Below are 288,358 nucleotides of genomic sequence, written 5' to 3'. Positions count from 1 at the left end.
GCAACAGGTTTCCACGCTGGATGTGTACTTCGTTGCCTCCTCTGGTGATTCCTTGTGTTCCTGGTTCCTGTTCCTTCCATGTTCCTGATCCTGGTTTCGATTTCTCCTGGTTCCTGTGTTTCATCCTACTGAACTATATTTACAGACTGATCTTCTCCTGGACCCGACTTCTGCTTTGCCTGACCATGCCATTGATCTTCTCCTGGACCCGAACTCTGCTTTGTTTGACCACGCTACGGATCATCTCCTAGTCCTGACTTCTGCTTTGTCTGACCACACTACAGATCATCTCCTAGTCCTGATCATGCTACTGATCATCTCCTGGATCTGATCTTTGCCTTGCCTTGCCACTGCTTCTTGTTTGCCGCCTGCCCTGACTTCAGCCTGTTCTACAACGCCTCTACAGTCTTAGTCCTGGACTTGGCCTTTCAGACTTCGGCCTACTTTTACTCGGGCACCCCCTGTCTGACTCTTGTTCCTATTGGCTCCCGGGTCTCCGGGACTCTGCCTCGTCCAGTACAGACTCTCTATCTCCACTGTTGTTGGTACCTGGATGACTTCCTGATCATCTCCCAGAAGACCTTGGATGGAGGTCCACCTAACTCCAGCCAGCCCCGGCACCCAAGGGCTCAACCCATGGGAAACGAGGGCTGGTATTGGCAAAGCTCCAGCCAGCCTCCGTCAGTCAGCCAGCTCCGCCTGCTGATGGTGGGGACCCGTAGGGCCTCCCCTATGGGTAACGTGAACCCCACCTCGGCCCAAGGGTCCACCTCCTGCTCAAAAGGATGACCCTATCGGCTGAACTAGAGGAGTTCTGATTTGGAGGGGTTTAGTTTGAGTTCACGGTGACTAAGCCATTGGGCTGCTGGTGTAAGACAATCTTTGAGTTTTGCAATAGATTCAGTTTGTTAAGATTCCATTTTGATGCACAGTTGGATGTCATTAGCAAACAGGTGGCATTCAGTGTTGAAAGCTTGGATGAGGTCACAAATAGGAAGGATATAAATACTGAAAAGAATCAGGGAGAGGGCCGAGTCCTGAAGCACACCACAGGTGAGATCTCTGGGTCTGGACATTTTATTGGCCCATGCGACAGATTGGGTTCTGTTGGACAGGGATGATTCAAACCATTTAAAGACCATGCCTTTGATGCCAGTGTCCCTTAAGCATTGGATCAGGAGTTGGTGATTGAAGGCAAACAAAAGATATAGGAGGACAAGGAGGGTATCTATATCTTGGTCTACTATTGGTGATGGACAAGATGACAGATTCCATGGGTACTTGAAGTGATGGAAGATAAAGATCACAAGAAGTATCAGTAGGGGAGATGGGTTTTGAGCCCTGATTTCCCTGGTTCTCAGCTCCATTGCTCATTAATTTCTTAATTAAATCAGAATGACCCTCTCTCTTCTCCCATGTAAGGTAAACTTATAGACAAAAAAGGACATAGATTCTCAGATCTGCAAGTAGGAATCCTTTTGTGATGGTTTAGACAAAATGTTTTGGATAGCAGGATAAGAGTACAAAATTGGAAATTTCTTCCTTCATAAGTATTGTTAAACGACAGTATATGATCCTAATGAGTCTATTCAACTCCTATAAGACTAAAAGCTATGGGGTAGATATTTAAAGGCAAGCTGGCTAAGTAACTTAGCCAAATATAGCTTATCCAGCTAAGTTACAAGGATATTCAGTGGCCCCTAGATAGCTGGCTAAGTCCTATTTCTCCGGCTATCCACCATTTGAATAGCGGGCTCTATATCTATCTATTTCAGCGAATGCAGTCTAATGGGATATTTAATTCATAATACTTACCATGACCTGTTCCCATTTCTCTGAAGTAGAATCAATCCCTATCTTGCTTTGAATAACTGTTTGACCTAATGGCCCTGGATATATCGGCCAGTTCAACTCTTGGAGCCCCCACCTCATTTCCACTCCAGAAGGAGGTTTCGTTAACTGAGACCATACATCAGGCAATAAAGAAAAAGCCTCAACTGAAAAAAAGGCAAATTGAAGAACGTCCAAAAGGTCTAACCTCCCTTAAAGATCAGTCCATGCAGAAGAGGCTTTATTCCCAAATAGTTGTGAAAACGTCTTCAGAGAAAATTCATTTTCTTTCATTTATTTGATTTATATCCGCTCTTCTTAACCCTGTGCGAAGTACAATAAGATAATAACAAAATGCATAATAAAATTCAAACTGATTCCTACTAACAGTAAGTAAAATCATCACAACTATACAGCCCAAATATTACATAAATAGCAGCAGACCTACTAAAGAAGAGAGCCAAGTTTTCAGATGCCTTCTGAAAAGAATAATGCTACCAGTAGATGAAAAACAGACAGGGTGCTGTTCTGGAAAATGCCCTTTAACCAGTTCCCACCAATTTCATATCTCTTAATGAAGGGATCTTTAACAAATAATCAGTAGCAGAAGGAAGAGATCTAGATAAGGCAGTAGCAGGGCTTCCTTTGTAAACAGAAAGGAAGTGGAACTGTGGACCTTTTGACCTGTGCAAAGGGACAGGATCAGGGCCAAGTGTGATCTGTCTCCCTCTTATACCCAAATCAAAGCCATGTGACTGCCCTTGTCTCCAGGTAAGCAGCTCCAGCACTCTGTTATTCTTGCTTCTGTATCGCTCCATGGTGAGACCGCACCTTGAATACTGTGTACAATTCTGGTCGCCGCATCTCAAAAAAGATATAATTGCGATGGAGAAGGTACAGAGAAGGGCTACCAAAATGACAAGGGGAATGGAACAACTCCCCTGTGAGGAAAGACTAAAGAGGTTAGGACTTTTCAGCTTGGAGAAGAGACGACTGAGGGGGGATATGATAGAGGTGTTTAAAATCATGAGAGGTCTAGAATGGGTAGATGTGACTCGGTTATTTACTCTTTCGGATAGTAGAAAGACTAGGGGGCACTCCATGAAGTTAGCATGGGGCACATTTAAAACTAATCGGAGAAAGTTCTTTTTTACTCAACGCACAATTAAACTCTGGAATTTGTTGCCAGAGGATGTGGTTAGTGCAGTTAGTATAGCTGTGTTTAAAAAAGGATTAGATAAGTTCTTGGAGGAGAAGTCCATTACCTGCTATTAAGTTCACTTAGAGAATAGCCACTGCCATTAGCAATGGTAACATGGAATAGACTTAGTTTTTGGGTACTTGCCAGGTTCTTATGGCCTGGATTGGCCACTGTTGGAAACAGGATGCTGGGCTTGATGGACCCTTAGTCTGACCCAGTATGGCATTTTCTTATGTTCTTTAGTCTTTCCTCATAGGGGAGCTGTTCCATTCCCCTTATCATTTTGGTATCTCAGGAGCTGATTTCAGAAGGTCATCTACCAATTGAATAAGCTTTTTAGGCTGATCCTGAAGAGCAGATGATGCTTTAAAATCTACCCTGGGTAACCAAGGGATGTTTCCTAAGTGCTAATGACTCTTGTTTCATCTTATGTACTGTAGGGGACCATAAGCATAAAATGCCTGGACATGTTAGAATTGGACTGATCAAGGAGATTTGATTAGAGCCTCATTTCTTGCTGATTCTCCCAGGGATTTTTCAGCCACATTGTTCACCCCTCACAAGTCTCTCAGCTCTGTGTTCTAACCCTAGCCCTATACTGTAGTGCTGACCCTGGAAACGCACCTTTGCGACATGTTGTTCGATGAGGTGTTTCAGTAACTGTTGAGCCATGAGTGATGAATCTCGTGGAGTAGCAAAGTGATTTCATTATAAAGAAAGCAGTGTGGTTGCTGAATTACTTCATAGAAAGAAAGGTCTCACATTCACAAGCTGTAGGTGACATCTTTTGATTGGACTAATTTGATATATTTCTGGCTCAGTGTGCAGTGGTAGTCAAAAAAGCAAACCATGTTAGGAATTATTAGGAAGGGAATGGTGAATAAAATGGGGCAGGTCATAATACCTCTATCTCTCCATGGTGAGACCATGTGTACAATTCTGGTCGCCGCATCTCAAAAAGAGATATAGTTGCACTGGAGAAGGTACAAAGACGGGCAACCAAAATGATAAAGGGCATGAAAAGCATGAAGGGACAGAGACAGGATGGAGGCGGTCCAGAGAAGGGCAACCAAAAAGGTGGACGGTCTTCATCGAATGACTTATGAGGAGAGATTGAAGAATCTAAATATGTACACCCTGGAGGAAAGGAGGAGCAGGGGTGATATGATACAGACTTTCAGATACTTGAAAGGTTTTAATGATCCAAAGACAATGACAAACCTTTACCTTTGCAAAAAAATCAGCAGAACCAGGGGTCACGATTTAAAACTCCAGGGAGGAAGACTCAGAACCAATGTCAGGAAGTATTTCTTCACGGAGAGGGTGGTGGATGCCTGGAACGCCCTTCCAGAGGAAGTGGTGAAGACCAAAACTGTGAAGGATTTCAAAGGGGCGTGGGATAAACACTATGGATCCATAAAGTCTAGAGGATGTGAATGAAGAGAAGAGGCACGGGGGTGGCTTGCTTGCGGGAATGACGGCTACTACCTGGAGATTAATATCCTTATTCAATAAACATACACACGGTTAATGCGACTCCAACATTGCTCTATGCTTCAACGGCAAGAGGAAATGTGGAAAAAAGGATTTGCATCCACAAAAAAGCAGGGGAGTAGCTTGCTTCTTACGGTGGTTACTACCCCAAACCAAATAAGCCTGATTCTTCACTTTCAATGCATATCCAGCATAGCTCTCTGCTTCAACGGCAGGGAGAATGAAGAAAAGATGATTTATATTCAGACAATAACCAAGAAGGAATGAATTACATAGTCTGGGTAAACAAATAAGCATGGGTGTAGCTTGCTTGTTACGGTGGTTACTACCCCGAATCAATTAAGCCTGATACTTCACTTGGAATACATATCCAGTGCAGCTTACTGCTTCAACGGCAGGGGGAAATGAAGTAAAGAGGATTTATATTCAGACAACTAACAAGGACTGAATTGCACAGGCAGGGAAACAAGCATGGGGTAGCTTGCTTATTACGGCGGTTACTACCCCAAACCAATTAGCTAGATACTTCACTTAGATGCAGCTCTAGCACTGCTGTCTGCATCGATGGTGGGAGTGGAAGGGAATTGGAACCAAAAAGTTACTTATATGGGCCAAGAGTAACAGATAAGTATGAAAACAAATAGGTGTGAAAGTTTGCTGGGCAGACTGGATGGGCCGTTTGGTCTTCTGCCGTCACTTCTATGTTTCTATGTAAATGGCTCCCCTATGAGGAAAGGCTAAATTGATTAGGACTGCTCAGCTTGGAGAAGAGATGGCTGAGGGGGGATCTGATAGAGGTCTTTAAAACCATGAGAGGTCTAGAATGGGTAGATGTGAATCGGTTATATACTCCTTCAGATAATAGAAAGACCAGGGGGCAGTTAGCAAGTAGCACATTTAAAACTTTTTCACTCAATGCACAATTAACCACATCCTTTGATAATGAATTCCAGATTTTAAGGCAGTCAGAATAGCTGGGTTTAAAAAAGATTTGGATAAGTTCCTGGGGGAGAAGTCCATAAACTATTAACCATGTTGACTTAGAGAATGCTTACTGCTTATTACCAGTGACAACAGCATGGGATTTGTTTAATGTTTGGGTGCTTGCCAGGTTCTTGTGACCTGGATTAGCTATTGTTGGAAACAGGATGGAGGACTTGATGGATCCTCGGTCTGACCAGTAAAACTTCTTATGTTCTTATGTTCTATCTTTTGAGAACTCTGCTCCCTTCATCAGGTCCGTGCAGAATGAGCTATGGATGATGTTGCCTGAATATACATTTGGGCAGTATCATTCTTCGTTCAATCTGCATGGACCTGATGAAGGGAGCAGAGCTCCAGAAAACTAGTCACACATGTAAGCGTAATTGTCACTTACAACTTGTTCAGTGACCTTTATTTCTATCATTATTATTTACCGGTAGTTATTTATAAGCATTTAATATTCTGCCTTTTTCCTAAAGGTAGGCCCAAGGCAGGTTGCATAAAGTAATAAGGCAAAGAGTACATAAGTAATGGAAACATCCAGATATGAGGGAGATTGCAAGTAAATAAGTGGGGTAAGTTAGGTAGGAGTAAGGAAGTGGGTGCATTGGGTATAAATTGCTTATATATATTTAAGAAGAAAGTCCCACACCGGTTAAATAAATGTACACTGGAATTGGGTGAACTTTGTGGGATTCGTGGTCAGGGAGACTTCCAGTGGGCAGGTACTAAGGATGAGTCTCTGCTGTGGTGACTATGGGAAGGCCTGGATAAACAGCCAAGCTTTGACTTTTTTTTTTTTTTTTTCTGGATGGTCAGGTAACAAGTTTGCAGACGAAGCCCTAGAGTTACCTTGCTCCATATTTTAGGGGCAGAGCAGCTGAATGCACAACGTCTCATGCACGTTAATCTAGATCAGCAATTCTCAACCGGTGTGTTGCCAAGCACCAGCAGGTGTGTTGCATGCTACCTGCAACCGGCAGGGCAAAGATCACTGCTGCCAGAGGCCGGCGAGGGCCACAGATAGGAGCACTGGATTGCTCCGGTGACTAGGCCGGCAGGGCCCGAAGATTGGAGTGCTGCCGCCGCCAGAGACCAGGCCAGCAGGGGCTGAAGATTGAGTTGTTCAGCTGGGGGCCAGTGTGTGTGTGTATGTTGTGTGTATCTGAAACAAGGAGCGTGCTTGTTTGTGTGTGTAAGGTGTGTATGTGAGGGGGGAGGGTGTTTCTGTGTGTATGTGTGTGTGTGTGTGTGTGGTGTATATGTGAGGGGGGAGGGTGCTTCAGTCTGTGTATGTGTGAGAGAGAGAAAGCCTGTGTGTGAGAGAGAGAAGATGTGTGTGTGATTGAAAGCCTGTGTGTGGGTGAGAGAAACTGATCAGAGAGGTGACTGGTGTGGGTGAGAGACAGAAACTGGTCCTGAGGGTGTGACTGGTGTGCGTGTGTGTGTGAGAGAGAGAGAGACAGAGACTGGTTGTGGTCCCTAAGGAAGAAGACCATGAGGACAGCTGGTATGGCCTGCCAGGGAAAGGAGTAGGAGAACTGCTGGAGAGGGTAAGTAAAGGTAGCTTTTTAAGTTCATTTTTCTTGATTGTCATTTTAATTATTGGGTATTATGTGATGTGTCTGCTGTTTTGAAATATTTTACTGTTCGGAGAATTTTTAATATTTTTTAAGAGTTTTAATTGTTTTTAATTGTTAGATGTTCTGTCCATCAGCTCTTTTGAAACATTTAATCATATAGTTTTACAACTATAAAACTGTGGGGATCTATAGCAGCTTGGCTTTTTCTGTTTCCCTAATTGGAGATGTATTAGTGTTTAGTACCTGAGTTAATATTTGAAGTGTTGCCTTTTTATAGGTAGAGTTGTTCCATTTGAGTGCATGCCATAATGCAGGTGTAAGTTTGTGCGGATTAGTTTGTGAACATTATTGCAGATCCTGCTACTATGTTAGATGCTATATTTCTGTTTCCATTTCTCCAGTTTTGTACTGCATGCAGAGTGGCTTTTTTTGGGTTTCCATTCCAGTTTCTGCCTTCATATTTATAATTTGTGGTCTTTCTGTACTTGGTGAAGGTCGATTTTGTATGTATGACCGAGGTGAGATATTTAACTAGCATATAGGTTAGTAAAATACCTCACCTAATTTGTTGTGTTTTCTCAATAGGACATGCAACAGTGGTGAACTGCTGTCTTTTTATAAGTAGGGCTATTGCACCTGGTAGTAGAGGGAGTTTGTGCTGCTGTTATTAAGATAACACCAGAATATCTTTTTTGTATGGTGAGTTGTACAGAGCATGTTCTAGTTCTGCTCTATATCCATTACTGAGGGTCGGGGGTGGGGTTCCTGTGGATGCAAAGTGTACATTTACATTTAGCCTTGTGACAGTCATGTGTTCAGAGTGAGAACTATCTATCAGGTGTGTCCCGACAGAAAAAAGTTTGAAAACCACTGCTCTAGATGATGCCAGTGGAGGGAAGGATAGCAAGGCCTGCTGGGAAAACTGAAGTTCCCTCATGGGGTTGTAACTGAGCACAGATTAGGAAAGATATTCAGGGGCCAGTTGATTTACAGATTTGAAGTCAAAGCAAAGTGTTGTACATTTTATCCTGCTCTCAATTGGGAGCCATTGTGTAACCTACAAGCTATCTATTAGATTATCCATCAGATTATATATCATATTAGCATTCCAACACTGTAGTCGATCAATCCAAATATGTGCATAAATAATATGTACATAAATAATGTAACTTTGCTCCATGTACCGTGACTTTAATCTAATCCAGTACGCACCTAGATCTTTAGCCAGGTTAGTCTTAGCTCCACAAAAGAATCTTATTATTATTATTATTTATTCATTGTATTTTATTTATTCGCTGTATTTTATTCCCTAGTTCCTTTTGATCCAAGTTTATCTCCCTTGTTCAATGTAATCGCATTCTTACATGCTTGTCAATGTTATAATGTAAACCGAAGTGATTTGTAACTTTGCTACATGAATTTTGGTATATAAAAATGTTAAATAAATAAATAAATAAATAAGTGACGCAAAATTGGCGAAGCATAGTCAGTGGATGTGGCCCCTACCAAAAGTCTAGGGGCTGTGCTTTTGTAAAAGGTGGAGTAGTTTGAGGTTGTATTGTGCGTTGCCAGGAACAGAGAGTTACATGGTCAGTGTGACTGGTGATCAGTGAGTGTATGAAAGTAGCTGGGTTGCCTTTCTTGAAGTAGCTACGCAGTTGATGAATCTGGCATAGATGCATAAAGAAGCTCTTTAACACCACTGAGATGTGGGTTTCCAAGGCAAGATGTTGGTTGAGTTGTACCCTCAGACTATGTGCAGAGTCTTTAAGTTGCAAGGGGGTTCTTGTCAAGGAGGGTAAAGTTAATAGAGAATGCCCTTGTTGGCTTAACCAGAGGAGTTCAGATGTGGAGGGGTTTAGCTTGAGATTGAGTTAAACCGTAGGGCCGCGACTGAGAGATGCTCACTGATAATAGCAACTGAATGGAATAAGTATGCATATAATTTTTCCCCCCTCACATGACTTTGTGATGTAAAAGAGTATATCTTGCATTAATTAAGAAGCTTATTAAGAACCCAGTTTGGGAAGGCAGAAGCATCATGACCTGAGAGCGCAGAAGGCTAAGGTGTACAGGAAAGCATGCCCGTCCTTGAAAGAAGCATCTGTAGGACTTTGTATATCAGAGAGTGGACAATTAGTATTTCCACTGACTTATAAGGCCATAGTTCTAGCAAACAGTTTGACATTAAAGCACTCAAAGTGGGGGTTTTTTTTCAGCTTATTACATCACAAAATATTTTGAGATGGAATTGTATTTCTCAGTTTTAGCTACAGCTGTTGCTGGGCTTTGCATAATTTGAAAAGTACAGTTTTGGCGTGTCAGGCTTCTGAGAGGCAGAGCAGTGCACTGCCACATGCTGGGACCTGAGTCAGATCTTTCATGCCTTGAGTTGCCTGGGGTTGGGGATGCTGCGGAGGCAGTACTCAGCAGCCTCAAGGTGAGGAGAGAGTCATAGTCATACCTCGTACAGCAGCAACACCTAGTGGATGGATTTAGGGCCTATTACTGCAGGGTTTCGGTAGGAGCTCTGGTGCACAGGCCCCGCCTGGCTGAGGATTGTCACTGCGGTGGCTGAGCTAGGTGAATTCATTTAGGAGGTGGCATTTAAAATAGAGGAAGAATCCAAGGGTGGTTGCAAATGAATGTTCAGGGCATTGTAGCCCAAGAGATCAGCTCTGACCGAGCTGAAAGTCGAAAGGAGCAGGAGGAAACTGCTGGGCCAGACAAAAAAAATATTTGGTTTGGTTGTATGCTCCCAATTAACGGTTGTATCATAATTGTGATAATTTGGATTTTAAACCCACCTTTCCAAATAATGCTGAAAGCAGCTTACATCATTATTAGTAATTCAGGTACAGTAAGACCCTTTTCAAAGAGCTTGCACTCTTTAAGTGGATACCTATGGCGACAGGAGATAACGTGACTTGCCCAAGGTACCACATTGCTAAGAGCAATCATTTGCTGGGAACATATGCTACAGACTGAGATTGTAGGGTTTATGCCTGAGATCTGCTTACTCAACATATTTGTACTGATTCTAAGAGCTAGTTAACAAAGTTGACTTTCTAGCTGATCAGGGCCAGTGCAAGAATATTTGACTCCCAGGGCGATTCTTCGGTTATGAGCTCCCCTCCCCGAACTTATCTGTTGGCAGACGCTCTAGCACAGCACTCCCTCCTACCAGTGATAGTGGCTTAAGCACAGTGCTCCGTTAGCGGGATTGCCACTGGCACAGCATTTCCTGGACCTCATGCTGGTGGGATTTTGCCACCGCTAAACGTTTGGCACTCTAGGCAACTGCCTAGTTGTACTAATGGAAGCACTGGCCCTGTAGCTGTTTCTAGCTCCTCTCACACACAGAATTAATTTATGGAAAGCAGCATTTCCAATCAGAGCTATATTTTACTTCCGAGCAGAGCTGTCGGGCCCAAGTGCAGCACAAGCCAAGTGTCTAGGTCTATCTGTGTCTCAGCTTAGCTGGAGGTCCTCGCAGAAATAACCTCAGTCGAACTGTGTTCTCAGACATCAGGGTCAGGATTTTTTTTTCTTATTCCTGTTTTCAGAGCATGTGCTCCAGTTCTGATCTGGAGAGAGAGGAAGTGTCAGAAAGGGGAAAGATGCAATAGGCAGTGATGGGTAATATCCTCCCTCTGGGCCTGTGACCCCTGCCCAGCTAAGGCAGCCCCACATCAAAAATACCAAGTTCATTGATGCTGTGAGGTAATACTTACTTGTTGGCAGCCTGTGGGAAACCCCTCTCTTCCTGTGACTAGAGAAGTTAAGTGAGGGACTGCGTGATACTGAGCGGGGAGAATTGAGAGCAGCCTGCAGAGGTGAAGGAGGAGTGACACAGGGGAAGGGACGGCGGGAGAGTGTGAGCGAGCAGCACGCAGCGCACACACGGAAGGCAATGGGAGAGAAAGGGGGACAAAAAAGGCAAGGGCAGAGGAAGAATGAAGTAAAGAAACAGGAATTTTTAAGGAGAACAAAAGAGAATGAGAGTGTAATGGAGAGAAAACTGATAAAGAATAGCAGGAAAAAAAAAAAAGTAGGGGCACAGAGAACTGTACAAGGCTGGAAAGTATTTAGTTTAATTTTGGTTATGATTGCACTTTGTGATAAAACACTTTGGTTCGGCTTCACTTGTGCTGTACATAAAAGGCCTGCTTGGCAGTTTCCCGGTAAATGCTGCTTCTTGTCCCGCAGTTTTTCTGGTGACTTTTGAAATGGATCCATTTATCCCCTAGCAGTGCCTTAGAGGGCACATTCTTGCTTGCTTGTGAGTTCTTCCTTTTAAAATTTTGTGCTGCATTTTTAAATCTGACTTGAAGAGTTCTGTTCTCATGTGTTTTTGTTTGTTTTTAATTCACATCTATTCTGCTATAGCTTTTGTCAGTATTGCACAGCCTATAATAGATACAACCACACAGAATATGAATGCAGATAAAGACCCTAAGGACCATCCAGTCTTTCCCAATTTCACTCCTTGTGCCTTGCCGCAGATCTCAGATGATCTCCGGCTTACCCCTCGCTTCTGAGCAACTAAGGATCCTGCTTATCTCGAGCCTTCTCAAGTTGGTATGGTCTTTGCCTGAAGCGAATCCGTGTATCCACCACCTCTCCGTGAGGAAATATTTTCCAGTGCTACTCCTGAGTCTTCTAACCTCTCTTTTGGTGGCATGACTAGGGAGGGGACACCGAGGGGCAGTGTGGAAGGGGATGCAGAGCTCCAGCTTCCGTTTTGCACCTGTTGCCTTACCCCTTACCTGGTCATTCTTAAAGCAGGAGAAACTATCTGGGTGGGCCCTGGGCCTGGTGGCAGCAGTTACCAAGCGCAGGGCCTGAACCACCGTGCGCTCGCAGGCCCTTCCTGCCTTTGCGGTCGGGAAGTACGTGCGTGAGGGGGATGTGAGTGCTCGGGCCGTGCGTGAGGGGGATGTGAGTGCTCGGGCCGTGCGTGAGGAGGATGTGAGTGCTCGGGCTGTGTGTGAGGGGGATGTGAGTGCTCGGGCCGTGCGTGAGGGGGATGTGAGTGCTCGGGCTGTGTGTGAGGGGGATGTGAGTGCTCGGGCCGTGCGTGAGGGGGATGTGAGTGCTCGGGCCGTGCGCTTGCTGCTTGCTATCGCCGCCGGACCCAGGACTGGCTCCCACCAGCTTCTCCTACTTCAAGAGGTACAAGGTGCAGGGAGCATGAAGCCCATAAGGTAAGGGTAGCAGTTAAAGATGGAGAAAAGAGTGCGAAAGTCTGGGTTGGAGAGACAGGGGCAAGGAATAAAGGGATGGGAGTGAGCAGAGTCTCAGTTATAAGAATCTTGAGAAGCCTGTTCTGTTCTAGAACTTCCTTTCCACTGACAAAGTGCTTGATTTATGCCCCTGAGATAGCTGAGTGTCTCTCCTCGCCTCCAGAGTGTGTGCATTTAGATTCTGAAGTCTGCTTTAGTTGCTTTTTGGCAAGCCTGAAATAGTTCTTTTCCCCTGCTTCCTCTGTTGTGCCTCCGTACTTTCCTTGCCAGGTGTGCAGAGCTCTCGCCGGCTGTAGATGTGGATGTGAGAGTTTCCCTTTTTAGCTGTGCGTGGGAGGCGGCAGGTGCTTTCTTCTCCCATTGCTTCTGCAGGGAGGCTGCTTTTGGACCCCCACCCCCTCCATATAACAGGAACCCAGCCCACCCAAAGGGCCTCCGACATTATGCTGAGAAGATGCTCACTCCACGCTTGTTATCAGAAATAATGACAGCGTGAAATGGCCAATGGCAGAGACCATTTTAACTAGTACTGCAGTCCTTTGTCTTGTGCTGCAGCATTGAATGTCTGCAGGGCCCAGGTGCATCTGATGCCATTAAGGTCTCTGCTTCTGTGCTTGGCTGGTGCGTGGGTTGTACTGCTGCGGCAGTTGCCAGTGCCACCCAATCGTTACAGCAATTTGATCCTAAAAACCTCTGCTCTTCTTTGTGCATAATTTGATGTGCTTCCAGTTTCCTTATTAAAAATAATAGAGGTCCATATTCAAATGGTTTGACGCTTGGCTGGACAAACTGAGGGATTTTAAAAAATTCTGCTGTGCCGACCACCGCTGATTTATCTAGGTAAGGTTGCAGCCAGATAAAACTTGCCTGGATAAATAAACTTGCCTGGAGACGTTCTGAGGGCATTCCAGATCGGGGCTAACTTATTCGGATAATGCCGATATTCAGCATTGCCTGAGTAGGTCTTGCCGCAGATGAGTCCTGAAGCTATCTTGATAACTTAGTTTTAACGGAGTTAATTTAGTGGCGCAGCTGAGCCGCTGAATATCCAGTTATCTGGATATGTTTACCTGCATAATGTATCTGAACAGTCCGTGCTTAGAAACATAGACATATAGATTTGATAGATAAAAGCCACCCTCTGCAAACCACCTCTGTAACCACATTTGTACAATAATTGTTTGTTAATTACGTCATAATTATGAATGTCAATTTGTAAACCGTTGTGATCTGTTTATGGAATGATGGTATATAAAATGCTCAAACAAATAAATAAACATAGAAATGACGGCAGAAAAGGACTGATGGTCCATCCAGCCTGCCCAGCAAGCTTCTCATGGTAGTATCTGCCGCGCCGTGCAGGTTACCCCCATGTATCAGTCAGTTTTGCTTGACGTGCTTTGTTTATGGACTTGGCTGTAGAAGCAGTCCTGTGTTTTTTTTTTCTTAATGTCTGAGCATTAGTACCCCAGACTAAAAAAGTCATGGCTTGAGTTGCTTATCCCTGAATCCTAATTTCTCTTTCCTTTCAGCCCCCTCCTTTGAAGCAGACAACAATGTTGCAGTTGCATGAAAAGCAACAAGCTTATTGGTTAAGGGCAGTAATCCCATGTTTCTTTTAAGGGTAGTAACCTCTGCACTGTGCTGGTTACCCCCATGTTCATCAGTTCCAAGGACCGTAAAAGTTGGGGCCCTCGATGGTTGCTGTCTAAATCCAATGCCCCTTTTCACCTGCCGTTGAAGCAATGTTGGAGTTGCATCAAAAGTATCAAAGTTTATATGGTTAAGGGTAGTAACAGCCATACCAGCAAGTTACCCCCATGCACACTTTCTTCGTTTCCTTTAGGACTTGGCATTAGAAGCAGTCCTGTGTTTTTCCCTTATGTCCGTGTAACAATATCCCAGATCATGGAATCGGGGCCTTCGGTTGTCGTCTGAATCAAATTTCTCTTATTCCCCTGCCATTTAAGCAGGGAACAATGTTGTAGTTGCATTAAAAGTATCAAAGCATATTGGTTAAGAGTAGTTATCTCTATGCCTTCTGCTAAGTGTAGTAACCGCCATACCAGCAAGTTATTCCACTGCATGCTTATCTCATTTCCATCCTCTAGCCTTTAGAGATCCACAGTGTTTATTGCATGCCCCTTTGATTTCTTTGACTGTTTCTTCTTCACCACTTCCTCTGGAAGGGCATTCCAGGCATCCACCACCCTCTCCGTGAAGAAATAATTCTTGACGTTGGTTTTGAGTTCTCCCCCCCCCCCCCGGAGTTTCATTTCGTGACCCTTAGTTGTGTTTTCTTTCCAATGGAAAAGGTTCGAAGTCCATATATTGTTGACACCTTTTAGGTATCTGCAGGTCTGTATCCTATCTCCCCTGCAACTCCTCTTCCAGGGTATACATATTCAGATCCTTCAGCCTCTCCTAATAGGTCTTCCAATATATATGCCACACTATTTTTGTCGCCCTTCTCTGGATCATCGCCTCCATCCTGTGTCTATCCTTTTTGAGATACAGGCTCCAGAACTAAACTCAATACTCCAGGTGAGGCCTCACCAAAGACCTGACAAAGGCATTATCACCTCCTTTTTCTTACTGGTTATACCTCGCTCTATGCAGCCCAGCATTCTTCTGACTTTGCTTTGCCATCTTCAGATCCCCAGACACTATCACTCTTGGTTTGTAATCCAGGAAAGGACATCGCCACCTATCCCATGACTTTTTACTTTTCCTAGAAGCCTCTCATGAAGAACTTTGTCAAACGCCTTCTGAAAATCCAAGTACACTACATCATGTTGCAGATCTTAGTATCATCCGCAAATAGACATACTTTACCTTCTATCCCTTCTGCAATGTCGCTCACAATACTGACCTCAAGTGTTACTAATTATGTATTTGCAAGCTGGTATGTGCTACAACTCTGTGCAAACATAGGTCGTTTATGGTGCACACAGTACAGAATATTCAGCTGAGTTATTAGGATAATGATTCTCAAATGTGGCCACCAATGCAGTGTTTTTTTTTTTTTTTTTGTGGCCACTGCTGTTGACTGACAATATATTTGGCTCCCTTGTTGGCCAGAAGGAGGATGTGCAGTGCAGCAAAGGGCTAACTTACGAGCTAGCAGGCCCCTCCACACACACTCACACACACACACACACACACACACATTCATTCACACATTTTGAGGCAATTCAGTTTATAATTACACCCTACCCTGACTACAAAAAAAAATCCCCAATCCCATTTTGTGCCAAACAAATAGAAAATCTCCTTCCTCATTTTGCAGTGCGCTTTAGATCTTCTGCTCATGGAATGGGGACAGTTTTGGGGTTTCACTTTTCTATTCCTACTGAGGGGAAGCAAAGCGAGCAATTTTTTTTGTTAACATCCTACATGGTTGAAGTGGCAGCAAAACTGTGATGCAGGCAGAAGTGACGCGGCCACTTCGGGAGCTGTATCTCCCCACCACTCCCAGTTGGCCCTCTCGGGGCCCCCGGGAATGTAGGTGCCTGATGCAGTCACATTGATTGCTATAGCCTTGAACCGGCCCTGTCTGCAGGAGGAAGGGCTCTGCAGCAAAGAGCTGGCTCCTTTGCTGCTGGCTGCCAGTGAAGAGAGAGGTAAGGGCAAGGGGAGCTGGGGGAGGAGAGGAATTTAGAGAAGGGCAAAGGGGTGGGAAGAGGAGTGAATGAAGGTTACTGGGAAGGAGAGAAGGACAGGGATGGAATGAGAAGGAGGGGAGTCAGGGGAGGTTGGTGGGGAGGGGGTGAGGAAGTGAGGGGAGAAGAGATAGGAGGGGAAAGGAGAAGGAGACAGGAAAAGAATGGGTGTTAGGGGAGGGGAGTGTATTTTAGGAATAATTGTCAATGTAGCTATCAGCAAGATAATTTAGAGCACCTTCTCTATTGTCTGTAGGTGCACAGGATGCTGAAATGGGCTGCTAGTGTATTATAGGAACTTGTTCTTTTACATGGCTTTTTGTGTTGTCTTGCTTCATTTTTTTGTATTGGTTTGTACTTGGGAGAAACTGCTTCCCCACTCTCTTCAAAATACTTCTCGGTGTTGGTCGTGCAGTGATCCTCTGAGCCCACAGTGTACAGAACCTGCCCACTCAGGCTTATTACTTTACCAGGCTATGATTAACCTCCGCCGCAAGACCAGTCCTGTAATTTTCTCTCTATGTGACAGCCTGTGGTTTCCCTCTCTTTGCTGTGTGACGTGACGTGTAATCTGTCCCTTGCTCGCAGAAATTGATTGGGCTAGTTAAAGTGCAAGAGACCCAATCTCCCATTTATACTTCATTGGAGCTGCTCTCAGGGGAAGGCTCTTTACAGAAAGCTTCAATTTCACCATCCTGTGTGCCCTGTAATCTGTTTTCTGCCGGCCTGCATAGGCTGATTGAGAAATAACACTTTGATGGGCTGTAGAGCAGTAAGCGCACGGGAGAATTACGTGTTCAGGCTAGCCATACTCGCCCGGGAGTGCAGCCAGAGTGCCCTCTGTACTTAAATTCTTGTTGTGGACTCTTTGACTGTCGGCAGAGGATGATTTTGCATCTTTAGTTCATGTTCTAGAACTGATAGCCGTGTGTGCAGTGGTTTTTTTTTGTTTCACAATGCAGTCAACATATCACTTCCTAAGGGGCTGTCACAAGATTTGCTCTGCGGGATCCTGACTGTTTAAAACAATGAAATCTGATTCCAGTTTTTTCCTTATTATTTTCCGTGCCATTGCCTGCTAGTTCTATAGCTATTGAGAAGGTCTTATGGAGGTGACAGAAATCAAACAGCCTTGTAATGCATAGTATATGTTCCAGTTTGGAAGAATACTGGGACACTCAGTCTCCTTGCATCACTAGTTTGCACAAGGTTTTTTAAGTGGGGGACGTTCCCTTATCTGCTCAGGGCTGACCTTTGGAGGATGCAGGGCCCAGGGCAAATCAACTGCAGCAAGGCTCTGGGGAAGTTCAAATGCCTGATATGATTCTCAAGAAATTTAACTCTGTAAGAGAGAATGTTCTGGTCCTTAACCACTGAGGAATTGAAGGTCTGTATATTTTCAATAGCCGAGCTCTTGGATTTAATTTCACCAAGCTGGGAATCATAGTTAATCCCCATAGTATCAACCTTATTAGATAGATCAATCTTCGTATTAACAGTCCTTCAGAGAGCTACCAAAGCCTGCTGCCAAATCCCAAATTGCATCTAGCGTGACAACCGTCGGCTTAGCTGGTAAATGGAGACTCACCGGAGGGCTCATGATATACAGGACCTGAAACACCAACTGGTGTCGGAACCAGCGTCTCTGTCAACTCTTGCCAGTCCTCAACCGGAGAAGAGGAAACCAAGCAGGTGGCAAAACTGACGGATCCCCCCGCCACCCCGTCTTCAAGCAACGAAGATGGCAATGGCTGCTCAGACGCCGATCTTCCATACACTTTCCCCCTTTGCTGGCACCGACCGTACGTCTTCCTGCGGTGCTGTGAGTTGCAGTGGGGGAGCGAGTCTCTCGGCTGGGAGGAGTCGAAGATCCAGGGGACTTAAGGTAACCTCTCCTAGCGATTTGAGCGTTCCTTCACTCGTAATCACAATGGAGCCAACAGCACCCGCTTGCACTGCTGAACCGGGCATGAACGACAGCAAGGCTCTGGAACGCTGGCTGACAGGAAATTATAGAGTTGGAGATGGGGTTCCAAAGTGTGGGACCCAGGGCATTTGCCCCTGTTCACACCTCCCTCCTAAGGCAGTCCTGTATCCACTTAGAGGTCAATATTCAGAGGTATTTAGTCAGATAACTAACAAGTTATCTGGCTAAATGCTGACTTTGGAATATGTTGGGCACTTATCCAGCTAAATTAGACAGATAACTCATTATCCATCTAAAATGTAGCTGGATAACATGGGGCATTCTGGTGGGGTTCTGGAGTGGAGTTAAGCCAGCTGGATAACCTATCTGGCTAACCCTGGTTGTGCCATATTTATCTGGCTATCTTTAAGAGAGCTGGCTATATTCCTCCAAAATTAGCAGGAGATGTTTATCTGGCTACCTTTGCAATCCACCCAGTGACTATTTCCCTCTTAAAGGTGAATTTTAAGAGTTGCTTATGTAAAAATGAGCACATATGTTCACAGATAGCGCATATTTCCACAAGTGCTATTTTATTAACCTTAAACATGCATGTGCAAGAAATGGTGTGTGAATAAATTTGCTCGTACAAAAGAGGCAGGCCAGGGGGGATTCCAGGGCGCGGCTGACATTTATGAATATAAGGTGTTATTTTCAAACCTGTGAATATGACATTCGTAGGGCTGCTACCTGCGCGTATTTACACCTGATAATTATCAGATGTAAATCAGAATAGAATTCTTTATAGTCAAATACTGACTGGGTGAGGGGTCTGGGTGAAATGAGTGGAGTGAAGGCTGAAGAACCGGAGGGGCCTTGATGACCTAGAAATAGACTGGGCAAAATGGTAATTTCCTTCACGCACGCATATTATAAAACTTGATAAAGTACACGTATGTAAAAGCTGACAAGTGCTAAGGAGAATACATGAGTTATGTTTCCTTTTGTAAATATTAAAATTAGGAGCACAGATACATGTGTGTAGCAGATGTTTGCAACTTATCCGGACAAATTTTGACAAAGCCGCCACTTAGCTGGATAAGTCTTACAAAGTGCTGCTTAGCCAGATAAGTAAGATAGCTGGATAAGTCTTTAAATGTTAGTAATCTATCTATCTTACTTATCCATCTAAATAGTGCTTTTCTTTTACTTCTCCGGCTCTCTTACTTATGGCTCGATACAGTATCGCTCGGTTGAAGATTTCCCGTCTGTAACGTGCTCAGAGCGCACAATTCGGACGCGCAAGGTGATCCAGCGATACAGTCTCCAGTTTCGCGCGTCCTTAGCGCTTCTTAAAACAGACGCATAACTCTTTCCGCACGCGGCATGTATATGATGTGTAAATGAACGAATTAGCTGTATAATGAAGGAATTAGCTATTCCCCTCCAATACTGTAACGGGCGCTGATATTATCTCCTTAGTAACCCGCTGTTTTGCCGCGGCCTTAACGTGTTAGTTTACCGCCTCCCCCTAGTAGGTGTTAGGACTGTGAGTCTAGTAACAAATCCATCGACACCACTTAAGATACTCAAACACAATAAAACACAATAAAAAAAAAAAAAAAAAAGCGATACAGAGATGAGCGAGAAAATGTAATGCTGTGGGACACATAAAACCTGTCAGAAAAAAAAAAAAATTTTAAATACCTGTCACTTTCATGCGGTCATCCAGGCAGCGGCGGGAGCCGGAGGGCCGCGTGGGTCCAGGCGGCCGGCGGGCGGCGGCGGGAGCCGGGTGTTCGATCGAGGCCGCGGGCGGGTAGGCGCATGTTTGATTGGGCGGGCGGCGGCAGCGGCGGCGGGATCCGGGGGCGGGTGGGCGCGTGTTCAAATGAGGCCGCGGGCGGGTGGGCGCCTGTTCGATTGGGCAGGCGGCGGCAGCAGCGGCGGGATCCGGGGGGCGGGTGGGCGCATGTTCAAACGAGGCCGGGTCGCACAGGTGCGCATTAATTCAGGCGGAGGGAGCCGGCGGCGAAAGTGGCCTCCGGCAACCCCCACCGGCAGTGAATTAATGCGCGCCTGTGCGACCCGGCCTCGTTTGAACACGCGCCCACCCGCCCCCCGGATCCCGCCGCTGCTGCCGCCGCCCGCCCAATTGAACAGGCGCCCACCCGCCCGCGGCCTTGTTTGAACATGCGCCCACCCGCCCCCCGGATCCCGCCGCCGCTGCCGCCGCCCGCCCGATCAAACACGCGCCTACCTGCCCGCGGCCTCGATCGAACACCCGGCTCCCGCCGCCGCCCGCCAGCCGCCTGGACCCACGCCGCTGCCTGGATGACCGCATGAAAGTGACAGGTATTTAAAATTTTTTTTTTTTATAACACTCAGGTTTTTACATATTTTTGGTTTTTTGTTTTTTTTTTACACTTCCTGGTGCCTGTCATTTCAAATGTCATTTGAAATGACATTTGAAATGACAGGTACCAGCGCACCCAGGTTACTGTATAGGCGCTGTGTTAAGCGCCTATACAGTAAAATGGGTTGCGCGGCCATAACCCTTCCCTAACGCTTCACAGCCGCGGCATGCATTTGCATGCAATTAGAAGAGAGTATCAGGCGCTAGGTCAAGAGAACTGTGCGTGCGGGGAGGAAGGGTGCACTTGGCAATGCCGCACTCTTTCTGCCGCGGTCTTACAGTATCGAGCCGTAAGTTGGATAAATTGTCACAACTGGTGCTTAGCCTGATAAATTGCTATAGCACTACTTAGCCAGACTTTTGTCTCCGCTTGGCCGCATAAATCAAAACGTATCCGGCGATGTTTAAAATACATGCTGCATGTTTTTTTGATAACAGGATCATCATGTTGGGTAGATTTATGCGTATTTAATATAATGTGCATGTACTTGTGTAGACGATATAAAATACATGTGCATGCACGCGCACATCCATATAGCTGCGTATATGTACATGCTCATGCATGTTTTAAAGTTATCCCCAGGGCCTGGGATAGTAACTTTCAGATGGGTGCACAGTCGCACATTGATTCACACGCATTGGTGTGCATCCAGGGATGCAATAATTTTGTAAAATATGTGCATATATGTGCGTATGAGCTGCGCAAGTCAGAATTCTGTAACTGGCGCATGTCTGTGCCATGATCAGTTTTCACCAGTTCGCCCAGTGTACAGCTAGGTCCTCCAAACCCCGTTTTAAATAGCCTTCACTCCCCCCAGTTACCCCAGACACTTTAAATCCCTCAGGAATAGTTTTTTAAACTCGCACCTCTTCCATACTGGAAATAAAGTTGCATAGCACTAGACCTGGGCGTGTGCCCAGGCACAGAAGTTTTTGGGCGCGCATCTCTTGACCCCTGTCCTGAACTGCCCATGCCTTGCCCAGAGTGCACCCCTTTTTGAGCTGAAGTGAGATGTAGGTGGCTTTTAAAGTTAGGCAGACACGCACATGTCCTACATGAGTGCACCACCCAGATTTTGGCACGTGCCCGGCTTTTAATATTCACGTTTAGGTGTGATAGGTGGGCATCTGCTGACATTCCCGCCGAGTTCCGTGAGATGACTTGGGGCAGTCTGTAGATGGATTTGTGCCAGAGATGGGCAAACGACTGGCAAGAGCCTTGTGGTTTTCCCCAGCTTCAGGCCCAGCCTTAGATGGCTCCCAGGGAAAGTAAAGCTCCGTTACAGTGACATCACTCAGTTTCACAAAAGGGGTCCCTTGCATTCCTGGGGCCCAAAGCAATTGACCTGCCTGCTTCTCTACCTCAACCTCATCCCTAAATGCTGCTCTGGCTAGGGTCAGAGTCCGAAACCTGAGAGATGCAGAATATTGGGATGATTTATTATTTATTTATTATTCATACTTTAAACCGCCTTTTAACAAAAAACTTGAAAATGATATATAACATTCAACAAAAAATACAAAGCATTTTGGCGGTCAGCCATTGCACCATTCAGGTATTGTAGGTATTTCTTTCTTCCCAGTGGATTTACAATCTAAGGGGGTCATTTACCAAAGTGCTATAAGGCGTTTTTGCATGTGAAAAGCACCTTTAACGTATGTGAAAACCCCTTTATCGCATGCGAAAACACCATAATGCATGGTGCGATGCAAATTAGGAAAAGGGGAGGAGTTTGGGGTGGGATTTCTGGCTTTAACTACACCTTTTTCATTTGTGTTAAGCTGTGCAATATGGCTTTATCACACTTTGCAATGTTTTTGCAAATAGCATTTTCAGTATCTTAAGCTGCTAGGGGAGAGAGAACCTAGCCTCACTCCGAAGGTCATCAAATCTTCACAAGAGTGCACTGTTCTGTTCGTACGTCGCAATCTGAATGTCAAAGTGGCCCCTAATCACTACACTAATACCTAAACCTCACCTCGAGTGAGGTATAAATACCTACCTAGTGTGAGGGCCTTATAGCTAGGCTCTCTCTCTCTCTCTCTCTCCCTCCAGTGGTTGTAGGTAGGAAATACAACAATTCTGGTACTTATCGCAAAGTGCGAAAAAGTTATTGCAGTTTGCGCTAATACCTATGCGAAGCGCTAAGATAGCGCACTTCGCGATAAACTGCCTATTACCATAAAACATGCCCCTTTTCCTATTGCATGCAATATTTAGTGCATTTTGATAAATCCAGGCCTAAGCTTGTACCTGAGGCACTGCAGGGTGAAGTAACTTGCCCAAGGTTACAGGAAGCCTCCGTGGGATTTGAACCCTGGCTTCACTGGTTCATAGCCCACTGCTCTAACCACTAGGCTACTTCTTTACTTGTATAGCTGTTACTAATTTGATTGATTAATAAATAAATAAATAAAATAAATCTTAGCAGAAGCCATTATACCCAGTGTTACTTCAGTCTCCTGGTGGCCTGGGATTATATAGTCTAACCATACCCTGGAGATAATACTGGTCTGTTTATGTTACGAAATCTCCCAGAGAGGTCTAATGGAATTTTCAGGGCAGGTGGGCAAGCTGCAGGTTCTGCATTTACAGCTATTGAATACTAGGTCTATAAACCAGAAAGAAGTGCTTGTTGTTATACAATCCAATGGCAGATGACAATCTCAGCATCTTTTGTCTTGCAGAAGGCTGGTTGAAAGACAATGATGGGGTTGCCTTAGGTATCTTATGTTCTTCAGGATACCAAGCATCGGCAAAATCTAGGACCTGATCCAGTGGAAGGGGTGTTGCCATTGTTGCTAGATTTTCCTTTGGCCTTTCTGGAAGGTGGTGGCCATGGAATGTCTCTTGGTGTGGTTAGATACACTTAAGGATTAGGTGATTTTTATTAGTTTATCGGGACCTGCATTTGTTGGCATCCCTCTTGGAAGATCTATCAGGATTGATTGTGGATACACTGGTTGGGTAACCACAGGTTTTAAGGGATTTAAACTTTCAGATGTTGTCCCAACCTTCTGGGGCTATAGCTAACTTTGTAGTAAGGCTACAAAACTTGGCTTTTAGTCTCATGGTTCAGGTACCTGTTCATGGCACAGAGAATATTTTAGATCTAATCTTTTTTTGTTTCCCCAGATTTCTCTATCCTGGGGTATGAGGTCTGGAATCTGGAGAATATCACAGCTACACACTTGGCTTGGCCAGATCGCTTTAGTCTTTCTTTTGCTGTAACATTAATAGTAATAGAATTGAAGGTCACATTACTCTCATGGTTTTTAATAAGAGGAAAACCCTCATACCAGGGCCAGTGCACACTTCCGCCTACCGGCGTCTTTTACTCTTATGTACCACTGCCAATTTGGCTGCCCAATATCAAATGCAATCATAGGGTAACCTCTATTTTGTTTAAAACCATGATATACTGCCACACACTTATTAGCAGTTCAGTTCATTTTTCATGTTTTTTTTGGTTTTTTTTAATTTATATATATTTTTTCTTTTTTTCAGAATATCTTGTTAACTCATTTACTTTTCAATGACGCTACAAGTCCGAATATTTTCTTTCTTTTTTTCAAATATCTTGTTAACTCATTTACTTTTCAATGATGCTACAAGTCCAAGAATCTCATTTGCTCTCTCTTTTTAAGAAACACTTTTATCTAGCACTTATCTTGTTCTTTAAAGCCAATGCTCTGCTTAATCACTGGAGCCGAAGTTTCAATGCTCTGCCAAGGTAGTCCTGAGGCAATGCTCTGTCAAATTGCTGGAGCCAAAATTTTAGTGCTCTGCAAAAAAAGCCCGACACCGCTGGTGTTTCGAAGTCTCTTCTTCGTCAGGGGCTAAACACTAAAAGAAAATTGAAAAGAAGAATTGGAGCAAACCATTATATAAACATTATTTCTTGAAATATTAATCCTTTCATTTGGGATCATAGACTTACGGCGTTTCCACAATGAAATGAGCGCGGCAAGTGATGATCCGCCATTTTAAAGCTAGCTTTTAAAGTCACATTTGAATTCTACAACGACCAATCAGAAAGCTCGTTCTTCAGTAGCCATACAAGAGAGTTCTCTTAATAGTCCTTTAAACCTACATAGACCTTCTGTGTTTGCACAGTGAAATTAGCACGGCTCTTGGTGAACCGCCAATTTAACGCTGGTTGTTTTTAAAAGGACATATGTGAATTCTATAAAAACCAATCAAAGAACTCATTCTTTAATGGCAATACAGGAAAGATATCTTAATAGTCCTTTAAATTAATATTTAATGGTGTTTCAAATGTCAATTATTAATTTTAAAGAATATTTAGAAATATTCAAAAAAAGAAACAAATGCAGATATAAATTTTCCCAGATGATTTAAATTAGTGACGACCAATCGATGGTGTCATTCATTCCTTTTGGTGATTCTGAACCCAATTTAAAAATCCACTTTTGTTCCTTATAATTAAGCGCTGTCCGTGTACTAGACCAATCAGAATAAGATTAAGAGAACATAGAAGTAGATTAAACACAGGGAATGTAGATGCTCCCATGGTTAAACATTGCATTGCTCAAGGCCATTCTTTTGTAGATTTACAATGGACAATTTTGGATATGATACCGGTGAACATCAGAAGAGGCGATACACGGACCGCGCTTAATTATAAGGAACAAAAGTGGATTTTTAAATTGGGTTCAGAATCACCAAAAGGAATGAATGACACCATCGATTGGTCGTCACTAATTTAAATCATCTGAGAAAATTTATATCTGCATTTGTTTCTTTTTTTGAATATTTCTAAATATTCTTTAAAATTAATAATTGACATTTGAAACACCATTAAATATTAATTTAAAGGACTATTAAGATATCTTTCCTGTATTGCCATTAAAGAATGAGTTCTTTGATTGGTTTTTATAGAATTCACATATGTCCTTTTAAAAACAACCAGCGTTAAATTGGCGGTTCACCAAGAGCCGTGCTAATTTCACTGTGCAAACACAGAAGGTCTATGTAGGTTTAAAGGACTATTAAGAGAACTCTCTTGTATGGCTACTGAAGAACGAGCTTTCTGATTGGTCGTTGTAGAATTCAAATGTGACTTTAAAAGCTAGCTTTAAAATGGCGGATCATCACTTGCCGCGCTCATTTCATTGTGGAAACGCCGTAAGTCTATGATCCCAAATGAAAGGATTAATATTTCAAGAAATAATGTTTATATAATGGTTTGCTCCAATTCTTCTTTTCAGTTTTCTTTTAGTGTTTAGCCCCTGACGAAGAAGAGACTTCGAAACACCAGCGGTGTCGGGCTTTTTTTGCAGAGCACTAAAATTTTGGCTCCAGCAATTTGACAGAGCATTGCCTCAGGACTACCTTGGCAGAGCATTGAAACTTCGGCTCCAGTGATTAAGCAGAGCATTGGCTTTAAAGAACAAGATAAGTGCTAGATAAAAGTGTTTCTTAAAAAGAGAGAGCAAATGAGATTCTTGGACTTGTAGCGTCATTGAAAAGTAAATGAGTTAACAAGATATTTGAAAAAAAGAAAGAAAATATTCGGACTTGTAGCGTCATTGAAAAGTAAATGAGTTAACAAGATATTCTGAAAAAAAGAAAAAATATATATAAATTAAAAAAAACCAAAAAAAACATGAAAAATGAACTGAACTGCTAATAAGTGTGTGGCAGTATATCATGGTTTTAAACAAAATAGAGGTTACCCTATGATTGCATTTGATATTGGGCAGCCAAATTGGCAGTGGTACATAAGAGTAAAAGACGCCGGTAGGCGGAAGTGTGCACTGGCCCTGGTATGAGGGTTTTCCTCTTATTAAAAACCATGAGAGTAATGTGACCTTCAATTCTATTGATATTATTTTGTCACATTGGTGCCATTTTTTTCCGATTTTGAGTAACATTAATAGTGTCAATGCTGTTGCAAGGGTGCAACCTATTGTTTGGGACTGCAACAAACTTGATAGAGATAAATTTGCAGATAGCCTGGAAGACCTCAAAGTCTTAGAGAAGCAGGTAGTGATGGAGAATGCTGAAGCATATACTCTTTTTGAAAAGCATGACAGAGGGCCATTCTGCCAAGGCAAAGTCATCAAACACCTTGGTATACCCAGGAATTGCAGATTATGGAAAGGGTGCTGCGCCGAGCAGAGAGGGTATGGTGCAAGTCAAGTCTCCAGGACTGAAATTATCCTAAGTAAAAAGCCCTTCATTGTTCTTGATTCTACATCCTCTTCTGATCTAGGCTCCAACGTTTCGCGTGTCTTTTCTGTTCTTTATTTTGACTTGCCCCTTGATCCAGACATCTTTTTCTTGCCTAATTGCTGACCACTTTCATCTGAACAACACCTGGGTTTTGTCATTTTCTTGTTTTTTCTTGTTTTGGTATCCTTACTCATGATTTTATTTAGGTCTTGATTATCAACACTCTCTCTTTTCTCTGAGTTTTTCTGCCATCCTGAGCATATCCAGAATGCTATTGCTCGACACCTCGTCTGGTTCAGTAAGAGGTAGCACAACGGCCAAGTCCTCAGAGCTCCACTCATGGATCCCTGTCTCTCTTTCAGAGCCCAGTTCTCTCCTCCTCGTTTTCAGTATTAACCGTATATTTGTTTTTGCCTCACTCTTTGACCTTATTTTAATGTATTATCCTCCCTGTTCCTTTCATTCTTTTAACTTCATTTTTCTCCGTTACGACAAATAGAAAATGCAGCAGCACGCATTATCTCCGGATGCCGAGTTACCGAGAGAATGACACTAGTTCTCAGAGACCTAAACTTGTTTCATTTAAGACAAGTAAGGTTTAAAGTCCTTTAGCTCTTTTTCAAAGAATTGATTCCCCTAAATATTTAAGGTTCTCACTGGCAGCATATGAAGCTACTAGAATGTTTGGATTGTCCAGGAAAGTCCGACTTTGTGTCCCCTCTGTCATAGAGCTTAGATTAATGGAGACCCATCAGCCTCTTGAGATTCATCTGAACCTGACTACCTACGTTTTCAGAAAAGGGTTCATCTATTTTTTGGGATTTTTTTTTTTTAAACAAAAGTCTTTTAGATACCCTGTTAAAAACATGTTATCTGTTGTCATAACTGTTCATAGTTGTTTTTCATCTGTTTAAATGTCCTGGGATGTTTAATTGTATTTGTACAATGTCTATTTTTATATTGCTTGTAATTTGATAAGAGCAAGTATTAAGAATCTACTGACTAAATAAAACATTTGTGAAGACTAAGCCATCTGTGTAGCGTGAGCTTTTCGTATTTTTATTTTTAATTTTATTTTTACCATACTGGGTCAGACCAAGGGTCCATCAAGCCCAGCATCCTGTTTCCAACAATAGCTAATTAAGGCCATAAGAACCTGGTAAGTACCCAAATACTAAGTCTATTCCATGTTACTGTTGCTAGAAATAGCAGAGGCTATTTTCTAAGTCAACTTAATTAATAGCAAGTAATGGACTTCTCCTTCAAGAACTTATCCAATCCTTTTTTAAACCCAGCTACACTAACTGCACTAACCACATCCTCTGGCAACAAATTCCAGAGTTTAATTGTGCGTTGAGTGCAAAAGAATTTTCTCCGATTAATTTTAAATGTGCCACATGCTAATTTCATGGAGTGCCCCCTAATCTTTCTATTATCTGAAAGAGTAAATAACCGATTCACATTTACTTGTTCTAGACCGCTCATGATTTTAAACACCTCTATCATATCCCCCCTCAGCAGTCTCTTCTCCAAGCTGAAAAGTCCTAACCTCTTTAGTCTTTCCTCATAGGGGAGCTGCTCCATTCCCTTTATCATTTTGGTTGCCCTTCTCTGTACCTTCTCCATCGCAACTATATCTTTTTTGAGATGCGGCAACCAGAATTGTACACATTATTCAAGGTGCGGTCTCACCATGGAGCGTTACAGAGGCATTATGACATTTTCTGTTTTATTCACCATTCCCAACATTCTGTTTGCTTTTTTGACTGCCGCAGCACACTGAACCGATGATTTCAATGTGTTATCCACTATGATCTCTTGGGTGGTAGCACCTAATATGGAACCTAACATTGTGTAACTATAGCATGGGTTATTTTTCCCTATATGCATCACCTTGCACTTATCCACATTAAATTTCATCTGCCATTTCGATGCCCAATTTTCCAGTCTCACAAGGTTTTCCTGCAATTTATCACAATCTGTTTGTGATTTAACTACTCTGAATAATTTCGTATCATCTGCAAATTTGATTACCTCACTTGTCGTATTTCTTTCCAGATCATTTATAAATATATTGAAAAGTACAGGTCCCAATACAGATCCCTGAGGCACTCCACTGCCCACTCCCTTCCACTGTTGCACCTTCTCAGTCTGCTGCCTCAGCACTCACCACTTCTTCCTTGTCTGAGGGCTGGTTTTACCCTGATCTGTTAGTGTAGTCTTGCATTACATTTCGGTGTCTTTTATATTGTGAACTGCATGCGCTTGTACAGCATTGTAAGATGCATTTGGATGAAAATTGCAATAAATAAAATTACTTTTTATTTAGGGTCCAAAGCTAGACGTCATTCGCTGCTGTGGTATTTGTATTTTCCTGTCTGAAAGAGAAGCCACCTGGCTTCAGTGCTCAGCATGGGCAGCATATGCTTTCACCTTTGGGAGGTAGATATTGTGGTTGGGTAACAGCGTGAACACTTGCAGCAAACGTGGTTCTGATAGAAGTTCTTTATCAGAACATTAACTCATGCATGCTACTCAAATTATCATGACGTTATGTAACAGGTTCCAGTAATGTGAAGACCGAGCTGTTGGTCTCTGTTTCTTTGCATATGATAGATAAGGCTCTGAAAAGCCACATAGCTGATAGCTTGGATAAACAGATGTACGTTAAATAGAAGTATTTTATTTTTATTTATTCAGCATCTTGTATTGTATCCCTTTGCTTTTCTTTTTATTTAAATAAAACATCAGATTTTCCCAAAACTGCAGCAGCAGTAAAAATCACAAGGATTTTCTGTCACGTTTACCCTCTTCCCACCTGCCAGTGGAACAAGAGCAGACTCCAGCTCTGGCAGTAAGACTGAAAAGAGGTGGCAAGTTGCCCAGCGCTCCCGGGACAGCCGTGTCCTTCAGCGGCAGGGCTTTATCCGCTGTTCCACGGTAACGTTTAATCTGTGGTTTCTACGACCTTCTCCTGACCTGAAATCGGTCCTGCATCTGGCAGGAACGGATCTATTTTAGTGTAATGTGTTTCTTTCCACCCATTTCTCATGGCTTTAGAATCTAGAGCCTGTGAGGCAAGTTGGGGGTTGTCCCACAAGTTTCCATTGGACCTTTTCTGACAGCATGCTCCTTTTTAAATGCGTTGCTCTAGTAGCCAGTAGTTTGTGGAATTTTAAAACATAGGAATCTGTGTCACAGACTAGTTATTGACTGGAGTGCTTCTTAAACAGCATCTCTTTTCCAGTGTTGCATCTATTGGTCTGCCTTAATCATGAATAGGGTTCTTAGTGTAAGAAACCATAGGATTCCTTACTGGAAAGAATGACTCAAAATCATGGGGAGGTGCAGAGAGACTGGTGAGTAGAGATTGGAGTTTAGGCTCCCTCATGTGGGCGAAGTTGATGGTGTGTGCTTCTGTCTTTATAATCCTCTGTGTGATGACATGCGGGCAATCTTTGGCTTAATGAGAGTGCTGGAGGACAGAATAGTCTGGACTCTGGCCCTTTCTCCACAGAATCAGCTTTATTTACAGCATAACAGAAAACAGGTAAAAAGATCTGCTTACCTCAGCAGTGCTAAAACAAAAGATACAGCAATAGACAGTCTAGTCGTAGGAGCTGCTTTCTCCTCATCCCCAGGGCCTCTGTTCCTTCCTGGGCTTGTTCTCTAAATCCTCTGATCAGGACGACCAGGATTCTCTTCTGGGCTATGTCTTAAGGTGGCCAGGCTAAATGTCTGGCCTGATCTTTTAAGGGGGGTCTTGATATACCCTCCTTTACACCCTGCCACAGCATGGATTCTTAGTTCAATTTTCTTGAGTTACCCTGCTGTGGGAGAGCCCTGTCTGTGCAATCCCCACTTTCAATTATTTTTCCTGGTGTGGCACCCCCTTGGGTCCGCCACTAGATGGCTCTGGGTCCTTACTTAGAACCCTTACAACCTTCCATCCCTCTTTGTCCCTTCCAAACTGGAGGGCTTGGATTGGATGCCTCATCCTGTTTAGAGCAGCCATTTTAGTATCCTGTGTGGTCAGTTTTAGAAAGCCTCTTAAGCATGAGGATGTCTCTTTCAACTTTCTGGTGTGGCCTTCCAGCCTCATCATGCACCTTAAGTTTGAAGAGATCCTGCATCGTGCACTCCCTACCAGAGGATCCTTCTATTAGTTGCGAAAAGAGAGATTTTGAGCCGGAATCCTTTTCGGGCTCTCAGTTCAGAGGACTGAATACCTGTGAGCTCAACTCCACTCCCTAGGTGGGCAAGACCAGTGACGGCTCCTTCTGAGAGAGATTTTGATGGCTGAAGATGTATCCATTTTTCCTTGAAGAAAGTATTTTGGACAATTGCTTTGTGGGGAAGTTTTTTGTGACTCACCTCCTCTCCACGGAAATCCAGAGCTGAGGTAGCCTGGTCCCCTTTTTTCCTGCAAGAGAAGTTCCCAGCAACAAAACTAAGGAAAATGATGAAGACCGGGAGACCCCAATCGGATCTCTGCTTATGGGTCTAGGGCAGGCTGGGTGTCCAAGAATGAGAAGGATCCAGGTAGGACTGGGTTTTTTTTCTGTGTTTCAGGGGGACCCCCTCCAATAGGATTCCCATCTAGCCACTGGGAGAGCTTATCACCATGGGAATCTTCACCCAAACATCTGAAGTAAAGGACACCTACCTACATAAAAAGAAACTCACATTTGTACCATCAGTCACCTGTAACTTCAGTATTATGGACAAATTGGACTTTCATTTAATTGCTGCAAAATCAGTAAACTTTATTTTAACACCTAGAGCCCGGTTCCTCCTGGTTTGTCCCAGCATCTCACCCCCTTGGGATGCAGCTACTTACAACACATGGGGAATAACACACCCCGGTTTGGGTTATAAGCAAGAGCTTCCCCCCATAGAAAGAATCCATCCTGGGATAGAGAGTTAAGCATGGGAGTAGGTGTTAGCTGGAGCAGCCCCGAAGAAAACAAAACGTTTGTGTGCCCTTGGGACCTAAATCCCCTAAGCATGCAAGGGTTACCCTGGTAAAGACTATGAGGTTCTCACTTACAGAGACCTGAAACTGGAGGCAGAGTTCCTTAACCCTGTTTTGGTTCAGCGTTTTTGGAGAAGGAAGTTTTTCCACCCTTCCTTTCTCTCTTTTGGTTTCCACTTTTTGAGTAAGTTTTTTATCTGAGTTTATTGACTGAGGGCCCTCATGGTTATTCAGAGGAAGAGTTGTCTTTCACCTAGAAAGGACTTGAGGAGAAGTTGTCATCGCAGAGGAATGGATTCCCATCCATTACCAGAGAGGAATTCTGAAGGTATCGTTCAAGAACTGACCCAGGTGTGCTACACTTGGGAGGAGAGTGCCAACTGGGTACTGCCAGGGGAAGAACTAGGAGAATAGTGAAGACTGCATGAGAGGTGTGAGAATTGGGACATATTCTGTTGAGAACTTGGGACTAAATTCTAACCAGTCAGAAAAGGGAAGAATCCACTAGAAAATTTTGGAAAGTGGGCGAAGGTTTATACTTTCTTCAATCTGATTAATTGGAAAGGTGAAGGAAATAAATGGTTAAACTGGCTTTCATAAATTCTAAAGGCTTTTGCTGGAAGAGTAAGGTCACAAATTTATTGAATTTTCAATCTGTAAATCAGTTGGCGTTAGCATCAGGAAATGTAAAGAACCACCATTATTGCATTTTCCAGCTCATCAGTAAAATTAAGTTGGAGACTACTCAGCTTCCAGCATGATTATTGTTTCTAAGGACTTTGGAGATTATCACTGCTGTTTACCAAGGGACAGAGTGGACTGTGTGATAGTAACCAACGCCAAAGAGCCTTGAAGTGAAGTTTCCTCCCTCCACATGGAGTCCTGGACACTTGGAGTTGAATTTACACCTTCATAGAAGTTTGCAAGTAGGGTCGGATCTTCATTGTGAGACTTTGGGCCCATTATCTGGGTTTTCTCACCCAAAGATTACATCAGTTTTCTGGGGATTTATTGTTTAGTTTTTTTTTTTTTTTAATGGAGAAATAAGGATGGACTTGAAGGTTCAGTTTTTATAAGAACTTAAGAGGTGCCACATTGAGACGGGCATGTGGTCTGTCAAGTCCAGTGCCGTACCTCTGACAGTGGCCAGTCTGAGTCGCTTGGATGTTACCTGGCAGATCCAGATGGGAACGTCCTTTCCATAAGGCTGACTCCCAGAAGTAAGTGGTGGCAGCTCCCAAGTCTGTCTGGCTAATAATTGTTTATTGACGTATCCTCCAGAAACTTGTCCAAACCTCTTTTAAAATCAGCTCTCCCACTAACCTCGACCTCATTCTCTGGCGACACATTTCTTAGCTTCATTGGCCGTTGGCTGAAAAAATATTTTTCAAATCGGATTTAAATCTGCTGCGTGTTAGTACTAGGAGTGGAGGACAGTCCATGAAACTGTCTGATAAATAACTGTCCTCTATTAATTTGTTCCACCCCACACATGATTTTATAGATCTCTATCTTATCCCCTCTCACCCGTCTCTTCTCCAAGCTGAGGAGCCCTAACCTCTTTAGCCTTTCTTCATAAGGGAGCCGCTCCACCCCTCTTTACTATTTTGGGTACCCTTCTCTGTACTTTCTGGTTGTGCTCCATCTTTTTTGAGATGTGAATTGCACACAGCATGGATTGATACAGTGCCCTTATTGTATCCCCAGGGACCTTCATTTTCAGTTTTTTATTTTCTTTCCTGGGAGTTAATCAGTGTGCGTTACCACATGAACAAAAATGGGAGAAATCAGTGGAATAAAATTTACCTGTTTTGCTGCGTAAATATTTTTATTACTGAAAAATTCCTGGGAAACAAAAAAATGAAAACTGAAAACGCAGATCCCTGTACATTCCCAGATTTGTTTTCTGCGCCTTGCTGAATGATTCCTAACACATACAGATGGTAAAGCCAAAAATCTAAGATCTTTAATCATTTGGCTGGTGTTCTTACACACCATCAGCACAACTTATCAGCTAAAGCAAGCACGGTGTTTAAGTAATGCCCAGGGCAGAGGTTCAGAGCAGCAGCTCAAATCCAGCTCAGACCAGTATGGACTTCGAAAAGTTGTCCCTTGTGTCTGTGGGTCTCAGTCCAGTTCCAGGTGCTGTAGCGGAAGTGGCCCCTGTCAGATTCCTATAAATCTGTGAATTCTGCTGCACATTTTGGCACTCATTTCTTGTGCCAAGGACATTGTGAGGGGAGAACGTGGATTAAGCTGCATAAATCAGCAATGACAAGAACCACCCACTGCTTCACTAGCTGGCAAGGGACTGCTGCACTCCAGCAGGAACACAAGAGGCCAGCTTGCATGTTTACTGCTTCCTATCTTTACCGGCAGACAAATCTCGTCATACACTTATTAACTGCAGTTTCCTTTTAAAATGTGAAACTGTAATGGGGCGGACTGTAGCTCTGGAATTGCGCTGCCATGGATGGGAGTTTGAGGTCGGGGTGAGGGGCTGAGTTAACAGGAATATGGCTTCAAAAATCCACTCGCCTGGGAAGACCTGGGGAGCAGGAGAAATTGTTGTCTTTGGTCCTTATCGGAAGCCCGAAGAGCAGGAGGGGACAATGTCTTCTGCCCCATTTGGCACCTGGGAGGCAGCAGCAGGGCTGGAGAGGAGAGAGGGTGGAGGAGGAGAAGGGTGAGAGGGCCTATGGGGAATTGGGAAGGAGAGTGGGGGGGGGGGGGGAAAGAAAGGAGGAGCATGAGGGCTGAGTGGGTTGGAAAAGGAGAGAGGACTGCACTGGGTGGGGAGTGGAGGAAGGGAATGAAAGGGCTGCAGCAGGATAGAGATAGGGGGAGTGCATTTGCTAGGGAAGAAATGCATATACCATGTACTTCTGCCTCCTCTTCCCCCCCCCAAAAAAGGCAAACCACTTATTGAGGATTGGGAGTACATGGCAAGAGCATTTCATCCCTGGTGAGTAAGTTCTGAAGGAATATTTGAATCCCTATAGGAGGAAGAATGTATGAGATGTTTATCTTTGCAGTGGTTCCAAGTCTGTTTAGGACTGCAACTCATGGCAAAGAAAATATCCCCTCCCCCACCCCGAATCAATACTATGTTCATTTAATTTAGATGTCTTGTGGGTCAGAAGAAGATTTTGCTTCGTTAACTAAGGCTGGCGCTTCCTATTGAACAAAACAGTTGACTGCCTAGGTTGGCAAGCTGCAGGGTGTAACAAAATCACCCCCTTGAGTCTGCACCACTGTTGCTCTTGTCTGCTGGCTTCTGTCACCATCCCGGGCTTCCTCTGCAGTGAACTGGCTTGGGCCCTGCTACCATTTGTAGATTGTGGTGGTGGAGACGGTGACGGTGGCAGTGGCATCAGTAGCATTCCTCAGTCCTTGGATAGGGAGACCTGTGAGCAGCTTAGCATTGACACTTGCTTTTAATCAACATTTTCCAGAAAACTACAATTTAAGTAATTTATTAGAAACTTGACTATTGAAAAAGCTGCTCATCATCAAGAGCTTTCTCCACCATACTTTGACTTGAAGTCATTGTAAGATGGGCCGATAGATAAACTCAGCTTTATGACTTTCGGACCTCATTCTCTGTACGTTGCTCTGGCTGGCATCTCATCCTGTAATCATCCCTTTTACACATTGGTATTGTGGCAGTCATAAAGTCTAAGGTTGCAGCTTGCAACCGAAAAGGGGATCTTGTGTGGTCATCTACCCAAGAGGGTGAAGAATTTAAAGAGGAAGGCGAGAGAGAAACTGTGCTGCTTAGAAAGTTGATATCTTACAGTTACGCTCCATGGCTGGCAGCTGGGATATATCCTTTATCAGTATGGACAGAAATAACCAGGCAGACCAGAGGGGCCAGTCGGTCGTTCTCTGCCATTATCTGCTGTGTTACTATATTTCTCTGAGGACAGGCAGGATGGTAGTTCTCACACATGGGTGACATCATCAGATGGAGCCCCGATGCGGAAAACTTATATCAAAAGTATCTAGAACTTTGACTAGGCACACTGAGCATGCCTTATACCATGCATCCATGCTGTATCCTCTACTTTCTCTCTTTCCACAGAGCTGTAAGCTTCGCGGTGTGAGTGGCTGTTTTTTGGCCTTGTGGAAAACTTTGTTTTTTCTTGTGTTTTTAGTGAGCTTTTCCTCGTTGTTCCATCACCTGTCCCTCTCTGTGCCGTCCCATAGTGCCTCCTAGTCAGGGTTTTCTGCGATTTGGGTAAGTTTCTTTTCATGATTGATTCCCTGTGGTGGCAGTGAATCGATGCCTGATGGCCATTGATGTCCTGCTGCCATAATCTTTGGTTCATGCCCCTTTTGTTTCATCCAACATGGCCACATCCAGTTTTCGATGATGCCCCTGGTGCCCGAGGACCATGTCCTTCCTGGATCCACATGAGATATGTGTCCTCTGCCTGGGGGCATCGCATTACATCTGGGGTTGCTGCTCATGCACCCAGATTACCCCAAAGGGATGTCTGCTTTGACTCGACAAGATGGAGTAACTCTTCGGGTCAAAGAAGTCCAAGGCATCGGCGGCATTGGCATAAAAGGACCAAGGAGTCGCATTGATGGACACCAAGCCATCAACATTAGCGAGAATGCTGGTTCCATCAATGCCATCGGCGGACATTGGCACCGGAGACCAACCATTGTCTATCTCCTCCAGGCCAAGGACGTCTGGTTCCTCGTCATCAGCCTCAGCACTGGGAAAAGACCAGGCTGAGCATAGAGGGAATCTGAAGAAACATCGACATTGGTCCCTGTCAATGTATGATGCTGGGTATGGGAATGCACCGACTTTTGCCACAATGCCCCTGAAGTAATCCCTGCGGCGAGGAGTGCCAATCCTCCATCGATGCTGGGGGTCCGTGACGGTCTCTACCAGTCCTGATGCCAGTCACTGATCAGCTTCGAGGGTCCGAAGAGAATCTGTCCACCCCTTCTTCCTCCCAGTTGGTGTTGGGATCATCAATATTTGAGGAGGAGCTGGAGCACCGAGTCCAGCTAGCAGTGGATCGGGCACTGCAGGGCTTCAGTCCTGTGGCACCGACGGCACTGGATTTGGTGCTGCCCATCCTCTTACTGTTTCTGGAGAAGCTCAGTGTGCTCATTGGTGTGTTACTGACCCAGTTGGTGTCGGTTCCTGGGACAGCATTAGTGCCATTGAGAGTGGCGGAGATGCTGAGGCCTGCCGCCCCACATCCTGTTCTACCGGTGCCTGTACTTCTAGACGAAGGCCAAGCAACTAGGGGCCCATCCCCTGTGCCTTACAGTGAGGGTGAGAAACCCTATGACCCCTGGGGAGATGATGTTTCAGAATCCTCCTCCAAGGGCTCTGAGGATCTCCTTTCAGACCCTTTTGCTCCAGAGGAGTGAAGGAAGTCTCTGTCTGAGTACTTAACCTTTGCAGTTTTTGTGAAGGTGATGGCGGAAGCATCCTTTTTCAGTTGTTAATGGAGGAGGATGCCAGGCACAAAATGCTTGAGAGCCTCCTAAGGAGATTGTAGTGGTCCCAGTACATGAGATTCTTAAGGAGTTGCTGCTGAGGATATGGGAACACCCCCTCTCAGTCCTCCCATTAATAAGAAGGCAGACAGGGTCTACCTCGTCCAGAAGGCTGCCAAATTCGATAAGCGTCAGCTTCTGCACCTGTCAGTGGTGGTTGAATCCGCCCTCAAAAGGGCCAAGCACTTTCGGATTCATTCCTCAGTGCCCCCAGGGAAGGACCTTGGGAGGAAAATGTTTCAAGGTGCCATGCTCATTGCCTGCATTGCTGCCTAACAGCTCTATATAAGCTAGTACTCATGGAACATCTGGAAGCTGGTGTAGGAAGCAGCTGAGCTGCTGCCTCAACAGCAGCAGGATACTCATGTCTCTGGTGCATAAGGACCTGGAGTGCAGAAAACATGAGGTCCATGCAACTTATGATGTTTTCGCTACTGCATTGAGAGTCTCTGCAGCAGGAATCGGCACCCACAGAATGGCACAGCTGCATTCCTCAGATCTCCAACCAGAAGTACAGGAACTACTCGCTGACATACTGTGTACTGGAGAGAATTTCTTTGGAAATAGGGTGAGGAACACTGTGGCCCAACTTTGGGACTACCATGAAACCCTCCAACAATTCTCCACCAGTCCTCCAGACCAGTCTTCCTCTTCTAGGAGGCCGGCGAGAATAGGGCCAAGGATGTCTTTCTTTTGCCAAAGGAAGTACTATTCTCCGACCCCTCACTCCTGTCAACACTGTCAAGGTTCCCATGGCCATTCTAGGCAGCAGAGAGCTCCCAAGCCTCAGCCGGTTCCTCAGTAAACTCCGAGGATGGGGTTTTGACTGGGTGATAGGGAGCATATGCCAATTTACCATTACCGGGATGATGCACCCTCCAGTCGAGGGAAGGCTATGGTTCTTTGCGAATCTGTGGCCCAGTATAATCTCAAACCAGTGAGTTCTGTCCATCGTCCATCAGGGGTACCAATTGAATCTATTGGGTGTCCCACCAAACTGCCCTCCAGGCCTGTTTTGGGGGCTGGTAACGCATCAGGAGATACTACTAGTGGAGCTCTCCTCCTCTTAACGGCCAGAGTGATTGAGCCCGTACCACCAGGGCAAAGAGAGTGAGGAGTCTACTCTAGGTATTTTCTGATTCCAAAGAGAATAGGACTCCGTCTCATCCTAGACCTAAGGGCCTTGAACAAGTTTCTAAGAAAAGAAAATTTCAAGATGGTTTCTCAGGGTACCATGATCCCCCTTTTGCAAAAAGGGAATGGGATATGCTCCCTCGACCTAAATGACGTATACATTCATATCGAGATCTTCCACAGTCACAGGAAGTATCTTCGATATGTGGTGGGAAACAGCAATTCCAGTACCGGGTGTTATTGTTCAGGCTCGTGTCAGCCCCACGGGTCTTCACAGAATGTCTAGTTGTGGTGGCAGTGCACCTCCTTAGGCTGGGAGCACATTTTCCTGTATCTGGACAATTGGCTGGTCAAGAGCATGTCTCAGGCAGGGGCCACCAGGTCCATGTGCTTGACCATCTGGGTGTTGGAATCACTACGGTTTGTTCTCAAATACCTATCTCAGCCCATCACTTCGATTGGACTTTGTAGGAGCCCATCTAGACATGGCTCAGGCCAAGGCCTTCCTGCCTCGCCAGAGGGCCGTCACCTTGACAACTATCGAGGCAGAGATCCAATAGAGCCAGCAGGTGTCTGCCTGGCACATGTTGAGGCTGTTGGGCCATATGGCTGCAACCATCCATGTCACTCCTTGGGCATGTTTATACATGCACCGATCCCAATGGACCCTGAGATCGCAGTGGTGCTAGGCCACTCAGAACCTCCAGGGTTGCATCCAAGTCACCCCGTCTCTCTTGCGGAGTTGGGTTTCTCCTATTTTATTTTTTAATCATAATTCTATGTTACAAAATTGGAAAGGGACCCTATGTGAACGCATGGTATAGGGCAAGCTGTGCATGCTCAGTGTACGTAGTCAAAGTTCTAGAAACTTTGACATAAGTTTTCCGCATTGGGGCTCCATCTGATTTCACCCATGTGTGAGGACTAACATCCTGCTGTCCTCGGACAACACCTGTTACAGATAAGCAACTCTGCTATGTTACATTGTGACAAAGATAATGTCAAACACCCTCCAACTTTGTGCTCCTCCCCAAATAAAAAGAAAAGATCTAAGTGCAGAGCAGAAAGTCAGGATCACCAGTGCCACTGAACAGGCTGATGGGAGTCATCCTGACATTATAACTCAGGTCTCCCTCAGAACACAGGATCTGTCGACTCATAACGTATACGCCGTAAGAGTGTACAAATATGTAAATGGGCATTTTTAGCTTCCTTTCTGAAGCAAAAGAAGGTGTATGAGATCACTGTGCATGCAACCCCAAATAAACTCTTGTTTGGTGTCCTAACCACATTGGGATCTATCAGGGGCAAGGGAGGAAGTTAAGAATCCTGACAGGGTTGGTGTTTGTTCCTGATCCATACGTATGTGTGAACCGTGGATGTGGGCATGTGCGCCAGGCTCAGATCATGGACTCCTTTGGTTCTGGTGGAACTTCTTGTAGCCTGATTTATTTTTCTGATTTATTGTAAACTGCTCAGTTCTGTCAGGTTCTGCAGAATTACCTAAGAGCGTTCCGCAAAATGCCTCTGACCACTGTGTACCCTGATGTTATCTTTGTTCGGCATCAGCAACTGCTTATTCCAGCATTTCTCCTGTTAAGCAGCGTGCTGATGTTAAGGGGCTTTGCCTGTATGTATTTTAGGGAATATGACCCAGATTGTGGGGGAGCTAAGGGAAGAAGGTTTGCAGGGAGTGACTTCCATACATTCTTTTCCTGCAGACTCTCCTTTGCTTTAAAAACATTTTGGTTGATTTTTAACAGTTTTTAAAAATGACTTATCAGCATATCTATTAGGCAAGTGGAAGCAGAATTGGGTAAATATTTGAGTTTGTTCTTGGTATCTTTCTGCGGGGTGGCGCAGAAGAGTAAACCCTCCGGCTCTGTAACTCTTTAGCAGGCCAAGACTTAAGAACATAAGAACATAAGAAAATGCCATACTGGGTCAGACCAAGGGTCCATCAAGCCCAGCATCCTGTTTCCAACAGTGGCCAATCCAGGCCATAAGAACCTGGCAAGTACCCAAAAACTAAGTCTATTCCATGTAACCATTGCTAATGGCAGTGGCTATTCTCTAAGTGAACCTAATAGCAGGTAATGGACTTCTCCTCCAAGAACTTATCCAATCCTTTTTTAAACACAGCTATACTACCTGCACGAACCACATTCTCTGGCAACAAATTCCAGAGTTTAATTGTGCGTTGAGTAAAAAAGAACTTTCTCCGATTAGTTTTAAATGTGCCCCATGCTAACTTCATGGAGTGTCCCCTAGTCCTTCTACTATCTGAAAGAGTAAATAACCGATTCACATCTACCCGTTCTAGACCTCTCATGATTTTAAACACCTCTATCATATCCCCCCTCAGTCGTCTCTTCTCCAAGCTGAAAAGTCCTAATCTCTTTAGTCTTTCCTCATAGGGGAGTTGTTCCATTCCCCTTATCATTTTGGTAGCCCTTCTCTGTACCTTCTCCATCGCAATTATATCTTTTTTGAGATGCGGCGACCAGAATTGTACACAGTATTCAAGGTGCGGTCTCACCATGGAGCGATACAGAGGCATTATGACATTTTCCGTTTTATTCATCATTCCTTTTCTAATAATTCCCAACATTCTGTTTGCTTTTTTGACTGCCGCAGCACACTGAACCGACGATTTCAATGTGTTATCCACTATGACACCTAGATCTCTTTCTTGGGTTGTAGCACCTAATATGGAACCCAACATCGTGTAATTATAGCATGGGTTATTTTTCCCTATATGCATCACCTTGCACTTTTCCACATTAAATTTCATCTGCCATTTGGATGCCCAATTTTCCAGTCTCACAAGGTCTTCCTGCAATTTATCACAATCTGCTTGTGATTTAACTACTCTGCACAATTTTGTGTCATCTGCAAATTTGATTATCTCACTCGTCGTATTTCTTTCCAGATCATTTATAAATATATTGAACAGTAAGGGTCCCAATACAGATCCCTGAGGCACTCCACTGTCCACTCCCTTCCACTGAGAAAATTGCCCATTTAATCCTACTCTCTGTTTCCTGTCTTTTAGCCAGTTTGCAATCCACGAAAGGACATCGCCACCTATCCCATGACTTTTTACTTTTCCTAGAAGCCTCTCATGAGGAACTTTGTCAAACGCCTTCTGAAAATCCAAGTATACTATATCTACCGGTTCACCTTTATCCACATGTTTATTAACTCCTTCAAAAAAGTGAAGCAGATTTGTGAGGCAAGACTTGCCCTGGGTAAAGCCATGCTGACTTTGTTCCATTAAACCATGTCTTTCTATATGTTCTGTGATTTTGATGTTTAGAACACTTTCCACTATTTTTCCTGGCACTGAAGTCAGGCTAACCGGTCTGTAGTTTCCCGGATCGCCCCTGGAGCCCTTTTTAAATATTGGGGTTACATTTGCTATCCTCCAGTCTTCAGGTACAATGGATGAATTTAATGATAAGTTACAAATTTTTACTAATAGGTCTGAAATTTCATTTTTTAGTTCCTTCAGAACTCTGGGGTGTATACCATCCGGTCCAGGTGATTTACTACTCTTCAGTTTGTCAATCAGGCCTACCACATCTTCTAGGTTCACCGTGATTTGATTCAGTCCATCTGAATCATTACCCATGAAAACCTTCTCCATTACGGGTACCTCCCCAACATCCTCTTCAGTAAACACCGAAGCAAAGAAATCATTTAATCTTTCCGCGATGGCCTTATCTTCTCTAAGTGCCCCTTTAACCCCTCGATCATCTAAAGGTCCAACTGACTCCCTCACAGGCTTTCTGCTTCGGATATATTTAAAAAAGTTTTTACTGTGAGTTTTTGCCTCTACAGCCAACTTCTTTTCAAATTCTCTCTTAGCCTGTCTTATCAATGTCTTACATTTAACTTGCCAATGTTTATGCTTTATCCTATTTTCTTCTGTTGGATCCTTCTTCCAATTTTTGAATGAAGATCTTTTGGCTAAAATAGCTTCTTTCACCTCCCCTTTTAACCATGCCGGTAATCGTTTTGCCTTCTTTCCACCTTTCTTAATGTGTGGAATACATCTGGACTGTGCTTCTAGAATGGTATTTTTTAACAATGACCACGCCTCTTGGACATTTTTTACTTTTGTAGCTGCTCCTTTCAGTTTTTTTCTAACAATTTTTCTCATTTTATCAAAGTTTCCCTTTTGAAAGTTTAGCACGAGAGCTTTGGATTTGCACACTGTTCCTTTTCCAGTCATTAAATCAAATCTGATCATATTATGATCACTATTGCCAAGCGGCCCCACCACCGTTACCTCTCTCACCAAGTCCTGTGCTCCACTGAGAATTAGATCTAAAATTGCTCCCTCTCTCGTCGGTTCCTGAACCATTTGCTCCATAAAGCTATCATTTATTCCATCCAGGAACGTTATCTCTCTAGCGTGACCCGATGATACATTTACCCAGTCTATATTGGGGTAATTGAAGTCTCCCATTATTACTGCACTACCAATTTGGTTGGCTTCCCTAATTTCTCTTAGCATTTCACTGTCCATCTCACCATCTTGACCAGGTGGACGGTAGTATACCCCTATCACTGTAGTCTTCCCTGATACACAAGGGATTTCTACCCATAAAGATTCAATTTTGTATTTAGTCTCATGCAGGATGTTTATCCTGTTGGACTCTATGCCATCCCGGACATAAAGCGCCACACCTCCTCCCGACTGCTCCTCTCTGTCATTGCGATATAATTTGTACCCCGGTATAGCACTGTCCCATTGGTTATCCTCTTTCCACCATGTCTCTGAGATGCCAATTAAGTCTATGTCATCATTTACTGCTATACATTCTAATTCTCCCATCTTACTTCTTAGACTTCTGGCATTAGCATACAAACATTTCAAAGTTTGTTTTTTGATTGTATTTTTATTCTGCTTTTTAATTGATAGGGATAAGTTAGAATTTTTTAGCTCAGGTGAGTTTTTAGTTACAGGCATTTGGACTACTTTTCTAATTATTGGAACCTCACTGTCGGGATGCCCTAATTCTAGTGCATCATTAGTATCCTTTAAAGATACATCTCTCCGAACCATGCGCTGCTGAGCGACTGTCGGCTTTCCCCTTTGTTCTAGTTTAAAAGCTGCTCTATCTCCTTTTTAAGGGTTAGCGCCAGCAGTCTGGTTCCATCCTGGTTAAGGTGGAGCCCATCCCTTCGGAAGAGACTCCCCCTTCCCCAAAAGGTTCCCCAGTTCCTAACAAAACTGAATCCCTCTTCCTTGCACCATCGTCTCATCCACGCATTGAGACTCCGGAGCTCTGCCTGCCTCTGGTGACCTGCGCGTGGAACAGGGAGCATTTCAGAGAAAGCTACCCTGGAGGTTCTGGATTTAATCTTTCTACCTAAGAGCCTAAATTTGGCTTCCAGAACCTCTCTCCCACATTTTCCTATGTCGTTGGTGCCCACGTGTACCACGACAGCCGGCTCCTCCCCAGCACTGTCTAAAATCCTATCTAGGTGACGCGTGAGGTCCGCCACCTTCGCACCAGGTAGGCATGTTACCAGGCGATCCTCACGCCCACCAGCCACCCAGCTATCTACATTCCTAATAATCGAATCACCAACTATGACGGCCGACCTAACCCTTCCCTCCTGGGCAGTAGGCCTTGGGGAGATATCCTCAGTGCGAAAGGACAATGCATCACCTAGAGAGCAGGTCCTTGCTACAGGATCCTTTCCTGCTACATCTGGTTGGTGCTCTCCCATTATGAGACCTTCTTCCTCCAAGGCAGCACCAGGGCTGCCAGTCTGAAGTTGGGACTGGACTACTATGTCCCTGAAGGTCTCATCTATATACCTCTCTGTCTCCCTCAGCTCCTCCAGGTCTGCCACTCTAGCCTCCAGAGATCGGACTCGTTCTCTGAGAGCCAGGAGCTCTTTGCATCGCGTGCACATGTACAACTTCTCACCGGTGGGTAAAAAATCATACATGTGACACTCGATGCAAAAGACTGGGAAGCCCCCCTCTTGCTGCTGGACTGCTGCCTTCATCTCAATTTTGATCAGTTCCTAGTTAAGTTTTAGGTTGCTATGGGATTAGGAATGTGTCTAAGTTCTTTTAAATGTATTAGTGAATTCACTATATGTCTGGTAGTGGCCTACTGGGGTCTGATCGAATTCTCAATAAAGTTTTTGTTGATGGGGTTTTTTTTTTTTTTTTTTTGGGTTTTTTTTTTTGTGCAAGTGGCACCTGCCTATAAATTAAGGGATGAGCTTGGGGTGGGTGGGCGAGGGGTGGGAGGGTTGGGAATTACAAACAGTCTAACTTTAGTTAGTCAGCCTGAGTGACTCACAGCTCCCTTGATTAACAAATGTTGTTCCCTATTCAAACCTAATCACACTACCTCAACACCTTTCCAAGGTGAGTAACTGAGCTGAAATATTCAACTTTTTTACTTTGGTATATACTGCTCCTAGCTTATTTCTAGCTTCTGGCTACTTTTTTGTTGGGTTTTTTTTTTTTTTTTTGGTGGTTTTTTTTGTTTTTCAATACAATGCACTCAGTTATTTATTAAATAAAACACTTAGCTCTTTAAAAGTCTGGAGGACACTTTAATAGTCAGGCAGACTTTTTAAAAAATAAACACACTACCTACTGCTACCTTATTGACTGACTATTTAAAAATGCAAACAGAATTCCCCAGTCCCCAGAATCAATGTAGGAGACTGGGAGCCAGGACTGGAGAAATGGGCTACTGACTTTCAAACATAAAAAAACACAGCTCGGCCAGCTCTCTTCCCTCCACTCTCCATCACGAAAAACATGGGCCTCCCCTTCCCCCCCCCCCCCCCCCCCCACCACCACATACTGGACCTTATCACCTTTGCAACTGCTCCTCAAGCAATGGATTTTCTCCTCTTTGCAGCCACCTCCTCCCCTTCACCCCTCCACAGACCTGTTCTCCTTGAAGTAGTGATTGGTCTGAGGCACAAATACACCAGCAGAGTTATGATGTGAAAGAGCACGGGCTAAGGAGTAAGCTAGCGTGTTCCTGTGATCCAGGGCTGTTCCCCCCCCGCCCGCATGGAAGCCATGAGGGGGCGGGGGCTACCATGAGGCCTGGGAGGACAGCGTCTGCTGGGTCCACCCCCGGTCTTCACATCGTGACCCTGCCACTGCTGTGTCTAGGCCTTGGACCCAACCGCTACTTCAGTAAGAGCAGATCCATTAGGGGAGAGGTTGTGAAGGGGAGAGAAGGTCAACGGATGGGATCCAGTCCAGCTTTATTTTACAAACCACTAATCCAAAAAGTGCCCAGAGCTGTGTAAAGAGGAGGGAAGGAGGTGGGGAGAGGGAATCAGCAGCAGTGGGGGGAAAAAGGGGTTTAATGTGTGTGTGTGTGTGATCGGAAGGGGTGTGGGAGGACAGAATCAGTGCGGTGAGGTCGGAGGGGGGCAGGGCTATGGGATTGTATATGAGAGTGAGCAAGGGAATCGTAGGGGATATGGTGTATAGGGGGGCTTGTGTGTGTGTGTGTGTGTGTGTGTGTGTGTGTGTGAGATGGGATTGGCATTGGGAGGAAGGATGCGAGAGGGTGGATCTACCCTCCCCCCTCCTGATCCTGGATCTCCCCTTCTGATCCAGGACACCTCCTCTTTCTCCTCCCCCTCATCAAACCTTCTTCTCATTCCCTTTCCCTGTATCCTCTATCCTTTTCTCCCTTCCAATCAATAAGATCCTTCCCCCCACCGAAAAAAAAATTAAAAAAAGAACAAAATAAAATATCCGGACACACAAGTCAGAAATCAACTTTATTCTTATAAGGTAAAATACAAATTTACATAATTTAATATGCAAATTTATGCAAATGTACCGCACAGTTTACTGCAGACCTTTGTAGCTCTTGCCCCAGAATCTGTGCTTGAGCTGCCGCAGGAAACTTGGAGCTGTGCCTAGAGCTGCGAAACAGGCACCTGGCGCTGTGGGATCTGCCTCTAAAGTCCTGGGGGAACCTTTCCTGCTAAATACATTCTTGTTAGTGGCTGTCAGGAGGCGAAAACCATTTTGTTTTGTTCTGGCTGTCATTCAGCACTGCAGAGACCTATCTGTTGAAGGATGGAGTAAAGGGAATGCTAAACCTAATTTTTTAATTAATTTCCAAAGGCTTGAAAAACTATATACATGCAGCAGTGAACCCACGACAAGTCGAGAACACTAGCAAAGTTGTTCACATTAAGGCACCGTGGCCTCTGTCTTGTATACCAGGTGAAGTTCTTAAGTAAATGATCACAATTAGTTTTATAATACAGAGTAAACTTTTATCAGATGCTGGCTTTTATGTTCCAAATTCATTCTCTAAACCTTACGCCTAAGGCAGTTTGCAATCAGGCATCGGCCTCTTCAGTCATTGCTTCTGTAGACTGGATAGCCATCACCAGTCTTCCAGTTGTGTTGGATGTGTGTAAATGTCACAGGATTTGAAAAATCTATCCTAAACTTTATGCAACATGTTTGCTCTGGCAATACATTTATTTATCGCTGAGGTGATCTTAGGTATTTGATCATATTTTTTTTAATAAAGGTATTTCAAGCTCCTTAAAGCTACACTATTGCAGGCTAACAAAAGCCAATACATTGCAATCCTCTTGCAATCCTTCTCCTCCCGGTAACACACATTTGGATTCCCAGAGAACTCATCCTGCTGTTACACTTTCTAAAATGTGCCAAAATGTGCAAATTTGTGGGCATGTCCAAATCACATGTATGTCCTAGGCTGTCCACATCTCATCCAGCATAGAGGAGAAGAGTCAGAATTAGTCCTATTAACCTTCACTGGTTTCCAGTGCATTCTCTGTGTTAGTTTGTATGCCATCAGACTACTAACCCAATCTGTGTAGCAAAGCACTGCCAGAATGTTAGATCCCCTCCCCATCTGATTTTCTTTTATAATGTAATGCTGTATTGCTACTTTGAAGGATAAACACAGTGAGGTCAATATCCAAAGCCATTTAGATGGATAACTTGAAACTTGATGGATAACTTGAAAGTTATCCATCTAAATGGCTTTGAATATTGACCTCCGAAAAAAAAAATTAAAAAAGAACAAAATAAAATATCTGGACACACAAGTCAGAAATCAACTTTATTCTTATCAAGTTGAAAGTTATCCATCTAACTCCAGATTATCCAAGTTAGCCATCAAACTCTAAGTTACCCATTTAAATGTTTAGTTTTGAATATTGACCTCAGCAGCTTTTGTGAACTGGAGTCCTGCAGCCGATTCTACTCAGTGACTGCTGGTTGCTGGTTCTTGAGTTAACAGGCAAGTCTGATGCAGCCAGAGTATGGAGAGTAGACTTTTTTTTTTTTTTTCACAGAACCAGAAATAAATTAGCATGTGTAGATAGGGGCTTGCCCAGGTGGTGATAAGTGAGATGAGAAAGCAAGGTTAGGACTATGGATGGCTTCAGGATATCATGGATGGCTAAGAATAGCATTGCATTGCATAAACTAAAACTATTCCACTATTATTGCTTACAGTAAAAGCCCCGATTATTCAGTATTCAACTAACCGGCATCTTGCCAGGCAGCTCTTTGGAAGGGAGGGGAAGGGTTGAATCAGGGAGCAGAGTAGCTTTTCTCTGCTTTGCTCTGTCCACTCTAGCATCACCCCCTCCTCCCCTCCTCCTTGTTCCCTGCCTGAGATAGGAGGGGAGGGGAAAAGACCGGAAGCAGACAGCGGTGGGGGGGGGGGGGGGGAATGAAGCCTATTCCCCGCGGGGTTTCTGCTGTGCTTCTGTATCACTGCATTCCAGGGTTTATAGTCCTGTGTTGCATGAGAAGTAGCAGGACTACAGTGTCATGCCTACCCTTTGGAAGGAAGTTAAAATTTTAAAACAAACAAACCTATATCAAGACTAATTCAGTGTCCCAGGTAATGACTGGGTAATTGGAAGGGTCACTTGCAAGACCTGTTTGTAGGCTAACGGAGGAATAATTATTGCAGTTTCAATGCAGTCTGGACTCTGGTGAGGTGGAATAGCTGCAAGGCAGAACTATTTGAAGGTCTTCCAGGGTGGGTGTGGGGGTCTTCATGCAGCTTCTACTTTAACCTAGAAATTGAGATGAGTGAAGTGTTTCCTATTTCGCCTTTCGTGTCAGTCACTTCAAAGCGGATTACGTTCAGGTACCTCAGGTATTTATCAGTTCCCAGAGGGCTCACAGTCTAGAAGAGGCATTTACTAAGCTGCATTAGGTATTTACAATGCAGTAAATAGCCTAATACAGTGATAATGCACAGTAATTCAAATACCGCATATTATCTTATCCCCCATTACCCTGAGTTTGGTAATGAACTGATTTGTATGCATTTTCTTGCAAATCAGCTCACTACTATGCAATTTGATATAAGTCAAATAATGCAGCCTAAAAACTTGCAAGCTGCAATACTTGATTAAAAATTAACTACAACTCTTTTTGGCTAATTTTCCCCAGGAGCATCGGGACGCTAATGTGCATCCCGAGGCTCCCAGGACCATCAATTAAAGGAGCCGCTCGGTCTACACTAGCCCCACAAGTGTGGCAAAAGCCTTCGAGGGTCTGTTGAGACCCCATTCCACCCCTGCTGCTTCTTGAGATAAACCGAAGTCCAAAAAGTAAAATATTAACATAGAAAAGGTGAGGCGCAGGGTCTGCTCCAACCCTCTCTGCTTTTTTTAAAAAGTCCTTCCCCTCGAACCTTAGTTCCCTTATCCCTCCCCCTAGGCTACCCTCCTGCCCCCCCCCCCCCCCCGGCCTGATCAGAGTTTCCCTGGTATCTAGTAGAGGCCCAGAGCACCACAATGACCCCAGCTGGCTGACAGCAGGCCTTTACCCCTATGAATAATAGCAAATTGCCTTAACTGAGCTTCTGTGAAAATAAACTTTGAGTTTTTTTGTAATTTTTGAGTAGTGAATAAAAGTGTAAGATTGAAATGTTTGTTTCTATGTCATGGATTGCATTGAAATGACATGTTACTAGCATTTTAAAATATTATTTCAGTGGTGAAGATGAAATTGTATAATATAATCCTAGAGTACTGTAGATATGCTTCATATTTCTGTCCGTTTTTTCCCTTTGTTTGCTCTCTTCCCTGATCTTGAAGCATTATTTCTGATTTTGCCACTTTAAACTCGACTTAATTTTGCAAGATTCTGCTATGTTCTAGAATATAAAGCCACGCTGCATACTTATCTCTAGCCACGTGATCTGTCGACAGGTTCTGTCACATATGAGGGGGCGAAGGAGGTATCCATTTGTCACTGACAAGCCGTGAGAACTACTGACAGTGCATTTAATTACACAATGTTAGTAAAGAAATGGAAAAAAAATTACTTCCCACTTGTAGTTTTACCAGTTCTGTTTCTTGTCTATATTTCTATGCATCTGTCTAGAAATGTTTTGGTGGGAGGAGGTGAAATGGTTTTCTCTCAGTTCTGGAATGCTTATAAAGTGTCGTAAACCTGTTTCTTCCTCTTTGGCTTATGTGCATAATTTCGGGCTGACCGACCACCTTTAACCTTTCACTGCAGGCACAGCTGGAAGCCCAGAAGGCAACGCAAGATTTCCAGCGAGCCACCGAGGTTCTGCGAGCTGCCAAAGAAACCATCTCACTGGCAGAGCAGAGGCTGCTGGAGGATGATGAGCGTCAGTTTGACTCAGCATGGCAGGAGATGCTGAACCATGCCACTCAGCGGGTAAGACCAGAAAGAAGCCACCTGCCTCTGTCGTTGTACTTCCTGCAAAATGCTTCCTTTAGGCTAATGTCTTATGTGATATTCAAGGCTGAGGCTTGTGATTTGGAGATAGTGCATGCCAAGGGGTCAGCATAAGCAAGCAGTGAAGAAGGCTTTGTTTCTCCTTCTGGGTCTTGATATGCAAGATTGTGGGAAGTATATCCCTGATGTGGGTCTGAGAGAGCCAGAAGCCTACAGTGGCTGACAGTGCTGGATTTATGACTGACCCCATGGCTTGGAGGCAGTGCCGTGATTTGTAGCACACGGGATTTCAGTTCTAGCCAGTTGGGGCCTTGCATTCCTAAAGCAGTGTTTGCCAACCTTCTCTTGGAGGCACACCTATCCATTCGGGTTTTCAGAATTGCCACAATGAATATGCATGAGAGAGATTTGCATGCCCTGAATCTCCAGTGTATGCAAATCTATCTCATGCATATTCAGTGTGGCAATTCTGAAAACCCAATTGGATAGGTGTGCCTCTAGGAGAGAGTTGAGAAATGCTGTCCTAAAGGCTTTTTATCATCAAAGGATTTGCTAAAATACCTCAGTCATAGTTTTATAGACCAGGGACAGGCAACTCTGGTCCTCGATTGCCTCAAACAGGTCTGGTTTTCAGGATATCCACAGTGAATATGCATGAGATAGATTACATACAGTGGAGGCAGTGCATGTAAATCTATCTCATGCATATTCCAGGGTCAGATTTAAGATTACAGCACCCACAGGCAAAGGGCCAGTGGAAAAGGGGGATCCCCCAGAGATCTGAAAACTGGGGGGTTCTGCACCCCTTTTTTTTTGGGGGTATCTTCAGAACTTGGTGCATGCCTCTTCTTCCTATGCCTAAATCCAGCCCTGGCATATTCATTGTGGATATCCTGAAAACCAGATCCGTTTCTGGCACTTGAAGACCGGAGTTGCCTATCCCTGTTATAGACAATAGAGATACCTCAGAATAATTTTGATCATAACTACAGTGAATACATAGTTGCTGAAGCTGGATAAGGTGTGTTACACTCACCAGATAGATGTGAACACAACAAACTGGCTCCTGGCCTACCACAGTTGTACTGGATGGCTCTACTATCTTTGAGCAATGGGCACTTTTCTGTACTGTGAAAGGGAGGGGAGTTGAAAAGAGGCTGGTAGGGGAGGAAAGAGGTGGACCCTTGATCTGACCCAGTATGGCAACTTATATTCTTAAGTAGAAAGGTTAGTGGGTGTCGAAGAGTGATTGTGTGTATGTGTGTGCGTGCGCGTACGCGCCAGATACTGCATCTTTATAACTCTGTACAGGAGTTGTTTGAAATTAGTTAGCATGTGGCACTACTTTAATATATAGTACTCAGTTTTCAAGTGTAGCTTTTTTTTTTTGTGTGCGTGCATGCATAGTGTCTATTTTTGTATGAGTTTGTGATACATCTCGAGTGTGTGTATGGCTGTGAGAGGGGAGCTTGATGTGTGCATGTGTGTCTAACAGCATCTAGAGCTCTTGGAGTGAGCGGGAGGGACACGGCGGGAGGATGGAGGCCAGATGAACCTGCAATGCAACGGAAGCTTGAAAAATGTTTAATCTTTTTTTTATCGGGTGATCCAAGTTCGATTTAGAGCCTCACTTCTGCCCCTTGGGTTGAGCAGGGACGGGGAATACTGCAGAGGCAGCTGTTACATCACCATCACCCCTCACCCCCTTCTCCCAAGCAAGAAGAAGGGAGTCCCAGCTTGTTGCTGAGATCCAGAGGGAACCATCGGCCATGCCTGACAGCCAAAGGGCTGTCACCGCCTTAGCTTGCCTAGACAGGAGAGGATTAAGACTGGGGCAGGGAAGACCTTCCGAAAGCAGCAGATGAGGATGCCCTGCTGCTGCGTAGCCCTAGTTAAAGCCAGTTCCGATTGAGCTGGATGCAGCCATGCCCTACAAGAAATTGCATTTTTTTTTTTTTTTACAATTACAGTAAAGTGTTCCCATGCAGTTTAATTACTGTCAGCTGTGCTGCGCTTTGCGATTAGTCGTTACTCATGAAAATGTTCACCGAAGGACATGTAAGGCAGGATTAGTGTTTCCAGCAGATAATAATTTGGTTAGAAGGACTCTAGCATAAAAATAATACATAAAGCAAAGGGGTAAGATGTTCATCTGGCGTAAGGTAATGAAGTACAAGAGAGGATGTTAAAATCTTAATGGTGAATTTTGAAAGCCCTGTGCGCGCCAAAACTGAGACACATTTGAGCACCTTGGGCTGGTGCGCGTTGTTTGGATTTTAAACGGCGCCCTCATACGCGCGTATCTCCTGCTACCCGCCCAAAAACGCTTCTTTAAAAAGGGAGGGGCGTGGGCGTTCCTGGATTCTCAATGAATCCAGCACACAAATACTTACGCACACAAGTGCACCAGAGTCCCCTACCGTGTAACTTTACTTCTGCTATGGATGGCGTCTAAGTCCTAAAACAAAATAAAAAGTAAAGAGGTGAGTGGGAGTTAACAGGGTAAAAAGAGGCTATTTAATTAGGGGAGGTTAAGAAGTCCTATTCCTTACCTGGACAAATTGGGAACGAACTGGGAAAATGGCCAATGGCATCGGCACGCATCCCTTATAAAATTCCCCCTCTTGGGCGGTAGAGGCAGCATTTGCGTTCACACGCATGCGTCCAGTATAAAATTGTGTGCAGCTGTATGCGCGTTCAGCCTATTTTATAACATGAGCGCATATACGTGCACATGTTATAAAATGGCCGTGCCCTTTTGCGTAAGCAGGCATTCGCACGTACATGTACGCCCGAGCACAGGTTTTAAAATTCACCTTTATGTCTTTTACCTGAAGGTTAGCCAGATCCCAATCCTTACAAATCAGATCTTTCCAGAACTTCATCCAAATGTAGGTCTTTATGCACCCCCTTGTAAAATAATTTCAGATGTAAACCATTCTTGTCTTCAGCATAGCCCAGCATTGATTACCTCAGCTCATGGGAAACCATTGAGTGGGAGGATGATAAATGGCAAAGATGAGGGTGATAAAGGCACGGTTTTGACATCTTGGGAGTTGTGTTTCTATCCTGAGTCTCCTTTTTGGTGAGTGATGTGGCTTCTTAATTGCCCTGCCCATTGTCTCTGGGAATAATTACAGTTTTAGTTCTTAGCACCTCATGCATGTCCTCTCTCTTAAATCATAAAGATTCATCAGGGCTCAGCTGCTTCCCTTCAGACAGGATAACACCACTTCACCTCTTGCTGCAGGCCTAGTGAAGCATTAGGCTCGCCTGTTTCCTGGGAAATGTAACCAAGGCAACATGATGCAGCCTTAATAGGGGCAAAGCAAATGTTGCTCTATATAGAAGATTGTGGTGCTCCGAGTCTTGGGCTTGTGGTCCTGGCCTCTCATTTTTCCAGAGTGCAGTGGTGTCACATTCATGACTTCCTTCCTGCCCTGCAATATTAACTCTGCCATATCTCTGCTCTCGTTTTGGTGTTTCTAAACATTGTTTTAAATTTTCCTTTGTAAAATTTCCCGATCTCTTGTAGTCGGTGGGAAAATATTGATGATTATTTTGTCATAGATTACATAACACTCTTATAAATAAGCATAGACATTTTACTTATAAGTCTGAGAATAAGCAATAAAAAGCATACAAGATTAGAGATTGCATTAAAGAATATCTACACAAAAATACTTTCCTCACAGTTCCTGATGTGAGATTTTTGGAAATCTGGAAACACAACGCATTGGTAAATCAGCAACAACTCATCAGTCACTTCATTAGCCACTGGAAATGTTCAAAAAGCTTTTCCTCAAAGTTGTTGGTTCTCTGATTTCAAACAGTTACAGCTCGATTTTAAAAGGGCCATGCGCATAAATAACTGGGGTTTTGTGTGTGGCTGTGCCTTGTGCGCACTGCGCGGATTTTCAGAAGGGCCCGGCCACGTGCGTAATGCCCATTACACACCGAAGTGCTGGGCCTCTCCAGAGGGGCAGGCTGGGGGCGGGCCGGGACAGCGCCATTAGCTGCTGTTCCAAGGAAGTGCGCGCCGGCAGCTGGCTGGCGCGAGGAAGATACTGTTCCTCCGGAGCAGAAGTATAAAAAAAGGGGTTAGGTAGGGATAGTTTAGGGGTTGGGGAGGAGAGGGGAAGAGGGAGGAAGGATAGGGTTAAGGTTAGGGAAGTTCCCTCCCAGTCTGCTCCAATTATAAAATCGGCATATGCATGTGCGCACAGATATCGTATTTTATAACGCGCACACCGACGCGGGAGTGTTATAAAATAGCCATGTGCATGCGCTGGTAACCATGCACAGATGGACGGCCCTGCGTTTTTTTAAAAATCAACCCCTTTGTTTGCAATAGGTCTTTTTAAGGTAATTCTTCTGACCTTTGCTCCAGTTTCTTCTCCAAACTACTCCCATGTGTCATGGAGGCCCCAACTGTCCATTATCTCATCAGCAAGCAGCTAGATGTGGCCAGGAGGCTAGTGTCCTGTTTTCCTCAGATATTTGCTCTGAGTAACTGCTCTTTCAAGATATCTGATCTCAGGACTTGTTATTTTGTTTTTATAAGCAGGCTAAGAAAAATGGCATATTTATTCTCAGAACTTGTAGGCCTCATATCAAATAATTAACTCAGGGCCGGTGCAAAGGTATTGGGCACCCTAGGCGACCCTTGAGCTTCTGCCCCCCCCCGGTCACACCCCCCCTACCTGTTTTGGCAGGGCTGCTCGCGGCCCTGAGAAGCACACTATGTCGTGCCCTCCCCCCCCCACCTGTTTCGGTGCCGACTATGTGCTTCTCAGGGCGCCGAGCCATGGGAGGCGCCAAAGAGCAGCCACGTGGTGCCGCAAGCAGGGCCTATCGACCGCCAAACTTCACCTAATGGACGCGCCAGCCCTGATTACACTAATATCAGTAATTCCTCTGCGTCATTCCTCTCTATTGCGGGACAATACTCTTCCGCAATCAACTACTGCTTAAAATTTCCCACACTCTCCCCACATTATAATTTCTTAATGTCTAAAGATAAATATGTACACAAGCTAAAAAATAAAGACAGAGCACTTCAGAGAGGTGTGGAACAGTGGTGGTAATTTTTCTCACATTTTTTTGTGGCAAGGATCCTCACAAATGGGCCGATACAGTACAGTGCGCTTGGACGCGTGTTTTCCCTTATCTCTTATTCAGTAAGGGGCGGAAAACGCGCATCCAACCCGCGGAACCTAATAATGCCCTCAACATGCAAATGCATGTTGAAGGCCCTATTAGTTATTCCCGTGCGATACAGAAAGTAAAATGTGCAGCCAAGCCGCACATTTTACTTTAAGAAATTAGCGCCTACCCAAAGGTAGGCGCTAGTTTCTGCCGGCACTAGGAAAGTGCACAGAAAAGCAGTAAAAACTGCTTTTCTGTGCACCCTCCGACTTAATATCATGGCGATATTAAGTCGGAGGTCCTGAAGGGTAAAAAAAAGTAAAAAAAAAAAAAAATTTAAAATGGGCCCGTGGCTGCCGGGTCGAAAACCGGAAGCTCAATTTTGCCGGCGTCCGGTTTCCGAGCCCGTGGCTGTCAGGAGGCTCGAGAACCGATGCCGGCAAAATTGAGCGTCAGCTGTCAAACCCGCTGACAGCCGCCGCTCTGGGCTAAAAGGAGGGGCTAGGGACGCGCTAGTGTCCCTAGCCCCTCCTTTTGCCTGTTTCTACTGCCGGGCCTCATTTAAATAGAGAATTGCGCGCACAGGCGAGTGGCCTGAGCGCGCGCCGGGAGAGCGGGCGTTCGTCCGCTCTCCCGCGGACTTTACTGAATCGGCCTGAAAGTGAGATGGTTGTGTTCCATTCAGCAGTGAGAGAGGGAATTGTGATAAACGGTGTTGTTCATGTTTGTACAACAGCAAGGGTAGAATAATGTTAAGAGACATCATCTGACATCTCTTCCATTTGACCCGCTTATTTATTGTTTTCTTATCAGCCTTCCTCCTGGGCACTGTGGCCTGCATGCAACAGGATTCCCTTACTAGATGGGGAAGTTTCATATCAGATGGAACCTCCCAGTACAGCTTTAATCTCAGTGAGGTCACCCCTACAAGGGGCAGTCATCTTCCCTTCCCTGCTGGGGTCTGAATACGGCGCCTCCATAACGTGCCTCAACCTCGCCGGCCCCTTTGGGCAGGAGACTGGCATAGGACTGGGTGTAATGGTCCATGGCTCTTGCTAAGGTTTTATTATATATATATTTTAAATTTAAATTAATCAAAGTACTAGCAGAGTGGAGGAGTAGCCTGGTGGTTAGAACAGCAGGCAGGGAAGCCAGGTTTCAAATCCTGCTGCTGCCATTGCTTGTGACCTTGGATGAGTTGCTTTACTTTCTATTGCCTCAAGTACAAACTTGATCTCTTACTGGGACTTGGTGTACCTTGTACTGTGGAGTGTGGATATTACACACAACCCCAATCAAATAAATGTGGTTAAAACTGAAACAAGCAAGATTTGTTTCTTTGTAATGTTGTAGCACAACATAATGCCTGATAGTGGTTTATAGTGCTTGTCATTGGTATAAAAAACATGCCAGGGCTGTTGGTATCCCTTGAGACCTAATAGAGTTCTCTCTGTCCCTTTTTGTTCCAGGTGGAGGTGTAATGTTGTTTAAAGAATTTAAAAATCTGTCAGTGGCTAGAGCAAGCACTTTTATAAAGGGGGGCTTTCTATATTTCTGATGGGTTTGCTCCTGAGGACCAATAGGTGTTTTTATAAACTTCTGAAAGCTCCTGTTTATTCAATCCTGGACAAATGATAGAGAGGATAAATTGCTGGTGCTGCTGTGCTGGCCTTCTTCAGGAGCCTGGCCTTGTGTTATCTGTGATGCATCCAGACTACAGTCAGAGCATATTACGGACTTAGAGGGGGAGGTCCCAATGTAAAAACTGGGGCCTGGCAAAATAAAACATGCACACCTTTTATAGCCTGCACTGTTTCTCAGCACATTATTACCGAAAAGGGAGCTGTAATCAAAACCAAACGGGGTCTGCAGCTCCTGCTGCTGCCGCCTCTGCATTAATAACGTCTCTCATTTCCCTGCCGTCTTTCCAAGAAAGACATTTCCAAAGTAGGCTAATGAAAATGAGGCAACCTTGTGTGATAGCGGCTCTAGAAGTGATGCAGTTAAAAATAATCACACATGTGACCCACAGTCAGGACCAAATGGAATATTCATGTGTTGTTTTTTTTTTCCAAGGTCATGGAGGCAGAACAGACTAAAACCCGGAGCGAACTGGTGCACAAGGAGACTGCAGCCAAGTATAACGCTGCCATGGGCAGGATGAAACAGCTGGAGAAGAAACTGAAGAGGACCATCAACAAGTCCAAGTGAGTTTCCTGGAATTAGGGGAGTGCCATAGGTGCATCCTGTGCCAGTGTGCGATTCTGGAAAAAACGGCTTGCTTATTTTTTCAGTTAATATATAAAATGGTGGATAATGGTTGTTTCATACTTACACAATCTATGGTACCAACCAGTTTACCTAGTGTTTTAAAGATTGTAATCATTAACTTGCCACCATCGACCTTTTTTTTTTTTAGTAATCACAGAACCACAAAAACATGATTACAAAAATATTTTTATAAAGACTTTTTTGTGCACTTAAAATTGACTGTCAAAGGCTTAAAACATATTCACTAATAAGCCAAATTTTAAAGCACCAATCCGAAACTGATCTAAAAAATGATTGCTGAATCGAACCTCACGTTATATATTATGAACGATCCCAGATACCCAACTCACTTGTTCTTAAACTGTCTCAAAAAAGTACTTATCTTAATACTCCCGACATGGCCAGGTTTCGGAACTGGTCCTTCCTCAGGGGATCAAAGGTAAAAAATTGTTCATACTACTAACTCTTGAAAAAATATGTAAAGTTAAGTATGAAACAACCATTACCCACCGCTTTATATATTAATTGAGAAGTAATCAAGCAGTTTTTTCAACAATCACATTGATTTTTCCAAGTGTAGAAGTAGGTTAGTTTTTCTTTTTCTTTTACTTTTAGCATTGTGCTATTCACCCACTGAGTGGAGGTATTTTGTATTTTGGTGCCACTGTGTGAGGCAGTCTGCCAGTGGTGCTGTGTCAATAGAAGAAAGAGTCTTGCTCAATCCAAGGTCTGGCAACCCCATAAATGATTTTGGGAAGCCTTGGTGCAACCCTTTAATGCAGCTGCATATGTAAAAGTGAACAAGAGTAGAATACTTTGGTAGAAAGGGAGAACACTGTGAAAGATAAAGACTGGAAAGATTATCCACTCTGCTAGTTAAATTTTAAAAGGAAACTAACTCTAGTGTACTGTGTGGTATTTTAAAATTTAATGTGCTCCTTCTCCTCGGTTGGCTGAAGATTTCCACTTTTAAGTCATGACTATTAAGCATTTCTTTGCTGTTGACCCTGCAGGTCTCCAGCTTCTCTGGGAGCTGCAGTATTAGTAAAGGTTCAGGAAAAGAACACTTCCATTTTCTGAATATTTGGTAAAGTGTGCATGTCCAGAGGCTTAACGAGGAGAAACACATTTGCACTTGCTCCCAGTTTAAAAATAAAATTGAGAGGAGGGTTAACAGTTGTGAAAATATTTTCTCATTTGAAATATATAGCGAAATATTTGCACAGGTAAATATTTTTCCACAAAGGTGGAGTCTAGTTCTGCACATCTCGCATAATTACCTCATAGTGACGGTGTCATTAGTGTCTGATATCACATCAGATGTCATTTGCAGTTTCACAAGTGTGAATCAATAATGTACAGCTTTCGTCCCCGTGCTGCAGATGGATTGTAGGAGAGCACCCAACATGCACATAAGTGAAATTTGTCATTGGTGGAGGGTTAATATTGTAACTTACCAGATAAGGTTTTGAAATATTGCACAGAACGGTGTGTGTTCATTTTCTGGCAAGTATAAAAGAAAGTGACACTTCTGCATGGCTTTTGGAAAAGTGGCCCCTTAATGAAGTGGCTCAGTGATTGGGCAGAAATTGTGCATCGCTGGAAGAGAATCCAGTTCCCTGTAAAATCCTCCGTCTGACGAAGCTGCGCTGTTTCATTGGGAAGAGAGAGGAGGCGGCTGCTAAAGCTTCAAGGACATACAGAGGGCAGTGGCATAGTAAAGGTCTCCGGTGCCCAGGGGCCAATGCATTTTTGTGCCTCTCCAGCGCCTCCCCCCTCCCCCCCCCAATCCTTCTTGTACTAATGCTTAAGGTCACAGAAAATCAGTGGCGTCTCTAGACAGAAGAATCTTGGGTGGGAGCCAAAATGACATTTCTTCATCACACCCACCTCCATAGCATGGCCCCCTGCTTTAAAATTGGCTATAAAATTGTATTAATAAGAAAGTCCAAAGGGTCTTCTGTCTAATTTTAAAAAGCTGACTAGTTTCATATTTCTAGTTAAATTACTATTACAATTATTTGAAAGCTTTATTCAGCTAATTCTATATCGTTATGAGAGTGAAATCTGGAATGTACACAGGAAGGAAAACAATGTCAATATAAATCCGCATTTCCACTTCTGTAAAACACTGTGCATGCACAGAAATTCCCCCAACAATGGAGCTTGGATGTTTCCCTTACAGCTCATCATATAAAAAGATATTTTCAAATTCTGGTATCACCTCACAGTAACAGCAGCACAAACACCTTTCACTGCCAAACATGTTGTGAACTAACACAAAACCTCGCAAAAAAGACACTCAAAATCTATACTGCAATCCTATTGTAACATAACAGTAATAACACCAAGGACTCAAACAACAATAACCCTACCTGTGAAAAAGCAAGGGTAAATTACACTGGGTCCTAGAATACCACTACACCACCTACTGAGGAAACAAAACAAACCCGATTGCTATAGATCCCTACTCAGACAAAACATGCTAGCAGAATCTCTCATCACAGTCACACGCACAGAGCAGAAACAGACCTTCACCAAATACAGAATAAAGGATCACAAATTAGACAAAAACTGAAATGGAAACCCCAAGAAGCCAGATTGTGTGTGTAACAATAGAAAAACAGAATCACCATTCCTCATAAAACAAATGAAATCAAGAAACATAAAGCATCAATTATAATAGTAAAACCATACTAATAAAAGAATATTTTAAAACTACTGATAAATAGAATAATTTATATTAATTAAAATCATATACATTTTTTAAAAATTTCCCAAGTACCAATAAAATATTTCAAAACAGCACATATATCAAATAACACCCAATAATTAAAACTAATAAGAATTTTTAAAAGCCTCTGCTGTCCATACCTGGGAACTCTTGATTTCCAGTCACCCTGAGATTGTTGAGGATTAGGAGGTTGGAGGAACACACAAACTTTATCCTCTCTCTCTCACACATACTCACGTGTCCATTCTCTCTCTCACATACACTGTCACATACACACACATACATGCTCTTATACACACCCACAAACACAGACACTCTCTCAGGCTCTAAGACCCTCTCTCTCTCTCCCCCTATCCACCCCACACAAGCTCTTACTCCCCTGGATTTTCTCATACACACTCATGCTCTCAGACTCACTGTCTCCTTCACATACACACAAACACACACACCCAGGCAAGCTCCCAGTTATTATCTCACACACATGGACCCCCTAGGCAGGCTCCCCCCCCCCACCACACACTGATTCCAGGCAGGCTTCCATTCATTCTCACTCCGCTACCCCCCCCCCAAAGGCATGCACACATTCATTCTCACACACACACACACACACACACACACACACACACACACACACACACACACACACACACACAGAGGCAGGCACCTATTTTCACACAGACAGACCCCAGGAAGGCACTCATTCATTCACACACATACACCCCCAGGCAGAGTCCCATTCATACACATTCACACACTAAAGGCAGACCCTCCTCTCTTTCTTTTGCCAGCAACCTCTCTCGTTCCTCTGCTACCACTGTCACTGCTGCCACATGGCTATTGGGGAGTCGCTGATTGCTGCTACTGGCACTGAAGCCCGTTCTGCTGCCTCCTCTGTGCAGGCTCCGCGGTATTAAAAATTTGCGGGGCTTCCAGTTCCTCCATGCTGATCTAGTACTTCGCGAGATGGGAAGAGAGAAAATGCTACTCTTGCACATTCCCAAAGATAACATATGCCAATCACTAAAAATTGAAATTTTATTTTATTTTTTACCTTTGCTGTCTGATCTTAGTTTTCTAAACAGTCACAGATTTTTTTTTTCCACCTTCCCTTTCTTGGATTTTTGCCAGTTTTTTACATGGTCTTTTTTTTTCTGTTTCTTCTTTCTCCATCTGTCTTCTTCTCTTATAGAAACATAGAAATGACGGTAGAAGAAGACCAAACGGCCCACCCAGTCTGCCCAGCAAGTTTCACACTTTTTTTTTCTCATACTTATCTGTTACTCTTGGCTCTTAGTAACCTTTTGGTTCTATTTCCCTTCCACCCCCACCATTAATGTAGAGAGCAGTGTTGGAACTGCATCTAAGTGAATATCTAGCTTAATTAGTTAGGGGTAGTAACCGCCGCAATAAGCAAGCTACACCCATGCTTATTTGTTTACCCAGACTAAATAATTCAGTCCTTGTTGGTTGTTGTCTGTATATAGATCCACTTTTCTTCATTCCCGCTGCCGATGAAGCAGAGAGTTATGCTGGATATGCATTGAAAGTGAAGTATCAGACTTTCTCCCCTGCCGTTGAAGCAGAGAGCTATGCTGGATATGCATGAAGTATCAGTCTTTCTCTCCTGCCATTGAAGCAGAGAGCTATGCTGGATATGCATTGAATGTGAAGTATCAGACTTTCTCCCCTGCCGTTGAAGCAGAGAGCTATGCTGGATATGCATTGAAAGAGCTATGCTGGATATGCATTGAAAGACTTCCCTTCTTCCCTCAAACACACATTCAGGTTCTCATTCTCACACGCTGTCTCTCTCACACACACACACGTGCACAGGCTCTCATACTCACATGCCGTCTCACGCACACACAGCTCTCACTCTCACATGCTCTCTCTCATACATACATACACAGTCTCTCTTTCACAAGCTGTCTCACACACACACAGCTGTCTTTCTCACATGCTCTCTCTCATACATACATACACAGTCTTTCTTTCACAAGTTGCCTCACACACACAGGCTCTCTCACTATCACATGCTTTCTTACTCAAACACACAGGCTTTCACTGTCACTTACTGTCTCACACACACACACACACACACACACACACACACACACACACAGGCTGTCACATGCTGTCTCTCTGAACATTCAGGCTCTCACTCCCACACACAGTCTCTCAACTCACTGTCACATACACATACATTCTACAGGTCCTCAGCCTCTCTCTCGCCTCTGGGCCTCCTCTTCATGGGTTGCTGCAGGATAGGCTCTGTGGTAGCCCTGATTTTCTCAGGCCGCCGCGAGGTGGGATTTTTGGTGGCCCTGCCACAAACACTACTCCTCTTCTGTACATGGCCGATGCTCCTCCTCCTTCCTGTCCATGCAGCTCTGGCAACATTTTTCTTCCAGGGCCGCGCAGGCAGAAAGGAGGAGAAGCACCTGAAGGTTTGGACTTGACCCTTTTCTTCGGGCCATGGTGGGATGAGCTCCACCACGGCCCTGCCGATCTTCTTGCTGTGTGTGGCCAGCACACAGCATAGCAGTAGTTCCCTGCTCAGCTGCCGGTGAGATGAGGTCCACCAGCGGCCACATGGGCCTTCCCGTCAGCCATCATGCCCCCCCCTATGGCCTTGCACGCGGGGGCATTGGCACCCCCTGCCCTCCCCTCTCAGTACGCCACTGATAGAGGGTACATTTCAAACAGCCTGTATAGGTTAAATTCCGGGGTATATTTTTACCAGCAGACTTTGGCCAGAATTTTCACATCGGATTTCTGTGCATAAATCTGCTTTGTAAATTTGTGGGGTGCACAGAACCTTCCTGGCACAGATGCAGCACCTGCTGGAGACCAAGTGTGACCTTGCACGTGTGCATTCGCCTGCGTCCTTTTAAAAATCAAAAGCATGCAAATAAATCCCAATCCTGCCCCCACCCTCAGAACTCATATTTAGTGTGCATGTACAGTCTGCACAAAACTATGTTCCAGGTGGAGTTTTGCTCGAATGCCCACTGGGGCTATTTTTCAAAGAAGCACTTCACGTGCATTTGATGCGGTTTTTTGCCTTTGAAAATTACCTCCCAAAGAAGGGCCACTGTCAAACCCACCCCACAGCGGTTAAAGTCAACACGCACACCGTACATGCCAACCTTTACTGGGTACTTTCGTAGCGTACGTACACGTAAGTTCATTCTGAAAATGATGGGGGTCATTGGCTGAGCACACGCACACGTGGGCTCGTTTAAAAGTGACACCTCCTCTTCAAGGGGCATAGTGTGCGTGTGTGCGTGCACTTATGCGCATGCTCCTTCCAAATACAATCAGGGCAGCTTACATCATTAAAACAGACGTAAAATCAAACAAATCAAAAAATAGGTAATTTCTTTAGGACTGGGGTTAATAGTACTGCATTGAACTGGGATAAACTGGATTGAAAACCATTTTTGTAATATGCCTAATTCTCTCTCTTTCCCCATAGCTAGGGCTTTTTGCTTTATTTTCGAGTTCATGTCTCCTTTTTATTTTTTTTTTCTGTGCCTCATGTTTTTATCAATCTGTTATCTGTGACTTCAGTGCTGGACTTGTGTGCACTGATTTATCTCTTAATCTAGGCTGATCACCTCAGTAAATTGTCTTTTATGTTTAAGCTGTCGATAAGATCTCTTCTTCCAAGGAAGTTCAGATGTCACTTTGTTTTTTTTGGGGGGGGTTGTTTGTTAACCCAATCCTTTAATAATTGATAGGGAAGAATTTACAACGGTTTTTTTTTCTATTAAATCCTTGTAAACCTATTTATCATTTTGTGTAAGTTCTCTGGCTCGTGATGCTGTGCTGGGCATTGAATAGCGCGTCTGCTAAAGCTAACCTTTCAGTAGCATAATTGGGGTGCAGTTTTAATGTAAATACGTCCATTTGTCTGTAGCTTGGCTCTGATCCCTCCCACTGTTGACCTGACTGAGTTATATGTAATCCCCTCCCCCCCCCCCAAAAAAAAAGAAAACTGTACAAAAAATGCTTAATATTGCTTAAACAACAAACATGTCAGTGGTTGCATTCTGTTAAGAGGGAGATTTGTGAATGAGAGGAATATGTCGTAATCTCCAAATGGAAGACTTGGAAGGAGGCAGCAAAACTATAATATTCAAGATTTTGGCCAACGATGAAGGGGGCTCTTTGCTAAGGAGATGACTTTGTAGATGCTACGTGCCTGAATCAGTAGACGTACGTTTTGCAGTTCATGGTCCAGGCGGACAAGGTGCACTCATTTTACCTACTCTTTGTCATTTCTGGGACATTGCAGCCCAGCTCTTGCCTCCGTGCTTCCCGGTACGTGGAGACCTGCCTCACCCTGGACTTGTCCATCTCCGCTGGAGTAATTGCACGCGTTATTGAGTGGGCAGAAGACGGTGCCTGCCAGGCAGGGCTGCCCAGGCAGCATTTTGCAGCTGCCTTGAAGGTTAGATTTAATGAGCTTGTTTTGGCAGGGTTGGTGCAGTGACTTTATTGCCTCGCTAGTCATTTTGTCACTGAGGCCAGATTGGACCGCTAGCTGGTTATTAGTATTATTATTATTATTATTATCATCATCATCATGATTTGTATGGCGCATACCAGATGTATGCAGCACTGGAGAGCAACACATAATGGACAGCCCCTACTCTTGGCGCTTATCATCTAGACAGGACGAGCAACAGAAAGCAAATAGGAGGCAAAGTCTAAAAGGTGGGTTAATGAGTGCAAGCTCTTTGAAGGCGAGGAGCATATCGTCTGATTGGGTGCAGCCGAAAGAACTGAATCTTTGCCCCTCTCCCAAAGCAATCTTTGTAAGAAAAGCAGATTTGTCATAAACAGCCTTCCTCCTGCCACTTCACCCTTTCTCCCCCTTGCATTCACGCATTCCTGTCAGCTGAATGTTGTGCATACCATGTGAAAAATAATTTGCTGTTTTTCCTTTGCTTTAGAAAGGTTTTATTGGCTGCTGAGCACTGCACATGATATGTGAGGTGACGGCGGTTGCTGCTTGCATGGGGTCCTGTCGGTGCATACAGGGATGACTTGAAGTAAAATACAAGATTTCACCTGTGGGCTTGTCAGATATCTGTAAGAAATTCAGAAACCAATGGGGGTCAATTTTAAATAAACTGCCAAATGGCAGAAGTAATCGGGCTGTTTTACCCTGTGGCTTTCAGCCAAACGTAACCAGTTATATTTGCAGCTGAAAATATGTTGAAGTAAAGCTGTACCAAATTTGCTTGGGCTAGCTTTAAGCCACCTATTTGTAAGACCAGAGCTTTCCAGCTAAATTTAGCTGGTTAGCTTTGAAACACTTTGCTGAATCAAATGCCCGCCTAGAGTGCCTCCCGAGCCAGTCCATTTCTGACTGTGAGGCCTCTGAATTTGGGTGGACAAATTTAACTAGTCAGCAGGAGAAATGTGGTAAGGAAGGGGTTTAGCCATCTAACGTTGATAGTCAGTTGGGCAAACCCTTTTTGAAAAGCTGATGTATACTACAATATATGTGCAGTGTTCACAGTATGCATTTTTTTTTTAAATCTAGTCCTTATTTCTTATTGGTTAGTTCTTCTGGTTTGAAAGGTTTGAGCAGCAGACAGCCCCAGGAATATGTGAAGCTGTTTCTTGTCTAGTGCAGGTGTGCTCACAAATATCCTTTTGGTGGCCTCCGGATGCGGCCATCAGATCTTGCTGGTGGCTGCTTGGATAGCTTTTCCCCTGCCCGATTCATTCACCCAGGTCTCATTTTTACCTCCACCCCCAAATCCTCCCCTCTCGCTCCTGACAAAAGGAAAGCAGAGCAACATACCAGTGCCAGCCGAGGAGGAGGAATTGTTAACTGCTTGTGGGGGTTTAGTGCATCAAGAAGGGTGGGGAATGCATCGGGATTCTGGGAGGGGAAAAGAGTATGGGGGAATGTACAGCTGTCTTTGCTGTCCTGCTTCCCCTGGCGGTGAGGGCTTCGCCGACCACTGCTGTCTGCCTCTCTGTCTACTAGCTCCTTGCATAATCACTGCTGCTTGTGCAGCTCTGCGAGTTTGATTGGTGCGGTGCCCGTTCTCCAACACTGTTTTTTGTTTTTTTGCAAGAAAAGCACAAGAGTAGAGAGTGTGCTGACCGTTTCCCAGACCATAAAAATCAGGGCACTTGTTTATTGCTAAGTATGGGGGGTGACCTGTGCAGCGCGGCAGATGCTACCATAAACTTGCTGGTCCTTTTCTGGCGTTGTTTCTATATTTCTATGTAACTCAAATGCGCAAGAGAGCCAGTGGTTGGGCAGAGAGTCTGACAATGGTGGGCACGTTTTGTGCTTGCAGAAAAAGCCGTTGATGGCTGCATTTGAGAAATATTAATCCAGTGTCATTGCATATGTTACATCTAAAGTGTAGGAATTATGTATGACAAATGTGTGCTGAGAAGGAGGTGAGCAGTGGAAACTATTGATTTGAGATGGGAGCAATGATCCCTCTTGAGACCAGACTCGGGCCAATCCATTGATCATTTTCTTTGCCATGACCAGAATAGTAGTTGTGACCTATCTGGATTTTAGTAAAGCTTTGGACACATTATTTCACATAGAAGAATGGTGAGCAAACTGGCCAGGGTGGAAGCTCAAAGAAAAATTATAATCTGGGCGTGATGGTTTAGCAGTAGGACTCAGAATGGTGGTCAGTGAGCTCCACTCTGGTGCAGAGGACGTAACCAGTGGGGTGCCACAGGAATCTGCGCTAGGTCCAGTCCTCTTCAATTTAATTATTTATTTTATTTATTTGCTTTTATATACCGACATTCAACAAGTGTTATCACATTGGTTTACATGGAAACGAGATAAGTGGGTTACATTGTAACAGGGTGTAGAACATAACGGGGGAGAGTTGTTTAACAAGCTATTAGGGTAACTTTATCTTATTATCATCATTTAGGTATATAGAGGCTCATATCATCATTTAGGTATATAGAAGCTTAACATTCTGCGATAATTGGGTTTCAAAGTGTGGTTTGTGTCTGTGGGGGGGAGAGGGGGAAGGAGGAGGGAAGAGTAGAGAGGCGGGGGGGGGGGGATAGGAGGGAGTGAGATGAGTGTTGGAGGTCCTTAGTATGTTGCGAAGGCTTTTTGGAAGAGCCATGTTTTTAGCTTCTTTTTGAAGGTTTGCGTTGTTGGTTTGAGTCTTAGGTCTGTGGGGAGGGTGTTCCATAGGGAGGGTCCGGCTATGGAGAGGGCACGTTCCCTGGTTGAGCTGTGGTGGGCTAGTTTTGGGGAGGGGATGGTGAGAAGGCCAGTGTTTGTGGAATGTAGATTCCTTTGTGGTGTTTGGAAGTGTAGCGCAGGATTCATCCATTCTGTTCTGTTGCTGTATAGTGCTTTGTGGATGAGGGACAGGGTTTTGTATTGTATCCTATAAGGGATCAGGAGCCAGTGTAGTTCTTTGAGAATTGAGGTGATGTGATCTGATCTTTTGCAGCTGGTGAGAGATCTTGCTGCTGCGTTTTGTAGGAGTTGAAGTGGTTTGAGGTTAGAAGCTGATAGGCCTAGGAGTATGGCGTTGCAGTAGTCTAGTTTGGAGAACAGGAGAGCTTGTAGTGCCGTCTGTAGTCTTGTGGGTGTAGGAGGGGGTTTGATTTTTTTTAGGACTTGGAGTTTGAAGAAACCTTCTTTAATTGTGGTGTTTATGTGCTTCTTGAGGTTTATTTCGCTGTCTAGTGTGATTCCTAGATCTCTTGCAGTGAGGATGATTTCTTTATTTGTTATGCAGGTATTGAGTTGGGGGTCAGGTGTAGTTGAGATTTTGCTGGATATGTAGAGTATTTCTTTATAACTGATCTTTATAACTGATCTGTCTTTATAACTGATCCTGGAGAATGGTTAGAAGGAAAAGTGTGCATGTTTGCAGATTAAACTAAATTTGCAGCAGAGTGGACATGCTAGAAGATGTTCATATGATGAAAGGTCTGGCAATTACATTTTAATCCAAAAAAATGTAAACTCATGCATTTGGAATGCAGAAATATAAGAGCCAAATACGTTTTATTGTGGGTGAAGAACTAGTAGTCACCAAACAGGAAAGAGACCTAGGGTTATCATCTCTGATGACCTCAAGGCAGCCAGTCCTTGTGACAAAACAGTTGGGAAAGTTGTAGTGTAATTGGGTGCATAACGAGATGTATCATTAGTAGAAATAGGGAAGAAACAGGTCTCTGGGGGGACCCTGTCTTGAGTGCTATGCTCATTTCTGGAGATCACATCTACAAATGGACATTGACAAGGTAGAGGCAATTGAAAGGAGAAGGCCACCAAAATAAACTGCACTATAAGCCATATACAGATAGGCTGAAGGAGCTAAAGATGTACTTTCTAGAAGAAAGAAAAGAGAGGAGATAGGATGCAAATATTCAAACATCTAGTAGACTTCAATAAAATTGGTAGCATTTTTCATGGAATGGAAAGCTCAAGGCTGAGGGGGGTTCACCTGTTGTAAATCGCTGTGGGTTGTCTTTTGGAAAGGTGCTCAAGATATCAGAGTAAATAAATAAATCTGAGGCTGAGGGATGGAGTCTCCAAAGAAATGTGAGGAAATACATTCTCGCTGAGAGGGCGATGGACATGTGGAACAGACTTCCAGCAGAGGTTGTGGGATCTAAACAGGGGCAGAATGCAGGCATGCAAGAGGTAGACTCAAAGGGGCAGAAGACCACAGACAGAGGCCAGTTTGACATCACAGGAAGCAGGAACAAATGGGCAGCCTGGGCGGAGCGAGTGATTCTGTTCTTCTGCTATCTTCGATGTTTCTGTATTATTACCTCAGGAGGTCACTGTTCCCTCTCGAAGGGCCAGGATTTTTCCACTGGCCCATGATGACTGCTGTCAATATTAGCTTTAAGATACTTGTCTAAAAAACAATGCAAGTAAATGACGTTAAATGATGCTACCATGCCAACAGCTGATAGCTTTATGAGCTTTCGACAGGTGAGTAGTTCGTGTTATAGTACTGACAGGTTAATACTTAATTTTTGCCTGACTTACATGATCTTGGCTGAGCTTGTGGGAGAACTGCTGTTCAAACTGAAGTTGTCATCAAAATGTATGCATTTTTATTTTATTTAATTTTAAAATATGAAAGACCCTGAGGAGGAAATGGATGAAAAATGTCTTCTTTAATCAGAAACCTGATTTAAAATTTGAAGGAGTGATGTTCAACATTTATCACTCAATGTGCCATCTTATCAACAATCTAAAAGCTTCAGCAAGCCAGACACACACGGCTGTAAACGGTCTCCAGCCTGCTGTGTCCCGTTTTAATAGTTTTAGAGGTTTCAAAAGAGTCACACCGAGGGCGCAGAAGAGCCACTAGTTGAGTGTTAGCAGCTTAAAATAAAAGGGGAGTACTGCTTTAAAAATGAGTTAAAGCCATGCTGATCCCAAATGAGCTGGAGGTGCAAGAGAGGAGGAGGAACCTGCCGGGTAAAAAACCAAACCAAACAAAAGTTAAAGCCAGCAGTGTAGTTGGCTAGAGAGAATACAAGTGGTATAACATCTTCTGTTATCTGGCTCAAAATATCGATTCACTTCAGAAGCACTGCATGCAAATAGCTGCTGTCAGGTTGGGAAGACAGCTGACCAAGCACAGGAGACCTTTTGTAGCTTGCATGTTAGAGGTGGGTAGGAGAGGAAGGGGTGCCCAGAAGGCTCGGAGATCAGCTCATTCCCCTTCGTGACGGCAGTAATGTCAGCTGCATTGATGCGTTCTGTTTACTTTTATTTTTTTCTTGTTTCGTCGCAGGCCTTATTTTGAACTCAAGGCAAAGTACTACCTACAGCTGGAGGTGGGTGAGAAAACTCAGTTCTGTTTTTTTGTCTTTCTATTTTGAATAAACCTTTAGTATTTTCTTTTTTTTTTTTTTTTAAACCAATGAAACTTCCCCCATTTCCCAACAGAAAGGTCTGTTTTCCACTATAGAATTTTAATAAGTAATAGAAATGTATTAGCCAGTTTTCTTTTTTCCATGTCTCACATTTCCACACCCTTCTGTCCCTTGACATTATAGGGGCAATATTCAGACAGTCCGCTTCGGTACTTTTACCTGCAAACTTTGCACCACGGGGGGCAAAATGAGTCTGCAGTTGCTTCTTTAAAGAGTAGGCATATTGGGACAATTAAATATTCAGGAGGTTGCGTCTGGATAAATGTGTACTTACCCATGTGAAAACATGGTTTCAAAATTGCTCCCCCTTACCACACCCCCCAGCATGTGAGTAAAAGTCTACCTGTGGTTTCACAGCATGCATGCTTTTACCTGCATAAAAAAATGGGTGGGGTTAGGTCAGGGGAGGGAAAGTATGCACAGGGATTGCATTTTCAGATCACCAGATTCATGCGCAAACCACACAGCTACTAAAGGTACCCATGGGCCTGTAAGTACCTTTGGCAGTATCAAAATTGTCTTCCCTATATCTCTTCATTCTCTTGGTGTGATAATACAAGGCCTTTACGTAATATATTATATTTTCTGCACTAGCAATTAAAGAAGGTTGTAGATGAACTTCAAGCAAAGCTGTCTTTAGCGAAAGGACAGTACAAAACAGCCCTGAGGAATTTGGAGATGATCTCCGATGAAATCCATGAGAAACGGCGATCCACCGCTATGGGCCCCAGGGGACGTGGGGTGGGTGCGGAAGGCAGCAGTGCCTCTACAGATGACCTCTCAGCTTGCAAACTGGAGTCAGACACCATATCCAGTAAGTTGTTTTGGTAATTCATCTTGTTCACAGTACTTTTTTGGCATTAAAACTGAACTTGAGAGCAGAGTGGTGGACTAATCTGCGAACAGCAATGAGGCTTCTTGTTCTGAAAATAAATCTGTATGCACAGGACCTGACATCTCATTACAGAAGAAGAATGGAAGGGAAGGTAGGAAACTGCCATTGTGGTCTTAGAATGAAAATCATTACTCATAATATCCATTGTAAAACATGATAAAGTCCAAACCAGGAAAGGGAACATCACAGCACAGTGATAAATGGATGGTCAATGAGCCAAACAGATGGTATTGGGGTTGGGACAATATATGAACATTGGGAACACAGTGTGAGAGATCCCAAGATTAATGCACTTTGGGCTACTGGGAGATGGGATCGTTGCAAACTTAATCCTCTAGTAGCACAAGCTGCTTTCATGGGAGCGTGACAGGTCTGGTGGCGCTATACCATGCAGTGACCTCTTGGAGCTTCAGTCCTCCTCCCCTGCCCTCTCCCGTTTTTCTGTTTTTAATTCCCATTCCCGGGTGGCATGCTTAGGCCCTGAGGACTAACAGGAGGTCTCCTCTGAGACACTTCCTGAGCACCACTCAAGGGCTGGCAGGGGCAAAAGCAGCAGCAGCAGCAGCAGCCCTGCTTCCCTCTCTGGGATCGAGCCCTCGCCCTCCTCCGGGTGCCCAACAGGCTGGAGCTTTCTTTTCAAAAGGGATTTTCAAATTCCGCATCCAGTGGCTAAACTGCTGTTGGAATTGGGCTCTTTGAGCTTCACTTATTCAAAAGGTGAAAAAAAACCAGTCATATCTTCTGCCAGGAGGATAGGTGGAGCTTTCCCTTCACTTGCCTGCAGGTCTAACTGCAGCGGTAGTCTGGGGGAACTGTTATTGCTTGGGCCTCGTCGTTTCCCTGGGGAAGCATTTGAGGGCTGGGATCGAAACAAGGTGATCTTTGCTTTCAGGAGAAATATTGATGTGCTCAAACGTCTTGCCGGGGGAGTAAGAGGTGTGTGAAACTAAGAGTGGTGCTGCACACTTGCAGGTAAAAAAAATAAAAAAAATCATAAGGCAAAACTCATTGGAATAAGGGTGTGTGTTATTTTTTTCCCTCACCCTCAATTTATGCTTCATTGCCTTTGATGAATGCAACTGGTATTTGACTTTTTCAGCCACAGAGGCAGAAGAGCAGCTGTTTCCCTTAATGATGCGACGTTGCCTGTTCTTCTTCTCCTCATTATTGCAGTCATGGCAGGGTTGTACTCTGATGTCTTGTAATATAGCTGTCAGCATGGCCATGACAGCTGCTAAAACAATGCATGTAGCGCAACCACTGCTCGTCTGTCTTATGAGCGATGTGTGCCTGGGGGGCAGTATTGCTCCCATCCAATCTCTGCCCTCGGACTTCTCTCTGTGGAGTAGCTCTTCTGCTGTCAATGCCGCTGGCCTCCCGCACTTGCTTTATGGCCCCAAGGGAGTCCGAAAGGTGGATGTGCTGCAGTCTGCGGAGCAACAGGGCTTTGTTTGGCATGTAATTGCTTCGTATGCGCATCTTTATCTGGAGAAGAGCTTTAATGCTGGGCTGCCGTTTGGTGCATAGCTGATAGTACTACGGCCTGTTGTTTGTTTTTTTTTTCCAATCCGTTTTCATTTTCAAATGCTTACACTGACTGTGGTGCCATTATTTTGAGGAGTAAGGCATTTTTTTAATGCACCTTTATTTGCATAATTAAAATATGATCTTGCATTCCTACTGAGGGGATGGAGTTTAGAAATCAGAAATATACATAGGTAACAGAGAGTGAAAATATATCTTTGTTAACAGATTCAGTTTTTAACTCCAAAGTTCTAATGCAGTAAGATCTCCAGGTTCCAAAGAGCATGGCAGCTTCTTCTCTTGGCTTGCCAGGCCCAGTGCTATTGCTGGGAGAGGCTAGGTGAGAGCATTATCATTCACCACTGGAGAAGGGACGCCAAGTGCAGAGTCTCGGAAGATGTCTGCAGATAAGGACTGTGCGTGGTCTGTCCAGTCTGCCCATTAGTGCTGTATTATCCCAGGTTTTATGTAGATGTAAACCCTTTGCTGCTGAGCTGAAGTGGACACATTTTTTGAAAACATAATTGGTTCTTGAACCCAATTTAGAGACACAGACACTCACTCACTCCCTCGCAGACGCCTCTGATCTATGCACGGAGGTTGTGTGTTTGTGGGGGCATTTTTCAGCAGGGCAGGTAGTCTGAAGATCTGCGGGTACTTTTGCACCCATACACCTTCAAGCTTATTTTCAAAGGGAAACTAAGCCGGTAGTTTCACTTTGAAAATTCACTTATGCAAGGCCCGTGGGCAAAAAAGTTTCTGTGGACTTTGCACCCGCTTTTACTGCGGGTCCATATGAGAGAGTACACACAAGGATTTGAAAACCAAATCCCTTTGCGTCCATTCCCTCCCCCGTGCTCCTGCATTCCAGAGCACCCCTCTTTCCTGTGGCTCAATCTAGCCACCTGGTGAAACACGGCATCTAGATTTAGTTGCTGAGAAGTGGACAGTTTTCAGCTTTAGGGACTTATGTGGGTAACTCCTAAATTATCCTTTCTTTGTTCCTTGTGTGGTTTGTGAATATTGGTATTTGTATATGTGTGTGTTCATGAGTGAGGTGGAAGCTGTGTATGTATGTGTGTGTGTGTGTGTGTGTGAGAGAAAATGTGGCAATGTGTGTACAAGAGAGGAGCTGGTGTGTATGTATGCTAATGTGAGAGAGAGGGGCTGTGTCTGTGATAGACAAGGTGTGTGTGAGAGATAATGTGGTTGAATGTATGTGTGGATAAGTGAAAGATGGATGTGATGCTTGTGCGTATTTGAATGAAAGAGAAGGCTGTGTGTGTGTGAGACAGAATGTGGTTGCATGTATATATGTGTGTGTGTGTGAGAGAGGGAAGCTGTGTGTATGTGAGTGAAAGATGGGTGCTATGGATGTGTCTGTGAGTAAATGAGGGAGGCTGTGTCTGTGAGAGAGAATGTGGCTGTGTGAGACAGAGAAACTGTGAGGCCAATATTCAGCAGGCCGTTTAGTGGACAAGTTATCTGGTTTATGCTTCCAGCGCTACCCATCCGAAGCAGCGCTGGAGCCGGCAGGAGCGAGTGAGTGATGACCCTCTCTCCCGGCAGGGATGGGGGAGTCCGGAGGTGGGGGAGGTGATCTGCTTTCTTTTGTGACTGCGGAAGAGGGGAGGTCTGAAAATCTGGGGGGGTTGGGCTTCATTGCATCCTTTTAAATGAAACTGGTTAAAGGTTGCCAGAGATGGGTGGGGGGAAGAGGGATTGGTCATTTTATGAGATTGAGGGGTGCTTTGCCTGACAGGACCATTTATATATGTGTGGGTAGACTGACAATTGAGCCGTGAGCACATCAATCTTTTTTGGGGGGGATGGGATGGTGGGTCTGAACGATAGCTTAACTTAACTGGATATCTTTGAAGGTATCCAGTTAAGTAGAAAGTTATTCAGCTACCAAGGCCGGGTAAATTTAAGCCACCTCTGGAGCAGGTCTAAAGTTTTTTGCTTCTTCAATCTATGTCTTTTGCTTCAATCTATGTTTTTTGCTTCAATCTATGTCTTTTGCTTCAATCTATGTTTTTTGCTTCTTCAATCTATGTCTCTTGTTAATTGTTATGGTTACGGTTGACCTCTTGTTCGATGTAAACCGAGTTGATTTGATTTGTATCAAGAAAGTCGGTATATAAAAGACTTAAATAAATAAATAAAGTTAGCCGGCTAACGTAGCTGGATATATTTGATATTCGGCTATGTGACCAGATAACTCAACCCCTCTTCGGAATGGCCTTTTTTTGTCCAGCTAAATTATAGCTAATAATTTAGCTGGATAAATGGCTGAATATGGCAAAACTGGCCATTTAGACTGATAACGTGTGAGTTATCTGTCTAAATCACTTTTGAATGTTGATATCTGAGCGTAAAACAGAGGGAGGGAGGCTACGTGAATGAAAGCTAGAGGCTGTGTGTGTGTGTGAGTGAAAGAGAATATAGTATTGTGAATGAGAGAGTGTGTTTATGGGTGTGTGAGACAGAGAATGTGGCAGAGTGTGGGTTTTTGAATGAGAGGGAGAGAATGCGGCCCTGTGTGTGGATGTGAGTGTGCCTAAGTTGAGATTGCTCCTACCCAACCCAGCCCTCGCTGCCTCTTATGCAAACTAAAGCTGCTTCTCTGCCGAGAACCCCTCTGTGATTACGGCCATTGGTCTCCTGAGCCCTCTTGGTGCTGCAGCCCACCTTTGGGGGCTTTTATCTGTGCTGCTGCTCCCTGTAAAACAGCTGCTGGGAGCCAGAACCTCTCTGCTCTCAGGGCAGCGCCCCTCAGCACGGTTTCACCTGTGCTACCTGATGCCATTTCTGTGCTGTGACATCCCCACCACCACCATCACCGGCGCCAGCGCCTTCATGTCTCTTCATAACTGCTACCAGATTTAGACATCAGTTCAGGAATTCAGGCACTCCATGTTTATATATATATTTATTTATTTTTTTAACATTTTCTCTATCCTCTCTGGCTCCTTTTGTTTACATCCTTAGTGCTATTTGCAATTTGTGAGACAGCAGCGAACTGTCTTTCCTTTTTGACTCTTTACCTTCTTTTGGCCTTTTGTTTTTTGTTTTTTTTTGCTTCTGGCATTGCAGTTCTCTAAATCTGCCTAAGCCTCTGGGCCTATTGTTGATGATGATGTGAATCGGGAGTGTTTTCCTTGGGAGCAGCTGTAGTTGATGGTTCCCAGAGTATACAGTGCTCGTGTTCTTAGCTTCCAGTAAACACTAAACATGCTGTTTGTAAGAGACCACAAACCGCAGGCTTAGTGGAATTGGTTATTACTGTAAGTAAAGCTCATTTGTCTGATCCCTAGCATTGCAGAACCGTAACCTGCCGGGGGAAAGCTGGCGTTGGGGGCTTGAGGGGGGTGGTGTTTCTGAATTACTCATCTTTCGCTGGGACACTGCTGGTTTAAGATGGGAACAGGCTGCTCTCTGGGGGTCGTAATTTCAGAGCACTGAAGCTAGGGGGTGGGGTCAGCCAATTAACTGTATCCCTGAGCCCCTCGCCCCCTCCGGTACTCCTAAATAATAATAGCTCTCCCAGCTTCTTGAAGCAAGATGATGAAAGAACATGCTTGTGCTTCCTCTCCCCCCTTGTCAGCTCTTCATGTCTTTCTCGGCGTGCCATTTTATATTCTCCAGTTTCCTTTCAGCATTGAGGTGTGGCAAGAATGTGTGATCCCCAGGGAGTTTCAAGGGCATTATACATTCCTCACACAGCTCAGTGCGGTTTCTCTATATGCACGTTGTATATTTTAAGCTGCTAGATGGACAGCTACTGGGAATGACAGTTTTTTAGGGTTGTTTTTTTTGTCAGAAATCACTGCGCTCTCTGAAAATGGAAACGGAGCAGCACGCATGCATTAATGCATCCCACAGCACAGAGCTCCAGCAATGTGTTCTAGTCCAGAGCACAAAAACCAACAGAAGATGCCAGGATACTGCTGTATGGTGCTGATCTCTCTGCTGCTGCTTGATACTTGCACAGCTCAGAGGTTGGAGCTGCAGGTTAGGAGTGTGCCTGGGACGCCTGGGTTTTAACCTAGAAGATAAGGACTGTAAGTCCCATCTAGTCTGCCCAGTTTACTTCTTGGAGTATGCCTTAGACCCTGGTGGACCTCTGGCTTTTGAATCTGCACTCTCCCACTGACCTTCTTCATACGTGCGTGCCTGTCAAATCTCCATTATGTTGCTGAAATCGGTAGCCTTTTTTTTGTTTTCTTTGTTCCCTTACACTCTGCATCTTGCTGGAGACTCTGGCATCTTCAGCAGTTTGGAGTCCAAGTGCATCTGGATCTCCAGAGAGGTGAGCAGATAATGATCAGAAGTCTGGGAAAAGTCTGCGGCAGAATTCTGACCCACCTTGCAGTCGGTGTGCATCTTGTCACCCTGTGCCTCTGTGTTTACTCATGGCATGATTGGATAAATGTGATGGTGGTGGTCCTTCTCCTCTCAGCCTTATGAAATGCAGTTCCACTACTGAGCCATCCACCTTAAGGACAGCAGGGGTGGCTGGATAAATGGGGGGTTTTTTGTCCCCCTAATTCCTCCTTTCTCCTCCTGCTCAGTTGGAATTAGTGCTGGGATTCTGTCACCGTGAACCATAATTCACAACTACCTGAGGATTACCCCCCCTATTTTAATAGACCATCCCACTGTTCCTAGTTGGGTCACTGCAGCAGCTGCCCTGAGGCCGGGAGCCATGTACCAGGGCTCCTTCCAGAACCCTGTATCACGGGTTCTAAATCCGGCCACCAGATATCGCCCTTTACAATGATCATGATTCCCCCCTACCACTCAGAGACTCAGCAGCAGGCCCATTTGACCTGAAGTGTGGAAGACCCAATTCATGGATCGAACCGGAGATCTTCCAGATGAAGGTACACAGCACTGCCACCGAGCCAGCCTGAGATGACGTTATTCAATGTTAATAATTGTAAAATGTTTTGGGATCCAGTTTGATGAAAGGTGGTTTATGAATGTAATTCATTATTATACTATAAGTACTCATCTCCAACTCTGTGTATAATATGTGTGTATGATATATAATAACTTCACTTAAATAACCAATACTCGTTAACTGTACCCAATATTGTAGACGCTTCAGCTTGTGAATGACGTTTACCACATTAGAAATTTGACCTTCATAATAGGCATCATCGTTATTGCTTTCGCGTGTTTAAACTCTGCCTTATATTTAATCATGTGATCAATTCAGTTCATTTAGAGAATTTTTAACCATATTTTTCAAAACATTTTCTTATGCATTTAAAATTGTATCCATAAAACTTCTTGTGCAAGAATAAGCACTTATCTTAATTTTACTCGATCCACATCCTTTGCTATCTTGCTATAATTGGCAAGAAGCCGATGACCCGACACTGGACCGTGTTTCGGACTGCAAACAATTTTCTCAGTCCTTTCTCAAGGGTTGAAATTTCTGCGTCAAAAAGAATTAAATCTCATAAATCAACAACTAACTTTCGAGTAATATATTCATTCACAGGACTTACAGGTATTCCATTACTGCGGACAATGTTAGTATGCACCCACTTTTAAATCTTGATCCATGTTGCTCTGGTCTCACAATGGCGACTCGGCGTTTCTTTGGCTTTTGACATCCGGTACCGAACCGGAACCGTCCTAAATGCTACCACAACCCAAGTACCGCCCCAAAGGAAAATGACGTTAATGATGACATTACGTTGGTTATACTAAAGAATACCACTCAATACAAGCGTTTAATCCGTGTGGATTGACAGTGTGGAGCCTAAATATCCACTGTTGCTCCTTGAGATTCAAAATTTTGTTAATGTCTCCTCCTCGCGGATGCATCACTACTTTTTCCAAAATCCTCCAACGTAAGTCTCCAAATCCATGATTGTATTGCTTGCAATGCACCACTAAGGGAGCCATGATCTTTTCCGTAGTAATGCAGCTTTTGTGTTCTGTTAGTCGTGTTCGAATCATTCTTTTCGTTCTTCCCACGTAATATAACTCACATGGACATTTTATCAAATAGATTACATGTGTGGATTTACAGTCGGTGTGTACATACATATATATATATATATATATGTACACACACACATACACACATATGGAAAAAGCAGTCACATGGTCTAGTGATCTTGACGTTGCATGACCTTTTTTTCATATGGGAATGCAAAAAGCTTTGGTAGAAGGGTGTGACATTATTCTTTTGCTCCATAAAGCTTTTGAGGGTGTAGTCAGAGGAGAAAAGAGATATTATGGAAATGCTAATGAAAAGAAACTTGAAAATGCTGTGCAGGGTGAGTGGTGACATCATTATAATAGCCTCTTATTCTTCTCACTTAGGAGCTGCAGCTGTGTTTTTGGGTGTGTTTTTAATTTTTAAAGCCATTAGACGCACTCTGTGGTATAGGATTACCAGATATTTGGGTTTTCGTAGATATATTCTCCTTTTTTTTTTTTTTTTAAATGTGTCTAGGAATATCAGAGTGTCCTGTCAATGACCCTCTGGGTTTTTTATGGATATGCAGCTCCTTTATCCATTAGGGAGACAAGGGAGGCAGCGTGGTCTGCGGTGGATCACCTTACTTTACATTAGCTGTCAGAAGGCTTGGCCCAGTCTAGCATCAGGAGGAAGGGAGGGCCTTTGTGAGAATGCAGCTCAGCTTCCTGGTGTCTCTGTGCTGGAAGAATCATTAAGTGAACCGAGCAGCACTTGAGGCACAGCTCCATTCCCATTACCACCAGAAAACTAGAACCAGCGTATCCTGGGACTCTGGCAGGTATAGCATGACCCCCTAGGTCAGCGTGGGTGTCGCAGGAATTGAGGCTGAGCTGAGGGTAAGCACTGCAGACGGTACCTCCCCTTCCTGTCAAGAGAGGAACAAGGTTCAGGCGTGGAGTAGGGCTGCAATGCACCACAGCCTAAGTCATGGCACAGGGGACCAAAGCCGAGCACCATAGAAGGTGCTAGTCTTCTGCGCAGTTATTTGTTCCTGAATATTAAAAAAACGAAGATTTTATGGGTAGGAAACGGCTTTGATGGCAAATCGAAGGTAGAAGTTCGGGTGTGTGATGGTTTACAAGTTTCAGTTCAAACAGAGGTGAAAAGTCTGGGAGTCTTTTTGGACTCCCAATTGACAATGATGCCCCAAATATGCCACAAAACTAAAGTAGCTTTTTATAAGCTTAAGATGGTTAGGCCGCTGAAATGTTTTTTTATCCCAAGATCATTTCCTTACAATAGTTGAGCCACTTAGACTATTATAGTACTTTGTATGTAGGCCTGCCAGAGAAATTGACACATGCTTTTACAGCTTGCACAAAATGTGCCACCCGTGTTTTGACCAGTACTTCAAGTAGACAACGTCACCCCTGTATTGAGAGACCTCCATTGGTTTCCGGTCAAATGGAGGACGAGGTTTAGGTGGTTGACAATTTATTTGAGTTGTTAGAGTGCCCATCCTTGCGTACTAAGACATTTTTATAGAATTGTATACCTCGAAACGGGCATTGAGATCAGAAGGCACCCTATAGTTGTTTATTCCCTTAGTTAATCGGTATAAGTGGCTGCACTTATACCGATTAAGGTCCAGATAAGGTCCAGAGTTTTCTCCTCAGTAGTAACAGTCGAATGCAATAGAATACCAGCATGGCTTCACGAGCAGCAGGAATTAAAATCATTTAGAAAAAAATGTTAAAACATTGTTTTTGAGGAAGCTTTTAATTTGAAAAATGATGGTTTTATAATTGTTGAATGTTCTTTTTGGTTAAATGGAATGTTTTTCACTTTTTGAATGTTTTATGTTTTTATGTCAAATGCAATGTAAGTTCCATTTAAATTTTTATATTGTGGTGATTTTATGGATGTAGTTTGTAGCCCGCGCTGGACATATAGGGGTAGATTTTCAAATACCGCGAATAGGCGTACTTTTGCTGGCGCATCAGGCGCAAGCAAAAGTACGCGGGATTTTAGTAGATACGCGCGTAGCCGCGCGTATCCACTAAAATCCTGGATCGGCGCGCGCAAGGCTATCGATTTCGTATAGCCGGCGCGCGCCGAGCCGAGCTGCCTACCCCCGTTCCCTCCGAGGCCGCTCCGAAATCGGAACGGCCTCGGAGGGAATCCTCTAACGCCCTCCCCTCATCTTCCCCTCCCTTCCTCTATCTAACCCACCCGCCCGGCCCTGTCTAAACCCCCCTCTTACCTTTGTCGGGGGATTTACGCCTCCCAGAGGGAGGCGTAAATCCCCACGCGCCAGCGGGCCTCTTGCGCGCCGGGACGCGACCTGGAGGCGGGTACGGAGGGCGTGGCCATGCCCCCGGACCGCCCCGAGCCGTAACCACGCCCCCGTACCCGCCCCCAAAACGCTGCCGACACGCCCCCTAAACGCCGCGACGACCGGGCCCGCCCCCGACACGCCCCCCTCGGAGAACCCCGGGACTTATGCGAGTCCCGGGGCTCTGCGCGCGCCGGTAGGCCTATGTAAAATAGGCCTACCGGCGCGCAGGGCCCTGCTCGCCTAAATCCGCCCGGATTTGGGCGGATTTAGGCGAGCAGGGCTCTTAAAATCCGCCCCATATTGTGAATTTGCGGGATAGAAGAAATACTAAATAAATAAGGTACAGTTTTGCCCCAGGCCTGTTGGAGTACCAAGAGAAACTGAGAGGAAGAAGGTGGCCCCAAGTGCTAGCAAGAGAAGAGGGCCCAAGCAGCCTAGACCAACACTGGGTCAGTGAAGGAAGGTCTGGTCCTGACCTCTGCCTGTTTCTGGCAAACAGAGAAGAAGCGATCATGGCTGGAGTCATGGCCCTAGCCTCTCTCAGGGTTTCACTCTCACATGCACACTCTGAGCTGTTTCAGTCCCTATCGCAAGGTTTTTCACAATACCACACTCAAGAGTTGTCCGTCATTGTCACCTGCATTTACAGAGGGGAGCCCGTCACTCTCGGGATTTCTCATGCTGCTTCATCATGCTGTGTCAAGACACTGTCATCACTAGAGGTTATCCGTCACGGTCAGATGGTTTCTGCCCCACACCCACACCACACCACACACTTTCATTCATGGAGCAGTGTCACTTGCTCACAGAGTGCTGTCAGTCACCGTCACAGCGTTTCTCTCACACAGAGCTGTGTCCATCGCTCTCTCATTATTTCTTTTAATAAAATTTAGATTTTAAAATGTCTCAATAAACCAACAATCATTTCCACATTGTGACAACGAAAACAGCTAATCAGCATGCAGTTCTTGCCATGAAAACAAAAACATTTCAACATGAATTTTCAATCCCCCGCCACAACTACTTCACATACCTTTCCTACCCATTCCTTCCTTCCTCTCACCTCCCCCAGCGGTGCTCGCAGATACTTCCTATTTGACTCCTTCACCACTTTGTGATTGCCCTTTGTCTTTATTCACCCTTCTGTGTATTACAAGAGGGGCTCCCCATATTTTAATAAAAGCTGGAAGTTTGTCATTTCTAAGGGACATCAGTTTCTCCACCATGCACAGGCGCCGCTTGTCCAGGGTAGCAGGGAAACAGTTAACTGCTGTCAAGAATTGTCCTATTAATTTGTTCCCTACTCTATCTTGCTCCTCCTCCAACATTCCCAACAAACGCATGTTGGGTCCACATTGCAACCTGACTCCATATATGTCCTTAATTGCTCTCCAGAGTTGCTGTATCCTTGAGCATTCCTACCACATATGCGCAATAAAATTCTCCATTTTATTGCTGGAAGTGTATTTAAAAATGCAGGTAGAGGTTTACCCTTTGTTGTAAGGGTCTCAGTCTGCTGAAAGTCTTTGGCGCTCAGGCGTTGTGGCTAACATTTGTTCTGATGGACACCCAAGTAAATGAGTTTTAGGGAGAAGAGAACTGGGAACACAAAGAACCCCTCAGTGTGGGGGGGTCACTTACATTTTATAGGTTTAGATGCCAAAAAATCATCAGTGAGTCCAGTATGTGGAAGGGCTCTCCTGGGTTTGAATATCAAAGTAATAAGACCCTTTTTCTTTTAACAATCATGGAACCAAGTCTTCAAAGCCAAATATGTCCATCTTTTGAATTTTGGAAACTTTTACATTCTTGGAATGAAATTGCCAAATGAGGTTTCTTTGCAGACTGTAATACCGCTTATAGGACCACCGTAAGAATCATCCCAAGCTGATGATTCACATCCTTGTAGCACTTTCTAAATGTTTAATAGTAATAGTAGCTGTTGCACACAGACCTGCTGTCTCTCAGTGAATATTAAGAGAGTCCTTAACGCTCGGTGCTAGAGTTACCAATGAAGTCCAGTCAGTGAAAGCTTGTTAGCTTTTGTGATTTTCTTCCTTTAACAAGATGGAGTCTATTACTACTACTTAGCATTTCTATTGCACTGCTGGATGTAGACAGCACTGTACAAATACATGAGGTAGTCCCTTCTCTGTATAGCTATAAGGATAAATAAGAGACTTGGGGTGTTTCAATTATTATGGAAAATGGTTAAAACCAACAAGGATGTGATCAGAGGAACCAGGGGCTCAGATTTAATCCCTCATAAAGGGGATTTTAGATTGGATTTGAATATAGCCAGAGAGGGAGCATGACGCACCAACTCAGATAGTCTATTCCAAGCACAAGGAACAGCAAGGTGAAAAGCACCGAATCTGGAGTTGGTGATGGAGGAGAAGGGCATAGATAAGAGTAACTTGCCTGATAAAGCAGAGTTCACGAGGAGGGCTATAGGGAGAGATCAGGGAGGGAGAAGCAATGAGGAATTTACTTGTAGCTGAGTAGAAGGAGCTTGTCCTATATGCAGAAATGGATAGAGTCAATGCAGTGACTTCAGAAGAGAAGTTATAAGGGTGGACCAGCATTGGTGGAAGATACATTGCAGAAATAACTCCTTTGCATGCACATGAACATCATTGATTTTGGCCTTGTAGAGTGAAATATGGAGGTCCATATTCAGACATAGATCGGATAGCAAAGTTTGGAGGTATATTCAATAGTGCAGCTGCACTACTGTACATAGCCAGCTATCTAAAAGTTAGCCGGCTAACTTTGGTCAGGCAAAGAGCTGTCCTAGACTTAGCTGGCTAAGTTATCCTGCTAACTCTGGTCATCTAATGTAATCTCAAAAGAAATGTTTTGTATTTATACTATATGAGATCATTTCATTCCTCTACCCGTCCCCTGGCCTCTGCCACTCTCCTCCTTTTCTGAAGTCACAGTAGATGAAACTGCCCATCTTCTTACCTCCTCCAAACTCACTACTTGTTCCTCTGACCCCATTCCCACTCAGTTCCTCAGCTCTATTTCCAGTGCAGTCATCCCTTCCATCTGTCACATCCTCAATCTATCACTTCTCACTGCTACTGTTCCTGCTAACTTCAAACATGCTGTGATCACACCACTCTTCAAAAAAACCCTCACTGAGCCCCCTACCTGTCCTACCAACTGTCACCCCATCTTCCTCTTCCCTTTGGCTTCCCAACTACTTGAACATGCTTTTCACCACCACTGTATTGACTTTATTTCATCTCAAGCCATTCTTGATCCATTCCAGTTTGGTTTTCGTCTTCTATTTTCCACAGAATCAGCCCTTGCCATAGTTTCCATTGACCTGTTTATGGCTAAAACCTCCTTGACCTATTTGCTGCTTTTGACACTATTGATCATCACCTACTTCTTGATAGTCTGTCCTTACATGGATTTTGGGACTATTCCCTGTCTTGGTTCTCTTCTTACCACTCTCATTGCACATTTCATGTTTCTCTGGCAGATCCTCCTCCTCCTACCATCTGCTGTCAATTGGTGTGCCTCAGGGTTCTGTCCTAGGCCCTCTTTTCTTCTCTCTACATTCTCATTTCCTTGGGGCTCTGATTTTCCTCTCATGCCTTTCAATATCATCTTTATGCTGATGATTCTCAGACTACACCAGAAATTTCAACAGGAATCCAGTCCCATATCTCAGCCTGCTTGTCTGACATTGCTGTCTCTGTGTCCCAGTACCACCTTAAATTCAGAATAATCTCAACAGAGTTCCTTATTTCCCACCAAACCCACTTCCCCTCTTCCTTCTTTCTCTATTTCTGTGGATCTCATTGTAATCCTCCCAGTCCCCTCAGCCCGTAACTTTGGGTCATCGACTCCTCTCTCTCCTTCTCTTCACATATCCACAGCACTGCTAAAACGTGCCATTTCTTTTTCTATAACATCTCCAAATCAGCCTTCCTTTCTGAACACCCTACCAGAGCCCTTATCCACTCTCTCATCACCTCCAACTTAGACTGCCGCAATCTGTTCCTCAAAGGTCTCCCACTGAGCCATCTCTCTCCACTACAATCCATCCAAAATTCATCTGTGTGAGTTATCTTTCACCAAAGTCACTATATGCATATAACCCTTCTTAAGTCACTCCCTATTTATTTATTTTATTTAAAAAATTTTAAATCCTGTTATATCAATAAGTCATAATGGCTTTCAAAATGACATTCATAATTGAGTAAAAAATAAAAATGTAATACAAAAATAAAATAACATAAATACCCAGTAAGATAAAGACAAAAATAAGACTAAAATTGAGATTAAAAGCTAGAGTAATTAAAAGGATTGCACATTCTTGCAATCAAGTAACAGTTCTCATTGCAAGCTTTTCTATCATATGGTATGAACAACCATCATTTACAGTCATATTAGCATCTTAAAAGCCTCTTTAAATAGGAAGGTTTTCAATTTCTATCTAAAGGTTAATATATTTTACTTCCTAATGTCTTCTGGAAGTTTATTCCACAGTATCGGTGCCATGGTAAATAACATTCTCTTATGGAACAGACAATGGTTAATTTAGGGTTAGGAATTTCCAGGAGGCATTTGTCAGATGAACGCAAAGGCCTTTAGGATGCCTCAGGGTTCTGTCCTTAAAAGGCCAGCATTGAAATCTTGAACTGAATTCACCAAGCTATAGGCAACCAGTGTAAATTATAAAGTACAGGAGTGATATTATTGAATCTTCAAGTTCCAGAAAGTACTCTTGCTGCCGAGCCGAATTTTGAATCACCTGAATAGCTTTTGTAGAGTAATGAGGAAGGCGCAGGTAGCTAGAGCTACCAGAACCAGAGCCTGCAGGATCATTCTAAGATCAGCAACGTTCAAATACGGTTTAATTCTTAAAATATGAAGTATATAAAGACTTTTTCACCACCGCTTCTTTTGAAACGGACTAGGATCGAGTCTTTATACTTTGGTGCCTGGTTTTATTGAGCGCTTAAATGTCGGAGTTTAAAGCAGTGTTTCCCAGCCAGTGTGCTCTCAGACCTGATCAGGCGAGCCACGGAAAAGTCAGATCCAGGCCAGCAACTGGCACTGCTCTTACCACTTCTCCGAGAAAAGAGACACCAGCAGTGGCTCTTAAATGTGTTGCAGCTCCTTTTTCTGAACCCGTGTAGACACGCATGCCACCTCTTCATAGCTACAGCATGAGCCCTGGATTGTGGTATTTTAATGAGTAGCATTCAGGGTCTGGATAGCTGGGGCCCAAGTTGTGCAGCACACAGCCGCTCTTCATCTTTCTCCTCTTGAGCCGCCTCCTTTGAATTCTTCCAGCTTCTATCTTATCCCCAAATTGAGTGAGATGGGGAGATCACTGGAAGTGCCTCACTTTGAGTGTTGGCAGTGGAAGAGCTCTGGCAGCCAAGTTAGCATTACCAAGCCAGCTGTCCACATCACACCGACTTCTTCCTTCTCCTGAACTTATAACTAGAGAGAGAGAGAGAGGGAGCTGGTCCAATGTGATGAACCTCTGGGAGTTTCCGTCCCTTCCCTCCCTTTGTGTTAAAGTTTTGAAGAGACTAGTGGGGCTTTCAGTGCTTCTGCCCCTCTTCTTTTGGTCATAATAGTCCTCTCCATGTTCGCATTGCCTGCTCCGTGAAGGTTGGTGTGCTGTGCAACATTTTTGTTAACATAGGTGTGCCTTGGACTTGAAAAAGTTGGGAAACACTGGTTTAAAATATGGGCGGATATGGGGGCAGATTTAGGGTGGGGAAACATTAGGTGCTTAGCACTGATTTTCAACCCAAAGCACCTAACTTAAGCGTCCAAATGTAGGAAGATTAATTTAAGTGAATACTCAGGTGAAAAGTTAAGATCTTAAGTCAGGAGCTCGTTTTTAGCCAAACTAAAGTCCCTAAATTTAGGGGCTCAGATTGTTTTGAATGTCGGCCTCTTTGCAAATAGGAATAGCTGAGTAACTGTGTGAAAATTTTGTTTGGTGACAAATCCTATCAGTGAACTGCCCCTTTTATATATTACTGCAGTGACTTCGGAAGTGTTTGAAGATGACAACCTTAGCAACCTCATCTCTGAAGAAGATTCAGAGACTCGGTCCATGTCCAGCCTCAGTTCTGGTCCGACAAGTCCCTTTGAGATGCCCGGCTCATTTCCTCCAGCAGCACGTCCTGACAGCCTGAGCTTGTCCAGCCCTGCTTCTCTCTCTGATTTTGAGCTGATCTCCCCTGTGCTAGGACCCCGCAGTGAGTGCAGTGGCGCCTCGTCCCCAGAATGTGAATTGGAAAGAGGTAAGGAAAAAAAAAAAAGGCAGACTTGGGCAACATTTACACAGCTCATGCAAAATTCATCATGACTCAAATGTGCTGCTGGTACATTCAGGCCTTTTCATGCCTATCTAGGATGTTTTTGGTGTAGAGTCGACTGAAAAGGATCTGCTGTCTCTCACCTGAAATTTCCCTGTTTATTTTCAAATTTCTACCTACTGAAACAGAAAGATCAAACATACTGGCATTTCTGTGCTGCAGTAGGGTAAGCTTAGTTGGAGATGAGTTGGTAGTGTGCAAATTGCTGCCATGGTTATAGAGAGGCAACATGGCACTAGACATCCATTTTACTGTTCCTCATCCTGGATTTTAGGCTTTTCCAGCAATAGTCTACTTAACGTGCATTAGTGCTATCATAGGTTTTAATGCGCATTAAAACAGCATTAATACAGTTTAAGAAATTAAGTTTTAGCATTAAGGTGGCTTAAATGCCAATTCCCATGATATGCCAAAAACCTCATCATGCAAAATCATCTAATAAGTTTACTTGTATAGTCATGTGGCTTGCAAAAGCCACCTTCATGTCACTGAAGAGCAAAACACTACAGCAAAGCAGCACCTTGGGGGAGGGGGGAACATTTTTTCGAGACCAGACCACCGCATAAGTGGTCTGATACTAAAAGGGAAATTCAGAAGCATCCAGGAATTTAAAGTTAAAATGATCAAACACTTCAGAACTGACTAAAATAACTTAACAGAGGCTTGGGCTGTTTTTTTATTCACTGTTAGACATAAATTTGTGTCCGTCTACCACCTTTATATCATTCTGCTTTCTCTTCACCCTGTAGTGTAATGCAATCTCTGATTCACTTAGATTTTTCTGGCAGTTTCATCTTTTGCTCTAATCTGCTCATTTAGGGGCCGATTTTAAAAGCCCAGCACGTGCAATTCCTGGGAGATATGCGAGTGGGTGGGCTGTGCACATCAAGCGCATTTTCAAAGCAGCTCAGCCACGAGCATATCTCCCGGTATGCGCAGAAGTGCCTGGGCTTTTAAAAAGGGAGGCGGGGTGGGCCAGGACACAGCCATTAGGCTCTGTCCTGGTGAAATGCCCGCCGACCAGCTGCCGGTGCGTGGAACTTACTGCTGCTCTGTTAAGCAGGTAAGTTCTAAAACAAAAGACATTCGGGTAATTAGGTGGAGATTAGGAGTCAGGGAGGAGAGGAGAAAAGGAGGAAGGATAGGTAGGGGGTTAGGGAAGATCCCTCACAGTCCGCTACTTTATTTGAGCGGTCTGGGAGGGAACTGGGAATGGCCCGATCACGTCGCCGCGGTTTATTACAAAATGCCCCGCCCTTGCCCGCGCGAGCCAATATAAAATCGGGCATGCATGTGCACTCGGGTATCGGATTTTATAACATGTGCGCCAACTTGCGCATGTTATAAAATTGGCGCGTCCATATGTGCGCGCCGGGAACTGTGCGCACATGGACACCCACACCATCCTTTTACAATTTATCTTCAAGTTTTGAACTGAGTAAAGGGAGCGTCAGCTCGTCAAGAAATGTATTAAGTTAGTCCAATAAAAACATACCACCTTTGTATCAATTTTAAAAATGTTATTGACCTTTATTTCCATCCTCTGTAAAGTTGATAATCACTCTGGTATTATAATGTTAAGATAAAGCAAGATAAGACCAGAAAGTTATAAAAGGTTGTCTAGTTCAAATAAAAAGATAAGAAAAAATAAGGGTGGGATATTCTTTTAATCCTAGAGCACTTTTTATTTTTGTATACACGAAAAATTCAAACAAAAAACTTTGTCCTGGTGAAATGCACGCCGGCCAGCTGCCGGTGCATATTGAAAAAGGAACTTTTTTGTTTGAATTTTTCGTGTATACTAGACGCATATTGAATTTACAAACTGCTTTTTACCACAATCGAGGGAATTCCCGATTGATTGATGGATATACAATATCTGCTTGCAGCAATCAACAAGGCTAACTAGTAAGCTCATTGAAGATACTAAACTTGTGATGTATTCCAACCGATTGAGCTGACTTAAGAATGTGACATTTTAAAGATTGTACAGCCCCTGAAGCAGCCCCTTGGTGGGCGAAACTCAGGCCTGGGGTCGGCCAATCAATAAAGAATTCTTTGAAGGACTATCGGTTACTTTTTATTTTGTTCCTCACGGCTTTTCTAGACCGCCTTCCTCTTTGTTTTTTGGGCCCCTCCTGGTTCATAGTCCACTGTTCTAACCACTAGGCTATTCCTCCTCCCTAATGCCCGTGATAAAAAGGGGCGTGGTTATAATTTTAGAATTAGGCCATCCATTGCTCCTACCATGTGACAGGGGCCGACCGATGGCACCGGTAGCTCCTGTGACATAGCAAGGGCAAAGGGCCATCGGCGCCATTTTGATTCGTAGCAGGCCCGATGGCCTGGAGGGAGAGATCGCTCGCGGGACCCCGCTGGACCACCTGGGCTTTTAGTAAGTCTTGGGGGGGAATCGGGATGGTGGGGGGTTTGTAATACAGTAAATTTGAAGGGTTGGAGTGTTGTTTTTTTTTCCGATTCGGATTTTTCTTTTGATTCGTTTTTCCGGGTTCGGGTCGGGTTTCAGCTTCGTTTTTGCTGAAAAACGAGTTTTTCCACAAAGCGCCCGAACTGAAACCCAACCCGACCCAGAAAAACAAAACTCATCTCTAATGTAAAACTGACCCCCAAAACCCTACACCACCACCTCACCTCAAGTTATAATCCGGCACTCCTATAGCAGTATAAATAGGTGACTAGTATTTGTGCCACCCAGCGGCTCGCTCTCTCCCTACCTCTGCTCTACTCCACTCTTCTCCCTTTCCCCAAGCCCAAAAATGCCCAAAATGCAATTTGCAATCTTTAGTGCAAATTGCGTTATGGCCATTTTGGGCATATCGCACAGCTTAATGCCAGGAAAAAAGATGTAGTTATTTCCAGCATGTGTTATGCTATCGCACAGTGCAATGGTGCCCTTCATTTTCATTAATCCTGCCCAAACCTCTCCCCAATCCCCCCGCTTTGAAAAATTTGCATTCATGCCATGTGATACCATAAATAGCGCATGCGTTATGGCGTTAACGTGATATTGCGGACAATAACACCATAACACATTTTGATGAATGACCCTGAATGTTAGGTATAAAAAAGGAATGGAAAATAAAACAAGATATTATGCCTCTTTATTGATCCATGGTGTGACCTCATCTTGAGGAATGAGTGCAGTTCTGGTTCCCCTGTCTCACAAAAGACATAGTAGAATTAGAAAAGGAACAGAGAAGGGTGAAAAAATGATAAAGGGGATGGAACAGCTCCCCTATGAGGAAAGGATGAGAAAGCGAGGGCTCTTCAGCCTGGAGAATTGATTGCTGAGGGGAGATATGATAGAGGCCTATAAAATAATGAAAGGGGTGGAATGGGTAAAAGGGGAACAGTTATTTTATTTACCTCTTCCACCCCTATGACTAGGGCACACTCCACAAAGCTAATAGGTAGCACTTATAAAACAAGTTGGAGAAGGTTTGTTTTTTTTCACTCAGAACACAGTTAGACTTTGGAATTCATTGCCAGAGGATGTGGCGAAAACAGTAAGCCTAGCTGCGTTTAAAAAGGGTTTGGACACATTCTTGAAGGAAAAGTCCATAAAACATTATTAGTCATGAACTTGGGGAAGCCATTGCTTAGCCCTGGTTAGGCACAAGCAGGATTGAACTTATTCTATGGGATCCTGCTGGGTTCTTGTGACTCGGATGGGTCACGGTCAGAGACAGGACACTGGGCTCAATGGACCTTTGGGCTGACCTAGTTTGGCATAACTTATGTTCTTACTATGTTCAGAGCAGACTAGAAGGGCCAGTTTACTTCTTTTATTTTCAGAAGTATGCATGCAAGTTAACCTATGCACATTATGCCCTTGATAGATCAGGTGTAACTTTGTGTGGGTTATTTTGGGCACAGAGAAGGGCACTTATCTGAGCATTTTCAGAGCAACCTTACTTTGTCACATTTTCAAAACAAACTTATACAAAGTCTGCATGCAAAAATTACAGGCTAACTTTACACCTCCATACACAATTATAAAATTATCCTCTTAATGCCTTTATACAGAAGTGTCAGCACAGAGTGTCCAGATGAATACAAATAGACAATGTATATTGAAAAAGGAACTTGTTGGGTCAGCAGTATATTTTCTCTTACTTCATGCATATTGCTTTTTGTAAGGCTGGTGTGTCAACGGTGTTTTACTCTATTTCACCTAGGGGACAGGGCAGAAGGGGCTGAAAGCAAAACCAGGGATCAAGTGAATAACAACCTCAATAGCAGTAGCGACACATCCAGAGGAGTGCCAGCCTTGGACAACAGGATGAAACGGCTCTCTCTCCAGTACCTGAAGAAGGAACAGATGACCAGTGGCGAACGGAAGCTGCACCAGCGGACTGTATCCTCTGCACGTACCATCTCCGTTAATGCAGTATAACCCTTTGCAGGCATACGTGGAATGTTGTGCCAAGAGTCTTTACTCAGTACGCTAGAAGAATACCGGTCATAAACGACAGGATTTGAGGGTTCGAAGGTTTCGCGGTGGAGTAAATACGCAGTCCCTTCCCTCTCAACATTGGAAAGCTGTACTCGGTGGAGTACACAGAATTTCCAAAGACATTTTATAGAGAGAGAGAGAGAGAGTGTGTGCATGTGTTTGTGTGTCTGCTCAATCCCCAGTCCTTCTGTCCCTCCTCTCCCCACCACTCAATCCTTTGTCCTTTCTCCCTTCCCCTCCACCACATATCAATACATACCCCCCCAGCAACCCCATTCTGCCTCAGTCAATTCCCCTCTGTGTTAATTTTGCCCCTTCCCCTCTCCCTAGTCTCAATCTTATCCCTCAGCAGCTCATTCCCTGTCCTAGCAGAATGGGTCAATAGCCATCCCTCACCCCAGCCTCAAATTGTCCTCTGTGTGTGTGTAGAAACTCTTTGTCAGCAACGCCAAAAGAAATGATACCGGGACTATGAGCTGGGTGGCAGTGTGGTTGCCTGGTTGCTTAGCAATCTATCGAAAAGCTAAATGGCCAACAAGAGACTTTATGATGCCATCAGACTCATTTTGGGGCATGTGACAGACAGACAGACAGACAGACAGACAGACATCTTGGCTTTTATTACATAGGATGCCAAATTGTGTATGCGTGTGTGTTATTTAAACAAAAAAAAAAAAACCTAAAGGAACAAAAGATGGAAAAAAAAAACCTGCCTGTGCAGTTGGAGAATGGGAGATTTTAATAAGATTATTTTTTTCTCGTTTGAACGGTCTTCACACTGAAAGAAGGAAAACTCAACAGTCCATCTCTTACTAGCTCTCGTTGTTGCCTGTATGTCCTAGACTGCGTAAGTAATGTTTTGCATCTCCACTGCTGAAGCAATAAGCTGAGCTGTTCCTGTGAAAGCGTCCGTGCCAACCAGGGGTTCACACCTGAGCCAGACATTTGTGAGGAGACTCAGTTTTTTTTTTTTTCCTACAAGTAAAAACTCCTTCAAAATGCAGACGTAGATCAGTAGTGGAATATTAAGCAAAATGCGTACCTTTTGAACACTGGTACTTGCGATAGTCTGTATTAGAAACCGTTAGAAGTGTTTTCTGTACAACTGCATGATCTGTATGTGGGGTGGGGTCTGTAGGCCTGCAGTATTCCTTAAGGCAGGCTGCCAGAAAGCCTTTTTCAAGCATGGAGGTTACGTGCCCTACCCACTGATAAAAACAGATGGACAGCTAGATATCGACCAGCCAACACCATGGACCCTGCTCCCTGGATTTTGGTAACTTCCTCTGTTACGTGGGTTGGGTGTGGCTGGGGGGGGGGGGGTAGTAGGAAAGAGCAGTGGTCACTTAGCATTCCCCTCTGCTCGTTCTGCAATACTGTGGTGATTCAGGGTTATGACCCCTGAAACCATGAAGCGAGTGGCCAAAATGACACAGTTCAAAAGGACCTGTTTTTCTAAATAGTTTCTTAAAATCTTTTAGTAGACCTGCACTTTTTAATGTTACGCTGTTGTGAAGTGAGTTCAGTGTTGGGTCATGTAGGAGATTGGGGGGGGGAGGGTGCACAGTAGAACTGAACCTCCTTTGTGAGTAGGAGCCAGAGTCACTGGAGGGCCCTGTCAGAACCGTGTACACTGATGGGAGCAGCTCCCTTTGGTATGGGGTGACTGTCAAGTGCTCCGGCTTTCTCTGTTAGATGTAGTTTGTTTATTGCAATAAAAAAAATCCATACAAACTAAACACATTTGTGAATTTATGAGCTTTCTAGAGTTTTAATGCCATGAGCAAACTCCTCCTTTAAAACCAGAGGAAAAAAATAATAAACTATTTTATCTTCCCCCTGCTCCTCCAGAAAGATGCCTTTAGTAGGGATGTGAATCGTTTTTTGACGATTTAAAATATCGTCCGATATATTTTAAATCGTCAAAAATCGTTAGGGCCACGATACAATACCAATTCCCCCGATTTATCGTCAAAAAATCGTAAATCGGGGGAAGGGGGAGGGCAGGAAAACCGGCACACTAAAACACCCTAAAACCCACCCCGACCCTTTAAATTAAATCCCCCACCCTCCCGAACCCCCCCACCCAAATGCCTTAAATTACCTGGGGGTCCAGCGGCGGTCCGGAACGGTCTCCTGCAATTGAATCGTGTTGTCTTCAGCCGGCACCATTCTGCGCCGCCATTTTGCAAAATGGCGGCGCAAAATGGCAGCGGCCATAGACCAACACGATTCGACTGCAGGAGGTCGTTCTGGACCCCCGCTGGACTTTTGGCAAGTCTTGTGGGGGTCAGGAGGCCCCCCCAAGCTGGCCAAAAGTCCCTGGAGGTCGTTCAGCGGGGGTTCCGGACCCCCGCTGAACGACCTCCTGCAGTCGATCTCCTGCCGGCGCCATTTTCCGTACGGAAAACGATTCGCGGCAGGAGATCGCTCCCGGACCCCCGCTGGACCCCCAGGGACTTTTGGCCAGCTTGGGGGGGCCTCCTGACCCCCACAAGACTTGCCAAAAGTCCAGCGGGGGTCCGGAACGACCTCCTGCAGTCGAATCGTGTTGGTCTATGGCCGCCGCCATTTTGCGCCGCCATTTTGCAAAATGGCGGCGCAGCATGGCACCGGCTGAAGACAACACGATTCAATTGCAGGAGACCGTTCCGGACCGCCGCTGGACCCCCCAGGTAATTTAAGGCATTTGGGGGGGTTTGGGAGGGTGAGGGATTTAATTTAAAGGGTCGGGGGTGGGTTTTAGGGGGTTTTAGTGTGCTGGTTTTCCTGCCCTCCCCCTTCCCCCGATTTAGCTACGGACCGCCGCTGGACCCCCAGGTAATTTAAGGTATTTGGGGGGGGGGGGGGGTTGGGAGGGTGGGGGATTTAATTTAAAGGGTCGGGGGTGGGTTTTAGGGGGTTTTAGTGTGCCGGTTCACGATTTTAACAATACTCTAAACACCCAAACGGCGACGATACGATTCCCTCCCCCTCCCAGCCGAAATCGATCGTTAAGACGATCGAGGACACGATTCACATCTCTAGCCTTCAGAATCTTATAAATTGGGATGGGTAATGCTTGGAAGTGGTACAGTTGCCTCAGATTCCTGACAGTGGTTCAGTGGGGATATTTGGCTTGAATTTGCTTACTTGCATTTTCCAAATCTGATCTGGGGGCAAGTTAAGACATTCAGGTGCAGTAGGTGTTGTCCTTGTTTGCCCGTGCAGCGCTGTGCTTGAACAAATCTGTACTGCTTCACCAGAATCGGAGAGAGCCTTGCCTGGTAATCTCACTAATTTTGTGCTAATTCCTCTGCCACAGTTTAGGTGTGCCACACTTTGGTGAAAATCATTTACATTTTACTTTAGTGTTAAATCTTAATTTTATTTTTTTTTTACATCATGTTCTTACTTCAGCATTTCAAGTACATTCCTGAAACCAACTAGAAAAGCAGCTCAATCGCTTATCTCACTCGTATCACACATTTTTTAAATGTGTATTTCATCATTAACTACTGCAACATGTTTTCAATCCAGCATCGACTTTGCTTGGATTTATTTTTGCAAATATTTTTTCCTCAAAGTTCTTTATAAAACAAAAGCCAGTAGTATTTCTCAGTAGCTCTCAGTTCTGGCGCTGGAGTTGGTACTTGTTATATGGTTATTATCTTGAGTAAAAGAAATTACTTTGATAGAATTTTATTTTATTACCTTGCATTTAGTGCAACAACACAAGGGAAAGTGTGTTTTGAAAGACGTTTCTACTAAAGACCCAGCATTTTTAGAATTCTCTTGATACTGGGCTGGCCCTGTGGCTAAGCCTCTAGTCTTGGTGGGCTGCAGTGCTGGAGATGAGTTCTTCTATTGGCCATGCCATGTAAAGTGAGGGCCATACGAGAGAAAATGAAAATGAGAGGGGAGGGGGGAAGCCTTTGGACCCAATGTTTTGGGAACTCTTACTATTTAGAGTTGGTTTGGCAGTGTAGGCACCATGCCACACTTTATAACTAAAGAGCACGAATGTGCATACCCTCCCTCATAAGGGAGCAATTTAAGCTATTTGGTTTTACCTAGGTGCTATGAACTCAAAAGTGTGTATAGGCAGAGGGGTTCCACCCATGCATGAAACACAGTGCCTGATTTACATGTAGATTGCAATGTTAGGGGTGTGGAAGGCTCAAGGCACTGGCCCAAGGATACTAGGACCTGGCATTTACAAGTGGGTACAGCATTTCTAATGGCACAGTTGATGACCATCTACTGTGCTCACTGCACCATGCTTTCATATAACAGCATAGGTAGCGAGAAGTTCAGGAGCCTCACCCCTATGTGTGACCTAAGTACCACTGTGAAGATCTAGGTGAACTACAAGAATAGACTAAATTAAAAGGAGCCATTGTATGGGCGATAGATCATTATAGTAGGAAAGAATTAAAAATGAGAGGACTGGCCCCAAGGCAGTGCTGCGTGCTGAAAACCTAGGTTAAATTCCCAAGTCAGGTCATACGTTCCCCAGATTGGCCAGGGCAGCCAGCATGGACTGGTCTTGCTCGAAGGGTCATCGCACAATGCCAACTGCTAGTGCTTAGGCATAGGGCCCACAATTACAGGGTTCTGGTGGGAGCCCTGACCCATTGTCCCCCCAGTTGAGGATTGCTGCTGCAGTGACTGGACTGAGTGAATTTCAGAGGGGGGGGGGGGGGGGGGGAATGTGAAGGGGGTAAATATACCTGCCATGCTGCAAACAAAGGCTTATGGCATCATAGCCCAAAGGAGGTTTCTGATTGAGCTAGAAGCCCAATGCCAAAGCAGGAAACTACCCAGAGAAACAAAATTAAGACGACATTGCATGGAGTATACAACTTCCAAAGGCATTTATGCATCAGGGATGAAGTTTGGTCACCATGTACTCCCCCTCCCCCCATTATTTGGTGGTATCTGGCAGTAGTTCGTGATACATGGTTTTCTTCTTCATTGCACAGCCCAGTCCTACCGGCATGCAGATCTGTCTCCTCTCTTCATTTCTTCCCTGCCCCCCCCCCCCCCCAATAGCCCCGCTTCTCTGCAGCTGGCTCCAGGATTGTCTTGACATGGTCATCTCCCCTTTCCATCGCTCCTGCCAGCAGGAGGCATGAGAGAGCAGATGTTTAGCTGCCATTTCCTCCTCTGCCATCGTTATGGAATGGGAAAAGTCCCTTTTCTATAAGGATTGAGAGATGCACCACTAATGCTTTTTTTTTTCATGCCCTCCTCCCCCTACTGGTGCTTTTCGCAAAGGTAGATTCAGGAAACTTATCACAAAATCTATACATGTGTCTTTTATCCAGTTACCAATCCATAATCAGCCACAGTCTCCAAAGCCCATGACCTCCCAATTTCCCAAGCAGTTTCTGATGGAGGATTCTGACAAACGTCTTTTGAAAATCCAAATACATTATAGCAACCAGCTTACCTTTTATCAGCATGTTTATTTACTCCTTCAAAACAAAATCTAGCAAACTGGTAAGGCAAGACTTCCCTATGTTGACTTTCCTCCATTATACCATTTCTATGTGGTCAGTAGTTTTTTGTTGGTTTTTTTTTTTTTAATAGTAGCTTATACCATTTTGCTAGGCACCAATGTCAGGCTCACCAGTTTATAGTTTCCCTGATTAGCCCTGGAGCCTTTTTCAATAATTGGTGTTATAATTGCCACCCTCCAGATTGTTTCAAATAATAACTTGCAAATCACCAGAAGCAGGTCTGCAATTTCATGCTAAGAGTTCCTTCTGAACTCTGGAGTGAATACCATCCAGTCCTGGTGATTTGTTATTCTTTAGTCTGTCAAGCTGATGTATTACATTCTCTAGTTTTGCAGTGATTTCATTTAGTTGCTCAGTCATCACTGTCAAAATGTTTCTGGTGTGGTTATGACCCTGACATCCTCCTCAGCAAAGACAGAGACAAAGAATTCCTTTAGTTTTTCTGCTATTTCCTTGTCCTTCCTGAGCACCTATTTTACCCCTTGGCCATCTAGCAACCCAACTGCCTCCCTCACAGGCAGAGCGCACTGTTAACCTGCCATTGGACGCGCATTTTCCCTTACCCCTTATTCAGTAAGGGGTGGAAAACGCGCGTCCAACCCTTCCGAACCTAATAGTGCCCTCAACATGCAAATGCATGTTGATGGCCCTATTAGGTATTCCTGCGTGATTCAGTAAGTAAAATGTGCAGCCAAGCCGCACATTTTACTTTCAGAAATTAGCACCTACCCAAAGGTGGTAATGATAAAAATGTCCACCCTCCAGGAAGTTTTTAACCTTGTGAATTGCACATTTTAGTTTTATTTTTTCTAACAACTTTATTCATTTTATCATAGTCTTCCTTTTTATAGTTAAATGCTACTGTAGTAGTTTTCCTTAGTATTTGCTCTACAAACTGTAATGTTAAAACCACACTTTATCAATTTTAAAAAATATGGAAGCAAATAATTGGGCTCCTGCAGATTAAAAAAAACAAAACAAAACAAAAAAACAGAATAACTTATTTGGAAAGTTTTAGAATCCTAAGGACTTTCTTTATTGAAAGAGAGTTGAAATATACTGTGGGTCATGTCTGCAACACCTTATAGTGGTTAACGTGTGCAAGAAAATAGTCCACCACTGCTACACTACAACAGGGTCAAATTCCAGTTAGCATTCAAGCAGCCTCACACCACATGCACAAAAGTATTTTTACAAGCCCGGTCTTACAGACAGCACCAGAGACCTCTTACATGGCATTTGTTTATTGACATGTAGCACACCTTTTGTTATTATCCAGATCTTAGACAAACACCCAATACAGTAGCATGATAGAAATTTGAACATAAAGGTTGTGTCTATTGTTTGATAAAAGATACTATCATAAAAGTGCACAGAAAATGTATACATACATTCTTTTCCTCTAAGATTAAACCCAGAAGACCTGGGGCCAAAATAAAATAAATCCTTTCCCTTCAAAAATGTTTGGCCATATTGTTAGAAGATTTTCATCTTTGGTTAAAACTGCATTTCAAATTTCCTCTTTTAAGAGAAAATAAAATAAATAATAATAATAAACAAACAAACCAACCCTATTCTGATACAGACATAGGGCCAGATATACTGAGTTTTCTCTGTATATCTTAGTACATCTAATCCATATTGCTGGAAATTTAGTAAGCTGTTACGTGCATTATGTTGGTATAATGGAACTCAAATTACTTAGGAGTATGCAACTCAACCATGGTTTTTTTGAAAAGCATAACTGATTTAGAAAACATGATTAAATAAACCACCAGTGCCTCAACTGCTTTAACACAATGTAATAAAAGGAATGCATGTCTGATGCCCCAATTCAGACATTTTAATATATCATAGTGATAGATTAAGGTGATATGCTGTTAACACTGCAATGAGCAGGCAATACAGGTATTTACTTTGTTCTCTCTGGCTACGTATTGAACATCCCTCTCGTTTGTGTTTTCAGCTCAATCAGAACTAGCATTGATGGGGGGCAACTATCTTCATTTGCAGGTTTTATTCTTATTTTTTGTTTATCCCCCCCCCCCCACCTTCATTCAGCCATCACAGTGATAGTCCTCTGCCAGGAGCTACAAAAACAGCAGCTCTCTCAGAAACACGGGACTTGGAGCCAGGTCACTAAGCATCACAGGCGGGCATTGACTAAGATCCCCTCAACCCCAGGGGGCTGTGAATGCTGCCTTCACATTAGCCCCAGTCCTGATGAACTCTTTGCTCAAGTGTCAAATCCAAGTCACCTACATGGCAGCATGCAGCACGTACTACTGAGCTACATAGCTTGGCTTTTGGAATCACTTATGCACACTTAAGGAAGCCTACACAGGAGTGTACATAAGAATTTGGATAGCAATAAAAGGGAGTGATGTAATGGCGACAAACTATCAGGCAGATTAGCAAAGGGAAGAAAATGAAGATACACCTATCATCCACCAAAGCAGTAGAAGGAAAAGTCAGTAAAAAGACTAACATTCAGGAAGTAGACAAGAGAACAGGCAAAATTACCAGGAGAAACAAAGGGAGATAAGAGCAATTTAACAGATGACAACTTAAATAGAGGAATGTATTGCCCAATTAGGATACAATTTTCTTTAGATGTAATAATGAATAGGCAACTACCAAAAGCAGAACAGCAAGAATTTAATTGTATTTTTGGCCTAGTAGTTTGAATCCTGGTCCACTGGCCTTCCAGAACTATTGGAACTGGCCTTTATTGGGCTAAAGTGCCAGTAGTCTTGAATCGGAACAACTGGGATTTGCCACTCCCTCAGCCATTACAGTGACAGTCTAGGGGCTACAGCCCATAGCTCTGTCCGGAGCTTGGCGCACACACATATGCATCCTGCGTCTGGTTAATAGGTGTCACCATTGAGCAATAACTGAGACTCTCTCCATTGCCCAGTCCAGGGGTGTGAACGCTGCCTCCACTGCATTCCCGGTCCCAGCCAGTGAGTCCAAGTATTCCACATGGAAGCATGCAGCACTGCCACAGAGCCATACAGCTGGCGGGAATAGTAAGAATTAAAGGGGAGGATGGGTTTAGGGAAGAGGATCATAAGAAAGCAAATATCAAATGCCTTTGCTCTGTCTTCACACTAGGAGAGAGTGATGGGCAAAAGGCAAGGACATAAGGAACTATGGAGTGAACACTATCACATACGGGAGAGGTAATATTCAGGTTACTGGCACAACTCAAAGTAAACAAGGAAATGGGATCTGATGGGATACCTTCCATCTACTGCAACCTGCTCCACCCAGTGAGCCATTTCTCTCCACTAAAATCTATCCTAAATTCAGATGCGTGACTTCTTTTGCCAAAGTCACTACCTCCATGTAATCCCGCTTCTGAAACCACTGCATTAGCTCCCTCTTCATTCCCACATCATTTAAGCTCCTCTTACTCACCTGCAAGAGCCTTCACTCTGCAACTCCTCACTACCTTTCATCTCTCTCTCCCTACACTCCTCCTCATGTACTCCGCTCAGACAAGTCCCTTCCATCTATGCCCTTCTCTTGTACCACCAATTGCCGGCCTCCATGCTTTCCACCCAGCTGCACCGTGTGCTTGGAATAGATTTCCTGAGGTGGTACGTCATACTCCCATCTAAAAAAACACCTTTTTGAAGCTGCTTTTAAATCTTAGGCCTGATTGTCCACCTTCAGCCTCATTAACTAATTTTTACCATATAAATTTACAATATAAAACTCCATAAATCTCTTGATCTATATATTTGTCTTGATTAGATTGTAAGCTCTATTGAGCAGGGAATGTCTAGTGTTTGTACAGCATTGTGTATGACAAGTAGCCCTATAGAAATGTTAAGTAGTAGCAGTAGTAATATTGAAAGAGGTAAAGGAGATGCTGACTGCACCCCTCCCAGTTCAGCTGAGTTTAGCTTATTACCACTTACAACAGAAGATCTTCCAAAAGGCTGGAGAAGAGCAGATGATGGCTATTTCACAACGGTGGAGACAGTCAAAATTGCAGTCTTATTAGCTTAACATTAGTGGTGGGCAAGGTAATGGATACAGAAATAAAGATAAAATATTACAATATTTTGAAGCTAAATAGTTTACAAGAGCACAGGTGATAGTTTCACAAGGGAAATATCTTGGTAAACTTGTTGGATTTCTTTGATGAAATGACCAGAATAGAAGATCAGAGAGTGCGACAGATGTGGCCTATTCAGATTTCAGTAAAGCTTTTGACATACTGTTCTACACAGATTGGTAAAAGAAAGTTAAGTAGTATGGGAGTTGAAAGAAAAAATATAAACTGATTGAGCAACAGCAAAATGGTAATCAAGGGAGCTCTATTTTGGTGATGAGAACATTCAGTAAGGCAAACTAACCTGAAATCAGGAGAGGAAGTGGAAAAAGAAACTTTGTTCAGGTGAGCCAATGTAGCAAAAAAATAAAAAAAAACCAAAAAACCCCAAAACACAACAGCTAAGAAGTGAAAATAGATCCAACATCCATCAGGGAAAACAACTAAACTGAGGCACTCCTACACAAGTATAGGAACTGTTGCACATGTGCAGAAAGATCTAAAAGATTTTTCCAGAAAGCTCTGCGAATGTGTTCTGTGTCAGTACATGATGACATCATCCCATCTCTGGGACCGTGGTGAGCTTACTGCCTTCAGAGAAGGAGGCATCCTGATATGTCTGCTGATATGTTCCAGCCATCACCTTGCATTAGTCTATACATTTTGTACTACTATTCCTTTAGCTCTTTCATGAGCTCTTTTTTGCTTCTTTCAAGTACACATAAGAGCAAAAGATAAACTTTTCAAGCAAGCAGCAGCAATAAACAATGTCTTGTCTTATCCAAGCTGTTTCAAGAAGTAGGCGTGAACTTGCTACACTCTAAAAATGCTAACCCTCTACAGTCCAGAACAGTCTGTATCCAGAGGCAAAACTTAAAAGAATTCAGCAGAAATAAAATAATGCTGGCATGGAACTGGAATCTCGGCTGAAAGTGTGGTATTTCTGTTAATGTGAAATGTAAACCCAAGGAACCACCGCACTAGTCTTTCAAATAGGGAAATCTCAGCTCTCCACGGTGTAAACACAGGCAGTAATACAGGCCATAGAGAAACAAATTCCATATTCTACTTGCGCACAAGAACAGGAGTCAGTTCTTTCCATCCGACAAATAAGCTTTACATTCACATTTTTAAAAAGACCTTGAGGCCAAGTTGACACTTTGCATCATCATGATTCCATTTTCCCCAAAACACTTCACAATTACTCAGAAACCCCCAGTTCAGAGTTCCAAGAATCAAACTAAACTTTGACATGGAGGAGGCATATCCTAGGGCCAGAAAATGGCTAACTCTGGTCCTCATGAGGCACAAATAGGCTAGGTTTTCAGGATATCCACAACAAATATGCAGTGCATGCAGCTATATCTCATGGATATTCGTTGTGGTTATCCTGAAAATCTGGCCTGTCTGTGGCTCTCGCAGACTGGTAAAATATTTTCGGTCCATCTTGCACATCCTAAGACATTTGCAAAGCAAAACATTGGCGCTATCTTGGAAATAGTACATACCAATTTAGGGAGAGGTGGTAGCTTTGGCCTGTATTACTGTAAAACTCTCAAATGGAAAACTCTATGCCTTTGTAATACTGGAAACAGCTAAGTGCTGGCAATTTTTTCTTACTAGTTTTTTTTAAATTAAATACATACGCACATAAGAATGATAAGATCATGCTAGAGTAAACATGTAGGTCTGCAATGCTGGTGATATATACTCTATGATTACCTGAAGTAGTACATTATCGCTGTGCATAGTTAAACTCAGGATTTCTCACCCAGAATGCTGCATTTATGACAAGGCCACAATTAACCAGAGATCATCAAGCTATTCATAAGTGAAAACAAAACAAAAAAACCCCCCCTAAACAACAGAAGTGGGGGGAGGGACTGGGAAGGGAAAAATCCTTGAGCCAAATTCAAACTCAAGGCCTGTATATACCTGGGAGATAGGGATGAGGGGAGAGTGGGATTTAGACACTGGAAAAGGTGGCCCTGGTCAATTACTCCTTTTCTGGTGTACAAATTGCACAAACCCTGGATGTGAGCTGGGCTGTTAGCAAATCAAAACAAAACCTAAAGGATTATTTCTCAAGTCCTTGAATGGAAAAGTGCCAAAATACAACAAACCCTCTTCATCTACCTGGAGCAGCATATTGACCTCTCTCACATTCATATTCTAGCGCTTCATGTCAAATTCCCCAAACTCCATAACTGGCACCGAAGCATCTACAGCATTTCCTTTCTCCAGTTATTCCCTGAGCAGCAAAACTGCCAAGATTATCATGATCAGCTGGTCATGGAGATAACCCATGTTGTAGCTAGTTCCTGTGGAGCAGCTGTGCAAGTGTAATGGAATTTGTCCCACTGCCTTCATGCACATGCCATGTAAAACAGTAAGAGTCCTTTAGGCTCCCTGCTGATGTCCATGGAAGAAGGCAGCATAATTTACTAAGATGGTAGCCTAATGTCCTGAGAACATTTTATTAGTCCGAATGCTCCTTCTCATTGGAGTTGTGCTGTCTTGATAGAGATTACACTGTTAAAGTCCAAGAAGAAAGGGCCTTCCTGCTCAGGAAGAAAGGTGCTGGGAACAACGTTGTACACACCAGCAGGTACACTCTCCAGTTCCAGGTAGCAAAATCCACATCTAGAAGAAAAGGAATGTTGAGTACCAGGCTCAGATGAATGCCTGTACTTACTTACAATAAAACAATCATTTTTTTAAATGTAAGTAATAAAGTAAATTACACAACCTGATCAGTTTATTACTTATATGTAACATCAAAGCTTATCCTCACTGTATTCTGATTTGGAGTGGCACAGAACTCAAATTAAATTAATTATAATCTTAAAAACTTAAAATAAATTGGAGCAATCAAAAAATGTATATACACACCAGCACGCCATTACTGGTAAAGAGACTACAAAGGACTGTATAGGGGTCATAAAATTAAATATAGCCACATTCACCTGTAATCGCCACTGCCCTTCTTCTGAAAACCAGAGGAACCAGGATCGCCTACTGTAGAGACTGTGATAACTTCAATGCCAACACTGTATTGCCTGGAATAAAAATAAACATAGAATCTTCTTATTAAAGTTATTATAGGAAAATTGGTTCTTACCTGGTAATTTTAATTCCTGTAGTACCACAGATCAGTCCAGACTCCTGGGTTTTACCTCCCTGCCAGCAGATGGAGACAGAGAAAGTTTTGACGACACTAGAATATAACCTGGTGTGCCACCAACAGTCCCTCAGTATTGACCTATACACCTAAAATAAGATATCAGTGAAACTAAACAAACGCATCCCTACATAACACCTTCTCCCGAATGAACAGAAGGATGTGGAAAAACCCCTAATGGGAACAATCCTTTCCAATGAACAACCCAAAGGAAAACCTGTGCTTTTCTTCAGACTATTTACAATAACAGATCGAGCAGACTCTCCAATCCACCTTTATCCTAATGGGCAGGACTCTGGCCTGATCTGTGGTACTACAGGAATGAAAATTAGCAAGTAAAAACCAATTTTCCTTTCCCTGTACGTACCCAGATCAGTCCACACTCCTGGGATGTACCCAAGCTTCCCTAAACAGGGTGAGAGGGCAAGAGTCCCGCTCGAAGCACACTTTCCCCAAAGCCCTTGGCATCTGGTGCCTGGACATCCAAACGATACTGCCTGGCGAAAATGTGCAACGACTTCCAAATAGCTGCCCTACAAATCTCGAGGCGACACTTCTTGATATTCAGCCCATAATGCCGCCTGTGATCGCCTCAGGGACAGTGCATCCTTAACATATGTAAGCTGAATCTATCACCTCTTTCAGCCACCGTGCTACGGTGGATTTTGAAGCCCTATGTTCCTTTCTTTGCACCATTCCATAGTACAAAAAAATGATCCGATAGCCTAACGCTATTAATGACCTTAATATATTACAGCAAGACCCTTTTTATATGCAAAAGTCTCAATTCCCACCTCGGACGGCCCCTCGCTGCCCGACACGCAATTTGCACAAACACCCTCGCACGCGCGGCACGAAGACCCCCTCGGCATGCGCCGCACTGCCCCGGCACCGAAGAAAGAAAGAAGCAAACTTTAAAGAAAAAAAACTCAGCCCTGCTCGCGAACGGTGAAACGGCAGACAGCGAGGACGGCGAGCCGGCAGAAACCACAAAAAAGTAAACCACCTTTTTTTTTTTTTTACTTGCCGCTGACCCTGGTCCTGATCCTTCTGTTCCAGCGGGGGTGAGTGAACCGGGCTCCCCGGTGTCACCCCCGACGCAGCTGCCAGAGACAGGCCGGGTCCTCAACCCTCAGCAGCGGCCTCAACCAGGGGGGGGATGGTCCCCTCAGAAGCTTGCAACCCCCCTGGGAGGCTCTCAGGACGAGGGAGAACTCTTTTCTTACTTCTTCTTTGCTGTTTCTTTCTTTTTTTTTTTTTTTTACCAACCAAACAAAAAATCCCTGACTAGCTAGCCAACTACCCAGGGACCATCAGAGACTGTGGGTGAACCTGCCCCATCTGCTGGAGACAGAGAAAGACTGAGGGGCTGTGGGTGGCACCTTACTATATGTAGGGGTGCCCGACAGGTCTTGCTGTGTCTCCATCTGCTGGTGCGGAGTCACAACCCAGGTGCCTGGACTGATCCGGGTACGTACAGGGAACCAGATTTGGAAAAGCCAGTAGTTCCACCGACTGATTCAAATGAAAAGATTTTTACTGTGTGAGTAAAGAAAATGTGAGCTAAACTTGATCTCACTGTTTTTACTTAAAATTTATTTAATCGGGCCCATAAAGAAAGATTTAAGAAATATTCTTCATTCTGTATTAACAAATATGCAGTTTTACATTTGCACTTCAAAAAAAAAAAAAAGCAAGCCCTAGTTGCTGCCAATTTGTTGTACACATTGTATGCTCATCACTTACCTGGGTCCTCTCAGTTCTATTAGTAATGGCCCTGCCTTATCCAGCTGGAATTGGTAGATTGGGTTCTTCTTATAGGACTCTCGGAAATTACCACAGCCTCCAGCGCTCTGCCCCTTCCACTGCCCATTAATCTAAAGCAGAATACAACATGCTCGTTTACCACTGTAAACTGGGCAGCTTCAGCAAGCAACCTGAAAAAGACCTACATACACTTTCCATCATCTTTAAAACTGTCCCGAAATGAAGACACAGATGATAGCCATCTTTCTCAATTTGAAACATGCTTCACTTTACAAGACTGGTAATGTTGTGTGTATCTTACAGCAAGAGTTTAAAAAGAAAACAAAAAACAAATAAACCCCCTCCAACGTAACCAACAGCCAAACAGGAGGAGCCCAATGGTTACTGTACTATGGAAGAACGATTGAAAAGCACTCTTACCCGTCTGTGGACTGTGTATGGTGTGGGAATCTTTGATAATGTAAACTTACATGCCGAAAATACCTAAAACATAAAAAAAAAAAAAAAGGAGAGAAGGCTTGACTGGAAAATAATCCAGTATTCACAGGATAAGTTTTTCAACATAAAATATTCACAAACACTGAAAGGGGGTTTACAACAGATAGCTAAAAATAAAAATATGAAAACTGCACTGACTAGCTTTCTGCAGAAAGGAACTCTGCAGTGAACAGGAGAGATGGGGAGAAACGAGAACGTAAATAAACACATGGATCAGTAACATTAAAATCCAGAGTTCTGGTTATGGAAGGGGCAGCAGCGCCTCCTGCTCCTTTTCGGTTTCTCCTTGCTATTTATCAGAAGCAGAGTAAAACCAGACCAAAAATATGTTCGGGGTGACAAGGTGAGTATACAGGGAGGATGGAACGTCTTTGCTTCTTAACCATGCACATCTAAGGAAAGCCTGTAAAATCTTTGACAGTAGAATAATGCTGGTAATTTATTAATGAAGAATCAGAAAATCCTTTAAAAAAAAAAAAAAGTCTTTCATTACATTACCAACAAAACCGTATTAAACCAGTACTGCTACAGTAGGTGTTTTCCCACTACTCCGGTCTATTTCTTCTGCTGAAGATGCTGGATACAAACACACACACACACATATACATACTCTGATTGTGTAATGGATTGTGTTCTGCTTCTCGTACTGAGACACCACCAGCGTGAACGTGTGGGTCCCCGGGGAGGTCAGCTTCATCTTTGTCAGATAGTGAGGGCTGTTGATTCGAATGCCATCAATATACGGTGGCGGGTCGGCTGCAAAAGGAACAGATAAGCCTTGCGTGACCTGGTCTAGAGGAGCAATATACTCAGTTTACAGTCACTAATCAAAATTCCAGCCCAAGATCAGTTAACCACAGAGAAGTCCATATTTAAATGCCAACTGAGCTAAATTTTGCTGTTTATCTTTATCTGGATATTCAGTGACACCGCATCCAGTTAAAAGTGCTGCTGAATATCTGGCTAAATCTCCTGGCACAAATTTTATGAAGGAAGATTCAGGACAGGTATTTGGGTGGATGGAATTGTGCGCAGAAATTTAGCCAGGTAATACCAAATATTGCGCTACCCGGCTACATTTTAGAAAGCCTGCCCTGATAAGACCACAACCCAGCCACTTTCTTAAATTTGTGCAGATGGTGCCCGCACAAATGCAGAGATAAAGAGGGGGACCTTCCAACAGGTAAATCTTTTGACTATCGACTCCATAAGGTACAACGGCCCCAAAATCAAATTCAAACCTCTGAATAAGTTTCCTTTTCCCCTCGTGCTCATGGTTTAAACAGACAGAATGGTTTTAAATGAGGGATGTGGTTCCCTTTACCTTCCCTCCTGGCTTCTCTGCAGTTTTGATGCCTTCTCATTTTCACTTTTCTCCCATTCTCGTTTCACATAGATTTCTTTTTACCTCCATGCCATTTAGCCATTTCTCCCCGAGTATTGTGGATCCTGCTTGCTGGCCTGTGCACCCTCCCCACCCTAATTTTAATGTAGCGATGTACTTGATCATAGCAGTGCGAAAGTTGAAATAAGCCCTTTGCTTTGCACATATTTCTGGGACACAACAGAAGACTACTACAAAGAATTACAGAAACAACGGGCTTTTCTTTTCCCTTTTCTTCTTTCTTTCTTTATATAAACTGCCTTCCAGACCAAAGATCACCCAAGGCAGTTTACAACAAATAGTTAAACAATAAAACAAAAGAATTAAAATTATCACCACAAAATTACAAAATCATAAAACATAAATAACCAAATCTGCATAACATGCAGCCTCTTCCAGAAAAGAGAACAAAACAGTCTCCCACCCAACCTATCCCTCACACTTTCCTTCTCAGATCAACTTTATCAAAACAGTACTCATGATCCTGAAATAGCCGGGACTTAATTATTTTCCTGAATAAAAACAAAGCAGTTTCAGATCTTATTTCTAATGGTAAGCTACTCCATATTTGAGGCTTTGCTGTAGAAATGCTCCGTTATTTAACAGCAGCTGGCCAAATATTTTTAATTGAGGGACTATCTAGCTGATTAGTGTGACCAGACCTCAAATTTCAGCTAGGGTTATACCATCCCAACTGACTCCCTATGGCGAGGAATTTTCCTCTTAGGACATGAAAGCAGAGTTGCTTACCTGTAACAGGTGTTCTCACAGGACAGCAGGATGTTAGTCCTCACATATGGGTGACATCATCAGGATGGAGCCCAATCACTGAACACTTTTGTCAAAGTTTCTAAAACTCTGACTGGCACCACTGAGCATGCCCAGCATGGTACCAACCCTGCATCCAGCAGGGGTCCCCCTTCAGTCTCGTGTATGGTAAAAAGTACGTGCGAAAAATAAAATAAATCGCAAGCGTACCCAACTCCGCGGGGTGGCAGGTGGGTTTTGTGAGGACTAACATCCTGCTGTTCTGTGAGAACACCTGTTACAGGTAAGCAACTCTGCTTTCTCACAGGACAAGCAGGATGGTAGTCCTCACATATGGGCGAATAGCGAGCTGAGGCTGCCCGAGCAATGTACCAAAAGCACCCAAAGACGTGCAACAGGCACAACAGGGGTGGTTTTGGATAAGAGGGCAGCCTGAAATTCCCAGCAGGCTGTTGGAAGGAAGTTGGGTATTAAGCTGAGAATAAATTGCGCAGAACAGACTGGCCAAAGATAGAATCTTGTGTGCCAGCTTTGTCCAGACAATAATGGGCTGCAAAGATATGGAGAGAACTCCATGTAGCAGCCCTGCAGATGTCAGCAAGAGGTACAGATCGAAGGTGTGCTACAGATGTTGCCATTGCTCTAGTAGAGTGCGCTTTAACACATCCCTGTAGCAGAAGGCCTGCTTGTTGGTAGGAGAAGGAAATACAGTCCGCCAGCCAGGAGGACAGGGTCTGCTTTCCCATCGGGATTCCCAGTTTAATTTTATCAAAGGAGACAAACAGCTGGGTGGACGTCCTATGGCCTGCAGTGCGTTCCAAATAAAAGGCTAGCGCACGCTTGCAGTCCAAGGAATGCAGAGCCCGCTCACCTGGATGGTGAGTGGGGTTTAGAAAAGAAAGTAGGCAAAACTATGGACTGATTTAAAAGGAACTCAGAGACTACTTTTGGTAAAAATTTTGGATGGGTGCGCAGGACCACCCGATCATGAAGAAATTTTGAGTAAGGTGGGTATGTTACCAGCGCCTGTAGCTCACTGATCCTGCGAGCAGAGGTGAGAGCTAGAAGGAAAAGCACTTTCTAAGTGAGATGACGTAACTCGCAGGAGTGCAGAGGTTCAAACGGAGGCTTCATAAGCCGTGCTAAAACTACATGTTCTAAACTAAATGTTCTAAACATCAAAATCACAGAACATATAGAAAGACATGGTTTAATGGAACAAAGTCAGCATGGCTTTACCCAGGGCAAGTCTTGCCTCACAAATCTGCTTCACTTTTTTGAAGGAGTTAATAAACATGTGGATAAAGGTGAACCGGTAGATATAGTATACTTGGATTTTCAGAAGGCATTTGACAAAGTTCCTCATGAGAGGCTTCTAGGAAAAGTAAAAAGTCATGGGATAGGTGGCTATGTCCTTTCATGGATTGCAAACTGGCTAAAAGACAGGAAACAGAGAGTAGGATTAAATGGGCAGTTTTCTCAGTGGAAGGGAGTGGACAGTGGAGTGCCTCAGGGATCTGTATTGGGACCCTTACTGTTCAATATATTTATAAATGGTCTGGAAAGAAATACGACGAGTGAGATAATCAAATTTGCAGATGACACAAAATTGTTCAGAGTAGTTAAATCACAAGCAGATTGTGATAAATTGCAGGAAGACCTTGTGAGACTGGAAAATTGGGCATCCAAATGGCAGATGAAATTTAATGTGGATAAGTGCAAGGTGATGCATATAGGGAAAAATAACCCATGCTATAAATACACGATGTTGGGTTCCATATTAGGTGCTACAACCCAAGAAAGAGATCTAGGTGTCATAGTGGATAACACATTGAAATCGTCGGTTCAGTGTGCTGCGGCAGTCAAAAAAGCAAACAGAATGTTGGGAATTAGAAAGGAAATGGTGAATAAAACGGAAAATGTCATAATGCCTCTGTATCGCTCCATGGTGAGACCGCACCTTGAATACTGTGTACAATTCTGGTCGCCGCATCTCAAAAAAGATATAATTGCGATGGAGAAGGTACAGAGAAGGGCTACCAAAATGACAAGGGGAATGGAACAGCTCCCCTATGAGGAAAGACTAAAGAGGTTAGGACTTTTCAGCTTGGAGAAGAGACGACTGAGGGGGGATATAATAGATGTGTTTAAAATCATGAGAGGTCTAGAACGGGTAGATGTGAATCGGTTATTTACTCTTTCGGATAGTAGAAAGACTAGGGGACACTCCATGAAGTTAGCATGGGGCACATTTAAAACTAATCGGAGAAAGTTCTTTTTTACTCAACGCACAATTAAACTCTGGAATTTGTTGCCAGAGGATGTGGTTAGTGCAGTTAGTATAGCTGTGTTTAAAAAAGGATTGGATAAGTTCTTGGAGGAGAAGTCCATTACCTGCTATTAAGTTCACTTAGAGAATAGCCACTGCCATTAGCAATGGTAACATGGAATAGACTTAGTTTTTGGGTACTTGCCAGGTTCTTATGGCCTGGATTGGCCACTGTTGGAAACAGGATGCTGGGCTTGATGGACCCTTGGTCTGACCCAGTATGGCATTTTCTTATGTTCTTACATTGAGGTCCCAAGCAGGGGCTTGAAGTGTAACAAGCCCTTCATAAAGCATACTACTAAGGGTTGTGTCAAAATTGAGGCATCACCCGTACCCTCATGGAAGACGGCTACCGCACTGACATGATCCCTAATGGACGAAGTTTGTAGACCAGACTCCGAGAGGTGCCAGAGATAGTCTAGAAATTTTGTTGTTGCAGTAGCCGCCTTCCATAAGGGATCTAATGCCTTTAATGTGCACCAAGAGGAAAACCTTTTCCATTTAGAATGATAAGACTTCCTAGTATAAGGCTTTCGTGAAGCTACGAGGACTTGGAATAATGAGTCCGAAAGATTAAGGGGTTGCAAGATCAGCCTTTCAACATCCAGGCTGTCAGCAACAGGGCCTGGAGGTTCAGATGTCGCAGCTGTCCGGCGTTCTGAGAGATCAGGGACGGATCTGCGCCCAGGCGAACTTGTGGACGGACTGAGAGGTCGCGAAGGATGGGAAACAACATTTGGCACAGCCAGTACAGGGCTATGAGAATCATGAGGCCCTTGTCCCGGCATAGCTTCACGAGAGTTTTGCTGATGAGTGGAAGTTGGGGGGGTAAGCATATAGGAAATCTTTTGCCCATGATAGGGCAAAAGCGTTTCTTGGTGGAATTCTGTGATTGCGATGTAGTGAGCAGAAGTTCTCCACTTTGTGGTTGTGAACCGATGCAAAGAGATCTATACTCGGATACCCCCACTTCTGAAATATGTTCTCCGCCACCGTGGGGTTCAGCGATCACTCGTGAGGATAAAATGTGCAACTGAGTTTGTCCGCGAGAACATTGTCCACGCCCGCCAGGTAGGTTGCTCTCAGTAGCATGGAATGAGAGAGAGCTGAAGCCCAGATTTGCGCTACTTCCTGACACAGCAGGTAGGAGCCGGTTCCACCCTGCTTGTTGATATACCACATGACTACTTGATTGTCCATTTGAATTAGGATTGTCTTGTTCACTATGATTTGATTCAGTTCATTTGAATCATCACCCTTGAAAACCATCTCCAGAAGGGATATCTCCCCAACATTCTCATTAGTCAACACCAAACAAAGAATTTATTTAGTCTTTCCACCATGGCCTTATCTTCCCTAAGTATCCCTTTAGCCTCTTTATCATCTAATGGTGCAATTGATTCCCTTGCAGGCTTTCTGCTTCAGATATATTTAAAAAAGTTTTTATTATGAGTTTTTGCCTCTACAGCCAACTTCTTTTCAAATTCTTTCTTAACATGTCTTATCAATGTTTAACATTTAACTTTCTAATGCTTATGCTTTTTCCTATTTTCATCAAATGGATCCTTCTTCCAATTTTGAAGGAAGTTCTTTTGGCTAAAATAGCCTCTTTCACATCACATTTTAACCATACCGGCCTTCCTTCCACCTTTCCTAATACGTAGAATTCATCTGGACCGCGCTTCTAAGATTTTTTTTTTTTTAAACAATGTCTACGCTTGTTGTATACTCTTAACCTTTGTAGCTACACTTCATTTCTTTTCTAGCCATTTTCCTCATTTTTTTAAAGTTTCCCTTTTGAAAGTTTAGTGCTAGAGCTATAGATTTGCTTACTGTCCCACCTTCCAGTCACTAATCCAAATTTGATCATGTTATGGCCACTATTGCCAAGTGGCCCCATCACAATTGCTTCTTGCACCAAACCCTTCTCGCACCACTAAGAATTATATCTAAAATAGCTCCCTTTCTCTTCAGTTTCTGAACCAATTGCTCCATGAAGCAGTCATTTATTCTATCCAGGAACGTTATCTCTCTAGCCTGTCCTGATGTTACTCTAATATTGACTGGGAAAATGTATTTGAAGTCTCCCATTATTACTGCACTGTCAAATTGGTTAGCTTCCCTAATTTCTCTTAGCATTTCATTGTCCATCTTATTTTAACCAGGTGAATGATAGTATACTCCTATTGCTAAACTCTTCCTCAACACACATGGGATTTCCACCCAAAAAGATTCTACTTTATACTGACATGGTTTTGAGGAGAGGAACTCCCTGGTACTCTTCCTACTCGCCTCATGGTCATTAGTACACTAATGTGTGCCTCTTGGGAGATGCTTGGGTGTCTTAAAGTCAATACAAGTATTCTAAATTTGATAATGAGTTTCCAGTTTAGAAATTTTCCAAAACTGAATAGTAATTTAACACACTAAGTCGAGGACTTACTGCATTGTAAAGCATTTTTTGTTTAGATTATGTTTTGTAAAATTGCAAATTGTTTTGCTTCTACTTTGCAGAACTCTAAAGAACTTGCGGGCCGATACAGTAAGGAGCGGTAGGAAGAGCTGCGTTAGTGCCGGGCGCACCCGCGTTTGTCGCACGCACAGTCCTGCTCACCTACCGCTCAATACTGTATTTAAATAGCTTGCAAATGCAAGCTGCGTCCAAGAAGCGTCCTTGAAGCGTTAGGCCCGCGCAACCCATTTTACTGTATAGGCGCTTAATACAGCGCCTATACAGTATCCTGGGTGCGCTGGTACCTGTCATTTCAAATGACATTTGAAATGACAGGCACCAGGAAGTGGATCCCAACTTTAACCCATGAAAACCTAAAAACCTAAAATCCCCTCCCCCTGAAGCGGCTCAACATGTTCCAACTTACCTTTTGTTGCTTTTCAGCCCTTTCAGCCTTCTCTGCCGTCCTCTGGAGAGGGCAGCTGGCGGCGAAAGCGGCTTCCATTGGTCCTCCGCGCAGGTCCCGGTTCTCCTGGCTCTCGATTTTCCAGCAGGTACTCTGCGGCGCGGTTCGGGCTCTCGGCTCCAATGGCTAGAGCCAGCGAAGCGCATGACGTAACGGCGCGAGCGAAGCGAAGCGTACTTTCATTGGCTTGAGCGCCCGTCATTTTGGGCGCTCAAGCCAATGAAAGCACATGGACGGGCGTGCGTGACGCACGCCGTGATGTCACGCACGCCCGTCCATGTGCTTTCATTGGCTTGAGCGCCCAAAATGACGGGCGCTCAAGCCAATGAAAGTACGCTTCGCTTCGCTCGCGCCGTTACGTCATGCGCTTCGCTGGCTCTAGCCATTGGAGCCGAGAGCCCGAATCGCGCCGCAGAGTACCTGCTGGAACATCGAGAGCCAGGAGAACCGGGACCTGTACGGGGGACCAATGGAAGCCGCTTTCGCCATCGGCTGCCCCCTCCGGAGGATGGCGGAGATGAGGCTGAAAGGGCTGAAAAAGCAACAAAAGGTAAGTTGGTACATGTCGAGTCGCTTCGGGAGGAAGGGATTTTAGGTTTTTAGGTTTCCTTTTGGGGGAAAGTTTGCCGTCTACCCTTACCCCTGCCTCTAACGCAGGGGTAGGGGTAGGCGGTAAATTAGCAGGTTAAACGCGCGGCAAAACTGCAGGTTAAAAAAGCGATAGTCGGGGCGCGCATTACTGTATGGGAGGGAATAGCTAATTCGATCATTTACATCTAATATACATGCCACAGGCGGAAGGGGTTACCCGGTGATTTAAAGAGGCGGTAAGGATGGGTTAAAGGGGATAGTGTATCGCGGGTTGGACTAACGCGGCCGAAAAGTGAGTAGAAAGCGGGTTAGAAGCAGGGTAACCGCGGCCGCACTTTACTGTATTGATCTGACAGTTGGTTAAGTACCAAGCAGGGGAAAATAAAATAGCCGATGGGGAATCTGACCACCATGCCCAAACAAAAGTGCAAAAAAGATAGGCCCTGGTGAGCCAATACTCCCTCCACCCCCAATCCTTCCAAAATATGTTTAAATCATTGCAGGCCTATAGGCCTGACAAGTCTCCTCCCACTCCCTGTCCCCTCCCCCCAATAAATTGGCATAATTAAATTTAAACTATAGGCACCCTCCCAGCAGGCGCTCCCCCCCCCCCCTCATCAAGCAAACCCCCAACTCTCCCACCTCACCCAGAATTCCCAATGGATAAGTTGTCTATTGTATGTTGGGTTTTTTTTTTTAATTGACCTCGCAGTACATAGGGAGGGTGATGTTCAAACAACCCGCAAAGGCTTAAATACATGAGTACTTTATATCTGCAGACTTTAGTTAGAATTTACGAAGCGGAGTCATGTGTATACATCTGCTCTGAAAATTCACAGGTGTGCGCGGAGCCCCCACCTCAGCACACGCACAGAGTTACGCCTGCAGGAGAGCAAACGCAAATTCATGCCTGTGGATTTACAAGCATGAATGGAAGTATGAGCAGAAATCCTTTCCCCACCCCCAACTCTGCCCCACAGATAGCCTACATACCATGCCTATAAAAGTACAGACAAAATACAATCATGCTGCATACATAGAAACGTGTTGGCAGAAAAAAAAGACTGTACGGCCTATCTGGTCTGCCCATCCACACCAATTAATTCAGCTTTACAATTCTCACCACTCCACGCTTTCCATTTTACATGCACACACTCCAAATGGATGTTCAAATGGGGATTTATGTATAAATACTGGAGTTTCTGCACCCAAGTCTTTTTGAAAATTACCCCCAAAATATTACAAACAATGCATTACAACCCTAAATCAGCATGAAACACACACATGGGAGTGGGGAATTGGTGCTGTGATAGGAATGGGAATTTATATGGTCGTATTTTCATAAAGTGGAAGAACTGCAAGCCAATTTGGGTTTATTCTACTATCATTCACTCAGTTACTCTTTGGCGTGGTACTTCTACATGTAATTTAGACACACTTAGGGACATGCTGTACCCAGTATGGGGGTAAAAGAGGCCGTTTCCTTTGGATTGCTGTTTTCTTGGAAGCCTTTAAGAAAAAGTGATAAGACAATTTGTTGAGATGATTTGTTCTTTTCAAGTTTATTTCCTTAGAATGCTTCCTTAGCAGGATCTTTCTGACTATAAACAGTGAGATAATGAGCAGTCAGATATGCTGTTTGATAGAGTTGTAATTTCCGTCTCGAATTTGCTCTGGTGATCTCCCACAGCCAGTCGGGTTTTCAGGATATCCACAATAAATATGTATGAGATAAATTTGCATTTACAAATTTACCTCAGACACATTCATTGTGGATGTTCTGAAAACTGGACTGGCCGTGCGATCACCAGAACAGGTTTTGGGAAGGCCTGGCCTGCCCTGCCCCATGCAACAAAAACAAACCAGATAAAAAAAAAATAGAAAAGAGCCCAAATAGGTAAAATAACCAGTCAAAGAAAAAAAGATGCAGACTGAATCACACTTACTTGGGTAAAAAACTTTTTTGCCATCCGTCTTATAAACAACCATTGTAATGAACTCTCGATTATGTGCAAAGTCATCCTGTGAAGACAAACAGTACCTGAATGTAATCCGCTTTGAAGTGCTGAAAAGTGGAATATAAAGTAAATAAATAAAATAAAAACAGTCGTCTGAAATTAGACTATTAACTGCTATTCTCTCCTGTTCCTGACCACAGTCACTTTCTTGCACAATTTGAACCAAGTCATTTTAAAAGCAAAATTAAAAATGGGCATGTGTGGGGAAATGAAGTGGCTGGGTCTTGGAAGGGCAGGCAATTCCAGCTAACAGGAGAGTGAAACAGAAATTTGGGAAAAACAAAAAAAAAGTCCATTAAAATAATATTAATTCTGTGCCCCTCCAATGCTAAAAATCACTGTAACTCACTACAAAGCCCATGAGAGTCTCTCAGTGGCTAACATCAGACAATGCTCTGTCTAATATAAGCTGGATCCATCAGGACCTAACGTCTCCTAATGCATTCACTGTACTATTTATTTATTTATTTAATTGTTTTTGTATTCCGACATTGGATCGCGATATCACATCGGTTCACATATAACTGAAAACGCAAATAAGGCATGGGCTGCTTATTTTTACATTGTAACTTATAGTATAAATTAGAACATTTTACATTGTAACTTAGAATAGTATAAATTAGAACACAGAGCATACTATAGTATAATTTAGAAAATTTAACAAGGAACAGTAATTAATACACATATGCCAAATAATATGGGGGGGGGGGGTTTGTGTGTCTGAGACATAGCTTAGGATCGGAATGCATACAGAGCTTGGGGGTAGTTGTATCAAGGGCAGCTTGGGGGAGTGAGCAATTGATTGCAGGTGTTGGATAGGGTCGTGGCGAGGATTATTGGTAATCGGGGGAGGGGATGGGGTGGGCTAAGCTTCTGGCGGGAAGGCTTGCAGGAAAAGCCATGTTTTGAGGCGTTTTTTGAAGATTTGTGTTGAGGGTTCCATTCTGAGCTGGGGTGGTAGGGAGTCATTGACATGGCACATTTTCTGACTGTGGAGAGGTGTACTGCTTTGGAGGGGGGGATGGCGAGGAGCCCAGAGTCGGTGGATCAGAGGCTTCTTTGTGTGGAGTAGGAGAGGAGTGCTGTGTTTAACCAGTCCATCTTGTTGTTCATTTTTTTTTTATGTATGAGGGTTAGGGTTTTGTACTGGATTCTGTGTGTGATGGGTAGCCAGTGGAGGTCTTTGAGGATGGGGGTGATGTGGTTGCATTTTTTGTTGTTTGTGATGGATCTGGCTGCGGCGTTTTGAAGTTCCTGCAGGGGTTTGAGGGTGGAAGCAGGGAGACCGAGGAAAAGGGTGTTGCAATAGTCAAGCTTGGAAAAGAGTAGAGTTTGAAGGACGGTACGATAATCTTGGGCATGAAGGAGGGATTTGAGCTTTTTCAGGATTTGTAGTTTAAAGAATCCATCTTTGATCAATGTGGAAATGTGTTGCTTGAGGTTTAGTTTGTTATCGATTGTTACTCTGAGGTCTTTTACAGCATGTGTGACCTGGGTCCCCATGCAGTTGTGTGTGAGGTCAGTGGGGAGGGGTGTGGTGGTGTTTGTTATTTAATTTATTCGTTTTATACACCATCAATCTGAAACAATCTTAACGGTGTACACAATTATATAAAAACCTATATAATATTACAATAAAACAAATTTTGAAAATTAATCAATATAAAACATAAGTTATTTGCTACATAATAAAATAAAATTCAAATAAAATGCAAAAATTATAACTAATATGTTATGTATAGGATTTCGGTCTTGTTTTGGTTGAGGGAGAGGGACAGTTGTGAAAGCAGTTGAGTTATTTTGGTCAGGATTTGGTCCAAGGTTTTTAGTGTGTTTTCAAGGGTTTTGTTTAGGGGGAGTAAGATTTGTAGGTCATCTGCATATACATAGTATGTGAGGTCTGATTCGGAGAGGAACTTGCAGAGTGGGAGGAGATATAGGTTGAATAGTGTGGATGAGAGAGATGATCCTTGCGGGACGCCATGTGGAAGTAGTATCTGGGATGATTCTGTTGCGTTTATTTTTATTTTGAATGTCCTGTCTGTGAGATATGATTTGAATCATTTGATGGTGGTGTCGCATAGTCCAATTTCTTTGAGTGTTTAGTAATGTTTTGTGGTTGATGGTGTCGAACACGGAGGACATGTCGAGGAGTATCAGGAGGTAGGATTGGCCATGGTCAAGTCCTCGTAGGATGGTATCGGTAAGGGTGAAAAGACGTGTTTCCGTGCTGAATAGTTTCCTGAAGCCATGTTGTGCTGGTAGTAGGATGTTATTTATTTATTTAATTCTTTTCTATACCGACCTTCATGGTCATAACCATATCAGATCGGTTTACATAGAACAAGGGGGTATAACTAACAAATCATTTAACAAGGAGCAAAAAAGTTACAGTCAACACGGTGAAATAACTTGGAGGCTAGAATAGCCGGAAAATAGGATAAGTGGGCAGAGGTTAACAAAGAACAATTGAGAATTAAGAGATAAGTATTAGGTACTTATTAGTAGGTTCCTGGTTGCATGATTAGCGAGGTATGGCTAAAGGCCATTTGTATGTTTCTGAGGGTTACGGGAAGGCTTGACGGAATAGCCAAGTCTTGAGTTTTTTCCTGAATGTTAGATGGCAGGGCTCCAGTCTAAGGTCTGTGGGGATGTTATTCCAGATGGCCGGGCCTGCTGTCGAGAACGCCCGGTCTTTAGTCATAGTATGATGTGTAGCTTTGGTTGGGGGGGGGGGGGGGGGGGCTTGCAGGGTTCCTTTGTATGTTTCTCTGATGGGTCTGGTAGAGGTGTGGAGTCTGAGTGGGATTTCGAGGTCAAGCTGTAGTTGTTTGTGGATAGTTTTGTGTATTATGGTGAGGGATTTGTGCAGGATTCTGTAGTTTACTGGCAGCCAGTGTAGGTTCCGGAGGATTGGTGAGATGTGTTCTCAGAGGTTGGTGTTAGTCAAGATTCTAGCCGCGGCGTTCTGCAGCATCTGTAAAGGTTTGATGATAGAGGTGGGGAGTCCAAGGAGGAGGGCGTTACAATAGTCTATTTTGGCAAAGAGCATGGTTTGTAGGAATGTCCTGAAGTCGTGGAAATAAAGGAGGGGTTTTAGCCTTTTTAAAACTTGGAGTTTATAGAAACAATCTTTGGTTGTGTTATTGATAGCTTTCTTTAGGTTTAGGCGGTTGTCAAGGGTTACTCCGAGGTCTCTTACATGAGTGACCTGGGTGTTGGGGTGGGTCTGCATAACCAATCAATATTAAAACAATGCACTCAGGCACCTTGAGTTTGAAAATAGTCAGGATTAATGCGAGTTGAAAAATAAATGCATGCAATGCCAGTTAGGAACTCTACTGAAAATTTACCCAATTACTGTACCGTGTCTGGATCATTGCCACCACCAACCACTAGTCTCAAACTTGTGCAAATTCAACCTTTTTTCTACTTGTGATACCATGCAGTCAATAAATGTGTGTATTTTTCTGCGTACCTTGTCTGTAATGTGTCTGCTTAGCAGAAGCCACACTGCAGCGCCACCTGCTGGGCACTGTATCTCCAGTTTATACTGAGGGTTATTAGCTAGGCTGTAGGCATCTTTCACTGGACCTTGTTTGGATTCCCAAGTACTATGAAGAGAGAGATATAATTTATGTTATGTACATTTTACAAAAACTGCTCTCACATTGCTGTAAAAGCAGGTATGCAAAGAGTGACTATTCAATCCAAGTCATTCTGTTCAGGAATCACCGCAATGACTAAGAAACAAACTTTCAGTACAAAGTAACCTCAGATTGCTTTGCTGAAATCACATGAAGGGAAAGGCTTGCTGAATAAACGCAGTTGATTAAAGATCAAGTAAAAACATGCCTGCAAGAAACATTTTCTTCACAAGCTAAACCAAACTGCAATAGTTTATCATAGGGAGGACATTATATAGCCTCCATCTTTTCCTCCAGCTGTCAAACAATTTCAGCCAATAATAGAGTGGAGATGTTGAGCGATATACCAAAAATAAAAGTGGTATAGTGCTAAACGTTCATGGACCCTTGTAATGAATAAATCAATAAATAAAGAGAAGAGTAATTTAAGCGTTTCCACCTGTTATTCACAAATTGTTGGAAGGAGGTTTCGGTCTCCCGACACGGATCGTGTTTTGCCACATGGGCTGCGTTGGGAGAGACAGAGGCCCAGAAAAACAACTGATGATGGTATATCAGAATGCTTTCAATGAATGGAAGTGCAGGCAAATCCATATACTCACAGGAGAAACGTCTTGGAGACGCTGTTTACTTACTATTTCAGCCTCGTCGGACCCCCCGTTTTTTGTTTTTTTTTAATATCTTGATAAAAAGATCTGCTTTGCTCAGCCACCTAAGGTGATTGCTTCAACGGTTGCAGGCTGCTGTTTATTGTGCCTGTTTACCTTTCTTCTAATTCTTTTTCAGATAACCCCCACAAGGCTCCTTTACTCGATATCGCGTTTCTCCTGTGAGTATAAGGATTTGACTGAACTTCCATTTAATGAAAGCATTCTGATATACCATTATCAGTTGATTTTCTGGGCCTCTGTCCCTCCCGACGCAGTCCATGTGGCAAAATATGGTCCGTGTTGGGGGACGAAACCTTCTTCCAGCAATTTGTGAATAAAAGGTGGAAACGCTTAAATTACTCTTCACCTCAATACTTATACCAGCAATGTACAGACTGTCCTCAAAATAAGGCCATCACTGGGAGGCTTCACAAAGGACCTGCAGTTTTTCCTCAGGGTTCATTACTGTGTAGAATCCCTTCAGATGTCACCAGATATGCCTGTAAGGGATTTCTTCTTTAATAATTGCTACTGTCTAGTATCCCAACAGCCAGCCCATGCAGAAAGACGCTGCAAAACTGTGGACCTTGGAGTAAGTGGCCCCTCCCCAAAGGAACATAAGGAAAGACTCCCCCCCTCAAAGGACTGTTAGGGGAAGCCAGGAAGCAAGAACCAAACCTAGAGAGAGAGGGGGACATTTTTATATCGAGCAACGAATCAAGCCAAAAAGAGAAAAGATTTTTTGCCCATCGGATACACATAGGATTGTGTGGTTAAGGCTATTTAGAGAACACATGACTTACAAAGCTTTAAACATTTCAAGGCATTGGGGCAGCTACAGATGTTTCATGCCATGCACATTTGCAAAGTAACTTTCCCATCTCTGTTGGGGTTTCTTAGGTCTTTTTTGGAAATGCAAGCATAACATGAAGTTTTATACACTGCTTGGAAACAATACATATTAAGTTATTTTTTTTTCCAAATCACATGGAATGACGCCATTGTTCCACAGTTTCAGTTGCTTTCAAATTTTGGAGTTCCTTCCTGTGAATATTTTTAATCAGTAAGCCGTTTAAACTTAAAGACCGGTTGGGAACCTGTGTGAGCATTATTTTGTTGCACCTGGAAGCTTCTACACACTTTGGACACCCCTCTAACAAGACATCTTTTTCTCAACTTGGGCGTTTTCCCCTAATAGAACATCTGGATATGACCATAGACTTACATGTTAAGCATCCTTGACACTCAGCAGTTTTTCCGGGCATCTGTCCCTCCCGACATAGCCCATGTGGCGAAACATGGTCTGTGTCGAGGGTCCGAAACCTCTGTTTAAGAATTTATGAATAAATGGTGAAAACGCTTGATCCAAGACTTCATCTTTCTTGATTAATTCCCCACAAGGATCCGTGAACTCTTTAGTGCTATACTCCTCTATATTTGTTTATTCACCACTAGCGTATACCGCTCATCATCTTCACTTCCTATTGGCTGTAGATATTCAAAAGCCATTTACATAGATAGCTGAAAAGTTATCCATCTAAATGGTTCAGCCATGAAATTCAGCGACTTATGCAACTAAATTCTAGCCAGATAACTCAATATCCTGCTAGAATTTAGCTGGATATGTTGGGGCATTCCAGGGAGCGGAGTTAGCTGAATAACCTAACTGGCTAACTCTGGCCGCGCTATAGGCAGGTCTAAAGTTAGCTGGAATATTATTTCACCCATTTTTGCCAAACTCAATCTTTCATTATCTGAAGGCCTTGTTTTACCTTCACTCAAGCATGCAGTTGTATGGCCTCTTGTAAAAACAAAAACAAAAAAAAAAAAACTCTTCATCCATCTGATCCCAATAATTATCACCCAATTTCATCTCTCCCATTTTTCACCAAAATTTTAGAATATACGGTCCTCACGCAATTGAATGATTTTGTTGGAAGAGCTGAACTCCCTGATCCGCATCAATTCGGTTTTCGCCGTTCATTAAGTACAGAACTCATCTCTTACAACATGCTTAGAAGTGGCTTAGATTCTGGACAGCAGTTTCTTCTAGTTTCCCTCAGTATATCTGCCGCTTTCGATACGATCGATCACAGCATACTACTATATAGACTCCAGGAATTTGGAATATCAGGTTTGGTGTTAAAATGGTTTTGTTCTTACCTTCCCTATCATACTCAAATCATTAAGGTAAAAAACGCCACCTCTTCAGTTTCTCATGTTACCACTGGTGTCCCACAGGGATCATCTCTTTCCTCTACTCTCTTTAATCTATCTTGCTCTCATTTGCTTGCTGCATTGACTGATTCATACAAGTTATATGCAGATGACATACAATTTGTCTTATGCATACGTTCTTCTTGGGCTGATACTCTTGAGCACCTCAACATCTGCTTTTCCGGCATTAACAAATGGTTGAAACATCACAAACTGTCCTTAAACATGATGAAAACAGAGTTTCTCGCTATCCACAGCCCCCATTCATCTATCAGTTTCAATTCCATATCTCTCTTTAGCCACAATTTCACTATCCAACAGGTCAAAAGTCTTGATGTCATTCTAGATCACACTCTATCTTTCTGGTCCCAAATTAAACACGTCATTGCTCAAGGGTTCTATTATATTTGTGTTTTATCGGCTCTTAAAAAACTCCTCCACGCACGGGATTTTCGTACAGTACTACAAGCCTCACTCTTCCCTATAGTCGACTATTGCAACTAGTTTTATCTTGGATTACCCAATATTGCCATTAAGACTTTGCAGCTATTACTCAACACTACTGCCTGGGAAGTACCGGCCCTGCCGAAGCGCCGGCCACAAAAGGACTGGGACCAGGTTTGTTGCCTATTTGACATCTGTCTAAAGGAAGAACTGGGAGCTCTAGATGGACGAAATCTGCAATTCCCTCTGAATCGAGCCCGAGAAGAAAAGGAGCCCCTCGACTTGGGCCTGTCCTCCGGCAACCGATGTACCTTATTCTCCCCCAGGGACTGGATCATATCTTCTAGGTCCTTTCCAAAAAGCAATTTGCCCTTGAACGGCAAAGATCCCAGCTGAGCCTTGGAGGAAACATCCTCCGACCAGTTTATTAACCACAGGAGTCTACGGGCTGAGACTGCCAATACCATGGACCTTGCCAACGTCCGCAACAGATCGTAAAGTGCATCAGCACTGTAAGCAATCGAAGCTTCCAGGCAGCCTGCTTGTAAAGCTACCTCAGCAGAGAAACCAGCGTTGGCCTGTAATTGGTGCACCCAGCGAAGGCCCGCTTGCAAGGCAAAATTGCTGCACATAGCTGCCTGCACTCCCAGTGTCGAGACTTCAAATATCCTCTTAAGCTGCAAATCTAACTTCCTGTCTTGCAGGTCTTTCAGTGCTGTAAATCCCGTAACAGGGATCGTGGTCTTCTTGGTAAATGCGGACACTGCCGCGTCAACCTTGGGCACTCGCAGCAGGTCCAAAGCATCCTCCGGCAGAGGATATAGTTTATCCATGGCCTTACTCACCTTTAATCCCAAATTCGTGGTATCCCATTCTCGGAATAGTAAGTCTGTAGCAGAGAAATGAAAAGGAAAAGAGGTAGCTGGGCCTCTCAGACCCAACAACACAGGATCCATAGCCCCCAGCTTAGATTCCTCTGGCGGTCCTTCAATGCCCAGCTCTCCGAGAATAGCGGGGATAAGTGGCCCCAACTCCTCCTAAATAAAGAGATGGACCATCTTAGGGTCATCGCCGTTCACAACAGGCGAGCCCCTAGTTGTGTCCTGCTGCTGTAGATCAGGGTCCGCATCCACCCCCTGCGGGGGCTTGGCCTGAAGGTCCAGGTCCCCTGGGTCAGAATCCTGCCCAGAAGCATCTGTATCGGTCTGGGGGACCCCTGTTCGACGTGGACACTTAGGTTTTGATGACCCTGATCCCCCCCTTAGGCTTGGGCCGCTTCCTGGTATGGGACTTGGGACCCAGAGAAGAGAATTTGATTCCAGCCTGCTGCTTTCCTGACTTCCTAGCTTTAAAAGCCTTATGGAGTAATAAAATAAACTCCGATGAGAAAGAGGAAGAGGAGGAGGAGTAAGAGGCCCCCCTCGGGGCTATCCTCTGTTGCAGGCGAATCATGCTGCGAAGGTACGCTCCCCCCCCCCCCCCCCCCGGGAAACCTTTGCTGAGGAGAAAGAGGCGGCAGCATAATCCCCTCCCCCATCGCTGCATGAGTCGCTGACCTGAACGACTCTGAAATGGCCTCCGTTTCTGCGCTGAGTGGGAATGGATCAGCCTCAGCAGGCTGCGAAGCAGCTGCCCCCGCAGGAGCTCGGGCAGCCTTGTTTTTTTTTTGTAATTTTCGCGGTCCCGGAAGATCCCTACCCCCCGGGGAGACACGCTGAACAAAGGCCCTCTCGGACAGATGCGTGGCACACTGAAGATCGCAGCATCGGGTTAAGCGCAGGAGCAGCACCAAATGTAAAATAAAGAAAAAATTCAAACAGAGAACCCCTGGTACCTAAACGCGTAGAGACAGGGAGGGAAGAGAGAGCCGCAACGTCGGCAAAAACCCAAACTTTTTTTTTTTTTTTTTAAACACTTGCCCGGCAGTGGTCCAAGGTCCTCATCCGGTTGGGTGGAGTGAACTGGGCTCTCTCCGGTATCACACCCAGAGCTGCTAGATGGAAGTAATAGGGCCCTCGACCCTGTGATGCAGCTGCCTCAAAACCAGCGGGGGATGGTCCTCTCAGGACCTCACGATCCCCTGGGAGGCTGAAGATAGCACTGTTCCTTTGTAATCCTTCCCCCCCCCCCAATTAAAGTAAAATTTTAAAGAACAAAATCACCCTTCTTTAACTAACTCCTAGGAAATCCTAAGCAATCAGCCCAGATTATAGGTTTTGCACCTCCACCATCTGCTGGAGACAGAGAAATACTGCCAGACTGTAGGTGGCACCTTAGCATATAAGGCAGAGTTTGTTGTTAAAACTTCTCTGTCCCCATCTGCTGGAAGGGAGGCAAAACCCAAGACTCTGGACTGATCCGGGTACATACAGGGAACCCTGATTAGAGGCATCTGTGGTTATTTTTGTTTCAACTGAGGGTGTTGAAAAGGTTGACCTCTCAGCAGGTTTGAAGGTTTAGTACACCAGCTCTGTGAGCAGCTGACAAATATGGAGATGCAGATCTTGTTTGATAGTGGTTGTGCTAATTCCACTGGGTTTTAAAATGCCATTGCGCTTGTCTCATGTGGAGACACACAAATGATGTGATATGAACTTTTGTCACCATGTGGCCTAACATCTTCATGAAGAGATGGGCCGAAACTGTCTTCTGACTGGACAGATGTAGGATTATGGTGATTAGATTGTGCACTCTCTATTGAGGAAGAAAATATTGGGTTGTTTTTTTTAAATGGATATCTACTACTGCAAGGCATTTTGTGAATACCATTGGTGTGGCTGAGAGTTCAATAAGAAGGTAATGCCGGGTTGCTAAAAGGAAATGTAGAAATTTCCTGTGATCTTTGAAAATGAAAATGCACATGTAAACATCCCTGAGGTCCAGTGAGATTAGCCAGTTGTTTGCTTCCAAATGAGGAAGGATTGTCCATAAGCGTTCACCCTGAAATTATTTTTCTTTAGGTGTTTGTTGAGATCTCAAGTCCAAAATGGGATGTCGACTACCTGTTTTCTTTGGCATGAGAAAGTATCTGGAGTAGAAGTCTGTGTTTCTCTTCAAAATTGGGATTGGTTACAAGGAGCAAGGAGAATTGAGAGCTCTCTCTGAAGGAGTTGCATCTGATCCATAGTGAAAGAATGAACCCTTGGAGGATTGATTCTCCTACACTAAATACAACAAGACTGATCATCTTCCGTTAAACTAATATAGTCATTAACAACCTGCGCAAAGTTCTACCTCTTGTTAAACTTCTATCTTCCTCTTCTTTTACTCCCAGTTAGAATCATCCCTGTTTTATTGTAACTTCTTCTTCTGAGCACTTGTTATAATTTGTTATAATTTATTATAAGTTGTAATGTATACATTCAAGTTATAGTTTTGTATTGCTCACCCCTTGTTTTATGTAAACCGACATGATACGAACTCCGTGAATGCCGGTATAGAAAAATCACAAATAAATAAATAAATAAAAATAAAAAATTTGAGGCAGTGCCTTGAAATTTAATTGATAATCCTAATGTATAATTTTTAATATCCGTCTGTTGGAGACCAAAGTGGGATAAAATGGAGCCTTCTCCACATTGGAAGATTGTCCATATTTAATTTTAGAATTTCGCTGGCATAGTGTCAAAAATTGGGATTACATTTTGGCTGTGTTCTTTCCCTAGCCATGGCCTGCTTTGCTGCTGTTGTTGATACTGTTGAAGGCGTGGTCAGAGGAAAGTATAGGCCTGGTACCTTCTTCAGGAACAGAAATATTACCTTCTATAATGTTGAGGTTGATTTTTTTTCTATTTGAAGTTGGCTATTCCACTGTGGCTGCTGCCGGTGTCTGGAATATGGAGACGTGACCTGTTATGGGATCTACTGTCTCCTTTACTTTATCTCCAAAAAGATTATCTCCTATGCATGGAGCATTCACTAACATTTCATGGACATCTTCTTGGAGATATGAAACTTTTAAGCCATGCCAGTGTTCTAAGCACCTATGGTTATTGCCGAAGCCCTTGAGAAAGTATTATACTCACTGTAAGCTGGTCAAATAAGATTCTTTCCAGATTCTGCCTTTATAATATTGGTGTAAAATGGCTCATGTCCACTGGAAGCAAGTGAGTAATATACTTTAGCTTCTACAATGCACTATTCAAATACTGAGTGTAGCAAAGCTGCGTGTGTAGTAATGTAGAAAGGAACTGTTCGGAGATGAAAAGTTGTTATCTATTTAATACAATTTAGTAAGCTTAAATCCTTGACAACTTAGGTACATACATTATTCCTCCAACATGGACTGTATGCAACAGTCTGGCATCTTTTCCAAGTGGAGCACTCAAGTAGGTTTTGGAACATTTAGTTTTCCTTAGAGCTGATTCTACCACCATCAATTCATGTGTAAGTTGCATATTTTGGAGACCACGAAAAGGCTGTATCTTGTATTTTAGGTCCTATTTTCTAGCCACTGGCAAAGTAGAAAGTGGTGTCTGCCACATCCTTGTATGGAGTTCTTGTATACCCTATATATTGGACCCACAAGTACTTATTTAGAGGCCTGTATGTATTTTAATGTTCCAAAAATATCTTCTCTAGGATCTGCTTCTTCCTGAAATGTAAATGGCATAGCTTTTTCTACCTTTTGTAGAAAGGCTGGATAAGACATGTCCTTAAGATGGCGATGAACTTCTCACAGGTTGAAGGGACAAGCCTAATGGTATGCTAGTTTATTCTTTATTAGAACAGTACAACAAGGACCTATATGATGAATAAAACTCTTCCTGGGAGTCTAATAGCATTATTGGTGGTTTCTCTTACACTGGTCTATCCTTAGAGGAATGAGAACTTTGAGACTTGATGGGCTGGTCAAGTTGTGGGATATCTTGCCTAGTTTGATATGGAGGAATGGTACATATTCACTCCTGGTAAAAACATACAAATTTTAAATGCCAAAAGATCAAAATATTTTTGTTTTCCTTGATACAAACCTGTGGACACACGTTGATTCTTTGAAAAGACTTGGGTTCCAGCTCAAATATATAACATCATAATATTGGCACAGATCTTCCCATGCGATCCAAAAAATTCCTGCAAAACAAGCAAGTTTCTCATTGGAGACTCAATTTATCTTCAGTTTATTTATATAAATCCTTAGCTCTCCCAAGATTAATACTGTGCACTAAACCCCTTAATTCTCTGATTTTATTGAGTATAACGTCTGCTGTGGCAAGTATTCACACCTCCACTTTAAAAAGTTTAACCAACTGCACACTCTATAGTGGCACTCTAACCAGAAGCCTTCTTGAGCTGTGCTGTTGGCACACCAAAAAACATATGGCAATAAACCAACACTAAGAAGAAGTTTAGTTAATTAAGGGTAGGATCCCACATGGAAGTGTATTACAAGGATCATGATTGCCTTCCCACAACTTTAACATGGCTCTTCCTGCAGGCCTACCCTGATGCCAATCAAACCTAAACTCTCTTCCTCCCTTCCTATTGTGTCTTGCTATATCACCTGCCAACAATGATGGATCCTAAGGAAATGTTGATTATGTAACCCTTTGAAATGTTATAATTATGATTATGTTAACACCATTACTACAGTTCCTATTTATTTCTTCTCGCTCTCTCCTACTTCTGTTATTCATGCTCCCTACGCGCTTGTGCTTTCACCCGGCCCCCCTCTTTCCCTTTTCCTTCTCTGCTCCCCTTCCCCCCTCCCTGTTATATGTAATTTCTTTTTCTTTTCTCCATGAGTTGATTGTAAACCGGTATGGTGTGATCTACGAATATCGGTATATTAAAAGTTCATAAATAAAATAAATAAATAAACTTTAAAGCAAACTTTCTAATACAAACAAAACACACACACATGCAAACCAATGGAAATTAATTTTAGTCAGTCAGAGTATGACTGAGTAAGGACTACAAGGTAAGCCAGTTTCCTGCTCACATGAAATGTATTCTCAGCTACAGTGTATTAAAGTGGTTTAGTGTTTAGGCTCATAGGCTGAGAGCAGAAAGCCTGAGTTCACATCCTGCTTCTGTCAGTGACATTTGCTAGGACCCTAAGCAAATCACTTTCCCCAGGTACTTCAGGTATCCACTTAAGAGTGAATTTTCAAAACTTTATGCATATAAAAATTAGTATATAAGTGTGCAAGTAGCATCAACCTGCATATTCGGTATTTTATAAAAGTAAAAAAAAAAATACAGGCATATGTTCGTTCTCCCATGCATATATATGTGCATAAAAAAGGGATATCTAGGGGCGTTCCATAGCAGGGCAAACACTTATGCGCAATTGCCAGTTTGCTAGCATATTTTTAGACATGCTCATTATCTGGCATAAGTGATATTAAATATATTTATTGTGTAGTATTGATTGGGTGGGAGATCTAGGTGAACTGGGGGAGAATTCAGATTGAAGAACCAGGAAGGTCTCGATGTCCTGGAGAAGGACTGGGTGAACAGGTGGATTAAAGTGATAACTTCATTTGCATGTGCATGTTTTAAAATTGGCCGACCTGCATGAGTAAGTCCTACTTTACTTTAGCACGTAAAATATACACATGTATATTTTTAAAATAGGTAGGATGTCTAGGATCTCGATCTTTTAAATATGCTGCTTTTGCGGACGACGTATTAGTTTTCTTGATAGACCCATACTCCTCATTGACAAACACTTTAGAAATTATATCTTGCTTTGGGGAATTTTCGGGCTTTAAGTTAAAAAAGGATAAGACTGAAGTGGTTGCATTTCCTAACTAGGTTAAATCTCAATGGCCAGGGCAATTCCCATTACTGTGGGCACCAGGTATATTTTTAGATACCTGGTATTGCAAATGACATTGGACTTAGACCAATTATGAATGTCACACCTCTGTTAACATCAACTAAGGATATGCTACTTTCGTGGCATCACTTGCCCCTGTCCTTGTCTGGTCAAATCAATTTATTTAAAATGATTCTACTTCCAAAATAGCTGTATATACTTCATACTTTACCGATTAAATTGAAATGGGGTGATATCCAGAAACTAGAGCGATTGGTTGGGCTGTTCATTTGGAAGGATAGGAGATCGAGGGTTGCATTTTATAGACTTCAAAATACTTGCTTATGTGGAAGCTTGGGTATGCCAGATCAGGAAAAGTATAATTTAGCGTGTTTGCTACAGATAGTAAGCGATTGGGTGTTTGGTACTGAAAATTAGATCTGTTTGGACAGTGAGAGGTCTTTTGTGCAGCCCTTGGATTTATGCTACACCTGCCTTACAGGGTCATTTATCAAACAGCGTTATGGCGATTTCGCATGCGTTAAGCACCTTTAACGCATGCGAAAAGCCTTTAACACATGCGATAGCACCATAACGTATGGTGCGATGCAAATCAGAAAAAGAGGAGGCGTTAGGGGCAGCTGGGTTCACTGTTTTGCGAAGCCCTATCACATGGCTTTAACGCCGATTTGAGCTACACCTTTTTCAGTAGGGTTAAGCCGTGCGATAGCTTGCATTAAGGCTTGATCGCATGTTGCGATGTTTTTGCCCATGCTGGTTTTAGTTGTTGTGAAGCTCCCGGAGAGCCAGCCTAGCTATCGGGGCCCGGGAGAGAGCGAGAGAGACTGAGACTAGCCATAATGCCCTCACACTACATAGGTATTTATCTCTATGGGAGGCCCACCTAGTAACTCAAGGTGAGGTTTAGGTATTAATGTAGGGGGTTAGGGGCCACTTTGACATTCAAAGTGAGACGTATGAACAGAACAGTGCTCTCTTGTGAAGATTTGATGACCTTCGGAGTGAGGAAACTCACTCAAAGATGAGATTTGTGCAATGTTCTCTCAACATAGCTTGATGTGAGGGCATTATGGCTAGGCTCTCTCTCTCTCCCCCCCCCACCTCAGTGGCCCTGATAGTAAACATGGTCCTCCCCAGTGGTTGTATGTAGGAAATACCACAATTCTGGCACTTATCTCAAAGTGCAAAAAAGTTATCTTCTCCGGTGGGCTTGGCATAAGGCAGGGCTTCCCAAACCTATCCTGGGGACCCCATAGTCAGTCAGGTTTTCAGGATATCCACAATGAATATGCATGAGAAATTTGTATATACGGAGTCTACATGACAACGCTTGAAGTTCGGAGACGCGTCTAGCCGAACAGATAGCCACAAGAAATACCATTTTAAGAGTTAAATCCTTCAACGTGGCCCGCTTGATGGCTCAAAAGGTGAACCACAAAGTTCGCGGAGTATCAAATTCAAACTCCACGAAGGACAAACGGCCCGCACCGGTGGGTGCAAATGTTTAGCTAACCTCAAAAAACGAACAGCCGGAAGTCCAGCGATGGAGTAACCCGCAATCTTACCTCTTAAGCAGCCTAACGCCGCTACCTGGACTCGGAGTGAACTATATGCCAAACCTTTCTTCAAGCCGTCCTGTAAGAAGGCAAGAATGTGAACTATCGTGGCCTGCCGTGGGGTCACCTTCAACCCACTACAAAAGGAATCAAACACTTTCCACACCCTAACATAGGTAAGAGAAGTAGATGTCTTTCGTGCCCGCAGAAGGGTGGTAATCACCGCCTCTGGATAGCCTTTCTTTCTCAATTGCCTCCTCTCATAAGCCAAGCCGCTAGACAGAAGCGATCCGCCTGATCGAAATATACTGGACCCTGGAGCAAAAGATTCGGTAGAAGGCTCAGACGTAAAGGTCCTTCTACCTTTAGGTTGATCAGGTCTGCAAACCACAGCCTTCTCGGCCACTCCGGAGCTACCAGAATAACCGGCCCTCGGTGAGATTCTATGCTCTGTAGAATCTTTCCTAACAAAGGCCAAGGAGGGAACACGTATAGGAGAATGTCAAGAGGCCACGATAGAACCAGAGCATCCACTCCTTCCGACCCGTGTTCCCTTCTTTGACTGAAGAAACGAGCTGCTTTGGTGTTTAGGCAAGTTGCCAACAAGTCCAGCCGAGGGATCCCCCACCGGCATATTACAAGCCGCATCATTTCGTCAGACAGTTCCCATTCTCCGGGGTCTAGCCACTGCCGGCTGAGAAAATACGCCTGAACGTTGTCCACTCCAGCTATATGAGATGCCGCTATGCGTGACAGATTGCGTTCCGCCCAGGCCATCAACTGGTCTGCTTTGGAGGCTACCGGCCGACTCCTGGTACTTCCCTGATGGTTTATGTAAGCCACAGTGGTTGCATTGTCTGAGAGGATCCGGACCGCCCGGTGTTGGACAAGTGGCAGAAATTGGCACAGCGCTAAACGAACTGCCCTGGTTTCCAAGCGATTTATGGACCACTTGGCTTGTATAGGGACCTTTGGCCCTGTGTTGACCAAGATTGACAGACTGCCCCCCAACATGTCAGGCTGGCATCTGTTGTGACTATGATCCATTGGGGAGTTTCCAGGTCCACACCCCGGAGCAAGTGATTCGGGACCAACCACCAATCCAGGCTGGTCCTTGCAGGTTCCAGTAATGGCAAGGGTAGATGGAACTCCTCCGACTTGGGGTCCCAATGGGAAAGGAGTGCCCTCTGCAATGGTTGCATATGAGCAAAGGCCCATGGGACCAACCTCCAGGGTAGATGCCATAGAACCAAGCACCTGTAAATAATCCCACACCGTTGGCAAAGGAAGGGCCAACAGGTGTCAAACCTGAGTCATCAACTTCTCCATCCTCACTAGCAGTAGGGAAACCTTGCCCACCGCGGTGTCAAAGTGCGCTCCTAGAAATTCCAGTACCTGAGATGGAACCAGGTGGCTCTTGGCATAATTGATGACCCAGCCTAGGGAATGCAGGAGGTTCAAATCAGACTGTACCGCCACCTTGCAGAGATCCTCCGATTTTGTTCGAATGAGCCAGTCGTCTAGGTAGGGATGAACTAATATCCCTTCCCGCCAAAGGCATGCCGCCACGACAACCATCACCTTGGTGAAAACTTGTGGAGCCGTCGCCAGACCAAAAGGTAGGGCGCGGAGCTGGTAATGCTCTCCCATCACCATGAACCACAGAAACCTTTGATGGCGTTCTTCTATACCTATATGAAGGTAAGCTTCTGTTAAATCCAAAGAAGCCCAAAACTCTCCATTGTGGACGGCCGCAATGACTGATCTCAACGTCTCCATCCGAAATTGCGGGATCCGCAACGTTCGGTTGACCTTCTTCAAATCCAATATCAGCCGGAACGACCCCTCCTTCATGGGGACCATGAAGTAAATGGAGTAACGATCGGTCCGACGTTCGGCTGATGGGACCGGGACAACTGCTCCCAGAGCCTTCAACCGAGACAGTGTTTGAAGAATCACTTGTTTTTCCTGAGACCCGCATGGAGACACCAGAAAGAGATCCCGAAGCGGGCGAGCAAAATCCAAAGCGTAACCGTGATTTATAGTATCCAGAACCTACTGGTCCGAGGTTATCTTGACCCATCGTCGCGAAATAGGGAGAGCCGCCCCCCCGATCTCCGGGACTGAGGAATGGGCCGGCGCCCCTTCATTGGGAAGTTTTATTAGGGGTGAAACCGTGAGAGGCGCCGCCACGTTGAGGCTGCCTGCCTCGAAAGGAATGCGCCCATGCTTGTGACCTCGTCGATGTCTGCCGGGAAGCAGAGGAAGCACCCCTGCCTGATCGGAAACGGCGCTGGCCCCGAAAGGCGCCAGAGAAGCGAGACAGTCTGGGCTTGTCCTCAGGGAGCTTGTAAACCATGTTGTCTCCCAAAGCTTTAATAAGTTGTTCTAGCTCGTCTCCAAACAACAGCTTGCCCTTGAAAGGAAAGGAACAGAGTTGAGACTTAGAAGAGGCATCAGCCGACCAGTTACAGAGCCACAACAGCCTCCTTGCGGAGACCGCCGAAGACATAGTGCGTGCAGAGGTCCGAAGAAGATCATACAACGCATCCGCTGTGCAGGCAACCGCAGACTCCATGCAGTTCGCCTGCTCAGTCTCACCCGGGGAAGCTCCTGGGACGTGAGCAATTGCTGAATCCAGCGGAGGGTAGCCCTCCGCATGAGGCTGCTACAGGCAGCGGCTCTTAACCCTAACGCAGACACCTCAAAAATGCACTTAAGTAAAATCTCCAGCTTTCTATCCTGAAGATCCTTGAGCGCTGTCCCTCCTGTCACGGGAATCGTTGTGTGCTTAGCTATAGCCGTGACGGCAGAGTCCACTTTAGGAATTTTGAGGAGATCCAAAGATTCCTGAGGCAGCGGATAAAGCTTTTCCATGGCTCTGCTAACCCGTAAGGAAGCTTCAGGCGAATCCCATTCCTGAGAAACAATCTGAAAAAGCTTCGGATGAAAGGGAAAAGTTTGAGGCAGAGCCCGAAGCCCTGATAAAACTGAATCCCCCGGAGAGGGGTCCACCACTGTTGGTGGAGGGGGAATTTCTAGCTCCTGAAGCACATGAGTTAAGGGATCCAATTCCTCCTTGCTGAATAAACGGAGCACCTGCAAATCATCCCCCCCTCCACTGGAGCGGCACTGTCTACATCATCACTCATATCCAGAGTGGAGGGGTCCTGAGGTCCGGGATCTGCAGGCGCAGAGAGAGTGGGGAGCTCCTGAACTGGAGATGTGAGAAGAAGTCTTGGCCCAGCACCCCCCAGGTTCGCAGCAGGCCTTAAAAGTCTAACCGGAGGAGGAACTTTAAGATCTAAGTCAGCCTCAGCCTCCATATATGCTCTATGCAGCAGCAGTACAAATTGCGATGAAAAGGGGTGTTGTCCCTTTAATTGCGCCCCCCCCCCCCGGGAGGTAAAATCAAGGGAGGAGCCAAGTCAGGCTGCAAATCGCGGGGCTGCTGAGGGCTTAACGCCGGCGGGAAGAGAGGAGGAATATCATCTCCTTCCCAGGTCTGATCTGCAACAGCACCCGATGCAGGCAAGATGGCCGCCACTCCCGTGCCGAGTAGGGACGGGCCAGGCCTTTGCCTCTTGGCTGCCGGAGCGTTAGAGGAGCCGCGCGATCGTGGAGAAGAGCTCCGCCCCCAAATCGGCCTCCGCGAAGGTCCCTCACCCCTGGGAATACACCGGGAGCAGAGGCCTTCGCGGAAGAGCAGTGCCGATGGCTCTCTATACGCCCACAAGTCGACCCACGTGGCATGAAAGCGCGTGAAATTAACAGATAGCAGCCGGGTGAACAACTTCCACCCCTTCCGGAGGCCCGGGAGATCGCGGCAGGCTAAGGCTGAATGGAGAGAAGGTTTGTCCCTAGTTCTCTTCTCTCTCTCTCAATTTCAATTTTTTTTTTCCAGCCACTAACAGGGGAAAAAAGCAAAACCTCCCTGTCCAAGTAGTGTCATCACCCTCCAGAGGGATTGTACTTCTCTGGGTTAGTATAGAGGAAGGGAGAGTGATCAGCCTACCGGTAAATACTCCCCCCAGCTCACCGGGCAAGCTATCAGTCTCCGGGAATAAATGCCTTAGGGCAATGCCCTGCCTTGCCTGCCCTTAGAAAAGTCCACCGGACATCCAAAGAGTTATTATATCTTTCTCTTTTTTTTAAAGGTTGATCTAGTCAAGAGTTAGAAACCAAACCTGGTAGAAAGAATATATAAATCTGTAAAATTTGACAAGGATCAGGACCACAGGTTATGTTCTCTTGCATCTGCTGGAGTCAGAGAGATACTGAAGGATCGCAGGTGGCACACCGGTATATCTAGGGGGAGCTTTTCAGCTTTTCTCTGACTCCATCTGCTGGAAGGGAGGCATAACCCAGCAGTCTGGACTGATCCTGGTACGTACAGGGAAAGGCCGCCGGGTCCTTACCTAGCCCGGAGGAACTGGGGTAGGTGCAGCTGAATTGCCCTCTCCCAAGGTAGACCCAGCCCCGGGATTACTCAAATCTGGGATGCTACTGGATAACATTGTGGCTGACCCATCTTCTGAATGGGAGGAGCCTGGCTTGGAAACGTTCTCATAGTCCAACCCTCCCTGGGCCTCCTCACAGTGCTGACATAGGTAGGACTCCAGGTCAGACTGTGTAGCTCTAATATGGCAGGCAGCACAGAGAGTGTCGCTTGTGCTTCTTTGCTGCCGGAGCTATAATAAACAGTAAGTGTGCTTTCAGCCAGCTGGCACCTGAAATCGAGTGTGCACAGATCCTGTCCCGATGCACGTAAGTAGAAGCGCCCTTATGCACGAACGTATGTGCAAACATATGTGCGCAGATATGCGCAATGTTAGGCACACAGCGTGTGCGCAGAGTAGACATGCACTCTCGCCCTAGCTTAATGCACTCTCTACCTGGGTGCTATCAAGCTAGGGCGAGAGTACATTGTAGAAATCTCATCTTTGAGTATCTTTCCTCATTCCAAATCACATCAAATGTTCACTGATGTGTACTGTGCTGTTCGTCCGTCTGCCTGTGCAGATGTAAAACTCTAGACCACCACCAAAACCTCACCTCTAGTTACTAGATGACTCTCCTATAGTGATATAAATAGTTAGCTAATATGACAGCCTTATAAAGAGTTTCTCTCTCTCTATGCGAAGCACTAAAATAGCGCGCATTGCAGTAACTAAAAAGGATCCTAACCACTCTCTCCCCCCCCCCCCTTTTTTTTTTTTTTATTGCGAGCGTTATTCATCACAGCACTGAACTTGGGACAGCTTAATTACAGCTGATGTTAAGATCATCATGTGACATTAACATTTTCAAATTATTTACCATTGTCTATTTTCTGAGCTGTTCGGGGATCAAAGTTTAAGTACTTTTGCAGCTCAGGTGTCCAGTTTTTCTCATCCTTTTCACAGTATCTCCCTTTCCAGCGCAAATGGCTCCATGGATTTTTCAACTGAAGGAACCGATGCCCCTGTAGAAACAAAAGTAAATATATAGATAGCACTTGGAACATCCTCACAATTATTACTTTGAATAATGTTTTGTGTGTGTTATTTTCTTATCGATTCTAACAAACTCAAGAAGCAACCTAAATCAGCAAGGTTACTCAGGAAAATGCTGAATAAAGTTAAGCAATGAAATGCAGGCTTAATCTCCAACCCAAAAGAGGATAAGAATCACAGCAGAGCTCCATCACAACTTTACATCAGACTATGGAACTGACTTGTGAAACATTTCTAGTTCTGAAGAATTTTTCTTCAAATGTGTGTGTGTAAAGTACAAGGAGAACTCAATTTGGCTAAGAAGCCTGCAGTGTTATTTTGAACTGCAGCACCTTACATGTTTGACTGGGGCAGGGGATGGGTTATAGCCTAATCTGTACTGCAAAGTTACCCGGAGAGAAGATGGTGCTGAGGATTTAAGGCCTATTTGCAGTCCTCTTAGCATATCTTCTCCTCTCCTTGCATAACATTAGGCTAGTCCTTGCTTAAGTTAAAATATGAAAGTTGTCTCCCCATTATGACCAAAATCTGGAATGTAGGGGAAATAAAGCAATGAACATAGTAGGCTTGGATTTCAAATGTGGAAGTTAAAATCAGATACTTCGGAACGGACAAGAAAAAAATTTCAAGTCTGAGTTCTAACTCGGTATAAGCCATAAAATTTCACTGCCTGTCATCTTCTGATCATCCATCCTCCATCTCTCGTCACTCTATCGCTGGAATATATTTTGAGATTTACTTGTATTTTTTGGACCATGTCATCTATTACTCATTACACTGCACTGAAAGTACACGTCACCAACAGGAACCTGAGATCCGCAAACAAGGCATTGCTATTCCCTCAGTCAAAACAGTAAGACTAACTCAAATAAGGGATAGAGCCCTATCATTAGCAGGGCCTACATTATGGAACACCATGCCGTCAGAAATCAGATTGCAGAAAGACAAATATTTAAAAAAAAAAAAAAAAGAAAGATAAAAAAGCCTAAAAACATGGCTATTTAAACAGGCATACTACAAAGAGAATGGAGAATAGAATCGAAAGAACTGTAGAAAGCAATGAGTTTGTGCTTTGACAACACACCTACTCATAGTATTTTTTTTTACTTTTAAGCAGCAACAGATAACATGTAGAATATTAATAATTTTGAACTGATCTGATAAACCTAAACATAACAATCTCACCTAGCATCTTATAGCTATTATGAAACTCTGTACCGTACCTTACAGGCACCTGTCGAGATGTTAAAATAACAGTTAAGCAACATTTTAAGTGCCTTATTGTTAACCGTTGTGACGGCTTCTAGCTTAACGAGGGTATAGAAAAGAGTTTAAATAAATAAATAAATAATAATTAAGTCCGAGGAAGGAAGTGTCTTCTCTCATGCATGCATTCCAGTGGACTAACATGGCAGTTGCATTACTTTATCTATATATGGATAATAAGCATACATGTGGAAGGGCCTGCTTAAAATATGACACATTCCTGCCTTCTACAGGTTGATTTCTGGCTGTCCATACCTAATCTAAAGGCTCATACATGGAAAAAAAAAAGAACACCATACAACAGCATGTGGTGTGTCCGTCAATGTGCAGGTAAAGTGCTATCAACGTCAAAGTATTTGATAATTCTACCTCCTTATTAATAACTCAAAATCATCAGCTATCACCATCATATAGTAGCTACTGATACCCATTCTACATGCATATTTATAAAAAAAAAAAAAAACCAACAGGAAGCATGCAAAGCCAATTTCAAATTTTGAGGGAGGAAAGGGGATATTATTTTTACAATGTATGTAATATCCAGAAAAGAATCATTCATAAAAAAAGAATCTATGCAAAAAGCCTTCAAATGGGATTTCCTCAAGAAATTAGATGGGAGAGCAAGGAGACAAAATACAAAGCAAAGTGGACCCTGCTTGAGCTTTGTCATATTATCCTCAATCTTACTCTGATGAGATTCCTGTATGTTGAAGGCAGATGACAGAGGTACCCCTGGACTTTGGGGTGAAGACCAGAAAAATTGTAATTTTTTTTTTTTTTTTTTAAGGATAGTAACTACCACTCCATGCAGGTTATCCCCATGCCTTCTGTTATTTATTAGGGTATTATGCTTCTGTATTTTTTATGACGACATTTTATTATGCCTATGTTGATACTGTATAATATTAAAATTCTGTAAACGCCCATGGGGCATTTTTTCCAGAAACATAAAAACATTAAGTGAGTTTATCTCTGAAGATCAGCACCTTCCATTCACTGATCCCTAATTTCTGACTGGTTGAGGGTCTTTCACAGCATGACATATTTGAAAATCAGAAGGCCAAAACTTGGTTTAACTTCGCACCTTGCATTCCCTAATATCCAGGACAGCATATGCATGTGTGGGAACCAAACCCCACTTCTCCCCTTCTTCTTCTGACATCACTCCAGTAGCTGTTGTGATAAGGACATCACCATTATGAAATCTGGTTAAAAATAAATTCAAACAAATTAACTTAGATATTGATTGTTTTTTACAACACAAAAATCCGATATGTAATCTCTGGCCCCTATTTTCAACACATCTGCCTTGCCCACCTCACTGGCTTCTCTAAACTTGATAACATTGCAGTCTGAGTTAGTAATAACTATTTCCCTGAGATGGTAAACATTTTTTCCTAGCGTGTAGCCAGATAAGACTCAGGACCAATTGGTTGTGCTCCCCTGCCAGCAGATGGAGACTGAGTCAGGTTTCAAAGCTGACATCACCCTAGATACATCCCTGCAGTAACCTCAGCCCTTCAGTATTTCTCAGTCTCCAGCAGATGTAGACATGCTTTCCCTTTGGGGATTGCTGTACCTTTTGAAAGAAGAAATTCTACTTTTAAATTGGAGAAATGATTGAGCCCCGCTCTCCTGCGGTGATACCTAAAGGACCCTCCCCACAGTTGAGAATTCCTGAGGTGATTTCCGAGATCCCTCAGTGGAGGGAGGAGCGGACTTAAAGGATGTACTCAACCAAACATAAACACTGAACCCCAGTAAGATTATAGATGCCTAATCTAGTGATAGGGTGACAGCTTACCCGTAATCTCTTGGAATCGAGATCCATCTCATGGGCAATTCTTTGGCACCATTCATGGGCAGCCATGGGTGGGATACAGAGTCAATCTGTCTACACTAAGGAAAATGAAATTATCAGGTAAGTAATGTCTCCATTTCCTAGTGTATAGCCAGATGGTCTCAGGACCAATGGGATGTACAAAAGCTACTCATGAACAGGGCGGGAGGCTGCCTGTGGTTCGGTTAGGACTGCCCTCGCAAAGGCTGTGTCCTCTCAGGCCTGGACGTCCAGGCAATAGAACCCGCAGGTGGTGGGCAAGGAAGACCACGTCGTTGCACGGTAGATGTCGGTGGGAAACAGTAGGTTAGCTTCTGCCCAGGATACTACCTGGGCCCTAGTGGAATGAGCTTTAACCTGAAAGGGTAATGGCTTTCCTGCCTCTACATAAGCTCCCATGATCACTTCCTTGATCCAGCGAGCTATGGTATCTCGCGAAGCTGCCTCATCTTGTTTCCTTCCACCATGAAGAACAAACAAGCGTTCCATCCTGCGCATTGGCTCCAAGATTTCTAGATACCGTACTAAAAGCCTACTGGCGTTTAAGTGGCGTAGGAGACGGTAGTCTTCCGTGTCTTTGTGTCTATCTTGGGACGGTAAGGAAATGGACTAATTCAAGTGAAACTCTGAGACTACCTTGAGCAAAAAGGAAGGAACGGTGCAAAGCTGTAATGCACCTGGAGTCAGAGGAATGGCTCCCAACACGACAACTCCTGCAGTTCCGAGATGCGACAAACCGAGCATATCACCACCAAGAACACAGTCTACAGCGTTAACAGGCGTAGGGATAGACTGCGCAGCGGTCGAAAGGAAGGCCCCCACTAAAAGGTCCAATACTAGATTAAGATTCCATAGGGGAACTGGCCACCGAAAGGGTGGTTGAAGGTGCTTAACCCCTTTTAGGAAACGGGCCAAGTTTGGATGTGCCAACAGGCATGCTCCATTCACCTCACCTCTGAAGCAGGAGAGCGCTGCTACCTGGACCTTCAAGGAGTTGAGGGACAGCCCTTTATTCAGTCCATCCTCTAAAAATTCCAGGACCATAGGGATTTTGGTTGTCCGAGGGGGCACCATGATCCCTGCACCAGGCCTCAAATATTCTCCAGATTTGCACGTACACTAAGGATGTAGAGAACTTCCATGCGCAGAGCAAGGTGGAAATTACTGCTGCCAAATATCCACACTTCATCAGGTGAGCCCTCTCAAGGGCCAGACTGTAAGACAAAACAGAGTTGGGCCCTCGTGAAGGATCGGACCTTGTTGGAGCAGGTCCCTGTGTTGAGGGAGGCTTAGGGGGCTCTCCACCAGAAGTCTCTGCATGGCTGCATACCATGGGCATCTGGGCCAATCCAGGGCCACTAGAAGGACTAGTCCTTTGTGGCGATCAATCTTGCGAATGATCTTGCCCAGCAGAGGCCATGAAGGGAAGGCGTATAGTAAGTCTTCCACTGGCCATGTCTGAACAAGAGTGTCGATCCCTTGGTAATGTGAATTTCTTCTGCGACCGAAGAATCAGGAGACCTTCGCATTGTGAGATGTGGCCAGCAGGTCGATGGAAGGGAGGTCCCAGCTATCTACAGGAGCTGAAAGTCTCTGGCCAACAACACCCATTCTCCTGGATCCAGACTCTCCCTGCTGAGAAAGTCTGCTCTGACATTGTCTTTTCCCACGATGTGGAAGGCCGAGATCATCTGTAGATTCAACTCCACCCAATCCATAAGGCGATCTGTCTCCAGAGATACTTGCTGGCTTTTGGTTCCTCCCTGGCGGTTGATATAAGCTACCGTTGTTGCGTTGTCAGACATCATGTGGACTACCTTGCCCTGGTGTCTGTGGCTGAGTTGTAGACACGCTAATCTGACAGCTCGGGCTTCCAGATGGTTTATGTTGCAACTCGCCTCTTCCTTGGTCCAAAGCCCCTCGGTTGCCAATGCCTGACAGTGAGCTCCCTACCCTTGTGGAGACTCGCGTCCGTCATGAGGACTAGCCAGTTGGGTGGGGACAGGCTTACACCCTTGCTTAGGTGAACTTCCTGTAGCCACTATTGGAGCCAAGAACATACTTCTATCGGTAGCTGGAGGTGAGTTGAGTAGTCTTGAGACCATGGGTTCCAATGTGACAGCAGGGAGCGTTGGAGTGGACGCATGTGTGCCCTCGCCCACGGTATACCTCCAGGGTTGAAGCCATCAGCCCGAGGACTTGAAGATAGCTCCACACCCTTGGGTGCATTGTGTTCGTCAACAGATGCATTTGGCCCACCAGCTTCCTTATCCTCGAGGGTGGGAGAAAGACTTTGTCCTGTTTGGTGTCGAACCAGACTCCCAGATATTCTAAGGACTGGGAGGGCTTGAGACTGCTATTGTCCATGTCCACTAGCCAACCAAGCTCCTGAAGCAGGGAGGTCACCCTGCTGGTCACCTGGAGGCTCTCTTCCAACGACTTCACCCGGATCAGCCAGTTGCCCAAGCAAGGGTGCACCAGGATCCCTTTTTTCCTCAGTGCCGCCACCACGACCACTACAATGTTGGAAAATGTTCTGGGAGCGATGAATAGGCCGAAGGGCAACGCTCAGAACTGGTCCAGTACCGCAAAGCGTAGGAAACACTGGTGGTCTTGTCAGATTGGAATATGAAAGTAGGCCTCCAAGAGGTCCAGGGAGGTTAAGAACTCTCCTGGTCGTACAGCCATTATGACAGAGCCTAGAGTTTCCATGCGGAAATGAATTATCCGTAGATGACGATTGACGCTCTTGAGGTCCAGGATGGGGCAAAAGGAACAGTCCTTCTTGGGTATGATGAAATAGATGGAATAATACCCCATATTTTCCTGGGGCATAGGTACTGGAATTATAGCCCTCAAATTGAGGAGCCTTATCAAGGTAGATTCCACTGCCAGTTTCTTGTGTGGGAGTGATAAGGTGACATCGTGACTATGTCCCAAGGGATGCTGCGAAATTCCAGAGCGTATCCTTCTCGTATGATATCTATTACACATTTGTCTGACGTGATCTCGACCCACCGCTAATAGAAGAGAGATAGTTGACCTCCTATCTGCTTGTCCTGTGGATGGGTCGGCAAAATTTCATTGGGAAGTTTGAGCCAAACTTGAACCAGCCCCTCTTTTTGGTTGTCAACTCTGAAAGGACTGAGACCTTCCCGAAGGCCGAGATGTCTGAAATGACGAGTTTCTGTAGTATCGAAAGCATTGGGAACCCCTGGCCTGACCCCTCATAGGTGAGGGGCACTGCAGCCTCTTTCTCGTATCTTCCGGTAGCCACGGTACTGGAGATTATTCCCAGTTACTGGCTAACTTTTCCAATTCGCTTCCGAATGGAAGGGATCCCTTAAAGGGTATCTTTGTGAGGTTTTCCTTAGAGGTCCCGTCCGCTGACAAATTTCGCAACCATGGATGCTTTCTGGCCGCTAACACTGAGGCCCACTCCTCTGGCCGAGGTACGAACTAGGTCAGAGCTCATGTCCGTAGAAAGGCTGCGGCGGACTCCATCACCTCTCTGGAATGCGCCCCTGAGCTATCCTGCCTCTCTCTCGAGAAGCAGGCATGAGCAAATCACCAGGACACAACAGGCAGCAATCTGTAGTGTCATTGCTGTCGCTTCAAAGCCTTGCTTAAGGATGGACTCCAACCACCTATCATGCATGTCCTTCAAAGCTGCTCCTCCATCCACTGGGATAGTAGTTCGCTTTGAAACGGCGCAGACCAGGGTGTTCACTTTGGGGAAACGCAGGCGTACTTTTAGTTATCAATGAAAGAAATGTAATATTTTTTGTTATTGAATTTGTACTGTGTATGAATTGTAGTTTATGAATTTTATTTTAAATTTGTTGTAAACCACTGTAAGCAAACCTTAGATTTTGACAAGGCAGGGTATAAATATAACAGAATATAAGACCAGGCTGGATGGGCCTGCAGCTGTTCTCTACTTAAGTGGTGATGGAGCTGGGCCAAGTAGGGTAGAGGGGTTAAGACCAAGACAACATAAGAAAGGTTGGAGGCAGAACAGAAACCATAGACAGGACTAGGGGGAAAAAAAAAAAGGGAAGACAATTCAGTACACACACACACACACAGCTTCCAATATTGCCCCGCACTTTGCCACAGAAAGCTGTCATGGATTTTGAGTAGAAGAGACCTTATCTGGGAATAATTCTGATGAAATTCCTTCCGAGCGAAAAAAAGGAAAAATGTGTCAAATGTAAGCAGTGCCAGGAGATGCAGGGCCTGGTTGCAATAATGAATCATAGCGAAAACTGCTTATTGGGAGTAAGTGAAGAGGATGAAGATGTGGATGTGTGAGAAAAACCAATGTGAATTAACTTTCGTAAACTAAAGAATTCACTTTGCAATGTATCATTCTTCAAAAGTTTCTTTGTTCTTAGTGTGATTTAACAAATAAATGCAAAATGTTTTAGTGATCAGCTTTGCACCACTGTTCAAGAAATATGTGAATTAGTATCAGTGGGAAACTACTTTAAATCATGATTTTTTTCTTGGAGATCTAAATCTGCAATTTAAATAGCAGATTTTAAATATGCTAAAAAAATTGTAAATTTTCAAACTAAAAACAGCAATCGCATGTGTAATTCCCCAGCTGCACACTGTGGCTCCTGATGAACACAGTGCCAATGGCTGGAAGTGCTGGGAGCAGTTTGGTGAATACCTTACTCCCAACCGGCTGGGAATTTCTTGGTCTGGGTAGGGGTGGGGGTGCAGCTTTACAGCAGGACTAAAATTATCCGGCTAACAGCTGATACAATGAAAAATTGGTTAAGTTAGCCAGATATCAGGCCCACCCTGGAATGCCTCCTTTATCCAGCTAAATTGTAGCCAGATGACTTATCTGGCTATAAGTCAGCCAAAGAAGTGGTCCAATATTTAAAAAGTTGACATTAAGACAGGTAACTTTTGAGTTATCTGGCAAAATGGGTCTTTATGTTTTGGGGTGCAGGACTAGAACATTCTAAACATTTAGTTTTTCTACTAAATGCAAAATCAACATATTTGAAAACGTTACCTGTGATACAACATTCTAAAAGTGTTCTGCTTGTCAAATGCTTGATTGTCTGAGTGCATAGCGATCCGCTCAGGTATCCAGCCTGTCAGCGCATGGAGATCAATGTTCTGGAAGAAGCATATTTGAGAAATCACAGGATACTTTAGCTGGTTTCAAAGTGCACTCCTGCCTTTGCCAAAAACCTCCCATTACTTCAGGGAACTAAACATTCCTGCTAGAAATCTGGGAAACAACATTTTTGGGCTGGAACACATCCTTATAGATTTCCTCTTTATTCTCCCCCTGTGTAAGTTTTCTGCTACATGGGGAGGTTACCTAGTAAAGGAAAATTGGTTCTTACTTGCTAATTTTCGTTCCTGTAATACCACAGATCAGTCCAGACCAATGGGTTATTCATCCCTTCCAGCAGATGGAGTCAGAGAACAAAACTTTGAGGCACTGCTACTTAACTGAGAGTGCCACCTGCAGGACCTCAGTATTTCTCTGGACTCCTGCAGATGGTAGAGCTGGATCTGCAGGCTGTTAGGTTTAAAAAAAAAAAAAAAAAGGAAAAATATTTTTTTGTTTTACAGTAGTTTTAGGTTCCAAATCACCCCCCACTTCACTTCCCTCCAGGAGACACCATAGGCCAAGGGGATGTCCCAACATGGGTAAAAGCTGTAGTAGTCAAATTGTTTTGTGTCAGCGCCGTTTAGATGCTCAAACAGAGAGAAAGTGAGAACTGAATTGCTATCAGACAGCAAACCTCACAGATAGCAAGGTTCTTGGATCTGTTCGTCCCTGGTGCCTAGCTCTCCTGAACTTTGGCTCTAGGTGGCTTCCTGTGCACACACCAATGCCACCCAGGTATACATGCACATCCCTCCAGGATGCGCACAAATATGCGTTCAAGGCTAGGTCGCGGTCTTATGCACAGTACATGTGCAAATATGCGCTTGTATAGGCCATGGTTGTACACGCACTAGTACCTGTGAAAATTCGTGCTCCAGTCTAGGTCGTGGACTTTTGCACAGAGGTCCCTGTGCATGCAACCGCCACGCCACGAGAATGCCCATACACGCCTACGCATGCGGGAAAAGAACTGCTGACATGGCCTACCACACGGCACCTGCAGCGTGTTTAGGCCCAGATCTGTTTAACATCGGGCACCGAAAATCATCAGCCTGAAGAGCTTCTCAACAGCTCAGGCCTCTTGGCTGGCTGAGAATCCATGGAGACTATGGCCAAGAGCCAGTATCCCGCTAAACATGCTTTGTGCATAAGCAAATTAAAACTGACAGAAGACCTCTACTAGAACCAGAGTTGACGCCTCAGAGCAAGAGCCTCTCTGCAAGTCTGTGGGACAGGGAACTGTCTGTGATAGATGAGGAGGGGATTCTCCTGCCTCTCTCGCCGATACTGCTAGGGAATCGAAAATGGCTATTTCCACGCTGACGGGGAAAGCCTCAGCGCTAGACCCTGTCACCTGCAAGGCTTGTTCTACTGGTGCAGTCATGCTCGATGCAGTCCCCTGAAAAGAAAATTATTCCTTACCTGCTAATTTTCATTCCTGTAGTACCACGGATCAGTCCAGACAGTGGGTTATGTCCCCAGTCCAGCAAATGGAGTCAGAACAAATTTCAGAGGGTGGTCCCTTATACACCAGTGCACCCTCTGGAAAAACCTCAGAATATAGAGAATATCCAAGCATGAACACAAAACAGATCTGGATGGATCAAGGAAAGAAAACAACTACCCAACTAACATGGTAGATAGTAATGCAAACCAGTTGTACAAACTGGTAAAGAAACTTGCAAAACGAACTATGATTCCAGTCTGACCGACTTGGAAAGAACAGAGCAGTAAGTGAAGAACATTAGAGCAGGGATAGCCAACCCCCCATCCTCCAAAACTTTAGGGAGGGCGCCTGGACTGATCAGTGGTACTACAGGAACGAAAATTAGCAGGTAAGGAATAATTTTCTTTTTCCTGTACGTACCCGGATCAGTCCAGACAGTGGGATGTACCAAAGCTTCCCCTTCTTAGGGTGGGCCCCAGATAGCCCTGCCCGAATGACTCAATAGCCAAAAACCGGCGGTTGAAGGTTCAACCGGTAGTGCCTAGCGAAAGTGTGTAATGAACTCCAGGTTGCCGCTCGGCATATTTCCTGAGAAGAGACAGAGCCACTTTCCGCCCAGGAAGCCGCCTGAGCCCGGAGAGAATGGGCCTTGATGCCCGCCGGCGGCTGCTTACCTGATCCTAGGTAAGCTGCTACTATAGCTTCTTTCAACCAGCGGGCAATCGTGGTTTTTGATGCCTTGGACCCCTTTCTGAGGTCCATCCCAGAGAACAAACAGATGATTGGACAAACGGAAATCATTTGTAAGTTCTAGATAGCGAATTAGAATCCGCTTGACATCCAATTTACGCAGCTCTCTGGCCTCCGAGTCCGCGAAAGACGAAAGTTCCACCGTCTGATTCACATGAAAGGCGGAAACCACTTTGGGAAGAAAAGATGAAACCGTACGCAAAGAAACTCCCGAGTCCGAAAAACGCAAATATGGCTCCCGGCAGGAGAGGGCCTGCAGCTCCGAAATCCGACGGGTGGAACAGATAGCTACGAGAAACACCATCTTAGAGTGAGGTCCTTGAGATGAGCGGATCGCATGGGCTCAAAGGGGACGCCCCCTAAGTTCAGGAGCACCAAGTTGAGGTTCCAGGAAGGAAACTGGGCCCGTATCTGTGGATGCAGGTGCTTCACGCCCCTGAGGAAATGGACGATATCCGTTTGTCCAATTGCTATTAACTACTTTTGAAATGCTTTCTCCCCCCTCTTACTACATCTAATGTAGAACTACATCTCCTCTTAACCCTTTTCCCTTACCTCAGCCCCAATTTACTAGAATCCCGTTGCTACATCTCCTCCTAACCCTTTTCCCTTACCTCAGCCCCAATTTACTAGAATCCCTTTGCTCCCTAGTTCTGTTTACTAGAATCCCTTTGCTCCCTAGTTCTGTTTACTAGAATCCCGTTGCTACATCTCCTCCTAACCCTTTTCCCTTACCTCAGCCCCAATTTACTAGAATCCCTTTGCTCCCTAGTTCTGTTTAACTTACCTCAACTAATATACCCCCAAAGTATAGTTCTGTGTTTTTTAATAGATTCTACTTTTATTATATTTAAATATTTATATACATACTTTCGTTTAATATATAACTTGTTAAATATATAATCTGTTAAATGTATAATCTGTTAAATGTATAACGCTCCGGCGTAAGTTAAATCTGTTAAATCTGTTAAATCTGTTAAATGTATAACGCTCCGGCGTAAGTTCCTGTTCATTGTACACTGACGTGATATCTTTGATGAGCGGCGGTATATAAAAAATTATAAATAAATAAATAAATAAAATAAAGAGAAACTCCCTCACGACGGTGTAGTAGGGATCCAAGGGCTGCTACCTGAACTCTCAAAGAATTGTAGGCCAATCCCTTCTCCAGCCCCTGCTGTAGGAAAGACAGGATATGAGCCACCGAAGCAGAACGAGTAGGTGTCTCCCTCGAAGAACACTAGGATTCAAAGACCTTCCAGACCCAAAACGTAGGCCACAGACGTAGAGGTCTTCCTTGCCTGGAGGAGGGTGGAAACCACGGCCTCCTGGTAGCCCCGCTTTCTCAGGCGGTGCCTTTCAAAAGACAAGCCGCAAGACAGAAGTGATCTGCCTGGTCGAAAAATACAGGACCCTGGTGCAGCAGCCGTGGGAGATGGCTCAGCCGAAGAGGTCCGTCCTCTGTGAGATTGACCAAGTCCGCAAACCAAGGCTGAAGAGGCCATTCCGGAGCTACCAGTATCACCGGACCCCGATGAACTGCTATCCTGCAAAGAACCTTCCCGACCAATGGCCACGGTGGGAAGACATATAGTAGGATGTGAGGAGGCCACGGCAGAACGAGGGCATCCACGCCTTCCACCCCACGCTCTCTTCTGCGACTGAAGAAGCACGGTGCCTTGGTATTGCTGAACGTGGCCATCAGGTCCACCGGCGGGGGCCCCCACCGCCATACCAGGAGCTGCATCGCCTCCTCGGAGAGTTCCCAGTCCCCGGAATCCAGGCACTGTCGGCTGAGGAAGTCTGCCTGAACGTTGTCCACTCCCGCAATGTGGGAGGCCGCCAACCGGGCAAGGTGAACCTCCGCTCAAGCCATCAATTTGTCCGTCTCCAGAGACGTGACGACTTCTTGTACCCCCTTGTCGGTTGATGTAGGCCACGGTGGTTGCGTTGTTGGAAAGCACTCGGACCGTTAGACGGTAGAGCAGGGGAAGAAACTGCTTCAATGCCAGGTGCACCGCTCTGGTCTCCAGGCGACTGATCGGCCAACGTGCTTGCAATGGCATCCACTGCCCCTGGACCGAGCTTGTCTGGCATACTCCCACCTGGAGAGACTGGCATCCGTCATGACGATTACCCACTCCAGCATTTCCAAGGGCATCCCTTGAGCCAGATGAAGAGGGTTGAGCCACCAAGATAGACTGTCCCTGGCCTCCTGCGGAAGGGGGAGGACGGTCTGGTACTCCTGAGACACCGGCTTCCATCGGGAGAGTAAGGCTCTCTGAAGGGGCCGCATGTGTGCAAACGCACATGGCATGAGATCGATTGTGGAAGCCAACGAGCCCAGCAGTAGGAGATAATCCCAGGCCGTGGGAAGGGGAAGAGACTCGAAGCTTCGGATCCATGCTACCAGCGACTGGGCCCAATCCGGGCGCAGGAATACCATGCCCCTCACCGTATCGAAGCAGGCTCCCAAAAAGTCCAGCGACTGAGAGGGAGTCAGGGTGCTCTTGCTAAAATTGATGATCCAGCCCAGGGATTGGAGGAGGTGCATCACCCTGTCGATCGCTTGATGACACAGGCTGAGAGACTTTGCTCGAATGAGCCAATTGTCTAGATAGGGGTGGACCAGGATGCCCTCGCACCTGAGGGTCGCCACCACCACCACCACTATCTTTGTGAAGACTCTTGGAACGGTAGCCAGGCCGAATGGGAGCGCCTGAAACTGGAAATGTGCCCCAGAATCTTGAAGCGAAGAAAACGCTGGTGCGGCTTGTAAATGGGGATGTGGAGATAGGCTTCCATCAGATCCAAGGAGGCCAAAAACTCCCCTTGATGCACCGCAGCAATCACAGATCGCAGGGTTTCCATTCAGAAGCGTGGTACCTTTGAGCACCCTGTTGACTGTCTTGAGATCCAGAATCGAGTGGAAGGAATCCTCCTTCTTGGGAACCACGAAGTAGATTGAGTAATGACCGGTCCCCACTTTGCGAGGAGGGACCAGCATGATGGCCCCAAGCGCGAGGAGCCTGTCGAGCATCTGGTGTACAATGACTTCTTTTTAGCCGAACCACAGGGAGAGAAGAGGAAACTTGTCTCTGAGAGGGCGAGCAAAATCTAATGCGTAACCGTGTTTTAGAATATCTAGAACCCACTGATCCAACGTGATCTTGACCCACTCCTTGTAAAAGCGTGCAATCCGTCCCCCTATCCTGGGGACCGGGGAGTGGGTCCGCCTGGCTTCCTTGAGTCGATTTTGAAGGCCCCCCTCCCTTGGGCCGTCCCGTCCCGAGCCTGTCTTCATCGACGAAAGGAGCGCAACAATGTCTGGGAACAATTACCCAACTTGATCCATCCAAACAAATACAAGACTAAATAAATCAAAGTCAATGAAGATAAAAGAATCTAATTGGGAACCAAAGGTTCCACACTCGCATCTGCTGGAGTCAGAAAGATACTGAGGTTTTTCCAGAGAGTGCACTGGTGTACAAGGGACCGCCCTCTGAAGTGTGTTCTGACTCCATCTGCTGGACTGGGGACATAACCCACTGTCTGGACTGATCCGGATACGTACAGGGAACGCTATGCTGTTTTTGTCACTTGCACACGCTGTTCCTCCTAGCACCCACAGCACCACCAGCACCTCAATGGCAAGCAGGGGAATAGTCCCTCAGCGCCACAAAGCCAACCTCCGCAGGCAGAGAAGCTGCTGAAAAACCCCATCGCTGAGCTCCCCGAGCTGCTAAGGTAGCTTCCCACCCTGGAACCTCGCTGCTGCACAGATTCCTCTAACTAGTTCCATGTTCTCTCTCTTTTTTTTTTTTTTTTTATTCTCCGAGAACAAATAAAAATACATAGAAACCAATACTTCCTTTGGTGCAGAGGTTCAAGTTCCAAGAGCGCAGGCTGCATGGCAGATCAGAAAAGAGCCAGACCACTGGCTATATCTGTCTCCTTTCACCAAACTTTAGCAACCCAGCCAGGACAAACCGTATAAAAGGAATATGTCCCAGCTCCACTACGCTTGCAGTGCAGAACTGCCAGTAAATTCCACCGCTGTCTCATGTGGGATGAGAGATCTGGACCACCAAATGTCCACACACCGGACGTCCGGACCGAGCTATCAGAAGGGTCTCTAACCCCCTGCTTGTCTGCCTCAAACAATCGGGATGGCCCCACCTAGACCTTACAACAGTCTAGGAGGATCCAGAAATTTTGTTTGTTTTTCTCTTTGTCTACAGACTGCAGGTTTTACACTTATCTACCATCTGCTGGAGACAGTGAAATACTGCAGGTGGCATATTGGGTTATGTACACTGTCAGCGAAACTTTCTCTGTCTCGACTCTGCTGGCAGCGAAGCAAAACCCAGGAGTCTGGACTCATCTGGGTATGTACAGGGAATGCACGCACAGTTCAATTAGGTGCACTTCCACCCCCATTTTACTGGGGGTCATTGCCGGGGTTGAAACTTGTTCTGGATTTTCAAAACAAATGCGTGCAGTTTTGGCTAGAAAAAGCATGTGCAGAAAACGCAGATGCAAATCTGAGTACTTTTGCCTGGGTTAATTTTCAAAGTAAATGCGCACATTATTTTTTTCCTTTGAAAATAGGTGCAGAGACTGCAGGTAAAAAGTGCCCAAGACTCTGCAGCAATGTCAGTCGTTTGAAGATTACCCATTATGGCAGTCATTTTCAAAGCTCTTTCCCTGCATAAAACACGACTGTGTGTCAAAGGCTCGTTATAAAATTGTGTGAAGTACGTGTGCAACCCGATTGTGTCCATATTGTTAAACACACAAAAAAAAAAAAGGCAAGAGTATGGATTTAGGATTTACATGCATAGTTCTGATTTTAAAAAGTTATCTGCATAAATTAATCCACATAAGTTATGCCCTGCAAAGAGCAGGTATAAACTTTGCTAGGATGAGTTTGAAAATTATTTGTAAAAATGCTCAAAGCAAACTTATGCGTGTAGCCATTACAAAATTACCCTCTATATATGTCAGCTGTAAAATGTGTTTGGAGGCTTCGGCAGACATCTATAAGATTGTTACCCCTTACTGTCAACTTCTTTCCTTTGCTGGGATTTGCTTTTCCAACCTTTAAATAAAGAGTTGCTTTAGCTCAGGCTGCCTCTAGCTGACCTCCTATTCAAAATTTTCCCAACTTCTTTTAAAAGCACTTGGTGCACTTTTTCTGCTCTAAAACAAATAAATGAGTTTTCAGAAAATGGCTCTTCAAAACTGGAAAAAAAATTACCAGGGAAAATATGTTTTTCTTATCTTTAGTGCGAGAATTTCCTAGCATTTTACATTTCATAAAAAGAAAAACTCCAAATACAGAAGATACTGATCTCTAGAGACATAAGAAGCTAGAAAAAAAAATCAATCAACCTTATCTCACCAGGCATGGTTTAAGATGAAATTTCTGAAACAAACTTAAAACAAAACATAATGAAAGGAAATAGGGTTACAACTCACTTCCAATAGGGAAATGAAACACACGCTTCTGTTGCAGTTAGGTACAAGAAAGAAAATAGAAACAAACAGAAGCCTTGGGTATGTATATTACCCAGAACCTCCACACCACCTCAAAAGAAAAAACAAAAAAAAACAAAAAACTACAAGCCTATATAGTATTCAGTGTTTCAGAAGTACACGGTAAGGAATAAAACTCAATGTCAATTAGGAATTCCACTGCCGAGTTATTTCTGAATTCATTAAAGGAAAATTAGTTTCTTACCTGATAATTTTCATTCCTGTAGTACCAAGGATCAGTCCAGGACACCTGCGTTGTGACTCCGCACCAGTAGATGGAGACAGAGCAAGATCTGTCGGGCTCAGCCATATATGGTCACTTGCCTGTCACAGCCCCTCAGTCTTACGTTATGTCAAAGTGGCAAAGGACAGGAAACTAAATAGGGACCCATCCCCCAACGGGGAGAAACTGCAAAAACCCCCAACTGGAACAAAACTCTCAACCGAGAAAACAGAATAGTAAACCGAAAGACCGAAAAACAACGAGCGGACTCTCCGTTTCTTCAGAACAGCACAGGCGGGATCCTGGACTGATCCTTGGTACTACAGGAACGAAAATTATCAGGTAAGAAACTAATTTTCCTTTCCCTGTACGTACCAGGATCAGTCCAGGACACCTGGGATGTACCAGAGCCGACCTATCAAGGGTGGGAAGCAGAGAGTCCCGCACGGAGTACCCTCTCTCCAAAACCCCCGGCGTCTGTGTCCTGAACATCCAGCCGGTAATGCCGTGTAAAAGTATGCAACGACTTCCAAGTAGCCGCCCTGCAAATCTCTTGGGGCGACACCTGAGAAGATTCTGCCCAGGAAGCAGCGTGCGAACGGGTCGAATGTGCCCGGAGACCTTCCAGCACCGACTTTCCCCGTACTATGTACGCTGAGCCAATGGCCTCCTTGAGCCATCGTGCAATTGTAGTCCGGGAAGCCGCGCCCCCACGCTTTGAACCTGAGAACAGAACAAAAAGATGATCTGTCACTCGGAACGGATTGGTGACTTCCAGATAGCGGAGAAGTGTCCTCCGGACATCCAACCTCCGCAAATCCTGCATCTTTGGCTGCGACGTATCCCTGACGTCGAAAGCGAGAAGCTCAATGGACTGATTCAAATGAAACGCCGAAACCACTTTGGGCAAGAAGGAAGGGACCGTTCGTAAGGAGACCCCGGAATCCGAGATCCTTAGGAACGGTTCCCTACAAGACAGCGCCTGCAACTCCGAAACACGGCGCGCCGAGGCAATTGCAACAAGGAAGACAGTCTTCAACGTGAGATCCTTGAGGGTTGCCCGCTTTAAGGGCTCAAAAGGAGCCGAGCACAACGCAGAGAGTACCCAATTGAGGTTCCAGGACTGACATGGATGACGTAATGGAGGACGGAGATGTTTGGCCCCCCTCAGAAAACGTGCAATGTCCGGGTGCAGTGCCAAGGAGCCCTTATGCCCCTTGCCCCGCAGACAACCAAGTGCCGCCACCTGGACCCGAAGGGAACTACATGAAAGACCTTTAGCCAGACCAGCCTGTAGAAACGACAGGATATCGGATACGGGAGCCGAGGTAGGATCCACATCGCGCTCCGCACACCAGTCGTCGAAGACTGCCCAGATGCGAACATACGCCATGGAAGTAGACTGCTTTCTGGCCCGCAATAACGTGGCGACCACCGCATCCGAATAACCCTTCTTCTTCAAGCGTTGCCTCTCAAAAGCCATGCAGCGAGACAAAGTGATCCGCAACCTCCAAACAAACGGGGCCTTGATGAAGAAGCCCCGCCAACCCCTGAAGACGAAGGGGTGATGCTACCGACAACTGAATGAGATCTGCGAACCACGGGCGTCGCGGCCACTCTGGCACCACCAAGATCACTTCGGCCGGATGCAGCTCTATGCGTCGAAGAATCTTGCCGATCATCGGCCAAGGAGGGAACACATACAGCAATACGTCCGTCGGCCAAGGCAGAACTAACGCGTCGACTCCTTCAGCCCCTCTCTCTCTCCGACGGCTGTAAAACCTGGGCGCCTTTGCATTTTGCCATGTGGCCATGAGGTCCATATGTGGCGTCCCCCACTTTTCGCAAATGAGGTGAAACGCCTCCGGCGCCAATTCCCACTCTCCGGGATCCAGATGACGGCTGAGGAAGTCCGCCTGAACATTGTCGACTCCGGCAATGTGAGACGCCGCTATGTTGCTGAGGTTGTACTCCACCCAGGCTATCAGGAGCTGCGTCTCCTCCGCCACTAGTGGACTTCTCGTCCCCCCCTGACGGTTGATGTAAGACACCATGGTGGCATTGTCCGACAACACTCGAACCGCCTTTCCCCGCACGATCGGCAGAAAGGACTGTAGTGCCAGGCGCACCGCCATGGTCTCTAAGCGATTGATGGACCACTGAGTCTGGGCCAAGGGCCACTTGCCCTGCACTGACTTGCCCAAGCAGACCGCCCCCCAGCCGGAGAGACTGGCATCCGTGGTCACCACCGTCCAGTCGGGCACTAACAGGGACACTCCACAAGTCAAGTGGTCCGCTTCTAGCCACCAGTGAAGACTGGCCCTCGCCTGGGCCGTGAGCGGGAGTGGCAGATGAAACTCTTCGGACACTGGCTTCCATCGGGAAAGCAACGCTGATTGCAAAGGATGCAGATGAGCAAAGGCCCAGGGGACCAAAGCTAGTGTTGAAGCCATAGACCCCAAAACCATCAGGTAATCGGATACCAGCGGAAGCCGAAGAGACAACAAGCGGCGCACCTGACCCTGAAGCTTGAGGACCCTGTCCCTGGATAGAAAAACCTTGCCCCTCTTCGTGTCGAACAGGGCCCCCAGATACTCCAGAGACTGGGTGGGTACCAGATGACTCTTGCTGAGGTTGACAACCCAACCCAGGGATTGCAAGAGAGCGAGGACTCTGTTGACTGCCTGCCGACACTGAACCTCGGACTTGGCCCGAATCAACCAATCGTCCAGGTAGGGGTGTACCAGGAACCCCTCTCTTCGAAGGTGAGCCGCAACCACCACCATCACCTTCGTGAATGTCCGGGGAGCCGTGGCCAGCCCGAAGGGAAGAGCCCTGAACTGATAATGCCTGCCCAGAATACAGAACCTGAGGAACCGGTGGCAAGACGGCTGGATGGCGATGTGAAGGTACGCTTCTGTGAGGTCCAAGGAAGCCAGGAATTCGCCGGGGCGGACAGAGGCAATCACTGACCGAATTGTCTCCATTTTGAAGTGTGGGATGCGAAGGTATCTGTTTACCCCCTTCAGATCTAGAATTGGCCTTGAGGTGCCGTCCTTCTTTGGCACGATGAAGTAAATGGAATAACGACCTTGGCCGCGCTGCCCGGGCGGCACGGGGGAAATCGCCTCCAAGGCTTGCAGGCGTTGAAGGGTCCCCCTTACCGCTGCGCACTTTATGGGGCACTTGCATGGCGACACCAGGAACTTGTCTGTTGGAGTCCGTGCAAAATCTAATGCGTAACCGTGATTTATCACGCTGAGGACCCACTGATCTGACGTTATCTTGGCCCATTCCTCGGAAAACAACTGCAGCCGAGCTCCCACGTTTGGGACAAACGACTGGAGCTGAAGCGAGGGATGGACCAACCGCATCTCATTGGGAGGCCTTGGAGCCCGAGCCCCTGGGGTTCCCCCCTGACGGCCGAACCGCTTCCCTCGAAAGGACTGAGGCCATGAGGACGATCGGGAGGAACCGGAACGATAGGAAGGACCTGCGGACCTCTGGGACGTGACCTCCTGCTGCCACGGAAACGGGATCAGCTGGAGAAGGAGGATCGGGCCCTAGCCCTATCCTCAGGCAATCTGAAAGCTCTATTCTCACCAAGAGACAACATCAAATCGTCTAACTCCTTGCCAAACAATAATTTCCCTTTAAACGGCAGTACCCCGAGGTGAGCCTTGGACGAGCCATCCGCCGCCCAATTCCGGAGCCAGAGGAGCCGACGGGCCGACACTGCCGAGACCATGGATCTGGCGGAAGTACGAAGGAGGTCGTGTAGAGCATCTGCACTATATGCTATTGCCGCCTCCAGCCGATCTGCCTGCTTGGCCTCCGCCTCCGAGAGGCCTGCATTAGCCTGAAGGACCTGAGCCCAACGTAGGCTGGCCCGCATGGCGAAGTTACTACAGATGGCTGCCCGTACCCCCAACGCCGAAATTTCGAAGATCTTCTTCAGCTATACTTCCAGCTTCCTGTCCTGTATATCTTTGAGGGCCGTGGCTCCTGTAACAGGAATCGTCGACCTCTTCGTCACGGCAGACACCGCCGCATCCACCTTCGGTAGTCGGAGAAGTTCCAGCGCATCCTCTGGTAACGGGTAGAGCCTATCCATAGCCTTGCTCACCTTCAGGCCCAACTCCGGAGTGTCCCACTCCTGGAACAAGATGTCCGAAGCCGTGAACAGAAACGGGAAAGCTACCGCCGGTCCCGTGAGGCCTAGCAGTACCGGATCCATGTTTGCTGCCTGCCGGGGCACCACCGGCGGTGCCTCCACCCCCAGTTCCTGGAGGATAGCCGGGATAAGCGGGGCCATCTTTATGGAACAACCAGACCACCTTTGGATCATCTCCCTCGACGGCCGGCGTTCCTTTCCTCCCGCTCCCCGGCTGAGAAGGACCCTCGTCCGTCGCATCATCGGCCCCCCCCCGGGGGCTCCGCAGCCGGGTCATCCTCCTCCGGGGAAGTGGAGTCGGAATCCGTGTCCTGCGGAATCCCCCGCACAGGGCGCTTCCGCCTCGTTGCGCTGCCCTCAGGGCCCGCCGTGGATCTCCTCTTCCGGGATCCAGCCAACCTGCCTGATCCCTTCACCTTCCCTGGCTTTCTTTTACGCCTTTTATACTTTAAAATCTTGCGCAATAGAAGCGCAAAATCAGACGAGCAGGAGGACCCGGAGCCCGCGGATTCCCCTTCGGACCCGGCCCCATCTGGGGACCCAGCCCCCCCGGAGGCGCCCCCGAGGGTCGCTGCTGCGGAGAGAGCGCGGGAGGCAAGCCGCCATCTCCGGCTGCCTCCCGCGTGGCTTCTCTGCCTGTGGCCAAGATGGCCGCCACTCCCGCGCTAAGCGGGAACGGGTCTCCCGGGCCGTCGGCAGCAGTGGAGTCGCACGGCGGTGAACGCGACACCCGGGATCGGCCCTCCCGACTGACCCCAGACGGACCCTCGCCCCCGGCGACACAAACAGCGCAGATGCTGTTGCGGGAGAGGCGCGAGCGCGGCAGACCGAGCCCCTCGGCATCCGGCCGCGAACAGATCAACTGAAGTTAATTTAATCTAAATTAATTACAGCTCAAGCCGCGAGACGAAAACGCCCCCCCCCCCCCGAAGCAACGGAGAGCCGGTGCGAAGAAAAAGCTGCGGCGCAAAACAAAACACAGGCAACTTTTTTTTTTTTTTTTTGAAACTGCCGCTGTCCCCGGTCCTGAGGCTCCTGTTCCAGCGGGGGTGAGTGAACCAGGCTCCCTGGTGTCACCCCCCGACGCTGCTACTATGCTAGGCGGGTCCTCAACTCTAGCAGCAGCCTCAACCAGGGGGGGATGGTCCCCTCAGAACCTTCCAAACCCCCCTGGGAGGCAGGACCAGTGGGGATCTATCCTCTCAATAGAGGAAAAAACTTCTTTCTTTTTTTTTTTTTTTTTTTTAACACAAATCAAAACAACCTGGACAACCAAGAACCCAGGGAACCAGGGGCTGTGACCAAACCTGCACCATCTACTGGAGACAGAGTAAGACTGGGGGGCTGTGACAGGCAAGTGACCATATATGGCTGAGCCTGACAGATCTTGCTCTGTCTCCATCTACTGGTGCGGAGTCACAACCCAGGTGTCCTGGACTGATCCTGGTACGTACAGGGAATTGGTTTTCCTGTGACAGAGAATCACAAATGACCTTATAGGCTGGATCTACTTGGCCTATTTGGACTACTATAATCCTAAATGACACAATATACAGTGCATGATTCAATCAAACAGTGTCATGTGATACTATTTGTGACTCTTATAAACCTGGTTGTTGCAAGGGGAAGCTGGGAATAGTATGACAGCTAGACAGAAAAAGTTAAACCATTAAACAGCATTCTCTCTAATGCAGGGTACCCCTGCTTGTTCTGTTAACTTTTGGAATGATGCACAGTACAAAGAGGTTACAGCTTCTCATTAATGTAGGCTTTGTTTGATTATGGCATATAACTCATAAGAGAAAGAAAAAAATACATATAAATGTCTCTCGGACATTAAAGTGTTTTATTATAGGGAAAGACTAGGTAATTTATTTATGGTGAAGTCATCTAGCTGAAGAGATTTGTTTTTGTTCACTTAATTTCTCATTGATTGTAGTAAAAGTTTTCAAGTACTTACAGAATTTGATCCTGGGAAATCGTATCCTCCCATCACCTTCATGTATGCTTTCTCTATCAGAGACACCCACAATTCATTTTTGTTGGTAGAATAGGAGCAAAGCAGTTCTCCACTGTGATCAACAGGCAAAAAGTCATCTATTATGACCTGAATTGATGAAAGGACAGAGGAGGATCAAGTATGCATGTAAACATAAGATTTCAGTAAATAAGTCACTGGCAATAATTTGACTATATCACAAATCATAGTCCTTCAAGTCCCTGAAGACTCCTCCATCATATACAGGAATTAATGAGATTGATATTCAAAGGGTTTCTCTGGATAATTTTTCATGTTACCCAGACAAAACCCGAGATTTTAACATTTCCCCCACCTCCCCGCTAAAATTTTGTCCGGGTAACTCATTACCCACACTAAATTTAGCAGGACAAAAAGGAGGTAGTGATGAAAGCATTCTGAGGGCATGATTACATTTTAGCTGGTGAACATGGATATTTAGCACTACCTGGCTAAAAATTAGCCGGGTAAGTCTGGTTGGAAAAATATCTAGTTATCCAGATGAATGTTTCTGGGTAAATTCAGCAGAATACTTATCCAGGTATATTCCTCTGAATATCTGGATAATTTTCCCACTCATTGGCCAGCTAAATATCGACCTCTACATTACTAAACAGGCTCATATGGTCGGCAGGAAATTTATTTCTTGCTCTTGTGATGATTCCAGAAACTTTGGGATGGTGTGACGTTTCAAGCTGTTTTATGCGCCAGGATCCTCAGGGAAACTACTCAGAGAACTGTCCATTTCAAACAGAATGCAGCTTGGCAGTCCAATATAAGTTATAGTTGAGCTTTCAGCTGACATGAATTAGAACATTTTTACTCGATCATGTAAGTAATTACTGAAAAGAACCCGGATGCTCAGTGGTTACTTATAAGGGATAGTCCAACAGCACAATTTTTTAAAAGAGGCACACTAACTAAAAAGTAACATCACAGCATGATGTAAACTTGCGGTAGCCAATTATCTTTAAAAAGAAAAGGAGGGAACAGAGTTTTAAGTTCTATTAATTTCTAAACTGCCTTAATTCCTCCTTCTTCTTCAAGTGGGATGAAAGATCAACAGTGGAGATGGAAATCAGTGTTTTTTCATAGGCAGGGGACATAAGTGCTTTTCTGCAGCCTGGATACCTTCCCTCAGGAGTCTGACATTATGGAGCGCTATTAATTTCTGATATATCTCACCTAGAATAATGGTGTCTTTGCTCATTCTCAATACTGTTTGGGTCTCCAAAGTCTGGAGCTGTCCTTTATGGGCAATAAATGCTTAAGCTGTGCGCTTCCATAAAAATTCTAGACTTAGTCACTCTCAGAGGAACAGACCAAAACGCCCTGTCAGGCCAAAACACAATAGCAATACGAGAAACCATGATTATACGTCACCTTCCTGGGCACTCCATTGATGTGAAGCTTGACCATGTACTTTCCACAGGGGTTATACTCAGGCTCTCCTCTTTTATTTTGGGGATAAATAATGCTGCAGAAAGGGGGGGGGGGGAGGATGGAATATGGTTCAGAGTGCAGTATTAGAATAGTCCTTCTGCAATACTTACAAAATCCTGCCAACATAACATTTCACTTTTATAAAATCATTAAATCCATCCAATCCTGTGGATTCAATGTTGTCTCTGAAACTTCTTACATTTGCTTCATCTGCTTGTAATCACACCTGCTGAGTGATCGAGCTCACATGAGAACAAACTGCACGTGGCACGCCATCGACAGGAGCTGATCTCCAGAGGTAAGGTTTTCATGGATTCACAAGGATGACTCGTGACCCATCATGGTGCATCCCTGGAAAATATTTGCCTTTGCAGAGTCCATATAGAACTGCAACCAATATGGTACTGTTTTTATGCTTCTTTGGGAGCAATTTGTGAGTGAACGAGTACAATTAGGCTGATTACATCAATTGGATTGGGTTTTGGGGTAGCTCTGATAGGTACACAAAGTTGTTTTGTAATTATAAAAGTCTGTATAAATTGTATGATCTTATTTCACTCAGTTGCTTTATTCCCTAATGAGAGTAGGGAGTGAGATATTGCTGGGTAATAGGGATTTTTTTTTATTTTGTGTTCTGTCATATTTATAATATATTGTATTTCACTAACTGATTAAATGTTTAGGAACTGTATTTTTGATATTTTGAACAGTTTTAGAGGTTGTATGGTTTAACCTGTTGTAAGCCTCTTTAGCAATCTTTTAAAGTTGAAAAGTTAGGGAATATGTGTGAAGAAAGATATTCAAACCCTGCAAAAATAATGGATATTTATCTTTTGGAATTGAAGGTCAAATGAACAACTGGCAAGATTTGGCCATTTTGAGAATGCATTCTGCTTTGAAGTGGAACCAATGTGGTAAGAGATTGCAAGTCAGTTGTGGCTGCCTGATATTCCAGCAGGCATAATATTCTTACATTAAAGGATAGTTGGTCTTCCTATTAGAAATTTTGCGTTTTGGGGTTAAAATATCCCAGATATTTTACACTGATTGGGGCTGACATGGCTGTAGTGTATCAATTTAGTTACTAGTGTTTTATTATTTATAAAACAAACCTCTAGAGTAGGATGCATTCAACAATAAGTGGCAGCCTCAATTTGACTTCCCTGAAATTTAAACAATAATTGAATGGATCAGAGGAGGCTCTAGGGGCAAAACCAAAGACTCTTCAACAAATGGTCAATATCAATGTGATTGCTGCAAATTTGAAAAAAGTTTCAAGAAATATACATAGAAATTAAAAAAATAAATAAACACGTCACCCAGTTAGTTGATGATTTAAACCAAATACGATCATTTCTTCCCCTTCAAGATGAATTAGATTTGCCTCCAAGCAATTTTTTGCTTATCTTCAGCTCAGGCATTTTGTTGTTTCCCTATCATTTCCTGATCCTCATAATCCCTCTTGGGAGTTTCTATTGGTTTTTTAGATTTAGAAGACCTAAGCAGACACACTTGTTTCCTTCTGGTGAAAGTTTTTGCATAAGCCACAAATTATGCCGAATTTTGGGAATTTGGTGGAGGGGTTGGAATAAAGAACTGGGAACCCAATTAACTTCCACATACTATGCTAGGGGCTTCTCATGAGCCCAAACATTATCTCTCAATGTTAATCTTAAAAATTCAATTTAAATTTCTTCAATGGTTTTATATTTCATCAAAAGCAGTCAGCAGATTTGGAATCACAGACTCGGGGCACTTTAAGAAATGGAATATGGAAAGCACTCTGGGCCATCAATTTTGGCAGTGTCCTACTATCCAAAGATTTTGGAGCAATGTCCAGGGACACCTGCATAAGTTGAGCGGGGTGATGCTCCATTTGTTGGTAAACCTATATTTATGGGATGACCTGCGGAGGGTTACTTTTCCTAACAGATAAACTAAAGGGTGGTGTAGATTAACAATACTTGGGCCGATACAGAAAAACCAGCGGGAGAGCCGGCGAGCACCCACTCCCCTGGCGCGTGCCCAGGCCACTCTCCTGGGTACGTGATTCAGAAAGAAATATGCAAATGAGGGCCCGCAGTAAAAGGAGGCACTAGGGACACTACCGCATCTTTTTTGACAGAAGCGGCGGCTGTCAGCAGGTTTGACAGCAAACGCTCAATTTTACCGGCGTCTGTTCTCGAACCCGCTGACAGCCAAGGGTTTGAAAAACGGACGCCGGCAAAATTGAGCATCCGACTTCCAACCCGCAGGCAGATTTAAAATTTTTATTTAAAATTTCTTTTTATTTAAAATTTGTTTTTATTTTTGGGGCCTCCGACTTAATATCGCTATGATATTAAGTCGGTTGGTTGCGAAAATGCGCATCCAACCAGGGGCTATCAGTGCGCTCGGCCTGAGTGCACTTTACTGCATCGACCCAACTGTTAGCAAAGAAGTATATTCTGCAGAAATGGCTATCTCCTGACCCGCCTTCCTTGACACACCTGAGGAAATTAGTTCGCCAAAACCTATACACTGGAAACATATATTGAAAAAATTGAATGGTCTTGCAAAAGATGGGATTTCGTGAGAAGGTGGGAAGTTTATCTAAACTCATTGTCCCCTTATGCGAGGAGCTTGATTGTTAATGATATGCCGCATGACCATGACATGTTGAAAAATTTCCTTTTGATGGGATATGTGAACAGCACTAGTAATGTTAGCAATGTATAAGGTCAAGATATGGAACTGTGAGGGGGGAGGGGATTGGGATTAAATGGTAATGATATATTTCTTATCCTATTTGCTGTTGACCTGATGGTTCTAAGGTTTGAAATGCATTAAAAATTTTTGAATATAAAAAAACCCCAAAACCTCAAAAACAGTGAACACAGTGAAATCCTTTTATAATCTTGAATCCAATATTGTACAGTAGAAAAATATATGCTTTACTTTTGACTATACTGTATAATCTTTAACTTTATTTGATAAATTAATTCTAAGCACTGCTTATAATTTTCAGATGTATTTCAAATTTTTGGGGATATACAAGTACGATGGAATCCAAAGACATTAGATACTGGACCATTTCGATATTAATGCTTTAAAAACTTTGCCTTAAAACTTGCCAGCCCAATTTATTTAGAAAAGGTCCTGGTATCAAGGAAGAACTGCTTTTTGGGGATGATAGAAACTTCTTGCAGTTTACAAATCTTTAGAGGAACAGGTCCCAATAAATTTACAGCCACTGTACTGCGGAAATGTGAACAATGTTTAGAAATTCGGTTCATTCACAATGATCAGAGCTACACAAACTACATGCTTACAGCAAGTGTCCTGTGAGTGGGATGCTGGTGGGTGAGATATTTGAGATACCTTTTGGGGAATTACAGTAATTTTCAACCTGTCAAGTAGATTCCTAAACCATTTGTTTAGGGGAAATATTCCAATAAGGGGGATATTTCTGTGATTTAAAAAAAAAAAAGTGTTTCCCAATATGGGTTTCAAATGCATACAGAAGAGGTGAGGAACCTTCCAGCCCTCGAGGGCCACACACACTTCAGGTTTTCAGGATATCCCTAATGAATATGTATGAGAAAGATATGCAAGCAGTTAAAAACTGTGCATACAAATCTCTCTCATGCATATTCATTAGGGATATCCTGAAAACCCGACCGGTGTACAGTCTTTGAGGACTAAAGGTTCCTCAATCCTGACACACAGAGTGGCTCTTTAAGTGATGTATAGAGAATCATTTCTGACATGTCAAAGCAAGCAAACAACAGTACTATGGTCAGAGAATAAAATGACATCATACAGAACACATAAATAAGGTATGAATTTTTCCCTTCTGATATATTTGCTGATTTGTTTTTGCATGCATGCTAAAGCCATACTTTGTATGTTAACGTGTAGCCATTTGTGCGTTACCCCAAGTTGCTGATCTAGCCTGCATGACCGACATGTTGATGTGCAATTGGTTAGTGCTGGTTTCTAAGCTACCACAGGAATTTGTAAATGGGTCAAAAGATGAAATAGTATGAGCAGAATGAAAGATTAAAAGCAGGATTATTATTATTATTATTTAGGTTTTTTATATACCGGCATTCGTGAAAAAATCACATCATGCCGGTTTACATTCGAACAGGGTGTGCAAACAGTACAAACAGTACAAAACTGAATTTAGTGCAGAGGAGTTGCAGTTACATTGAAACAGGGGTACTGGAACTGGGACAAGAGAAAATACAGTAGAAGGTTAACTCATAAATTAATTATTTATAGATAAGGATAAGAAGAACTATTTGTAGATTTTTTTTCTCACTACCAAATATAAAGTGAGTTTTCATTTCTTTGTTCACCATTATATCTGCAATTCTGAGTTGATATTTTAGAACATTTAAAGCATTTACTTTAGTGAAGACACTAAAAATGTTGAATATAATTATTAATGGTAATTTCTTTACAACTTTCATGTGGATTTTGACCAGAAAGTTTGGAAACCACAGAGAGGATAAGTGATATTTCCCTCAGCTTTCTAGAAATCTACCTTTCTGTGCCTCTCTCTCAACAAATATCAAAACAAAGTTTTGTTAACTTTCAGAAGCAAAACAGTGTAAGCAAAAGATTTATAGGTTTGGCTCTTATGGTAGTGATCATATGGCCATTTAAAGAACATATGAAGTGCCATGCTGAGTCAGAGGTCCAGCATCCTGTCCCCAACCTGGCCAGTCCGGGTCACAAGTACCTGTCAGATCCCAAAAAGTTGATCTATTCATTGTATCTCTCTAACCCGTGGATAAGCGCTGGCTTTCCCAAGTCTACCTGGCTAATAGCCGTTTATGGGCTTTTCCTTCAGGGACTTGTCCAGCCCTCTTTTGAACCCTATGTTAGTTGCCTTGACCACATCCTCTGGCAACAGATTCCACAACCTGATGGCGCGCCGAGTGAAAAATAAATACTTCCTATGATTTGTTTTAAACCTGCTGGCTGCTAGTTTTATGGAATATGACCTAATCCTAGTATTTGAAAAGGTAAACATCTGTTCCCAATTACCCCACTCATGATTTTATAAAATTTCAATCATATCTCCTCCTACTTGTCTCTTCCCAAGCTAAAAAGCCCTAACATGTTTAGCCTTTCTCCACAAGGGAGTTTTTTCATCCCCTTTATCATGTGTTGCCTTCCTCTCTCTCTCTCTCTTTAGTTCACTATGTTTTGTTTTTTTAAGATGGGGTGATCAGAACTGCACACAGTAATCAAGGTGCAATCACATTATAATATTCTCAGTTCTGTTCTCTATTCATTTCCAAATAATCCCTCTATTTGCGTTTTTGATCACCACTGCACACTAAGCCAAAAATCTCAAAAGTATTAGCCACAAAGACTCCAAGGTCCTTTTCCTGGGTGATGATGCCCAATTCAGAACCAACCCACCATCGTGTACCTGTAACTGGGATTATTTTTCCCTATGTACATTACTTTGCACTTGTCCACCTTAAACTGCATCTGCTACTTGGATGCCCAGTTTCCTACTCTCACAAGGTCCTTCTGCATTCCTCACAATACAGTGCAGTTTTAACTGCTGTATCCTTTACAGCAGGGGTCGGGAACCCATGGCTCGCGAGCCAGATATGGCTCTTTTGAGGGCTGCATCTGGCTCGCAGACACGTGTCGCCATACTTCGCGGTTCCCCGCTGACCCAGCTGCTCCCCGGTCCTCCGCCGCCCGGGCTTAAAATGCTGTCAGCCCGGGCGGAACGCGGCAGGACAGCTGGAGTCAGCGGCACCGGCGTGCTCTCTTCTCCTCCCCCCCCACCCCCGCGGCCCGGAAGAGGAAGTGGAGAGCATCGGGTGCCTGCGCGGGAAGAAGAGACCACACTAGCGTGGTCTCTTCTTCCGCGCAGGCACCCGATGCTCACCACTTCCTCTTCTGGGCCGCGGGGGGGAGGAGAAGAGAGCACGCCGACTGGAGTCATCCGGGTGCCTGCGCGGGAGTCATCGGGTGCCAGCCGGGTGCCAGCGCTGGAGTCATCGGGTGCCTGCGCGGGTCTTCCCGCGCAGGCCCCCGATGCTCTCCACTTCCTCTTCCGGGCCGCGGGAAGAAGAGAGCACGCCGGTGCTCTCTTCTTCCCGCGGCCCGGAAGAGGAAGTGGAGAGCATCGGGTGCCTGCGCGGGAAGACCCGCGCAGGCACGCTAGTGTCCGACGGGAAGAAGACTGCAGCGCGGCTCGGAGGAAAATGAAAATCTTCAACCGCGGCCGATGGGACTCCGCCTTCGCCTCCGCGAGGGCTGAAAATGAAGGAGGTTAGCGTTGGGAGGTGGCTGCTGCTGCCGCGAGTTCCCGGGGGGGGGAAGGGGGAGAGAGAGAGTGAATGAGCGAGCAAGCATGTGTGTTTGAGATCCTGTGTGTGTGAGTGAGAGATTGCATGTATGTGAATGATTGAGAGCCTGTATATGTGAAAGAGAGTATGTCTGTGATTGAGATCCTGCCTGTGAGAGAGAGAGCATGAATGTAAGTTTACCATTGGGACCCTGTATGTGTAAGTTTGTAATTGAAAACATGTTTGTTTGAAAGAGTATGTGTGTATGATTGAGATCCTTTGTGTGTGAGAGAGATCATGTGTATGTATGATTAAGAGCCTGTGTGTATAAGTAAGAGAGATCATGTGTGTCTGTGTCTGATTGACAGCTGGTTTAGGTGATGGAGCATGTGAGTATGTGATTGAGAGCCTGTGTTTAAATGAGAGAGAGAGAGACCATGTGTGTCTGTGTGATTGAGAGCTGATTTAGGTGAGGGAGCATGTGAGTATGTGATTGAGAGCCTGTGTTTAAATGAGAGAGAGAGACCATGTGTGTCTGTGTGTGATTGAGAGCTGATTTAGGTGAGGGAGCATGTGAGTATGTGATTGAGAGCCTGTGTGTAAATGAGAGAAAGAGAGGACATGTTTGTAAGCATGTGAATGAGAGTCTGTGTGTGAGAGAAAAAGACAGCATGTATTTATGTGATTGAAAGCCTGTGTGTGTGTAAGCGTGAAAAGATAGACAGCATGTGTGTAAATGTGTAATTAAGAGCCTATATAAGTGAGAGAGAAAAAACATTTGTATATGTGAGTGACTGAGAGCATGTGTGTATAGGTGTGTCATTGAGAGCCAGTGTGAGAGAGAGCGCTGGTATGTGACTGAGAGAGGAGAAAGTTCCAAGCAAACCACCCCACCTCCTGCTAATTCAGAACAATCTCAGGACACCTGGATATCAAACGTTCCCAGGTATGCAGAGCAAAAAAATTTTTGTATCCTTATTATTTTTCATTACTGGATCTTTGTGTCTGCTATTTTGAAATATTTTGTTGGTATCTGGAAATGTTTTATATGAGTTTTTAATTATTGGATATTCCACTCATCAGCTGTTTCGAAATATGTTCTTTTTGTTAGTACAGTTTTACTGCTGATGATTTTATATTTCTTGATTTGTTTTATAAGGATGTGTGATGTTTCTTTTTTCCTTTGTTACACTGCATACAGAGACTCTGGCTTGTTGCAGTTTCCAATTCAGTTTTTGTCTGCATGCTTCTTGTTATGCGTTTTGGTCTCTTTATTCTATGTTAGGTGAGGGACAGCACGTGATTCAGGTGAGGTTTTCTGCTGGCGTGTAGTTTCTGTGTAGGACTCTATAGCAGCCTGACTTGGTCCGTTTTCCTAATAGGAGATGTATTGGTGTCTTAAGGCCTGGTGTAATATTTTCAGAGACTTATTGTACTTTAAAAGTGTGATCTTACATAAAATGCACACATTTACTTGTATTTAGTTTTAAACATATTGTATGGCTCTCATGGAATTACATTTTAAAATATGTGGCGTTTATGGCTCTCTCAGTCAAAAAGGTTCCTGACCCCTGCTTTACAGGTTTGTTTTTGTTAAAGATATAACATATCGCTTTAGCTGGAGGGTTCTGTTGATAAGGGTTGACTTTTCCAGTTATATTTTTGAACTACTTAAACTTTATATTGTCAATAGCAGCAATGCTATAAAAGTCAGTTACTATTAGAAAACTAAAAACGTACATAGTGAATACAGCGTTCAAGGAGATAAATGTTCTGCTCTGAATGGAGCGTCAGTGATAGTTTCTCTTTCTAAGATGGCTCCTTCATTCAAGAAATTGGTATCTAATAGGTAAGAAACTGTGGATGACCAAAAGAGTGACTAGATTTTTTTGTGGTGCATCCCTGTAGGCAAATAAGAATCCTAAAGTCAGATCTGGCTCAGAGATTCACATCCAGGTAAGAGGCTGAAACGTCTAGCATATATATGCTGAATACTAGAGATGGTTTCCTGTGACATGACATCTATACTCATTGGGGTAGATTTTAAAAGAAGCGCGATCAGCCTACTTTTGCTTGCGCATCAGACTCAAGCAAAAGTACGCTGGATTTTAGTAGATACGCGCGGAGCCGCGCGTATCCACTAAAATCCTGGATCGGCGCGCGCAAGGCTATCGATTTTGTATAGCCTGCGCGCGCCGAGCCGCGCTGCCTCCCCCCGTTCCCTCCAAGGCCGCTCCGAAATCGGAGCGGCCTCGGAGGGAACTTTCCTTTGCCCTCCCCTCACCTTACCCTCCCTTCCCCTACCTAACCCACCCACCCGGCCCTGTCTACACCCCCCCCTTACCTTTGTCGGGGGATTTACGCCTCCCGGAGGGAGACGTAAATCCCCGCGCGCCAGCGGGCCTGCTGCGCGCCGGGCCGCGACCTGGGGGCGGGTACGGAGGGCGCGGCCACGCCCCCGGGCCGTAGCCACGCCCCCGTACCCGCCCCCAAAACGCTGCCGACACGCCCCCGGAACGCCGCCACGACCGGGCCCGCCCCCCGACACGCCCCCCTCCGAGAACCCCGGGACTTACGCGAGTCCCGGGGCTCTGCGCGCGCCGGGAGGCCTATGTAAAATAGGCTTCCCGGCGCGCAGGGCCCTGCTCGCGTAAATCCGCCCGGTTTTGGGCGGATTTACGCGAGCAGGGCTCTGAAAATCCGCCCCATTATGCCCATTAAAACACTCCTCTCCATCCCCACGAGGATTGCCCCTCCCATCTCCAACATCATCAACAAATCTATTTCGACTGGTGTTTTTCCTATGCAACTTAAGCATGCAATTATAAAGCAGACTCTCAAAAAACCAGACCTGGATCCATCTGAACCGGCCAATTATCGTCCTGTCTCAAACCTCCCATTATTGTCAAAAATTATAGAAAAAGTGATAAACAAACAACTCACGGACTATCTAGACGATAACCGATTATTATTTCTGTCACAATACGGTTTTCGTAAGTTCCATAGTACTGAAACTCTGCTAGTATCCCTCTCAGACTCTATTCTAAAAACACTAGATTCTGGTCATTCATACATTCTTGCCCTACTCGATATTTCCTCGGCATTTGACACGGTCAATCATAATATCCTTCTAACCCTACTCTCTCAAATCGGCATCACTGGCTCTGCACTAAACTGGATCCAATCTTTTTTGAAAGACAGGACATACAGTGTCAAGTTGGGATCCCAAATATCGAAACCAAGAAATCTGCTACAAGGTGTACCACAAGGCTCTTCGCTATCATCAACACTGTTTAACATTTACTTAGCACCTCTCTGTCGTCTCCTAGCAAAACTAAAACTCCATCACTTCATATATGCCGACGACGTACAGATTCTTATCCCTATTAATGATTCCCTCTCTAATGCTCTGAAAACCTGGGAATCAGCGCTGGCTGAAATAAAAAAGCTTCTCACAGAAAACTTCTTAGCTATAAACACCACCAAAACTGAACTCATCATCATCATGCCACACAATAACTTCCCCTCCAACACATCTCACCATTCTACTTCAGTTCTGCCCCTACTACAGCAAGTCCGCAGTCTTGGCGTCATTATTGACAACCATTTCACTTTAAAGAAATTCATCTCAGCTACAATAAAAATGGTTTTTTCAAACTTCACACACTAAAAAGAATTAAACCTCTTCTACATCCACAAGATTTCCGGACGGTATTGCAAGCTACCATACTACCAAAAATTGACTACTGTAACGCAATGCTCTTAGGTCTCCCTAAAAACTCAATTCAACCTTTACAGATGTTACAGAATGCAGCAGCTCGACTAATCACCAATACCCATCTCCATGATCACATAACACCTGCTCTCATGTTCTTGCATTGGCTCCCAGTAGCTTCTAGAATTACCTTTAAAGTTCTCACCCTCATACATAAGTCGATCTATAACCAAGAGGTGCAGTGGTTCTCGGAGCAGTTTGTGTTCCATACCTCCAAGAGACCCATAAGACATATCCATCAAGCCAAATTGGCAGCCCCCCCAACAAAAAAAATCAAACACGTGACCACAAGAGACCGTGCGATCTCCATTGCGGGAAGCAACTTATGGAACAAGATGCCCACTGACCTACGTCTGGAACCCTGCCATAAGAAATTCAAACAAGGACTCAAAATGTGGTTATTTGAACTAGCATTCACACAATGATCTCCTTTTAACTGAAATGCCATTCAATTTGCTACCCTCTCTCCCCATGCTCCGTTTCCCACCCTACCCTCTTTCCCTCCTCAATCTCCTTCTTCACCTTACCTGCCCACCCATCCATCCCCTTCCACCCATCCATCCCCACCCTCCCATCCCCATCATGATATTAATTAGCTTGAAATAACAGAAATGTCTTCGGTGCAATATAGAAATTGTACCCACTCTCAGAACCGGTATTGTTTTAGATATTTTAGTTATTGTGTTGGTTTGTAAAGGTTTAATAGTTACATCAATTTTTTAATTGTATGTTATACATTATTGGATGGTCCACAGTCTGTACAGTCTGTTTTCCATCAAAACTGTTATATGGAATTTATTTTATTTAATACCTATTAATAATGTCAATGTAAAGCTTGTTGCTAAGTTATTGTTAAATGTAAACCGCGGTGATGTATTTCTTTACGTACTGCGGTATATAAAAACCCTTAAATAAATAAATAAATAAAATAAATAAATAAATAAATATATATATATATATATATATGCGTTTTCTTTCACTCTGCTAGTGGAAATGAGGACTCCACTTTGGTTGCTGTCATGATAGCTGTGGGCTCCTACATGAAATGGAGACCAGTAAAAAATGAGAGACCGTACAAATGTAGTAAAGGATAGCATTTTGGGTGGAAAAGAAGCTTTTTAAAAAAAAAAAAAAAAAAAGGTCATAGTATGCGGCTGAAGCAGCATTGACTCTGGAGTAATACAAGACACTTCACAGAAAAGGTGGTGAATGCATGGATCGGCCTCCTAAGTACATGCAATGGAGGCAAAAATGATAATGAAATTCAAAAAAGCTTGGTACAATTTAGCAGTCCACTGAATTATTCTGAATAGATTAATATGGTGAACCGTAAAAGTACATTAAATTAAATATCCCAGTTGTTGGCTTTATAGAGACCTTTGTCCAGCAAGCAGTGGCTTGTGGCCTCCCTGGGACCAATATAGGGGAGTTGCGGGTAGATGTTAGGGTGAATAGTTTGTCAAGTTCAGAAGTCTCTTTCAGCTCCAAAGGGAAATCCCCTGCCGCCGCCCCCAACACCTCTGGGTGCTGGTGAATACAGTGAATTGCTGCTAGAAAACATCTCTCCTGGTGAGATCAGAGAACAGAGTAACAGCTCTGGGAATGCATCAGCGGCTGGAGCTCCCAATCAGATCACTATTCTGGGCACAGCTCTGGATGTAATGGTGAACATGAGGATCCACAGGGCTAGGCCCTAGAAGTTCTGCAAGGGCAAAGCAGAGTTTGGCAGCGGAACTGTTGATGCCATCCCCAGTAGGGTCCAAATCTGCACCCACAAGAAATCTGAACTGTCGTTTCAAATTCAAAAACCGAGACATTACTTTCGAAGATGATAAAATACATCTGCAAAACTGAGGGCAGAATCACTACCTTGTAAGCAATGGAGGTGGCTCTCATGGAAGATAGCCTAGTTGTAAGTACTACACTGCAAAAACTACAAATTCTTGAAAATACAACCAGGAAGTGTAAGTTATGTTGTATGACTTTTCCATGAGATAAGAATTTCTGTCAAATGTATTTTTAAACATATCCTCTGCCTTCACCAACCTCCCCACCCCGAGTCAATGCCACCCACCTTGAGGGTTTATAACTTGCTCTCCCTCAAGAGGAAAGTGACAGAGGAGAACGGTGCCCAAGACAACTTGGTTTCTACAGATAGACTGGATATCTCAGCTGCCTTGGTACAGACTCATCAGGAGAAGTTAACGAGAGCTACACCACTTGTCACATTTGTTCTGGAACCCAACAGGGACGGGACACTGGAAAGCATTTTTCCATAACAAAGATCTTCCTGTCTCTGCCCTGGTCAGGTAGTTTCCTGATTTTTTTTTTTTTTAAAGTGATCCAGAATAAGTGGAAAGCTTTTCCGAGGAAGAGATGTTCTACTAAGAGATTTCTTTTTAAAGTTTCCTAAGAAATGTACCATAAAATATCACTAGGAACAATTTATATATTTTTTGATTCTTCTCAGTTGGAAAGAATTAAAATGGTCCATAGGAGCCACTTAGTCTGCTTGAATTGTTTTCTGTTCAGCAGTGGGGGTGGTACCAGTTAGCTACAGACAGGATGGTAACTGTAATTTGCTTGGTGTTTGTTTTCTTGATTAATGGTTGGCATTAATATCTACCTCTCTGTTTTTCTTCCTGCCTGCTGTTTCAATCTTGCTTCCCCCTCCTTTATTGTGATCCTGATGCTGAGAGAATTGTTTTCTTTTCCTTCACTGTTTTTTTTTTTGTTTTTTTTTAAGAGGATACAAATGTTTGAATTTTCAGATAACGTACAAATTTTTTCCCATATCAAGGCTTGTCTCTTGGTATTATTTGTTACATTTGTACCATAGAAAGGAGAATAATATAAAAACAAAGCTTGGGACCATCATAGAAGATCTTTAGTAGTGAGAAAGTGATGTTAACGTGGAGAACAAGTAGGATCTGAGGTAAGTAGGGAAAACAGATAGAACAGATGGGCCTTGTAATCTTTTTCTGCCTTCATATTCTATTTATATGAAACAAACATCCAAGAAACCTCTGATACTGGCAATGGATGCAAGATCTTTACCTTGTAATCAGCTTTTTGTTGAACCGTCTTTCGTAAGCTGCACTGATAGCGAGAGATGCCACAAAAGAACAATCTGAAACTATTGTCTAAGGGGGAAAAAGAATATAGATAAAAATCATAAAATATACCACAATACAGCAGGCACAGCTCAACATCATGCGGCTACTACAGTAAAGCTTGCTGCTGCAGATGTACAGCAGAACTGAGGGAGGGGAAAAAAAACCTTGTAAAGTGTGAAAAAAAAAAAAAGAAAAGCAAATGAAAATAATTTGCATGTGCCACTTTATCAAATCTCTCCTGGCACCGCCAATTCTCCTTATGGAAAGAAAACTAGCCGGCATTTCACATTCTCTGCGAAAGGCATCCTGGAGTTGGGAAACAGCTATTATTCTACCACTGTTTGATCCTCGCCCCACCTGCATCAAGAGTGGTATCAATCAAGCAAGGTCCCTGAGGGCGGGGCATCTTTCATTGCAGTCATGAGCTTCCTCAAGCAAGGATCATCTTTGGACCATTATTTAGTCCTTTCTAATGTCCAAAAGTATTTCATCTTCACGGCATGCCAAGCCTTGCCAGATAAGGCAAAGCATGACAAATCTCCTTTACTGCAGTGCTACCAAAACATGGTACAGATCCTCAGCAGCCTGTATCTTTCATTTTTTTTGGATGAGGGGTGGTGAGCTAATCCTAAGAACATGCCACACTGGGTCAGACCAAGGGTCCATCAAGCCCAGCATCCTGTTTCCAACAGTGGCCAATACAGGCCACAAGAACCTGGCAAGTACCCAAAAACTAAGTCTATCCCATGTTACCGTTGCTAGTAATAGCAGTGGCTGTTTTCTAAGTCAGCTTAATTAATAGCAGGTAATGGACTTCTCCTCCAAAAACTTATCCAATCCTTTTTTAAACCCAGCTACACTAACAGATACAACTCTGTGGCTCCTTATAAAACAGTAAGATGTCCAAAGTGCAAGGCCAAAAGGTATGTGGTAGAGAAACGATAAAATTTCTTTCAATTATGACAAATATTGGAAGTGCTGCACACAAATGGCCAACCTTACGAAGACAGGTTTCATGCTTGGAGTGGCACTGCTGCAACTAGATCATAAAATCTGTCAATTTTGGCTGTTCCAATGCCCAACCCTAATGCAAGGGTCTGCATGATTATAAATCAAATTTCAGGTTATGGGAAGATTGCCACACTGAAGAGAAATTTATAATTTGTATCTACAAGGCTACAGAAATGAAAATCAAGATACTATCTATCATATCCTTGAAAAATATACTCACTTTGCATTATCAGTGTTATGCTTACTAAAACAAACAAAAACAAAAAAAAACCAAAAACAAAACAGTACCATAAATCTTACCTGCTTTATACTAAAACTGGATACTGTGTAGATCATTGTAGGATTGTTGGCTATGTCATCTGGTCGCACCCATCTAGAAAATATTGCTTTCTGCTTTGGGGACAACGCTAGCTTGCCAAGTCTGTCTCTGAAGTTAAAACAGAATTCAGCAGTTTAAAATCATTTATAACAGAAGAATACATCTTAAAATGATCGATCAATCTTTATGACAAGCAAGTCATGATATGCCTCCACTGTACGCTGCAGTTAGGTAATGGAACCACCTGGCCAGACTTTGCAGATTGGTTTACTGTACCCAAAGCAGAAAGTTTGATTGAGCTATGTCCTTCCCTTGCTATACTGTGCACATCATATGCAGTCTCTAGAGATCCAAGACCAGTTCTGGGCTATCGGCCAACATTTCAGACGAGTTACTATTGCTTTCAAAAAGATAAAGTTATCAGCTGAAAAAAAACAACATTACTAATTTAAAAAATATCCAACATTAGAAAGATGACTGTTTTGGGTCCAGCTGTTTCTTTTTGCTCCTTTGGCCTTTTAAGTTAATCAAAGGCAGACTCTCATTCTTCCCTTCTAACCTAGCCATGGCAGTGTTGGTATCACAGACTATGGCTCCCTTCCCTCTCCCCATCCAGCTAAGATTTGGTACATATGCACACAGAGTCTGGGCAGTAGCTGTAACTTTTAGGAGATGGCTGGGGTTGTGAACACTGTTTCTGCAGCATTTCAGGTCCTCCTGGCCACAGGAGCCAGAGTCTGGGGTTGGTAATTGAACCTGGGCTGCTTAGGACAAAACAGAATTGCAAACGATTTTTAAGACCAGAGGAGGCAAAAATAGAAAAATTGGTTCTTACCTGCTAATTTTCATTTTTGGACTACCACAGATCAGTCCAGATGCATGGGTTTTACCTCCCTACCAGCAGATGGAGACAGAGACGAGAAGCTTTACTGACTGCTACTTAACCTAGTACGCCACCTGCAGTGTGTATCCAAGCCAAGATGAGATTAAGTATAACCAGAATAAACCCGTAATTTGGAACCCTCACTTCTCTCTCAGATAAAGCAGCAGAGAGATGAAGCCCCTTTAAATGGAGCCCTGTGCCAACAAATATAGGTGACACAACCTTCTCACCAGCAATCAATTCTGTACATACTGAAAACAAGAGCAGGCTTCTCAGAATAGGTGAGTCTCTGGACTGATCTGTGGTATTCCAGGAACGAAAATTAGCAAGTAAGAACCAATTTTCCTTTCCTGCTCATACCCCAGATCAGTCCAGATGCCCGATATGTTCCCAAGCTCCCCTAAACCACACGGGAATGTGATAGCCCCACGCGCAGCACACTCTACCCAAATCCAGCTGAGTCTGGAGTTCGAATATCCAGTCTGGTGAATGTGTGCAGCGATATTCATGTAGCCGTTCAACATATTTCTCGCAGACAAAAGCTGACACTTGGCCCATGAGGTTGCCTGTGCCAGAGTCGAGTGAGCCCACAGGCCCTCAGGCACTGGCCAACTCTTGAAAATATGCGCCAATCCAATTGCTTCCTTTAGCCACCATACAAAAAAGTAGCCTTGGAAATCTTACTCCCTTTCTTTGGTCCACTCCAAAGCATGAAGAGGTGATCCAATCTCCAAAAACTGTTGGTAAGATTAATATACCTTAACAAAGCTCGACGTGCATACAACAAATGAAGCTCTTCCGCATGAGGCACAGATGAATCCAAGTTTGTAACTGCAGGGACTTCCACTGTCTGACTGAGATGAAAGGTAAACACAACCTTTGGCAGGAAGGAAGGCACTGTGCGCAATGATACGCCCTCCTCCGAAATCTGCAGAAAAACATCCCTACGCAATAACGACTGAAGTTCTGAAATCTTTCTGGTAGAACAAATAGCCACCAAAAAGTCCACATTCAGGGCTAGATCTTTTAGAGACGCCCTCTTCAATGGTTCAAACAGAGCTCTATGTTAGTACCCGCAGAACCAGATTAAGGTTCCACAAGAGACATCTTCACTGGAGGTGTAAATGCTTCACCCCTCCTCCTCCCCCCCGAAGAGAACAAACCACAACCGGATGTGAAGGCAGAGAAACTCCCTGCACCTTACCTCGAAGACAGCCTAAGACTGCTACCTACATCCAAAGGGAATTAAAAACCAGTCACTTCACCAGACCTCTATGCAAGAATGTCAGAATATGCGAGACAGACGCCTGGGTTGGCTGTATGCCCTGCTGCAGACACCATATCTCGAATACTCTCTAATATAAGCCCAGGATGCAGATGGACATCTAGCTTGTAGCAAAGTGGCTATGACTTTCTCAGAATAACCTTTCCATCTCAAAAGCCATGCCACGAGACAAAAGCAATTCACCTGTTCCAAAAATATTGGACTCTGATGCAGCACTTTCTGAAGGTGTCCAAATCTTAACAGCTCATACACAACCAAGTTTACTACATCTACAAACCACAGGTGTTACAGCCACTCCAGAGCCACGAGAATCACGTCACCCAAATACCTCTCTGTTCGACTCACTGTGCCCACCAAGGGACATAGAGGGAATACTACAGAAGGATCCCCGTTGGCTAAGGCAGGACCAGAGCACCTATCCCTTCTGCTCCATACTCCCACATGCAGCTCAAAAAAATCAGGATGCCTTAGCATTCTGTCTCAACGCCATCAAATCCATGAGGGGTACACACCCCACCTGGCCTGAACGAGAAGCATCGCTTCCTCTGTCAGCTCCAATTCTCCAAGGTCTATTCTCTTCCGACTGAGAAAGTCCACTTGAACGCTGTCCACCCTAGCAATGGGAAACGCTGCCAGAACTGACAGGTGTAGCTCTGCCCAGTGAAACAATTCCTGAGCCTCTTGTGAGACCATTCAACTTTTTGTCTCCCCCTGATGGTTGATATAAGCCACAGTCATTGCACTGGCCGATAAGGTGCTCACCGCTCAACTGTGAAACAGTGGCTGAAATGAAAGCAATGCTAACCAAACTGCTCTCGTTTCCAACTGATTGATAGACCATGAGGCCTCCTCCTCCGACCATTGGTCTTGAGCCTTCTGACCCTAACACACTGCACCCAAAACCATAAAGGTTGGCATCGGTGGTTACTATCACCCATTCCGGGATCTCCAATTCCACTCCTCGTTACAGACTGGCCCAAGAAAGCCACTACGATAGACTGTACCCGGCCACGCGTTGCTGTGGCTCAGTCTGGTTAAATGGAAAAGAAAGAAAAGAGAAAGCGCACGTTTCGAATATGTTTAATTTCACAATGCTTGTGGGTATACAATATTTTTTGTTGTTCCATTGTCTGTGCAGATATAGAGATTGTCTGGTTTGCTGACTCTAGAACACACAACATATAATTGTCCATGTGAGAAGCAATCCGTGTCTAGATAATTCTAGAAATGAAAGAATGAAAAAAGAAAAAAACAAACTATACTCAGTAAATGAACGGTATGGTAAACGACACCGCTCAAGTCCAACGCAATGTCACACGAAATAATTAAATCAAAATGAAAATAAATCGAAATCTATGAAAATTCAATTTAACAATGCAATCGGAAACACTGAAATGTAATCGTAAAATATTTAGTCCAAGCCGTTAAGCCCGTTAAAACGGGCGAGATTTTTGTCCCCTCTCCTCCTACGTCTTTGCTCTGCTCCTCTCCCCCCCCCCCCCCCCCCAAGCACCACGAAGGGCCAGAGGCGGTGGTGGTAGGAGCTGTAGCGGTGGCAGAGGGGGATCTCGCGAGGTGTAATGGTCCTGCCATCCCAACTCCCTCCCCCCTTCCCTGGTGGCGGAGGGACAGGCTCAGACCCCTTTCACTCTATCCTTACAGGCCCCAACTCCTTTGCTCTCCCATTCCCCTCTACACTGAACCCCTTCCACTGTAACCTATAAGTGGAGAGCTGGGGGGGGGGGGGGGAGAGAATCTCTCTCTCATACAGCCCCCTACATAGGCTTCCTCTCTCTCTTGCACATACACTCTCCCTCTGTCCCTCACACATGCACGCCCAATCCCTCTCACACACATACACAATCCCTCACGTAGTCTCCCCCTCTCTCTGGCACTCACACTCGCCTTCAGCACACATTACCACACTTCTCTCTCACACAGTTAAAACTCTGTCCCGTCCCCCCCCCCCCTCGCAAAGGGCAGGCGGCAGGCACTGCAACAGATTCGGGACACGTTGCCTAGCTTACTTTGTTCTTTCTGGGAGACCTGTGCCTTTAAGAAATCCGATCAGGAGCTTGGGGAGGAGGGAGCAGGCTTTCAGTTTCATCACGGTGCTTTGCTGGGAGTGGGGGTGGAGCGATGCCCATGTAAACTCTTCTCGTGGCGGCTGAGACCTACGGGCGGGTTGACAGCACTGCCTTCCCCCTCCCCCCACAGTTGTGGGATATTTACTTGGCTTCTCCTTATCTGCGGGACTCAGGGGGCGGGGGAGGAAGGCAAGCTGTTCTCTGTTCAGCTCTTTGTGCTTTGGCTGCTGCAGGCTGCAGCTGCTTGTGATCTCTTGACAGCCGCTTTCTACTGCATTTGCTCTGCTCCGGCCGTCCCAACTCCCTCCCCCCCTTCCCCGGCGGTGGACGGACTGGCTTGGCGACTCTTCTACCCTTTCCTCCTCCTGTGTGTAACTGTCCGGCAGTCCCTACTCCCTCCCCCCTTCCCCAGCGGGGGAGGAACGGGCTGAGCCGTTTCTCAGAGCGGCGACTCGTCTGCCCTTTCCTCCTCCCCTCTGTGACACCCAGCATGTAGCGCAGAGCTCTATGGTCCGCACATGCGCGGTAGAGCTGCTCTCTACTGCGCATTTACGGGCTGTCGGTCAGAGCCCATTTATATTGTAGATAGCGTTTGTTGCTTGTACGTCCAACAGATGGCGCTGTTTTTCCAAAAAAGCATGTTTTTACCTGTCACAGGTGTGACATCTATATAATATAGGTATATAAAAACATGCGCGTATTCGAATGCAACGTTGTGTCAAAATTTCGGGGAAGAACTTTCAGAGATTTAAGATTTTGAACAAATGAACATTTACATTTTTATTTATATAGATAAAAAAGTTTCCACGATTCTTCCCAGCACTGAAGTCAGGCTCACCGGTCTATAGTTTCTCCGATCACCCCTGGAGCCCTTTTTAAATATCAGGTTACACTGACCATCTTCCCATCTTCAAGTACAATAGATGATTTTAATGACAGGTTACAAATGAATTGAAATAGATCTGAAATTTCATTTTTTATTTCTTTCAAAATCCTGGGGTGTATACCATCCGGTTCAGGTGATTTACTACTCTTCAGTTTGTCAATTTGGCCTACCCCATCTTCCAGGTTCACCGTGTTTTGCTTCAGTTCATGTGAATCATTACCTTGAAAACTGTTTCTGGAACGGTTATCTACCCAACATCCTCTTCAGTAAACACCGAAGCAAAGAATTTGTTTAATCTTTCTGCGATGGCCTTATCTTTCCTAAGTGCCCCTTTAACCCCTCGATCATCTAACGGTCCAACTCCCTCATAGGCTTTTTGCTTTGGATATAATTTTAAAAGATTTTATTATGAGTTTTTGCCTTTACAACCAACCTCTTCAAATTCTCTCTTAGCCTGTCTTACCAATGTCTTACATTTAACTTGCCAATGCTTATGCTTTATCCTGTTTTATTCAGATGGATCCTTCTTCCAATTTTTGAATGAAGATCTTTTGGATAAAATAGTCTCTTTCACCTCACTTTTTAGTCATGCTAGCAATCATTTGACCTTCCTTTCACCTTTCTGAATGCGTGGAATATATCTGGACTGCACTTCTAAGATGGTATATTTTGACAATGTCCACGCTTGTTGCACACTCTTTACCTTTGTAACTGCACCATTTAGTTGGGGTGGTTTTTTTTCTCATTTTATTAAGATTTCCCTTTTGAAAGTTTAGTGCTAGAGCCATGGATTTACTTACTGTCCCCCCTTTCAGTCATTAATTCAAATTTGATCATATTATGATCACTATTGCCAAGCAGCACCACCACTGTTACCTCTCTCACCAAATCCTGCATTCCACTGAGAATTAGATCTACAATTGCGCCCTCACTTGTCAGTTCCTGAACCAACTGCTCCATAAAACTGTCATTTATTCCATTCAGGAACTTTATCTCTCTAGCATGTCCTGATGTTTCACTTACCCAGTCAAAACTGGGGTAATTGAAATCTCTCATTACTACTGTACTACCAATTTGGTTAGCTTCCCTAATTTCTCTTAGCATTTCACTTTCCGTCTCACCATCTTGGCCAGGAACACGGCAGTATATTCCTATCACTATACTCTTCCTCAACACACAAGGGATTTCTACCCATAAAGATTTGATTATGCATTTAGTCTCATATAGGATCTTTATTCTGTTGGACTCCATGCCATCCCTGGCATAACGCGCCACCCCTCCACCAAGATGCTTGTCTCTGTCATTGCAATATAATTTGTACCCTGGTATAGCACTATCTCATTAGTTATCCTCTTTTCACCATGTCTCTGAGATGCCAATTAAGCTTATTCACTGCTATACACTAATTCTCCCATCTTACTTTTTAGACTTCTGGCATTAGCATACAAACATTTCAAAGTGTATTTTTTGTTTGTATTAACATTCTGCTTTTCAGTTGATAGGGAAAAATTGGAATCTTTTAGCTCAGTTGAGTTTTTAATTATAGACACTTGGACTACTTTTCTTATTATTGGAACCTCTCTGTTGGGATGCCCTAACTCTAATGCTTCATTAGTATTCTTTGAAGATACCTCCCTGTGAACAATGCGCTGCTGTGAGACTGTCAGCTTTCCCCTTTGATTTAGTTAAAAGCTGCTCCATCTCCTTTTTAAAAGTTAGTGCCAGCAGCCTGGTTCCATCCTGGTTAAGGAGGAGCCCATCTCTTCAGAAAAGATTCCCCCATCCCCAAAAGGTTCCTCAGTTCCTTACAAAATTGAATCCCTCTTCCTTGCACCATCATCTCATTCACACATTGAGACTCCAGAGCTCTGCCTGCCTCTGAAGACCTGCACGTAGAACAGGGAGCATTTCAGAGAATGCTACCCTGGAGGTTCTGTATTTCAGCTTTCTATCTAAGAGCCTAAATTTGGCTTCAAGTTCCTCCCTCCCACATTTTCCTATGTCGTTGGTGCTCGCATGTACCATGACAGCTGGCTCCTCCCCAGCACTGTCTAAAATTCTATCTAGGTGACACGTGAGGTCCGTCACCTTCACACCAAGTAGGCATATTACCAGGCAATCCTCACGTCCACCATCCATCCAGCTGTCTACATTCTTAATAATCAAATCACCAACTATGATGGCTGACCTAGCCCTTCCCTCCTGGGCAGTAGCCTTGGAAGATACATCCTCGATGTGAGAGGACAGTGTACCACCTGGAGAACAGTTCCTTGCTACATGATCATTTCCTGCTGCACCAGCTTGATAGTCTCCAATCATGAGATCTTCCTCCTCCAAGGCAGCACAGGACTGCCAGACTGGAGTTGGGACTTGGCTCCTATGTCCCTGAAGGTCTCATCTATATACCTCTGTGTCAGCTTTTTCAGGTCTGCGACTCTAGCCTCCAGAGATCGGACTCATTCTCCGAGAGAAATGAGCTGTTTGTACCTGATGCTTCAGTCGAATGAGTATGTGCAGATATGCTTCATTCAATTCCAAGGATGCCAGGAACTCTCCTGTATGGACCACCACCATAACTGACTGCAGAATTTTCATTCGAAAACGAGACATTCATATTCTTGAAATCTAAAATCGGCCTGAAAGTTCCTTCTTTCTTTGGAACCATGAAGTAGATGGAATACCTACCTTTTCCCTGATCCTCTCAAGGAACCGGGACTATGGCCTCCAGGTGCCTCAACCATCCTACCGCCTTGCGAACAGCCACCTGCTTGGCAAGGGATCTGCAAGGGGAGACTCCATATGCTTCTTGAACCAGCTGAACAAATTCTAATGCGTAATTAGTCTCTTATTTCCAGTACCCATCGGTCCACTGTGACTTTGGCCCACTCTTCATAAAAAAGAGCCTGCCACTCTCTGGGCGCCTGCGAAGAAGAGTGGGCCGGCCTCATTTCATTGCGAGGTATTAGTTCCCCCGACTCCCTAACTGGAGTTTTCCTGGGCTGGCTTCCGCCCGCCCCAAAAGGACTGCGCCCTACCTGTGCTTTGTCTCCAAGGTGTGGAGGAACCTCTAATCTGCCAATATCTTATTGTTACTAAAGCAAAACAGAGTAGAGAAGGGTCTTTTGCCCCTCTTCGCTTTACCCTCAGGCAAATTATGCCCTTTGGACTCTCTCAGGTGTTTTATCAACTGTTCTCAGTCCTCTCCAAACAGAAACTTGCCCTTGAAGGGCAGAGCACTCAGCTGAGATTTGGACCAGACATCTGGTGACCAATTCTTCAACCATAGGAGTCTTCTGGTTGAAACTGCTATCATAATCCTGGAGAAGGTCCTCATCAAATCATGTAAAGCATCCGCCACTAGGCCACCGCCACTTCCAAATGTTCCGCTTGCTTGTCTGCAGACGGAGGGAATGCCTCCTTTGTCTGCGAGTGCTGTACCCAGCGCAAACATGCTCTTTGCATGAAGCTACTGCACACAGTCGCCCTAATGCCCAAAGCCAAAACTTCAAAAATCCTCTTGAGCTGATTCTCTAATTTATGGTCCTGCGCGTCCTTCAGAGTGGGATGGTTGCTTTCTTGGTCACTGCAGAGACCAATGCATCCACCTTCGGCAGCATCAAAAGGTAGAGAACCTTCTCCGGTAGGGGGTATAACTTTGCCATTGCTCTCCTCACCTTTAGACTGGTTTCTAGCGTATCCCACTCCCCGACCACAAACTTTTTTACTGACTTATGGAAAGGGAAGGTTTTTGCTGGACCCCGCAAGCCATCCATGACAGGATCCACTCCCTCATGATTGGACTCCTCTTGCAGTATCTTAATGCCCAGTTCTTTCAACCCTTATAAAATTAGAGGCCATAATTCCTCGTTTCTGAATAGCCTCACTACCTTAGGGTTATCACCCTCGGCTACCGGAACTTCCTCAGGATACAAAAGATCAGGCAGCAAGTCTCCCTCTAGAGCCCCTTCTGCCAGGGCATCCACCCCTTCAGAGACTCAGTCCTTCCTGGATCTGCTCTGCTGTCCTACCGTGCTGAGCACTGCGAGGATACTCCCAGTGTCCAACTTTGGCCTTTTCGTTGGCTGTGGGTTCTCTTGAGGTTGACAATACTTCTCCACTGCTGCCTTCCTGGCGAGAAACACTTCATGGAGAAGCAACACAAACTCCAACAAAAACACCTGCAGCTACTCAAAACTCCTGGAGATCCTCAGTGCCCTCAGAGTCAACAGGTACCTCTGCGGTGCATGAAACAGCCAGGGATAGAGAAGAGGGGAAATCCCTTGTATCTCCTTTTGTGCAGATACCCCTGAAACCAAAATGGCTGCCGTTCCGCTTGCTAGTGCAGCTGCGGTGCTTCCCCCCTCCTCCAATGATCTAATTTTTATTTTCCCCAACAGCTCTGAAACAGATCAATTTCAGTAGCCCTCTCTCCCGGAGCTGTAGAACACACACAGTCCCACCGAAGTCAGTTGCGCCTGTAGTTCTTGCCGCTATCCTAAGCTAGCACCATTTTCGCCCATGACATACATGCTGCCTATTTGTTCCAAGCAATATCAGCCCCCTCATCAATGGGACAAGTATTGACCAACGGGGCACCCCGTCTTAGTGGTGGGTCACTGATCACCTGTAGAAAACACAATGCTGCCCTCTTCTCCTCTTGATAAATCCCAACACCAGCCCTCTCAGCCTCTTATTTTTTTTTTAAACTTCATAAATAAACAATGAAAATATCTTCCTGAAATCTGCTGCCGAGTGCACTGCTGGATAGAAAGGGCTGTCCAGGGCATTGAGGAAACTGGACCACCATCTGTCTAAAAACCTTCATGAATGTAGATGTGAGCTCCAGAAAAAGGCCACCAAACCCCCCTGCTCGCCTCCTTCTACTGGGAAGGATGGTCCTGCCAGGCACCTGATGACTTCCAGGGAGGACTACTCCTAACTTTTTTTTTTCTAACTCCAGACTTGGAGAAATTACTTACCTGATAATTTAGTTTTCTTTAGTGTAGACAGATGGACTCAGGACTAATGGGTATAGTGCTCTTCTGCTAGCAGATGGGAGACGGAGTCAGATTTCAAAGCTGACGTCACTCTAGATATACCCCTGCAGTAACCTTAGCTCTTCAGTATTCTCTTTGAAAAGCCATTGTGGATATATCTTTGCTTAAATAATTTGATTAAACTTGATTAAAACTTGAACTGGTTTAACTAATTTCCAAACTGGGGACCGCCAGTGCACTCAACTAATTAACGCCGACAACGGATAAACTGTGAGTGTCTTGAACTAGAGGTAGGCCGCAGCTTACCCGTATTTGCTTAGTCTCGAGGTTTGCTATCCGAGGTTCTCCTTTTCTGGGGCAGCCGTGGGCGGGATGCTGAGTCCATCTGTCTACATTAAGGAAAACGAAATTATCAGGTAAGCAATTTCTCCGTTTCCTAGTGTGAATCCAGATGGACTCAGGACCAATGGGATGTAGAAAAGCTACTCCCGGACAGGGCAGGAGGCTGCCCATGGCCCACTTAGTACTGCCCTTGCGAAGGCTGCGTCTTCTCAGGCTTGAACATCCAGGCGGTAGAACCTGGAAAAGGTGTGTATGCAGGACCATGTTGCCGCCCAACAGATCTCGGCGGGCGATAGTAGCTTGGTTTCTGCCCAAGAAACTGCCTGGGCCCTTGTAGAATGAGCCTTAACCTGTAATGGTAAGGGCTTCCCTGCCTCTATGTAGGCTGCCTTGATTACTTCCTTGATCCAGCGGGCTATGGTTGCCACGAGGCCGCTTCTCCTTGTTTCTTCCCGCTGTGAAGGACGAACAAACGGTCCGTTTTGTGCACCAGTTCCGATCTTTCCAGGTACCATACTAGGAGTCTGCAGACATTTAGGTGGCGAAGAAGGCATGAGTCTTCAGAGTCCTTATGTTCATCTGGAGATGGTAGTGTGATAGCTTGGTTTAAGTGAAACTGGGAAACCACTTTCGGTAGAAAGGAGGGGACAGTGCACAGCTGTATGGTTCCAGGCAAGAACCTAAGGAACGGTTCCCGACAGGAAAGTGCCTGTAGTTCGGAGATGCGCAGAGCTGAACATATTGCCACCAGGAATACAGTCTTCAACGTTACAAGGCGTAGTGACAGACTGCGTGTTGGTCTGAAGGAATCCCCAGCTAGGAAATCTAATAATAGATTGAGATTCCATAGAGGCACCGGCCACTTCAAGGGTGGTTGGAATTGTTTAACACCTTTCAGAAAGCGGGTCAAATCCGGATGGGTTGATAGCCAGATACCGTCCACTTCGGCCCTGAAGCAGGACAGTGCGGCTACTTGGACTTTGAGAGAGTTGAGTGACAACCCCTTCTTCATACCATCCTGTAGGAATTCCAGAATTATGGGAATCTTGGCTGTCCGCGGAAGTATCCCGCAGTCCTCACACCAGGCTTTGAAAACTCTCCAGATCCGTATGTAAGACAGGGATGTGGAGAACTTGCGCGCGTGGAGCAGGGTGTCAATCACGGCCTTTGAGTAACCGCGCTTCTTCAGGTGAATCCTCTCAAGGGCCAGAACGTAAGAGGGAATCGAGCCGGATCTTCGTAGAGAATCAGGGAAGGTCCCTGTGTGGAGGTAGGCACAGAGGGTTCCCCGCAAGGAGTCTTTGCATGTCTGCATACCATGGTAGTCTTGGCCAGTCCGGGGCCACTAGTAGAACTAATCCCCTGTGATATGTTCTATCTTGCGGATGACCTTGTCCAGTAGTGGCCATGGGGGGGGGAAGGAGTACAGTAAGTCTTCCTCTGGCCAAGTCTGGACGAGAGCGTCGATCCCTTGGGAGTGTGGCTCTCGTCTGCAGCTGAAGAACTTGGGAACTTGGGCACTGAGACGGGTGGCCAGTAGGTCCGTGGCTGGGAGGCCCCAGTGATTTACTATAAGTTGGAAGGCTGTGGTCAACAGCGTCCATTCTCCTGGGTCCAGGCTCTCTCTGCTGAGGAAGTCTGCTGAGACATTGTCTTTTCCTGTGATATGGGAGGCCGAGATTCCTTGTAGGTTTATCTCCGCCCATGCCAAGAAGGGATCTATCTCCAGAGACACCTGCTGGCTCCTGGTTCCTCCCTGGCGGTTGATGTAAGCAACAGTTGTCACGTTGTTCGACATTACTTGAATTGCTTTGCCTCGAAGTCTGTGGCTGAATTGCAAGCACGCTAGTCTGACTGCTCGAGCTTCCAGGCAGTTTATGTTCCATTTCGCCTCTTCCTTGTTCCATTGTCCCTGGGCAGTCAGTTCCTGACAGTGGGGCTCCCCACCCTCGCAGGCTCGTGTCAGTGGTGAGCAAGGTCCAGTTCGGTGGGGATAGGCTTACTCTTCTGCTTAGGTGGTCTTCCTGTAGCCACCACTGGAGTTGAGAATATACCTCAGCCGGTAGTTGGAAGCGAATTGAGTAGTTCTGGGACAGTAGGTTCCATCAAGACAGTAAGGAGCACTGGAGCGGTCGCATATGGGCCCTTGCCCACAGGACAACCTCCAGGGTTGATGCCATGAGGCCGAGGACTTGAAGATAGTCCCATACCTTGAGGTGTGCATTGGTCATCAATCGTCGTAATTGTTCCATCAGTTACCTTCTCCTCGGGGGAGGAGGACTTTGTTCTGTTTGGTGTCAAAAAGGGCCCCCAGGTACTCTAGGGATTGAGAGGGCTGCAAACTGCTCTTGCCCGTGTTCACGACCCAACTGAGTTCCTGCAGTAGGCTCTTGACTCTGCTATTCAACTGTCGGCTCTCTTCCGAAGACTTTGCCTTGATCAGCCAGTCGTCCAGGTAAGGGTGTTGCCGCCACGACCACCACAATTTTGGTGAATGTTCTGGGAGCGGTCGCTAGGCCGAAAGGTAGCGCTCGGAACTGGTAATGGTGGCCCAGTATCACAAAGCATAGAAAACGCTGGTGATCTTGATGGACCGGAATGTGAAGGTAGGCTTCGGAGTGGTCCAGGGAGGCCAGAAACTCTCCTGGTTGTACTGCCATTATGACTGAGTGAAGAGTCTCCATGCGGAAGTGTAGTATCCACAGATGACGGTTGACATTCTTGAGATCCAAGACGGGTCGGAATTATCCTTCTTTCTTGGGGATGATAAAATAGATGGAATAGCGCCCCGTATTTTGTTGGGGCATGGGAACTGGAGTTATTGCCTTCAGACTGAGTAGTCTTGTCAGGTTGGCTTCCACTGCCAGTCTCTTGGTGTGAGAGTGGCAGGGTGACATCATAAATTTGTCTCGAGCGATGCTGTGGAACTCCAGAGAATAACCTTCTCGAATGATGTTTAGAACCTATTTGTCAGACGTGATCTCGACCCATCTTTAGTAGAAGAGGGCAAATCGACCCCCTATTTCCTCTTCCTGTAGATGGGTCGGCCCATTCTCATTGTGGAGCATGACTGGAGCCTGCCTCCGGGCATGCTCCTCTCTTGGTCTGTCTGTTCCGAAAGGGCTGGGACCTTCCGGAGGGATGAGGTGCCTGGAACTGCAAGTTCCTGTAAGGTGTAAAGCGTTGTGAGCCTCTGCCCTTGGTTCTTCTGGGAGAGGGACGCCGAGATCTTTTACTCCTATCTTCTGGTAGCCGAGGCACTGGGGATTCGCCCCACTTGCTGGCTAACTTTTCCACTTCGTTTCCGAACAAGAGGGATCCTTTAAAGGGTATCCTTGTGAGATTCGCTTTAGATGTCGTGTCAGCAGACCAATTCCGTAGCCATAGTTGTCTTCTGGTTGCAACTACCGAGGCTACGCCTCTGGCTGAGGTGCACACCAGGTCTGAGCTTGCATCCGTCAGGAATGCTGCTGCAGGTTCCATCATCTCACCGGTATACGTTCCAGAGGTTTTTGCCTTTCTCGAGAGGAGCAAGCAGGAACGTGCCACCAGTGCGCAGCAGGAGGCAATCTGCAGTGTCATTGTTGTTGCGTCGAAGGCCTGCTTAAGGATGGATTCCAGTCATCTATCCTGAGTATCCTTCAATGCAGCCCCTCCCTCAACGGGAATCGTTGTTCGCTTAGAGACGGCACAGACCATGGCGTCCACTTTTGGGAAACACAGGCATTCCTTGGTCACTGGTTCTAGAGGGTATAGGGCTTCCAAGGCCTGACCTCCTCTGAAGCTGGCCTCCGGGGCATCCCATTCCAGGTCGATGAGTTCCTGGATGGCTTCCATCATTGCGAAGTAGCATGAGGCTTTACGAAGGGACACCAGGATGGAGTTCTTCTTTGGTTCCGCCATCAGGTCCATTCCTGGAATATCCAGAGTCTGCAGAGTCTGGGAAACAAGGGCTGGTAGTTCATCCTTGTGGAAGAAGCAAAGCATGGTTCGGTATGCTTCCAGGCCTGGAAGAATTTCTCCTTATTCCATGGAGTCGCCATCATCTGAGGTATCTAGATCCCTGTCAGGGAAATTCTTGGTTAGGTGAGGCATATCCCAAGGCATCTGAGCAGGGCCGGGAGGAACTTGTACTTCTGGCAGGGGTTGAGCCTGAGGCACAGCCGGGGCTGATTGCGCCTGAACGAAGGTTTGTAGCCCTTGGAAAAATTCTAACCAGAAGAAGGTCCCTGGGTCCATGTTAACCCCAGGGGGAGTCTGTGTAGGAGCCCCTGAGGGGCCCTCTTGTGGACAGGCTATATCAGAGATGCATAGATTCGGGGAACTATCGTCTGTAGTAGTTCCGGACCCATCCCTAGACAGTGAGGGACCAGGCTTTGGTTCCCCCTGGGCTTCCTCGCAATGCTAGCACAGGCAGGACTCCAGTTCAGGCTGCGCGTCTCTTATGTGGCAGGCTGTGCACAGAGAATTCCTTCTGGCCTTTTTGGGTGCTGGTGCCACTGCTTCTAGCTTCAATGCACGCGTGTAATTGTAAACGTGGCTGTGCATGTAGATGTGTGCGCTCCATTGTGTGCGCGGCTGTACTGGACGCACACAAGTTAGGCACATCGGCCACCCAGCCTGCCCCGTGCATACCACCGGTCGAGAAGGGAAGATGGTGCCGGCGCCCCCGAGGGTCTCCTCGTGGACCCCTGTACCGGATCGGGACCTAGCTCAACCCAATCGGTGCTCCCTTTTAACTCGCCGGAAAAGAAATCGAATCGGTATGGCAATCCAAGCCTCGGAAATCAGAGACCTGAATTTAAAGTTTTCTGCTTACCTGGTGTCGGCGCGTACTGATCAAGGGCCAGGACAGTCTCCAGCTGCGGGGGGGAAAAGGGCTTTACCTTCACCACCATGCTAGGTTGTGCACCTGCTACCTTTCAGCTACCCTGGGGACTAAGTCCATGCCAGGAACCAGCTCCCGGAACAAGGCACACCTCTGAGGGATATTGAAAATCACCTCAGGAATTCTCAACTGGGGGAGGGACCCTTAGGTTTCACTGCAGGAGAGCAGGGCTCGATCTTCAAGATAAATTTTATTTTTCTTTACTGTAATTCTTAACACTATTCTAGTGTGTGGGATAGTGTCCACATCTGCTAGGAGTCGGAGAGATACTGAAGAGCTGAGGTTTCTGCAGGGGTATATCTAGAGTGACTTCAGCTTTGAAATCTGACTCAGTCTCCCATCTGCTAGCAGAAGAGCACTATACCCATTGGTCCTGAGTCCATCTGGCTACACGCTAGGAAAGCAAGTTTTACACCTCTACAACTTCTGGAAATACTGAGGGACTGCAGTGGCACACTAGGTTAAGAAGCAGTGTCAGTAAAGCATTTCTTCTGTCTCCATCTGCTGATAGGGAGGCAAAACACAGGCATCTGGAGTGATCTGGGGTATTTTTTTTTTTTTTTTAGAAAGCCTTAAATGTTCAAATTCTGAAGGGAAAATAGGCTTTTCGATAGCCTGTTCTATCTGGAAAATTAGAAGCAGAAACCATCTTCCAGCACACTCACACCTCCCTTCAATGGGGTCAAAACACTGTCTTATGTACCAGCAGTACAGTAAAGCTTTTCTTCTCTATCTCCATCTGCTGGTAGGGGAGAAAAACCTAATTGTCTGGACTGATCTGAAGGGCGATAAAGGAAGTGAAGAAGTTTCTCAGGTTGCTACTAAGCTTGACTATTTCAGCAACACACGAACAGTTCAAAGCTTCTTTAGGTATGGATTGCTAAGCAGCTTATTATTAAGAAATTAGGCAGAAGAAACAAGAAGCCTTGGCAGCTGATGCTCACTTACGAGAACGGCATGGGAAAGGCAAAGCGCTCCCTTAGATCAACCCTCATGAACGGTACATATTCAACGTTGTTTATCTTTGAGGTCCTTCTGTATATCAAAGGCAAGCAGAAATATATTAGGTCATAAGAGAGAACATACACAATATTAAATGCTTTTCTTTGAAAATTGTATGTCAGTAAACACTGAGAAGAGATGCTAACATATTTCACAGCAACGATTGGCAACATCTGTTGCAAAGAGACCGGCGGTGTAACGTGGATATCTTAAGGATCTGGAAACAAAGAGGTAGGCGATTTATGATAGCCGTCAGGAAAACAAAAACACAATAGATGCCTCAGTCTTATTTCAGTATTTATTAGAACAGAGATGTGCTCAATAATTGCCCGACTCAGGCCGAGTTTCGCAGCTCGTTGGCCGCTGCCTCAGGGGCTACAATCAAACCAAACAAGAATCATAGGGGCGGATTTTCATACTCCGCGAATAGGCCTACTTTTGTTTGCGCTCCAGGCGCAAACAAAAGTACGCTGGATTTTAGTAGATACGCGCGTATCTGCTAAAAACCTGGATCGGCGCGCGCAAGGCTATCGATTTTGTATAGCCGGCGCGCGCTGAGCCGCGCAGCCTACCCCCGTTCCCTCCAAGGCCGCTCCGAAATCGAAGCGGCCTCGGAGGGAACTTCCTTTTGCCCTCCCCTCACCTTCCCCTCCCTTCCCCTACCTAACCCACCCACCCACCCGGCCCTGTCTAAGCCCCCACCTTACCTTTGTTGGGGGATTTACGCCTCCCAGAGGGAGGCGTAAATCCCCGCGCGCCAGCGGGCCTCTTGCGCGCCGGGCACGGAGGGCGCGGCCACGCCCCCGTACCGCCCTGGGCCGTAGCCACGCCCCCGTACCCGCCCCCAAAACGCTGCCGACATGCCCCGAAAACGCCGCGACGACCGGGACCGCCCCCCGACACGCCCCCCTCGGAGAACCCCGGGACTTACGCGAGTCCCGGGGCTCTGCGCGCGCCGGTAGGCCTATGTAAAATAGGCGCACCGGCGCGCAGGGCCCTGCTCGCGTAAATCCGGACGGATTTACCGCGAGCAGGGCTCTTAAAATCCGCCCCATATTGAATTACATCAATAATCAAATAAAACCAACAATAAATAAATAAATAACATCATTAAGATCTTATAAATATTAAAAAGTTTTTTTCAAATAATCAAAAATCTTTTTAAACAATAATTAAGATCTCAGATATATTTTATAAATTATAATTTTTTGATATGACGACAACACATATAATTAAAAGCTACAATTGTTTATATAAAAAATATCAAAGAGCATTTTTTACCTTGAACACTTCAAATTCTCGGTGGAACTCCACACAGTGAATTTCATCAGACGTACAGCAAATGTATGATCAACTAAAAAATGATTATTTACAATGTAAAACATTAAAACACGTTTCATCATTTATAATGTACATGTGGTATATCAAAAAATCCTATTAGAAAAAATCAATTAAAAACCCAAAAGAAAATGTCAAAAGATGTATTCTTTTAATAATAATATATATTGACAGCATCAATGTTTAAAACAATAAATATGCCTGTTTGAGACCAATCATGCTAAAAATGAAGCAAATATTCTTATCACCGATTCAGTAATGCAAAACAAATATTAATTAAAAAATTTAAAAAAATTTTAATTTATGTAAATGCAACAAAAAATCGATTGTATGTATGAATGTACTAATCATAAAAGCAACGATAAATATATCAAATGAAAATAGAATGTATCTTGATAATGTTTAACTAGAATACAATTGAATTCTTCAAAGAATGCATTTTAATATCAGGCTTAGCAAAAGGTTAAGCAAAAGAAAAATATCGGGTGACAGGCACAGAAAAACCAGCCGCGCTTGGCAAAGTGCTTAGCAGCGGGTGACTGCTTTGCACTTTGCCAAACGCGGCTGGTTTTTCTGTGCCTGTCACCCGACATTTTTCTTTTGCTTAACCTTTTGCTAAGCCTGATATTAAAATGCATTCTTTGAAGAATTCAATTGTATTCTAGTTAAACATTATGGGGCGGATTTTAAAAGGAGCGCGAATAGCCTACTTTTGTTTGCGCTCCAGGCGCAAACAAAAGTACGCTGGATTTTAGTAGATACGCGCGGAGCCGCACGTATCTGCTAAAAACCTGGATCGGCGCGCGCAAGGCTATGAATTTTGTATAGCCGGCGCGCGCCAAGACGCGCAGCCTACCCCCGTTCCCTCCAAGGCCGCTCCGAAATCGGAGCGGCCTCGGAGGGAACTTTCCTTTGCCCTCCCCTCACCTTCCCCTCCCTTCCCCTACCTAACCCACTCGCCCGGCCCTGTCTAAACCCCCCCCCTTACCTTTGTCGGGGGATTTACGCCTCCTGGAGGGAGGCGTAAATCCCCGCGCGTCAGCGGGCCTCCTGCGCGCCGGGCCGCGACCTGGGGGCAGGTCCGGAGGGCACGGCCACGCCCCCGGGCCGCCCCGGGCCGTAGCCACGCCCCCGGGCCCGCCCCCGGAACGCTCCCGACACGCCCCGAAAACGCTGCGCGGTTCGGGCCCGCCCCCGACACGCCCACTCCGAAAACCCCGGGACTTACGCGAGTCCCGGGGCTCTGCGCGCGCCGGTAGGCCTATGTAAAATAGGCCTACCGGCGCGCAGGGCCCTGCTCGCGTAAATCCACCCGGTTTTGGGCGGATTTACGCGAGCAGGGCTCTGAAAATCCGCCCCTATCAAGATACATTCTATTTTCATTTGATTAATATATTTATCGTTGCTTTTATGATTAGTACATTCATACATTAGTACATTCATAGTACATTAGTACATTCATAGTACATTCATACATACATTCATACATATATTCATACATGTATGTATACATAGTACATTAGTACATTCATACATAGTACATTAGTACATTCATAGTACATGATTAGTACATTCATACATTAGTACATTCATACATTAATAACATTAATAGCTACCTCTTACAATGTTATTTATACAATGCTATTTATACATATATATAATCATCTGATCTTCATTTTCCTTCTCACTCCAAGTTATTGATTTCCTTGTTATATGTAACTGCTTTTCTGCACTTTTGTTCAAATTGTAAAGTCTTATTATTATTGCACCCCTGTTTCTTGTGAACCAGCATGATGGGACTATCGTCCTGAATGTTGGTATATAAAAAAAACTTAAATAAAAAAATAAAAAAATACATACAATCGATTTTTTGTTGCATTTACATAAATTAAAATTTTTAAAAATTTTTTAATTAATATTTATGTTTTGCATTACTGAATCGGTGATAAGAATATTTGCTTCATTTTTAGCATGATTGGTCTCAAACAGGCATATTTATTGTTTTAAACATTGATGCTGTCAATATATATTATTATTAAAAGAATACATCTTTTGACATTTTCTTTTGGTTTTTTAATTGATTTTTTCTAATAGGATTTTTTGATATAGCACATGTACATTATAAATGATGAAACGTGTTTTAATGTTTTACATTGTAAATAATCATTTTTTAGTTGATCATACATTTGCTGTACGTCTGATGAAATTCACTGTGTGGAGTTCCACCGAGAATTTGAAGTGTTCAAGGTAAAAAATGCTCTTTGATATTTTTTATATAAACAATTGTAGCTTTTAATTATGTGTGTTGTCGTCATATATTTTATAAATTATAATTTTTTGATATCTGAGATCTTAATTATTGTTTAAAAAGATTTTTGATTATTTGAAAATTTTTTTAATATTTATAAGATCTTAATGATGTTATTTATTTATTTATTGTTGGTTTTATTTGATTATTGATGTAATTCAATATGATTCTTGTTTGGTTTGATTGTAGCCCCTGAGGCAGCGGCCAACGAGCTGCGAAACTCGGCCTGAGTCGGGCAATTATTGAGCACATCTCTGTTCTAATAAATACTGAAATAAGACTGAGGCATCTATTGTGTTTTTGTTTATCTTAAGGATCTGTCCAACAAATCAGAGGCTAATGATAATTTTTTTTTTTTTTTTTTTTTTAAACAGGTTGAAAAACTCCAAGATTTATTATAACAGATATTGAAAACAGGATCAGTCCTGTGACAAGAGCCATGTGGCTTTGTCGGGAGGGACAATTCTGCAAACAAGACAAAATAAAAAATTGCCCAAAGGGCATATCACGATAAAGGCTACATAAACATTATCTATACAAGGATAAATACATGCCATGAGAAGTTCACCATAAATAGCATCCTTCTAGATTTTGTATTTTTTGAGCAACTTATGTTTTAGTTTAGATATGTAAAAATACACCATATAATTAGTATTTTACATGTTACGCATTTTTTTTCTTTTTACTGTTTAAACCTCCATTGAATTATATGTTCTTGAACACATATATATAGCTTTTCCATGCTTTGGTAGATGCTTTCTACATTATGTTGTGAAAAGGGGAATGGAACAGCTCCCCTATGAGGAAAGACTAAAGAGGTTAGGATTTTTCAGCTTGGAGAAGAGACGGCTGAGGGGGGATATGATAGAGGTGTTTAAAATCATGAGAGGTCTAGAACGGGTAGATGTGAATCGGTTATTTAGTCTTTCAGATAATAGAAAAACTAGGGGACACTCCATGAAGTTAGCATGGGGCACATTTAAAACTAATTGGAGAAAGTTCTTTTTCACTCAACGCACAATTAAACTCTGGAATTTGTTGCCAGAGGATGTGGTTAGTGCAGTTAGTATAGCTGTGTTTAAAAAAGGTTTGGATAAGTTTTTGGAGGAGAAGTCCATTAACTGCTATTAATTGAGTTGACTTAGAAAATAGCCACTGCTATTACTAGCAAAGGTAACATGGAATACACTTAGTTTTTGGGTACTTGCCAGGTTCTTATGGCCTAGATTGGCCACTGTTGGAAACAGGATACTGGGCTTGATGGACCCTTGGACTGACCCAGTATGGCATGTTCTTATGTTCCTAACTCCTCCCCTTACTTCCTATACGTCGCTCCTATTGGATTTTGTTGGATTGACTTGATAGTGTGGTAAATGTTATGTGATTTTTTTTGGCATGGTTTTTGACTTCTTTATTTGTGCTGACCATTTTTGTTTCTATCAAGTACAAAAACGCTATGGACAGTGTGTGCTATTTACAATGAACTTCTCATGGTAGGTATTTATCATTGTATAGCTCGATATTTATGTAGCCTTTATTGTGATCTGCCCTTTAAGCAATTTATTTTATTTGCAGAATCTCTCCCTCTCTCAATCCACCCATTAATCTCTTTGTCAATCCCCCAAACCTGTCCCCACCAGTTTCTCTCAATCTCATTCTGTTCCCAATAGCCTCTCTCTTAATCTCCCAAATTTCTCGCAATCCTTCCATCCTGTCCCCTTCACCAAGTTGTTCAATCTTCTCATCCTACTCCCTCCAGTCTCTTTCAATTCTCCTGCCAGTCCTCTTTCTCAATTATCCCACCCATCTTTCTCAATCGCATCCTGTCCCCCAATTTCTCAATCCCCCCACCAGTATCTCTCTCAGTCCTCCCATCCTATTTCCACCCACCTATGTCTGACCAACATCCTCTTTCTCTCTCCTTAGGCTTTGCCCAATGTCTATCTTTCTCTCTCGTCCCCATCACTCTCTCTCAATCAGCATAAAACATTCCCTAAACCCCACAAAAACAAACGACAGGGGCTAAGTGGCTCCAGCATTAACACTTCTCTCCCCATTCCTCCTTCTATTCTATATTCAGTATCTCCCCCTGCTTCCACCCTCTTTGGTTCTCTCACATTCACCTCCACTATTGCCCCTACTGGCTCACCAACTCTCCCCCCAAATTCACCCCTTTTCAAGTTACTCTCCCCAAAAGCATTCAACCACTTTTGCAAGTGTCTCTCTCAAATCCTCTCTCCTCCAATCACCATCCCTGACTCTTACCCTTCCACCCCACCATATCTGTAGCTTCCATTCTCTACCGTCCCATCACCCCTTCTCACTCAATTACCCCTCTCCCTTTCACTACCTATGATGGTCAACAATCCTCACCATTACACGCGCACACACACACACACACACACCTGCCTCACCACAACACCATTTCTGTTTTGCTTTTTTACCCTGCCCCCCCAATAACCACTTTTTTTTTTGCACAACTACCTTGCCCCTTACTTTTCACATCCCTCTACTTCCTTTCCACTTTCTTTTAAATCCCTTCTACTCCCATCCCTGGATCTCTCATGCCACCACTACTCCCGCCCCCCCCAACATGGTTCTTATACAATACCCTATCCTGGCCCTGGTCCCCCCTCGCACCTGTGGCAGAAAATGTGGCAGCATGGACTTTGGGGAGGAATTAAGGTCAATTTTATTGCTGACTTCAGGGAGATGGGAAGGGAAACAATATTCACCCCCCCCTCCCCCCTTCTTCCCCACAGCTTAAGCTCCTTCTTGTGCTGTTCTTCCCAACTCTTGCAACAATTACCCCTTTATGTCATTGTCCTCAGAAGCATTCACCCCCTCTTGCAAGCATTCACTTCATGCACTGTTCCTCAAAGTATTCAATTTACATTCACCTCCAATTATTCTGGCCTGACTGGAGCTTTGGGTAACTCCCTTCTCCCCTCTATTAGCTGAATACAAAGCCTGGGAGCACACGGAACTGCTGGGACTGGGTACACTCCAACTCTTCCCCTCCAGACCAGAGAAGAGCCCTCTACTCCAGACAGCGGGGGGGGGGGGGGGGGGGCTGCAGCAGGGAACTGACTGGCTCTTCATTGTTGGCTGTCAGCTCCAACCTCATCCCCCCTCCATGGTGGTGGGGGGAAGAAAGGCGAGTAGCACAGCAGGGATAAGCAGAGAAAACCCTCTGATCCCTGCTTCAGCCCTTCCCCTTGTCAGGTTGGGAGGCTGGAGTAGAATGGCTTTTCTCTGCTCTGATCTACTGTGTGTGCTTCCTGTTTCAGTCCTTCCCCTCTGCCCTATACAGGGCTACTCAGCTGCCATAAGACAAGAGCCACATTTTACACATGAAACTGTCACAGGTTGTCCATCCCTGTTTGACTGAGTGCAAGAAGACATCCTTTGATTAAATTGTTCCATTCCCTTGCATAGAAAACCTGAAGTATGTACATTTCCCGCCCAGAATGCAAATGTTTGTGACGTCTCAAGGGAGAGACATATTCCCTTAAAGAAGCTTCCAAGGAGGAGAGAACAGATCAATGTAGAAAGAAAAGAAGTCATTTTAAGTAGCAAACACTTAATGTACCTCTTATGTCTTTATTCTGGGCTGCCAAGAAGACATTTGCGCAGGCAACATGAGTGAAAGAAAAATGAAACAAAAATGCACAGGCTCAAAGATTTGAACAGGACCTCAACAACAACTTATACTCATGTCCTCTCTGGGGCTGGAGCATGCCACTCTATAGACATGGGATGGGAAATAGGGGTCTTAGCTGTCCCGACTCCTTGTGGGGAATGGATAGTTACTGCTTTGACTATGTTTTGATGTTGTTGAATATTCTATTGTATTTTTGATATACTGCTATTTCTGCTATGTTGTAGGCCCCTCTGGGTCCCTTGTGGAGGTGAGCAGCATATAAAACAAAAGTAAATACATGCCTTAATAAACACCTTCACAGATGATAATTTTACAACAGCACGCTCAGGGCAGAGGTCTGTGTGTAGAAAGTACTTGCAGATTTAAGCCAATTTCCAACGTGGTCGTCCGTACGTGAATCCGCTTTAAGAATCAGTAGCTGTGCGCAGAACCTAGCATGGGTCTATGCGTGCACATCTATGTATGCCTGCTGGGGAGCGGGCGCAAACATGTACGTTCACGTAAACGCTTTCCCTGCCCTAACCCCCATCCCTCCAGAATGCCTCTAACAAGTATAAAAGTACACCTGGAATCCTTTCTGCATATACATTTCCGGATAACTTTCCAAAGCTCATTTACATGTACAAACCTGTGCTTTATGCGCATAAATCCTTTGAAACTTCAGTCCAATCTCTCCTCAGGAAGGAAGGTTAGCATTTTTGAATAATTTTGGAGCTATTCTATGGGAACACACAAGCTGCAAGCATTCACATCAGCCGGAGGTGTCTGGGAGGCTCGATGCCTGTCCACAGAAGGGGATGGCTTATGACATGAACATTATTTACACACCTAGACTCCTGCATACAGACTGCACTGTGATTTCTGTTCCACAAAAGCATGTAAGTGGGACACCCCCCCGACAAATTTCCCTGCACCTCACCTCAGCACTTCAATCTCCTCTGCGCTGTACCTCTCTCGCGTGGGCTCATGATTGATCTGCACAGTTCGGACTGGCTGCACTTTATCATTCAAGGTAAAATCAGGTCCCAGGGGGAAGTATGTTCTGACAGGCTGGCTGGGTTTGGCTACTGCTGGCTTGTCTTTTGGCGGAGGCTTGGATACAGAATCTTTCAGTGACTCAGCTCTAACATAATAAAAAATAAATAAACATGGACATGACTGGCATTTTACTCATATTTCTGAATTAAAAAAAATATTGTTTGATCTATATGCAAACTTTTATTATAAGAGTCATTCATGTCTACTTTGCAGAATTGTTTCTCCCATCTGTTGTCTTTATTCAGTTTTAAAACTACATGTCACATTTGTCAATAATCGGCAGCCTTCTTATTTATTTATTTATAACTTTTCTATACCGAAGTTCAAATAACAGAGTTAATTATCACTCCGGTTTACATTGCAACCATAAAAAAAACAGTGACAAAGTTGTCTTACATAGAACAGGGGGAGAGAAAAACTTGGATACAGCTTAAGCATGGGGAGTAACGTATCAAAACTGGTAAGAACTGATAAGAGTTGGCTTTTTGGGGTAACAAAGTATTCCGAGGGAGGGGGTAGGAATGAGGTCTGGTGTCTCAATACATCCCCTGAGACATGCATACTCTGTCTCCATCAGGAGATGGCAAAATTGCCTTAAACCAAAGTGGTCATTATGATATCCACAAGGAATGTAAAAATGTCCATCCATATTATTTACAGTACACAGACTGTGACCCCAGTTTTAGCAAACTCAGAGTTAAAAGGCACAGCAGTGTGACGGGTATTAAAGCAGCTCAGTATAGTGAATGGGGACTAACAGTCATTTTTATTAAATAAAGGGCCACACAATAACTTCATATAAGAAGTTACAACATTTAAACTCAGGATGACACAGCTAAAGCTGTGTCATAAAGCACACAGAGCACAACAAACAGGAACACATACTACAGACTTTCAAAATCTTATATTTCTTGTTTTAAATAGAAGTACAGTAGAAACACTATAAGAAAGATCAATTTTCAGATAACTCAACAGTAGTGTGATGTAGTTGCACATATTTCTTTAACCATGGATTTATTTTTCAAGTTTTTGTGTAAAACCAGGAAACATATAGGGACAGATGTAAAGATGTGAACATACATACCCTAGAGGAAAGGCAATATATAATATAAATACCTCAGAGACATCAAAGCAAAGGAAAAGGGGCTCTGGAATGAGGGGGTCATGAGAGGAAGATGAAAAGCGGTAAACTCATGAGTAATCTACAGAAATATTTCTTTATAGAAAGGGTGGCAGATGCATGAAAAGGCTTCCCAGTGAAGGTGGTGGAGACAAGGTCAGTATCTGAATTTAAAAAAACAAAACATGAGACAAGCACAGAGGATCTCTGAGGGAGTGGTAAGGATTGTAGCGCTAAGCAGCTGTGTGGATGGGCAGACGAGATATGGGAATCTTGTTAAACTCTTGTTTAAAGTGATACCTAGGAACAGAGGTTTCTGATTTCTGGAAGAAAACAAAAGTAGTACCCGAAGATGTGAGTACACCCCATGGGAAGACAGATCTGTAAGTAGTTAATCATGTCTATATAATTAATTCGCAAATGTAATTTTTTAGGTAAGTAAAAGATTTCTTTTTGGCCAATTGCAAACAACAGTGCACTATTTTTTTTTATCTACTTTGGGGACGCCTATTGTAGACCATTCTATTTAAGGAGTACTTATTAAGAGTGATTGTGAATTATTTGTCTGTATATTTGTTAATAAAATGTGTACTGGAAAAATAACAATAGTATAAGTTGTAAGTCGAAGTGTTGGGAAAGTATAATTTGCACTCTGGTTTTTTATTTTTTATGTCTGATTTTTATAGCAGTTTCAGCACTTGAAAGGGCACTGGGAGCTGGAGAGTTAACTGGGTTGACAGGTAAAGAGAAAGCGGGAGGATGTAAAGCTCCAATATGGGTAATAGGACACAGTGGGCGAAAATTGGGGATTTTCAGAATTAGGGGTTGTGGTATGTACGGAAGCTATCTGTAAATTGCAAGCACATGTACCAGGGATTTTAATTGTCTTACATACTTTCCATGAAGTTACAATACTTTTAGGGCATGCTCACATCTCTTTTACCACTATGATATTTGGTAAATATTCAGCCATATTATTGACTTCTATAGTATCCTATTAGACAATTACAATTAATTCCAAATTTAATTTTCTTATGAGACATCAATATCCCTTAGCCAGAGAAGCACAGGAAGGTATTGCTTCACTGCATAATAGAATCTAGTGGGTCACCTTACAAATACTCCCTTGTTCCCAGTTTTAAAACCTTCTGGGGCGTGGTGATTAGTACAAGACTTAAGTGCACTAGGTGAATTGGTATTAGCTGAATACTATAATGTTACAAATCCAGCTACAATTCTTAAAACAGAATCTTTGGGCAATTAGTATACAGTTTTAGATTTGGCTAATGAATATTATTGTGTGCATCTAGCTTTCCAGTATGATAAGAAACTAAAAAATACTTCTCACTTTCAATTTAAAAAAAAAATTGGAGTACATTTTTCCCCTGTAACCTGCTTAGATTTATTTATCAGATACCAGTGATTCTGGGAGCTACATTTACCATTATAAGATTAAATCACACTTGCATAGAGCCTCACAATAATCTCATCTTAAAAATAAATGAGACCACTTGCACAACTTTAGCACTACTCACATCTGTGCTCCTTAATTGTAGAATAGGAAGAAGATGTAGCTCTAGGAGGCTGGAAGGCAGGAATGTATTTCTACTCCATGTTCTGTGTTCTCAAAGTATGCCTACCACATACGAGAACAAGCTTTTAGTAATTAGAGTCATTTGTTTGGGTAGTAAAAAATAGTGCTTGTTTTAATGTCCAGAAGTCTGAGAGTTGAACAAAAATATTAAGCGTCTCTTTTTCTAAGGACCTGGGCAGAGAGCTTATAAGAGAGAAACAAATGAATACGATATTGCAACCTGTGTTCATAGGTTTATAAATTGGCATTGCTGCTAAAGCCCATTTTGTCCTTTATTGGTACAGTATTTAAACATTTGGTGATCCTGCATTAAAAGATCTTTTGGTTTGGGATAATAGTATTTAAGACTTCCAGAGATGTAGGTGTGGTATTCTGTGGTAGCAGGAGTGACTGAGGCTGGTGGCATCTTCTAGACTAATGCCTCAATAAATCAGTTTGTCTAAGATATCAGCTACCTTGGTATCATTTTTTGCTATTTAAGAAGTATTGTACTGTGGCTTCTAATCCTGAGTACTACAGTTAGATTATGAAATACTCAATCAGGCTATAAGCTTAATACATCAGGGACCCAATATTTACCTGAACTAGTCAATTATCTGATATAGCCTTTTCTAACAAATAACATTAGAGCTGCATATTACCTGCATAAAATGTTTTTGTTGATCCCTAAAGATTTTTAAATTATAGATGTAAAGCAAGTTGAGGAAACCAACACATGCTGAGTAGGGCTTCATAGGAGTAATAAAATAATTGCCTTTAAGATTTTCAAATATGGCAGAAGGTAGGCTAGGTACTGTATAATGATTTCAGTTCAGGGTGTACACCTAAGAAAAGGGAATAGGAGGAATATCTCGCTTACATTTGCAGACTTTGCAGCACAAGAGATTACTAAACAAGCTTGTTAATTAGCAGTTAAGGAATGTGTACAAACTAGAGCACAAAGGATTATGAACAGTGCAGCAGCAGCATGAATCTGTGGGGAAACAGAAGCTATGTACACCCAGCTGGTATTATTTGTTACACTTTAAATGTTTAAATTTGATATTACATGGGTCTCATTGGCCTATGCCCAGCATATGGGTTCCAAATCTACAGCCATTTTGTTCTTTTGTAACCAGGGCTGGAAAATAAACTATGGTTAGAAATGTTTCTCATTTTTTGTCATTGTATGCTAGAGAAAAGAGTAAAGGAGCTGAAGATTTAACTAAACTCCCAATTAAGTTATATTCTAGGCAAATGGAGGAATTACATAAGCAGAAAGAGGGAAAAGTATTTCTAGATAGAATAGTTGCTGAGAAAGTATCTGTGGTAAACAGGTTTCAGATGATGTGGAATATAGAACCAGTGGAAGTGATGCTTGGTATTCCCAGAATTAATTAATAGGTGCAGTAATCTAGAAGGATGGGAAGTATTAGAAGAAGGATAAATGGCAGAGGTGTTTAGCCCTTCATAAGGAGTTAGTTTTGATCCTGACAGAAGCACAGGTATTGAAATGTTGATAGGATTTGAAGGACAGAATAAGCTGGTATATAGGACAGCTAAGACTAGCATACAGTTACAATGAAAAGAAGTAACAAGTCAGTTTTTATATATTTACCAGATTATCCAGTAAATTTGTTAGGTAGGGATTTGTTAAAAGCCACGGAAATAGAGCTTTCTTTTGCATCAATCTCCAAAGTTGTGCATTCAGCCAGACAGTTTGTTACTTTCACATACAGACAGGAACAGTTTCTATAGGTGCCTGTTTCAATTGAAGCCCTTCTATTTTTTAAACCTTGTCCAAGACCTTCATACTTCCAACTGATGCATCTGTGATTATCTAAACGATCTATTAAGTACAGTATTTACAGGATCTGTGTGCAAGGCACCCTACAGAACTACCTATATAAAGAGCATAGAAAGGAAATAAAATAAATTCTACCAAAGTACAAAACTGTCTGTCCCAGGTTTCATTATCACCTTAAGAAAAGGAACACAAAGGGTTTTAAATCCCAGATGGAGAACAGTTCACTCACCACACCTTGTGAAGAAATTCGCTTAACTGCTATTTGCTGAATTAAGATATATCATAATGTTAATTTCAATGATGCTGCAATTTCACTTTAACTATAACCTTACTTTATTGTATGCCAGAGTTTATATCTTTTCAGACTGAAAAAGAAAACACCTTCCTTGCCATTTGAGCTGTAAAGCTTGAAGATTATATTTTTCCTCAGTTTGATTTTCTCATTTTTAAATAGATCATTTTAATTTTAATTTTTGTTTTATTCTGGATCGATCCAAATACTTTTTTGTCTACTTTTTGAGCTCAAATATGTTACTTGTTATCTGTCTTTTTTGTGTTATGTGTGTGTCATGACACCTGAAGAATGCAATGAGTGAATCTGTGTGTCAGTTTAGTGAAATGCATGTGTCTGTGTAATGTCTGAGCACTTAAATTCATATTACCTAATAATTAAGAAGGATTATTATTATAGCAGATGTAGGGATTACCAGATATAGGGAGCTAAGGCCATGACAGAATTTGTCTCACTGATTAATTTGAATTTGTTTTGCTTGTTATATTAGGCTTTAAATAACATATACATCTAATACTGATTTAAGAGGCTATGCTCAGATGTCAGAAATCCACCCAGCTGAGAGATCTGCATACGTCAAATGTCATTGATTTCAGAAATCATCCCATCCTATGCACAGAAGTCATTGGGCACTTTTCATCAGATGGACATTAATTTCATATGTGATAACTGATTGTCAATAACAAAAAATATGAAATGATACACCTAGTCAATATTTTAGTTATGTACACATTTAAAATTGTCACTATTTAGATTTTAAGTTAATACCACAGTCTGAATTGAAGCAGTCTTTAGTAGCCTTACAGTTCCAGTATTTTGTAGCATTATGCAGTCCTACACCTTATAATGAGTATATGCATTTACTTGCTGAGTCAGTGAGATGATTATTTGATATGTTCTTTTTACTTTAATCTATGAAAGCTAATCTGATCACACTAACCAAACACCCTGACCCACTGCTGGCCACCTGACAGTGTGATATGTCTTGGTATAAATCAAATATTCCCTTGAGGTAAATTCTGCTCTATTGCTGCTTCTGCACAAGTATTTTTCCCTTTTTGAGCATTTCTTCCTGTAACACTACCTATTGGTTTCTTTACCTAGAGTTTAGTCACAAGCGCTCAGAGATGTGCTCTGGTAGCGTGACACTTCTGTTCACCTAGGCCCATTTCTGTCTATGACCAGAACATGTCTTATTTTTTGCAGCACTTTTATAACTTGTCCCTCAGGATGTATGCACAACACAGTATGAGTCCTTATGCTGTCCTTCACTTTTCTGGTAACGTGCATTGATTATATCCCTGCTTGCCATTGTAATGAATATTATCCTGGGTAGTTGTTTACAATAACAGTATTCCTTGTAAAGATTTGCCCAGTATACCTAGTATTATATGAGAAACATAATATTTTCATACTAGTCTCTCTTTGTTCTCCTTACCTTTACCTGTTACTCCACTATTGTGTAATTACTTGACTCTGAAAAATAACATATGTGGTCTTGCTATTATAAATTAGGTCCTTTTTATAATGCAGGTACCCTTATTGCTCAGTCATAGAGCTAATGGCTACCTAGTGAAACTTATTTGTCAATTCAAGAGTGCATGTCTGCCTATTAGTCTCATTTACTTTTAGGGGGGATCTAGAGGGATAACACACACAAGGTTAGCTTAGCTTACACATTTAGCCCATTTGTCATAATGACTTCATACAGTTCTGTCCTCCGAACTGGTACTTGGGTGTGCCACTTTGCCATTTGTAAGTGGCACAAGAGGGAAATGAGAAGTATGCCTGAACACAGAAGACCAAAATGGAGAAGGAAATCCCCAGAACCCTCTGCGTGTCTTTGGCCTGCCTGAGCTGAATGGACTCTGAGTGACTTACAGAATGTCCCTGGATATCTGTGGAGGCAAGCTGGCACCAGACAGGTGATGTCTATTCATAGAGTCACCACAGGGGAGCTTCAGGCACTATTCTCAGGAGTTTGTAATCCACACAGTTACAGACGTGTTGATTGTCTTGACCAGTAAGAGTTTAACCAGAACAAAGAAAGTCATGGGAAATGGGCTACACATCCTGGGAAGCCAATCAGGATAGTTAGCGATGATTTAATCATGCAGTTGACATCACAACTTATGTAAATGATCCTTTGGGCAGTCATGCAAGTCTCTAGAACCTTCTACCCTGTATTTGAATGTTATCTATAAAACAAGGATCACTTTCTGTATACGATGAGATGCTGGTCAGATTGTAAGACGAAGGGCACCCAGTACCCAGCATCTCCCGAGAACACTTATATTAACTAATAAAAAATACATTATACTTTTACTGAGTCTAAGTGTTCTTGTGTCCCTGGCCATAAACACAGAGGAAGCTTTAACAAGTCACAGATTAAAAATATGTGTTGAGGAAAGTATTTTTCAAGTTAAGGATAGTCAGGCGCCTTAGGTTTATATTACGTCAAAATGATTTTCGTGCTGTGGCCCAAGGGCTAAATTTTTATCTACAAGAGGCTGTTGCAATGCCATCTATTTTAGTCTTCTAAACAATCATTTTTGGGTGCTTCAAACAGACCAGAATGTCACTGCTCAAATAATAATGGGCCTTGGTGAAAGGATCATCTAACCCTAGTCTTAAGGGACATATATTGGCTTCCTGTAGTCTTTAGAGTATGGTTTAAGTTTATGATGATCTTTAAAGCATTGCAAGAAGAAGATGAACCAGAATATCGGAAACATCTATTAAGTCCATATGTCCTTGGGTGGTCTCAGTGGTCATTAGAAATGGGAAGTTAGAGGTTCCCATGCATAAGGAGTGTCATTCTCTGTGGCTGCACCTATTCTATAGAATAATGTTCTATTATCTCTTAGATTAGAGTGGGATGTGAAAAAGTTTCAGAAAGATTAAAAAATGTACTTGTTTAATCAAGCACACTCAGAACAAACTTGTTAACAATGCCAACAGAAAGGTAGATGCCCTGATGGAATATGTTTGGATCTTTGTATTGTAGTCATATTATTTGGATATGATGTACATGTTTTATGTAGATTGTTGTAATCCGCTTTGTACAATGCTTTTGCTAAAGATGGTATATACATTTAAATATCTAGAATCCCTGTAATATCAACTGGTTCAACTTGTAAAGTGAAAAATACAAAAAGACATTTCTCAGTTTCCTCGCCAAGTAAATCCAATCCAGAGTAACAGATGCGGAATAATGTAGCTACTGTTGAACAGTTAGTGTATCTTTGCACAAACTGTGTGACACAGAACACGTTGCATGCATAAGGCTTTTGTGTTTCAGTGAATGCCACCATCAGAGTTCCCTCATCTCATGTCATAACCACAATTTTAAAGGAAATAGAGGGATTTCAACAGAGATTTGCCATCTATCCCTTTTTGGAGAATCTGAAAGGGTATTAAATGGTAATACCTATTCTCAAAACTAAATGCAAAATATTTCTCTGACTAGACATTATGTTTTAGACCCAAGTGGGGTATGACCTTTCTTACATGGATCTGTTTCATACCAGCAGCAGTGCAGCAATATTAACCAGCCCTCTCTATTTTAGAAACTGTAGGCCTGTGACACCAGTAGCCAAGGCTGTTCTGGAGCTGAAGCATAAAAAGGTTTCTCTCAGTAGCAGCACAGAACCCTCTTCAAAGTACCGTAAGTTTCAGACTCACATGAACTGAGCAAGTTTATTACGCATGTTAGTAAATTAAGTTGCTACCTACAAAACAAATATATGATTTGTAGAAGAGGTGACCATATTGATGCCCTTACACTAAATATAACAGAGGAGAAATAACTTGCAACTAAAATCTACAAGAGTTCATCAAGCAAAAATAACTGATGAGTTGAGCACTGTGCAGTTACATGCACGAAGCTACAGAAAGGACATGCATCATCATGAGCCCTATTTCCCAATGATACATTTCTACAGATTGCTCTTTACTTTAATTATGAATCCTTTGGAGATATATTTTTTTTTTATTACATTTTGGATTACGTTTAAAACAAATACTATGGAAGCATGTCATTTACAGGGCAAGAGAGAGTTTTCTGCCAGATGGGTGTGTGAAAGATCTGCTCTTGAAGGAACAAGCCAAAAAAAACCCAGTAAACCCTGCAAGTAAAATTGCTGTCTCTTCCAAATGCATATCCAAAGAGGGAACATTCATGGCCAGTGGAAATCAGGCAATACAGAATGTTTATGTTTGTTTCTTGATGAATCACAACTTGCAAGACTGGGAAACCAGCCTGCCTCTCCCAAACATTCAAACTGTGGGATCGAGATGTGCGGGTCCAGAGGCATGTACCTCTTTTTGAACCCGTATCAAAGCATTGTGGGGATAATTTTGAAATATCACTCATAAAAAAGTGGGCAAATACAAGCATAACGTTACACCAATTTTCAAAGCAGGCTTATGCACATACGTTCGCTTTGAAAGTTATCCCACCAAATCTAAGCGCAAAAAGTATACCTGCTTTTTCTGTCAATAAGCAGGCTGAATTAGCCCTGCTATTTGGGCGACATCATCGGACAGCGCACTCTATTGAACACTTTCTTCAAGATTCAAAGTCTTTCTGCTGTGCATGTGCAGCACTTCCTGTGCGCAACTCGCAGCTCCTCTCCTTCAGTTATTTTTCTTCCGCGCTCGGGCACAGACGCTTTTCTTCTCCTCTCTCTCCAGGGAATTTCGCCACCTCGATTAGCGAGATTAAACAGCACTTTTCAGTGCTCCAATGGCAGCGAAAAAACCCAGTTTCAAATACTGTCAGTGCAGACACATAATGTCCGTCAGTGACAGCCACAAATACTGCTATATTTGTTTGGGCCTGGACCATGATCAAGCCTCATGTCAGGATTGTGAACGTATGTCCCCCAGGGCCCAAAGACAAAGGGCTGCCAAAACTGCTAGCTTTTGACAGGACCACTCACCAGCGGGCTCAAATGCCCCCACCTTGTGACGTTCCACCCAATTGTCCCCTGGGTCCAGGATGAAGGCTCGCAACTTGCCTAAATGGACCTCTTTGGCTGAACTGAGGCCCAAAAAGCATCGATCTGCCTCGAATATAAAATAGGTAAAATCTGGGTGGGAAGCGCATGGTCCCTACTCAAGTGCACCGTATGCATCGTAAAGTAATCGACACAGGAGCGGGTGGGAACGATCGAGACCAGATGTCAAGCCAAAAATCGACACACGACGCATCAGTGCCATCCAGCGCCCATAAGCCAAAGCACTCCATCTCTGCACAAACTGCGTCGCGTCCAACCAACCACGATGCACCGACACACTCCCATCATGCGACTCATGATGCATTCTTGTCACAAGGACCAAGAAGCACAGACGCATTCGCGCCATCATTCAAGCTCTTCGACGTGGGAAGAGTGCAAGATGCATGCGTTGTCCAAACACAAAAATAAATTACCATCGAGGTCTCATCCAACAAAGGATCCCATCTTGGATATCTTATCACATCCTCCATGAGTTTCCCCTCAAAAACCACTTTCCATTAGTTCTGCTTCCTCACAAAGTGATTGTTCTGAGTGCTCGGGACTTTCCTCTTGTTCCCATCTTAAATCATCACATTTACAAGAAGAACTAACTCCGAGAACTATACCTTCCCGACAGGAGCAAGTTTCTTGGGCTTCTTAAACTTTTTCAGAAATCCTTGCTGTGGGCATACACCGCTGGAAGTTATCCTCTCATGCTTTACAATCAAAACCTCAACCTCCAAAGCACCAGGAGGATACAAATACATTCCGCTCGCAGGCGGCCATAAACCAAATCTCTGCAGTAACAACAAATCTATTTCATCCTTATATCTGCAAGTATCTCCACCGCATTTTCTGGGTCCAACAGGGGATGCATCGCCTCCCATTACTCCTGACTCACCATCCTTTCCCGATCCAGAGTAGACCAGGGAAAAAGTCCATTTGCCTCATTCGACAACTCTGGATTCCCCGGGCAACCGTTACCCTGACTGCTCTATTGGTATACCCTCTGATTCACCAGAAGAGCTTCGTGATCATTCCTCTCTGCTGAAGACCTTACTTATTCTTGTTTTATTGAAAAACTGGGTACCCTTCCAGAAGTAGAATTCAGAAAATTACAGGACCCCAGGGAAGTTGTTTTCAGAATTCTAAAAATTTTAGATATTCCCGCTGAACCATCAGCTTTACCATCTCACAAATTATTGGACTCCATTCTAGCAAAGACCTGGGAGTCTACTCAATCAATACCTCCAGTTTCTAGAAAACTAGATCTGAAATTCAGATTACAAAAATCTAATACTAATGGAGTAGTTCAACTTCCCCATGCATTGGTCATTGTGGAATCAGCTATGAAGCAAGCGAAGATGAATAAGCTACATTCCTCAACTCCTCCCATAAAGGATCATATAATCTAGATCAATATGCTAGAATATCTTTTCAAAGTGCGATGCTAACTTCCCATATACAACAGCATCAATTTTACATCGTCCAATATCTTTATGAATCCCTCCAACTGCTAAAACCATTTCTCCATTTAGACACAGGACAAGTATCACACTTCAACCTTTTTACGACATGGAAGAAGGCCTCAGACATCTTCTATAGACAGTATACAAATCTTTTGAAACATCTTCCAGAACGTCCGCCATGGCGTGGCTATGGTCCAGTTCTATCAGAAAAGATGTTCATGAGAAACTGGCTAATCTCCCTTGTGTGGGAGACAATACAATAGTTCAACTAAAAGAACAAAATGTAGCAGTCCAATCTCTCAGGATCTTAGACCCTCAATCTTCATTCAGGTGCTATTACCAACGAAAGCCATACAAAACGTATATTCCAAATAGAGCGCAGCAATTCCAATCTTATCAGGTACCTCACTCATAGTTTCAATCAGCTCAGGCTAGACCCCACCAGAGAGAAAGGAAACAGAAACCAGTCCAGACCCCGCTCAAAAAACCTTCACAGTCTTTTTGAAGATATCTCAGCCACAGCCAGAATTCCCGATTGGGGGAAAAATCCAAAATTACTACCCAGAATGGCAAACAAATCATATCTTCAACACCTCACTGCCAGGGTGACAGATATCTCCAATATTCACCTGCTGGAGCAAGAACTACAGATACTGCTACAGCAACAAGCCATCCAAATAATTCTGAAGAACAAAATCAATTCAGGATTTTACTCCCAATACTTTCTCATCCCGAAACGCTCAGGGGGTCTCCGTCCAATTCTAGACCTTCGATCCCTAAACAAATTCTTCCAGAAAGAGAAATTCAAGATGACATCCCTCAAAATAGTTCTCCCCTTCATACAAAAGAACGATTGGATGTGTTCTCTAGACCTCAAGGATACATACACTCACATCCTGATACATCCCCCTCCTGTTGCCAGTTCCTTTGCTTCCAGGTGAACTCCATACACTACCAGTACAAGGTTCTGCCCTTTGGTCTCTCCTCCGCTCCCACTTAAGGCGTCAAGGAATTTCTCTATTCCCTTACCTGGACTATTGGTTAATAGTTTCTCCCAACCCAAACTCCTCCTCTCAGCATCTGAAAATGACAATTTTATGTCTAGAATCTCTGGATTTCCTTATCAATTACGAGAAATCGGTACTCAAACCGACTCAGATAGAAGCTTGTGCATTCCTTCTCCAGGAAAGGATCAAATACATCAACTAGGTTCGGACCTACTATTAACGACGAAAACAATTGCCCACCAAATTCTGACTTTTCTGGGACACTTAGCAGCTGAAATTGAATGTAGTTCCCCACAGTCACCTTCATATGCGTTGTCTTCAATGAGGATTAAAAGCTCAGTGGATTAAATTCCTGATGACGATGTCCACAGTGGTAACCATCAGCTTGTGGTTAAATACAAACAGTCTGACAGTGGGATTTTCACTTCAAGACCAAGTCCACAACTTAATCCTAACAGATACCTCGACATAGGATAGGGAGCACATCTGCTGCATTTCAAAACACAGGGTCTATGGACACAAATCGAAAGATTATATCCAATCAATCTTTTGGAACTCAGAGCCATGAAGAATTCACTAAAAGCTTTCACGTATCTTTTGAGAGGTCAATCCTTAATGATACACATGGACAATCAAGTTGGGATGTTCTACATAAGCAATCAAGGAGGGTCAGGTTCCTGGACTCTTTGCAGGGAAGCCGTCTGGATCTGGGAGTGGGCGCTCAAAAAATCAATAATGTTAAAGGCAACTTATTTACTGGGTATGGCCAATACGTTAGCCGATCATCTCAGCAGAATATTTCACCTCCACGAATTGTCGCTGAATCAAGCAGTAGCAAGCAAAATATTTCTACAGTGGGGTCAACCTTGGATAGACCTTTTCACAATGTAACAGAATCGAGAAGTTAGACAGTTCTGCTCAGTACATCCCAGCCCCATCAGGTACAGGCAAGACGCCTTCCTGGTCTCAAGGTCTTTTTTTATGCATTTCCTCCAATTTCTCTCATATCAAGGACAGTTCAGAAACTGATTCAAGTCCGATCTCGGATGATACTCATAGCTCCTGCATGGCAGAGACAACCCTGGTATGCTTATCTAGTACAGTACTCCAAAACAGAACCTTGGAATCTCGGTCAAGATCCAAATTTGCTGACCCAAGAAGAGGGAACTCTCCTCCACTCTCTTCATTCCTCTCTCCACCTGACATATTGGATGTTGAATGCAAATTCTTAAAATACTTCACTCTTTCAGCTGATATTCAGCACATCATTGTAGCATCAAGGAAGCCATCAACAAGGAAGAATTACTCCTTCAAATGGAAGAGGTATACTTCATGGTGCCAAACTCAAAATATTCTTTCCTTCGACGCCTACGGAAATCCTCAGCTACTTGCTTCATCTTTCCAAATCAAGCTTAGCTACTTTGTCAGTAAGAGTACACCACAGTGCCATAGCAGCTTATCATGAAAGATTTAATGGTGATTCATTAGTCTCACATCCTTTAATAACTTGTTTCATAAAAGGACTTTTCAATCTACACCATCCGCTCAGAAAACTACCGGTCCCATGGGAGCTGAACATAGTCTTATCAAACTTAATGAAACCTCCATTCAAACCACTACAATCTTCTCACTTGAAGTACTTAACTTGGAAGGTGATTTTTCTGGTTGCAATAACTTCACCTCGAAGAGTAAGTGAACTTCAAGCCTTAGTTCATTATGCACCTTATCTGCAATTTTTTCATGACTAAGTAGTGCTAACAATTCATCCAAAATTCCTCCCCAAAATAGTGTCAGTTTTTCATATCAAAGCATTAACCCTTCCAATTTTCTTTCCTAAGCCTCATGCTAACAAAAGGGAATCTTAAATCCATACATTGGACTGCAAAAAAGCATTAGCTTATTATAAACAAAGAGCTCAACCTTATCGTAAATCTTCACAATTATTTATATCTTTCAACCCCAATTCACAAGGGGTTGCAGTCTCAAAATGAACCATATCTAACTGGATCTCAAACTGCATTCAGTTCTGTCATACTTCTTCTCAAACTCCCTTATTAGATTCAGTCTCAGCACACCAACTTCGAGCAAGGGCATCTTCCATTGCGCATCTCAGAACTATATCAATAGAGGACACCTGTAGAGCTGCCACTTGATCTTCAGTTCACACCTTCACAGCTCATTACTGCTTGGACCATTTAACAACATCAGACAGCATAATTGGCCAAGCAGCCCTCTCCTGTGCTCTAGATCAGAAAACCATGCCCACCAAGGAATAAAAAAAAATATAATAATAATATGTAGGGTATGGAACAGTAGATATCATAGACCATTACTTTAATTCCATACTCTCACTTTATTCATCATATGCTTGGGGGAAAACAAGTAGCAGGGATAATTCAGCCTGCTTATCAATAGAAAAAAAAAGCAAGTTTGCTTACCGTAAATGGTATTTTCCATAGATAGCAGGATGAATTAGCCATGCTTCATGCCATCCTCCCTGGACATGTTTTCTGCTTCTTTACTCTAAGGCTGATGCCTTCTAGCTTTGTTATCAAGTGAAGGAGAGGAGCTGCGATCTGCATGCGGGAAGTACCGCACATGCACCGCACAAAGACTTTGAAACTTGAAGAAAGATGCCAATCGAGTGCGCCATCCGATGACGTCACCCAAATAGCATGGCTAATTCATCCTATCTACAGAAAACGCCGTTTACGGTAAGCAAACTTGCTTATATTGACCTCACAGTTTTCAAGAAAAATATACGTGCATAATTTTTTAAAAGTCTGAACGTAAGCATATAAGTCCAAACCCCTCCAGAAATGCCTCCATTCAATCTGGGCCAATTTATAAGCGAATATGGAACAGTGCAGATTTTTACCCACATAGTGGGCAGGCAATTTTCTAAAAGACCATTTCCGTGCATAAAACACCATTTTACCTGCAGTGTCCCTTTGAAAAATTATCTTCTCTAAACAATTGTCTATGCAACTCTGGGATAAAGAGATGTGAACATATCCAGATGCACATCCTCGCACCTGAAGTTGGTCGCTCACCTGTCCAGCGCTTGCCGAGCCAGCTGTTTGAGCTTCGTTTGCAGGGTCTGATCAGATGTTTCATTTGACTGAAAGGAGAAGAAAGAGAGAAGCAATCAGTGAAAAAGCTCCCGAGAGGTCAGATACTGATCATTAGTACATGATGTTCTGTCCCCAGCAGTGGGTACATGTTTGTATCTGTACATATTGTAAGTCTAACTGTGTTTAGTGCAGTCCTCCCTTCTGAGGATTCTTAATACTGAAACACTTTTTGTAACCCATGATAATAGCCTGTGAGCCTTTGCCCTTAAGAGAAGCTCCCTCCCCCGCCACTTTCTCTCACTATCGGAAGGGCTTGAATGCCCCTCAATCTAACTTGAGTCTTCCTAGGTGCCTTATAGGCTCAAGGGACTGCCCTTCATGTTCCCCCTGTGTCACATGGTTCTTAGGCTCGCTGCCATTGGACCTTGCCCCCCCCCCCCCAGCATGTGGAGGTGTTTCTTTTAGCAGCTCTCAAAAAGAGCTCAGTCTTGCCCATGCTTGCTTCTGAGCCAGCAGCGCTCTGTAAAACCCTGTGAAATGATCGGGTTTTTTGCCTTCTTTCTTACTGCCTTCTTCTGAAGACTAAATCAGCCTCATATCCCTCATGCTTCCTACCTCTACCATAAACTAACTCCTGCAACACAAGAGACCTCCTTCTCCCTCCTGCTACCCTGTCTCCAGTTACCAAAGATCTTTGCCTTGGGGCTTGCGTTTGAGGTGCAACAGTTGTAAGTAGAATTTACCTGTACAATAAATAATTTCAAACTTAAAGAATCTTTGTCTTGAGGACTGATTGGAAAGAAAGTTTAGCTGCCTGGATGGCAAACTCGGATGTCTGCCTGACCCAGAACACATGAACTATGCAAATACTCCAATATTATCATTTTATCACAGAAATTTTAAAGAAGCCATTCTAGTAAATCTTTTTCAAACAATTTCAGTTGGAAGTTTAAAAAATGATTAATATTCTTGTGTTCTGCATTCAGATTTTTATTTCATTCTTGAGAAGATATTAATGTAAGAAGGTTTACAAACTGTTTCTTGTTAACCACTCTCCCTATCAGGTTTCCAATTAAAATAGGGTACTGCAAGGCTAATTTATTAGATCTCTTTAGAGATGGCATATTAACTCATACAAGTATAAAAAGGCATACATATAACAGAACACCTTAACAGTGAAATGAAGGAGATTTGTAGGAACAGGGGATATGAACACATAAAACAGGTACACTTTTTACTTCAAAAAGTGTAAGCAACAAAAAAAAAAAAAAAAAGGAATTTATAGTAGCAAAAAAAAGGTCTTATACCCCCTTCCAAAATGGTCACCTTTTGTTGCCTTATGGCCCAAAAGTAGAATGCATTAAACCAGTGTTCCTTCCATGTATTTTCAAATCCTACCCAACTGCCAAGTGAAAAATATATTTTACAGTTTCTTAGCAAATGAATTAAAAATAAAACCATGGAATAGCTTGGTAGGATAACTATCTAACCCCCTTGTGCTTCTGGAGCAATCCTAAATACTTAAAGCTCTGGTGTAACCAATTACCTTCCAAAACACACACAGGGACAGTAATTTTGTAACAAGCGCGCATCCATACACATGCATATGGGCACACCAGTGGATATAAGCTGGAATTTTAAATCATGCATGCAGTTGTGCAAATATCATTTAAAATACACCTACTGCGCGTGTGTGCGCACCTAATTTTAAGAGGTTACGTGAGCAAAGATACTTCATGCATCTTCCTTAGGACTGTTGGCTTTAACACGTGCAGGTAAGTGGATTTTAAAACATGCTCACATAAAGGACATTCCCAGTTTTTCCAATTAGTCCACCAGTTTGCCCAGTCTATCTTGAGGACATCTAGACCCCTCTGGTTCTTCATCCTGCACTCCCCCCCAATTGACCTGGGCTCCTCACCTTGTCGTGTTAAGCCTAAAACACAATTTCTGCAGATTTACTGCTCATCAGGAGCAGCAGTAAATATACGCAGCTAACAAGCCATAGTGCACTGCGGCCTCCGGTTTTAAAATACAGATTTATGCACATAACTGTTGGCCCTGTCCCAGAATTCCCATGCCCTACCCCACCCCCCTGTTTTTTTTTTTTTGCCCCAGCATGTGCATATACGCACGTAATTAGTGGTTTTTAAAATGCGTCTCTCATGGGTGGTCCACATACTCGCACATATGTGCCTTTTAGTGTGAGCAACACTTAAATTTGCTCCTAAGTGAATTGGGCCCACCCATGTTAAAAATTGTACTGATTCATATGACGACAGGATAAATTCAACAGTTCCTATTGATTCTCTCTGCTGGGTAGCAAAGCAAAGGCCCAACCATGAGCACCAAGAAACTGTCAAAAGCGCTCCAGCACAAGGTTGTGAAAAGGCACAGATCTAGGGATCGGTATAAAAGAATTACAAAGACCTTGAATGTCCCTCAAAGCATGGTCAAGATGATTATAAAGAAATGGACAGTTTATGGCACTAGCAAGACCCCAACTTTCCAAAAAAAAAAAAAAAAAAAAAAAAGGGAGGGTACACATATGGACAAAGGAAAATTGGTTCTTACCTGCTAATTTTTGTTCCTGTAGTACCACAGATCAGTTCACACTCCTGGGTTTTGCCTCCCTTCCAGCAGAGGACACAGAGAAAGTTTTGCTGATGCTGCCACTTAACCTCGTGTGCCAACTGCAGCTCTCTCAGTATTGAACTGTACCAGAGCTTAAGAAAGAAACTCTCCAAAAAACTTCTCTTTTCTTTTTTTAAACAGTCTGCATTTATAAAAGTAGAAAATAGTCTGAACAAACAACTCTCCTCCTCCAAAGATCCCTGAATATACCCAGATCATCCAGACTCCTGGGATGTACTAAAGCTCCCTATACTGGATGGGACCTGGAGAGTCCCACTCACAAAACACTCTCACCACAGGATTAAGAACCTTTATTCCCCACATCCAGACAATAGTGCCTTGCAAAAGTATGCAGCGACTTCCAAGTTGCTGCCCTGCATATCTCCTTTTGAGAAACTAACTGAGCCTCCACTCACGAAGCAGCCTGAGATCACAGCGAATAAGCACACAACCCCTCATTAACCGGACGACCCCATGAAACATAGGCCAACCCAATAGCCTCCTTAAGCCACCGTGCAATGGTAGTCTTAGATGCCCGAAGACCTCTTTTAGGACCACTCCATAGGACAAAAAGATGATCCGACCTTTGAAAATCGTTAGTAACCTTCAGATATCTTAATAATGCTCTGCATACATCCAACAACTTAAGCTCCCTTGCATGTGCAGTAAAAGCATCCACCTCTGTAAAAGCTGGGAACTCTACTGTCTGATTCACATAAAACGCCCAAACTACCTCTGGTAAAAAAAGAAGGTACTACATGCAAGGACACCCCCTGAGTCTGAAATCTTAAGAAACGGATCACAGCACGACAAGGCCTGCAACTCGGAAACTCTCCTAGCCAAACAGATCGCTACCAGAAAAATGCTTTAAGTGTCAAATCCTTAAGAGTTGCCCTTCTGAGTGGTTCAAAAAGGAGCCTCACAACTCTTGAGAACCAGATCTCCCAAGTACACCACAAATCTGGCTTGCATGGTGAGGAAGGAAGCCATTACCCAAGAAAGTCCACCTTGAATCCAGTTCGAAGTATCAGGAGATATTGTAACCATGTAGCAAAAAATGTTGTGGTTTGAAGAAAGTAAAATAGAACATTTTGGTCTGAATGCAAAGCATTATATATGGCGAAGAGCCAACACAGTATATCACCCAGAGAACACCATCTCAACTGTGAAGTATGTTGGTGACAGCATCATGTTATTGGGATGTTTTTCTCAGCAGGACTGGGGCATTTGTCAAGTTAAGAGACAATAAATGGAGAAAAAGTACAGAACATCAAATATTCATAAAGTCTTTGCAGAAAATCTGTTGCTTTCTATAAGAAAGCTGAAACTGGGACAGACGTTCACCGATTAGTCAGAGTCTCAACCTCAAGACAATCGAAAATATGTGACATAACTTGAAGATTGCTGCCCAACAACATTCCCCAAGGAACTGAACAGAGCTTAAACTGTTTTGTAAAGACAGTCTAATATTGACAAATCTAGGTGTGCAAAGAATGGAGAGCAAGTCTATGATGCATACAAATTTCTTATGCATATTCATTATGGGGTAGATTTTCAAATACCGCGAATAGGCGTACTTTTGCTGGCACATCAGGCGCAAGCAAAAGTACGCGGGATTTTAGTAGATACGCGCGTATCCGCTAAAATCCTGGATCGGCGCGCGCAAGGCTATCGATTACGTATAGCCGGCGCGCGCCGAGCCGCGCAGCCTACCCCCCGTTCCCTCCGAGGCCGCTCCGAACTCGGAGCGGCCTCGGAGGGAATCCTCTAACGCCCTCCCCTCACCTTCCCCTCCCTTCCTCTACCTAACCCACCCGCCCGGCCCTGTCTAAACCCCCCCCTTACCTTTGTCGGGGGATTACGCCTCCCAGAGGGAGGCGTAAATCCCCGCGCGCCAGCGGGCCTCTTGCCCGCCGGGACGCGACCTGGGGGCGGGTACGGAGGGCGCGGCCACGCCCCCGGACCGCCCGGGCCGTAACCACGCCCCCGGAACGCTCTGGACACGCCCCGAAAACGCCGCACGGTTCGGGCCCACCCCCGACACGCCCCCCTCAGAAAACCCCGGGGCTCTGCGCGCGCCAGTAGGCCTATGTAAAATAGGCTCACCGGCGCGCAGGGCCCTGCTCGCCTAAATCCGCCCGGATTTGGGCGGATTTAGGCGAGCAGGGCTCTTAAAATCCGCCCCTATGGATTTCCTGAAAAACTGACTGGCTATGGGGTCCGCAGACAGGTTTGGGAATTTCTGTTCTAACACCTCGACAAAAAAATATCAGTGTAATGACACACGGTCTTGGAGTTTACCAATGGAAGACTATCAGGCTGGTACAGAGCCCATAGCCAGCCACAACAAATAGGCCTGTATTTTTAATTAGGCAGAATTGGCACCTAAGCGTGTTACGATGAAAGAAGTACCTCCACTATCCTCAACCTGAGCAGCAGTGTTTCATCAGACCCACCTTCTTAAAGGCGCAGAGACTCAGAGGCCAAAAGCATTCAAAGCAGTATAAAATGGAAATTGTCCCCTCCCCTCCCCTGGACTGCTCCCGTGCCTTTAACAGGACAGGTCCGACTGGATGCTGCTGATTACACTAAACAGTGCTTGCAAGAGAACTGTGTGGATGGAGGTGACATCCCTTTTACCAAAGCTCATCTTCAGAGGGGGGACACTCCCACTTCTAAAAGGGAATTTCTGGGCCTGACAAAAACAAAATACAGAAAAGAGCTGGCTTGAGCAGAATGGTGGGCCACCAGCTCCCATGTGGGTCAGAAAGATCCTATTCCCACACCTGGTTTCTCTTTGAACCTGCAGGAGTTGGAAGCACTGCACTGCCAAGCCAATAATTACGGCTCAAAGGGAGGGAGGAAGAGTAGGATTCCAGCTATTGCATAACACCAACACCTACCAGTCAAGAGTGGACTTGTACCAGGATCAGCAGGCAGTCACGGTTCTATGGCTACTACTAGCCAAAAGGCTGACAATGAGATGACCGGGTTATAAAGAAGACGACAGAGAAGGAGACAGAGGGAGCGAGATAAAAATTTGGGGTAAAAAGGATAATTTAAAAAAAAAAAAAAGTGGTTGGTTCTCAGTTCTAATTGCTCTGCTACCAAGCACCTACTCAAGGTACAAATAGAACAAACTCTTGCAAGAGGAAAACACAAGAACTACCACCCTCCAACACCTATGGATAAATGTGGTTACAGAGGGCAGGTGTGGTCTGGTCGGCTGAGATCTATGATCTGCCACCGCAAAGATAGACATCTCTTTTTCTCCTGAATAAAGCTGTAAATACTACAGTTCAGGAACAGTAGTGTGAAATGTCAAACATTCATTTTATCAAACAGAAATCAGAATGACAAATGAAAGTTTATCCCTGTTTATCCCTAAAGTACAGCCCTGGAAGCTGGCAAAGTCTGCTCGCTAATATGGCAAAAAATATATATAGCAGTGAAGCTCCACCAGATTTCTACAGTGCCCCATGGGATGTGCAGCTAACCGGGTCACACTGACAATCCAATTTCTAGTTAAGGGAAAGAAAGGCCAGCCCGTGGTTTACTGGCAAGAGCTACACATTGCCATGTGGGGGAACTGGGTTTCATTGCTGGGCCAGGACTCTGCTCCCGGGCTGGCCGGAATGCAGGCTGCTATGGAGACTGTGTTCACAGCCCCCTACGGGGAGGAAAGCCCCGGGCATCACTCAACAGTGACATCGAGGGGCCGGGATCAGGGTCCACTTCACCACCCGCCAGAAGGAGCCATTGTCTATGGACCCTGGCCAAGGGCTGTTGCTGCAGTGACTGGGCGAAAATAGGGAGAAAAGCCCCTGTGTGGTTGTGAATGAAGGCTCAGGGTTTGGTTGCCAGAGGAGACCAGGTCGGACAAGAGCTGGAACCCCGAAGCAGCATGGGGGAAACTGCTGGGCTAAAAACAAACTAAAGGAAAAAACCCACAGTAATCTTTCGTAATGGTCCTACAGGCACTGCATCTTTCAGTCAGTGCCTCTGAAGATTCGCTGGGATCAGTAGAAGAATTACAATATTTGGACATACCGTTTTCAGGCAGAGCTCCACTGCTTCTGTGTATAACTCTATGGCCTCCTCTGCATTGCCTTTGTCGTCCTCATCAAATGCCTGCGTAACCAAGAAATGGGCCCGCTCCAAGTCCAACTGCTGCTTTGACTTCAAGGGAGCAGAATTCTGGGCTTCAACTGAATTGAAAAACAAGTTAGTTAGTTTATATATATATATATCTGAATGGGCAAAAATTCATCTTGATACCTGGCAATTAGAACTGGATTTCCAGTGAACTGATGCTCTAGTCCAATGTGGTGTACAGATCAGGCCACAGTTTCAAGTCCAATCAGGGGATTGGGAGGTGGAAGGCAATATCATCCCCCTCCCACCCACCCCGAGAGGAAGAGAGAAAAACTGGTTCTTACCTGCTAATTTTCGTCTGTACCACGGATCAGTCCAGACTCCTGAGTTTATGCATCCGTGCCAGCAGATGGAGACAGAGAAAGTTTAACTGACACTGCTTGATAAGCCCTGGTGCCACCTGCAGTTCCTCAGGATTGATATGAACCCAAGCACAAAAACTCACTTCTAAAAACTTGCGAAAGCTCTGAATAACAATCTGTATAGCCAAAATACCACAGCTGAGCAGAAGGACTCTCCACCTATCCGTGGCACTACAGGAACGAAAATTAACAAGTAAGAGCCAATTTTCCTTTCCCTGTATGTACCTGGATAAGTCCAGACTCCTGGAATGTACCAAAGCCCCCTAGCCAGGGTGGGACCTGGAGAGTCCTGCTCACAAACACTCTCGCCGAAAGAATGAGTTTCTGGACCCCGGATGTCTAGGCGATAATGTCTCAAAAATGTGTACAGCGACTTCTAAGTAGCTGCCCGACAAATGTCTTATGACGGCAACAACTAAGCCTCCGCCCACGAGGCCGCTTGCGATCGAGTAGAATGAACCCGTTAACAGTCAGGCACCTGCTGGCCCTTAAGAATGTAGGCTGACCCAATAGCCTCCTTCAGCCACCTCGCAATGATAGACTTGAAAGCCTGGGACCTTTTCTTTGTGCCACTCCACAAAAAAATAGGTGATCAGATCTCCGAAAGTCATTGGTCACCCTCCAGATATCTCAGTAAGGCCCTCAGAACGTCCGAGCTCCCTCGCATGAGGAGAAGCAGCATCCAAATCGGGAAAAGCTGGAAGTTTGACCATGAAAGGCTGGAACCACCTTGGAAGGAAAGATGGAACCATCCGCATGGACAAACCCGAATCCGAAATCTGTAGGAATGGGTCCCTACAAGATAAGGCCTGCAACTCTGATATTCTCCGCGCCGAACAAATGGCTACCAGGAAAACAACCTTCAAGGTCAAATCCTTAAGAGTCGCCCTGCAAATAGGCTCAAAATTTGGTTCACACAAAACTCGAGGGACCAGATTAAGATTCCAAGATGGACAGACCTTCCGTACCGGAGGACGTAAATTCTTAACCCCTCAAAGAAACCGCACATCATCAGGATGAGAGGACAAAGTTCCTCCGTCAATCGTCCCCCATAAAAAGGCCAGAGCCGCTACCTGAACTTGGAGAGAGTTAAATGCCAAGCCATCTTGCAGGAAGTATAAAATCTGGGACACCGAAGCATGCAAAGCTGGAACCCCTTTGGCCATACACCAAACCTCAGAAACTTTCTAGACTCAGATGTAAGACAACGAGGTAGACGTTCACCTAGCGTGGAATAGGGTAGTAATAACAGGTTCGAGGTACCCCCTGCACCTCAAACGTCGCCTCTCAAAAGCCAAGCCGCTAGACAAAAGCGATCTGGCCTTATCGAAAAATATGGGACCTTGATGGAGCAGATGAGTGAGGTGACTGAACTGTATCGGCCCGTCCACTGCCAAGTTGACGAGATCCGCAAACCACAGGCGACGTGGCCACTCCGGAACTATCAATACAACATCCCCTGGGTGTGTCTCTATCCTGTGCAAGATCTTGCCCACCAGAGGCCACGGAGGAAACACAAATGTAGAACTCTCTGAGGTCAAGGAATCACTAGAGCATCAACTCCTTTGGCTCCATAGTCTCTTCTGCGGCTAAAAAAGCGTGGCACTTTTGCATTGTGGCGAGACGCCATCAGATCTACATGTGGACAACTCCGTTTCTCACAAATGAGCTGCATCGCCGACTGACAGCTCCCATTCGCCCGGATCTAGAAGACTGCGACTTAGAAAATCCGCCTGGATGTTCTTGTTGCCCACAATATGAAAGGCCGCTATCTGGGTCAAATGTGCCTCCACCCAGACCATTAACTCCTAAGCCTCCTGGGCCACCATCCAGCTCTTCGTACCGCCCTGTCAATTGATATGTCATGGTCGTCGCATTGTCTGACAGGATTCTGACTGAACGACCTTGGACCATTGGCAGAAAGGCCAGCAAAGCTAATTGCACTGCCCTGGTTTCTAAGCGGTCGATAGACCAGGCTTGCTCCTCCGGCGACCACATACCCTGAGCCAACTGATGCTGGCAAACTGCCCCCCAACCTGAAAGACTGGCATCGGTAGTAACAACAATCCAATCCAGGACCTCTAGATTGACCCCCCCGAAGAAGGCGAGATGTCTGTAATGATCCCATATGTGCAAAAGCCCAGGGAACCCAGAACCTGTAAAAAAAATCCCAGGCTCTGGGCACCTACAACACCAATAGATGGTGGACCTGTGTCTGCAATTTGTACGCTCTCTCGACTGTCAAGAACACCTTGCCCATGTTCGTGTCAAACCGGGCCCCCAGATACTCGAGACACTGGGATGGGTTGAGATGGCTCTTGGCAAAATTCACCACTCAGCCCAGCGTTTGAAGGAGCTGAATGACCTTCCTGACCGCTGTGTGACAACTGGTCTCTGACTTTGCCCTGATGAGCCAATCGTCGAGATAAGGTTTTACCAAAACACACTCGCACCGCAAGGCTGCCGCCACTACTACCATGATCTTGGTGAAGGTCTGTGGTGCCATGGCTAGTCCAAAAGGAAGAGCCTGAAACTGGAAATGCTGTCCCAGAACTATGAACCTCAGATAACAATGGTGATCCCGACGAATGGGGATATGAAGATATGCCTCTGTTAGATCCAAAGAAGCTAGGAACTCCCGACTGCGACCCACCACAATCACTGACCTCAGGGTTTCCATGCGAAATCTCGGGACTTTCAGCACTGCATTTACCCTTTTTAGGTCCAGAATAGGGCGAAAAGTGCCCTTCTTTTTTGGAACCATGAAATAAACAAACAGAGTACCGACTGGTGCCCCATTCTTCTGGAGGAACTGGCACCACTGTTCCTAAACCCGGCAACCTGTCCAAGGTCTCTCAAAATGCACGCTTTGCCAATGAACCACAGGGGGGGGGGGGGAAGACCAAAAGAGGCCACGGACGAAACAAGCAAATTCTAAAGCGCAACCAGTGGGTGAGACTGGCCCACTCCTTGTAGAAAAGTGCTTGACACCCCCCCTAAAAAGGGAATGACGGAGTTGGCCAGCCTCACCTCATTGGGAGGATTTTGCCCCAGGGACCCTACCTCCGGTGGGGGCTCTAAAGAGCCTCCAAGCTCCTTGAAAAGTCTGCGCCCAGGACTAACCATGGCCCGCAAACTGCCTCTGCGGGGCTATTGCCTCCCATGCATGTCGAGGCCTTCTCAGAAATGAGATTGAAACGGAAAGGACTGTCGGCATTTAGGCTTATCCTCTGGCAACCTGTGGACCTTATTGTCCCCTAACTGTTTTATCAACTGCTCGAACTCTCCAAACAACAGACAGCCCATAAACAGCAGAAAACCCAACTGAGATTTGGACAAAATATCTGCTGACCAGTGCTGCAACCACAACAATCTCTGGGCTGACATTGCAGAGGCCATAAGCTGAGAAGAGGTCCGCACCAAGTCAAACAAGGCGTCCGCAAAGTATGTCACTGAAGCCTCCAAGCGTTCCGCGTGATCACTGTCCACGCTACGGTTAGCTTGGTCTCCTTGCCGCTGCTGCACCCAATGCAAGCATGCCCGCTGCAAGAAGCTGGAACAAATATAGCCGCCCGAAGTCTCAAAGCAGAAACCTCAAAGAACCGCTTAAGGTGAATCTCCAGTTTATGGTCTTGGACATCCTTTAAAGCCGGGGCCCCCACTACAAGAATAGTTGTCTTCTTGATGACAGGTGATACCGCAGCATCCACTTTCGGCAAGGGATAGAGCTTCGACATAGGTCAGCCCACCCATAATCCAGGGTCCGGAGAACTCCACTCCTGGTCCACTATCCTCTGCACGGACCTAGGGTAGGGAAAAGCTGAGGGAGGACTACATGTCCTATACAGAACTAGGTCCACCCCTTCTAGGTCTGAATCCAACTGAGGGAGCTTCACTGCGAGCTCCCCAAGGACCTGAGGAATCAAGGGGGCCAATTCTTCCCAACAAAACAAATGAAGAATCTTGGGAATGTTCCCGTTGGACACTGGCATATTGGTGACATCGTCCCCCAGATCCAAATCGCCAGCATTCGGATCACCTGCATTCGGGTCATCTGCCCCGCGATCAAGGGATGGGGCACCCACCAAGGAGAGCCCTGCATCCCCAGGAGTCTCCGAGGGCCCTCTGGAACCCTCCGTATCGCCCTAAGACCACAGTGGCCCCAATAAATGCTGCACCCCAGGGCCTGACCCTTCCTGCTGCGCCAAAAATGCGCGGTGGAGCAGCAAAATAAATTCAGGCGAGAAACCACGGGGAGCCGACCACATTGGTGCAGTACCCCCCGACTGAGCCAAACCAATAGGCAGCGCCTCATTCACACTTCCCTGCCCCCCCTACAGGGCCTGGGTACACTGGGTAAAGCTGCAGTGAGGGGGGGGTCCTCCAGCCCCCCTGAAAGCGCTGACAAGTCTGCCGGGGAACCTAAAATGACTGCCGTTCCAATGCTAGCCGAGGCTGAAGGCCTGATGCGAGAAACACTGGCAGCAACAACATGGGTGGCTGAAGGAGACCAGACATGCCAGCGTTTCATTGGGGGGGGGGGGGGGGGGAAGAGAAGGCCCCTCACCACCAGAAACACACGCCGAGCAGAGAGAGATGGCTGAGGCAGGCAGGATCAACGCCATGTGCGTGGCAGACCCGACCACGAACCATAGCATATGGCTAACCCTGGAGCACAACGAGTTCGTCCCCCCAAAAAATGCTGCCCTTAGAGATTTACCAACCCGCTCCAGCTGCTTCCTGCTCAAAGCAGATCTGAGTTATTTTTGTAAAGTTTAAAAAAAAAAAAAAGTTACAGGGCCTCTGCTCTTCTAAGGCCAAGAGGAGCTGTCCAGCTTCAGCACAGCCTGAAAGCAAGGAGAGAGAGCCCTTTAAAACAAAAAGCAGCTGACCTGAGCTAAAAAGCCACCTAGGCAACCTCGTGAAGGGAGAGATCTGGACCCCCAGATTTGTACCTCACAGATGGGAGCTAGAACAAGTGTACAAAAAGGTCACCGACCTCCAGCTCGTCCACCTCAACCAAACAGGGAAGGGTTCCCCCCAGGGAAACCGAACCCTGGGAGAAATGCTCCTGACAAAAAAAGAAAAAAAACATCAGAAACTGCAGGTGTATGCACCAGCCACCATCTGCTGGAGACAGAGAAATACTGAGGAACTGCAGGTGGCACCAGGGCTTATCAAGCAGTGTCAGTTAAACTTTCTCTGTCTCCATCTGCTGGCACGGATGCATAAACCCAGGAATCTGGACTGATCCGGGTACGCACAGGGAACAGCACATTCTACATAAATGGGGGCCTAGGAGCTAGAAGTAGCACTCAGGGGACCTTCCAGTGGTGGTGGCTGGAGCAGCAGAGCCACAGGTCCTGACTCCAGCAGCAACAAGGCTGTGCAGCCACTTGGTGGAAATGAGGAGTGAGGGCAAAAAGGAGAATGAAAGGGCTGCATGGGGTGAGATGAGAGAAAATTTGGAGGCTGAGGGGGGGATGAGATATATAGCAACTGAATTTTTTTCTCTGGCAAATAAGTTCTGGAGAAATGTTTTAAAAACCTTTTGATTCAAACAGCAGCAAACCTGCAGAAGCTTTCAAGGCAGCGATTATCCTCTCACTGTCCTTGAGCTAATGATGCCATGTTTTATATCCATTACAAAAGGTTCGCTTTTCTCATATCTTTTACTGTTCCTTTCAAGGATATCACTGCTGGGCATATGTTCACTATCATACCAACTGATCTAATGCGGCAAGAGAACATGAAAATTCACAGTGTGGATTGAACACAAGGTAGTAGTCTCAGCAAAAACACAATCTGCTGCCGCCGAGCAGCCTCAGGCAAGCTAGCTCCAGTACACACTGCCAGACTGGGATGCAGGGCAGCAATACTATCAAGGGGCCAATTACAAACGTTTTTCAGCAAGGCAGCGCATCACAAAAATACCACAAGACAATAAAGAGCTGCTCTTCAGACAGGGCCCTGGGAAGAACAGCTAAATACCTGGTAGTCATCTCACACAAAACCTGTGGTCTCAAACATCAACTGCTGGCCTAGCTCTGTACCAGAGCTAACATGGGGGGGGGGGGGGGGGGGGGACGACGACACACCGACGTTGCTTGTGCTTTACTCTGACACACACAAGCATGCCAGTGGCAGAGATTCTGTTCTTAGATCAGCATCTCAAAAATTCTGTTCATCATAGGTAAGTTTCATTTACTTGTCAGAAGGGAAAAGAAAAAAAGAAGAAGGAAAGTTTGCAGGAAGAGATTGGAATACATCAACAAGTCTGAAAAACTGGGAAGAGCAGTTTTTGGTTTTTTTTTAAATATATCACGAACATTAACTCACACAAGGGGCGATACAGTAAACCACGCGGGAGAGTGGGCGAGCGCCCAGGCCACTCTCCTGTGCACGCGATTCAGTAACTTCATTTATTTAAATTAGGGCCTGCGGTAAAAAGAGGTGCTAGGGACACTAGCGCCTCTTTTTGACGGAAGTGGCGGCTGTCAGCGAGTTTGATAGCCGACGCTCAATTTTGCCAGTGCTTCTCAAACCTGCTGACAGCAACAGGTTTGGAAACCGGACGCCAGCAAAATTGAGCATCTGGATTTCAACCCATGAGCCCATTTTTAAATTTTTAACCTTTTTTTTTTTAAACTTTTTGGGCCTCCGACTTAATATCGCCATGATATTAAGTCGGAGGGTGCAAAGAAAAGCAATTTTTACTGCTTTTCTGTGCACTTCCCCGGCACCGGCAGAAATTAACGCCTACCTTTGGGTAGGCGCTAATTTCTTAAAGTAAAATGTGTGGCTTGGCTGCACATTTTACTTACTGCATCGCGCGGGAATGACCAATAGGGCCATCAACATGCATTTGCATGTTGCGGGCACTATTAGTCTTGGGGGAGGGTTGGACGCACGTTTTCGACGTGCTATTACCCCTTACTGAATAAGGGGTAAAGCTAGGGCGTCGAAAATGCGCGTCCAAATGCCGGCTAACAGTGCGCTCCACCGGAGCGCACTGTTAGCCGGCATAGCGCACTGTACTGTATCGGCCTGACAGTATACTACTGATTTTTTTTTTTTTTTTTTTTTTTTTTAGTAAAGCTTGAGTAGCAGCCAAGACTAAAGAATGGATTTATTCTAGGTACTGAAGGTCAAAGCACCCAATGAGCAGACACAGACCTTTGAATTTCTTTCATGTTCAGGAACACACATGCCTTAAGCTTTACCTCTGTAGCTATTTATAAAAAGCCAGCCAATTATATTAATTAAAGCAACTTCCTGCTTCATTCTACAGTCCTTTGCATTACAGCAAAAACTTCCTCATTCATTTTCAATATATGTGCTACAGTCCCCTTTGTCAGTTCATCCCAGCATCAGCTGCCAGCCTTACAGAAACACATACATCACCATGTACTCAAGCAGGTTTTCCTTGTAATGGCTAAAATAAACATCATGACTATTTCAATAAAACTAGGGACAAAATGTTCTGAATCGAGCAGCCACTTGTACAATCAGGGAACAAAAAAAAGAAAAAACAAAGAAGTTTTTTTAAAAGGTTGCACTTTTTTTTTTTTTTCAAGAATGCTTGGAAAATTGATTTATGCACCTAACACACTCTCAGGATCAGACACATTGCCTCCACTGCACAGTCAGGTGCAACTTGCCCTTTCAACAGAAGAATGGACCTAGGTCTCCTGAAAAACATAGGTGCCAGGAAGAAAATCTTTATATAGCTTTTAAAAAAAAATGCTATCTACTTCTTTTCTTTTAACATTTGCTCTCTCCCCCCACTTCCTCCCTTCTTCTGTAGCCCAATGTTCGCTTCTACCCCTGGCTGCTGCTCTGCCCAGTCCAGCCACTGCTCTTTCCCAGCCCCTCCTCCCCATCTCCAGCCCAAGCCCCTGCCCCTCCTCTCCCAAGCCCAGCATCTACTGGCTTTCTAAATCCATCCCAGGGCTAGGCAGCTGTTCCTCTCCTCCCCTGCCACTACTGCTCTTTCCAGCCCCGGTCCTTCCTTCCAACCCAGGGTCACTGCTGCTCCCTTCCCTGATCCGGCAACCTGGACTTTTTCTACCCAAGGAGTGGGATCAAAGATGAAGGAACCACAGGATTTCTATTGTGGCAACCAGGGATAAGCATCATGTGTCTCCCTTTATAACCAAGCTATTGCAATGACAGTTCTCAGCTCTCTTTGGAAGCCAGTAGGCATTGCCTCTCCCCCCCCACCACGCATGGGCAGCAGGGGCTGTTCATGAGCAATGAGTGGGATAACCTCCATTTGTGGGCAGTGAAAGCACCTCCGCGTTGCTATCGGGCCCTGCCAGCTCAGTAAGCAGGTGCCAGGTCCAAGACTGGGCCACCTTGTTTCCCTTCTCTGACAGCTGCTGTTTCTCCCTGCCCCCTCTCTGGCCCAGCAGCTGCTGCTATTTACAGCTCCAACCCATCCTTCACCTTCCTGGCATGGTGACCAATACTCTTTCCAACCTCCTCCTCCTTTCCCAGCTTGGGCTTGTTCTAGCCAAGGAGGGGGAGGGGCATCCAAGATGGAGGCACCATAGTCTTTTCCATGGTGGCCTCTGGGGATAAGCACCACTTTCCTCCTTTTGGAACCTATAGGCATGCGTCACTGAGCCTGCCCGAAGCAGTGCGATTTTTGAAAAGTCTGCACCTTCCAGGGGCAATTTAATCAGGCGAATCTTCCGAGTCCATTCTGGGGCCTGCAACATCATCAATGCTCCAACATGGAGTCAAAGAACATTCACAATTTGGAGCATGGGTCCCTTTCCCCAGTATTAGAAACCACCACCCACCACCTAAAAAACAAACAAACAAAAAAACCTACTATTGGAGCCACAATAATGAATCTCATCAAATGATATCAGAACATTGTTCCCATATCACTGCATCGCCATCTTAAGGTGGTGACATCACAGCAAGAGAAGAGTTTGGTGTATCTTAACAGGATTAGGATTATTCTGTTTTTTCAGCTCTATACAATACAAAACTCCTACAATATATTTAGCAATCTAAATGCCGAGTTCATAGCCCCTTCAAAACTCAGCAGAGAAGCCTAAACATACTGATGAAATTTATTTATTTAAGGTTTTTTTATACCGGCATTCATGAAGCGCTCACATCATGTCGGTTTACATAAAAAACAGGGGTGCAATGAATACAACAAAGAACATAGATAAACGTGATGAAGAGATGCAGTTACAATTAACAAGGACTACTGAACTGGGGTGGAGGAAATAAAGAGAGATAGAAGAAGTTAATTATATACAAGTATACAATATATATATATTGTATAATGTATAAATGGAAATGGAAGCAGAAATGGAAGCACAAATACAAACCTGCAGAGTAAAGGGCTTGGACTCTCTCCAGATACTCGCTTATTTTACCCTGAATATTTTCCAGATTTGATCCTGCCATATCAGCATAAATCAAGGCTTGGGCAGCCTCCTACAGAAGAAAAAGCAAAAAGATGTGGTGTTATTACATAAGACAATAGTTTTTCAATTAGACATTTCTGTTCTAAGCTCCCTGGGCACAAGAGAAAGTGATTTTGAACAGCACTGCGCACAAGGATAATGCTATGTAAATAAGAAATACTATCTTTCTACTAACCGCGTGCAAGAGGGCCTTCTTCTGCAACCTCCACTACAGGCTGTAAAGAGCAGAGTAGGACAACATAAGAAACTGAAGCAGCCTGACAGAGGAGAGGAAATGCGGCATTTCTACCATGAAATCTGAAGTAGTTACAACACACACAACATCAGCCAAACATTTCATTCAGAACATGCTACGCCAAGCAGTTAGGGCTGGAAATATATTTTCAAAACTCAAGACACCAGTCAAAACTGTTTAAAAAAAAAAAGTAGAGAAAACATTTTCCCTATTTTGTTCTTTTTTAAATGATTGTTGCACTTCATTTCCTTTTTTTTTTTTTTGCTTTTCTCAATTTTAGGTGTAGAGTATCAAGTTTCAGGCACCTATTCCAGGACTTTTCCAGCCCAACAAACACTTTGATTTTTCTTTTTATTATTTTCAATAATTACAAAATATTTAAAAAGCATAAGCTCATTTGACAAGATAATATAAAAAATCAAAACAATATTCTTCCTTACAAATAGAAGAAAATCACTTTATATGATCAAAAGGATAAGAAGTCCACTCAGAGCATGTGCGCATTAGAGATCATGGAAGAGCCAAAGAAAGCAAGGAAGAAGAAATCTGATTATTCAACAAGAAAAAAAAAAAATCAGAACTCAAAAATCAACATCTTTTCAAGAGTCAATTATTTTACTATAATAGAAGGATCAATTCTCCAATAATTCAACTTAAATTAAATAGCCCAAGTGTAATTTAAAAATAATCATATCAGAATTACTTTCAGAAAAAAATATTTCTCTTTTTGTTTCTCCTGGTTAAAGAAAATAAGAGAAAAAAAAATCCATCTTAGTTTCATCATGATGTAAATCCTCAGCATTTGGATTTTGAATGCCCTTTACACTGTCCTGAGAGTACAGAATATATACAGTGACCTGGAGGGTGCGTCAGTCCTTACATTCACAAGCTGAGCACCTCTCTAAACTAACATGCAAAAACCAGAAAACAAGAAGGTGACTAAAGAATCTATTAATACAAACCGGCTTTAGTGAAATGTTTTCATTACACTAAAGCAGGTTATAAAATCTGAATAAAACAAAAGTGTGGAACACAGCAAATTTAATTGGAAGCACAATGGAATACCCCTCTAATACATATAGTTTTGTTTAAAGAAACCATAATTTTGTTTGGAACGGAACGACAAGCAGCCAGGGCAGCACACAGTAGCTACCTATTTTCACAATGACTCGATCTGTGTATGTATGTCTCAGAAAAGCAGCAGCAGAAACCAAGGGTAAGCCAAGTGAGGAGATTCTTTGGCACGTATGCTGCGCTGTGTCCTGTGTCCTTCTGACGTTCCATCGTTTAGAGAAGTTTATTGGTTGATGACTGAATTCTATTTACAAAATATCCTCTGGAGCCATAACAAGTAATCAGGCACATTATAAAAGAACCTGTAATGAATGCAGCTGCACTTGTTTAGGTATGCCTTTGAAAGGGCAAACAGTGCTGTTACAAAGACAGATCTATAGAAAGCCACGGCTCGCTGTACACTATTATGAAAGCATCTGGGGACAAAGTTCCGCTTTCAGCATTATTCAGTATCACTCCCGTATAGACAATAGTGTTGGACATCTGAGAGAAAACCAGCATCAGCTGTGGTTGAATTGTTTCTCAAATGATAGTCTCCTTTCAGTGCAATTGAGCCCTCACAAGATCATTATTGCACTCCTGATCTGTATGTTCTTCATTTAAGCACAAAATGCTTTCATTTAAGCATACCTTAAATTTCACCTTCTTTATGGTTCTGCCAAACAAGTCTAGACATGTGGGATGTCCCAAGGCAGTACCTAAACTGGGTGGGAAAAATCCAGGGTAACCTGCAAGATGCTTACCCACAAGACCCCATCCTCCTTGTCTGCAGGACCAACCTGTAATGCTTACAAATGAGTGCACTGAGGTCAATGTTGCTGCCTTGCAAATCTTCGGGAAAGACTAGCCTGAACTCCACCCATGAAGACAGCGGCCAGACTCCTAACCGGAAAAAGAAAATTTGATCACATCACCCTGACCCTGTCTGCTCTACATTGGCTCCCAAAGCAATCCAGAATCATCTACAAAATTCTAAAAATAATTCACCATAACTTGAATCCCAACAATGAATTACTAGGGATAAAATGTAATCCTCATATCCCTACATAATCACTAAGATCTCATAACAAAGGTTTACTTGAAATTCCATCTATAAAAAACTACCACCTAAAACAAACAAGAGTCAGAGCTATATCAATTGCAGGCCCTATGCCCTGGAACTCCTTACCAGAAAACCTAAGACACCAAGAAATGTATACAACATCTGAAATCCTGGCTCTTCAACAATGCCTTCTAACTAACTCACAGGCTGATACACTAAAGTTTGCAGGAGAGCAGGCGAGCGCCAGTGTCCTGTGCGCGCGATTCAGTAAACTAAAATATTTAAATTAGGGCTGGCAGTAAAAATAGGCGCTAGGGACACTAGCGCATCCCTAGCGCCTCTTTTTGGACAGGAGCGGCAGCTGTCAGCGGGTTTGACAGCCGATGCTCAATTTTGCCAGCGTCGGTTCTCGAGCCTGCTGACAACCACGGGTTCGGAAACTGGATGCCGGCAAAATTGAGCGTCCAGTTTTCAACCCACGGGCCGATTTCAAATTTTTTTTTTAACTTTCGGGACCTCCGACTTAATATTGCCATGTGCTTTTCTGAGCACTTTCCTGGTGCCGGCAGAAATTAGCGCCTACCTTTGGGTAGGCACTAATTTCTAAAAGTAAAATGTGCAACTTGACTGCACATTTTACTTTCTGTATCGTGCGGGAATGACTAATAGGGCCATCAACATGCATTTGCATGTTGCGGGCGCTATTAGTTTCGGGGGGGGGGGGGGGGGGGGGGGGGGGGGGGGTTGGACGCGCGTTTTGGACGTGCTATTACCCCTTACTGAATAAGGGGTAAAGCTAGCGCATCGAAAACACGCGTCCAAACTCAGGTTAGCAGTGCGCTCCACCGGAGCGCACTGCTAACCTGCAGTTTGGACGATACAGTACAGTGCGCTCCACCGGAGCGCACTGTACTGTATCGGCCTGTTAATAACAAAGTCTTCCACTTAAATCTTTAATTTTTCCTTTAATTGTCCTTCTGTTCATCTACCTTCCTTTTAACTTTTCCTTTGTTCATTATTATTTTAACCTAATACACCGTTGTGATCAAGTGATTCTCACCTGGAATGATGGTATATAAAAATCCTAAATAAATAAATAGTAGAATGAGCCCTCAATCCCTCTGGAACTTGCCTACCCCTTTGCAATGTAAGCCGAGGCAATTGCCTCAATCTATTTAAGTGATGGAAGCCTTAGATGCCACTTCTCCCTTTCAATGGCTGCTGAATAGAGCAAACAGTCTATATGACCTGCAGAAGACGCTTGTGATCTTCAAGTAACAAAGCAGTACCCTAAGCACATCTAGGAAGTGTAAGTCTCTCTTCCTTTCAACATATTCTGATTGCTTAAATAAGAAAAGCAAAATAGCTCATTTCCGAAGAACATGATACCACCTTAGGCACAAAGCAAGGGACTGGATGGCGGCAGAGAACTATTTACAGGCCCTCTTATTACACCAGTCTATACAGAGGGAGATAATGACAGTGTAAAAGTGTGTTTTTTGACTCCAGCTGTTGGTGCGAGATGAACATAACCCATCCGTTAAAGCATTAACACCAACAAATTTTAAACAGCAGCAAGTAAAATGTAGTATCTGATTTTTTTTTTTTTGTAAAGCTCTCCCAGTCTAGCCACTCCCATTGCTATGGCAGTAAGTAAAGTTGGATGCTGCTTGTTGTCAATAACTCTGCTCCTGCCACCATAACAACACTGTAGGTGCAGGATAATTCTAACAGCTAAGCAATGATCTCAAGGGAAAGATTTGAAAATGGGAATGGAGTCAAAATACAATACATTCACCTTTAAATGCAAAGAACACAAAGCTATAATACCTATGAAGGAAGACTAAGGAATATGTATATGATAGGCAGAAAAGGGTATTGATAAATGGAGTTCACTCTGGGGGGGGGGGGGGGGCGGGCGGCATCACTAGCATTGTGATTCAGGGATCAATCCTTGGACCAGTTTTTTTCAACATTTTTGTCAACAATACTGTACGAGTGTTGTCAGGAAAGGTTTGCCCTTTTGCTGATAAAATATGTAACAGGGTAGACAGCCAGGAAGGTGTGGAATATATGAGGAGGGATCTAGCAAAGCTCAAGGAATGGTCTAGGGTCTGTCAGCTAAGATTTAATGCTAAAAATACAGTATTGCATTTAAGCTAAAAAAAATCCAAGGAAGAGGTACAGTATTGGGGGTTAAACTCGACTAAGCACAACAGAAGAGCAGGAACTCGGGGCGATATCTAATGACCTTAAGGTGGTCACACAGGTTCCTAAAATGACGGCAAAAGCTGGGAAGATGCTTGTTGCATAGAAAGAATGGTCAGCACAAAAAGGGAATTGATATTGCCCCTATATAGGTCTCTGGTGAGACCTGATTTGGAATATTGTGTACAAGTCTGGAGACCATACCTTCAAAGAATATAAACTGGTTGTAGGTGGTCCAGAGGGTGGCTACTAAATTAATCAGTGGCCTTTGTTATAAAGCATATTTATTTATTAGATTTTTATATTCTGCTTTTAGGCACTTCAAAGTGGATTACATTCAGGTACTGTAGTTATTTCTCTGTCCCCAGAGGGCTCACAATCTATGTTTGTACATATGGGGACAGATTTAATGAGCTAAACATATATACCCTAGAGAAAAGGCAGGACAGGGGAGATATGATAGAAACATAAATATCTCTAAGGTTTCTATGCACAGGATTCTTTAGAACAAGAGGTCATGGGATGAAGGTGAAAGGGGGCAGACTGGGGAGTAATCTTAGGAAATATTTCTTTAGAGAGAGGGTGGTGGATGCATGAAACAGCCTCCCAACGGAGGTGGTGGTGGGAGACAAAAACAGTATCTGAATTCAAGAAAGCATGGGATAAACACAGGGGATTTCAGATGGTGCTGGGAACTTAAATGTTAAATTAGTTGGGCAGATAGGCTGACTAATTAGGCCATATGGTCTTTTTCTGGTGTCACATTTTTATGTTTCTAAAATAAATTATGGTGATATTTTGAAACTGTTCCTTTAACACAAACTGTACTACCTGCAAGCCAGTACAAATATTAACAACCATGCTGACCAATGGTCAGGGAATGCACTATATGAAAACAAATAATCTGGTTTTACAGATCAAACTCCCAGGTTTAAATAGGATACCTGTTATCAAAAATTCAAAATGAAGGGTGACTAATCATTTCTATATCCACTGTATTTCAAATATAGATCTCAATTTAGTAAGCTATTTTCCTCATAGACCCAGAATGGAAAAAAAGCTTTAGGAAATCAGACCCATAATCATTCACATGAGAAACCTTCTTCCTTTTATAATGTGAACCGGAAATTCCCTATCCTAAGGCAAAAAAGAAAACAGAAAGCTAACAATATATTGGCTGGTGTGGCAAGCAGGTATCTACACATTCTTGGCTTGTGAGGTAGGTCAAGTCAGTTGAGTTCTCTTTTTCCTACAGTGCCAACACCTTATTTCCTACATGTTTGCACAATGACTGGCCATTCCGTATAGATCTGCAAGGTCTGAATATTTGTAAACACAATACTATGACTATCACTGATAATCATATAATTCTCTTTAAAGGCAAACATCCGTTGCCCATTTCAGACAGTCGTTTCTTAAAGAAACTTACATACCATGTATTTCTTAATTCACTATAGAAAGAGGGAATACAACTGAAGACAGCCATATTGTCTCAAGAGAACGCTATTACATAAACTATCACATAAAAACAATTTAAGACCACAAAAAAATAATAAGATTGGGAACAGCAGCACATAGACGACCTTAGCCGCTGCAAATTCTGTTCATCTCCAAAGCACATTTCAAAGCCAGACACGTCAAGTTACGCCGTGACAGTGCAAATAGGGACCTGTCAGTCTCTGTAAATATTGAGGCAAAAAAAATAGAACCGCACAAGTCAGAAGAGGGGGCCCTTGTGCTCTGAAAAACTCATAGGAATCTTAAATAATTCTTATGGTGGCCCTATAAAGTTATTACAACCTGTAAAGAATCCAGGTTCATGTCCTACATGGTTGACTCAGTATGACTGGAACGGGTTAATAATTGCTCAAACTATCAACAAAGCACTCGCGATTGAAGCAGGATATGGCAAAGCAGAGTAGCGTTCCCATCACAACAGGAAATCCATTCTTATTTTATTTTTCCTGATATCGGGGAAACTCCAGGTAGCCCAAGCCAGAGTGCAACCCTGAGAATGCAGTGGCAGGAGCACATCAGTCTCCAAGCCCCATCTGCACACACAACGTACCACCCTTCAGCGTGCGGGAGAGAAGCGGAAAGGCTTACCTTGTAGTAAAACACTGCCGCCTTGTACTTCCCGCTCTGGTCATTCACCACCGCCAGTTTGGCAAACTTTAGCGCATCCACCTCCAGCGCCGAGGCGTCCATGCTGCTACCGGGCTCGATAATCCAGCAATGTCTGTTCTATGGGCTCCTTGCTTTGGAGAAGGGAAAGGGAGTGCGCGCTCAACTAGGACAGGGGCAGGCTCTGCTCCCGGAGCAAGAAGGGCGATGCGGGACAATTCTCCTCGCGCGCACCTACATGTCTCTTTTCTTTCCGCTTGCCTCGCGCCTTCCCGCACCAGCCAGAGCGAGAATTTCTCCCATCCTTCCTCCTTCCGCCCGCGGGAGAGCGTCACATCCTGCCGTGGAGACACGTCATTCATCGGCAACCAGTGCGCTTCCGTATATCCACTATCTACACTGCATTGGAACTCGTCTCCAGGGAGCTTCGGTTGCTAAGTTCGTCACCGGGTGGGCGGAGTCGCGGGGTTGCGTGTTTTGAGCCACTACTCATGAGCGCTGTCAATTTTAGTGAATTTGTCGCTAGATTTGGCTTCCGAACCGAATGGAGATCTGATAAATGTGAATACGACAGAGAGCAAAGTTAGTTATTATCAACAAGTCCTTTTACCTACTTTGCCATCACATCTATCAAAACTGCAGCTTCGGGTTCCATCTAGGGTTGCCAACTTTTCCACAGACCTTGATTGGACAATTGAAGGCAGGGGGTAGTGGTGTTTATTTCCTCCCCCTCTTTTGCATATATTTGCATATTGTTTTATATCATGGGACTTGGAACCATATATTAGGCCTATTATAACAATATGTTGGGTATAGGCTTGGCTCTCAGAAAGCCATGAGTATACCAATATAGTAAACTTCCCATACCAAAATAGGACTAATTGCCAGCACTCAAATAGTAACAATTTTATCCATGAAAAGGCAACAATGCAAATATTCCAAGCCCTAAAACACCAGTATACCTCCTATTAAGAAAAAAAACAAACCAAGCCAAGATGCTGTAGATTCCTACACATAAGCTACATGCTAGTAGACTATCTCCCCTCAGTTACACAAGAAAAGCACAGACAGACCCTCACGAAATATAGAATAAAGAGATCAAAAAAGGTTAAATAGAAACATGCAAACAAAAACTGAACTGGAAACCCCCAAAAGCCGGACTCTGTATGCAGTGCAATAATGGAAAAAAAGGAACATCACCATTTCTCATAAAACATCAAATAATAAAATCAAGAAATATAAAACATGAATCCTTATAGTGTTGCGTCAGAGGTGGACCCTTGGGCTGAGGTGGGGTTGAGGCAACCCGTAGGCGAGATGGAGTGGGCTGAAGCTAGAGGCCGCTGGAGCTACACCTATACCAGCCCTCGTTCCCCTTGGGTTAAGCCTTTGGGTGCCGTGGCCAGCAGGACTTAGGTGGGCCTCAACGTTAATTAGAGATGAGAAGTGATTCAGCCCAGAGACAGCAGCCGGTAGAAGGCATAGTCCTACCCTGGACTGGATTCGGTACTGGAACTCAGGCGCCAAAGGAACAATGAATAGCTGGAAGTGCTCAAGCAAAGGAAGGCCTAAGCCTTGTAAGTCCACATCCAGAGGATAGGCGAGAGGAGGCGTCACTGACAGGCTAGGATCAGAGTCGATGACAAGTGGAAGTTGTAGTAAGCAACGTAGGACTCTGGACACAGAAGAGTTTGTGGCGTAGTCATTCAAAGCAATGGTCAGTGCACGGAGAAGGCAGGCATAGTCATTCAAGGCAATGGTCAGCGCACGGAGAAGGCAGGCGTGGTCAGTCAAGGTAATGGTCAGCGCACGGAGAAGGCCGGCGTAGTCAGTCAAGGCAATGGTCAGCGCACGGAGAAGGCAAGCGTGGTCAGATGTAGCAGAGGTCCGGGGCCGTAGAGAAGCTGAAGAGAAGTCAGGCGTAGCGGAGGTCCGGGGCTGGAGAGAAGCTGAAGAGTGGTCAGACGTAGCGGAGGTCCGGGGCTGTAGAGAAGCTGAAGAGTAGTCAGGCGTAGCGGAGGTCCGGGACTGGAGAGAAGCTGAAGAGTGGTCAGATGTAGCAGAGGTCCGAGGCTGGAGAGAAGCTGAAGAGAAGTCAGGCGTAGCAGAGGTCCGGGGCTGGAGAGAAGCTGAAGAGTGGTCAGGCATAGCGGAGGTCCAAGACTGGAGAGAAGCTGAAGAGTGATCAGATGTAGCAGAGGTCCGAGGCTGGAGAGAAGCTGAAGAGTGATCAGATGTAGCGGAGGTCCGAGGATGGAGAGAAGCTGAAGAGTAGTCAGGCGTAGTGGTGGTCAAATCCAAAGAGTCAGTCCAACACATAGTCGAAACAGGAACAAGGAGAAAAGGAACTGGGAACCACAGGAAACAGGAATACAATGATAAGACGATTCTAGGAACAGCAACGAGTACGAGGAGTACGAGGAGATCTGTTGCAAAGGCAATGCTATGGAGCGAGCTCTGAGCTTTTATACGCTGAAGAGTCTGACGTCAGCATCCGGGTCTGCGGCCAGGTTCCCGCCGCAGGCCCTTTAAAAGAACTACTGATGCGTGAGTGCCTAGGAGGGGGCACGGTGCTGATGGCGGCTGTTGCGACCGTCGCTGCTCGACTCCCTCACTCCGACCTCCTTACCACTGTGATGACTCGCTCCGGGCCTGATGGACAGTTTGCTACTGCGGCGTCTTCTTGCCGTCTTCCTCCGGCGTTCCTGGAGCGGCACAATGCTGTGGATCCGGCATGTTCCTGATGACGTAGGGCGTGCACGCTCCAATTGATGTACCAGCAATCCAAGCAAGGATTGATGTACCAGCAAGGGCGCGAACCTCGGGGGCATCCCCCTGAAATGACTTCATCCGCTTCTAATATAAAAGGTCTCAGAAATTGCTAACGGATCGAGTTAGCAAAGGGTTTCGTTACCTAAGCTACTCTGCCTCCTCGGACTTACCAGAGGTACCCGCTCCTCGGGGGCCTCACTCTCTTTTCTCTATTTCAGATTGTCGATAGGAACCGGTACTCGCTCCTTGAGGGCCCATGTTCTTGAACACTCTGAAGATTTTCTACTGCCTGGAAGCTATCACAGATACAGACAATTGTGAGTTACCATCACTCTCTCAGAGCTTTCCCTGGAACCAGGTACTTGCTCCTCGAAGGCTTAACTCTTTCCAGCTACTGAGCTTTCTAAAGACCTTATGTGAGATATGTCATCTAGTTCTGGCTATAAACACAGTATACTTGTCTACTCACTATCTATAGTTTCTCTACAGCTCAGCCACCCTGGGATTGTGGTTCCAGTACCTGAGGAACTTCAGCCCTGCCGGGCATAGCAACTCACTACTGCCACCTCCGGTGGTTCTACTACCTATCTATTAAAATAATTCTGTGTCTGTCTCCATACTCAAGCCTAGCCGGTGGTCCCTCTCAGGATATCCTCCTGGGGGCACTGTCATCTGCCATCGGCCCAAGGATTCACCTATCTACATTCTTCTACAGCTGAATGTCCTCTCCCAGCACTCCGCTGTTAACAGATGGCTACTCCTTTCCTACCAGGAGTCTTCAGCAACAGATTCATAACAACCTGCTAACTCTAGTTAGCTAGTTAGCTAGTATACAACAGATTGCTACTCTTAGCTCTAACACAGAGTTTTTCTTACAAGACTGCTAACTCCTCCTCTTTATAGGAGTTTAACCTTAACAGAGTGCTAGCTCCTCCCTCCAGAGGAGCCCGCACATAAGAGATTGCTAACACTCTAGCAGATTCAATACAGATTGCTAACTCCTCCCTTTTGGAGGAGCAGATGTATAACAGATTGTTAACTCCTCCTTCTACAGGAGCCGTTTCATATTAGAATGTTAACTCCCATATGATGTCTCCGCCCATCCGGCATCAGAACCATAACAGATTGCTAACTGCAGTGGATCCGGCTTATTTGGAGAAGCAGTACTCCTGGGAATCCAGGTTAAGGTATAAGATGTCAGTAACTTTATGGACCCGGCACACCTCTCCACTTTGTAAGCTATACCGGGCCTGGCTCAATGCATCTCAGAACAGCAAGAAACCTTGGAGAAACGTACTGCAGCATTCCATCAGCTTCACACACAGAAGATACAAAGCACAGCTTCTACACAAGAAGGTCAGTTACAGGAGGTAACTATAAAGACTGCTGTTCCATTGGATGCTCCTATTCGCTTCTCGGGAGAACTCCAATAGACGTGGGGCTTTTTGAACCAGTGCAGCATGCATTTCACTTTACAGCCTTTATTATTTCCCACGGACCTCTCTAAGAGTACCTACATCCTGTTGTACTTGGATGGGAAAGCATCTACCCTGTGGGAACGCAAGGACCCTATACTGCAGGACATAGAAGGATTTATGGACTTGTTTAAATCCGTTTTTGATGACCCTGCTCGCATGTCTGTTGCCGGGTTTGCTTTGGTGCACTTGAAGCAAGGCAACAGATCATTGGCTGAATTTGACATAGAATTCAAGACTCTTGCAGCGGAACTTCATTGGGACCCCAGATGTCTCAAACCCTCTTCTGCAGAGGCCTGGATACCTGCTTGAAAGACGAGCTGGCTGCTCGCCAGACACCTGCCTCACTGGAAGAATTGATGGCATTAGCTACTCTGATTGATTGTTGACTCCGAGACAAGGTGAAAGAACTCCGGCCTAGGGTGTTAATCGGGTTGAAACAGGCTAGTACCCCTGCACCTCGGAAGAGTCCAGCAGTTCCTGCTGTTAATAAAGACAAACCGATGCAACTTGGTCATGGTCACTTGACCTCAAAGGAGAGAAGATTTCGGAAGAAGCACGGCTTATGCATGTACTGTGGTCAGCCTGGCCATGAAGTTTCTACATGCCCCGTTCGTCCCGGAAATGGACGGGCCTAAGTCCCGCGGGAGGACTGTTCTTGGGCCATACTGCATTTTCTCCTCCGCTCTCTCGTTCAGTCTCTGTGACCTCTGAACTAGCTGCGGTTCGAACCCCTGCCCTGTTGGACTCAGGGGCAGGAGGCAACCTAATTCTCAGTCATCTTGAGGAAGACCTGAGGAGTCCCTTCATCAAATTTGAAGATCCTTTATTGCATTACAACTTGAAGTGGGCTTTTGACGTTCCTTACATCTCCACTTCTCTTGAGGATCTTAATGACATCCACAGCCGTTCTACTCCTGGCTGCTGATATACATAGCCGTTGCTATGTTCGCCATAGTCAGATGGCTCTACATCTTTATTGTCTTCACGGATCAAGAACTTGTGTATTTCCGCTTCGCAGACCGATCTGGAGATCGGAACACCAGAGCAACGCGTTGGCACGCCCATTCACTCGGAAGGTGTGCTGGATGTACCACAGCACATTGAAGATCCAAACAAGATATAACATCACCGTTTCACGGACTGTACTTAGAGATATCTGTCACGCTCCTTATGGGAACCATCTCTTTCTTTATACCGGAAAAGACTATGCACCGTATCATCCTGGGGTTTCCCTGGCTGCTGATGCACCAACCTCTATTTGACTGGACACCCCTGGAGTTCTCACGTTGGTGCCCTGGGTCTAAGTTTTCGGTGCCACTAGAAGGATGAGTGTATTCCTCCTCAAGTTACCAAGGAAGCATTTTCGGAAGACGTGTCTGAAGCATTACAGCACTATTAGTTCTGAAGAAGATATCTCTAGCTACCAGTCTGTGTGATGGCTGGTGTTGCCACCATCTCTCTTCCAAAATTTCAACTACGGAAGAGTTATCAAGAAATGGGTTGGACGTACCCCAACTTTGATACTTTCATTGAAGGTTCAGTGACGTCATAGCAGCCGAGTTATTGCTGCTGAATTCAACACCTCATCCAGTACTTTACTGAAGAAGTCATCTTAGAAGTGGGTTTGGACGTACCCCAACTTTGCCACTTTCACCGAAGGTTCAGTGACGTTATAGCAGCTAAGCTATTGCTGCTGAAATTCACCGCATCCAGCTACATTTACTGGAGAGTTACCCAAGTACCCTTACATTGCCACTTCTGTTGAAGTCTCAATGGTGTCAATAGCAGTTAGCTTTTGCTGCTAAAATCTACCATTTTTAATCCAGCATCATTTACTGGAGAGTTACCTTTAGAAGTGGGGTTGGAAGTACCCTAACATCGTCACTTCCGTTGAAGTCTCAGTGGCATCTATAGTAGCTACCCAATGCTGCTAATACATCTTTAGAAGTGGATTTTGGACATTCTTCAACATCACCACTTCCACTGAATTCCTCAGTGACGTCCACAGCAGCTCTACCCATTGCTGCTAATATCATCAATAACATTCCGAATCTCAAGAACCTACCATCATCTTTGCAGAAGATGAAGATGAGAAATCAAGATCAAAGGGATTCTGGATGTCCGTAACAGAGGCAAGAATTTTGTATATCTTCTGATTGGGTAGGCTTCGGCCCCAATTTGATCACTTGGGAGCCTCAGACCAATATCTTGGATAAAGAGATGCTTCATCAGTTTCACCTCGCGCATCCTTTGAAACCTAAGCCTGGTACCCGAAGAGGAGATCGCCCTTTGAAGGGGGGTACTGTTGCGACCATCGCTGCTCGATGCCCTCACTCCACCCTCCTTATCACTATGGCAACTCCCTCCGGGCCTGATGGACAGTTTGCTACCACGGCGTCTTCTTGCCGTCTTCCTCCGGCTTTCCCGGAGCGGCACGACGCTGTGGATCCGCCATGTTCCTGATGACGTAGGGTACGCGCGCTCCAAAATATGTACCAGCAAGGGCGCAAACCTCGGGGGTGTCCCCCCGAAACTGACGTCATCTGCTTCTAATATAAAAGGTCTCAGAAATTGCTAATGGAACGAGTTAGCAAAGGGTTTCATTACCTAAGCTACTCTGCCTCCTCGGACTTACCAGGGGTACCCGTTCCTCAGGGGCCTCGCTCTATTTTCTCTATTTCAGATTGCCGATAGAACCGGTACTCGCTCCTCGAGGGCCCATGTTCCTGAACACTCTGAAGATTCTCTACTGCCTGGAAGCTATCACAGATACAGACAATTGTGAGTTACCATCGCTCTCTCAGAGCTTTCCCTGGAACCAGGTACTTGCTCCTCGAAGGCCTAACCCTTTCCAGCTACTGAGCTTTCTAAAGACCTTATGTGAGATATGTCATCTAGTTCTGGCTATGAACACAGTATACCTGTCTATTCACTATCTATAGTTTCTCTACAGCTCAGCCACCCTGGGATTGTGGTTCCAGTACCTGAGGGACTTCAGCCCTGCCAGGCATAGCAGCTCACTACTGCCACCTCTGGTGGTTCTACTACCTGTCTAATAAAAGAATTCTGTGTCTGTCTCCATTCTCAAGCCTAGCCAGTGGGCCCTCTCAGGATATCCTCCTGGGGGCACTGTCATCTGCCATCGGCCCAAGGATTCACCTATCTACATTCTTCTACAGCTGAGTGTCCTCTCCCAGCACTCCGCTGTTAACAGATGGCTACTCCATTCCTAGCAGGAGTCTTCAGCAACAGATTCATAGCAATCTGCTAACTCCATCTCCTCCTGAAGCTAGTATGCAACAAATTGCTACTCTTAGCTCTAACTCAGAGCTTTCCTTACAAGATTGCTAACTCCTCCTCTTCATAGGAGTTTAACCTTAACAGAGTGCTAACTCCTCCCTCCAGAGGAGCCTGCACATAAGAGATTGCTAACACTCTAGCAGATCCAATACAGATTGCTAACTCCTCCCCTCTGGAGGAGCAGATCTATAACAGATTGTTAACTCCTCCTTCTATAGGAGCATTACATAATAGAATGTTAACTCCCATATGATGTCTCCGCCCATCTGACATCAGAACCATAACAGCGGCATCTCTCCACGGGCCACACGGAGAGGCCCGATGAACAGGAACATTTTGGCTGGCAACACTGAGTAGTGTGGCAGGACCGGAGGCACCAGCGGGAACCCGAGGTTGGGGCTGGCAGCCCACCACCACCAGGAGCCAGGAGCTGGAGTCCGTGTGGAAAGGTGAGAGGGCTGCGCTGCGGGGCTTCCGCAGGCAGCACGCGTAACATATAGTAAACCAATTCTGATAAAAATAATTAATATTTCAAAATAGCTGATAAATAGAACATCCAATAATTAAAAACTTATTTAAACTTAAAAAATGTTTATAAAATTTCCCAAACACCAATAAAATATTCCAAATCAGCAGACCCATCAAATAACACCTATAAATAAAACTAAGAAAGATTTTAAAATCTTCTGTACTCCGCACCTGGAAACTTTTGATTTCCAGTCATCCCACAATTGTTATGACTTATTGGGGGATGGGAGCAGGTGAAGGGGATGTACACTTTCTCCTCTTTCTCATATACAAACACATATACACACACACCTGGCCAGAATCTACATCACTAAACATCTGTACGTATTTTTATGATTTTAATGTAACCGAAACTTAATGGCACCTGTTAGAATGTACTAGAGTACGCTTACTCCAAACTTACTTATGTGCCTACATGTAAACCGTTGCGATGGTATATAACTTAGCAACAGTATAGAAAAGACTTTAAATAAATAAATAAATAAATAAACAAACATTCATTGTTCATTGTTCATTGTAAGACATTTTCTTGTCATTGTTGTTATTGTTTAAAATGTAAACCGAATTGATCAATAATTTTGTTATTGGAAAGTCGGTATAGAAAAATGCTAAATAAATAAATAAATAAACAAACAAATAAATAAATATTCTCTCATGCACACACAGTCCCTCTCTCTCCCATGGATGGACACACTGACAACATATACACACATGCTGTTAGGAAGCGCTAGGAGAGCGGTTCCACTTTCCAGGGGATTGTGTGTTCTTGGACCACGGATCGACCCCAGAGGAACTCCGAAGAGGTGCCGAGGCAGGGGAGGCGTGCCCGAGCATGGGCTGGACAGGAGCAAGGCTGGACTGAAGAAAGTCAGTATGATGTGGGCAGCCAGTTTAGTTTCCACAGTGTTTCCCAATTTTTACACACCCAAGGCACAACCTGCATGTAGAGACTATGTGGTTTTCACTAGATGTCCTGGTTCCCAGCCCTTGGTTAGACAGCTGCAAAGCGGCATACCATTCATTACAGCACCTCCCCCAGAGGAGTTTTGGAATAGGGAATCCCTTAGGCGGGGGGGGGGGGGGGTGGCCTTCCTTGTGCCTAAGGGACCCGGTCCAGGTTAGAGTGTGGCAGTGTAGATTTGCTTTCAGAGGAGAAGGAGCTGTATCAGTATGCTCTTCAAGAGAGGCTCCCCAGCTTAGCAAAGGAAGGGAGAGACACTGCCCTGCCAGTTCCTCCCACAGGACCGGAGGGAGAGAAAGAGAGGTGGAAGAATGTTTGCAGTTTTTCTGAAGTTTTTACAGTTTTGACCTGTACCATTCCTGGAAGGCAGTATCCCCTGCTTAGGTTGGTCAAGAGGGGCTGTGTACCTTTTCGCCCAGACCAGGAGGAGGTTATAGTATCCAGTTAGGAAAAAGAAGGTTTTACCATTTGAGTTTTTCTCTATCTATAGAGGGAAGGAAGCTATTTTTGGTCGCCCTTCCTTGTCCAGAGCTGGAAGCTGTGAGGACTGCTTTCAGTAGTTGGTCTTCCTTCTGGGAAGGTCTGAGTCTGTCTTTTCAAGAGGAGTCGAAGGGAGAGAAGACAAGAAGGGCATCTGGAGACCCCTAATGGAGCTTCCACGCCTGGCACACAGGGCACTGCCAGGTTGGAGTGCGGGATTGTTTGTGAACTTCAGCCACTGTGGTAGGGGACCCAGCGATGATTAGGACACCTCAGCCCAGTTGGGACATTTATTATCCCATTCCATGAAGGATAAGCAAGTTTCAAGCCCCTGGAAGGACACTTACACAGAGGCAGAGATTCTTTAAAGCCTGACTCCTGTAAATCTAAGGACTCTGGATGTACTTGGACAATTTATTTACTGCATCTAGTCATTCTTGAGTAATTCTTTTAAAATCAATCAATCACAGAAAACTTTCATTTGAACACCCATCCAGTGAGTCCAGCCTGGTTTGAAAGTGTACCTGTCCCAATGAGCTATGGTAACACACATATATGGGAGATCACTACTGCCTGGGCCAAGAAGTTTAGGCTTCTCCCCACAGAAAATAATCCACCCTTTGAGGACAGAAGATATGAGGAAGTTGCAGAGAAGGTAGCCTCTTAAGAAATTATTTTCCGTGCCCTTAGGATAACAGTCTCATCCATTGAAAAAGGGTTACATACATTAACAAAAATGTTGCCTGACACACCAACCTCCACGAAGCAGGAAAATTGGACTTGGAAAGGACTCATTCAGCCAAAAGAAGAGCTATGGAAGCACAGAAATACCCACCAGTCTCTCTCCCAAATTTTAAAACAAAGGGAGAGAGGGCGGAGACACACATGAACCCTCCAGCTGCTTCTATATACAAGTACCTGAGAAGTGAAAAGTCAGTATAATGTGGGCAGCCAGCTCAGTTGGTTACCTTGGCTGCTGCATGTAGCAGCCAGAGCTCCTCCGCTGCTGCTGCTGCTGTTCTTAACATTCAGAATGAATCACATCCAGTGTTCAGTGCATGCTCTTCCAGCTTGGAGATGAGACAGAGAAGGAAGAGCAGGAAAGGCAAGATAAGGAAGTGCTGGGTGTGCCGAATAAAGCCGGGCCCGGTAATCTGTGCCCTACATGTTGCCCGTTAATTATCACACTACAGGGTTCATGCTGTAGCTAGGAAAAAGAGGTATGCATCATTACACATATTCTCAGAAAAGGGCGCCTACATGTTGAAGAGCCACTGATGATGTCTCTTGTTGCTGTTGAGGTGCTGAGAGCAGAGCCCCCAAGTGCTGGCCTGGATCTGAGCATCAGGCATTGGTGACTTTTCCGGGCCACACCTGAACAGATCTGAAGGCAACACTGATTGGGAAACACTGCTGTAGCAAATGATTTGTTCCACTCCTACATTCCTCTAGGGCCATGTATTGGAGATCCCTAAGGGTCTCTACAAAGCTATAATGCCATCACAGTGTTCAGACTATAAAACTCTACGTAATGGGAGGACAGGATCCTTTTCCTGCCAGCAGTTCCTGAGAGTACTGCAGGGTGGTGGATCCCCTAGTGCCAGCTAGGCCTGAGATTTGTGGAGAGTTTCTGTGCTGCTGAGAGTCTGTCTTCACTACACATTCAGTGAGCAGTTCAGGGAAGTAGTGTGTGAGAAGGAACTGGCTAAGAAGCTGCATTTGACTAGAAAAGCAGCTACCTCTTCTGAGAAAAACAAACAAACTGGAGACTGCCTCCTCAAAATCTCTGAAAAAGCCTCTATGTGGAGAAAAAGAAAGCATAGAGGAATTTTCAAAAAAGCATCCTATCTGCCACCATTTGATATCTTTTTTGCATCTTTTATTTTTGTGGACTGATCCTGCATCAGTTGTCAGTAAATTTACTTTTGCTTGTGTGGCCCCCATGCCACAGAGTGTATAGGATTTTATATTATTTCAGAGGGTGTGTGTTAAAGAGGACATTTTACCCTCATGGGGAGATCTCCAGTGTTTAAAAAGTCTGAACCATCTACTGAATACACAGGATGTGGAGAGTGCAAAGGGTTACCTTGGAGCTAGAGTGAGATTGTTCCAGGGTTTACGGATCATCTCTTTGTGCCCTTCTTGACTAACAGTAAGGTACAGTCCCTAAGGGCTTGGTCCAGAGGAAAAGTAATAAAATCCCTGACTCTACTGAGTCCGGGGCTGCTTCAGATTGATAGGCCAGATAAAGATTGGAGCTGTGATCCTCTTCCAGGGTTACAGAAATGAGTAGCTGGAGTGGGACAGAGATGTTCTCCCAAAATCTCAGGAGGCCTGAAAAGAAGAAAATAAAATGTTTGCAATACACCTTGGAATATCTAAAAAAAAACAAAAAACCTGGGGAGCTTATTCAGCTGCTGAGTGGCTAGGTAAGTTATCCGGATACACTTATCCGGCTAACTTAACCGAGATATGAATATACCAGCTATGTTAAAGCTAGCCATATATAGATATATATCTATATATGGCTAATTTTAGACTAGCCCAATGGCACAGCCAGAGTTAGCCGGATAGGTTAATCGTCTACCTCCAAATATCGGAGTTAGCTTGTTAACCTATTTGGCTAACTCCACTCCTCCCCAGAACGCCTACATCCCGATCCAGGAACACCTCTGACATCCAGATATATTTTAGCTGGATAACTCATTTAGCTAGATAAGCCATTTAATATTTTCAGTTATCCATCTAAATGGCTTTTGAATATCGGCCTTCCTGTGTTTAACTGTGGCACTTGTTTGTTTCTTTAGACCAGGAGGCAAACTATGCCAGCAGGGACCTGGTGCAGGGCTGGGTGGATTCCTGTCTGCTGCATCAGAGGGAGTCTCTCCTAGAGCTGAACAGGACTGTGTGAGTAACTATTTTAATAACGGAAAGGAAGAGAGGCCCTGAATAAGCCTGGGTTGCTACTGGAAGATTTAAAAGAGCTAAAGGTACAAAGATATAGGGGTAGATTTTCAAAGCAGCTCGCGGGCGTACATGTGCGTGCGCTACCCGACTTGTGCACATGTACGTTCGATTTTTTAACTTGCGCGCGCAAGTTATAAAATCGGGGGTCGGCACACGCAAAGAAGTGCATACTAGTGCACCTTGCACACGCCGACATCTGTGGGCTTCCCCCGTTCCCTTCCCCCTAACCTAACCTTCCCACCCTTTCCCCTAACCTTTCCCCCCCTAGCCCTAATCTAACCCCCCCCAAATTCTTATCAAACCTTTTGCGCCTGCCTGGAGGCAGGCGCAGTTTGCGAGCTCCAGCAGCCTGCCAGCACGCGATCCTCCAACACAGAGGAAAATGACCGCTATGTCGGAGGCCTCTGGCCCCGCCCCTGCCCCACCCCTGCATCGCCCCGCCCACAGCAAACTCTTTTTATTTTAGAGCACAATCTTTGACTGGACATTGTGGGTTTTTTTTATTCTGCAGTGTCCTTGGCTCAGCACTGGCCCTGCAGTTTATCCTGCCCCCCAGCTCACAGCCCCAGAGATATGATCCCCCATCCTGGGAGAGTGACCCCAATGCTCCTCAAAGCTAGGAAGGTGACCCTGGGTGGTACAGGGGTTACACTTGTATATCCAAACCCTGATCTGGACCTGAGAAGTGGCTGTGTTTGTTGACCGAGTGCTGGAGAATAGAAGAGGGACCTGAGAGATCCTCAGGAGGTAGGGCTTTGAAGCTTGTCTTCTCATCCAACAAATGCCCGGAGGTATTGAGTGTGGAATGCCTGACCCTACCCTACTGAGATACCCTGTTACTGCCACAGAGTGACAGCAGGGCTACTCCTAGACTTTGGAACTCTCTCCCAAGAGAGGCCAGACTCACCACTGATACTCTGGCGTTTCGGCACCAGATAGGAAGCTGGATCTTCCATCAAGCTTAACCAATGTTAGCCAGGCTCTAGCAAACTAAGGTGCAAAGCACTATCAGGCCTCTACTGATGTGTTCTGCGCAATTAATATTATTATATGTCAGTCGATGTATTTTTTCATAATACTCTCACGCCATTATCTCAATGTTTCAGTCTTAACTGCTGCTACCCTCTGATGATGCCTTGACTCTATTGCTTTACTATTAATAGGTGGATTTGTTAAGCTTCCTTACCCTTGATTTAATTTTAATCCCTATCGATGTATGGCTATTATGCAGGCTAATTATTCTGTATCCTGTACATCTCTCTGAGGACTCTGGTAACAGATCGAGGCACAAATCCTTGTAATAAATTGATATTTCTGATTAAATCTTCTGCACGTTCAGCATTATTGTTCCTGGCTTTTTCCAGCAACATGGAGAAATCGGTTTGTATTGTTATGTATATTTTGGATTTTATTATGCGTGTGACTTGTACCCCTCCCTGAACTAGTCGGAGGATGCGGGCTATAAATAATTATAAATTAAAAAATAAATTGTATTCAGTGAATTACTTTTGCCCGCAATTTCTTTTAAGTCCTGAAGTTAACCCTGCATGAAAAGCAACTATTAGTTTTTTGCCACTAGATGTCCCTACTGTATTAAGATTTGAGCTCTAGCTCTGAGTGTTAGGCATAGTACAAGTACAGCACCGAAGCACGCTTTCTGTACTAAAACATTCCATGTTCCCTAGGGTCAGTGAAAGCAAGTAAAGTAATCGAGATTCCACCCCGCCACACACTCCCCCAGCCTTGGCGTGGAGAGGATGAAAGTAATAGGGTAAAGGCTCTTCTCCATTCCCCATCTCCCTCTTGCGGTTCCTTTCTCTCCCAGTTTAGCCTTCCCTGGAAAGGGTGTGAAAACTTCCAGCTGTTGGAAGGCTAGCAGAGAAGCATGACAGGAAGGGGAGGAGCAAGCCCAAACTATTTCAACCCCTCCCCCCCCCTGCAATCCCTGTTTAGCCATACAATAAATATATAATGTACATACAGTTGTTTTTCACTTATGCCTTCTGACACTTACATTATAATGCATGAATCATTATAATCATATTCAAGAATAATAATTAAATACATTGAAAGTCACAGCTGTATAGGGAAAGATAACATGGTACCCAAACCACGGGGATCAAATGCAGGGACAACTGCCCACCGGCTGGCAGTGAGACACATTCCTCACCAACATTAAGTGTGCATCAAGATATCAGCTGTAGGTGGTGCTCCATGGCTGGCCGGGCTGATGACCTGTCAGCACCTGGGACCTCCAAGAAGTACACGGTTTAAGCGAGTTTCAGTAGCACAAGCAGTAGAACCCTAGCTTGGAATCGTGGCAGAGGTGCAAGGAACAGGCCTAGCTAATAATGCAGCAGTCCTTGTAAGGTACAGACTGTGGTGGTCAGCCTGCTCCAAGAGTAAGATATGGCTTGGGGTACGCATTGTTTATAATTTTGTGTATTTTGATAATAAAGTTGTGGCCTGTTTTAATTTCAATTATTTTGAGCAATCTGTCATCAAGAAAAAAGGATGGCTTGGACAGTCCCAATTACCTACTTTAGGTTACAGTGTAAGATTACCTTTTGGAAACATAAACAAATAGAGATTAATTTACATGTCCTTATTTTTCCAGCAGCTTGTTGGCTAAAACTAAGCAGTTTTGCCATTCTCATGCAAAATGTGATGACTTTTAATAGGCAAATCCAAAACAAAATGGTGGATAAAGCAAGAAACTCACACACATTACAGCGCCAAAATATATAATGTGAGAAAAATATCTTCAGATATTTTACAGTTCCAACATCATCATCTATAGAAAAACATCATTCAGCATCTCCAAAGCAAATCTACACAATAGATCCCCTGGCATGGTCCGTGTTTTGCTGTTAGGCTGCCTTGTGAGGGACTGCTCTGCAATAAAAAAAACCAAACCCAAAAACATACATAGTATAGCTAGAAGAACTATATAACACCAACCACAAATACCAACATTAGCCAAATTGCATACCTGAAAACATTCATATTCATATCAGAAGTGTCAAATATGACTTCCACAGATACTAATCCAAGTAAGAGCTTCCACTACCTCCAGATTAAATCTTCCAATAAACAATGCAAAAAAATCACATGGTGCAGAAGTTACCAATAAGGGACACCTGGCAACAAGGCACTTATCACTAAAAAAAAACAGAATAATTAAAAAAAAATGTAAATGCAGATAATGTAGTGTAAAGACCAACACCAACAACTGATCAAAAAAGCAAGAGACCATTCAGTTTTATGATTTCAACCTAAAAATCCACCGATGTTCAAGCTGGAGCAGCAGGTGGTCATGATTGCCCCCTCTGGAAAATTGGGCATGATTGGTCATGATTGCCCCCTCTGGAAAATTGGGCATCCAAATGGCAGATGAAATTTAATGTGGATAAGTGCAAGATGATGCATATAGGGAAAAATAGCCCATGCTATAATTACACGATGTTGGGTTCCATATTAGGTGCTACAACCCAAGAAAGAGATCTAGGTGTCATAGTGGATAACACATTGAAATCGTCGGTTCAGTGTGCTGCGGCAGTCAAAAAAGCAAACAGAATGTTGGGAATTATTAGAAAAGGAATGATGAATAAAACGGAAAATGTCATAATGCCTCTGTATCGCTCCATGGTGAGACCGCACCTTGAATACTGTGTACAATTCTGGTCGCCGCATCTCAAAAAAGATATAATTGCGATGGAGAAGGTACAGAGAAGGGCTACCAAAATGATAAGGGGAATGGAACAACTCCCCTATGAGGAAAGACTAAAGAGGTTAGGACTTTTCAGCTTGGAGAAGAGACGACTGAGGGGGGATATGATAGAGGTGTTTAAAATCATGAGAGGTCTAGAACGGGTAGATGTGAATCGGTTATTTACTCTTTCGGATAGTAGAAAGACTAGGGGACACTCCATGAAGTTAGCATGGGGCACATTTAAAACTAATCGGAGAAAGTTCTTTTTTACTCAACGCACAATTAAACTCTGGAATTTGTTGCCAGAGAATGTGGTTCGTGCAGTTAGTATAGCTGTGTTTAAAAAAGGATTGGATAAGTTCTTGGAGGAGAAGTCCATTACCTGCTAGTAAGTTCACTTAGAGAATAGCCACTGCCATTAGCAATGGTTACATGGAATAGACTTAGTTTTTGGGTATTTGCCAGGTTCTTATGGCCTGGATTGGCCACTGTTGGAAACAGGATGCTGGGCTTGATGGACCCTTGGTCTGACCCAGTATGGCATTTTCTTATGTTCTTATGTTCTCTTGGCCACTGAAAGACCTTCTCAAAAAACAAAGGTAAATCTGTAATTTCATGTTGTGCCTGCTGCAGGTGTGCCACTAGATTAGCTTCAGTACACGAACGCTGAATACGGTTGCAGTGCTCACAAAATGCGGGTTCTGATCTTACGACTAAATAAATGCATTCACATGGGCATAACATTACCTAAATCACACTAGAAGAAGCATAGTCAGATGAACATTTTAAGCAACATTTCTCACAAGTGACAGGGCATCAAAACTCCATGACGGAGAGAGAAAAAGGACATGCTTGGCATGTCCCGAGGTTTATGACCCAAAGCTTCCATGGGAGAGGAAGGAGCATGTAAATGCGAAGAGACCATCATCTGACAACACACAGTTTTCAAGGTGCAATACAGAAGTATTGCACAGTTTTCAAGGTGCAATACAGAAGTATTAGGATATTTTTCATTTTATTTTTCATTCCTAACATCCTATTTACTTTTTTGACCGCCACCACACACTAACCCGAGGACTTCAATATATTGTCTACAATGCTTTTTTTGGGTGATGACTCATAATATGGAATCCAGCATTTTATACATATATTTAAGATTTTTTCCCCATGTGCTCATTTTACCTTTGTCCTGTCTACATTAAATTTCTTCTGCCATTTAGATGCCTAGTCCCCCAGTTTTGCAAGCTCCTTCTGCAGTTACCCACAATTCTCCCATGTTTAGCAACTTTGTATCATCTGCAAATCTGATAACGTCATCCACTGCTCTCTTTTACACAGAAACATGAAAAAGACTGTGGGCCTATCAAGTCTGCACATCTTCCTAATTATTATTAATGTAGTCCATAATTCCCATCACTCTCTTAGAGATCCCCTGTTTTTATCACAAGTTTTCTTGAAGTTAGATACTGTTTTTGTCTCTACCACCTCCACTGAGAAGCTGCTCCGTCATCTACTACCCCCCTCTGTAAAGAATATTTCCTAAGATTACTCCTGAGTCTACCCCCTTTCACCCTCATCCCATGACCCCTCAGTATAGAGCCTCCTGTGCATGGAAACCTTTAAGATATTTAAATGTCTATCATATCTCCCCTATCTCGCCTTTCCTCTAGGATGTACATGTTTAGGTCTTTAAGTCTATCCCTATATACTTAATTTTATTTATTTATTTATTTATTTAGTGCTTTTTTTTTATACCGACATTCATGATACCAATCATATCATATCGGTTTACAAGAAACAATGGTGCAATAACATTAACATCAACATGAACCATAGGCAAAAAGTGGTAAAAGTTACAATAAAACAGGCTTTAGGATGAAGACCATTGACTATTTTAGTAGCACCCTCTGGATTGACTCCAGCTGGTTTATATATTTTGGAAATTGCAATTTCTAGAATTTTACACAGTATTTCAAATGAGGGACCTATATGGGGCAATATCACCTCCCTTTTTCTGCTAACCATTCCTCTCCCTATGCAGCCAAGATTTTTTCTGGCTTTTGCTGTCTATTTATCTACCTGTTCGGCCATCTTAAGATCATCAGATACAATCACCCCCTACTCCCTAGATCCCTCTCTTCTTTTATATTTAGAAGAATTTCACCTGCAATATTGTACCTTTTTTCTTTGGAATTTTTCATCCTAAATGCATTACTCTGCATTTTTTAGCAATAAACCTTAGCTGCCAGATCCTGGACGATTCCTCGAGCTTCGCTGTATCCCCCCATATGTTTTATAGACCTTCCTGACTGTCTACCCTGTTGCAAATTTCGGTATCACTGGCAAAAGACAAATCTTTCCTAATAATCCTTCTGCTATGTCGCTCACGAAAACGTTGAAAAGACCCGGTCCAATCTCTGAGGCACACCTCTAGTAACTCCCCATTCCTCAGAGAAATCTCCATTTACTACTACCCTTTGTCACATCCCACTCAGCCTTTGTCACATCCCACTCAGCCAGTTTCTAACCCAGTCAGTCAATCTAGGTCCCATACCCAAGAGAGTAAAATATATTTATGTCTCCTATGCGGAACTGTGTTAAAGGGCTTCATGAAATCCAAGTGTAGTACAACTAGCACTTTCTCTTGATCAAATTCTCTGGTCACCCAGTCAAAGAAATTTATCAGATTCTTCTGACAAGATTTACCTCTGGTAAAACCATGCTACCTTGAATCTTGCAATCTATTGGATTCCAAAAACTGCACTATTCTGTTTTAGCAGTGATTCCATTAATTTGCTCACCACAGAGGTCAGACTAACTGGCCTGTAGTTCCCAGCCTCTTCCTTACTTCCACCTTTATGAATAGGAACCACATCCGCCCTTTTTCAGTCCTCTGGAATTACTTCCATCTCTAAAGAAGCATTGAAAATGTCAGCCAGAGGAGCTGTCAAAAATTCTCGAATGTATCCTATGTGGTCCCTTTGTCTTATCTACTTTAAGTTTAGTTAGCTACTTACAAACACACAGTTCTGAAAACTGATTGAGGTTTACTTGACTTCTAATCTTATTTGTTCATTTTATGTGGTCCTGATCCAGGCCCTTCCACAGTGAACACTGAACAGAAATATTTGTTAAGCAAATTTGCTTTTTCCTCATCAGCCTCTACGTATTCCTCCCCTTCATCTCTGAGTCTCAGAATGTCACTTTTGCACTTCCTTCTATCACTAACATATCTAAAACAAGTCTTGTCCTCTGTTTTACCATAGTTGCTATTTTTAATTCTATTTGAATTTTTGCATTCCTGACTACTTTTCCAGCTTCTGTTTTCCAAATGTTGTTGCCTGTCTTCCTCTTTCTGCAATCTTTTAGTTTATGAATGCTAATCTTTTCTCCTATCCTTTTAGCTACTTCTTTAGACAACCATAATGGCCTCTTTTCCTCTTTCTTTTATTTTTTTTCGTAACCAAAAGGTTAGTTGCACTTATAATATCTCCTTTTAATTTTGCCCACTGCTCTTCTACTTCCCCCTACATTTTCCCATCCAGCTAATGATTCCTTGAGGAACTCACCCATTTTAAGAAATTTGGTTTTCATGAAGTCTAGGACCCTCGCCTTTGAATGAAGCTTCATCTCTTGTGACCTAATACTGAACCACACCATTCAGTGATCACTGGATCTCAGATGATCATCTACTGCAACATCAGAGATACCATTCCCATTGGTAAGCACCAGGTCCATTACCAGTTGACAGAGCAGCTCTCCTTGTAGAGAATCCAGGATCTCCTCGCTTCTAGAAGATACTGCAGCTGGGATGTCCCACTCAATATCCAGTGGCTTGAAATCCCCTAGCAATAGCACCTCCTCTTTCATAGCAATTTTGTGACTATCCTCCATTAAATCTCTATCCATTTCTTCTCTCTGTGATGGAGGTCTGTATATTACACCATATAAATTGACGTGCCATTCTTTTCCAGATTCACTCACAATGACTCCTACTTACTTCATAAGCTGAGCAATGCTATTTCTTTAATGTTCTTTGTATATAATGCCATGCCTCCTACCTTCATTTCTTCCCAGTCCTTCCTGAATAGACTATAGCCTGGTTTTACTATATCCCGGTCATGTTTTTCCATGTACCACATCTCTATGATATCCACTATATCTAAATCATTTTCTTCCATGACTGCCTCTAGATCTGGGACTTTATTTCCCATGCTATTAGCATTAGTGTACATGACTTTCCAGATATTGTCCTTTTTTCCCCATTTCTCTCATTTCTAAACAAGTATTTAATACAAGTTTTACTTAGCGTAGGATTTTGTTATAGTTTAAAGCCCTCCTCAGTAGGTTTGTAATTCTGTGTTGAAAGACGCTGTGCCTCTTTTTCAACGGGTATACCCCATCTTTGCTCAGCAAGCCTTGAAACATTATGCCATAGCCCAGGAAGCCAAAATGCTCTTATCAACACTATCTACGCAGCCATTCATTTATCTCCAAAATGTGAGCTTCCCTGCCTGGATATTTATCCTTGACTGGGGGATGTAGGAGAATACCACCCGTGCACCTATCTGCTTTACTCTCTCCCAGAGCCATGAGGTCACTTTTGGTTTGATCTGTTTGGTAACTAGCAGTATTGTTCATGCCAACATCGATGAGCAGCATCAAATAGTAGTCAGTAAGCTTGAGGATGGTTGGCAATCTCTCCAAAATGTTCTTGATTCTGGTACCAGGCAGACAGCACACTTCCTGGGATAACATGTCTGGTCAGCAGATGAATGCCTCCGTCCCCCTCAGAAGCAGTCACCAATCACCACTGCTCTCCCCCCTCCTAGGTGCAGTGGTTGTTGTGCCTGCAGTTTTGGGGTTTGTATGTTTTGGTTCTTCCTCATGATGGGATAGTTTCTCCTCTTCCACTTCTAGGGTTGCATACTGATTCCTCAGTCAAGGGAGATTGGAGCCGTGGTTAAAGGTCCAGTAGTCTTAGTAATCAAGGTCCAGCTGTCATCTTGGCCATCTTTACCTTTGCTTGGATGGCTTCTGCCAGTTGTTTGGCAAGGGTCTTCCTCTCGGACGCCTTGACTTCACATCTTCCACTACCTTACAACTTTAAGCTTTTTTCCATAGCTTTGAAGCTCGTGTGGTTGAGGATATTTTCTCTTCCCATTTCCTCTTACCAGCCCTAGGTTTCTTCTTCTTCTTTTGTTTTTTTTTAGTCTAAGACTGCCTGTGATTTCCCACTACCCTCATCCAGGGGCGGTTCTACAATGAGGCAGGGTGTGGTGCCCACGTCAGGTGACAAAATTTTGGAAGTGGCAGAAAGTGTCCTCCCTCTGCTAAAAAAAAAAAAAATACCTGCAGTGATGCTCATCTCACTACTACCACCATTTATGTAATGCCAGTTTTTAAAAAGGGATCCAGAGGTGAGCCAGAAAACTACAGACTGGTGAGCCTGGCATCAGTGCTGGGAAAAATTATTGAAACTATTGTAAAGAACAAACTTGCTGAACATATAAAGAGTCATAGTTTAATGGGACAAAGGCCAACATGGATCTAGCCAAGGGAGGTCTTGTCTCACCAATTAGCTACATTTTTTTTGAAAGCGTGAATAAACATGTGGATAAAGATGAACCAGTTGATATAGTGTATATGGGTTTTCAGGAAGTGTTTGACAATGTACCTCATGAGAGATTCTTGAGGAAATGAAAAAGTCATGGGATAGAGGGCAGTGTCCTATTGTGGACTGAGAACTAGTTAAAAGTTAGAAAACAGAGAGTAGGGCTCATGGTCAATTTTCTCATTGGAGAAAAGCAACTAATGGAGTTCCCCAGGGATCTGTACTGGGACTGCTGCTGTCTAACATATTTATAATTGACCTAGAAATGGGAAAATTGAGTAAGGTGATCAAATCTGCTGATGATACAAAATTATTCAAAGTTGTTAAATCACAAGAGGACTGTGAGAAATTGCAAGAGGACATTGCAACACTGGGAGACTGGGCATGCAAATAGCAAATGAAATTTAATGTGGACAAGTGCAAAGTGATGCACTTAAGGAAGAGTAACCCAAATTATAGCTACAAAATGCAAGGTTCCACATTAGGAGTCACCACTCAGGAAAAGGATCTAGGCGTCATCATTGAAAATACATTGAAATTATTTGGCTCAGTGTGCAGTAGCAGTCAAGAAAGCAAATAGAATGCTAAGGATTATTAGGAAAGAAATGGTGAATAAAACAGAGAATATCATAATGCCTTTGTATCGCTCTATGGTGCGCCCTAATCTTGAATACTGTATGCAGTTCTCATCAACGCATTTCAAAAAAGATATAGCAGTATCAGAAAAGGTACAAAGAAGGGTGACTAAAATGATAAAGGGGATGGAACGAATCCCCTATGTGGAAAGACTAAAGAGATTAGGGCTCTTCATCTTGGAGAAGAGATGGCTGATGCGGAGATATGAGAGTTGTGTATGAAATAATGAGTAGGTTGGAATGGATAAATGCAAATTAGTTATTTATGCTTTCAAAAAGAACAAAGACTATGGGACACCCAATAAAATTACTAGGTGATACATTTAAGATAAATTGGAGAAAACACTTAAAATGTGGAATTCTTTGCCGGAAGATGTGGTAAAAGCTATTAGTGTAGTTGGGTTTAAAAAAGGTTTGGACACATTCCTGGAAGAAAAACCCATAAACCATTTTTAAGGTGGACTTGGGGAAATCCACTGCTTGTCCCCCGACGAATACGAATACCGAATGTAACGTATGCGGTCCCTCTGCACATCCCTAGAATCTATATGTGTAGAAATCCCATGTGTGTTGGGTAAGATTATAATGGCAGGAGTATACTACTGTCTGCTTGGACAAAATGGTCAGACAGATGATGAAATGCTAAGAGAAATCAGGGAAGCTAACCAATTTGGCAGTGCAGTAATAATGGGAGATTTCAATTACCCCAATATTGACTGGGTAAATGTAACATCAGGACTTGCTAGAGACATAAAGCTCCTGGATGGAATAAACGACTGCTTCATGGAGCAATTGGTTCAGGAACCAATGAGAGAGGAAGCTATTTTAGATTTAATTCTTAGTGGAACGCAGGATTTGGTGAGAGTGGTAACGGTGGTGGGGCCACTTGGCAATAGTGATCATAACTTGATCAAATTTAAACTAATAACTGGAAGGGGGACAATAAGTAAATCTACAGCTCTAACACTAAGGGCCGGATTTTCAAAAGCTTATGTGCTTAAATCCAGAGCATTTACACGCGTAGCCGGGCTTACACGCTCCGGGCCTATTTTCAAAAGGCCCGGTGACGCACGTAAAGCCCTGGGATGCATGTAAGTCCTGGGGCTTGCAAAAAGGGGTGGGGAGGGGGTGGGGCGGGGTCAGAGGCTACGGCACAGCAGCCATTTTCCGGCGCGCGCAACTTACTTCAACCTCAGGCCTGAAGTAAATTTTGAAACAGAAGAAAAAAATAAGAAAAAGATAGGGGGAAAGGAAGGTGGGATGGGGGGGGGGGGGTAGGGAAGTTCCCTCTGAGACCGCTCCGATTTTGGAGTGGCCTGGGAGAGAATGGGGGAAGGTGAAGGCAGTGCGGCTCGGCGCACGCAAGGTGCACAATTGTGCACCTTGCGTGCGCGCTGACCCCCAATTTTATAACATGCGTGCGCCTGAGCATGCATGTTATAAAATCGGGCGTACATGTGTGCACACTGGGTAGTGCGCAAATGTACGCCCGCGCGCAGGTCTTAAAATCTACCCCTAAATTTTCAGAAGGGAAGCTTTGATAAAATGAGGAAAATAGTTGGAAAAAAACTGAAAGGTGCAGCTGCAAAGGTTAAAAGTGTTCAACAAGCATGGACATTGTTTAAAAATACAATCCTAGATGCACAGTCCAGATGTATTCCATGCATTAAGAAAGGTGGAAGGAAGGCAAAATGATTACCGTCATGGTTAAAAGATGAGGTGAAAGAGGCTATTTTAGCCAAAAAACATCCTTTAAAAATTGGAAGAAGGATCCATCTGAAGAAAACAGGAAAAAGCGTAAGCATTGTCAAGTTAAGTGTAAAACATTGATAAGACAGGCGAAGAGAGAATTTGAAATTAAGTTGGCCGTAGAGGCAAAATCTCATAATAAAAACTTTTTAAAATATATCTGAAGAAAGAAACCTGTGAGGGAGTCGTTTGGACCATTAGATGACCAAGGGGTTAAAGGGGCTCTTAGGGAAGATAAGGCCATAGCAGAAAGACTAAATGAATTCTTTGCTTCCATGTTTACTAATGAGGATGTTGGGGAGATACCAGTTCTGGAGATGGTTTTCAAGGGTGAAGAGTCAGACGAACTGAATGAAATCACTGTGAACCGGGAAGATGTAGTAGGCCAGATTGACAAACTAAAGAGTAGCAAATCACCTGGACAAATGGTATGCATCCTAGGGTACTGAAGGAACTAAAAAATAAATTTCTGATCTATTAGTTAAAATTTGTAAACTATCATTAAAATCATTCAGTGTACCTGAAGACTGGAGGGTGGCCAAAGTAACCCCAATATTTAAAAAGGGCTCCAGGGGCAATACAGGAAACTATAGACCAGTTACCCTGACTTCAGTGCTGGGAAAAATAGTGGACATTATTCTAAAGATCAAAATCATAGAGCATATAGAAAGACATGGTTTAAGGAACACAGTCAACATGGATTTTCCCAAGGGAAGTCTTGCCTAACAAATCTGCTTCATTTTTTTGAAGGGGTTAATAAACATGTGGATAAAGGTGAACTGGTAAATGTAGTGTATTTGGATTTTTAGAAGGCATTTGACAAAGTCCCTCATGAGAGGCAACTTCGGAAACTAAAAAGTCATGGGATAGGAGGCGATGTCCTTTCGTGGATTACAAACTGGTTAAAAGACAGGAAACAGAGTAGGATTAGATGGTCAATTTTCTCAGTGGAAAAGGGTAAACAGTGGAGTGCCTCAGGGATCTGTACTTGGACCGGAGCTTTTCAATATATATATAAATGATCTGGAAAGGAATACGACGAGTGAGGTTATCAAATCTGCGGATGATACAAAATTATTCAGAGTAATTAAATCACAAGCAAATTGTGATACATTATAGGAGGACCTTGCAAGACTGGAAGATTGGGCATCCAAATGGCAGATGAAATTTAATGTGGACAAGTGCAAGATGTTGCATATTGGGAAAAATAACTCTTGCTGTAGTTACACGATGTTAGGTTTCATATTAGGAGCTACCACCCAAGAAAAAGATCTAGGCATCATAGTAGATAATACTTTGAAATCAACTGTTCAGTGTGCTGCAGCAGTCAAAAAAGCAAACAATGTTAGAAATTATTAGGAAGGGAATGGTTAATAAAACGGAAAATGTCATAATGCCTCTGTATCGCTCCATGGTGAGACTGCACCTTGAATACTGTGTACAATTCTGGTCGCCGCATCTCAAAAAAGATATAGTTGCGATGGAGAAGGTACAGAGAAGGGCAACCAAAATGATAAAGGGGATGGAACAGCTCCCCTATGAGGAAAGGCTGAAGAGGTGTTCTTGTGGCCTGGATTGGCCTCTGTTGGAAACAGGATGCTGGTCTTGACGGACCCTTGGTCTGACGCAGCATGGCATTTTCTTATGTTCTTATGTTCTTAAATAAATTAGAAAAGTGGTGGGGATGAGAGATAATTGAGCATGTTGGAGGACAAATTGCAGAAGGTCATCCTCTGTCACAGACAGCAACCACCAGCCATGTTACCTGACACTGTGTGTGGGAGGACTGGGTCTGGAAGGGCTTCTAAGTAGGATGCTTCCGTTTTTCTCCCTGCCACTTCTGCTGATTATATTCCAGCACATCAGCTGTTCAGAACCATGTAACTGTATATATAATGGTGGCTTACTCTTATTACCAAAATACTGCAGAGTACACACAATGACTCAACAAAAGACTGCAAAGCCGGAAATGTAAAGAAATCTTTGGCACTTAAAATAAAATAGCTTTTCATTGCAAACAGCTGTCTGTGAGCACGTATCCTTGAAAACATCAACAGATCGTGCAACCCTCGGGCAGTGGCTCTGACATAAGAACATAACATACGTTTTGCCGTGCTGAGTCAGTCCAAGGGTCCATTAAGCCCAGCATCCTGTTTCCAACAGAGGCCAAACCAGGCCACAAGAACCTGGCAATTACCCAAACACCAAGAAGATCCCATATTACTGATGCAATTAATAGCAGTAACTATTTCCTAAGTAAATTTGATTAATAGCAGTTAATGGACTTCTCCTCCAAGAACTTATCTAAACCTTTTTTTAACCCAGCTACACTAACTGCACTAACCACATCCTCTGGCAACAAATTCCAGAGCTTTATTGTGCATTGAGTGAAATAGAATTTTCTCCGATTAGTTTTAAATGTGCTACTTCCTAACTTCATGGAATGCCCCCTAGGCCTTCTATTACCCAAAACTGTAAATAACCGATTCACATCTACTCGTTCAAGACCTCTCATGATCTTAAAGACCTCTGTCATATCCCCCCTCAGCTGTCTCTTCTCCAAGATGAACAGCCCTAACCTCTTCAGCCTTTCCTCATAGGGGAGCTGTTCCATCCCCTTTACCATTTTGGTTGCCCTTCTCTGTCCCTTCTCCATCACAACTATATCTTTTTTGAGATGCGGCGACCAGAATTGTACACAGTATTCAAGGTGCGGTCTCACCATGGAGCGATACAGAGGCATTATGACATTTTCCGTTTTATTAACTATTCCCTTCCTAATAATTAGTTGGATAAATGGCTAAATATGCCTATTTTGCCATTTAGATGGATAACTTTTGAGTTATCCATCTAAATGGCTTTTGAATATGGGCTTCTATGATTCTGAGGTCTTATTACACCAGATTCCAGCCCTGGTTCTGAATGAGCTGGAAGTGCTAAGGAGAAGGAGTAAACTGCTGCTCTCCACCCCCCTCCTACCTTCCAAAAATGTCAGGGCTGGCCCTGTAGTTGAGTTTAGCCCCTGCTGGCTGAAGGAGTAGTGCTAAAAGTAAGTTTTAGAGAAGACTTCTCTCCAGGTTTTATAGCTGGCAACGGCCTATATTACCCAGGTATGCCAATTGGGGTGAAGTAAGGAATATAACAAAAGGGAAAAAATGGTGTACAAAAAAAGACAAAACAATAACACAATAGCTAAGTCAACCAGTGTCTGTTTTAAACACAGACATGAATTGTCTTCAACAATCATAACATTTATTTAAAACTTGTTTGAAACTGTTTTCCAAATGAACTGTTAGAAAGTTAAATGAGGAATGGTATCCATGCTCTCACTGCAAACATGGTAAGTTTATTTTACTATTTTGTCCTTTGCTCATTATTTATGTCTTTGCCAATATTTTCTAACACTGTTCAAATAAGTGAAAAGAGAGATTACATTTGTCCATGCATATTGTCTTGTTTCTTTGATGCCTAACTTGTTTAAGTTCAGTCAAAGTATCTCTCCATCTAGTTTCTTTTATTATGGCTGAAGCTCATTCTAGCCCTGCCTGTCTCCGCAGCTGTTCTCATTCATTGTCTCATTCTCATTAAATGTATAAATAGTTTTTCCTCTCTCTTGTGTCAATTGCAATTTATCAAGAGATGAAAGATTCTGAAACACTGCTGAGGAAATCAATCCTTCAAGGAAGGAATTCCTGAGAACTCAGATGCTTGAGCCCAATTAAACACTTGGGGATCCAGTCATCCAAATTCAGGACTTTATGGTGAAAAGATATTTGCTGGCACTGGTAAATTAAGCAAGTTTGCTTACAGTAAATGGTGTTTTCAGTAAATAGCAGTATGAATTAGCCAATACATGTGGGTGATTTCATCCGGTAGACCTGCCTCTCCAAGCTAGTAGGCTTTGGGGTGGTCCTTGAGGGCCACAAACAGGCCAAGTTTTCAGGATATCCACAATGACTATGCATGAGACAGATTTGCATGCACTTCCTCCACTGTATGCAAATATATATTATGCATAGTCATTGTATATAACCTGAAAACCAGGCCTGTTTGTGGCTCTCGAGGATCAGAGTTGACCACCCCCTGCAGTAGAGCTCCGAGCTTCATCGAGCATGTGTGGAAGATCCCGTGCGGGCATTGGCCAGTGAGCCCCTCAGTCAGTTACAAAGCTAACTAGCCAGGTAGTCAACTCTCCAGGGAGAAGGGCGAGCATTCTATGGCTAATTCATTCTGCTGTCTATGGAAAACACTATTTACATTAAGCAAATTTGCTTTTTCTGTCAGTAAGCAGGGCTGAATTACCCATTACATGTGGGGAGTGCCAAGCTGAGGGTTGCAGCGGCATATTTTCTTAATGAGCCACCCTGACTCTACTGTGGAGACTGGACTTTGTAGGGACTACGTTCTGCAACATTGCCTGTCCAAAACCACTGCCAGACTTTGAGAAATTGTCCAGACAGTAGTGTGAAGTGAATGTTTGTATAGACAATCATGTGGCAGTCTTGCAGATATCCTCCAGAGGAACTTTTTTTAAATGAGCAATGGAAAAAGCCATAGATCTTACTTGATAGGCTTTGACTAATTTAATAAGGTCCAGACCTGCTACAGTATTGGATTCAAGCTGTTATCCAGTTAGATAAGGTACATTTGGTCACCTGGGTACCCAGCCTATTTGGATTTTGGGGAGATGAACAGCTACCAGAGGCTCAACAATGGGACTGAGTCCTTCTTTTGTAATAGGTGAGAGCTTGTTTACAGTCCAAAGTATGGAGTCATTTTTCCCCATTATGTGTATGCGGTCAGGGAGAGAAAGTAGACAAGATGATGGAATGATTGAGATGGAAGGCCAACATTACCTTCAGCAGGATCTTCAGATGAGTACAGAGAAGCACTCCATTGTGGAAGAATTGTAAATAAATAGCATAGTGTATTACACAGCAGGCAGATGTCACTGCTACTAGAATGACCACTTTCCATATTAAGTATTTGAGTGATGTGGAGTCCAATTGTTCAAAGGTTGGATCCATGAGACACTGAAGGATAAAATTTAAATACCATAGTAGTGGAGATTTCCAAATTGGCAGATACAGGTTTTACAACCCCTTCATGAATTTGGAGACAAGGTTAATGAGTCAAAATTGGCTTGTTATTAACAATGAGGTGGTATACCACAATGGCATTCAAGTACACTCTCACTGAAGCTGTAGCAAGCCCTAAGGCCAAGAGGAAGTGCAAGAAGATAACAGTCAGAGTGGCTCGTAATGAAAAGGATCAAGCCCATTTTGAGAACATCACTTAGAGTATCTACTCCACTTAAAGGTGAGGTTCGCTAGCAGAAAAAAAGACTACCTCTATGGATTCCAGCAAGGCAAAGTTAGCTACTACTGCACTTCAACATCCAAGCTGTGAGACTGAGATCCTGCAGATTGGGATACAGTAAATACCCATCTTCTTGCATCAACATGGACAGATTGGACCTTAGATTTCATGGAGGACACACAGAGAGTCATATGAGGTATGCATATCAGATATGATTGGGCCATGCTGGAGCTATGAGGATCATGCGGCTGTGGTCCCAAAGCTTCTTCTGAACTGTTCTGGAAATCAGGGGCCACGGTGGAAAAGCATACATGAAAAGTCTTCTTCAGTCGAGAAGGAATGCATCCTGAGCTACTCTGAGATTGTTGGGGAATATTGAGCAGAATCAATTGAGTTTCAGATTGTATTCCATTGCAAAGAGGTTGATCAAGGGGAAACCCCATAACTGAAACAGATCTTCCGCTACTGAGTGAGCAAGAGACCACTCATGAGGATGAAAGACAGGATAGGCTGGAGGAACTGGACAAGGCAGGATAGGCTGAATAAGGTAAGGCAAGTCAGAGAAGACAAGGTAGACTAGAAGGCAAGGCAGGCTGGATGAGGCAAGATCCCAAACTAAGGTTTCCAATCCTTGACAATATGATTGCTCCACAGACCCCAGCTTATTGGAAGTGCAATGAATGCCCAGCCAAAAAGTCTCTGATATTTCCAGACTATGGAAATATAAATGCCTTCCTAGCTATATGCCTTCTGACAGAGCTTGTCCAATGTGTTCTGCAACCAATCTAGCTCTCTTGAAAACCACACAGCCCAATGTACCAAAGGAATTTAAACTCTGTACCTGTAAAGGCAAATCTTGCTTTAGCTGTAGCACAGAAAGCCATTCCTGACACAGTGCTGTACTATGTTTTCCCTGGTTGTCAGACTTGGAACCCTCTAACCTCTCCTGAATGTGTTCATTGTCATGTTCTTAATCCTGCCAAGTGGAGGTATAAAAAGTGTTTGTATACAAACCTTCACTACATTGGAACCTGTTCTAAATGTGAGGTTTAAAAATGCCTGCCAAGCTACTAACACCAGTTTCTGCCTGCATGCAGTCTGCTGAGGAAGATCCCAGCTGAGCTGTCTTGAAACTTACAGCACAGTTAGGGACAACTTAAACCACCCACATACAGTTAAAATCTGTACCCGCAGGGGTAAAGGCTTCTTCACAATATGTCACCCTTTCTGGTTTTCTGCCTCTGTGTCAAAATTACCACAGTTTCAAAGTCAGCTCCTGATATGCAAACATCAGATTTAACAGCAGGAGAGCTGCTTCTCAAGGAATTCCTAACATAGCCCCTTTAAAAATCACAGCCATAACTTGTCAGGAATTTTCAAACAGTATTTGCAAAGGAAATATGTGCCTCTAAATCCATCCAAAACAATCAGAAGCAAATGAATGCACAGGATAACTCTGTTTCTGAACCGCTGCTTCAATGTACAGAGGCTTTGAAACAGGGAAAGCTAATTGACTCTGCACATAGAGCTCAGCTGCCCACAGCTGTAGCTTGCAAGTTGCGTGGTAAATTTATGGATTTCAGGCTTGAAATCCTTAGTTAGGTATGCTAAATGCCGTCATAAAGACTGGGACTGCGTTTTTAGGCCTAGCTAGTAACAGCTAAAGGCAGAAGTTCTGAAAATGATGTAGCTACAGCATGCTAGGAATTATATGTTTATATAATCTTTAGTAGCAGACGCCTAACCATATATGGAGGTATTTAGAGTTGTTCACTCCAAAACATTAACTGTAATTTCTTAGGAAAAATATAAGCTTATGCATAGGTATTAGTAACACTGAATTTAGTATAAGGTTCTTAGAATTCAATGAATATTGATACATATTCATGTAGAGTATGATATGCTGACCCTTGATTTGTCCAGCGCTTGTTATCAGCGTTTTAAGATCATTTATAAAGTGTAAAATATTACAGTGTCAGAAGAGCTCTCATATCTTGGATCACAGCTGATGGCCTGTATCGTGTGCACACGATCAGATAATAAAAGACGGAAGTGAGCTCACTACCTTCTGTTTCTTTAGTGATTACAATTTTTTCTTTAAAACTTTTAAATTGGTATAAACAGAAGTTTAAAAGGCCAGGCCTAGGGCCCTCTCGGATAAGTCCTACTCATGGGATTTCCCACAATTTTGGTGCATTGGCTCAGGTGGGATAGAGAAAAGTGTTTCTCCCCATGAAACGTCTCTGGCTTTGTGGCAATTTTGCTTCCTTATACAGTGGACCCTTGAGTTACAACCAGCTTGACATATGAACAACTTGGGTTACAACCAAAATTTTAGTTTTGAGTTACAACCAAAGTCTTGAGTTACAACCTGAATGCCGGCCAAGGCCATGTGTATCCGCTCGTGTGTGCGGTTGCTTCTAATTGGGCGTTTTTTTCCTGTCAATTGTGGTTTTTTTGGGCTTGGTGGGTAGGGACTTCTGCTCTGCTGTTGCCGATGAGGCCTGTCCATCTCAGGTGCACCCAGAGCTGCAAATGTTCACAGGAGCACGGAGGCAGCCCCGGCACGGCATTGCAGCAAGCAACAGCATCACTGGTGACCAAGGAAGCTTCTGCGCAGCAGCAGAAAGGGAGTGTAGCACTCAGCTGGCTACAGCAAGGTATCAGGAGGGGAGGAATGAGTATGCTGGGAGGGGGAAATGAGTGTTTGGGGGCCAGATATGTGCACTGAGGGGGTGGGATGGGGGGAATCCTCTCCCTCCTCCCTTCCTGCAAGCCAAAGATGTCAACTTGAATGGTGAGTACAGTATGAAATTGCTGTTTCTGGTAGGCCAGGCACATTTTATAACTTTTTGGTGAGTACAATAGGAAAGTTATTGGTGTTTCTGGCAAATTAGACATATTGTTCAACCCTTTTTTATTATAAAAAAAGTTAGGTAAGGGGTGCTTTGGGAGGTTCAGAACGCATTATGGGTATTTCCATTATTTCTTATGGGAAAAATAGTCTTGACTTGCAACCAACCTGAGTTACAACCAGCCCTCGCGAACGAATTGAGTTCATAAGTCAAGGGTCCCACTGTATTCTTTTTTTCCTAATGGTTGATGATTCACCTGCTACTGAGAAATTTCCAGCATTCTGAGCCATGGCTTATTGCCTGTGACTGTGCGCTCATAGTTGCCTGTATCCTCCACTTTTCTTTTTGGCTGTGTGGTTCTGGTGCTGGTGTGCCAGCTGCTCTCCTTACTCCCCCTGTCCCCCAGTAGTTTTCTGGTAAGTGTGGTGTTCTTTACATTCTTTTTGCTTTCCCTATGTCTAGTGGGTTTTGTGTCTTTTGGGGTCTCACCTCTTGACTCTGATGGGAGGTATCTACCCTCCGTCACAGTCAATGGGAGAACAGGGGTCTGGGTTCTGGATAACGGTGGGTTGGGTCCCCACTTGGTATGGTAAGGGGCGGCGTCCTCGGTTGGAAAAGGTGAGGTTGTGTCCCTGTCTTGGTGCTCCTGGTAATTGGTATCTCCCCCACCAGCTGGCACAGGGGCATTACAGTCCCTCCTGGGGAGGGGGAGAAGTGCTTGGAGAGGGTGGTCCCCAGGTTGGGTAATAGACACTTGGCAATGTATCTCGGAAATATTCTGTCTTCAAAACTTTCTTGTGGTGTCTTACTTGTGTCTAGTGTTTGTAGTATGTCAAAGAGGAAAAAGAAAGCCAGACAGGGAAAAATAAGACTCCTGGTTTACCTTTGCCAGTTGGTGATATAGGGGACTACTGTGTGGAAATGAAAGTGTGGCTGAGACATGATAGAGGGAATGCTTGTGATTTAGATTTTTGGTTTGTTATGGGTTACAGCTTTTCCATGCCTGTACCTGAGCCACCTGTTAATACAACAGCCAGATGGTTGTGGCACCACTATGAACCCACCGATGTTACTTACTTGAAGAGATGACATTCTAGTACTAAAGATAATGGGCAGATGTAGTTTCCCCTTGAGGGAAAAATTGTATACCTGGAGAAGGTTTTGAAAGAAAGAGGAAAAGTTAGTGCAGGTGAATTGTTAGACTATCAGCATAGGCAGCACAAAATGTTTGTCAAGACTGAAGGTTTGGCTAGAGCTGAGGGACCCTCATGGGGGCAGCAAAGGACATCAGGGAAGAGGAGAAAGGATCTTTCATTTGTACCAGCCACCTCCCCCTCAGGTTGAGCCTTTGGGTTCAGGCGACCAATAGGACTTAGACTGTGGCTGGAATCGAGGTGCAGACTCGAACTTGGAGACACAGGCTTGAGACAAGGAGTGGATACGAAGGTGAGGCAGGGCTGGAGACTGAAGCAGTGCAAAGCTGGAGACTGAGGCAAGGCAAAGACTGGATACTGAAGCTTGAGTGTAGATAAGGACTGGAACTGAGGCTTGAGTGCAGGCAAGAATTGGAACTAAAGCTTGAGTGCAGCAAAGACTGGATGAAGACAAGACAGGACAAGGCGAGACAAAGACAATATAGAACAAGGAACATAAGGGCCCAAAGGCAGTAATACAGGAAGCCTGTAGGGGCTAGGGAAGGTAAGGCCCCAAGGAACAAGGCAAGGAGAGGCCTAGAGGCTATAGAGCAAGGCAAGGTCTAGATAGGCCAGAAATCAGGGGAAGGTCTAGATAAGCTACAAGACAGGGAAAGGAGTAAGAAGGCCCTTAGGCCACAAGGCAAGGCAAAGAACAAGAAGGCCTGCGATGGCCACAGGGCTAGCAGAAGGCCTGAGAAGGTCACAGGTCTAGGCAAGACTGAGCCAGAAGGCCTGGAGGCCACAGAGCAGGACCAAGCAGGGAGCCACATATACTCGATGACAAGGCATTAGATATTGCAAGAGGCATGAGTCCATGGAGATTATGGCTGGAGTGAGAGTAGGTGTAGTTCTGTGGGGACCTCTGATAGCAGGGAGGCTACATAGCAGGCAGGATCTTAAAAGTACCCCCTTTTAAGCCTCTCCCCCTGGTTCCCACCAGGAAGAAGGATCTTGGGCATCAGCGTTATAGCCAGGATGGAACCGTATACTAAGAGTCATAGGAGACAGGGTCTGAATGGAAGTATTTGAAAGTCCACTGAGAATACCTGGGACTGTATTGTCAAACTCTGTGTTTTTTAGGAGCAAATTTGGCGAACTAAAGTCTCTCAAATGCAAGGTTGAGGAAGTGGGACCTCTAAGAAGCAAATTTGTGGGACTGACTGGGACTCCTCTGGGACAGCATGGCTGATTTGGTCCCCTCCTGGGGCAGGATAGCTGAACTGGATCCCTCCTGGGGCGGAATAACTAGACTGGACCCCTCCTGGGGCAGCATTGCCAGACTGGGCCCCTCCTGGAGCGGCATGGCCAGATAGGTTTCCTGCTGGAGTGGCATAGCTGGACAGGACTCCTCCTGGAGCAGCATGGCTTGAGCCACTATGGTAGCTTTCACATCTTGGATCCGATTGTTTAGAGAAGGATCTGGAACAAAATTAAAGACTGGAACAGGGTTAGAATTCTCTTTCAGGGAATAAAGACAGACTCCTTACCGGGTCCTTCCCAAGTGAAGATTCCTTGCAGAAGAGTGAGGTAGAAGATTTGGGGTGGAGTTTATGTTTTAGGATAAAGTCTGTTTCAAAATTAGACTCTGGGCAGGTAATTATTCTGGCTGGCTGAAACACTGCTACAGGATCAAAGCTGGGAGTAGCCTGCACTGCTGAAGCAATCTTTAAGACATCATCCATATGGTTAGAATTAATTAAACAAGATGACCCAGCCTAGTGGTAGGAAATGTACAGGTTGCTTTCTGTGGGGCTCGAGCTCTAATTAACCTTGGATTAGCTACAGCTCAAGTTTCAGGTCTCAGGGCATAGCTTTCAGTATTTGTCAACAGAAAGGAAAACCTAGAGTTGGTCCAGTCCTTGTCTAAATTCTGTCCTTGTCCAGCCCTGTCTTTGTCCAGTCCTTGTTCTGTCTTGTGCCACCCAGTCCAGCTCCTTGTCTGTTTCCCGGTCCTTGCCCTTGTCCCTGGTTCAGCCCTGTCTGTATCCAGCCCCTGCCTGACTTCTGTATCTGGTTCCAGCTCTCAGCCAGTCCCTAGTTCCAGGCTCCAGTCTGTGCCCTGTATCCAGCCCCCAGTATGTGCCCAGTCCCCGTCTATGCTCTGCATCCTGTGCCCAGCCAGTACCTGGGTCCAGCCTCAGCCAGTACCTGTGTCCAACTCCCAGTCAGGATCTGTGTTCAGCCTGTGCTGTCCCTTAGCTTCCAGCCAGTTCCTGACCCCCAGCTCCTAGCCTGCACAGAAGCTCCCAGTCCATGTCTGCACCATGATGTTCTGCTGGAGAGAAGTCCTAACGGCCTCTGGGATGGGGTGGTCAGGCAGAAGTCCAGCTCTTGTCCTGCACTGCTTCTGCGAGGGTGCTCCCAGACTGCAGCTCACTGTCCCGTGACGTTTCTCTCATTCTTCCAACACAGCAGCACTGAGATCTTCTTTTCCTCATGCTTCCTGAGACACTGGGAGAGTATATCTGAGACACTGGGAGAGTATATCTGCCTGGTTCCTGTGTCTCCCTCCCTGCAACCCCTGGGGGGGGGGGGGGGTGTCACAGCTACATCCTCCTGCTTGCCTGGTCACTCTGGAGAAGCCCCAGACAAAAAGCGGTCAGGGTTTTTATAAGCCTCCCCTAAACCATGCCCATGAGGGGCTGTAACAGGCTGTCAGTCAAGCTCACTCACTGGAACCTTCTCAATGTCGCAGCAGCTCAACCCTTTGAGGATTTCCTTTTAGGAGGAAAGCACCATCTTTTTACCACCCATCCTTTGAATATTATATTTTATACACTCTCTGTGGCACACAGGTGCCACGTATGTATTATGGATACATTTTTCTGAACAGAAAACAAAGCAGGCCTTTTCTGAAAGTTGCCTTCACTGTAGGAACGACAGAAGAGACACCTATTTCGTTTGTTGTTATTCTGCCATGGTAAGCGGAGAAGGTGGCACTCTAGGTTTCCAGAGAAGGAATAGTTTGTTCTCAGGGCTGGATTTCTCTTTACTCTTGGACACTGAACTCCAGCAGATGCCTGGGCTCGGTCTGGAGTTTCATTTAATTCCTCTTGCTGGAAGGGATTCTGTCTCCTTGCCAGCCCCCTTCAAGCAGACTATTGGAACTCTGAGAGCCAGGTGAGGCTGGGGTTTGAAGCTGGCAGCCTTTCCCGGCTTCCTGGCCAGCCACGCACCCACTCCCTTAAAGCTGTGCTTCAGTGCCAACTTAAAGATAATATCTCTAGCAGAGCAGGATGCTTTGAGCAGGCCTCAAAATAATAAGTGCAAGCCAATGTATTTGCCTTGTTAAAGCATAGGATTATGCAAAGAAACAGAGGAAAACCAACCAAATATAGGTAGACAAACACAATAGATGATAGACAAAGCTGTTTAGATTAATTTAGAGGGCTATCATATACTTCCGCAACAGAGTGCCACCTGGAACTCTGTAGTTCTTGGAAAAAAAGATCCCTGGAAGCATTAGTTGATCTTAAATCATTTTCAGCATTCGAAAACTCAGCGGTGGTTGAGTTCAAACGTGATCCTCCTTTGATGAGGCTCCTGTGTTGACGTGAACAACCAGGGATAAATGCCACCCCAGAAATAATCTCCTTCATAATGCTTAATCAAATGTCATTTACATTTTTACCTTACATTTGACCTCACCAGTGTGGAATCTTTTGAGTAGTGAAGATAAATTAAGATCAGATACTAATTAACTAGACAGGAGCAAAGCCAAGTTGATACCATTTTGAAAAATGATGTCATCTGGGCCCAGTAGGCTGGGAAGTGATCCGAGCCCCAATTATACACCAACGATACTTCCTAAAGGTAGGGGGCCGGGGGATGGGGACTGGGGTCCCCCACTAGACCACCAGGTTCTTTTTTTTCCAGACATGGGGTGGGGGAGGGGCAGGGGGGCCACTAGACCACAGGGATTTTCTATTATTTTGACCTGGGGGAAGGGGGCTGCCAGGGGGAGATTTAGAAAGGGGGGGGAGGGGTTTGCTGGCATGGGGATATATAGTTTGCAAAGGGGATGGGCTGTTGCCACGTCTTTGACCTAATGTTTCTTTTTGTCTTTTGGGGAGGCCATGGCCACCTCGGAAGGTGTATGGGGTCTCCAAAGACCCCCAGGGGCAATTGTGAGGTTCTGGGAGGGAGGGAGATTTGGGCCGCTTGGCCCTTTAACGTGATGGCAGCTCCAGCCAAGGTTGGCTGTCATTGCGCATATAGGCCCCATTACCACTGCACAAGTTTTTGTCATGGGTTTGTGCTGAAATAAAAATAAATTACACCACAGCTGCAATATTTTGTCGGGGAGGGAGTCCATATTGCAGGTACACTCCCCCTGTGATATTTGGCCCCTCTTGTGATAAAAAAATCAAATCATGGCTTCATAAATCTCTCTATCAGTTTGTACCTAAGACAATGGAGGGTAAAGTGACTTGCCCAAGATCACAAGGAGTGGAAGCAGGATTTGAATCCCGGCTTCCCTGGTTTACAGCTCACCGCTCTAGAGGATCTCTGAACAATAGGAAGGGACTATAAGGCTGAGAATGAGATGTGGCCGGATGAGCCATATTGTCTTTAACTGCTGTCGTGTTCTACGCTTCTATATTTCTATTTGTAATTTATGAATATTTGTATTTTGTTTCAGTATTGGTGTGTTAAATTTATTTTTGTAATCTGCCTTGTGCTAAAATGTGGAAAACAGAATATCAAAGAGGGCAATTTTCAAAGGGATTTCTCTTGGTAATAAGTGTTTTACCAGTGTAAATCTGCTGCATGAAAATTGGCCACCCTGTATGTGGGTAAAATTATGCACATAGTTCCATTAGGTGCACTTTTACCCCCATTGTAGTGGAGGCGTTCCCGAGGCAGGGTTAGTCAGGGGAGAAAACTACACAGATAGTTTTGATTTTCAAAACTATGGGCCGGATTTTCAAAAGGTTACGCACGCCGGGCCTATTTTAAAAAGGCCTGGCAACGCATGTAAGTCCTGGGGCTTGTAAAAAGGGGCAGGGAGGGGGCGGGGCGGGGCCAGAGGCCTCTGACACAGCGGCCATTTGCTGCTCTGTCAGAGATCACGTGCCGGCAGTTGGCTGGCGCACACAACTTACTTCAGCCCCAGGGCTGAAGTAAGTTTTGAAATAAAAAAAAGAAGTCATCAAAGCAGTGGCGTAGCCAGAATTGATTTTTTGGGTGGGCACAAGGTTAACATGGGTGGGCTGTAGGCATGCAGGTCTACTAGTTGTTTTTTTACTGATAAATAATGCCAAATTATGCAGCATAGCATTCACATCTACGCCTAAGTATGAGGTTTACTTAATGATACAAACCTAATTCACGGGTGATTTGTGGTACTTTAGCCTTCTTATTATTACGATTTTATACACGGCTCCTACCTGTCATAAATTTTGAAGGAGAGCGGTTGTGTTGCTTATATTTAAATTGCTAACATCTCAAAATATAGATATATATTTTTTACCTTTGTTGTCTGATCTTTGTATTTTTCTATTCAGTTGGTCCTGGTCTCTTTTTCCCATTTTTTTCCCTTATAGGCTCATTTTCCTAATTCCTTTTCAGTGTCTTTCTTCTATTAACTGTCTTCTTCCCTTCCACACACACACACACATACACGCTTTCTCTCACAGACTCCCTCTCACACCACTCAAGGCTGTCACTCTCATATGCTCTCCCCCCCCCCCCCCACCCCCCTACAAGCTCACATTCAAGTTCTCACTTTCTTCACCCCTCCCCAGGCTTATATTCTTATGCACACACAGAACGCACATCCAGGCACCCATTCTCACCCACACACATAAACCCAGACTCCCATTCTCACCCACAAACCCATGCTCCCAGTCTCACCCACACATATTCAAGCTCCCATTCTCATCCATACATATACACATTTAAGGTACTATTCTCACCCACACATACACACATTCAAGCACCCATTCTTATCCACATATTCAAGCTTCCATTCTCACCCACCCACACAAACCCAGGCTCTCATTCTCACCCATATATACACACATTCAAGCTCCCATTCTCACCCACCCACAAACCCAGGCTCCCATTCTCAACCACACATACACACATTCGAGCTCCCATTCACCCACATATTCAAGCTTCCATTCTCACCCACATACACACCCAGGCTCCAGTTTTCACCCACACCACACTCCCATTCTCATCCACACATACACATTCAAGCACGTTGCACAGCTTCCGCTTTCTCCCCCAGAGCAGGAAGATCAGCTGCCTCTCCTGCTGCCACCGGCCTCCTGCTATCTTCTTCGGGCGTCGGGCCGTACTGCTCGCCGAACTTCCTGTCGGGGGGGGGGGAGCGGAAGCGCAGCGCACAACGTCCGCTTCCTCCCTCCCCCCCCAGGCAGGAAGATCGGCGGACCATACGGCCCGACGCCCGAAGAAGATAGCAGGAGGCCGGTGGCGCAGGAGAGGCAGCTGATCTTCCTGCTCTGGGGGAGAAAGCGGAAGCTGTGGGGCGCGGCGCTCCGCTCCCCCAAACAAGGAAGTTCGCGCGGGCCGTTTGGTCCGAAGATAGCAGGAGAAACGGGTGGCAGGCAGGAGAGGCAGCTGATCTTCCTGCATTGGGGGGAGGAAGCGGAAGCTGCCCGCGGCGCTTCCGCCCCTCCCCCCCCCGCAACAGGAAGACCCGTTTGGCCATACGGCCGCAGCAGCGCTTCCCCACGTGTGCCGTGATGGCGCGCGAGGCGTGGGTTCTCTTGTTCGCTGTCGCGGGATGGGATCCCTGCGACAGCCTTGCAGTTCCGGTGCCAGTTGGGTGGGCCTGGTCTAAGTTGGGTGGGCACCTGCCCACCCAGGCCCACCCGTGGCTACGCCACTGCATCAAAGGTAGGGGGGAAAGGGCGGAGGAGGTAGGGGAAGGGAAGGTGGGGTAGGGAACAGGGGAAGGCAGCACGGCTCGGAGCGGGCTCTCAGGCAGTGGTGACACTCGTAGCCAGGCAGGCAAGGATCTTGGCAGGCGGCGTATCTCGTAGTCAGGCAGGCAAGGGTCTTGGCACGGAAAGACAGAAGACAAAAACTAGGAAATCAGACGACGGAGAATCCAAACAGGAACTGGAGCCAGGAGTAGCCAAGGCAAAGCCTGAGAAGCAGGCCTTGCCTTAAATAGCTGCAAGCTTGGGGGGAGGAGTTCGGGCCCCTCCCGCGGTGACCCCTGAAAAGGGGGTGGTGCACTCGCCTGGGAAGCCAGGGGTCAGGAGGAAGGCCAGAGCAGGAGCACGTGGCATCGGCATGGCAACCTGGGAGGAAGGCCGCGGTGCGGCTTGCTGGCTGCGGCCGCTGGCCGAAGCAATGTTCCCAGGCCTGATGAGGCGGAGTCGGCCATGATGGTAGGTGGGGGAGTCTGACTGCGGTCCCGTGTGGCTGACTTTCGCAACAATTTTGAGGGTGTGCTGGGGAAGGACTGAGATATTTGACTAACCTAGTCAAATAACAGACCTCATAAGGACAGATAACTCGCTACTTATTTGCAGGTAGGAGCTAGGATTGCTGAGCACAGTGATCCTGGCAGGACGATGGGACCCCGTTTAAAGGTAAAGGGTGGGTGGGAAGGTATCATCCTGGGGTGGGCGAGTGAGAGTGGCTGTAGGGGGAGGCAGAGGAGGCAGATTGTAAGATTTTTAGGTAGAGAAAGTGGGGGGATGCCCGGGTCAGCGGCTATCAGTGTTGCAGGAAGTTATAATTTTTTTGGTTTTTGCCCACCTTTCTATCAGATAGCAGAGGAGGGGATAGACATATGGTGATGGTGGAGGGCAGGCATCAGGCCAAGAGGCTGGTGACTTGTGTTTGTTTGGTTTTTTTAAGATGTGCTACTTACCCGGATATCTCTGAAGATATTTGGGTAAATATCGAGTTATCTGGCCTCACGAAGCCAGATAACTTTAGGTCTGACCAGCCATATTTAATCAATGGCCAGTTAGGGTTAAAGTTATCCGGCTATGTTTAACCAGATAACTTTAAATAAATATATTCAGCGGAAGGTTTATCCCGCTGAATATACTGGACACGTTATCTGGCTAACTTTAGCCAGATAACTTCTCTACTAAAAGGCCAACTGAATATTGGCCTCCAGACAGGTTTAGAGATAGCCACTTATCCCTGGGATAAGCAGCATAGAATCTATCTACTGTTTGGGATCCTGCCAGGTACTCGTAACCTGGATTGGTCACTGTTGGATACAGGATACTGGCAATTCTTATTTTTAATGTTCTTATGAAATAAAAATATTGATGGAGAAAAAGCTTTCACTCCTCTCTATTATTTCAGCTGCATAAAAAACTATAGAGGCAATAGAAACAAGAATTTGAATTCAAGGTCAAACTCCAGCCAGACACAGATTTCAAGTTCAACAGCATTTTCAGATTTTCCAGCAACTTAGGGGAAAATCTGAACATATGTGCTGAAATATGATATGGCTTTGAGGATATGCAGATAGCCGCCTTGGATTTTCCTCCCAGAATGTTAAGCAAATAAGTTTAATTGACTTTTTTTTTGTAGAGTTCCCACATCTCTAGTCCGATACAGGTGGTATCACCGCAGGTTATACAAATAATGTCTTGCACTGGAAATATGCTACAGAGGAACTAAAAGTGAGAGTGAAGAAGAGCCTAAACCTGTCAACCTGCAATTTCAGTTGAAAAACAACAACTGGCTTGAAAATAGGAAGCTAGGATCATACTACAGATCCTAGTCACTAACGCAGTGTTTCCCAACCTTTTCAAGCCCAAGGCCCACCTATGTTAACAAAAAAATGTTGTATGGCACACCAACCTCCTTGGAGCAGGGAATGCGGAGAGGACTCACATGGCCAAAAGAAGAGCCAGGGAATGCACTGAAAGCCTCACCAGTCTCTTCCAAATTTTAAAACAAAGGGACACAGGGAGCAGAAACACATGAACCTTTCACAGTGGACCACCTCCTGCTATACACAAGAGTGGAACAAGAGAGAAGCGGGTGTGGTGCTGGCAACCGGCTCACTTAGTTACCCTGACTGCCGTTATGCAGGCTGCTAGAGCTTCTTCACTGTTGCTACTCCCAACACTCAGAATTAGTCACATCCTGTGTGCGGTGCACAGGCTCCCCATCTCACTCAGCTTGGGGGATAAGACAGAGGCTAGAAGGACTCGAAGGAAGGGGACGAGGAGGATGTGCTGTGTGCAATGTGTACTATCCATGCCCTGCATAATGCCCATTAATTCCCATGCTGTAAGAAGAGCATGCATAATTAGGTGTGCTCAATGTGCTAAATGTTTAGGCACTACCACTGGTGTCTCTTGTTGTTGTGAGGCGCTGAGAGCAGGGACCAGTGCTGGCCCTGATCTGAGCATCTGGCAGGGGTGACTTTTCCGTGGCACACCTGATCAGTTCTGAAGGCACACCGATGTGCCATGGCAGACCGATTGGGAAACATTGCACTAATGTGCACTAAAAGCACATCATAATGTGTGGGTTCTAGTGTGTGTTATTGCAGCGTGTTTAATGTGCTATTCACTTTTAAAGACAATTTTCAAAAGCCATATACCTGGGTCAGTCGACTGTTTGAAAAATTCTCATTTGGTACGTGGATGAAACTATGGGCGGGGGAATCAACAACAAGCCCACTTCACCCCATGGGAAAAGTACATGGGATACAGGATGGGGTTAGGGTTGGGGGAGGAAGCAATGTTGCAGAATTTTTGCATTTTCAAAACTATCTGCGTTGTTGTTCAGGAATAAAGTATCACAGAAAAAGAAGCTACAAATCTCCATGGGGACTTTTTCCCCCCAGGCAATTTTCAAAGGGAAAAAAGAGCGTGTATTTTCCCTTTCATATCCGGTGCAAAGTCTGCAGGGAAAATGGACTTTGCCACAGTTTGCATGGTTTTGAAGATTGCTCTTTTTCACTCAACGCACAATTAAGCTCTGGCATTTGTTGCCAGAGGATGTGGTTAGTACAGTTAGTGTAGCTGGGTTTAAAAAAGGTTTGGATAAGTTCTTGGAGGAGAAGTCCATTAACTGCTATTAATCAAGTTGACTTAGAAAATAGCCACTGCTATTATTAGCAACAGTAACATGGAATAGACTTAGTTTTTGGGTACTTGCCAGGTTCTTATGGCCTGGATTGACCACTGTTGGAAACAGGATGCTGGGCTTGATGGACCCTTGGTCTGACCCAGTATGGCATGCTCTTATGTTCCCTAAAGGTGTAGTAAACCTTTTACCTCCAACTGCCCCTTAAAGTGTAGTTAAGAGTTTGCAGCAGCACTATATTTAAATGAGCTGCTTTACATGATTTTGAATTTTAACAGCCGTTTACATTTTTTATGCATTAATGGGAAGATCTGAATGCATGTGTCAATACAAACCTATTAATTTGTGTTATACCTCTTTAATACATGTTAAACTGTAATAGGTGTTAATGCATTTTAAATGCCTGCATTACTGCTAATGCTTTTTAGTAAATATGCTTTTATATGCCTGTGTCACTTGTTTAACTGATGTTACATTTTAATTTTGGAAACTGAAAGACACATCAGTTTACTGTGCTTGCAATAATAGCAAATCCTTCATGTTTAACCATTTTGTGATCTCCACTTTGCCAGATTTTCTTGTTTCCTGTAATCTGTATTGCTGATGATTTCTCAATGAAAAGGTACTGTAGCTTTTTATTTAAATCTGCATTGCTTCAGTGGCTCTAAGCCTTCAACTGTCAGGGTCGTATGGACTAAGCCTTTTTCCCCCTAGACACAAAATGGGATAAAACCTTTAGAACATCTGGCCTGGAGAATTCTGAGAATGCACAGCTGTCTATTCTGCACTCAGAGAACACACAATATAATAATCTAACTACAATTAGGTAGCATACATTCTTGTTTCTTCTTTTTCTCTACCTGATGAATGTGCCAAAGTATGTTCTACATTTAGAGAATGCATACATGTGTGATTTGTCCCTAAAGGAGATGCAGGTGCTCTACACAAGCTCTGATGAATCTACAGAATGCATGAGTCCAGTATCGACACACACACTGAAAGCTTGCATAAACAAGTTGATTTCCAGCACAAGGAGGCCGATGTTCAAGAAAAGCTGAATTCCTAAATTTAAGGTCATAAGAAGTAAAATTTAAGACCTGCACGCATGTGCACATGTGCGTGCGTTTGCCGGCGTTCGCACATGGATGTGCCTATTTTATAACATACGCGCATATATGCGTGTATATGCGCATGCGTTATAAAATTGGCTATCCACGTATCCACAGGTGCACGATTTTATATTGACGTGTGCATATGCGTGTGAAAACTGTCTGGAGTGCATGAGTGGGGGAAGTTTGAGTAGGTACATGCCCAGTTCACTCCAGTAAAGGAGAGGACTTCCTAAAACCCCTTAGCTAACTTGCCTCCCTTTTATCCTATTAGACCCGAGCCTTAAAACCCCACTGATTGGCCTCGTTTTTTGTTACACGACTTACATGTCGTCCAAAGCAGATGTAAAGTTTCGCACTAGGGGGCCCCGGCGTGCACTTGTGCGCGTAACTACTTACGCGCTGACTTCATGGTGCAGTCCCGGCCCTCCCAGACCATGCCCACGTGCCACCCCTTTTTCAGAAAACCTTTTTATACGCATACCAGGAGATACGCACGTGGCCACAGGCTTTTTAAAGTCTGTGTGGTGTGCGCGGGTCCGGGTCATGCACATATCTCCTGGTTTTGACGCACGCAAGCCTTTGAAAATTGACCCGTAAGTTAGGGGTCTATTTTCAGCTGACCTTAGAAGCCTAAGGGGCCAATTTTCAAAAATTTCAGGCCCCTAAGCTTTGGAGTTATGCTCCTAAATTAGCCCTTTTGAAAATTTACTAGGGCTGAGATCTTAAATTTAGGCTCCTAGGGGCAGATATTAAAAAAAAGATGAGCTCCTAAATTTAGGATTCTAAATTAGGCCCCTAAGTTTTCAGCTGAAAATTCACATAAATTTAGGGGCCTAAAATGTAGGCTTGCTATTTATTTTCCTAGCATTAGACTACTAAAGTATGTACTTAGTTCTGAAATCAGTGCCACGCTCCTAACTTTGTTTCCCCATTCTAATTCCATCCCCATAACCAGCCACTCTTTAGAAACCTAAATTTAGGTGCCTAATGAAACTAAGGGGCCGATTTTCAAATAGTTTAGGCTCCTAACATTTGGAGTTAGGCTCCTAAATTAGCACTTTTTAAAATTTACTAGGGCTGAGCTCCTAAATTTAGTTCCATTAGATCCCTAAATTTAGGTCCCTAAAAAGTGGGCGGCTACATAGATGGACTTTGGGCAGGGAAACAAAGTTAGAAGCTTAGCACTGATTTTCAGAACTAGACATTTAACTTAGGGCTTGATTTTCTATCATTGCACGGCTCTGTGAATTGCGCAGTAACGGGGGGCAGGCCTGTGAAAGCCGGCAGCAATCGCACCACCATGGTGCCATTGCTGCCGGCTTTCACAAACCAATAGCACCACCGTGAAAGGTGGCGCTATTGGGCTCGTTACTGACGGCGATAAAGGTCCTTACCTTTTCGCCATCAGCGGTGTCTTCGCGGCGTCGGCCCCGGTACCGCCCCGACTCCTCCCCTTCTAGTGTCGACGCCACCTAGAACCCACCCCGATCTAGTTATCACATGCAAAAAGTCCCTTTTCACGTGCAATCTCTTTAGAAAATGACCCCCCTAGGACCTAAATCTAGGCAAATAAATAGCAGGCCTAGGAGATCAGCTTTTTTGGAATATCTGCCCCAAAGTGTTTAGTTTCCTAACTTTTGGAGTTAGGCTTCTAAATTGGTCCTTTTGAAAACTGTTTAAGGTTGTGTGTCTAGGATAAATAGGTGTTTTTTTAGGGTTCTAAAAAGTGGGTAGCTAGACATATGGTGATGGTGGAGGGCAGGCATCAGGCCAAGAGGCTGGTGACTTGTGTTTGTTTGGTTTTTTTAAGGTGTGCTACTTACCCAGATATCTCTGAAGATATCCGGGTAAATATCGAGTTATCTGGCCTCACGAAGCCAGATTTTCAGAATTAGGCACCTAATTTATGAGCCTAAATCTAGGCAAATGAATAGCAGCATACCTGCTAACTTTCCATATTTGACCTGGCAACTCCGGCTTTAGTGACACAATTCCGGATCTCCCGGTCTTAAAAGCCTTTTTCACTAGAGAGACTGATGAAAATAGGGCAGGCACTAGGACAGCAGCCAAGGCAGGCAGAAGTCAATAGGGGAGAAGCCTCTCAGCCTGCATCTACTTCCCCCTCTCTTGCTTCTGATTGGCTCATTCTACTAACCAGAGCCAAACAGCAGCAAGTGGAGGGAAAACCAGTGCCTGCTCTGATCAAAGAGGTAAAGGAGAGTACAGAGATAGAGCGAGAGAGACTGACTGACTCTGGCAGTGAGGAGAGCAAGGCAGTGAGAAGAGAGAGCAAGGGAAGAGGGGGGCAAGTATGTGTATGTGAAAGGGGAGATGACTAAGAGAGAGGGGAGTGTGAGGGTAAGGATACAGCAAAGAGGAGAGAAAGATGAGAGCAAGGGGAGGGGTATCAAAGTGGGAGATGGGGAGGAGGACAATAAAGGGGAGAGAGGGCTAAGCTTGGCAGGAGATAGAGAAGGAGAGGACCCTGGATTGTGGGAGGGGGCATCCAGGAAGAATATGAGAGAAAAGAAGGAATGAAGAGAGAGTGCAGGAGAAAGTGGAGGAGAAATGGTGAAGTAGGAAGTGTAGGAAGAATAGGAAAACAAAAAGTCATAAAAAAGAAAATAAAGAAGGAAGAACTGAACAAAGGAGGGAGGACACCAAAAAAAACAGAAAACAAAAAAAAAAGAATAGAGACAAAGGCAGAGATTGAGAAAAGAGAGATGCTGAGCCAGAAATCAAGCCACAAACAGCAAAGCTTGGAAACTACTTATGTGATAGAGAATATTAGTTAAGAAGAAGCGGTATCCTGATGAGGGGAAGGGGAAGGAGGAAGAGACAACGTCCTTACTATGACACCCTGCCCCATCACCCCGTCCCTCCCTCCCAATCTCATGCTAATCTCAGGGTGAGCAGAACTCGAAAGTTCCCCGGTGGAACAGCAGGCCTAAATTTAGGAGCCTAAGGGCCTCATTTACTAAGTGTTTTTTCCATAGACACCGAATGGGAGAAAAGCCTTAGTAAATCAAGTTCTACGTTTAGGATCCTAATGTATGTGAATTTTCAGCTGAAAACTTAGGCTTCTAGGTTCAGCTGAAAATAGGCGCCTAACTTAGGAGTTCGGCTTTTTTTTTTTTTCCCCAATATCGGCCTCCTTTACTATTTACAAATTTTTTAATTGCAAGGGAAAGGAGATTCCAAGGTGTCTGGGTATAGCCCTTGACATTGCTAACTTATATGTCACTCATTTTGAAAAAATCTGGCTCCCTAGCTCACAGTTTGCTCAATATATTATGGTTTGGCAAGATGCAAAGATATTTTTATGCTTTGGAGAGGGAGTGAAGAGGAATTGTTGTTTGCTAATTGGTATCAGGTTTAAAGGGTTTGAAATGGTGACCCCCAGAAGGCTGAGGCCAGGAAGCTGGGGAGATGGGAAAGGGAATCTCCAGGGGACAGCTACCCTTCGGTTGCCAGGTGGTTTAGACATGCTCTCGGAAGGTGCTCTGATTGGGCACAGGGCAGGCCCTGGGCTGGTAATATATAAGTAGAGCAGCAGAGGCGCACCTTTGCTGGTACAACAGACTCCTGGGATACATCTTCTGGAACCTCTGCCTGTCTGGCCTTGTCCCCGCTCTGCATCCATTTCTGCAGTCTGATTCAGTGTTCCTGCTCTGCCAGTCCTGCCCTAGTGCTCCTGCTTCCTATGTTTCTCCTGGTTTCCTGATCATGAGCCTACTCCAGTGTTATAACTGTTGTAACCCCATCTTCAGGTGACCGTCAACCACCGATGGGGCCATAAAATAATGTAGTGTCTCTTAGGGACTGGAACCACTCTTGCTAGCTGGTACTCTGTCTCTTACCCCCCAGGTCCTGGATCCTTTATTAGTGGGGGGAAAGATGGTTCTTTCAAGGTCCGGAATGCTGAGTGACTTTTTGTAGCTTTCTTTTCCCTTTCTGTATATCTTCCCTATGTGTGCTGTGAGTGTCACAAAGGATACACTGGAGGCTTTTGTTTAGTGTCCAAAATGAAAGACTTTACTGATATGTAATCAGGTAAAATATGGCACAAAAACTCAGTCCGACGTCATCAAGTTTATAGCCTTTTGAAGGTGCGGTCTTCAGATTTTTACACAGTATTCCAAATGAGGTCTCACCAGGGAACTCTACAGAGGCAATATCACCTTTCTTTTCCTGCTGACCATTCCTCTCCCTATGCAGCCAAGCATCTTTCTGGCTTTTCCCATTGGTTTATCCACCTGTTTGGCCACCTTAAAATCTTCAGATACAATTACCTCCAGATCCCACTCTTTCTTTTTGCTTAGAAGAATATCACCTCCAATAATGTATGTCTCCCTTGGGTTTTATTATTCTAAATGTATTACTCTGCATTTTTAGCATTAAATCTTAGCTGCCAGACCCTAGACTATTCCTTGAGCTTCACTAGATCCTCCTCATGTTTTCCACACCTTCCTAGCTGTCCACCCTGTTCCAGATTTTGGTATTTTCAGCAAAAGTACAAACCTTTCCCATCAATACTTCTAGTATGTTGCTCACGATAATGTTGAAAAGATCCAGTCCAAG

The 288,358-nt window shown here is 44.4% G+C and overlaps 2 protein-coding genes across 2 annotated transcripts in view; one reads left to right on the top strand and one right to left on the bottom strand.

The window, feature by feature from the left end:
• Nucleotides 1–93,261, top strand: part of SH3BP5 (SH3 domain binding protein 5) — a 139,653-nt gene extending 46,392 nt beyond the window's left edge. Inside the window, exons 4-9 of the mRNA XM_029589352.1 lie at nucleotides 49,711–49,875; nucleotides 57,121–57,251; nucleotides 69,841–69,883; nucleotides 70,577–70,796; nucleotides 86,710–86,970; nucleotides 91,245–93,261. Of these exons, the coding sequence (XP_029445212.1) occupies nucleotides 49,711–49,875; nucleotides 57,121–57,251; nucleotides 69,841–69,883; nucleotides 70,577–70,796; nucleotides 86,710–86,970; nucleotides 91,245–91,462 (1,038 nt within the window). The 3' untranslated portion in view covers nucleotides 91,463–93,261. The remainder of the gene's footprint in view (nucleotides 1–49,710; nucleotides 49,876–57,120; nucleotides 57,252–69,840; nucleotides 69,884–70,576; nucleotides 70,797–86,709; nucleotides 86,971–91,244) is intronic.
• Nucleotides 93,262–98,055: 4,794 nt separating this feature from the next.
• On the bottom strand, nucleotides 98,056–239,381 carry CAPN7 (calpain 7). The gene is made up of 21 exons (XM_029589351.1): nucleotides 239,035–239,381; nucleotides 232,271–232,379; nucleotides 222,451–222,608; nucleotides 215,746–215,813; nucleotides 200,306–200,509; nucleotides 192,023–192,109; nucleotides 175,688–175,814; nucleotides 174,318–174,403; nucleotides 161,121–161,214; nucleotides 159,681–159,827; nucleotides 145,478–145,584; nucleotides 139,690–139,810; nucleotides 137,164–137,308; nucleotides 128,478–128,577; nucleotides 120,025–120,160; nucleotides 116,475–116,550; nucleotides 107,149–107,294; nucleotides 106,461–106,523; nucleotides 106,020–106,150; nucleotides 104,059–104,151; nucleotides 98,056–103,735 (listed from the first exon to the last, which is right to left on the bottom strand). The coding sequence occupies exons 1-21, from the start codon at nucleotides 239,134–239,136 to the stop codon at nucleotides 103,591–103,593; spliced, it is 2,445 nt and encodes an 814-aa protein (XP_029445211.1). The 5' UTR covers nucleotides 239,137–239,381; the 3' UTR covers nucleotides 98,056–103,590.
• Nucleotides 239,382–288,358: the final 48,977 nt, after the last annotated feature.

Source organism: Rhinatrema bivittatum, chromosome 2 (assembly GCF_901001135.1).
Source record: "Rhinatrema bivittatum chromosome 2, aRhiBiv1.1, whole genome shotgun sequence".
NCBI classification, from domain to species: Eukaryota; Metazoa; Chordata; class Amphibia; order Gymnophiona; family Rhinatrematidae; genus Rhinatrema; species Rhinatrema bivittatum.
Note: the sequence above shows the minus strand (reverse complement) of the source record. Positions and strands in the feature narration are given on the sequence as shown.

Excerpts from the sequence above, each read along its gene's own strand:
- CAPN7 (XM_029589351.1), bottom strand. The coding sequence starts at position 239,136 with ATGGACGCCTCGGCGCTGGAGGTGGATGCGCTAAAGTTTGCCAAACTG. Across the intron at positions 200,510-215,745 it reads GCTCGGCAAGCGCTGGACAG|AGCTGAGTCACTGAAAGATT; the intron begins GTGAGCGACCAA and ends TTATTATGTTAG. Across the intron at positions 139,811-145,477 it reads TTTAGAATGTTGTATCACAG|ATTTCATAATGGTGATGTCC; the intron begins GTAACGTTTTCA and ends ATTTTTAACCAG.